The sequence below is a fragment of the Chelmon rostratus genome, chromosome 8 (assembly GCF_017976325.1).
Source record: "Chelmon rostratus isolate fCheRos1 chromosome 8, fCheRos1.pri, whole genome shotgun sequence".
Taxonomy (NCBI): Eukaryota; Metazoa; Chordata; class Actinopteri; order Chaetodontiformes; family Chaetodontidae; genus Chelmon; species Chelmon rostratus.
Window position 1 is genome coordinate 6,328,479 of NC_055665.1, and position 272,938 is coordinate 6,601,416.

The 272,938-nt window shown below is 41.7% G+C and overlaps 20 protein-coding genes across 28 annotated transcripts; 9 read left to right on the forward strand and 11 right to left on the reverse strand.

The window, feature by feature from the left end:
* Positions 1–10,924: 10,924 nt before the first annotated feature.
* On the forward strand, positions 10,925–12,683 carry tnfb (tumor necrosis factor b (TNF superfamily, member 2)). Its single transcript, XM_041941711.1, has 4 exons — positions 10,925–11,236; positions 11,335–11,389; positions 11,507–11,566; positions 11,854–12,683. Exons 1-4 carry the CDS (start codon positions 11,051–11,053, stop codon positions 12,309–12,311), a joined length of 759 nt encoding a protein of 252 aa, XP_041797645.1. The 5' UTR covers positions 10,925–11,050; the 3' UTR covers positions 12,312–12,683.
* Positions 12,684–14,569: 1,886 nt separating this feature from the next.
* On the reverse strand, positions 14,570–80,644 carry gabbr1a (gamma-aminobutyric acid (GABA) B receptor, 1a). Its single transcript, XM_041942751.1, has 23 exons — positions 80,566–80,644; positions 80,229–80,293; positions 77,823–77,961; positions 73,758–73,943; positions 72,033–72,050; positions 63,839–63,999; positions 56,911–57,045; positions 50,815–50,985; positions 50,022–50,123; positions 49,673–49,738; positions 49,252–49,443; positions 45,921–46,166; positions 44,367–44,430; positions 43,362–43,439; positions 35,778–35,928; positions 31,552–31,684; positions 28,263–28,379; positions 26,766–26,876; positions 23,875–23,968; positions 21,593–21,720; positions 19,211–19,339; positions 18,293–18,436; positions 14,570–16,637 (listed from the first exon to the last, which is right to left on the reverse strand). Exons 1-23 carry the CDS (start codon positions 80,642–80,644, stop codon positions 16,353–16,355), a joined length of 2,994 nt encoding a protein of 997 aa, XP_041798685.1. The 3' UTR covers positions 14,570–16,352.
* A 3,845-nt stretch (positions 80,645–84,489) lies between these two features.
* Positions 84,490–90,726, reverse strand: sh3bp5la (SH3-binding domain protein 5-like, a). The gene is made up of 6 exons (XM_041942694.1): positions 90,048–90,726; positions 89,476–89,538; positions 88,960–89,088; positions 87,657–87,821; positions 86,929–87,102; positions 84,490–86,699 (listed from the first exon to the last, which is right to left on the reverse strand). Exons 1-6 carry the CDS (start codon positions 90,279–90,281, stop codon positions 86,154–86,156), a joined length of 1,311 nt encoding a protein of 436 aa, XP_041798628.1. The 5' UTR covers positions 90,282–90,726; the 3' UTR covers positions 84,490–86,153.
* A 1,041-nt stretch (positions 90,727–91,767) lies between these two features.
* On the reverse strand, positions 91,768–94,850 carry mgat1a (alpha-1,3-mannosyl-glycoprotein 2-beta-N-acetylglucosaminyltransferase a). Its single transcript, XM_041942844.1, has 3 exons — positions 94,629–94,850; positions 93,355–94,281; positions 91,768–93,114 (listed from the first exon to the last, which is right to left on the reverse strand). Exons 2-3 carry the CDS (start codon positions 93,985–93,987, stop codon positions 92,416–92,418), a joined length of 1,332 nt encoding a protein of 443 aa, XP_041798778.1. The 5' UTR covers positions 93,988–94,281; positions 94,629–94,850; the 3' UTR covers positions 91,768–92,415.
* Positions 94,851–96,151: 1,301 nt separating this feature from the next.
* On the reverse strand, positions 96,152–97,330 carry LOC121611071. The gene is made up of 2 exons (XM_041943456.1): positions 96,534–97,330; positions 96,152–96,445 (listed from the first exon to the last, which is right to left on the reverse strand). Exons 1-2 carry the CDS (start codon positions 97,278–97,280, stop codon positions 96,353–96,355), a joined length of 840 nt encoding a protein of 279 aa, XP_041799390.1. The 5' UTR covers positions 97,281–97,330; the 3' UTR covers positions 96,152–96,352.
* Positions 97,331–98,268: 938 nt separating this feature from the next.
* Positions 98,269–100,728, reverse strand: rnf183 (ring finger protein 183). The gene is made up of 2 exons (XM_041943455.1): positions 100,596–100,728; positions 98,269–99,865 (listed from the first exon to the last, which is right to left on the reverse strand). Exon 2 carries the CDS (start codon positions 99,801–99,803, stop codon positions 98,841–98,843), a length of 963 nt encoding a protein of 320 aa, XP_041799389.1. The 5' UTR covers positions 99,804–99,865; positions 100,596–100,728; the 3' UTR covers positions 98,269–98,840.
* A 926-nt stretch (positions 100,729–101,654) lies between these two features.
* Positions 101,655–118,339, reverse strand: dhx16 (DEAH (Asp-Glu-Ala-His) box polypeptide 16). Its single transcript, XM_041942470.1, has 21 exons — positions 118,074–118,339; positions 116,961–117,163; positions 116,560–116,798; positions 115,686–115,866; positions 115,526–115,582; positions 115,066–115,320; positions 114,734–114,967; positions 114,346–114,537; positions 113,616–113,726; positions 113,093–113,208; positions 112,257–112,467; positions 111,844–111,942; positions 110,785–110,937; positions 110,173–110,313; positions 109,725–109,887; positions 109,462–109,580; positions 108,384–108,451; positions 107,466–107,628; positions 106,462–106,623; positions 103,742–103,915; positions 101,655–103,465 (listed from the first exon to the last, which is right to left on the reverse strand). The coding sequence occupies exons 2-21, from the start codon at positions 117,156–117,158 to the stop codon at positions 103,337–103,339; spliced, it is 3,165 nt and encodes a 1,054-aa protein (XP_041798404.1). The 5' UTR covers positions 117,159–117,163; positions 118,074–118,339; the 3' UTR covers positions 101,655–103,336.
* Positions 118,340–118,833: 494 nt separating this feature from the next.
* Positions 118,834–124,247, forward strand: LOC121610918 (lysosomal thioesterase PPT2-like). The gene is made up of 8 exons (XM_041943240.1): positions 118,834–119,142; positions 120,071–120,224; positions 121,252–121,347; positions 121,451–121,558; positions 121,664–121,747; positions 121,840–121,924; positions 122,721–122,775; positions 122,947–124,247. Exons 1-8 carry the CDS (start codon positions 118,978–118,980, stop codon positions 123,088–123,090), a joined length of 891 nt encoding a protein of 296 aa, XP_041799174.1. The 5' UTR covers positions 118,834–118,977; the 3' UTR covers positions 123,091–124,247.
* Positions 124,248–125,831: 1,584 nt separating this feature from the next.
* si:ch73-95l15.5 lies at positions 125,832–138,737 on the forward strand. 2 transcript variants are annotated; one of them, XM_041942797.1, is made up of 11 exons: positions 125,832–126,015; positions 127,526–127,753; positions 127,840–128,852; positions 129,098–129,244; positions 131,831–131,908; positions 132,963–133,067; positions 134,240–134,389; positions 134,532–134,681; positions 135,661–135,786; positions 136,776–136,967; positions 137,917–138,737. In XM_041942797.1, the coding sequence occupies exons 2-11, from the start codon at positions 127,582–127,584 to the stop codon at positions 138,019–138,021; spliced, it is 2,238 nt and encodes a 745-aa protein (XP_041798731.1). In that variant the 5' UTR covers positions 125,832–126,015; positions 127,526–127,581; the 3' UTR covers positions 138,022–138,737. The 2 variants fall into 2 exon arrangements, with proteins under 2 accessions (XP_041798731.1, XP_041798732.1); XM_041942798.1 differs by having other exon boundaries at positions 137,920–138,737.
* An 879-nt stretch (positions 138,738–139,616) lies between these two features.
* ccdc105 (coiled-coil domain containing 105) lies at positions 139,617–147,751 on the forward strand. Its single transcript, XM_041943269.1, has 8 exons — positions 139,617–139,924; positions 140,680–140,964; positions 141,293–141,397; positions 142,228–142,378; positions 143,403–143,569; positions 143,666–143,761; positions 143,853–143,966; positions 147,464–147,751. Exons 1-8 carry the CDS (start codon positions 139,619–139,621, stop codon positions 147,674–147,676), a joined length of 1,437 nt encoding a protein of 478 aa, XP_041799203.1. The 5' UTR covers positions 139,617–139,618; the 3' UTR covers positions 147,677–147,751.
* Positions 147,752–149,258: 1,507 nt separating this feature from the next.
* LOC121610940 (sperm acrosome membrane-associated protein 4-like) lies at positions 149,259–150,483 on the forward strand. Its single transcript, XM_041943270.1, has 3 exons — positions 149,259–149,397; positions 149,835–149,954; positions 150,125–150,483. The coding sequence occupies exons 1-3, from the start codon at positions 149,346–149,348 to the stop codon at positions 150,328–150,330; spliced, it is 378 nt and encodes a 125-aa protein (XP_041799204.1). The 5' UTR covers positions 149,259–149,345; the 3' UTR covers positions 150,331–150,483.
* A 57-nt stretch (positions 150,484–150,540) lies between these two features.
* zp3d.2 (zona pellucida glycoprotein 3d tandem duplicate 2) lies at positions 150,541–155,963 on the forward strand. The gene is made up of 9 exons (XM_041942278.1): positions 150,541–150,553; positions 151,799–152,289; positions 152,792–152,907; positions 153,011–153,114; positions 153,682–153,856; positions 153,992–154,097; positions 154,236–154,324; positions 154,411–154,484; positions 155,569–155,963. Exons 1-9 carry the CDS (start codon positions 150,541–150,543, stop codon positions 155,961–155,963), a joined length of 1,563 nt encoding a protein of 520 aa, XP_041798212.1.
* A 650-nt stretch (positions 155,964–156,613) lies between these two features.
* On the reverse strand, positions 156,614–175,399 carry fli1rs (Fli-1 proto-oncogene, ETS transcription factor-related sequence). 3 transcript variants are annotated; one of them, XM_041942263.1, is made up of 10 exons: positions 175,230–175,399; positions 168,695–168,900; positions 167,642–167,808; positions 163,427–163,630; positions 162,262–162,339; positions 160,289–160,357; positions 159,627–159,689; positions 158,377–158,424; positions 158,054–158,140; positions 156,614–157,663 (listed from the first exon to the last, which is right to left on the reverse strand). In XM_041942263.1, exons 1-10 carry the CDS (start codon positions 175,245–175,247, stop codon positions 157,140–157,142), a joined length of 1,464 nt encoding a protein of 487 aa, XP_041798197.1. In that variant the 5' UTR covers positions 175,248–175,399; the 3' UTR covers positions 156,614–157,139. The 3 variants fall into 3 exon arrangements, with proteins under 3 accessions (XP_041798197.1, XP_041798198.1, XP_041798199.1); XM_041942264.1 differs by lacking the exon at positions 175,230–175,399 and adding an exon at positions 174,681–175,135; XM_041942265.1 differs by lacking the exon at positions 158,054–158,140.
* A 3,482-nt stretch (positions 175,400–178,881) lies between these two features.
* LOC121610795 (ETS1-related protein) lies at positions 178,882–183,881 on the forward strand. 2 transcript variants are annotated; one of them, XM_041943079.1, is made up of 8 exons: positions 178,882–179,019; positions 179,435–179,516; positions 180,882–181,001; positions 181,108–181,182; positions 181,261–181,410; positions 181,491–181,751; positions 182,339–182,457; positions 183,085–183,881. In XM_041943079.1, the coding sequence occupies exons 1-8, from the start codon at positions 178,954–178,956 to the stop codon at positions 183,367–183,369; spliced, it is 1,158 nt and encodes a 385-aa protein (XP_041799013.1). In that variant the 5' UTR covers positions 178,882–178,953; the 3' UTR covers positions 183,370–183,881. The 2 variants fall into 2 exon arrangements, with proteins under 2 accessions (XP_041799013.1, XP_041799014.1); XM_041943080.1 differs by having other exon boundaries at positions 180,915–181,001.
* A 5,458-nt stretch (positions 183,882–189,339) lies between these two features.
* On the forward strand, positions 189,340–222,532 carry LOC121610260. Its single transcript, XM_041942279.1, has 32 exons — positions 189,340–189,654; positions 190,876–190,920; positions 191,447–191,494; positions 192,450–192,704; positions 194,559–194,618; positions 195,429–195,697; positions 196,194–196,236; positions 196,514–196,557; positions 197,141–197,426; positions 197,755–197,798; positions 198,777–199,065; positions 204,335–204,382; positions 204,624–204,664; positions 204,945–205,230; positions 205,415–205,458; positions 205,879–206,137; positions 206,301–206,386; positions 206,836–207,121; positions 208,143–208,171; positions 209,076–209,328; positions 210,271–210,314; positions 210,864–211,149; positions 211,363–211,440; positions 213,588–213,631; positions 213,732–213,805; positions 214,081–214,295; positions 214,397–214,650; positions 214,983–215,111; positions 217,014–217,155; positions 217,704–217,733; positions 219,789–219,832; positions 220,051–222,532. Exons 1-32 carry the CDS (start codon positions 189,402–189,404, stop codon positions 220,312–220,314), a joined length of 4,572 nt encoding a protein of 1,523 aa, XP_041798213.1. The 5' UTR covers positions 189,340–189,401; the 3' UTR covers positions 220,315–222,532.
* Positions 222,533–223,195: 663 nt separating this feature from the next.
* On the reverse strand, positions 223,196–229,927 carry LOC121610403 (NACHT, LRR and PYD domains-containing protein 1 homolog). Its single transcript, XM_041942486.1, has 8 exons — positions 228,712–229,927; positions 228,538–228,611; positions 228,048–228,262; positions 227,695–227,945; positions 227,468–227,596; positions 226,526–226,661; positions 226,345–226,374; positions 223,196–225,632 (listed from the first exon to the last, which is right to left on the reverse strand). The coding sequence occupies exons 1-8, from the start codon at positions 228,712–228,714 to the stop codon at positions 225,364–225,366; spliced, it is 1,107 nt and encodes a 368-aa protein (XP_041798420.1). The 5' UTR covers positions 228,715–229,927; the 3' UTR covers positions 223,196–225,363.
* Positions 229,928–238,132: 8,205 nt separating this feature from the next.
* On the reverse strand, positions 238,133–258,509 carry LOC121610402. Of its 5 annotated transcripts, XM_041942485.1 has the most exons (20): positions 258,339–258,509; positions 258,163–258,208; positions 256,958–257,005; positions 256,494–256,541; positions 255,730–255,998; positions 255,256–255,298; positions 254,938–254,981; positions 254,156–254,438; positions 253,828–253,871; positions 252,093–252,381; positions 245,585–245,628; positions 245,013–245,298; positions 244,785–244,828; positions 244,235–244,472; positions 243,978–244,021; positions 243,192–243,477; positions 242,649–242,677; positions 240,101–240,144; positions 239,317–239,569; positions 238,133–238,175 (listed from the first exon to the last, which is right to left on the reverse strand). In XM_041942485.1, exons 3-19 carry the CDS (start codon positions 256,965–256,967, stop codon positions 239,557–239,559), a joined length of 2,058 nt encoding a protein of 685 aa, XP_041798419.1. In that variant the 5' UTR covers positions 256,968–257,005; positions 258,163–258,208; positions 258,339–258,509; the 3' UTR covers positions 238,133–238,175; positions 239,317–239,556. The 5 variants fall into 5 exon arrangements, with proteins under 5 accessions (XP_041798419.1, XP_041798418.1, XP_041798416.1 ...); XM_041942484.1 differs by lacking the exon at positions 258,163–258,208 and having other exon boundaries at positions 256,958–257,002; XM_041942482.1 differs by lacking the exon at positions 258,163–258,208 and having other exon boundaries at positions 256,482–256,541; positions 256,958–257,002.
* A 614-nt stretch (positions 258,510–259,123) lies between these two features.
* Positions 259,124–263,119, forward strand: dnajc28 (DnaJ (Hsp40) homolog, subfamily C, member 28). The gene is made up of 2 exons (XM_041942605.1): positions 259,124–259,176; positions 260,843–263,119. Exon 2 carries the CDS (start codon positions 260,864–260,866, stop codon positions 262,022–262,024), a length of 1,161 nt encoding a protein of 386 aa, XP_041798539.1. The 5' UTR covers positions 259,124–259,176; positions 260,843–260,863; the 3' UTR covers positions 262,025–263,119.
* On the reverse strand, positions 261,758–262,926 carry LOC121610474 (potassium voltage-gated channel subfamily E member 1). Its single transcript, XM_041942606.1, has one exon. The coding sequence runs from the start codon at positions 262,892–262,894 to the stop codon at positions 262,472–262,474; it is 423 nt and encodes a 140-aa protein (XP_041798540.1). The 5' UTR covers positions 262,895–262,926; the 3' UTR covers positions 261,758–262,471.
* A 1,193-nt stretch (positions 263,120–264,312) lies between the features above and the next one.
* On the reverse strand, positions 264,313–269,237 carry si:ch211-225p5.8 (uncharacterized protein LOC555567 homolog). The gene is made up of 6 exons (XM_041943176.1): positions 268,921–269,237; positions 267,795–267,961; positions 267,200–267,434; positions 265,782–265,941; positions 265,064–265,116; positions 264,313–264,931 (listed from the first exon to the last, which is right to left on the reverse strand). Exons 1-5 carry the CDS (start codon positions 268,961–268,963, stop codon positions 265,071–265,073), a joined length of 651 nt encoding a protein of 216 aa, XP_041799110.1. The 5' UTR covers positions 268,964–269,237; the 3' UTR covers positions 264,313–264,931; positions 265,064–265,070.
* Positions 269,238–272,938: the final 3,701 nt, after the last annotated feature.

Here is a 272,938-nt window from a genome sequence, read left to right on the forward strand (position 1 = left end):
TCTATTGATTAAAGATAAAAACTTGACAGACATTCCACAGATGCCCAAGAAACCTAAGATTACTATATCAACCCCTGCCAACACTGAACTTGGTGTCGCTCATCTTATTGGCCTGAGGCTTATACTGTACACGGATACAGTACGTAACACTGTACAACTTAATTGTTGCCTCAAGTGGGCAGGAGCAACAGGTGCAAAACAGGAAGCCACATATTTGGTGCACTATCAGTCATACTGCTTCCCCTAACAACACATCCACAGACATATCTGAACTCGAAACGCCCTCGGATCAGTCTCCTTGGAGGCTGTTTGGTTCCTCTCATGAAATAAGTATGAATGCTGTTCTCAGACTTGCTGTTTAAGCATGTGGACTTGTCTGTCTGACCTTCACACTGCAGTCCCTCAACTATACACTGATTAAGCTGCTGATATGTCAATGCGCAAAATGAACCACAGCAATTTTCCAGCATATTAGTGGATTTTAAGCGGCCTGATTGGGATTCATTTGCTGAACTGAGCAAGTGTAATTAACCCAGTAAACATTAGACTAACTTTGAACATAATAGCCCATTTTAAGTGCTCTTTTTAGTTATTTTAAACCCTAAATCTATAATAATAAGAGTCTACAACTATGCTAGCAGCTCTATGAGGTGCTTACAGCTAACAGCCATATGCTAACCTGGGCCATGTCTGAAATGACTCCATCTTTACTATATAGTGCACTACATTTATTGTTTTCTGTTTTATTTAAGTGCAACTTTACTACTTTCTGCTAACAATCCCACAATGCAATGCTCAGCATTTTATAGGTGAGCAAATGACAGTTGTGGGACTCCACGCCTGGCAGTGATGATGTAAAACACGATTAGTGTCTGAAATCTCAGACTGTTCAGTGTTGAGTAAAGTACTGAGTATGCACTGTATTTTCTGGGGTGTGAATGAGGAGTGAATTGACACAGTCATTGTCGATGTTAACAGGTTTAATGTTGACCATATGTACCATCTTAGTTTAGCATGTTAGCATGAACATTTGCTAAGTAGCACTTAACTCAGAGTACAGCTGGGGCCAGTGGGAATGTCATCAGTTTTGCACATATTTGCTCATAAACCAAAGTGTTGGACAAATTAAAATTTGACCTGAGTCGGAGCTACATGGAAAGTTAAGGGATCACCAAAGTTATTGCAATCCGTCAGGGGGACATACAACCTGATGCACCAGATGGTTTGTTACACACAACCATCTGGGAAGTCGTCCTTGGAAACTGTTTGGAAAAGGCCAGGCACTTTCAAAAAATACTTGGCAGGTGATTGAATGAACCATCTGTCAGCTTCAACCAATCAGATCAACGAACCATGTGATGTTGTAGGAGAGCGAAACTCTTGCCGAAGCCAGTTGGGAGAAGAGCGAAAACGTGTTTTCCATTGAAAAAAAGCCTCCAGTGGCGTTCTTTGCTCTTCTTTCGATGAAGAAATACTCTCCAGTTCTGACATAACTGATGCTAGCAGCATCTACGCTAACCTCTTTGTTGTTTTTCAACAAACACTAGCTTCTGTCGCTGTCGAAACACCTTAACAGCAGTCACCCATGGATGTCGGAAGCCACTCGCTGCACTGCAAGTGCTGAAGTTAAAGCCTGGCGAGATGGATTCACAGCTCAGGTGATCTCGTGTGATCTCACAAATCGCTCGCTGCCTTGCAAGAACATGAAAGTCAAGACCAAATTTAATGGCTATCTTTTCAGTTAAAAACATGCTGCGACATTTAACTGAAAACAACAAATCATCGTCATGGAAACTAAAGAAAAACTCAGGGGATCACCAAAGGCAGTAGGATTCGCCTTCTGGGAGCAATTAATGTATGTATGAAATTGCTGTTCAGATATTCCTGACCTTGCGATCCATAGAGCCTCTGAGCGAATCAAAAGGCCTTTCTCCAAGCATTAACTCCAAGCCTAACCCAATCTTAAGAACTAACCCTAATGACTGTAAAACATCCCTGAACACACTCGCATGCTGACTTAATATCTCAGAAACTGTTACACTAATTGCTGTAGAAGGGATTCACCCACTTTCTTACCATAACTTTATAAATAGGATTGACTTGACTTCATGTGACGTGGCAAAAACTCCCTTCGTGTGTGACCTGCGCTCGACCTGAGGACACTTTAGGGCTCAGAGAAAGCAGTCAGCATGACATCACCTCCAACAGGTATGATTAGGCTGCTGATTTCCTCACACATTCTCTACAACGCGTCCTTTGTTCCCTTGTCTCTTTGTAGTTCCGCAGGGCTTGTTTGTCAGCCTTGTAATTTCTGTCAGCTTCTTCGTCCAAGCGCTGACGACATTTTGTGCCTCGGAGAGACACAGAAACGTTCTTGTCTACGTCTAGATGCACATTTGCCTGTGGCTTGAGTCTGTTTCGGTTAAAAAAAATCATACGCTAAAAGACGTGAGGACAAGATAAGATATAAGGAGACAGATTAAGTCATCTCTGGTGGAAATACGGGGGAGATTAGCATTAAGAATTCAATAAAATAAAAGGAATGTGATGGTGTATGCTCAAAGACTTGTTCAGTTAATTCCTTGTTGCCCTGAGCGTTGAGCAGCTCTTCCAGATGGAGGGTTTTATTTTATTTAAGGGTTTGTAAACCATTATGCTTAATGTGCAAGGCGGTTTTGGTGTGTTTGAAATAATCACATTACCTCTAATAGCTTCTTTTGTGTTATTATAGTAAATTTTCAGGCATTTTTACAATTAGAAACCGTTTGCTTTTATTATTGTCTCTTCTTAGCGAGTTGAAGTTTAAAAAGCCACAATATTTTCACTAAAGCTTTTACAGGCCGACTATTTTTCCTTACAGCAAAACAAAATATACTTTGTCAAAGGCAAATGTTGCATGAAAGACATACTGAGATCTGCTATTTATGTAAAAGTAGCAATATTTAAATGTAAAAATACTCCATTACATGTTTAAGTTGAACAGAAATATTAACAAAAGGAATGCATCTTATTCTATGAGCTCATCACATTTTGTATGCAAAATCCGTCTCAGCAAAGTAAGCACCACAAACATGCACTGAAGTATACAGTACTCGAGTAAATCTACGTTGTTACAGTCCACCACTTCATAAATGGTTTTTAAGTTGTAATCTACAGTAAGTTTGCTTTGAAACTCAGCATGGCATCCAGAAAAGGACTTAAATAGTATTTTTCGCTTCAATGCAACGTGTAAATGTCTTTTTAGACAGATACATCAGTGTTTTATTAATAACAAAGGCAAATAACAGTGTATAACTAAAATAGACTAAAGGAAAACAGCTATGCAAGTCAACATAATGATTCAAATATGAAGGTCCCATCTCTGTATCAAGCCAGCTCATCTCATCAGTGTATATACTGGTCAATATATTATAGGTTAAGATACATCAGCCTTTGTGCTATGGGATAGTGTGAGTAAAAATACTGAAAGATTTTACTTCCTAATATGTCAGTCCCACTTCCTGCCTCATGCACGTCAACATTAGATGATATTAGCTGCTTTTATTGTGTGAAATTAAGTGTTTTTATTATATTTAATAATGCAAAAAAGGGGGGAAAACATCTATCATCACTTCCTCTGTGTTGTCAGTGATGATATTCTCAAATGTCAATCACCTGATTTAAACTCATGTTGACAGGATGTACTTCCTGTATTCCAGTGTTTTTTTCTGTATATATTTTTTGGTTGATTTAACTGAAGCTTTGGTCACATGTTTGTGCTCATGCTGAACAAACATCATCATCATGTGATAGTATTAAGTGTCTGAGAGCAAATATGGACAACAGGCCTTTTTTTTTTTTTTAAACGAAGGATTTTTTTTTGCCTTAAAATCTTGCTGTGATTTTTGAGTTCTCAGTATGATGAGGGAGGAGGAAATGCAGAGAAAAGTTACACTCACTTCAGCCACAGCATCATTTGCATAAACAAAATCAACAAACTCTGTTGCTGCTTTGCCTCAACAAAGGTCAACTCTGTGACCACAAAGATCAACAAGGCAAGAAAAGTGTGGGAGGAATCGTCTGACAAACATTAAATTCATGAAATGCAGGAACTGATGCCCTGAGGATTAGAGAAGTGGGCCTAAAACTAGAATGTAGAATCTGAATCCCCAGCAAGTGGGAAAGTCTGAAAACAATGCTTTCTGCCTGCCTAAAAAAATACCACCACTAGATGTGAAACTCAGGAAGAGCTTGCATGCTCTGCAAGTCCTCAAAGGTCAAAGGGATTAAACTCCACTGTAACAGTACTTATGTCTTAGTCACAGTGCAGACTTCTCTTTGTCACAGCGACTGCATCCCCCAACTTCTAACTGACTCACACAGGACGGACAGATTTTACTGCCGCCTGAAGTCCAAGATTATCTACGACAGTGGTTATCGTGTTCCTGCTTGTTTTGACTTCCTCGGACCAGTGTTGTTGCGATATCTTACAGCTGCTCTAATTAATATTTTTATCCAAACAATGGATGGAACGAATGAGTAATATGAAAGCTGTCACTGGTTGTGACAAACCCACAGAGAGCGATCACCCCACTCTGCAGTTCCCATCAGCTCTATGAAGCGCTGCGGCATTTAGTTTTTTAGTTACATGTAAAAATATGTAGTTTGTAACTGCCCCTTAGAAAGACGCTTAGAAGCACTTTCTGACCTGTCTCTATCAGCATGGACATCATTTGTCTGTGCTTTACAAAACCGTTACAAATCACTGTTGAGAAATAAATCCATTTTATAAACTGACAATGCTTTGGTTAAGGTTTGGTTAGGTTTTGGCACAAAAACACCTTGGTAAGGCTTTGGGAAACATCGTGGTTTGGGTTGAAATTACTACTTAGGTAAGGTTAGGGGACCTTCATCGTCATGGTTACAAAAATAAACACATGGTTAAGGTTATAGAGCCGTAACCTTAGAGGGCTTTGTCACTTAAACATAAGCATATGTTGTTTGGAGGTATTTGCTGAAATGACTGATTCTGACAGGACACAACTTTACCCTCAACTTTACTGCTGTGACTATTCTCACTGCTCTCATCAGCTGTGTTTCCAGCTGCTGCAGGCAGCTGTTTTTAGCTACAAAGCTCTGATAAACCTGCCGTTCATGACCTGGACAGATAACACTTGACGGACCGCTGTGACCTTCAAGGTGAGGGCAAAAATATGACACTAGATCCCTAATGATAACTGAAACAAATGTAACTTATGGTTAGTCATATATTGAAGACCACATAAATGTGACTAAGTAGCTCTTTATATATATTATAGTTCTACAACCACAAAATTTTTCATCAGATTCTTTGATGGATCTGTTACGCAGTGAAAGACTTCCATCAGGTCTGTTCATATATATTTGGAGAATACATCGGATAATCAGTATCAGGTTTATTGCAACAGTTGGAACAAACAAGGAATTTACCTTCATCTTTTGGAGCATGACATTAAATAACACAGAGAACTGTTAATGTATTGCAATGGATCAGATATAATAAAATATCATATATGACCGTGGACATTATTTAACATTATTTGGCTTTTTTTTTTTTTATAAAACACATCAGAGAATATGGTTATTTTAATTGGTTATGGTTTTATTTTCATCATTACTCTTGTTATCCTGAGCTGCAGTGGTGCAATAAGCATCCAGTCACTTTATTTCTAAACTCTTTTTTCCTGTCAGGACACCGTCGGAACGAAAACTCCATATTTCTAATGAGCTGATTGGTCAGAAGCTAGCTAACTATAGCTATAATGTATACATGACTAGCTAACTCGCTAATGTCGCTACGTAGTAAAAGCTAGCTAGCTAGTGAACATACCATTTAGCTGCTAAGGACACAGACATCTCCCTTAGAAGTTAGACCTAAAAAAGAGAGTGGATGTTGGATTTACCTGTGCCAGGTGGTCAGAAACACGTTTCCAAATGAAAGCTAATGTTGCTCCGTGTCTGTAGGGCTAAATTGGATGTGTAAAACGGAAGGTGCTCACAGGTTTGCCTTAACAACTTTGCAAGGTGACGTTGTGTTTACGCCTTGTTGCACTGCCCCCATGTGGCAAAAGTAAGTAAATAAATAATATCAACGTACTGTTAACGCGCTGTATTCATTTGTATCTGTTAAAAGCTAATTCTGGTTTTCAACATTTTATTTTTAGGCCTTCCTTTCTCTTTGTTATGATAATATTGTACTCACCAAAGCTGAGAAGCTGAGATCTGCATCACCCTATGAAGTCCAACAGATTAGTCAGAGGACCTTTTTCAGAGGTGAAAACTGAAAGTGAGTGCACAGAAACTTTTGGTATTGCGGCCTCATTGTACAGAACAACTGTGCCTGCACAACTGCGGCAAGTACTGTAAGCAAAAGCTGAAGCAGGAAGTCAGCCTGTGACAGATGACGGCTGTGATGAATGGTGACACTTCGCAGCTTGGAAATCATGATTTTCTCTTCCAAATAATCTGACTTTCCTGTGTTTTTTGTACATGTTTGACTGTCTGGCTACTTGAAATTTTTGCCTGGTTGCACTTGTCTCCATGTTCCCCTGACTTCAGAAAATGACTTGGTGAATATCGTGTCATAATTAGCAATGAGAACAATGGCCAAAAGTCCAAAAGCAACCCAAAAACCGGAATGATCCTTTAAAGATGCTCTGGATCTTTGTCTGGTTTTTGACGGTTGTGTCCTTAGAATTTAAAATGTATGAATTCCACTGAGACAAATTCCTGTATGTTTACTGCATTTCAGTTAGGATACGTTTGGATCCTAAAATACCATAAATTCTGACAGCTAATTATAGCCTCCAAGGACTGCAAGCTCTGGCCTCATCAGCCTGCTTTCTGGCCTGTCAAACACACACATAACATTTAAAGCATTGTACAGTTTACAACACACACACACGTACACACAATGTACAGCAACTTTTGAACCTTTAACTTGTATTACATGTATCTCTAAGGCATTTTCTCCCACTAAACCCAACACCTTTATTTCTTTTCACCTATTTAAATTGATTTTTTCACCCTGTTAACATGCCTCCTCAGTTTGCTATCAGCTAATTTTGTGGTTATGACTAAAGGATGATGCAAAAGTCAGATAACCACCTATCTGAGCTTTATTTAAATCAGCTCCTGACAGATACAGTAGGAGAACGAGGAGTAGGTGAAACACCTAATAGGTGCAGCGTAACTTCTGGGAGGCGTAGCGGGGGTTTGTAGGCCACCAGACTATACAGTCTAGTGGCAGCGGAAGCCACCTTGCATTTGTGGTTAAACCTCATTTTGGCCCAGTTTATTCCCTTACACATCAACAGCTCCCTCTGAGCCCACACACGGCAACACTGTAGAGGGAATGATGAGACGGAAACCAAAACCTTGTGATGTGGATTTTTTTTTTTTTCTTCAAAAATTGGCACCTGTGATTGTGTCACCGAGATAAATCTGAAAACGAGGCTCATGGCATATACGCGGCAACTTGTTTGCCTACAACGGCTTCCTTCCTCCACTTCCTCCCTCCTTGGCCTCTTGTCCTCCTTTCGTCCTTTCCCACCTCCCCTGAGGTAATCTTTGCCGCTGCTGTGATTGAGCTCCGCTGCATGATGACCACACAATCCTGGGATTTGATGATGCAATCCGCAAGCAAAATCAGCAAAGAACAAAAGAGGGGCTCTTTCAAAGTGCTCTAGATATCACAGGGGGGTTACATGTAGGAAATAAGTCACCAAATGAAAGGACTGATAATGATTCAGTCACACAGGGAAAGGAAAAGGCCACTCAGATATGAAGGCCCAAACTGGGCAGGTTCGGTTTCTGGCACCATGAAAAGAGGTATTTGTCTCTTGGAGGAATCCAGTGGGAGTTTGAGAGTTGCGTGTTACAGATGACCTCTGGGAAAACGTGGTGTTTTTTATTTTTTTTGCTTTGTCAACTTGGAAAAGTTCAATAGATTGTACAGGGTGATAAAAAAAAAAAAAGAGGTGGCGAGTAATGGCAGAGCACATTCACACATAAATCATGGTTTTGTTGTGGATTTTTGTGTTTTTTCACAACAATTTTAAACATATTTTACGAAAGAAAGGGAGAAAAGAAAACATCAACAAAGCATGGGAACCAAGTGTGGTACACATTTCTTTATCCACTGAGTTCATGTCCATACTGTGTTTAGATTTAACCAGATCCAGACACGAGAGCGTCCTCGTTGCTTCCAGTGAACAAGCCTCAGTTTTTCCTTCTATTCCTCTTATATCCGTCACTGTGTCCATCCATTGTTTAAAGACGGGGAGGCTCCTTTTCATACCAGCCAGCAGAGATACAGATCACTTCTTAGCTCAACTCCCTCTGTTATCAACCCAAGACACAATGCGTAACTGTCTGAGTTAGGAATGTCATAACCTTAAATTGTGCTACGTTCTCCCAAACCCTGGTTATCTTTGCACATGAGGGAAAAACGTGGGGACAAGTGACCATTTGTGTGCATGATGATCTAACATTGCTGCTGGCAGCAATGTTAGATCATTGCTGCAACCAGTGTGGTGTTAGTGTGGTGAAAAAATCAAATTATCCCCATTTTAGACTAACACACAGGGGGGGGGGGGGGGTGTCAATCCTCATGGATCTTCAGGGTTAATTAAAAAAAATAAATAAAGTGAGGGTTGTAGCGAGCCTCCTGCACAGTCTGAGGTCACCGGATATCAGAGCTAACAGCCTCGTTTGGTGAGTCCTCCTGTGAATAATCGCGAGGCGGGGGGTGAGCGCGCAGGAGGAAGTGCAGAGAAGCTCTATATGTATTTGTTTGCGCGTGTGTCATGTGGGTGCATACGACGGTGGTGACGGTGACTTCATCCTGTAACATCTCGCGGTCGGTTTTGTGTTTGCATCCTGGAATGAAACAGTCGAGGCCCGGCGCGCGCACACACACACCTACACACACACACACACACACACACACACACACACACATTTCAGATTACGCTGTTAATATGCGGTTTGACTCCTGATATTTTCCAGGACACACGAACACACAGCTCACTGAAAGCCGGACAAGCAGCAGTTAAAAAAAGGGGAAAGTGAACGAAACGAAAGCAGGGCGAGCGTTGGACATTTCGTCTGACATGGGGGACGAACACTTAAAAGTTGCGTGTCAAAAGGAAAACGTCAGGTGAGAAAGTGGAACAGGGAAAGCGAGGCCGAGACACGGGCTCGAAAGCGGAAGCGCAGAAACCGGTCTGTCCAACCGGGTTGCATAATCCTCCAGGTCTGAAACGGAAAGTCGAGGGTTGCCAGGTTTTCCACCAACACTGTTTTTCCCGCCGAGACTGAGGAAGTTTTAAAGAGTCATTTGTGTTTTTGATTTAAAGGAGAGGGGAAGGAGAAATGTCAGAAAACATGGTACTCCAGGGGCATTTTCATGCGTGTGTGTGTAATTTTACATCTTATAGCTCTTCTGCTTTTGTTTGAGCGTCTTTTAATGTAAAACTCCTGCTCTTAGGTATCTTTTATTGTCAGTTTTGACTTCATGTGCTTCTGCATATTTTTGTGCAGTCAGATCTGAATCCAGCAGCACTTAACATGACTCAAAATAAAGGTTTTATACATGATATTTTTGGTAACATGTTGTATATCACCTGCGTAAAGTAGGTGGCTGTAATTGAGTTTTCAGTTATTTGGCAATGCTACTGAACCTGTGAAGATGAAGATTAAAATAACACTTTAACCCCTGTTTAGCATATGACACACTACAATGTAGCATATGTCTTTATTCATATATTCATTAAAGGACCAGTGTTTAGAGTTTAGTGGCGACGTTGCAGATTGCAGCTTCCTCACTCTCCCCCTATTTTGTCTGCTTTGCTGTTAGGTTTTGGCATGAGGAGTGATGATTGGTTTGGATCGAGGCAAGAATGTCAGGGTTAGCCAGTCAGAGGCAGTGTGTAGGGCGGTTCATCCCTTCACCATAGTGGGATTCATAAACTCTCCCTCTGTGGTTATGAAGAGCTCGCTCTAACTACCCTCATTAAAACACAGTCATTAATAATATATTCCATTTCTGCCAATACATTCTCCTAACTCCTACACACTGGACCTTTAACAACTATAACTTCTCCTTTAACACCCATAAATGTGAGCTGTATAAACTTATAATAAATTATAATAGAGTAAAACACAGTTGTAATAATACAGAATATGTCTTCATACTGGAAGTTATAGATGTTGACAAATGTACATGTTAATAAACTCCTAAAACATCCTTATATCTGAATACACACATTTAGCTTGTTTGACACCATTTATCAGCGCTCACAGGTGCTGAATAGAGGCGGTTAGAGCTCAGTGTGACCAAAATAGCTGATGAACAGGTGGATGGTTTACACAATCTCGCATTTTTGTGGTGTTTCAAAACATCTGGTCAGATGTGACCTCGAAATGTTGGCGAGCCGTGGATTCATGTGTAAACCTCAGCAGTCACAGACGGAGCTCGCGTTCTGTGGGTGGTGCAGCTCGGTAATGAGCTCAGTATGTGTTTATGTGTTTACGACTTCGTGTCTGTCTGAGTGTGTGTGCAGCATTTGTGCCCGTGCGTGACTGTCTGTGTGCGTGTGTTACAACACTGTGTAATTTTTCAGAACCCAAAAGTAGCGACCGGCCACTTTCCCATCCTGAAACCGCGACTCCCGTTGGGTTCCGCGCTCTGGTGAAACACCGCTGAAAATTCTGTGACTTCTCTTTCCCTCCCGGCCGCGGCGCTTTTCTCTCCGTGGCCCGGGTCCCTCTGCTGCAGCCTCTCGCGCTGTCTCCGCTTACAGAGTGACATCACTGGAGTTTCCCTTCTGCAGAAGCAGCTGCCACAGCATAAATACTACAAGCTCTCTGGCAGAAGTTCATTCTAACACAATAGCAACACAAAGGCAGAAGCATCACTGCAGAGCACTGGGGGCACCTGAAGACACAGCATCCAACCAAGTGTTCAGTTGGTACAACAGATCTTTCTACACAGCAGGCGGTGAAGACTGAGACCAGAGCTGCACGCAGTATGGTGGCGTACACATCCACACCAAGTGACGTGGAGATGGGTCTTGAGGAGAGGACGGTGGTTTTGGTAGAAAAGAAATCATCCACAGGGTGGATATGGAAGGTCTCCGTGGCCCTTCTCCTTGTGGCCCTTTGTTTCGGAGGCGTGCTGCTGTTTGCTTGGTACTGGAACGGACAGCCAGAAATGGTAAGAAGCTTTGTTCAGAACGCTTTTGAAACCCAGTGACAGAAAAAGTCTGTATTTAAATCTCTAATCTGCTTTTTTTTTTGTCCCCCTCTGTACAGACTCGATCGGGCCAAACGGAAGCACTAATCGAGAAGAACACTGCTGAGAAAACAGGTGATTATATATGCATGGGTGCTCATTTACAAAAAGAACTTTGGTTTGGTTTTGTGAGATGTGTTTGAGCCTTTGTGGATTACTTGAGACAAGCTCACATTGTCTTCCTCCCCTCAGATCCCCACTACACGCTGAGGCGCATCAGCAGCAAAGCCAAGGCAGCCATCCATTTAGAAGGTGAGTCATGGCTTACCTTGATCTTGCTCCTCAGCAAACAACGGGCCTCAATCTCAGCTATCAAAAGAGTCTTTTAGGCTCTTTGTTCCACTTGTTTGATATTTTTGGCGTCTGGTTTAGCACTATGAGGAAGTTGTTGCATCAGTTATTCATTGGCTACAGGCATTGTGTCATACTATTTTCCGAATAACACGCCTGTTAATCATTCACTCCCGCGTTTAAAGCCCTGTGCAGAAGAATCAGTGTTTCAGGCATCTGACAACTGCTTCTTCTCGCTCTGTTTCCAGGTAGCTACGACGACGACGAGAGTCTGAAAGACGAGCTGGAGTGGAAGAACGGTCAAGGCCAGGCGTTCGCTCAGGGCGGCTTCCGACTGGTGAACAACCAGATCGTCATCCCGCAAACCGGCCTCTACTTCGTCTACAGCCAGGCGTCGTTCAGGGTCTCCTGCAGCGATGGCGACGAGGAGGGGACGGGAAAACACCTCACACCTCTGAGCCACAGGATCTGGCGCTACTCGGACTCCATAGGCAGCAAAGCCTCCCTGATGAGCGCGGTGAGGTCGGCGTGCCAAAGCACCGCTCAGGAGGACAGCTACGGGGACGGGCAGGGCTGGTACAACACCATCTATCTGGGCGCAGTGTTTCAGCTGAACAGAGGAGACAAACTGTGGACGGAAACCAACCAGCTGTCACAGCTGGAGACCGACGAGGGCAAGACTTTCTTTGGTGTGTTTGCACTTTGAAATGACTATTTGCTGCGAAGCCAACTGAGAAGATACAAAGCTCTGCACAGTGTCGTAAATTTGGGCTTTTTTAAAAAGATTTTGCATGTTTTTTTTTAGAGTTTTGTTGTTATTCATCTTCATGGTGATGTAGAAATGTTTAAATCTCAATGGAGATAAAGCTCAAAGCCGAACAGGCGGTGCTGATTTTTTTTAAAATCCTATAAACTGTAACAGTTTGCAACATTATTTCTGTTTTCGGCACTTTTTGTACATTATTTATGCAGACCTGAGATTGTAGTAGACTAGACTTTCTCTGCTGTAACAGATGACACAGATGAGAGTTCAAGGATTATGTACAGAAATATTATCTACTTAACTATTGTTATTGCAGCCTGTACGTATTTATTTGTATTTATTTATATTTAAATTGTTGGGATTAGGTGTTATAGATTATATTTATATGTGCACATAAATTTAATTAAAATGCAAAAAAACTAACAAAACATCTTGTGTCACTACAAATGATGAACTCACGTCATAGCTGAGATACCTAATAGAAATTTGCAGCTGAGCTGGCAAACGGCTCCATCCAGCCAGGGCAGCTCACACACACACACACACACACACACACACTGCAGCGGGCTCGGTCTACTATTTGGCAGAAGTTGCTATGAAATTCCTCCACAGCCAGCAAATACTTCCTTTGTTAGATCAGACAAGACGAGGGGAATTTCCTACTTTTTTTTGTGTCTTGCTGAGTGCTGTGTCAGGTGGAGGCCCACAGAAGCCTCAGCCCAGAGCGGGTTTTCCCCAATGACACCCCCCTACACACACACACACCCTCTCTCCCACACACACACCCTACAACCTCCCTCCTCCTCCACACCACCAATCCCTTCCCTCGGTTAGCACATACCTCATCTTCAGCGAGCTGGAAAGAGACATGACATGGGAGGGACTGTGTGTGTGTGTGACTATGAGACTACATTCAGTGTGTGTGTGCGATTGTGTACCACGAGACTGCAGCACAGCTGGTTTTGTCACATTGTCATCATCTAAAAAAACACATTATACAAATATGGGATGTGCTTGGGAGTAATTTGTCTGCTTTAGTGTTTTTTTTATCCACAAACATCCACTTATTGTCTCAGTAACGAGGTTCCCACTGGCCATCGCAGCTGGTCATTGTGTTGAAAACCGCTTCCCACTTTCATTTAATGATTTCTTCTTCTGGGTTTATTTGCTCTTTGACTCCCACAAGTCAACCTGTTTATATTTATTTCATAATTAGTTTCCAAACCCAATTTGACAAAACAAATAATCTAATCCAAACTACTTATGCGCATTCCACAACCTGCAGAAAAATAGCAAGTTTCACTGATAAATGCGCTCGAAACTCTCAGAGTTAATTGCTCAAAAGGTCATTGTGAGTCAGAAAAGCAATAAATAACTGCTGACATCTAGTGGATGATGTAAACATGCTGTGTAATCCACTGAATATTAAGACTCCAGATTAGGGAGCTGCTTGAAAAAGGTAAAATACTGAAAAATGAATCATGAAATTGTGGTTTTATAACCCTGATTCCAAAGCAGGTGTTGCTGTGTAAAACATAAATAAAACAGGATGCAATCATTTACAAATGAACTGTGTTCACTGAAGTGTTCCTCAGTTCATGTAGTAACATCTTTCATACAATCATGTGTTCACAAAGTGTACAAATCAACCTGTTTACCAGTGGGATGTTCCAAACAGGTGTTTTTGGAGCATCCCACAACTTTCCCAGGCTTTAGTTGCTCCTGTTCCAACTTGTTTGAAACATGTTGCTGCATCAAAGTCAGAATAAGCAGATATTTACAAAAATCAATGAAGCTGATGAGGTCAAACATTGAATATATTGTATTTGTACTGTTTCCAGTTGAGTTTATCTCAAAAAGGATCAGCAAATGATCACATTCTGTTTTAATTATGTTTTACACAACGTCCCAACTGTTTTGAAATCAGGGTTGTATTTTACAAACAGGATCTAGTGTAACCTGAAAAATGCTGGTGAAAAAATAGGTTTCAGTTTTGTTCAACGATGTCGTGTTTAGGAAATTATCCGTGTACTTCCCTATTGTTTATATAAGCTTTATTTCCACTGATGAGAAAGGTATCACTGAAACACAAAAATAGGCAATGAAAAAACAACTATTTTATTTATGGTACCCATATATTTGCATACACATACTCTGAAATATATTAACATCTAAGATCTTAGATATAGTGAATACAAATATCCCCAAATCCATGTATATTGTCATATATGTGCAAGATAATAGAACATTTCCTAAATTATTTCTGCATTCATATTTTACACTATCTGATCCAAGTATTGTACAGTTAATAAATATGGCCTATTTCATTCATTTATATCCTTCCCCGTACCCTGAGCTTAAATGTATTAGAATTATAGCAACATAAAGTCAGATAACCATAGTTTGTTCAGTTTAAAGTGCACACTGAAATATATATATTTAAAAATATTTGACAAAGTATTGTTTTACCTGCTGATAAAGCTGCTCAGGTGTCATTGCTTTATAAAATCTGGAAATAGCTCATGAATGAAATAGTACATCCAGATTAACTGCTGAATAAATACAGTATGTCACATTACTTTACGAATATCCTTCTTTGATTCATTTACAGCTTATCCAAAGGCAAAATGGGAAAGAAAAATACAAAAAAAATAGCATTCATCCAGATTGTCTGTTATGGGAAAACATAAAAAAAGCATCCTATTAAAATAAAAAGGCTTACAAGAATGACATGTAACACATTCACATGTATAAAATCTTGAGGAAAAAACTGTGCTTTTCTCTGAATATCTACAGAAATAGCCATCGTAGAAGCCCCACATCTGACCGCACTGCTGCCGTAGAAATATAAATTGGCTTTTCAGGAGGCAGAAAGTACAAACTATTCCTCTGGCAAGTTGGAAGTTGGAGTTTTCCAGTTGTGGATTCAAACATCCCAAACTGTCACTACCTACAAAATGTGAGAATCAGCTGCAGTGACTGTGGCCTCAGCAGTAGCCGGCGATATCTGCAAAATACATTGGCTGCAGGATGAGGGATTTATTGGATGGCTACTACTGTTCAATACTGCTAAATAGATACAACACAAATATCAAAAAATACATTGTAAGACATTATTTCAAATGGCAAAACTATCAAAATCATCCTTATACATGAGCAAGCTTGGATCATCTTCTCCTTTAAAATGGGTCTAATATTCGCACATCAGCAAAGGACAGGATTTTTAAGATGCAGTGTTGTACTTGAATACACAGGCCTGACAACAGACATCCATACATGCCGGACCTCTTTCTCCTTCCAAATTATGGCTATTTAATAATGCACATCATCTCTTTTCAGTGGAAGCAGTTTTCCACACAGTCAAGCTCAGCCGCTCCTCAGAGGAAACATTGGAAAAAAAACTGTACATTGCTTTGTCCCTTTGTAAATGTCAGTTTTCACAACTCTCCTGAAAAGTAAACAAATAACATAACAACAACTCCATGACAAAACAGATCAGATATTACAGAACAATATAAATCACTACTGTATGTGCTTGCCTAGCCAACAAACTCGAGAGACAAAAGGTGGAGACGATATAGCAAAGACACTAACACAAACGTTTCCTTTTTCAGACCCTCGACGCGGCGTCTCCACAACAGAACCAGATAACCAATGAGGGAGAGGAACGACTAAGAGATCTATGACCTTCGAAAAGACCTCGAGTGCTGCTAGTCTGAGATGTGCTCGTCGCCGCGTCGTCGCCGGGTTCAACACCGCGAGATCAAAACCGTGAGGACGGGTGTTACCTGCGTGACTCTCCCCGAAGCTGCCCAGTGTAAAGCACTCCTGTGTACGTTTTTGTGCTTCCGCGCCGTAGTTTAAAACAGTGTCACTACACCGTTGTGCTCATCGCCGATACAAGTGAAAGTCACAGTGTCTCGTTGTGTTTTGTGTCCCCCGTGTGTTGCGCGACTGCCCCCGCCTCCCCCCTCTGTGCCTCGCCTATTTATAGAGCAGTGGGATCTGGCTGTTGTGACAGTGGTTGCGGCTCATCTTGCTGTCGGCCGGGTAGAGGTTGGAGGAGTTGGAGAAGGAAGGCGGGAGGGAGTGATTGTCCGTGGTGGGGTTGGGGTAGCCGGGCGGGGGAAGCAGAGACTTGGTATCCTGCTGGGATGAAGGCGGTGGGGCGTTGTGGTTCTGATTCTGGCCTGTGGAGGGTCGGCGGCGGTTGCGCAGAGCCTGTCGCTCAGCCAGCTGGTTGCGGAGCGCCGATACCCTCTCTTCTTTCTACAGACACAACAAGAGGAGAGTGAGACGGCTGCCATGTCTGCAAATTAAAATCACGCAAGACTAACACTTCACTTTAACCCTAATTGACAATTAGCCTTTTGAAAGAAAACTAACTGGCAACTTTTTTGATAGTCAGTTAATCAGCAGAAAGGCCAAACGCTGCTCATCCCAGCTTCTCAAATATGAGGATTTGCTGCTTTTTCTGGACAAATGTGACCGTAAATTAAATATATTTGGCTTTTGAACTGTTTGTCGGACAAATCAAGACACCTGAAGATGGCGCTTAAGGCTCTGGGAAACCATGATGAGCATTTTTCACAATTACTTGACATTTTATAGATGAAATGATGAGCCGATGAATCAATAATGAAAGTAATTGCCCTAACAAGCAGCATGTTTATGGTTTATTACACACTATAATATAGCTGCCAGCAGATGTGACTGTTTAATATATCTGTCAACAACTGCAGCTCCTCCTGTGAGGCACCCATTACAGTAGATTGGTGTATTAACTGATAATGAATGACAATATAGTGAAAAAAGATTATTACAACAATCGTTATCATATAAAACATGTCTTCATAGGAGATAAATGTTACTGTATGTTTGTAAGCACTTAAATATGTCTTAATATCTGCTTACAAGTACATTATAGTGTGTTATAAATCATTTAATAAATGTTTAGATAGTGCTTAGAAATGCTCATGGCGGTTTGAGGTGTTACTAATCTAAGATAAGAATATCTCAGAGTCAAAGAATCAACAACAATCATGACATGTAACTCACACTGGATTCACATGTTTGAGTCTGAACCTGATCCACCACAGCGAGTGGACACTGAGGCACAACCGCCTTTGCAAGCTGCAAAGAAATCAAAATCAAGCGCCCCTCTCCCACTACCCTCCGAGGAAGGAAGAATTTCCAGGCATCTTTTTCATCTGCGACCGCTCTGATTATCAGTACATGTCAGTCTGTCTGTACGTCTGTGATCTATATGAAGCCACTGACGGTTTTAGAGCAGAAGCATCTCCTAGAGCAAATAAGCATGGGCAGCAGGGGGCCTCCCGATCAACAATTATCTCAACACATTCATGAATAAATGGCCAGAATTTCAGGACTCCATAATACATACCTCACATGGCACCTGCTGTAAGTTACGTTAAATATGAGCTCAAACCTGCTCAGAAAATACACTATTCTGATCCCTTTTCCATTTTCTTTCCCGTGAATATATGGAGCTACACTTCCACAATAACACATATCTGTCAGTGTGAAAGCAACCACAGAAACAAGGTTACTGTATCACAGGAAGCCTCCAGAATAACATGCAACATCATAGCATAAACCCACGTCTCTATTCATGTGTCACAATGTTGTGTGTTATCGTATATTTTCTCCTCTGTTGCAAAGTTTGAACAATCACACACACACAAAAAGACTGAAAGTACACTTCATGTTACCTGAATAATAAATGCATATAAATAGTAAAAGTATGCATTACCTATATGACCACGAGTATGTGAATTATGCAGCGTCTGCCTCCAGGATGGACTGACGTTAAGTAAAACAGAAGTGTACATCATGTGTCTGGCCTGCCTGTTTAATAGTAATACTAATGCGTCTGTTTAATGTAACGTGTATAATGTCTTCACCTCCTGGATGATCTTCTGCAGCTCCCTGTTCTCCCTCTCCAGCTGCCTGGACTTCTCCTCGTCGTTGTTGTTGGTGGATGAGCCGGTCTTCAGAGTGTCCTGCTGCTCCGACTGCCACTCGCCGCGGGTGATCAGACGCCGCATCTGGACATCGCCACGGGAACAGGAAGTCAGTGAAAGCACAAAATCAGACCTGAGAGAGCAGCGTGCTGAATGACTCACCCGATGAGAAGGCATTTTTAATATCTGCAGCCCTTCCGGCCAAACCTGTCACACTTTAAGGTTATGCTTTGATTTTTTTTTTCATCTTTCGGTGACATTTTTGGTGCTTGGCGCTCGCCGCTGTGCCGATTCTGCACTGCGTCTCCAAAAATAGTCAAACAATCAAACTGCAGTGACAATATTGTGATGTTTTTTTTCCCCTTGGAGTTTCAGTTAATGAAGTTTCGGTAGGTGGCACTCTTTCCTCTGTCAGCACAGTCTGCAGCAGTGCTCCTGTGCACTAACCGGCTCTTCTTCTGTTTATTCCAAACAAATCATTATAGCCGCTGCCAGACATGTAAAATGTCTCACTCTATTTGCGCCAAAGGATTTTTTTTTTTCCCAAACACCAACTGTTAACAGCAGCTACACATCTAAAAGCTTGTTGTATTACAGTAAGTATCTACAGTGAAACTAGTTTAAGTAGTCTTCTCACTTGATGTCACAGCCAGTCCAAACATCAAAGCATCTTTTGGTGATTTTTAACAACAATATGGTTGTTTGAAAAGTTTGTCATTTTCATGCACTGTGCAGAACAGGCTGGACTGTCTTCATAAAGATACTGAGACCTGCTTGGCCTTTGGTTTTACTGCAATATGAGTGTAGTTTTCAGTGTGAGCTGCAGTTCCTAAAGGTGTCAGTAACGAGTCAGAGCACCTTGGGTACAAAAAGCACGACCAGAGTGATGTAGGCAGAGAAGACGATTGCTAGAGAGGCAAAGGCAAAAGAGGCGTCCTGCTGGGAAGACAGGATCATAGTCACTGGAGCCGTGATCAGGCACAGCACCTGCAGAAACAGAAAGAGAGAGGAGGGGGAGATAAAGAGAGGTTGGAACAAAGGGAGAGGAAAAAGTGAGGTTTAAAATGAAGAGAAAGAGGGAGGCAGGAGGGTTAGACGAGAGGAGGTGAGGAATAACGTGGAGTGTGAGCGCGACAGCAAAGAGGGGAGGAAAATCACATCCATAAAAAGCATTAGGCATCTGTTTATCATTCCGGGGAGGGCTCCCATGTGAAAACAGCATTAAAAAGTCATGACTGAAGTGGCGACAGCACGCTGACAATCACCACATTGTATTCTCATCAGGGCCTGGAGCTCGCAGCTCAGCAAAGAGGAAGGAGGCCCCTTTACAGACACCATTAACTATTGACATCACCATAAAACCGAGATGTGTATATCATTGCATAAAATAATAACATTAGACTTGTCTCATTTTATGGAGCCATGTGATGAAATTAACATGCAAGCTGCATTTAATGCGCTCATAAATAAGCATGAATGATGATCAGTGATAAATCGCCTCCTTGACGGAGGAGGCGAGATCAATCCATTTACTAATTACGCATCCACAAAGTATAAGCTGATAAATGTTTGGCTGCTCATTAAAATGCTTCCTCTTGTATTTATTAATGGGAATGCAGGCGAGCACGGGAAATTTAGGGAAAAATGGCTGCTTCAAGACTAAAAAAAAAAACGAAGGAAAAAAAATGTTTGCCTGCATTTGATCAAAACAGAAAATGTGAAGTGACAGAAACCACTTTTTCCAGACATTTTACATCAATTACAAAGTTACCCCGTGTCAAGAGTGTCAGGAAATGCCATCGACCATTTGTCTAAAGTGGCTAAAGTGAACATAATGGCGGCTATTTCAGTGTAAAGTGCATCCTAGGTGCCGCCGTTTGAGATGATTCACTTGCTATTAACAGCCACTGAAAAATGTTTATGGCTGACGGCAGCGTTTACAACTGTACTTTAGTGCCTAAATGGGTACATTTTTAAACCTGTCCTGCCATAGGGCAAGGTAACAGCCCCGTACAAAACACCGTGCATCTCTGTGCACAGATCTCTTCCCATATACATGCTCAACACGACAGCTTAAGCACAGAGTACTCAGCCACAAATGAAGGTGTGCTTGACTTGCATGAGATTGCAGCACAATAAAAGTTTTTGATGCACCCTTTCGTATTTTATGGGTTTTAGTTAACATTTATTTCACCAGGAAGTCGCAGTGAGAACAAGCTTTCATTTTATAAAGGAGACCTGAGATATGACTGTTGGTATCATAGCACCACAGGCACCGTAAGCATCAAAATTTATGATTCACACAGAACAGCAGCTTGTGCTGGCAGTATAATGATTTGGACAGAAATGCGTCCAGGGATCTGCATTTTAGTGAATAATATTTCATGACGTACTTGTGGAAGAGCTTATATATAAAATATTCAAGCTTTTGATTCTATTGTGATTCTATTTGCTAAAAAGCGTCCAGGGATCTGCACCTTAGAGAATAAAATCTCAAGACGTACTTGTGGAAAAGCTTGAATATTTTATATACCAGCCTGTTTCTGTGTCTCTTAATGCTCCAACCAATCATTATACCAACATGTACTTTTCAGTATTTTACACTGGGTCATCAATTTGTAATGTTCAGCACATCCCAAAGCTACTTTTCTGAGAGGGAAAGTTGTCATTTATATTCTGCTGTGCCCACAATGGAGGATCGATGCAAATGGTGAATCTACAAACCTTGAAAGAATATCATTTTTACACTCGATTGCAGCTGCACAGGAAATATTTCAGTGTGATTTTCTGTCACGCTTAGCCAGTTATCTACTCAAATAAGGGAAATACACCATAAAGGCATTAAGGGAGTATCAAGCTATCTATGAACTCCATTAACTTTTATAAACTGCAAAGAGTATCCCCTTGAGAATGCAGCTTTTAAGCCGCTGCAGCTGAAATATCTTGACACGCTGGTCAGTTGCCTGGTTTGCTCTGAAATGAGCAGAAAAGTGGCTTGTGGAAGCCAGAAATCTCAGCACCAAGCAAAGTAATCACGCAGGCACTGGCACTGATTAACCCCCCAACAGATATACTACCCCTACTTTGTGCTACGGGGCAATAAAAATAGTACTTTTTGCAACTTGAATGTTATTCGGCGTGCTAGAGAATGGTCTTTGCAGAAAAAGCAAAGCAGCAGAAAGCGGACAGCGGCACCCAGACGCGGGAGTTCAGGCATGACCGTTTCTTTTTTGGACTCACAGCAACGTTGTAAATAGCCATCCCCACGGCGCGATGGTCATTGATCTTTTCTGTGGAGACAGACTTGGTCTCGTAAGCCAGAAATATGCCCAGCAGCAGCAGCAGACCCTTGTAGCCATAGACCACGCCTAGAGGAAACAGTGAGAGAATGAATAGAAGAGTGAATGAGTGAGTGTGCAGGACTGAACATGACACCTATTTAATATGATGTGTGTCATAAAACTGAAGCTGCAATTCCAGTAATGCAGAGGCTCTGTTTAAGGCCATGCGTGGAAACAAATAGAGGCCAAATGTTTTGTCATTTTGAAGACAAAGTTATGATTGGAAAGCTAAAATATAAAGCTTAAAGCTGAAGAACTGACTCCAGAAAAAAAAGAAAATTAACCAAACTATTAATAAGTGTATATCTGGTTATGTTGGTACTCCATAGTTCAGGAGTCAGCGTCTCACTTACAATTTTGTCTTTTAATTTTATAAATACTTGGCTCCTTATCTCACAGTTAAACAGCAAAGCTACACTGATCCTTTTAACACCTGTTAGGACACACTGGTATTTACACTCTGTGCCCAGCTCAAAGTGCTTCATGCAGACTGAGAGGAAGTGTTCCTCATAACATTTTGGACTGAAACATCAGCCAGCAGGAGTCGTGTTGTGCAGGTTGCAGGTTATACAGGACATATTGACACATCAAAGCACAGAAAACCTGGAAGATGGCTTTTTTTAGTGTTTTGCTCATGCTGACTGAAATGCGCTGAAGACAGCATACAGCACAAGTTAAACACAAACAGTGGGTCTCTCATCAGCACACGCTCACTCGCTATGACCTTCTTGATGAATTTTAGGGTCACTCCATTGATTTTTCATGTCAAAGTCACTTTACTGGTAACAGGGAGCGCTGCACATCCTGTGAAAACAGTTTCTTCTGAGGCTCTGGAGGGAGCTCTCTGAGGTCTGACAAAATTTGTGACATCGCTCAGCCTGGAGACTACAAAATCATAAAGTTTGTATCTTAAACTGGGGGTATTACATATGAAAGATGTGGGCATTTGTCAGGTGGAGAAAGTTGCATTATGGGAATAGTAGTGTTTTTGGCGCTTGACCCACAAGAAGGACTAAAAAGGCCTCTGCTGCTTCAATTTTTAGCATTACTTTTAACTGTTTTGTGCACACATTCATTTCCCCCCTAGGATAAACTGCAATAACCTCTGGCTTTTAATCCAGCCTGAATTTAAGTTTGGTTTATAATTAAATAAACCTGCAAAACACATGACACGACATCAGCCTCAGCTGTACTTTGAGTTTAGTGCTAATTAGCATATGTTAGCATGTTTAAATGCTAAACTAAGATTGCAAAACATAGTAAACCTTGTACCTGCTTAACACCAGCATGCTAGCATTGTCCCTGTGAGCGCTGTAGCATGCTGACATTAGCAGCTAACAAAGCACCGCTTAGCTGTAGACTTGTTACCAAAGAAATATCTCTCTCACAAGTCCCTCAAGGGTCACATTAAAACCTTTAAGCCTATAGAACAAACTTTGGGATCACATAAATGTAAATGGCTATTGCTCACTTCTAATGCAGGTAACAGCTCAATATGACCACTGAGGGAGTAAGTATGAGAGAGTTGTGCAGAAAATCAAAAATATAGATACAATAGATGGCTGAATATGTTGAAAGCCAGTCAGAGCCGACTGACAGACAGAGAAAAGAGCATATAACCGTGAGAGAGAGAGAGAAGCAGGGAAGAAGAAAGAATCTGTGACTGAGTGAGTTCGACACTTCTTCAGACTGTCCATTGTTTCTTTATGCCGCCTGGTATTAAAGCACCATCTTTTCTTCTCTGAGAAAGGAAATGCTATGGGGCAATGGCCCAGTTTGTGACCCACATTATTTGAATTTCAGCACCATTATACTTTCATAAGAGCTGCCACGCTAAGAAAGACAGCAGAGAGACAGACAGGGAGAGAGAGGGACTGCGTGGGCCGACTAAAAGAGGAGCAAAGAGGGAAAAAAGCGAGAGAGAAAAGAGGTATCAAATGTAAGGGGGTGGCGGGGGCTGAGGGAGGAGGCTGTGATATGAGACCTGTTTAATTCAGAGTGAATGGCAGTGGTGTGTGTGTGTGTGTGTGTGGGGGGGGGGGGGTGTGTGCACATATGTGCCTGCATATGTCGTATGTGTGACAAAGATATTCAAAACCAGAGCAGGGCAAAGAGTCATAAAGGGACAGATTGAGATATGAGAAAAGAGGAAGAAGAAGAGGAAGAAGAGAGGAGCGATACCGAGCCACGTGTTCATCTTCTCTGAGCTGCAGTGCTCCAACAAGGGCTGAATCAGGACATCCAAATCTTCTTTAGGGGCCTCCTTAGTGAACTTCTACTCACATGGCAGACGGGAGAAGAGGGGAGAGGAATGGAAGGATAAAAAGATAGAGCGAAAGAGAGGAGATAATAAGAAACGATGAGACAGCAGAACGCTGGAGAAAGAGGCAAAAATGCACAGTAAGCAAAAGCCCCAGAGACTGCACGCTTGAGCCCCTCGAGTAAATAGGTCTTTCCCGTAAATCAGATATAGATGGCTGAATTAACAGAGTATCAGATCACCAATAAATATGACACATACTTTTTTGAAAAGTCCGTATAAGGTTTGACTGCAGCAAATTAAGGCTAATGATGATGTATGGCTCTTGCTCCTACAGAGGTTTAATGCACTTAATGAGGAGAGTCTTACTGAGTGCAGTCTGCATGCACATTAGTATCTCAGTTTTGTGTCTTATGCAGGTTTTGATCATACGTGGGATATAGTTTCAACACTTTAACAATATCAAGTACACTACATATTTGTGCACATGGAAACATGCGAATTTTTTTAAGTTCTATATATGAGATTTTGAACGTTAATACAGCAGCAAACAACAATTTGTTATGTAATGATACAGCGGAATAATGGCGTCCTGAGCTGAGAATGAAGCCACACTCCCTGTGTGTGCATGTGTGTGTGTTGTAATCCAAGCTTCTCTGTTCGTTGTTTTGGTGGCTGGGTCAGATGTGCATGCCTGTTAGTGCATGTGAGTGCCTCTCTGTGTTTTAAAGAGACTAAGAGCCTCCCACACACATACATGTTGTAGTCAATGAGTGGAAACCATCAAACTTCAGCTACGCAAAGCGTATTTTACTTTATGCGTTAAGTGGGTAGCATTAGCAGAATAGCTAGCAAGCTAATAATTACTTTACACGGATTTAGGTCACTCAAATCAGAGTGAATAAAAAGCTCCTTAGCAAGCTGAATAAATTATTAAAATAACTGTAAAAATCAATATTCCCACCAGTGAAAGAATAGCTAACGTGTACATCCTCTTGCTTGCTTAGAGTGCTTACCTCAGCACGTGACACCGTTCACAACACTGTTTTTTTTTTAATCTCACTGAGTGTTCAGGAGCCACTTTCTCAGCTTCACAACACCTTTCTGAGAGCACGAAGCGAGGGCCGTGGCTGACGCGCCCACTTGGCTTTGGTGCTGTAGTGCCACACCTAGTGGCTGAAAAATCTCATACATAGAACCTTTAAGTCACTTTGGACAAAAGCATCTCACAATTATGTAAAGTCATGCAATTACGAGGTTCACCTGGTAAAATGTTTCCCCATATTAAAGATACCCTGATGCGTTTCTGACCACTAGGGGCACTGTGGAGCAACATTTTGATGACTGGGTTTGCATTGTTTGTATTTACCAGCACAAGCACAAGCTCCTGGGCAGTAATGCATATCAGCATTAGCATCAGTGACGGTAACATATTGTAAAATATAGAAATATCATATCATATCATGCCATTTTCAGATCTATATATCAGTATTTTCATGTTAACAAAAGACCACGTGACAAGCATCACAGTGAATTATCACCTGTTTCTGCTGCTCTCATCAGCTCTTTAGAAGGTTTCAGCTGATTGTTTTGATTTCCAGCTTGCAAATGCTTTTTGGTCATAGCAGGCAGCTGTTTTCATCGAAAAAAAAAGCTACAAAAATCGACTGCACACTACCTGCTCAGCACCACACAGCACACAGATAATGCTAGCTACTAGCTGGTGAACATAGGGGAGCTTTTAGCAGCTAAAGAGGCAGATTTGTCCTTCAGGAGTTGGTGGAGACCAAAAAATTAGCTAAAGGTAGAGTGAATATTAGACTTATATTCATCAGGTTCATCACAATTCCAAGTCAGTGCTAATGCTGCTCTGCATCTGCTGGTTGGGCAAATAAGCAACTGTTTGCTGAAGAGTTTGTCTTATCAACTTAAAGTTGATAATATGACAAAATGTCTTCTGTATAAAAACATTTTGTTATGTCTCAGTCTAACATCTCAACGGAACAGAAATGAAAGCATCTTACAGCTGCACTGACTGGATTTCAGAGGACAGAAAAAATCACAACAAGCTGACTGTGTTAGCAAACATGTTGCTAAAAATTAGCCTCCTTTTACATCCATCAGACACTAGCAGGTATTTGGGGTTGTGTTAGCGGTCACTTGATGAATCCATTTAGTTCGATGTTGGTCTCCACCAAGTCTTAAGGACTGTAGCATGGATTGTAGCTGCTAAATGCTAACTCTCTTCACTAGCTAGTTGCTAATTGTGTGTGTCTACCATCTGGTGCTGGGCTGGTAGAGCACAGCAGGACTAGAGGAGCTTTTTTTTGTTTTCCTTTTTGCATTTTAGCCGACTGATAATTGTATCTTGAGCGCGTGAGTTGCTTGATTCATTGTTAATATCGAAAATACTGATTTATGCAGGTTTAGTGAAGTTAACAAAAGAGGAGACAGAGACTTCATTCAACATGTTTTGCTAGGCTGTTGAATGTTTTCAGTAAATGCCACAGGGAATCTTTAACTTTGCTTCTAATGCTTACAGTATAAGTTCAGCACAAATAAATATTATTATTCAAGCCATAAATGTCACCGTTATAGTACTGCTGTTCAGCTGTGCTTGGTGAAATGACTTGATATTTATCCTTGTTTTAGTTCGGGCTTTTTGAGCGTAAGATGAATCAAAGTGAAATAACATTTCTACAAACGAGGCCCGGTGTCTCATTACTGCGTTATTGACTGATGACAGTGGCTGCACAGTCTGTGCAAATGGACGATGACACACAAATTATCTCATCTGTCTCTCGTACTCTACCTCAACCGTAATGTGCAGAGGATCCACAATCTGCCAGATTATGAGTGACAGGAAGTCGATAGCCAGCAGCACTCCAACTGTTGCGTAGAGTTTCCATGGCTCCAAGTGTTGCTGTGTGATTTTGGGCAAAGATGCGCAAGCACGCACAAACACACACACACACACACAAACACACACACACATACACAGCAGTCATCACTATCCAAGGGCATCACGAGCCAGTCCACAAACAAAGACAAACAACCAGGACAAATAATACGACAGGCGTCCTTGTGATTTCTGGATGACTGGGCGCAAATTGTCTTTCTGAATGTGTGTCTCTGAGTGTGTGTACAAGTGTGTGTGTCCAAGTGTATTTTAGGAGCAGTGGGAGTTTGCTTGTGTGTGAGTATCTGCAGGCGACTCACAGAGAGCTGCAGTAACTATATTTGTGCGGCCACCTGAAATCGTCATTTATACACACTGAGATGACACTGCTTTTGTGTGGACGGTTTCCAAAGCGGCTGATATCAACTTTATTATTCTTAATTTAAGCTATAATGGAAGTAATACAGCCGTAACTGAAAACAAGCAGCTGAAATGAGCTCTCCCGCTGTGCTCTCCGTCTCTGTTTCCACACATATTTTTCTATTCGACCACGCTGGCTTACTCACAGAGCCTCCAACGTAGTAACAGCCATTCAAGCGTGCAATAACTAAAACCGAAAAATAAAATAAAGACGAAAACACATTACACAGTCCTGAGCGCCTCTTCACTTGAGTTGCATGAAAAAAGATTTGAAAGGCGCTCATTCTCCCCTTGATTTGTGAAAGTTTCTTTAAATACTCGCGCGGAGCTCTCTGGCAAAATGCCCTTCTGTGGACATGAAGAGAGTTGAAAGTCAACCTGATTCGTTGTGCTTTGGCTCAAATAATAAACCCCCCGAAGGTTGGATTTCTGCATGGAACTTTAATACTCATCCATATTCATAAATATTCCATAAATGGTTTAATCTCTTATTCTTCTGATTAGGTCTTAGAAATTCCCACAACACGTCGCGGACTGGCAGTATCTAGCTGGCTCCAGGATACACTATCTTCAAGGGGAGGCACATGCGCCCACATTTAAACACACCAGCATGCAAATAAAGCTGCTGACGTGGGTATCAGGGGCCCGGTTATGTGTGTCTGCATCTGCATGTTTCTCTGCAGAAATGTTGCATGTGTGTGTAGATGCATGGGCTTTGTGTGTGCATGTGCAAAGTACAGTATCTGTGTCAGTTAGTGTCCTGCTCCCTTATCCCTGCACTCCCGCTCCAATGCCGCCGCAGTGAATGATGCCGAGCTGGCCTCTTAGAAGCTTATGTTACTCAGAAGCCTGCAGAGTTTTTAACGAACTTTTTTTATCAGCTGGCGCCACACATGCTGCGTGGCCTGGCCTCCCTCTCCCATCCTTTCTCTACTCTCCTGAGACCGCTGAGAGGCTTATCCCTCCCACCCTCCCACTCTCCCTTCCTACCTTCTTCTTCTCCTTCTTTTCGTCCTTCTTCGTGAAGAGGGTGTGCACCCACCAGATCTTGGTGAACATGCTGCCGTACGCCAGGCTGAAGCCGAGGCCGAGGAGCCACAGACGGAACTGGAGGACAGGGGAGGAGGAAGGAAAAGAGAGAGGAGAGGAAAAGGGTGAGATGATGTGAGAAAGAGGGCAGAATTTTAATTGTAAAACATCTTTATTCAAGGTTGTCGGTTTGGTTTCAGTAGTGGTGGGACACAATGACGTAAAAAAGAAAAAATAATATATTAATTGTCAGTCTGCTTTCTCAGTAAATACAAACATAATTTTCCCTGTATTTTTAGCTATAGTTACAGTAAACCAATCTAGAGGTTAAGTTATTATGATAACATTGGTTATTGTGTTTTCCATAATATTAGTAGTATAACAATTTAAAAATACCTCTGCTGTACTTCTGCAGTAACTGTATGTTAATAAAACTTATGTTGTATTTGCATCTCCAGTACAAGAAGCTCTGTGCTTTGCTGCATTTCATGTCTTGATATTTTATTGAAGGGGTTTTCTAAAGAGAATATTTATTGCAAATAAGAATATAGATAACATGATTTTTTTTTTTGAATGTAGAATTTTTTCGAGCCCTGAATAGTGTCCTCCTTTTAAGCTGTGTACATTCCCAACAACCTACACCACCGAAGAGGTCGGGCAGCCTGCAAGTAGCCTGAGAGGCGAAACCCGAGGCAAAAAGAAGTCTGCAACCCATTCGCTGCAGCTCCTTAAGCTTATTGCTCTGAGTGCACTGTAATAACTGAAGGTGACTCAGATGAAAATATCAGCATTTTTATCAAGTCCTCTCTTTTCTCATCTGGGCTGTGGGGAGATGGAGAGTAAGAGTTGAAAGAGATTTTTGTAAGAACCGTAAAAGTGAGGGGAACAGGAATGTGATTTTGAAGATTTTCCCCAGTGGGTATGAAGCTCTTGGCTTTAGTAAAGTGCAACAACATGTGCATGTAATCTCACTCTGTCATACTTCGCATACATCAAATAGTGAGATGGATGGATGGATGGATGGATGGATGGATAGCTAGAATGTCAGAGGCAGAACAGAGTATGAGTGGACAGGGACAAAGAGCAGAGGAGCGACAGAAATGGAAATCTCCCTCTCGCCTCCACAACAAAAAGACTCAACATGGGTGACAGAGAAGTACTCCCACTCCTCATTAGAGCAGGGATCCCATCGCCTCTGCTATCCTGGCACCCAGCATATCACGTTAGTACCGCCGCATACCAAATTGCATTTAAATTTTGCTTTATTTTAACTGTTATTTAACCAGGACAGGTCCCATTGAGATTAAAAATGTCTTTTCCGAGGAAAGACAGGCAGCAGCACAAAAAGAAGAAGTAATTGCAAATAGATACTAAACAAACAGATAATATTAGAAAAAATAACATCCCAAGAAACGAAGTGCAGTACAAGCCATGCATCCAAAGATATCAGTTTAAGCATCGACACCCCAGCGATTCTGTCTGTCTGCTTAATGAATTATGTCAGTGTTTAAACTTTCATTGTCTTTCATCCAGTAACAGTGCGTGAGCAGAATCCTGGAATGACTGATTGGTTTGCAGGTGTTCGCTTGCCACAGGCAGGAACATCAGAACTGTCGGGGCTTTAAAACACCTGAATGTGGGTTTGCTTAATGTGTAAAGGTTGACCACTCATTGCAAATGCAAGCTGTGCAGACAAACATTGTTCAAACCTACAGAATTTTATTTAAAATTCTAATGAGATCCTGAAATTCCCAAAGATAGCAAATATGTCAGGCTGAATTTTGGGCAAATGTGTCTAAAATGATGCAAATACATCTAGAATATTTCAATTTTATGGAATGGTGCAGCCATAAAAAAGCATTTTATAAGCATTTCACTCAGCGTAAACATCACTAATTAAATGCAAGAACATGTTTTTTTGTTTTTTCGCATGTTTTTAGTGTACGAGTGACTAATGGAGACAATGATTTTTTATGTTTTTTAAGTACTGAACATCAGCGCTGCAGCCAGCAGCCAGGAAACATGCTGTAATTTAATCCCTCCGGGTGTTTACACACTCCTCATGTCCGTCCACTGAAAGTCTTGACAGGCTCAGGTTGTTATAATAGGTGTCTGACAACATTGTGGAAATGATCCCCGCAGAGATACCTTCTTGTTAAAGAGTAATATCTATTTTGTTTAACCAGAAACAGCTGCTACAATGCTCTGGCCAAAGCCACCAGACTCCACTCACAGAAACAGTGATTTTATCATCGTAAAACACACTTCATTAAAATACAACAAAAACAAAATGAAACTCAACAAAACCTTCTCAGTTTGGCTTTCTGCTACAACCATCATCACTAACTCTGGATTGGTTGACCTGAAACTCTTAATTCACCGAATCGGGGGAGGAGCGAGAGAGAGGGCAGACATCAGAGAAGCAGCGGGGCTAACTCAGAAATTATTTTCACACGACTTTATGGCAGCAGAATATTTGGAATATTTGTTGACAGCCCTGTACAGCATACATAACTGCTCGTTAAATCACAAAATCCCTAATTTATACTTTTTGGTTTCATGATAACATCCTCAAGTTCTCCGCCAACACACAGTAGATGGAGGACGTCTTTCCAGCTGATCAAATTACTTTATTTTAAACCATATTTGCATAAATATCAGAGCTTTATCATGCAGTCGGTCACACTGAGCAAGACAGCAGTCGGCTACATAAGAGCCACAGACTTTAAACAACAACCTGCATTAGCTTTCCTGCTAAGTCTCCTTCTTGTCTAACCTAGAGACATAAAAACATCTTGTCCTGCACTTTAGCTTGTTGTTGAACGAGCCAGTCAGTTTAGATGCTTGTGTCGGTGTTGCTCTAACAACACACTGTCTGTCCATAGCTCGTAAGCTACACAGGAAGTTTGTTTAGTTTGCCTCTGGGTCTTCCGCAGGAGCTCAGCCTGCAAGCTGCTGTCAATCAATCAAAACTTCCTTTCAATGATAAAATATCATTAACAATATATACAAAAAACATCGACTGCAAAAAGTGATGACTAAATGTCATTTCAGTTGGACTTTAAGGGGTTAAACAGCATTTTTAAATATTTTTAATTACTAATTTTAAGGTAAGAAGAACATGTTTAGATATTTGTTTTTTTTGCATGCGCATCAAATCAGTGAAACCAAATATCTGCAAAAAATACCCAGCCCTGCTCTTCCTCCTGCCCTCTGGCTCCTCTCGGCCTCTGTCTCTTTCTAATGTTACCTGGCAGACGACAGGGAACTGTGATCTGTGGACGTGGTGACCATCGATCCCCAGCGGGAACACTGCAGCCAGAGCCATCATGCAGCCCACCGCTGTCATGTTGTTCAGGTACGGCTGAGAGTTCTGGATGTAGCTGAAACAGCGACAGATTCACACAAGGACACACACAGATAAACAAACACATTTAGAAAAACACTGCTGATTATTTATTGATGCTTAAAAGGTACAATTTGTGAATTTGTAGGCAAATAGGTGTTAATTGTGTTGTTGTTCTTGCTGTTAGCTCTTAAAAATATCATTAACTGCTGTTAATTGCTCTCCTGTTGTTTTTTTTTATTTAAATTTTCTCATCTTATGTCCTGCTGCAGACAGTCTGGCAAGGTTTTTAATCAACGAGAGGCGCTGAACAGGTGAGATCATTACAGGTGAAATGTAAAGTTTTTACCTTAAAAATTCCAAGACACACACACACAAAAAAGAAGTTCATGTTTAGCAGAAACTTCAGCTGAAGTGAGTCCACAACAAATTGAGCTGGAAGACAATTTAGTGCATGAAGAGCCTTTGCTCATGTTGTGGAGCTCAGCAGCAGATGAGTTTTTTTCATAATTAATTTCAAATTGGCACACAAACAATGTGCTGATTTCTCTTGATAATTCACTGACGACACTATCGGCCACTTTAATAGGGTCTGTTTTTTGAGTAGAGTCCTCAGCCATAGCATCGCCTCTGTGAGGCTGTGCTTGAGCTAAATGCTAACGTCAACATGCTAACACACCTTAAGCACGTTTAAGACGTGTCCCGAAAGTGCCTTGCTGTAAAGGAAAGGGGTGCACTGGATTTATAACACCGGACAAGACGAGAGCATCATTGCAAATCTATGTAAATTATCTTGATTGTCTTGTTTTGATAATTGTTGGAAGGCAAAATCGTAATGGAAAAATCAATCGCCCAGCCCAATTTACCATGTTGTTAGATTTTGGTGCAAGCATGCTGACATTTAATTAGCATTTTGCAGTATTTAGTTGTAAAAGAAAGTATTGGAAAAAATGTAGCACATCCACAAAATGGCTCTTTAGACATTTTACTCAAAATAACAAATGAGAACCTCCTGGTGGCGCCAGAGGGAAAGTCACCAAACTGAGTAAGATTCATCCTCTGGGAAGCATGTTTGTGTTTCCAAAATTGAATGGCAATCCATCCAATAGTTGTTGAGATAGTCAGTGCTGCAGCTGTCAGACTGATGTCTGGAATTTTGCATGAAATTTTCAACGTTTTGAGCACCATAAACAAAAATTCCTTGTCCTCCACTGAACAGGTGTTGTGGGAAAGATTTCAAAACTTCTAAACTACCTGTGTGACTAGGTTCTGTTAAAGGCACATTTTTCTGTAATTTGGCAGAAGTAGTCCTTTAATAAACTGCATGTACCTTGTCATTTTCCCATGGCAGCAACAATTCATTGTGGGCGTCTTAAGCTCCTTATCCACATTTCTCTGCCTACATCTTTGACATCAGATGAAAGTTTTAAAATCTTGTCACTACACTAATGCGTGTCTGCACTAATCATGTGCACTATATTGTGTGTGGACGTAAAGACAGGAGCTTAAAAGATAATGAAGCAAGAAGTAATTAGCATAATAAGAAAAAATAAGCACTGTATCCGGTTGAGACAATGTGTTTGTATAAATGCTATATATTAGTGACAATCTCAGTATGAAAATGTTCTCAAAAACTCTCAGATTTAAGACTCGTGTGTTAACATAATCTGCACTGTTCCATCACATCCACCCAACTAGCGCAGCAGCTCTCCTCAGCTCTCCAGCTCCTCCTGCAGCAGGAGGTGTGTCTTTTATTCTTTCATCCCACTGGCCTGCCCTTGTGTAGCCCTGAGGCCACGCTGCTTATTTACTGTACACACTCGTGCAGCCTGCGTACAAACACGCATTAACACATGCAGCACACACACACACACACACACACACACGCTGGCCCCAATCTAACCTTTCATACCTCTGAAAACCTTTAATGCTGTTAGATACCATGAATATATGATGTTCAATGCGCCACAGGAGTCATTTTCTGGTGCGAAGTGCTGCTTTGTTCCCTTTTTATGCACCACGTCTTGTGTGTTGCTTTGAATTATGGTCGATTGAAGCTACTATTAGAGGAAAAACTGCCATCTTTTTGTCCTGTGTGTGGATATTTTGAAATAAAGAAGTAGCATGACTGAAAATGAAGATGTTCCACAGTCAAACTTTACTGCAATAACTGATTTTTTAGGCTACACTGCACTGACATCTTATCACTTTTTGAGCTGATATGGCGAACTTGTTAGAAAAAAGTTGCTTATTCACACATCTAGATGTTACGGAGCAACATTATCATTCATTTGGAGTTGTGTTTATGGCCACCTGTCCAGTATTCAATCTCTTTTCACTCCGGTTTTGGTCTCCAACAACTCTTGAGGGGAACATGTGGTTCATCAGCTACTCTCTCACTATGTCTCTCGGCTGTTTGCTGCTGAGCAGGTTGTGTATGGTGGGCTTTTAGAGCTTTTCCACTGACAACAGCTGCCTGCTGTGCAGTAAAGTTGCGAATCGGACGGATAAACAATTAGCTGACACTCACTGAGGCTCTGTAAAGCAGACAGGAGCTGCAGATTCGGGTGATAATTGTCTGTAGGTTCGTCATTACGATTGAACCCTTGTCACATTGTTTTCACATTTTCATTTAGTTTATTATAAAAGCATCGATTATGGCTGCTTTAAGCAGTGCCACAGTGTTTGCTCCTTCAAGACTATGATTGTGTTTGACTTCTCCTTGTTTTTAAAGTGGATTGGTTATGTATTTTCGTCTCCTAACGAGGCAGTTGGTGGCAAACTTGTTTTTGTAAAAACAGCTTGCTGAATAAATTTGATTTGATTTGATCTGACTCATAGTGTTTTGGCTGCTGAGAGCAGCCCTCGGTGAAACTGTGTTTGAAATATAATCAAAGCTGGAAGAGGGCCTGACTGCCACACTGAAGCCAGCCAGAGATCCCCAAAGGAACAAACCTCTCCAGCTTTCCGAAAAACTCCCGATAAGCTCATGGATTTATGGGACTTTAAATCACTTTGACCCAGGTCAAACATAAAAATACTATGTTAAAAAGACATCAGAGATATGCTGTGCCCAGTTCACAGACATGTATTAAGCTTAGAAATCCCAGATCAAAAGGCATTTTTTAGAGGAAGTCTATTTGCATTTGGTCCAGGGCTATGCTTAAACTGTGACAATGAAACCAGCTGCTGGATTGAGAAAAGCCACACCCAAATCGCTAACTTGCAGCGCCTAAACTCGAGAAGCAGCAGTGCCAGTCGGTGCTTAAATTAACCTCAAAAGAGGGAGGAATCTCTGTTGAGATCTCTGTCCTACAAATACTCACATTCACACTTGGAGCGCAACCACAGTGCATGAGATGCTCTGCCGGAGCAGCTGGAGGTTGTTACAGGAAGCAATTTCCATTCACTACTACGAAGCCAGTGCAGCTCCTCAACCAGGTGACCTTCATGTAACAAAACCATGTCTTTAACCTCTGACGTCCCATTTAATTCATCTATCAATTCTGATTATTTTCAGCTTTTTAAAAAATCCTTTTAACCACGACCTTCATCTACCGAGGACAACTTCACTTTCACAATTATCCGAGATATCACCCATCGCTAATGCCTGTCTGAAGGACAAGCATGAAGGGTGGGGAAGCAAAAACAACCATGTGTTGACACTATAACTACTCCAATGAAAACGTAGCAACGAAATACTGCAGTGTAATAATGAACACTGGGGCTGCAGCGTTTCAATTTATCTGCCAGTTCTTTCTAGATTGATCAATTAATCATTTTAAACATCAGAAAGCAGTAAAAAAAATACTCATCACAAATTCCTACAGTCATCAGATGTCTTCTTTTGTCCAACCAACATCCAAAAGACAAAGATATTCAATTTATGACCATGTAAAACCAAGAAACCCAGGAAATTCTTACATTTGAGAGGCTGAAAGCATTACATATTTGGCATTTTTTGCTTAAACGATTAATCAATTAATCAATCATTATTTCCTTGTTGATGGACTAATTGGTTAATCAGCTAATGCTTGTAGTTCTAATGGATACACACACAGTATTTTAGGTTTATCAGTGTGGACCTCAAGCATGCGTTCAGTCTCATTCGGTGTGAAAGCAGAACTCACCGGACGTTGCCATTGTAGATGTTGAAGGTTAAACACACGATGCCGAGCAGGATGCCGAGGCCAGCGAAGACGGACACAGCTGCAAACAGCTTTTGAGACAAGAACCTGTACTCTTCGATCACCACGGTGCGATCGGCCGGAGGTCCAGCGCCTGAACGGAGAGAAAGAAATGTGAACAGAGGAAATGCTTCTCCTGCCGCCTTCCTGCCATCTTCTCTCAATTATGATACCCAGGAATCGTCCAACATCTCACTTTTAAACATTACTTTCACTTGCAGCTCATACATGAATGGACACAATGTGTTAACCTGCACAATGTGATCATCTGATGCTGGTCTACTGGAGGTTTCCAGCAACAGTCGAAAGAAAATTGGGGATGCAGCCTTTGTCCATTATGCCCCAAAGCTCTGGAATAATCTACCCACAGATATCAGGGAGGCAGCTCAATGAATATTTTCAAAAGAAAGCTAAAAACTTATCTCTTCACTTCAGCCACTTCTTTTAAATGTTTTATTTTACTTGATTTTATGCATCCTGTGTAATCTATTTGAACCTAGATTTTAATATCTTATGTTGTGATTTGATGCTTTATCTTTTTATTTTCATCCTTATGCTACTCTATTTTAACCTAGATCTTAATTATTTTTGTTATTTTTAATCCTTATCATCATCATCAATTGGGTTTTATTCTCCATTTTATTTCACATTCGTCTGTTTTTATGTCCATTCTGTCTTTTCTATGTAAAGCACTCACTTGGTGCATGCAAGCACTTAGAGCTGCAATTCCTGTATGAAAGGTGCTATAAAAGTAAGGTTAGTTATTATTATTGTTATTACACTGACTAAAAATACAATAAGACAATAAGATCTTCAAAGAAAAAAGTTCACAAACACATAGTTTCAAATTGTGGTTGATTAGTAAAAGGCTAAATAGTTTAAACAGTCAAATAAACAGTAGGGTGTACTGCTTTTTGTTGGGGACTATTTTCAGTGGCGGATTAACATCCACTGGTATTTCCAGCAGCAGGATGGTGAATGTGGGATTCACTCAAAATAAACTACAGTGTGTGTGTATGTGTGTGTGTGTGTGTCTGTACACGTGTTTGCGGTCTTCTACAGCTGTAATGAGAAGTGTACTAATTGATCAGTCAATATTTGCTGGCTCCAGCTTCTAAAATGTGAGAAATTGCTGCTCTTTCTGTCCACATATGATAATAAATGAAATATCTTTGGGTTTTGGATTCATGGCAGCTCAAAACAAGACATCTGATGATGGCTCTACGAAGCTATGATGAGAGTTTTCACAATTTTGTGACCTTTCATCAACTTAATGATTAGTTGATTAACAGTAAAAACGACCTGGAGATTAGCTGATAATGAAAGTAATCACTGGTTGCGGCCCTACTGTCGTCCTGTCTTCTATTCCGCGAACACGGCTGGTACAAGGCCGATCAATACAGGCCAGGACTCCCTGTATGTTTCACAGATGAAACTGCTTATTTAACCAGGGAAGTATGGCTGAGAGGCAGGCTCTCTGATTCAGGAACACCTCGTTCACACTCACACAGTCCTATCTGCCGGCCACTGCGCAGCTGCACTGGTGCAGCTGGGGGATAAGTGTTTTGCTCATGGGCAATTCAGCTGTGATAATGAGGGAGGGGCACCCAGATTCATCCTGCATCCGGGGCTCAAACCAACAACCTTGAACCTTAAACTTCTCTAAAACGAATGAATGAATCTGTCTATATGACTGCACAATCAATGTTAAATGTGCATTGAATTATTAGAATACCCGTTATTACAATTAAGTGGAAGCCTCAAAACTCTGACGTTTCATAATGAGTCATTGAGCCCTGTGAGACGCCAGGAGACGCACATCTGATCTGATGCACGTTTGACTGATTCATAAGAGGCTGCCTCACGCAGTAACTGCTCATCGCTGTTCAGACTCAAGCCTGCAGCTGTACAATATACATCAGTGCTTAAGCACAGTATTACACAGGATTACATTAGATACTGTCAGTCCCAAAGAAAGTTAAGCATCAATTTTCTCTTCAAACGCTGCACTCGTGTTCTCTGCCTTTCTCTGTCTACAACGAGTCAGGCAGTCGCTTAAATGTTGTTTAAACATCAATAGCATTAAATTAAATTGCAGTAAAGAAAAGCCTGTTCACCAAAGTGTCTGACAGACTCGCAACCAAGGTCAAAAGGAGGGTGGTGAAGCCAGATCATCACTTCATCTGTCTGAGAGGGATTCATGATGCAAACAAACATCATTTACATAAACCTGTGAAAAGTGCTCTGTGCACGTTTTGCAGTTTTTCAAATGTGTATCCAACAGTTGGAAATCGAGAAATCTTTATGCTGCCAGCATGCCTCTGTAGTGCCCCCTCCCTCCACGCCTTTCCGACGATCCGACATTCACACCTTCTTCGTGACGTGATCTGAACTTTTCTCTCGAACTCATTTTTTCACTCTTGACACGACTGTTTCTGTCACCTTTCATGAGACCAACCGAATTTAACACCACGAATGCCTTTCAGGAGATACTGTCTGAAAATATGCACCGTTATCCCTGTTTTTAAATCATAAAAACACAAACACACACTCCTCGGTCTCTATGACGCCAGCTGTTGATTCCAGACAACAATGAGTGGACAGCATTCAAAAGCTCTACATACTACATAGAAATGAATCATGGAGGACTTTCCACCGATTAACAAGGTGCAGCAGGTTAAACAAAATGTTAATGAAGAAGAAATGCACTTGTAGTCATGATTGTGGCTGTTTGTTCATTGCATTAAATAAAGGTGACCCTTGAAATGATGCCACAGATGTGCAGAGTTGCTCCTCTTACAGAGTACATACGGCACAGCATTTGAACTACACAACCTCCATTAAATATTGATAATGCTGAAGCACAGAGAGGGAAAAGATACAAGCATGAACTGTTACCAATGAATCACACATAGATGTCAATTTTAATAGATATTATACTGTTATGTAATGTAGTAAGCAAGTAGATTTCTTTGGTGTTAGTTAAAAGTAGCTTTAGGGTTTTAAAAAGTGCATGTGTTTATACTAACTACCCAATTATTCATGCATGTGCAGCTTTAAACCAGAAGAATTCCTCAGTGAGGAAGGTTCAAAGAGGGGCAGATGGACAGGGAGCCTCTTTTCACCCTCAACAGCCTCTGACTATCTGTCTGCCTGAATATGGGACTGCTTGCAGACTTGTGGGCCAATGTGTGTGTGTGTGTGTGTGTGTGCGCTCAGGAGTATGCATATGCCAGGAAGGACTGTATATAAACCGCAAGCGCAATAAGCATGTAGACCTATACAGCGAGCATGAGCGAATATGCTCAAGAGGGTGCAAATGAGTGCAGGGGAGCATCTATACAGTATGTGTTCAGTGTGTGTCTGTGTTTGTGGGAGAGAAAATAGAGGACGACGGAGTGTGTGTGTGCATGTCAGAGGGGAAGCAGAGGAGTGTCAGCACGGCGTGAAGCTGATGTGTCAGATGTCAGAGGAAAGTGTCAGAGTTGTCGCACCCGCGAGAGCCGCAGGGTGTCAAGACGCCCATCAAGCTCTGTTTAGATGCTTGTCATCGCCATCACACGAGCGATGTGTATCTGGTGTCATCTGACGGAGGAATGACGACATGAGGCGGATTCTGCAGAGTTTACCCAGTTACAGTGAAGGATTTTTAAGACAGCAGTCGAACAATATGTTTTTTTTAATTATTCAGAGTGCAGGGTGGCCGATGGCTGATATATAATGGCAATTTCATGCTTTTTTTGCATCTGATAACACACATCAATTCAATAATAACAACAAATGAGACACAATTGGTGAGCTTAAATGAACATTTCTTTAACATTGTTTTTGTCTGCATTGTCTATTTGCTTATGTAGATCTGCACACTGTCTGCAGCGCACCAATTTAAATAAAAAAATGTGTCAACTGAATTAATGACCACATGTAATCAAAAAACAAAAAAAACGTATGAATGACAAAGTTTTAATGCACTAATGACATCATTTATCAGCAGATAGCAGCATCTCCTTGTTTCTGACAGAGAGCGAAAATTTCTAAACTTAACTTAATAAACGAAAGATAAACAAACATTGCTGGTGCAAACAGTAGCACCCAGCAGCACCCCTTTGCTTTTGGTCCCAATGAAATTCATTTAACACTAATGTATTATTCACCTGAAGATAGGAAATGTGCATTTTCTCAGACGCGTGTGCAGACATTTTTTGTTTAATTGGCCTCGTGAGTGCAGGCATCAACCGATGCTGGTTATTTCAACATGCCAGATATTGGCATTCAGCTTATCACTATTTTTTTAATACCACATGGAATGCAATTTCATGATCATATCAGCCGAAATATGAAAAAATGATGGGAAACCAGTAGGCAGACAGCAGCATATAAAAGTAATTTTGATAGAGTTGAATAAAATAATGCGACCTTGACCTAGATAAGCAGCAGGAAATGGATGCATAGATTAGATTCAAATTTTGAATTCATTGAGGTTTTTCCTGAAATCAACAGCTATGAGATGATGAGTTTCCAAGCTACCGTAGCATTGACAGTGTTTGCTACAGGTCTGACGGTGCTGAATTAAACTCCATTAAAAAGGTCTGAGCAGCCACCTGCAGCACAATCCACTGTCACAACAATCTCAACTTTAGTTCATAGGTGTATAACATCTGCTGACAGGCCGCAGTCGGATTCAAAAACACTACAACCAGCATCACTGTTTACAGCAGGAAAGAAGATTTAAAACTTTTCAAAACCCGAAGATCCCCTGTAATAGCTTCAATTTAACCACATTATTCATCTGGAAAAAAAAAGAGAATGTGTTTATGAGAATGTTTGTCCATCTGTGCAGTTTACAGCATATCCTCTATATGTACTTGACAGCGTACACAACATGTTCATGCGCTGATTAGTACCACAAATGCGCAGTGGCCCAGACTCGCCGCATATATGCATTTAAAAGTGTGAAATATGTCATATGCTGCCAGAGTTTGAACAAAAACGAGTAAAAGGGAGTACAAGCAGAGCCGAGGTGAGACTGGAACTGGAGAAGACCTCATTAAAATCCCAGTGACGGAGCGGAGCCTTTCTCAACACTGTGTCGTGTGGCTCGCTTTGTATGTTCAGACGAGGATGGGAGTTTTTTGAAAAGCGATCTTGCATTATGGGTAATATAGGCAACAGGTTTTGACAGGAAGAAGAATGCAGGGAGATAAAAAAAAAATGACGCTAAATCAGTGAAGTACTGTTTTAAGAATGCCTATTACACCTGCATCCTTGTTTTGATTGAATATAACTTTACTCTTATTCAGTTTCATCTTATATTACGTTATTCCTATCATTCTATTCTGTTTTATTTAGATTTCAGTGTTTGGTTTAGTTGCCACCTTTAAATTAATTTGTTTAAATGTTATTTTTATACACAGGCTGACCTACAGCACTCCATGTATGAAAGGTGCTTGACAAATGAAGTTTATTGCTATTATATGATGCATAAAAGAGAATACTAAAAGCTGTATATGTGTTCAATGATGATACTTAATGCTGCGTGTGTGCATGTGTGTCAACTGTCCATTCAGTCGTTCGAACCATTTAAACCCTCCTCCGTCCTTGATCAAGGAATCAGGACAGGGTGTTGCCATGGAGACCCAGCTCTCTAACAGTTGCCACAGCGATTAGAAGACGAGCTGAGCTGAAGTGGTTGTTAGGGCGACCATGAAGAGAGTGAGAAAGTGAGGCAGAGAGGCGCCTGGTAAACACACAGGAAAACAAGCGGAGGGGTTAAGTTGAGAGTCCCTGTGTGAGTTTGCTCCACCCTGTCAGCGTGGAGCGAATCAAACGTGCGTCAAAAAAAACTTCCCCGAACTGAGTCAGCTCCAGAAAGCAGGAAATTACTCATTTCCTCACAACAAGTTGATGTCAGATGGAGCCGTTTTTATTTGGTAAACAGTAAAAAAGTAAATCGAGCTCAATAAGAGGAAGCGAGGCGAAAACGAAGTACACTCACCTCTGACAAGTTAGAGAGCGAGTCAGTTTCAACCCAGCGGGTTTTAACTGGGCTAACGCAGTCTGTCACGTTGCAACAAGCCAAACTAAAGAGCTGGCAGCCGGCCCTCTTGAAGGACATGTTGCCTACATGCATACGGGTCACTCGTCCCTTGCCACTGATCCTGACCTGGAATCACTACCTCTTCTGGGTTCAGTTAAGCCTTGGCAACAGATCATTTTCTTAAAAGCCTAAAAAAAGGCAGCTCTCTACGGGCCACTGAGGCGTGCAGGATTGATTAGTGGCACACTCTGTCCAGGCACAAGTATGTCACCTCTCCAGGGAGGGACAGGCTAGTAAACAACCACAGAATTGGTCTTGGTGTCTGAGGCAAATCAGCAGTAATAGGTTTTCACAGCAAACTAGAATACGGGCAGAAGGAGTTGGAGAGTCGGTCCTGGTTTGTGTGACGTGAGCTCGAGCTTCTCCGTGTTGCGGAATGATGTAAAAACAAACTCTTGATTGAGCTAGACCTGAGGTTTGAGGCATGAGGCAAAGATACTGCGTGGGGTGAAAGAGAGAGGTGCTTGCCGGTGTGCTTAAAACAACGGGAAGTGGTTGCATTTGCAACGCTGATTTGGCTCGCTTACCAACACGGTCAAAAGTGGGAGCTGCAGCAGTGGATGTGACACACAGCTCATAGAGGCAATTAAGGTACTTTCAAATCCTCAGCGCCTGATTGCTGCAATTTGCTTCAAAAGTCGCACTCCCTCTCTGAGTCATAACTCAGTCAAATCTTATTACACAGACATGATCTTAATACACACATACTTTTAGATTAAGTGTGACTTAATACTCTCTGAGGATATCATTATCTCAAATGTCCAAATAAATACAAACATCAAACAACAGCAAAGAAACATCCACAAATCCGCTTAGAAATCAGAAAAAAATGCACCCTATATTCCAGAACATTTCAAGTTTTCTTCGGGGTCTAAGTAATCCAGTGATAGCTGCACGTACATCCGTGGGTGCAACTCAAACAGGAACTGCTAACAGCTAATTTGGCATACTTTTAATGCTGCAAATTTGCCAAAATGCAAACAAATCTAGCCTCTAACAGGGCTCAAGCTGTAGCCTACAGTTGACTCTTTGGAGGACGAGGGCCAGTTTTCTTAATTTTGTCTGAGGGACAGCCCCCCTTACGGTCAAAACTCCAGGGTTAGCCAATCAAAGCTAGCTGCTGCCCCGTTTGACTACTGTGCATGTGCTGCGCCAACATTTTAACACATGCTGGACAGCGAGTGTGCAGGCGGCTCATTTTGGGCGAGAGTCAGCATCCAAATAACTAGCTTCACCCAAACTAGTGGTTAGAAAAAAACAGCATGATTATATATAATTTAGACAGCAAGAAAAGTCTAAATTAAGCCACGCCAAGGAGGTCTAATGTCACAGCACAAAGACGTGACCCTGTTGACTCACAGCACAACAGACAGGGTGCAAATACAGACACAGGAAGCTGAGTGAAGACAGTGTCATGAACTCCATCTTACCTATCCAAACATCATTGCCAAACCAGGAGAGGTTCTTCTGAGAGCTGTCATAGTAACCGATCTTCTTGTAACTGCCTCCTGTATGATTGGGAAATAAAAGCAAAAGGGCGAGAGAGCGAAATGAAAGCACAGAAGTCAGAGAGATAGATAAAGTTTAATTATTGCTTGTGTAATTCACTTCCTCCCCTGGAGTGTTGCGCGGAATCATGTTTTTAATACAACAAAACTAGACAGAGTGATAAATATTCAGACTCATGCAACTACTATTAACTATTTTTCTATCATTCCTGTGCTTTCGCATTAATGGAACGCGTGGGCACAGAAACACAGACACAATGAAGTGATAAAAGAAATGAGGGATAAAGAGGTGCACAAAGAGGGACAAACAAAGAAGTACCAAGGGGAGAAGAAGGAGAAAGGGAAGAGGGGGAAAAAAAAGGAGCTTATGTGGCGGTCTTGACCAGGAATACTGATGAGGCCCCACAGTGATTCAGGGATGCAAGTCAGGTCGTCTCATTGTGGATGTCAAATTACCTCGACACCACAACAGGAAATATGAGACAGAGTGTGAGGGGAAAGGGGCAGGATTATAAATTCTCATCCGTTAGGACGCCAAAGAGAACAGAGGTAGAAAATAATCCTCAACCTTATCCTGTGCGGGGAAACTCATTAAGTCACTGGTGACAAATAGAATGCCATTTCCAGAAACGGCTTAAAACGAAGGCTTGTGCCCAATTAGAGCAAAGCCGAGAGTCAACACGTCCCTGCATCAGGCCCATTCCTCGTGCACGATTACAGGACATTGAGACCAATCGCAGTGAAGGCCTCAACAACCCCTCCAAAAAAAAAAAAAAAAAAAAAAGGCTCTGTGAGCCCAAAGCAACAATCAATACATGATGAATGCAGTCAGCTGTGATTTGTTTTTTGATGAATGACTGGCATTTACTGTTTAGACCAGATTCTGCAGTACAACATCTGTGGGAGGGCAGTGTGGGAGTGTTTTACCTTGCAGTTGCTCGATAAGAGTCATTGCCATCCTGGAACCCTGGGCGTCAAACACCACTTGGCCCTGAGACACAGACAGGAGGAAGCTTTTTGTTTGTTTTTTTTTACTGCAAATGATAAATTCCTTCCTTAAAGGAATAGTTGAGACATTTTGAGAAAATACACTTATTTGCTCTCTTGCCGAGGGCTAGATGAAAAGATTGATACCTCTCTCTGGTCTGCACTCTAAATATGAAGCTAGAGCCAGCAGGCAGTTAGCTTAGCTTAGCACAAAGACTGGCCACAGGGGGGGAACAGCTAGCCTGCCTCTGCCAAAGGTATAGAAGATTGTACTAAGATAACTGCTGAGATCTGGGAACCAATTCACCCAAACAGTGAAGTTATTACCCAAACTGTCCAACTGCAGCATCCATCACTTTAGGTTTTATCTCCAAATGAAGAAGTTTAGATTATGTGGATAAACTGTCGGCTTGTTTACAGCCTCATCTGATTTTATCTCGCCCCATCAGACTTCATTGTAGCGATGCTGCAGTGTTCCCAAATCTCATTACGTTGGTGAGGACAGTGTTATTGCATTTAACAGACATAATGGCCAAAAACTATAAAAATAAGACCGAAGTTGTAATTTTTGCCTTTAACTATGTTTCTTTTTAAAACGCCTGTTCAGCGGACACTTCATTAGGTACACCTGCACATTCTAATGCAACCCAACACAACAGCTCTGCCATAAATGCTGCATTATATCGAGGTGCTTCTAATGTTTTGCACACAGCACTGGCAAACATGAGGGCCATTGATCATTATCATCTTCATAAAGGTGGAATATTTGTCAGAGCTGTTTGCATTAGATTTGCCTCAGGTCCTTGTATCTAAATCTATAATATCTATTTCTACTCGCTACATAATTTTGCTGGATTTGTTTGTTGGGTAACTCAAATGTGTTTGAATACAGAATGATCGAGCATAACTAATTAGAATTTGTGTGTACGTGTAATGAAGTAAAGCTACTAGCTAACCTTCAAATACAGCAGGTGGCGTCTAACACACACAAACACAAGCACAGACTATAAGCTAATGTGTAGTTAATATGCAGTAATGTGGCGATACAACAACGAGTATGCAGACTATCTGCTCTCGCTGGTCCACCATATTACTGCTACTGTCTGCATTAAAATGAAGATATAATTTGTCATGACTATGAAGCATTATGTATTTCTACCAGAAAGATTTATACTCTTTTAAAAGAAAAATTTAAGCGATCACTGACTGTGATATCAAGCACAATTTTACATTTGTTCCTCCCTGTTGCACACGTATACGTGTCACATTTCAGGCCACTGCGCAGAGGTTTGAAACGCGCGTGACTCTGCGAAATTTGATCATGAAAAGCAACAACTGGAGCTGGACGAGTTAAAACCACAGCAGTCAAGAGACCAGGACAAAACACTGCATATTCACACACACTCACACATATATATAGAAAATTAGGACATAAACATTTGTCTTTATCATCTGTACTCCTTTTCTATCTTTTTTCTCTTCCTCTGCACTTACTGAAACTCCCTCAAAAGAGCTTGTGTTGAGAGCCCTGTAGATCTCCGAGGTGATGTCATGGTTGTTATAGTTGAAATCCTCCAATCGTCGGCCCTTGGCCTTCAACGGCGCCACGGTCTTATTGAGGGCAAGGGCCAGAGCCCACACTGCATCGTAGGCGAGAGGGGCCTCCTGAAAACCGCCGGTCTCCTCAGGGTTCATGCCACCCAGACGAGACATCAAGGCAGCGATAAACTCCTGCGATGTCTGATAGAAACAGGACAGACAGCATATCAAAGAGGAGTCCTTCTGAAGAAATGCAATGCTGCAGGATAACATTAAGGGCATTTTTATATTTCTATTTCTAGACATTACTGTGACTATTACTTAGTGGCAAAGAGGAGGAGACTGTTAAAGGGAAGCAGTGGTGAATCATCTGGAACACTTGTGGGGTTAGTTCTACATGAACACACAAGAGCTTGAAAAGTATGAGTGATTTTTCATAACTTAGAAGTTAAATTTAAGAGTTGAAACCATGTTTCCAGGGCTTTAAAGGATATACTGCTGGTAAAAAAAAAGGTGTGACAATATTTTAACACCCAGGATGAAATCGAGGAAGAGCCGCAATCCTTCAAACCCAGCCTGTACACCCATGACAAACAATCAGGAGAATGGTGGATATCAAGTCTGTCAGCAGGGGGCACTATTTCTAAATGCAGAGTCAGGGTTTTGACTCAAAGTCGCACAAGGTGAGCATTTGAGTGAACCAGATGACATGTTTTATTTAATAAAATTTGTTGCTGAGAGTGAGGTTATAAAATTGATACCACCCACATGCCTGTAAGATAAATGTAAAGCGGGAGCATGTGATTAGCTTAGCTTAGCATATAAACACTGGAAGCTAGGGAAAAACAGCGAGCCTGCCTCTGTCCAAAGGCACATTTCCATTTGTATGCCGAATGAAACACATGGGATGCAACGTGTAAATTAGTCCCAGGTTAACAAAACCCACCTAGAAAAGATGTACCATTTCTGAAATAATCCAGGGAATAGCACCCGATAAAACCACAACTTCTCATACCAGCAACTAGTCTTTGTGCAAATTAAACAAACAAATATAACTTGTTGATTTGTGAGCTTCAGAGGTGTATTTAACAGAGCTAGGCTAGCAGTTTCCCATTGCTGCCAGCCTTTATGCTAAGCTAAGATAGTAGCTTCATATTTGTATTTGTGGTATCAATCTTCTCATCTACCTCTTGGCAAGAAAACAAATAAGCTTCTTCCCCTAAAATGTTTAACTCTTGCTTTAAATATTCTGACATAACCTATGAAGGGAGCTAAAATATTTGTTTACAGGTTTGTTACAGACAAGGGAAGTTTTCCTCGATTACAGATGCCCCTTTTGCAAATTTAGAAAATTAGCCAAAGTAAGTTGTAAAAGCAGGAGAAGTACTATTTCTGTATTGGCTCTAATGATGGAGATTATTATGTTCTTGCTTTTAACTGACATTTAATGTAAGTATAATCCACGAACATCTGGCTGCAGCGAGGAAGTAAGAGACTCACTTATAAAAAAAATCAGATTTTGAAATGTGGCTCCAGAGCAAATTCTGTGGCATCAACTTGAAACCATCACACCAACTTTACATCAACATATTCCTTTTCTCTCAAGTGTACAATTAAGCTGTTTAGAACCGTTTCTGTAATTAAACACCAATAAACATTATCTCCCTCTGAAAGCGGGGATACATGCGTGATGGGAAATTATTGCTTCCAATCATCCTGGTGTCCCTGTGGATTCTCTGAGGCCAATTAGGCCTACACACCCCCAATTTGAAAGTCATCTCATTGAAATTCTACCTTGGCATTTGCCATTTAAATCTGCCACTACCTACTGAAAACTAGCTGACAATGTGTTTATTGCAGACCCTGCAGTATTGGCACACTACCTTCATCTAAGAGCTCTATCTAGAAGAAATATGCCAATTTCAAACTTGGAAATTGAATTTGAATAGATTGACTATGAGCAGGAGTTCTGGCTGTAATTCTTATCACCCGTCGAGCAGCACGTCAACAGCTAAATCAGCAGGTAGTGGCAGGTGCTGTATGAATATAAACAACAGCTGCTGATGAAGTGCGAGAGGGAGAAGGAGGGGCACGGGGAGACGGGGGGGACGGTGGAGAAGGTGGGGATGAGGAAATGATAAGGGGAAGGGAGAGGAGAGGTGGGTAAACAAGAAGAATGAAAGGATGATCCACCACAGACCAGCAGAGTCAAAGAAGGTCGAACAATGGGGCAGACGGAGAGAGGAAGAGACAGTTTAAGAGGATTAGAGGAGGTGAACAGAAGAGAGCGACAGGCAAAAGAGAAGCAGAGAACGACAGGTACCTGAGAAGCTGAGCGAAGATGTTCAGAAAGAGTGTGACAGTAATAAATATCTATGTTTCCACCCTCTATCAGTGGCTGGTAAAACATAACGTTGATTCAGGTCATATGCAGTGCAATGAAAAAAGAAACTCTATCTCATGGGAACTGATCTATTTAACAAGGCTGGAGAAGACGTTTGTCAGGGAAGAGGAGCGTTAACCACGATGAGCAAAGAGCTCAACCGACATTAGCAGGAAATCCAAGACAGGAAGAGAGCTCTGACATCAGCGTGCTAACATGCTCACGACCACAACATGCTAATGTTTCCATCATTTTTGTAGGTGCTGCAGAACTGATTTTTTTACAAGTGTTTGCAAGCACAAACACTGTGGTTTATTTATTTATTTATTTTAATTGCAGACTCTGGTGCATAATAAGCATCGCATTTGCACTCACTCCCCATTTTTCTTTTCACCTTTTGGGTGCAAAAACACAGGTGATAATTGGTGGCGACCAGTCTGTTCCTTTTCTGAATATTTTTCCATGAAAGTCATTTAATGCAGTTAGTGACACGTTTGAGGGTTGTAATTACTTCATGATGGATACACAGGTGTTTTGTGCAAACTTTTCTTCCCTTTAACGTAATTATTCTGATTTACCGATTGCTTTCTGCATTAATTTATCCTCAGTGTTTGTGACATTTTGTATCTGGCAGTTTCCCATGTATTTGGATCTAAGGAAATACATTTGGGAGCTTCTCATGTGTACTGTATGATGAAGCACAGGTGTGCTCTATTTGATGTCATTATAATCTCGTTATAATCTTGCATTGGACTTACATTGTGATGTATCAACATAAATGTGACTTCTTATTTATGAACTAAAGAATCACTTAAGCAGTTGTTTCTAGATGTTTCCATTCCTTGTCAATCGATTAACATCAAATAAGATTTATTATATATATAATATAATCAGTGTTCCCACCATGTTGGAGACGCCGCGGACAGTCTCAGGATTCAGCATGACAATCTCAGTGGTCACATGTCCCTCCACGGCCTCCGTCATGTTCTCCACTGTACAGTTGATAGCTGGGTCTTTGATCTTGAACCAGTTGTCTGCGTACCAGCCTATCAGGAACCACACATACTTCTTCCCATACAGCTTCTCCTTGAAAACCTGCAGCAGGGAGGGAGGGAGGCCAATACGAAGGGTGGATGAAGGGAGGGAGAGAATGATAAATAAGCATGAGGAGAATTATTCCCAGAGATGTGTTGAGTATGTTGTATCACTGCCAAACAAGGAAATTCATTCAGACATTCAAACAGCTCATTACAGAGCTCAATTTCTGCTAATAGCCAGTCAGGTTCAGTCTACTGGGATCAATTGAGCGGGAAAAGGTACTAACCTCACAAAACACCTTCCTGGCTTCAGTCTCATAAAAGAGCCCCACGATGATCCTCGCATCCTGGCGCTGCATCAGAACATGAAAACAAAACATTGCTAAGTTACAGCAGCAGCAGCAGCAGCAATATGACTTCACTTCAGCACAGCACGATGTGGCAGCAAAGCGTGCCAAAGTTCCTGCTGCTTCGCAGGACGGCACGTACTTCTGTTCGGGATTTGCTAATTAGCATGGCGCATTAATTTCCTCTATCAAATCACCTCTATGCTAATGGTATCGTGTGCAGCTGTGAGCCGGAGAGGGGGAGAGAGGGAGACGACCAGCAGCTGAGGTGAATTTTTAATCAAAGCACCTTGAGGTTCTTGACAGCGACAGCCGGGTCGGTGAGGAAACTCTGGCGAACGCTGATCTCGATGCCTGCCTCCTTCACCCTCTGCTCCAGATCGTCCAGAGTCTGTGAGATGAAAGGGACGGACAGAGGGAGACAGACAGGGAGAGGGGGGAGAGGAGGGGGAGGTTAGAGAGGCATCTGAGCAGAGAGGGCCACAGAGAGGTGGCGGGTTGAGATTATAGAAAAAGACAAAAGAAAGGCAAGCAAGTCCGAAGAGACAAAAAACATTAAAAAAAAAAAAATCTGAAGGGTATATGAGAAATGTCAAGAAAGGGATGGCCAGTGTGGGGATGCATGATAAAGGCAGCATGGGAGAGAATAGATTTCTAGACAAAGAACACGAGTGAAAAGAAGCAGAATGTGAGAAAGGAGAGGAAAGAATATGAGAGCGGGATCATTAACCTCTATTACAGGAACCAACCCAAGTGTCATGCTATCGACCGCCGTGCCTGGGAGTGATGTATTGCTTGATCAATACTTCTCACAACCAATACTCCAACAAATTACTTCAAAAATCCCCCATCAATAGCCAGGAGAGATCGCTTGAAGGAGCATTGCATAGCCTGAGAACAAAACAGCTGTCATAAACAAACATCCAGAGGCAGGCGGGCGATCAGGAAACCAACAAAAATGACGGGGCCAAAGTAAGGACAGGGAGAGAGCGCTGAAAAGCAAGTGGGGGAGATAAGAGAAAGGAGATTTCGAGAGCTGGAGATAAAATGGAGGTGAGATGAAGAAGATTAAAGCTACTGACTGAGGTGAAGACTTCTGTCGTCTGCTGGATGGTGGCGATGCGGGTCCACTTCCACTTCTGGAAGAGCTGCACCCTGGTGGGGTTGTGAAGGGTGGCCGACGGGTGCGTGCGGAAGAAGGTGGGGAAACGCTGGCGGTTGGACAGAGCCGGGGAGCTGGAGCCGTAGGACAGCTGTGAAACATGAGACAGAGACGGAGAAAAAGGAGAGGGAAGCAGTTACTAAGGCTGGAAGGAGGAAGAGATGTAGAAGTTTAGTAGGAAAGCAAAGGGAAAAAATATACTTCTGAAGGTCCTTCAAGGCATCAGTAGTAAACAGACTTCAATCAAAACACATTCAAATCGGGACTCTCTTGTTCTTCCCCTGTACACAGTGTTCTTTGATGGTGACTGGTTCAAACAGCAAACAACAGAGAGGAAAGCCAGCAAAAAGACAGAACCAGAGAAAAAATCCCCGTTCCCATTTTCTCATTTTCATCGACACCCCCTCCCTCTCGCCCTCCTTTTAGCTTCCCTCCGGCTTATCAGGTGTGCCGATAAACTCTGTAATTTCAACAAAAAAAATAACACACCGCACGCAGGATTTCCCATGCATACATTGGCATGAAATTGTAACAACACATTGTACTATTACAAACGTTGCAAACACGAAAAAAAATGTAATTATTGTTGTTGCAAACAGGAGCCTCGGTTATCATCTGTTTCTTTCATTTGGACCCATATAATTTGAATTCTCAGGCACAATTCCCACAAGAGGCAGACTGCTAGAGATGTGCGTCCAAATCAGCGGGGAAGATGGATGGTGGAAAATGCCAACCGAAACACAGAGAAGACTGTTCCTCTAACAATTAGTTTCCCAGTGACAACTCAAGATAAAATCCTCGACAGGCTTCCTTTAAAATGAGGAACCTGCCGTTTAGGGAACCATTACAGATACAGACAGCCTATCCTCCTCCCCAGCTCTAATCTCAGCCCCATTACCGGTACAGCGCTGGGATTTTCACCACTGGGAGCGAAAGGGGGCTTGATGATAGATGTCAAATGTCATGTACAATGTGGACTCTCCACAATAACAAATCCCTGCAGGCACGGGCAGGTAGACGAAGGCATCGGAACGAAAGAAGGGAAACTATACAGGAAGTGACAGCTGATCTGGGCGCAGCAGTGACAGATGTGGAGAAAACAGAAGCAGCTTCTGTGGATGACACCTTAAATCAGCCATGTCCAAACTATTCCATAAAGGGCCGTGTGGCTGCAGGTTTTCGTTCCAACCAAGGAGGAGCGCACCAGACTGGACTCATTTAATCAGCTGATCTCACTTTTCAGCTGATAACTAAGAGATCCCTTGATGTTGATTGGTTGGCCTGGTGTGCTCCTCCTTGGTTGGAACGAAAACCTGCAGCCACACGGCCCTTTATGGAATAGTTTGGACATGCCTGCCTTAAATAATAAAGGTGTTTGTGAAAGGGTCAAATCTTAAAGGATAGGGCTGGCTATACTCTATATTTCACTCATTTTATTTACTTCAACAAATCGCATGAAACGACCAAAACCAACAATGAATCAATCCGACTAACAAGTCTTATAGACAAAGCTTCTTACAGCTTAATCCTGCCGCTGTGCTCCGGAGCTCCTGTGATGGTTCAGCACACAGAGAAGTGGACTCACAAACAAGACTCATGGCAGAGCAGCTGAAAGCAATCAATCGTTAGCTTGTTTAGAGTTCAGTGCAGAGTTCGGCAACAGGTAAACTGTCAGCGAGGGCAAACTAAGCAGGCAGGGGGCAGGCGAAACTGAGAACAGGCTGGGGTCGGGAACAAAGGCTGCAACATTAAGACTGGGCAGTACATTAGATGATCTGACTGGGGAAAGAGGGCTGGTATATATGCAGGGGAGCTAATGAGGGAATGGGAAACAGGTGTGCTTCTGACTGGGATTGGTGGGAACACACTGGGGGCGTCTACAGGGCAGGTGAGGCAGGTATCTGATGATGTTAATGACTGAGAAAAGCCTTGTTTCAAGATTTCAAGATATTTTACTGAATGAGTGAAAAAGTTTGACCTGGTGGTGGCGCTATAGGAGAAGTCAGGGGATCAGCAGAGCGTGGATAAGAGTTATTTATATAACAACATTTAGTTATTCTAGATAAACATCTCCTTCAGAAACAGGTTTAAAAGGGCGCAGACACTGATCTGCTAACAACCCCACAATGCAAAAATTACAGTCATGCAACCCTCCACCTGTCAACGCACAATAAAGATTATCCATAAGTGCTGAAAATTTCACTTCATTGCTCACTATAGAGCAAATTACTGAATGTCTATTATACAGGGAGCAATTTCAGACACAGTCGTCCTTTGGCATGCGGTTGTTGAAATTATAATGACCATTTCTCAATGCTGGGAGCACCACAAATGAAATTCCAATAAACTTGATTGTAGCAGAGGCAGAATCTCAGGGGCCAATATCTCAAACCCTGGACAAATAAAACCAGCAATAAACTTCCAAGAGATACGACTGGAGGTGAGTGAGAAGCATGGCTTTTTATGTCATTTGGGTGAACAGAACCTTTAAAGTCAACCAGTCACACACAGCTCGGCCTTGATGCATTTTATAGTTTTTCAGATCAGATTTTTGCAAGGATTTAATGTGCTACAACCCAGGCAGACTGTTATCGTTTAACTGAAGTCAAAACCTGAAAATCAAACTACGAGGCGCAAGCTTGTCCTCATGGTAACACTCAAATAAAGCCTCACCAGTCACGAAAGCAGTAACAAAACTAAAACTGAGCAAAAAGCTGCTGTGGCAGAAATAGACCGATGTAGCTGCGCAACAGACAGGCGAAGTTCCACGTCAAAGCTTCCCAAAAACCACAAACAATGTCTCTAGATTCTCAGTTCCTCAGTTCTCCTGTGGCCTTGTAGTAGTAGATCAATGCCCATCAATGGCTTACAGAGCTTTTAGAAAGAGAGATGAGAGATCAAATTAACACTTTGCCAAGAGGAGCAGATCGAGGGCCCCTCCTTGATCAGCGTCCAGAAATGGAGGTTGCTTTTGCCTCCCCGGCACTCTGATGAGGCTGTTTGACATGCGAGGAGGATCCTGCAGGCAGGCAGCGTACAGAAATAATTGAGTGTGGCGGTTAGGAGGTTGTGCCAGTGGTGGCGTGTAGTAAAGAGAGACAGATCCCTTTGTGTGTGGGGAGAATCGGCTGCTCGAGTTGAGGGAGCGAGGCGGAAATGAAGAGTGGGAGAGAAAGACAGTGGAGATGGAAAGGAGGAAGGAAGGAAGGAATGAGAGAGAGGCTGAAATAGAGCAGACCAGCTCCAGGCAGCAGCGGCAGACAGAGAAAAGAGGAAGGCAAAGAGTCAAAGAGTGGAAAAGAGTTTTTAATGATGAGGAAAGAAGGAGTGACAAAGAGAGAAAGACCAGAAACGAGAAAGAGGGGCAGATGCCAGCCACTAGAACTGATTGTTCTCGATGACTAATCTCTGGATGAAACTTCAATTATGGGACAAAGCTAATAAGCAGAACACAGTGAGTGACAGAGAGGCAGATCAAGAGAAGACGGAGAATGAGATAAACAAAATAAACAAACTGATGAAGGCATGAAAGGCAGAGTTTTTTCAGAAAATGACAGCAGCTGAAGACGGCAGCAGATCTCTTGAGATCGGGGACGTGTTTGTACTTGTTATAAATGTATTATCATGCAGTATGTGAGGTGAAGCCGTATGTTTTGTCTTGCACTTAGTGTCGCTGTCAATGCAACATTGTTAAACTGCCTTGTTAAGTGTCATCAATAATTTAAAAAGTGCTGTGTGAAGTATTTTAAAATCAATAAACAAGTACAGTATTGATTTGGGGAACTTCGTATAATTACCACAAGTACAAAAGATCATTTAGATGGATGTCAGCGTCCAAACAGCACTGTAGAACATTTTACATCGTTTGCCTGCAGAAAACAGCGGGGCAATATTCTTCCAGCACAAACAGATCTAAAGATTTCACCATCAGTGTCAAGGTTTGTTATCAGCTCATGTCCCTCACCCCTGCTATCTGGAACAAAAGTCGACAAGAGACAGAGATATAGGACAGGAGGCAATATTGTCTTCTTCGCTGTTGTTTGGCATCTAGCTCTTGTTCCCTACAGAGGATCGGGGCAGTTGTTTAAGTCACTTTGGACTAAAGGGTCTCCCAAACCAATGTAATGTCTTTGTGAGAAAAAGCAACAAGCTTTAAGGCAAGTCCTCACTAAGACAGAAATTGTTCCAACTATAGCCTCCTCTATTTACAGTATCAGGGTCAGGCTTAAAGGGGTATTGTACTGCTGGAAAGATGGTCTTTTCATAAAACTGGGCTGCCTATGCTGCAGAAAGATGCAATTATTTGTTAAACTGGTGCTGCATGACGACAGAAAACAGAGAAAAGGGGCTGTGGTATTCCCCCCCACAGCTCAAAAGGTAGGAAACCTGCAACAACCAGAGAGCAACTAAAAGCCTGCAAAAGTCTGACACTTCCAGTAAATGAGCAGAGAGCTCTTGGTGCAGGCAACATGGAGGGGAGTTCCACATTGTTCATTTGCATATGCTACCCACACTGCAATGATACAAAGCTGGCTGAAAATCGGCAAAGTCTGAAAACAAAAGTGTTTATAGTTGTTATGAATCGGGGGAGGATGAAAAGCGAGCAGTCATAAAAAGGGGAAAGATGCCATAATTGTATAACACACAAGGATGAATGCATTTGAAGACAGTCATTTGTAGTCGTGCAACTGGTTGCACACATGAAAAACTAAGTAGTTGTGTGTAGAATAAAAAAAAGAGGGGCTGAGAGAGTTCAAACCATGTTTACCGTCTCACCTACACACACCTGGCCCAGTGCTGTGTGGCGTGGGTGTGAATGCTAGGAAATAGTTAGAAATATTGCTGCACTGTACTCTACTATTGAGTTTTTAAAGTGAGACCACTGTTTGTAATTTTGCACCTGTAGTCCCAAAAGACAATTACATGATAATCTTGTATGTTAAAACGTAGCACAAGTGGCAAGTGATACAGCTAACTGATACTGAAAAATCTACCTGATGTTTGCTAACATTAGCCAACATTAGCTACCGGTCATACCAGACCAAGTAAGGTTGTATTGAATTAAGCATGTTTGTTTATGGCTTTAACTTTTCATTTGGAAAAGTGGTGTAGTGTTGCTTTAAGATTTAACCAAGTCAAATTCTGAACATGTGCGCTGTGCAGTTTCACTTCTATGTGTTTGAGTTTTGAGAGAGGAGATTTCTGCCTCCATCTAATCCACCTGGGAGTGAATCCACAGACCTTGCTGTGAACTATTGTCGTTGTCAATTTTCTAGTGAAAAAAAAAAGTCCCTATGAAAACTGTTGACAGTGTGCTCTGTGGATTTTCCAGAGGAACGGGGACACTGGAAAGAGATGTTGCTGCTGAATCTCTAAATGTCATTTCTCAGTGCTGTGAATCTCACAAACAAAATTCCATTCACCTCCATTGTTTTAGGGTAGTGGCTGAAACCTCAGAGACAGATATCTCAAAAGCTGAACACATAAAACCAAAACTATGTGCATAACTGGATGCTACTAGAGGAAAGTGAGAAAAGCTGACTCTTTATACTCACGCATTACTTTACTTCAAGCGAGTTAGCTGGCCCTTGCTAGTTAGCTTTAGCCTTTATTTGCATACATTTTGCCAAATTGGCACCACTGAAAGCCAAATTAGCTATTACCCATCAATCACTGGGTAACTGATACTGAGGAAAACTTAAAAACATGAGGATTCTTAGGCAAGTTCGGAACTTATGAGGATCATCCGTTTTTTTAAATTTGATTTGACATCAGATTTTTAAAAAGTGCATTAAATGAAATATATATCCGGCAAGTGTAAGTCACACTGAATCTAAACATGTGTGTATCATGCCTGTGTGTTCAGATTTATGAATCTTAGAAGGAGCACACATGTACAAATCAAGCCTCACACCTCTGCCTCCACTCCACGTCTTCAACAACTTGAAAATCTCTTGGTTAAAATGACTAGGGATTGAAAAAATGGGTTGAAAGTGCGTACTAAACAGTCACCCACCACTATGAGGTTCCACATGCGAGCAGCTTCGGCCACTAACGTGGAGACGCCGCTGCAGCCGGGCATTAGGACGATCTTGATGGGCTCGGTGTACAGAAGGTCATACAGCAACTTGGTGGCTTCTCCCGGGTCACACTGCAAGGACAAAGTGGCAAGGTGTTAAATGGATGGACGAGATGAACAGATGGGTGGATCAATAACACGGAAGAGAAAATAATTGAGGTGACAGAAAGGGAGAGGAATAGGGGGAGAGACAGAAATGGAGGAGCCAGAGGGAGGGAAATGGAAAAGATAAGGGTGAGGGAGACAGATGGAATGAGTACAGAGGGCGAGGAAGAAACAAATAAGCAATGAAGTACGGGAGATGGAGGCGACTGTAAAGGAGAAAACAGAGGAGAGAAGATAAAGTAAAGGGAAATGACAGAAGTAGCAGGGAGCGACAAAAAGGCCAAAGCAAATGTTAAAAGAAAAGACAAGAAGGATAAAGAAAAGGACAAGCAAGGGAAAGGAAAAGACCAAAACAGACGAGGTCAAGATAAAGTTAAGGCAAATGGCACAAAAGTAGCAGAGAGCAGCAAAAAGAGCAGATGCAAATGTGAAGAGAAAAGACGGCTCGGAGGAGGAAAAGGAAAAAACTCTCGTCCGTGTCCGAAACACAGCGAGAGTGCATCGTCAAAACACGGCACGCTGTCCACAGATCAAGACATAAAAACAGAAAGACAGACAGGAACCAAACAAAAGTGAGCCAGACGACCAAAACAGCCGCCATCACAAGTCATTACAACACTCCAATGAAGTCGTTTGCAGCATGTCTAGGTGGCGAGAGGGTGGCTGGAATGATCCATCACTGCTCTGTCAGCCAGATAGCCCATCACCGCCGCGCCGCTCATCAGAGTCACAGATAAACTAACCTGACACGTCTAATGATTCGGCATGGAAGAGGAGATATGGCTCAGCTCGCGAGCGCAAACACACACAGGCACATTTTAAAGAATACACTCCAGACGAGTGTCACAGACAATCACACCCTGGCCGGTGACGCCGACGACCCTAATTGGGGTGTTTGTCTCAACGGCTGAATTGTCTTTTTGAGGTGGATTTTTTTCTGAAGACGTAATCACCAGTCAAGACACAGGAATATGTGGAATAGCTGGGACTCTTATTGAGTGATGTGTTTCCCATTAACTCTAGATTGGGCGGAATTACAGAGGTGTCATGCCATTGCAGAAAAAGTCAGGATGTTTACATGCACTGGCTAATATAGCCTGAACTCTATTAAGCTCAAAATATTGACTTTCCCACATTGAAGTCAATGTGGTTTCATTTCTTGATCCTAATCAACCTTTGATTTATTGGGCTGCAGAAACACTTTTAGGAGACGTTTATTTAAACTGTGCAAGTCATCAAGGTGATTGCTGTAGAAAACCAAGGTCACAGCATCTTTAATGTCTCCTGCATTCGATTCAGTGGGTGCTCGGCAGCCCACTGGGAGATCATACTGCGAGGTGACCATATCGGGAGAAAAGGGCAAAGCAGACAATAGACAGTGCTGAGCCTGCATCCATTCCCATACGAACATTTGTTTGCACTTCTGACCTAATTAGCAATTATAAACGTACCATGACCGCCAGTGTAACACATCTGTCCACTGGCTAACCATTGAAACCAAAAGATGCCACTGGTTGGCTTTGTGCAGCTTCATCTGGAGCCACAAAAGGTTTTATATAACTTATATATATGTATATATATATATATACAGTACTACTCTCCTACACCTGAAAAGAGACCCTAATGTGTAAAATCAGTGGAGTTCCCTTTTAAGGTGGCCATGGAATACAGCTGAAAGCTTTGGAAAAGCATGTAAGTATAACCTAAGTTTAGAATACTTTGTTGTGTTTCGAAGGTGAAGAATGAATCACTCCACATTTGCTAACACTGGAGTCAGTTTAGTTCTGGCAAAAATGCTCAATTTGGTCAGATGGACAGCACAAAAAATAAATATGCTGCAGAAGATTGAGAAGCTTCTATGAATTTTGATTCAAGTTGTTATCACTGTAATGACAAAACTACCAACTTTCAACCTTTTACCAGCCACCGACAGGACACAAGCACTGTGTACCACAATTCAATCATTTGCAAACAAATTGTGTTTACAGACAACAGTAAGAAGTTTTTCTTTATATAATCATGTGTTCACAAAGTGGTGAACCTCGCTCCATCCTTGTTTGTGGACGCCTGAGCCTTTCCAGGATGCTCCTTTCATACCCAATCATGATACTATAACCTGTTACCAATGAACCTGAAACCCTTGAAACCTTACTATGATGTTGTCTCTCTAGCTTCAAAGCGGTCTTGTGGTCCAACGGTGGAACAAATCCTTGAAAACTTAGCTCCCCAATTCATCAAGGGTCCAAAGATCAAAGATAATTTTGATGAAATCAATAAAATTAATTTGTTTTCAATGAAGACACTGCCATGAAGAGCAGGGCGGCTTGATTACCAAAATCTGTGGCAGAGGAAGCACCAGGATGGTTTTTACGCCTTTGTACTCACTGACCAACTCCAAACTAATCTGTATAGGAATCCCATGTCCTAATTTGAGTAGTTTCAATAATTAGAGTCTTAAAGTGCACGCCTCACTGAGTGTCCATGCACCGCTGACCATCTTCAGTTCAATGGATTACTATCATTAATACTGACTGGGAAAGCAGCTTCGCAATATTGATGTCTTATAGGAAAAGGCAACCTTGTGCAATGCAGGGCCGTGAGGCTGCAGCTCTTCCTTTCGATCAATCCCCGCACCAGCTGATTTCACAGATCACTTCCTCCTCTCTGGTGTTCCTGGTGTAAAATCACTTCTGCTTATTCCTCATAAAACAAATTGTTGTGTTATCTTGGTGTGAGGGAGATGCAGACTGATGCACAGACCGTTTTAAATACACTCTTTCCCGAAGGTTGTTTGTGTTCTCTGTCACTGTGGCTGTGGGCTGGCTGCATGCTGAGAAGAAGCTTGTTAGCTTTCTGGTGTTACAGTGTTTTAACTATATCCTGATGAGCGGAATTTCATCGCCTACGCTGATTATTTTAAAATTCTTTAATCAATCTATCATTACCATCCAACATCAGACCTTTTAGTAACAGCTTGCTTTCATATGTTTTTCATATTACTTGAGTGGAAATAAGAAAAAAGTGCAGATTCTGAGCTTGTAGAGGTTATTTTAGTATTTCTATCAAGACAAGTCAGTATTATTTGGCTACATATTATCTCGCCGTTAGACAGAAAGAGTTTATGATGTTTGATATTTTAATGAATGTTTTTTTTTTAATTGGAATCAAACTGGCAACACTGGAGAATGAAAACGTAAATATAGTTACAGAAGCCAGCTTGGCTGAAGAGCATCAATTTAAAAAAAAGAAGAATTATAGCTGAATGTTTGCTGGGAAAATATAATGGCATGCATTAGTGAGAGAATCTGTTTTATTCAGGGGTAAATCAATGCCAAACCCAATCAATAGTGGACAAACAAATCTAAAAAGCACTAAAATCCCTCATTCATCACAAATAAAATAAGTCTCCCTTGGATTTCTTATGTCAGAATTTGCCTCAATTTGCAAGATTATGGAACAGGATGCTCAAATAAATGTCAATGAAATTAAATGTAATTAAATTTTGCCATTAAAACCATTAGTGGCTAATGTAAGAGGAGCAAAAGCAACAGCTTGAACTTGATTTGAATAAATTCAGTGAGGGTATAATGAAGCGGGTCTATTCTTGAACACAACTGCAAAAATGGATCAGACTCCATAGTTGAGCCTTTCTTTCATTCAAGTGTTTCTATGAGTGTAAGAAATGAAACCGTTGGTAACAAAATGGGAACATGGTGCATTAAGAGGTGAAAAAGCACACAGTCTCCCTTATGAAAAAAAAATAGAGAGAAAACAGGGGTGTTGGCAGGTATGCAATAAAGGCTGAGGAATCTCTGCTATTCTTGGAGGTCTGTCTTCTACAACCCTCTGGGGTCATCGCCATTTTCACTTTCATTTCCAGCCCTCCTCGGCTCATGAGAGCGCCAGGTTTGACGGCCCCCAATGCCATTCACATACACACACGCACAGATTAATGCGCGTGTGTGTGCACAGTCATAAAAATGCATCCGTACAGCTCCACACACACGCACACACACATGACACGATAGCAACACCTCTGTCGCTGTCCTTGGTGCTGAAATTCCCCGAGCCAATATCGTGTCGACGTTAACGTGCCGATGTAGCCTTTCCAATCAGTCAGACCCAGCTTGTGAGAAAACTTTGAAGGAAACCAAAGGCTCCCTGGGCTGGGGAAGAATGGGAGAAGATACTGGCTCGTCATATTACATTCTCTAATTACACTCCAGATTGAATAATATAAAAAGAGTGTGAAGAGGGGATAAGATAAGGGCCTGTGGGACAGCCTATGTATTGAATCTCAAAGCATGCTCGGCTACATCTCCTAATTTCCTCATAATTATGTCTGGCACCCCACTCCGGGCTTGTATGCCAATGGACATGCATGAGGACCAGTGATGAATACTGGTTATGCCACTGTGGATAAGAAATTCTGTCATGGCTGCCAATTAAAATAAAGGGCGGAAGTGAGGGAAGCACCTTGTTTCGCCATTTCTCTGTTTCTCCACTGTCTCACTCCATCACTGTTAATAATTGATCAAAGTTTGCAGTCTCGGCTTTGATATATCCATGGCAACGGCCTGCGCAGAGAGTGTGTGTCTGCATGTACTGTGTGTGTGTGTGTGTGTGTGTGTGTGCATGTGTGTGCGTCTGTCTGTGTGTGTAGATCTCAGAAGGCTGTAAATAGTCTGATGCTGTCGCCAGAATAGCCAGAGAAACAAGCCGTTCTGCTACCACAGGGTATCTGCATCCATTAAAAGGACAGGCTGGGATTAAGTGTTGAGCTTCATGAATATTGTATGATGTTGAACAAGCTGAGGACATCGCTTGATACTCCAAACCCTAATGGTCACGGACTGGTGTGTGCGTATCTGTGTGTGTGTGTTTATGTTAAGGCACCTGTTTGCCAACTTCAATGCACGTCTCGTATTCAATTCTGCTGTCGGACTTTAAAGACGCAATAAAAGTTGCTCATCATGATAAATTCAGGTCAAGAGAGTCTGCCCGCATAATTATGCTTCTCCAGCCTTGATCTTGAGATGCAAGCAAACAAAGGGCCAGTTACACCCTCATCTTAATCTCACAGTTAAACAAAGAGTTCACAAGATGGAGATTTGTCCTCTGACCAAACAAGAATGAGGTGTGAGTTGTAATAATAGGATGTAAATATGATAGCTAATTAATCCCTCTCTTATAATTGCTTTTCTGTCTCTCGGAGGCTAAGATCCTTATTACTATTCCATCTAGGTGAAAAAATATTTGCAATCAGAAGGTAAAAACCTTATTCCAAACACACTCTTCCCAGAGCAAGAGCAATAAAATCCCCCCTTGACTTTAATTCAAGGAATTAACCAGCGTCATTCAGACAATGTTATACCAGCCTCTGTGAGCTGTTCTATTCAAAGGATCTGCATCTATTTCTCGAGCCCGAGGCGCCAGCGTCTCCTGAAGCATGAGGAGTGATGTTTTCCAATCCCTATGAAATCTGTTCATGCAACTGCTTTATCTTTATGTTTATGGCAGCTACATCTGCAGCTGCCTGCTTCACTACACTTGTAATCAGAGGATGCACACGCACACGGGCGCACATTTGATCTGTTTAGCATTTGATTGCAAAGAACAAGGTGTATGCCTAACAGAATGTGAATAAGCGTGCACTGTACTATCGGCTCTGCATACATCCAGCATATGAATTTGCACACATATTTTCACAGAGCTGAAACCTTATTTGTTTCTGTGGTTTGCTTCGAGAGTAACTGTGTTGCCATGCCAACTCTCCCTCTCTCTCTCTCTCACACTCACACACACACGCATGCATGCACACACACTCGCTCTCTCCCCCTGCTATTCTGTTTAACAGGATTCCAATGCAGAGCCGTGTACACCAATCAGAATAAAGCTCGTAGCAAATTTCTAACCAGTCCCAGTACAGTTAACTGTTTGGTGCCCCGGCCACTCGCCAGGCATCTGTCCTGCAGCATGATTGATAATAACCCTCAGGAGAGGAGACAGAGGGGAGATCCAGTAATTGTTTTCATGTGTCTCCCCTCATCCCCTTGCAGAGAAAAATGGTTGCTTTTGGGGAGGGAAACTTTCAGAATAACAATTAGAATGCAAATAGAATAGAATTTTTGCTATGATAAATAATGTGCTTTTTGATTAAGTCGGTGTAGTGGGTGGTAAACTGGGGCAGCGGAAGGGAAATGAAAGCAGTCGGGGGGGCGGATATTGGATTTATAGTGGTTGATAATGCTGACATTTTAAAATACCACCATGATTAATGATTGATGAGCAACAAGCAGGAGGTGTGTTTGTTCATTTAGCAGAGACCAGCTCTATACATGGCATGGCAGGCCCCTTTGTTAAGCAGAGCCAGCACTTGAGGGTTACTTATCAGCGGGGTGACCTTTTCCCAAAGCAGTTCTTTGAGATCTGTGACTTGGGAAAAGGCAGGTGCTCCTAAAAAGGCAGCCTGTGCTGTTGTCATGGCAAAGTAAAATGTACTATACCTGCCTTGACTCTCGAGGAAACCGGGGAGGAAAACAACGCCAGCTGCGTAAAGTCGGAAAACATCGCTGGATGCAAGAAGAAGCATGGACATGAAACACAGCAGTGATGAGAAATGATGGTCGGAACATTTAACTCAGCGGGGTCAGCTACTCCTCGTGATGCCCGCACACACAGATCGCTTGGTCCCTCACTGGCTGACACCACACATCACTTAAGTGCGCACCTCCTCTGACTCTCCTCCACATGAACTCACCATGCTGTCGTAGTGGATGAGCTCCAGCTCGTAGTCGGGCAGGATGTCGCTCCTGTTGTTCACCAGGTCCAGGGCCATCTGAGCCGAGGGCATGCACGCCTGACCGCCCGGCCAGCCTCCGCTCATGGGGAACAGCGCTCCGATGTACAGCTTCTTCTTGCCTGCGGACGGCCGTGGACACAGGAGGAGAAAGACGATGAGAGATGCCCGGAGGAGCGTCGCGCGCCCGCGGGTTGCACTTCTGCAAATTACCGGCATGGTTCAAGGTGAGTTGAACCGGAGCGACCTGGCCTCGGTGCTGCAGCGGAGTCGAGCTTATTTTTTACGTGCGAATTTTGCAACTAAAAAACGAAGTGAACTCAACACGTGTCCGGCTCCTTTAGGCAGTTCGGATTGTATGTTGAGCTTTGCAGGTATACGGAGTAACCCAACCATTTACTTTTAATTGCGAGTGTTCAGCGGATCGAGTGAATAATTTAGTCATAGTATAATTTCGCATAATGCATGGTTAATTATACATGGCGTGCTGGATACTTTCGGGACAAAGTCAAACACAGTTCAGTCAGCCCGGACTTCGCCGCGATCATGTGAGGACACGGTGCCGCTCGCCTGAAGATGCTCATCGGTCAAGTTTCAAACGAACCGCGATCCAACTCATTTCCATGCAAATCCGCACATTTGGCCTGACTAAACTAAACTAAACGCTGCTGCTTGCAACCAATCATCAATATTGGACAGGGCGCCCCTGGCTCACGACTTATACGTAAAAAAAAAAAATACAAAAACAAAAAAAAAGCAGTATGCGCGAATTAGACAGTGGAGTCCGCGCAGAGCAAGTCAACCGGGTCAAATGAGTGAGGATTGGGAGGAATAAAAAGACGACTGGAGTGTTAACTGAGAGATGCAGCAGCGGAAATAGCAGCTACATCTCCCCCCTTCAGCGCAGCCGTATTCCAGCAGATGAAACGATTTGCCGCGGAAAAAGCGAGGCGCGCCAGAGCTCTGCGACTGATCCACTGCAGCACCGGCTGGCTGAGTGTGAGAGAGAGGAGAGAGAGAGGAAGAGCAGAGAGAGGAGGGAGAGAGAGAGGAGAGAGAGGAAGAGCAGAGAGAGAGAGAGGAGAGAGAGAGGGAGAGCAGAGAGAGAGAGAGAGGAGAGGGAGGGGGAGAGCAGAGAGAGGGGGAGGAGGGAGAGAGAGAGAGAGAGGAGAGAGAGAGAGAGCAGAGAGAGAGGAAGAGCAGAGAGAGGGAGAGGAGGGAGAGAGAGAGAGGGAGAGGAGGGAGAGAGAGAGGAGGGAGAGGAAAGAGAGAGGGAGAGGAGGGAGAGAGAGGAAAGGAGGAAGAGAAGAGAGGGAGAGAGAGAGGAAGAGCAGAGAGAGGGAGAGGAAGAGCAGAGAGAGGGAGAGGAGAGAGAGGAAGAGCAGAGAGAGGGAAAGGAGGGAGAGAGAGAGGGGGGGCAAGGGAGAGAGGAAGAGGAGGGAGAGAGAGAGAGAGAGAGAGGAGCAAGGGAGAGGAGTGAGAGAGGAGAGGGAGAAAGAAGGGGGAGATAGAGGAAGAGCAGAGAGAGAGGAGCGAGGGAGGGAGGGAGAGAGAGTGAGGAGAGGGAGTGAGAGAGAGGAAGAGCAGAAAGAGAGAGAGAGGAGAGGGAGAGAAGAGAGAGGAAGAGCAGAGAGAGAAAGAAAGAGAGGGTGAGGAAAGGAGAGAGAGAGAGGGGTTGGGAGGGGGCTCTGGGCAAAATCTTCCTCAAAGATTTTCTAATGAGTTACACGCTGAGCTTAACTTAAACAGCACATCCATTCCACAAGAGTCCCACACAACCTCATTTTGTCACATTTCCTTCTTTGCATTTGGCCTCTGACTCCCACCACAGGCCACAGCTGCTGGCTGACACCGCCAGCTAGTGCATCCATAATCAATTTCTGATCAATATATCAGTACGAGTGGGTAAATAATGACCTTGCCTGCATTAAAGGCCAATTTAGAAATAAATATTTAACACCCAGAGAGTCCAAATTTGTTTTCTCCAATTAAGCGTGACATTTGTCTTTTGCAGGTGAAGGCAGGGCTGGTTGAAATAGTGAAAATCAATGTCACCACATCCATGATGAAGGATTTCTAATATTGATTGGCATCATGATTTGGCAGCTAACACAAAATAATCAAGCTGATGTTGACAGCAATGATGTAATGCATGGATCTGTTCCACTTTTCTGCATATATCATGTTACTCAACTCGTCAGCCAGCAAAAAGTTCAATAGCTTGTTTGTTATTAGTTTTCAATTAATACAACAAATTGTGATTTATTGTCACAATTCAATTCCAAATAAGGTTGATCAACAATATTAAACGATGGCTCAACATGAAAACTGGGCCAAATTCTCTTGAAAAATAACTGTTTCTTAGATGTCTTACATACAGCTAATGTTTTATGTAATTTAAATGACTACATTTTAATGAGCATTTCATTATTAATTAATATTAATAATTAAAATGAATTTAATCATTACTTCTTTAATCATTTAGTCTATTAAGTGTCAGAAAATAATGAAAAGCACTAGCTGGAGTCTTTAAATTGCTTGTTTTGTTGGACCAACAGACCAAAATCGAAATATTCATCTTACAAGTAAGACTAAGAAAAGCCATAAATCGTCAAAATTGAGAAGCTCAAACCAGATAATGTTTGAAAATTAACTCAAACAAACAAGCTACCATTAGCGTGCTAACATGCTCACAGTGACAGTGCAGGTTTACCACGTTCACCATCTTTGTTTAGCATGTTAGCATGCTAATGGCAATTAGCACTAAACCCAAAGTGCACCTGAGTCTGATGGGAATGTCATTAATTCTGCATGCATAAACAAAAGCGCTGGGCAAATTTGAATATCGATGTGATGATGGCGCTGGAGGAAAAGTTAAATAATCACACATATTTTTACAAGTGCTAAATGCTGCACCAATCCATCCAATAGTTAAACAATGTCAACCTGCTGGTGGTGCTAGAGGAAAACTCAGGCTCACCAAAGTTAGGATTCAACCTCTGGAGAGCATGAATGTCTTTCCTGAATTTCAAGCCAATCCGCTGTTTTCAGATGTGCATCCAACCCACAGACTGTCAAAGCCCTCAGCAGAGCCAGTGCGATGACTGAAAACACTGATTCCACTCTTAGGACATGCACCACATGATCCGCTGTAGTTACTTAACTGCTGCTGAAACAACGGTTACATGTAACCTCGACTCACAGTTTCAACCAGATTTCTCCTGCTTTTAACCTGGATGCTGTTTGACCTGCAAATCAATAACTCCATGCTTAGGGGGCTAGCACACACCAGCAGTGGGATACTCTGCTCTGTAACCACCTCTGCTAATCCATAGACCATTTCATTTGTGCCTCCCCGCCACAGCCAAGTCTATAAAACAGTGCAGAAGCTGCTTTGAGAAATCAGCAAAAAATGTGGCAGGCGGTATCAATCACGGCTGATTTTATTTGCAGTTTCAGTGGAAACGGTGATGTATTCAGCGTAGAAACAGGAGAGACTGGACTCCCTGCACACCTGTTTGAGACCTCTGCTCACATCCAGCACAGCCTCCACCACAGACCATTCACATACACACAAACACACGCTCTGAAACATAAACATGTACACACACAGAATCACACACGATGGCCTTTAAGCCTTTATAGTTAAAGCTGAACGCTCATTCAGCTGCTTTTCGTCTGCCTCCTCCTCTAAAATGAACTCTTGATGTTTTTGGAGATGCATCTGCCAACATCATTTCATACGGAATTATTTGAGGAATGTAACAACTAAAAGGTTAACAAAATGTTGTGTGAGAGGAAAACAGAAGGTCACTGTGATGCCAGCAATACTTTCTGCGATTTTCAATGCAGCCTATTTGGATTATTGACTGCGCTCTTACTCCGTTCTAAGCCCATGCTGTTGCAATTCCTGTGTAAGCGCTCTAATTGCAATGTAATGTTAGTGTTAAAGTTCCCCTTTGAAAATTACTTATTGCAGCGATTGTGGAGAAGACCATTATTTCTCCAGTCTAAATTAAAATCCCTCTGTAGTTAGGCGATGGAATATGACTATTATATAACCCTGGTTCATTACCCAAATCTCATTATCTGGATATCTCCATGTAGCAGAGAGCTATTCAGATCCAGCTGCTAACAAGCCCTCACAGGCTGAGGTGAGTGAGTGATCATCTGCTGGCATTTGCCTTCCACTTCCACCTCCTCATCCTCGCTGCCACCCTGTGACCCATCCAACGCACTATCAATTATTCAACCGTGAACTTTATGTGCTGTTTCGCTCCATAAGCCTGCAGCCAACACAGGCAAGACGCACCAGCATCGGGTAGTGCAGTGTTAACAACCCCCATGGTGGCAAATGCCACATCCAGAGAAGACATTAGCTGTGGTAAGGCCTGGAAAAGATGCAACGGAGTCGTGAGTGCTGTAGCATGTTGCTGAGCTGCTTTAATGAGGGCCTTGCACTGTATATTTGTGTGTCTGCAGTTTGCACACTGGGCATCCTTCAGGATAATGGCCTGTTTCTCTCTTGGCAGATGCGTTAGTGGGGAAAAACTATTTTGAATGTTCCCTTTTTAACACAATCGCCAGATTATGTTCTCCTGCACCTGCAGAGCACAATTTATTCCGGGAGCAATCCAAATCATTGTGAAAACGCTCTGACAAAACATATTGTGTAAAAATCAATCAGACTGTTTCAGGTTCCCAAGACGCTGATGCTTTGTAGACGTCGGGTTTTTCCCCCGTGCTGACGGTACAAGTCATATTCTTTGTGCAGAGATCAGACTTTGCTCAAAGAGTATTTCAAAGTCCAGCTTAACTACCAGTACCAGATGATGAAACCTCAAGCCTCATTTCCACATTACTACTACAGCATCATTGGAAGGACAATTTATAGTGGCATAAATGTCGTACAGCATTGTTAGAGAAATACACTTCATCATGCAGTAAAAAGCTCAAACTTTGATACAGTATCATCATTACATAATTTGTCCAGCAGCAGCAGCAGCAGCACTCTACGCACTACCTTGTTTCCAGCACTCTGCAGCAGCGCACTTATTACAGTAATACATCATGCCTGAGGATCAGGGTGGAGGGGAGTTAAGAATAATAAGTTCATTGTTCAACTGTAAATATCCTGTCACGAGGGCCTATCTTTGCAGCTACATTTGGTAACCAATATTGTATTATTATGAATATAGCTATAAAAGAGGAATACCTTCTCCTAGATCAGCATCAGTGAATCAGTATTCATCAGCTTTAAAAATCCATTACTGCCATGTGCAAGGCTCAGGTTCACATTCCCATCAGGTGAGGAGCGTGAATACATTTTTCTCTTTAATTCTCATCTTAACTCTCACAGCAGCAGCTCTTAAAGTGCTAACAGATTGCCTGGTTGTATGTGTTGACATCATGTGATACTGTACAGGTAGCACACAAGCCAAGTTTAAAATCCCAGTGACACAACCCGTCCTTTAAAGGCTGAGGGTGGCAATATTTTCTCTAATTTTCTTGTTTTCAATTAATGAAAAGACCAAAAGCAAGAATGAATTGATCCGACTAGACTAAAACTGGTGTTGTCTGTGTTGCCGAAGCCTGATATATGTTACGCTTTGTTACACAGAGCTTCATTGTTGTCAACAAAACAATTAAATGAATGGGCCTTCATGTGCCTTGATGATGACAAACCCACAGTAGTTTATAGTTTCAGCTGCTGCTGGAAATACTCACTGGTGCACCAAATGTGTATTAATCCACCTCTGAAATTAGTCTCCCCACAAATGCAGTTTTTATTCCTGTTTGAGTCATATTTGCTAATAATTAAATTAAGTTACTAAATGAAACTTTGGAGGCACACGCCCATCCATAAAAGGTGCTGTGGAACAATTATCTGCACAGACAGACAAAAGCAGACTTGTATACTTTTATCTCATTGGCATTATTTTTTTATGTTACATGCACAGGATGTTTTGACTAATGCTAGGTTTGGAAAGAACGATAAGAAGAATATTTAATGAACACGCCAGCGCTTCTACGTGCTAAAATACAATAATCTGCAAAGATTAAATAGATTATTAAATTGAATAATCTAAAAATATAACACAACATGCATATGGAGTACATGTACATATAAATATGTTTATATGTACACATAGGCTACACACAGTCAGAGATAGAAACTGTGCTAACTTGTTATGTCCTGGTTGTTCGCTGCTGTCTTTGTATTCACTGGGTACCTGTGGTTTTGTTATACTGTACTTGGAGAAAACAGAAACTAGAGATGTAATCCTACTGCATTTGCACACACACACACACACACACACACACACACACACACACACACACACAGGGTAGAGCAGACACAGACAGGAGCAGGGTATTAACCTTTCTCCCGCTGAGGAGGCAGTAAGTGGGTGGTGATGGCACATGGAGTGGAGAGAGAGAGCACAGCCAGAAGGAGGTCAGTATTGTGACTGTAGATGGAAATTTCTATTTGAGGAAACACTGTTCTCTGCTGCTTTGTTAATTATGTGTTTGTCAAGTCTGTCCGTGACATTTGGAAAGTTTTTATCAGCAACTTATGGGATTACTTGCATAAAACTATATATCAAGTTTAGTGCTGCAGATAGTGTGCACACACGCGAGTGTCTATGCGCGTGTGTGAACAGTGTTTGGCTTATGAAAGGCTAGAATAGGTCTATGCCTAATTCATTAGAGTAACACTGCAGTGTTGTGAGCCTTCCAAGGATCGTAGAGAGCGTATGATTCAATATCTGGCCAATTCCTAATGTGGTGACATAACTGTGCAAGAGGGCCTGCAACAGTAACAAATGTATTCATCATCGTTGCCAGGGATCAAATAAAATGGCTGTGCTAGTAGATGTTTCTTTTGTTTTTACCCTTCATTTTTTTCAGGAAACAATGGATTAGCAGACTAGTTCATTTTCAGAAATGACCTGCTGCAAACTCATGCATTTTCACCCTCACAGAAATGAGACGCACAGTTTGAACAGCGCAGTATTTCGAGGCGGGCTAACTGAGCAGAATATTCCGAACCTGTTTATATTTATACCTGCATGGTGACAAACCCACAGCTACTCTTCTTATGCTAATGACCCTCGCCTTTTCAAAATCCTTCTTAGCAGAGGGCAGGAGCAGAGCTAAATCGATTAGCAAGAATGTAATAAGAATGGAACAATTTCATTAAAACTTTGGAATTAAAATTAACTAAAGACATAAAGGGGTTATTTGGATGAGTTGAGATGAAAATGCTACCTTACTAATGATACTATGAGCAAATTAAATAGTCTTAATCTTCTCTTTCAGTGCTTTGATTTATAAAAGAAGGATTAATACTCAGGAACAGAAAAATAATGTTCCTCATGTTATTAACTGGAGAGAAGAGAAAGGCTGTCAACCCAGTTATGTGTATGTGTTCTAATATTAGATATGAAAACTAATTTTTTTAACTGAGTCTGCAACTTCAAATACGAGTTAAAACTATAATCTTGTTTCTCACCACTGAAAAATATTTAATAGGACAAGTTTTTCATACAAAAAATTTCCTTTTCCCAGAGAAGTCAGATTTTTCATCTGGTGTGGGGAGTGGGACTTTCAGTTACAGTTTAGACTGCTGCTGCCCTCTGGTGGCCACAAGAACACACTGCATCAGCAGCACAGTATGCTGAGTTTCATATGAAACAGAACTTAATTAAAAGATGAAAAATCTCTGTGTGCACAGCTGCATAGGAAAAGTTTAATGGTCCCACAGAAGATAAACGACTGTCAGATGAGACTGGTCGAAGAGAGGTATTTCATGTTTCACTATTAATAATTCTATGACCACTTAATGGGGACACTTTTAAGTACTATGTCCTTTATTTCTGATTATTATATATTATATATATTACTATTATTATTATTTTTTCTAGATGATAATTTTTTAAAAGGCTTTAAAGGAAGGGAACGCTGTTGTTGTAATGTTTTATGTAAGACATTCATGTCTGACAAATGTTTCACTACAGCAGCTCTATGTTTACATGTGATGCAATTCCTTGTAAGATGGGTGCTTGTTTGTCAAGAAATTACATGACTGACTATTGTGGTGTAGTAGGATTTTGCTAGCATGGATATGATCATTAGAATGAAAAACTCCTACCTGTGTAGTTTCTGTCATCTTTGGTATGCATAAAAAGAGGGAGAAAGAGCAGTTGGTAAAAAAATACAGTTCAGGTGGAAACAGAACAATTGACTAGAATAAGTGGATCATTCTGCTGTGGGATTTAAAAAAACAGCCCTGATTAAAAATCCTGATGTTTTTCAATGAAAAACCTTTATAATGTCTGATTTGTAAAGACGTGGTGCAGTAAAGCTCAAAATTCAAACAATTTTCCTCCACTAGATGGCAGTGACACGACGTTGTAGTTATCTTGAGACGTGCACTGTTGGGGAGATACTGAGCAGGAGCTGTGTTATGTATTATGTAATCCTATGATAGTTTACAGAAATGCCATAAAAATAGATGGAGAAACCATTTAGTCTCATATAGTTATAGAAACCAAAGAAAACCTCATACAAACAACATAGGAAATGTAAACCTTATCAGAGTACATTATAAGTAATTGTTTACAAATATGAGTCAGCCATCAAGCTACGGCACATATTCTATGTTTATTTATACATTAATTAGCCTACTTTCAGTTGCCCAGTCCAAGAGTGCTGATAATTCCCTCTTTCATCCATTTTAATTCTGTCATTCCCATAGCAACTTTATTGGTTGCCATGCCAACTCAGATGATAACCAGTTGGCAATCTCATATCTTTCAGTTCTTTGTTTCATCTGTGGGTTTTTCTTTTCATAAATCGTCATTTATTTTCACTAATTTGGACAAATCTCTTCAGATAGTAGACATGCCAACTGTTGTAACCGAGAACACTCTTGGGTGTCTGTGATATCACACTCACGCTCTCAGTACAATATTAATGGAGTATTTATCCTGTGTACAGGTTAACGTATCGGACATCAGGGTTTGCTTTACCTGCCTGAGCCAAAGGTACAGACTGCCCCCCTGTGGATTACACTCTGATTGGTTGGATCATTTATTGCTTAGCAACCGTGCTTCACCATTTGGAGAGCAGGTGTTTGTAATTATCTGTCATCTTTAAAGCCTTATGTTCCCATTTTTTGTGAGGCAGGGTACAAAAGCTAAGTGAGCCATGTTTATGTGATGAAATGGCACAGGATGCATTCCGTTAATTTTATCATCATTTTCATGAGAGATTAATTTGAAGACTATATAATATCAGACAATGAATGTGCAAATGTACAAAAAACATAGTTAGTTACTGGAGGCCATGGTAATGTCTTTTAATTACTTGTTTTATCTCAACCCAAAGACATTCAGTCTAGTATCATACAGTATATAACAAAGGAAAGCATGTAATCCTCACCTTTTTCTGGAAAAACTGCTATAATAATTGAAGGAATTAATTATGAAAATAGTAGCAGATTAATTGTCTATTATTCTATTAATTGAATCAGTATCACTTTCAGAAAGTTCTCTTAATGTTTGAATAGATTTCTTTAATTATTATGATGGATATTATGAATTTATATCAGAAACATGTATGCCAAGGTGTTCACTGTTATATAAACATTCACTCTCACTGACTGTACACCAAATTCTCTTCGCTAGCATCACTCCCTTTGACTGGCTGCATTGGTAATGTAAAATTAATTAATTACTATCTGTGTTGTCATTTAGCCTGCTGAATCTCCCTGGAGACAGTAAAAGGCATCCCATCATACAACATTGCCTTAATTCTTCTGTAATTGGAAGCTTAATGTGAAATCTCAGTTAGTCACACTGGCTTGAACACTCACAGAGGCAGGTGGGTTTAGGCGCATCCCACTTGCCCAGTTTAGTGCAATGGCTGATGTTTCTGCCCTCCAGGATGAAGCCGGCGTGGCAGCTGTAATGGAGCACTGTCCCCTCCACCGGCGGCCCGGGTGGCTTCACCGCCACCCGGCCGTTCTCCAGGGAGGTCCACACCCGCGGGCACAGCAACACTGGGGACAAGAGGGGCCATAAAGAGAGTTATAAAAACGTGAAATCATGGGGGAATGGAGTTGCAGTTACACAAACATCTCCCAGAGGGAAATGTGCTTTGGGAAGGAAAGAAACTAATGCTACTGGTTTTGGTCAAAGAACCAGCGCAGGTTAGCTAACTGGCTAGCTAGCTAACTAGCTAACATTTTGTGGCCACATGAACAAGCTATACACAAAACCCTGACATTATTATCACCTTATGCCTTATACCTTATCACAACCAAGTTGTTATGGTAACATGTAAGCAAGTATTTTCTTATTTACAGCACACTTACAGAGCATTCAGTCTTCAACTACCATTGAGAAATATCTGGCTCTTTAGCCACTAAATGCTCCAGTGTTCACCAGCTAAACGCTAGCTTTGTCGTCAGGCGCGGGGGGTTGATCAGAACTTTTTTGGTAGAAGCAGCTTCCTGCTGCGACTGGAAATGAGGTTAATGAGAGCAGTTAGGGAGCTGAAAAACGATAAACTGTCTGGTAGAGCTGAGAGGAAGCTGCACCCCGGTCTTTTACCTCTATTAAGTAAAACCAAAGTTACCACAAAAATTAACACTTGAACGTACAGCATGATAAGAACTAGCTACAATGTCAGAAACCATCATTGGTAAGATATACTGTAAGATATATGTAATTTCATGTAGAATGAAAACCCAAATGGCTCACACATTAAAACATTCATTTCAGACCTAGTGTACACCAACAGTCCACAGATATGGTGTCGGAAAATGGACATCATCCCCTGCAATGAATGGAAATCTCTTGGAAGTGGTACATGCTGTAATACTCATATTGTTGCTTGACTCACTTGCAGCCACTCATGAGCTGTTAACAAACTGAAGTTTGATCATTTTAGCTAAGCTTCTTGTTAGCATAATGACTTAAGTTGTAAAACAGTCTCGGATATCATAATTCCTCAGGAAACAAGTGTAGCCGTCTCAAATCTACATAAGCATTGGGGAGAAAACAAGCTTTACTGAAGGACATCAAGCTGAAAGCTAGCAGCCCTGTTAGCTTGTACTTAGGCACAGTAGTCCTTAGAGCTAAATGCTAACACATGCTCACAGTTACAGTGCTAACATGCTGATGTTTACCAATGTATACCTTAGTTTAGCGTGTTAGCATGTCGAGTACAGCTGAGGCCGACAAGAATGTGTCATTATAGTTGGCAAGTTATCTATGAAAGATTAGCGCTGGTAGAAAAGCAAACACAAACTGCAGCCTCTGTTACTGAGGCAATATGCTAATAAGGTTGCTGTTTTTTCAAGGTTTTTTATCTCTTTTGGTCATTGCTGCTGCTGACAGTGGCTGCTCTGAAAATAAATAGCTTTTCTAAAGTGGTGACGGTGGTCTAGCATGTCTCCAACATGTGTACAAGCATGTGGTTAAAAAGAAAAAAACAAAAACAGGATGTAAATGAGCAGCAAGGTAGAAATGTTTGCCACCATCAGAGGCTGAGGAGTAGTCTGCACCCTGAGCAGCTCTACACATACATGTTACTCAGATACAAAGCAGACTAAATATAATGAAGTCAGTTACCATTAAGAAATATGTTATATGGGCTACACTTTAGCCCGTATTTGTATTAGCTTGCTACAGCCTCAATATAGTTTAGCAATTGTGTTCTTGGTTTGAATTCCTGACAAAATGGCCAAGCTCTCGAGTATAATTTGTTTAGCTGCCGAGTTTGTTGAATCTTCCTCCCAGCATGTGAGCACATAATAAAACTCCAATCTGCACATTGCAGCTTGCGCTCTTACATAAGCCAGAGAAAACAAAAAAGAGAGCGTTCTCCTGGGAAAAACAAATTCCACTGATGTTAAATGTGAACTGAAAGAACAAAAACAGAGATATAACAGGGATTTGATTGGATCGCTTGCCTTATTCTGAATATTTGCAGAGGCGCTGTAGATGTGAGCTGAACAGAAATTACATTCAGGCCCTCACTGTCCAAAAAGAAGATTTTGGCTTGCAAGCAAAGTTTGCAGGAACAACACACAGTTAATCCATGTAGAAGCAGTAGCACATCTTAAATCTAATATATTACAAATTATATATCATGCACACATATACTAGATTAATATGTATGGGAAAAATATTATTTAATTCCAGTCTAGATGTAAGCTCCTCGAAGCAATACCCAGCACGCATCAGCCCAAACTATTCTCTATATGGATATCACAGATGAGTTTCATTTATTCATTTATAAAGCCCTTCATCAGGCACACACATCTTAGAGTTTGCAGACAAAAAAGCTAATCAGCAGTCAACACAGGATACAGCAAAATAACCAATCTATTCATAGATCAGAATCACCGAAACAAAGTCTGTTTACAGGCTCTGCGTGGTGACGTATTACCTGTACAGCAAGAAAAGAATTTCACTGAAATGATTTGTGACCATTCAAGCAAACTGTGTGACAATCCCAGCTCAAGGGTCCACTTACTGGCTTTTTTGAAGCTTTAAACCGCATCGTACAGTCTTCAATAGTAATGGCTCAGTGGTCCTGTATGAAAACAAGTGGGCATATATGGGGGGAGATCGTAACCCTGGACACTGTTCATGGATGTCTTCGGGGTCGGATATGTGAACAGCCTCCTCTGGCCATCTACTTACTCCCAGTCAATGTTATGAGCAGTTTTGGTGTTAATTCTGTTTATGTCAGGGCCCACAAGATGCAGTTGAAGGCTTCACAAAAGCTAGTCAGTGAACCTTTGAGTTGAGATTATTTTGTCACCCATACTGTTCCCAATTCAAGCGGAAGATTTTGGTAACATCCTGTAAATTGGAACTGTTTTTTGATTGATCAGATAGCTTGATAAAGTCAGTAATGTTCCTTTACAAGTTATACTTTCCAGTATAACAGCAGTTATTTAAAGTGATATTTACGTTGATATGTTCATAGCAGCAAATGACTAAATGTGAAAGGTGTCCCTCGTAGTGATGAGCCTACAGAGAATCATCACCTGAACATGAAGCTCCTCTCGGCTGTACGGAGCTTTATAGTGACTTTTGGCTCATTTTTTAGCTCAGCTTCACTGTTTTTTTTTTCCTCTCATAGTACAGCTTCGGCCACAACAGGCAGCTGTTTTCAGTCAAATAGCTCTTGAAACCTCTGTACACTACCTGCTCAGCATCAAACAGCAGAAAGACAAAGTTAGCTGGTGAACATAGCGGAGCATTTAGCAGATAAAGAGACAGATATTTCCTGCAGAAGGGGCAAACCGAGCTAAAACAGAGAGAATATTGGATATACATTTGCCAGATGGCCAGAAACACGACTTCAAACAAATGCTGCTCAGTCACTGCAGGATGTATAAATACAGAACTGTTGGCGAAAGAGTTTGCTACATCAACAGAAAAACATGTCAGTGTTGTTTTCACAACTCGTTTCTCGGGGCCAAAAGAAATCAGTTAATGCAGATTTGAAAAAAGAGGTAACGTAGGGAAACACAACAATAAAAGGCTGTGGTCTGATTTTGTGTATGCTCCATTCAAGATTGCATCACTTTACTGTGCATTTTCATGTTAGTCATATTAGATGATAAAAGTGACTCTAGTCCCAGTTCTTAAAAGAGTGAGAGTGAAGGTTTCACAGTATTTCACACTTTCCTGTGTGTGTAGTGTAACCGGGGAAGGCGGTAACGTGCTGTCAAATCGACTGAGATCTCATTTGAGTGTAACTGTGGCTTTATTTTGATGTTGAATCACCAGACAGAACACGTAACATCTGATTATTATACGCAATAATTGTGCGGAAAAGGGAGATCTGTGACAGGATAAGAGAAGTGTAGAGGACAGGATAAAAAAGAGGATGAGAATTAGGCCAAAATAGATCTTACAACATCTGCTGTGCTGCGCCATGTCCGTCCATGTGCCGTTGGGTAAACATTTCCTGACCTTGGGTCCCACGATCACCCGGTTTCCTCTGCAGATGTACTCTATCTCATAATCCACGGGCAGGATCTGCACACTGCGGATCTGTAAGAGAAACATGGACAGAGAGACAGTCATCAGAGTGTGATTGATAGTCTCTCTCACCAGTTTTTCTCATTCACTTAGGGACTTTCTTCATTCTGTCTCAGTGCAGTAGACTGATGCCATATGGTTGGGACAATGAGGCTCTAAGAGGGAGAACATTTTATGGCAATACTGTCTGAACTGATAAGCTGTCACACTCTGAGTTCCAACGTCTCCCCTCTTTCGTGTTGTGTGTGTGCTGTATGTGACTCGTGTGTGAATACATCCAGACCCATTTGAATGGCTCAGTTTTGGAGGTTTTCTCACACTTTGAAACTGCATCAGTCTTTCTTTTATTTGAGTTTTGCTGCAGTACAGAATTCAATACAATCGCATGAGCTTTAAAATCCCCCTCCACTCCAGGAATGTATTTTGCTTCTTGTTATTTCACCTGGATGTTTGACCTTCAGAATGCAGAATGCCATGTCTGCAGAGTTTGACACCAGAAGACTGTTTTAACATTTATCTGCAGAAGCTCACCTCAAATCTCAGTTTAAGACGTGCACCTACGGGTTATGATTTTGCCGCATCATGACTAATTAGGACGCCAGCCAATCATGGTTCAATATCCACCTTACCCAAGTACAGTGTGGACACTGGATACCTCCAGTGCACAAATGCTCAGAATGGACTTTTAGGTGAAGTAGGAGACATCCTGCATCCAGCAGTGAAACTTCTGAACAGTATCTGTATATTCAGAGGTTGTGGATTTATCAGTGAGAGAGGAGTTCTGTGGATGTCATCTTAAGAGTTTTGAACTAGTTCATCAAACTTTTTTGTGTAAAAAGCACATAGGACACAAAAAATTATTAAAACCAGAGTATTTTTTATGTTTTTCTTATCTAAAAACATGGAGGGGATCTTTAAATTAACATGCAGTAATTTATGATAATTACTGTTTATAATGTTGTTTGTTGATATTCATGCATAATAAATCTGGATAATTTACATTTGATGCAATGGTGCAGCCATATATGACTGATATCAGACAAGGCGGAATAAGATTATTTTTAAAGCTATTTAAATGAAAAACTGTGTGTTATCAGTTACAGCTGAGTGGAAAAATCACAGGCAGATCTGGATGTGACCCGACAAAGGTCGAAGGTTGCAGCTGATCCCGTGACATGGCTTTGGTAACCTCATGAGCTGAGTCTGAGTCAGGAGATGGCTCTGTCGCAACTGATTGTGTTTAACATGTCAATGTGTAAAAAAATGTCGCTTTCATTAATGCAATAGGTTGACATTTTGGGAAACACACTTATTTGCTCTCTTGCCGAGAGTTAGATGAGAAGCTTGATACCACTTTCATGATTGGCTACAGCCACGAGTCTGTTAGCTTAGCTTAGCATAAAGACTGGAAACAGGGGGAAACAGCTAGCCTGGCTCTGTCCAAGGATAACAAAATCTGCCTCCCAGCACCTCTAAAGCTCACTTAACAACATTTGGCAGAAAACATGTCCTTTGTTTAATCCATACAAAAACTGAAGTGTAAAAATTATAATTTGTGATTTTATGGGGGATTGTGTGGTGGAATATTTGTTGGCTGCCCATTAACCGCAACTCATTTTTAACAAATAAAAATATTGTGTTAATTCGTGAAGTTTAGAGCTGCTGGTAAGCAGATTTTGTTACCTTTGGAGATAGCCAGGCCAGCCGTTTCCCCCCATTTCTAGTGTTTATGCTAAGCTAAGCTAACCGACTGCTGGCTGTAGCTTCATAGTTGGTGCATACATCAGATGATATCAATCGTGTCAAGTGAGCAAGAAAGTGAATATGCATATTTCCCAAAATGTCCAACTATAACACTTAAACACACAAAATTTGACTGATAGTGTAATAATAATTACAATATTTGTCAAAGATAGCTGATATTGTGACAAATCAAGGTATTCTTACTGGACATTTTTACATCATTCCATCATTATTATTATTATTATTATCATGCCATTAGGTAAACTATCCCTCATCATATGACATAACTATCACCCGCTGATTTGTATTAATGTACTATAACCGCTTTACTTTGTCAGACATTATGTTTTATATTATAGGAAGAAATTACATTAGAGTTAGCAGATACAGTGTTAGCTACTTACAGTTCTGTATTTTTTTACGAGGAAAATTTTCAAGTCAGCTGTGGTTTAATGTGCCTGATTTGACAAGCGCTGTTCTGATTTAGATTACATTTAGATTTAGACTTAGATTCCGCAGTAACGACTTTTCTGTACCTGTTCTTGTGTCAGGCCTCTGTAGCGGATCCCCCCATCCCTGGGAGGCCGGATGATGGCACAGCCTGAGAAAATGAGAAGAGTGAAGGAAGGAGGACGACAAGAACAGAGAGCGAAGGCTCTGTCTCCAGAAAATGTAGATATATCACAGCAACATGACATATTGTCAGTTTAACTGATGCCTTCCATGCTGCACAAATTAGAGTGCTTCATTCAGGTCACTTAGCACTCTCTGCAGAGTTACTTCTGTCCATTAATGTGTATTATAAACACACATGCACAGCAAACACACAGACAGATTCACGCACATATTCAGTCATAAACACACACAAATTACCTCCGGCTGATGAATTATGTATGGGCACAACAAGAGATGGAAGAGCACAGACAATAATCAGAAAGAATAGCCGTGCCATCTCTGGATCTGAAAGAGAAGGAAGAGAGAGAGAGAGGTTTTAAAAGAAAATAGGGAAGTGTGATGGAGAAATGGAGGGGTTTGGAGAGAAGACAGAAGAGGAAACAAGAGAAAAAAGAAAATGGTTACTGAGAAAATATTCTTACAGTATTAATGGTACACGCTCAGTCCTCACATACAGTCATTTTCGGTTCGCTGCCTGTCCTTCTAAAAGGGATGCATCAACTTTTTGCCAAAAAATACTCCCTTTTCAGCCTGCCTGACTGTGCACAGAGAGGATGAGCTGCAAGATGAGTCCACTTTTCTCTCCCTGCTTCTATTTGTATTTACAGTGCAGACAGCCCATGCTCAGCTGAGAGCCAGCTTGGCTTAAATTCAAAGGCCCTGTATACAAGGCTTCAGCTGAGGTTTTGATGGCTGATATTTTTGCAAAGTTGCTGCCCATGGAAACATTTCACGCCAAGGCACGACTCAATAGACTTCAGAGTTTTCTTCATGTCAGAGTAGAAAAATATCTGGAACAGCTTGTAAAGGACAGTAACAAAAGCTCTCCACTGCACAGCAGAAAGATGGTTTTTAGGTGTGTTGACAGCTTTTTGAGGCACAATGACCAACCTCACCTATTCATTGGCAAAGAAGCTCTGAAATGCATTAAAAGAGGACTCTACCGATTTAGCATTGCATTCCAATAACCTTGTCGGACTCACAGTGGGCTGTTTGTTAAAACAATGATTAAATCGATACACCAGAACTAGAGATATCGTCTTGTTAATTCCATGCATTCTTCTTCATTGTCAAAAACACAGTGCCTACATTACCCACAATGCAACTCGGCTGTGGACAGACTCTGGTGTGTTCTGCTAGTAACTGCTAATGTTGCCTCAAGCAGAGATGATGAGCAGCTACATATGCCTAATAAGCTTACTTCTTTCTAACTCTGCAACCAAAGATTTTTCTCATTTTTAAACTTGGCCTTCCTTTGCAACGGACGCTGACTGACATCACTTGAGGCAATTTATCAGACTTTGAACACCTCCCTCTGGAGCCACAAAAAGCTTTATAGACTTTTTTTTCACACATGCAGTAGTACTCTACCTGCAAACAGACTTTGATGTGCAAATAATAAATGATATCAACGAATAGCAAATGCTTTTATTTATTATTATTATTATTTCTATACTATTATATTAACATAAACCTGCTTTATGTCACTTAGCCATCACACTGACTGCAATTGTGTAGCCATCATGAGTACAGAATGGGCGTGCTATGCTAACCAGCAAAAAATCAAAAGACGGCGGAGTCCCGTGAGCCACAGCGACTCGAGTGCTGGCAGGAAGGGAAACACAAACACACACACACACACACATACACGACTGACTGTATCAATGATAAACACACTATATATAGCTGCTCATTTGCAGTTTTGAATAATAAATGTTTCTTTATGAGGCTGTCAAACATGCACAAACATAAACACACCCATACACTCTCACACTTAACAAGGCAGTCCTGGGGTGGAGTGTGTGTGTGTGTGGTGAAGTAGGAGGGGGTGGGGGGGCATAACAAAGCAAAGCGCCACAGTGAGGGAGACAGATGGCAGCGAGGCTTGCTTGTGGAAGACAGACAAACTCTGCTGGATACTTCATTAGCATTATCCAGTGTATTTTTAGAGTTCACTGACAAGAAGTATGCAGGAGGTAGACACCATCACAGTGTGCGTGTGTGTGCATGTGTGTGTGTGTGTGTGTGTGTGTTGCCAGCGTACAGTGTGTGCTTTTGTCCTGTGTGGGAAGGAGGGGAGGGGAGGCAGTAGAGAGAAAAGGGGGAGAGAGAAGGACAACCCAGCAGGAATCATTAATATCAGCGATCACACACCGAGCTGGATAAAAGCAACCTATGTGAGTGAGTGTAGCACAGATGAGGAAGCCTAACCAACACCAAGCCAGCCTTCTCCATCAGCGCTGGGGCTCCAGTAGCACTGAACAGACAGCAGGAAGGAGGGGGGCCGTCCACTAGCCTCAAGCTTTAAATGCAATTAAGGCTTCAGCACCACGGACAGCGCCTCCGCTGCCCCAAACCGTTGGAGCCCTGTGAAACACCGTGTTATAAAACACCTACAGCCCATCCACATTCACTTCCACCTCTATTGTCACTGTTGCACAGACACTGCCTACTTCCTTGTGTGTGAATAATGCCGGAAGCTGCAATGGAAAGGGATGATCCGGTCCATTTCAGCAGCGAAGCTCGCACTTCACATTGAGAAGCATGTAGTGGCTACTTCCAAGCTGCGAGCTGGTCCACACGGGGTACATGCACACAGACTCAGATGCTGTATTTTCTGCATGGCTGAGCATGAACTATTGAGACGTGAGGGTCACAGTAAGGGTGCCACCAACCGTATGCTGCCGGTAGTTACTTGTCGGCTGTTGACAAGGGAATCCGTGATGGCCTGTAGAGGAAGGCCGACCATATTAACAAGCCCGTATAGTCCCCATATGAGTGGATCTCAAAAGTAGCGTCCAGAATAACATGACATCTGGCTAAACCGGTTGCATGTTTTCTAAAAGGGTGTAAAATATCCCGTTGCCCTCTCTTTTTAAAGCAGAAAGAGGTAAATGCAGACAGGATGGTGGTGGTTTATTGCAAGAAGGAACTCAAAACAAATCTGGCCTGTGCCCATCGAAAATGTATGGCCTTTGCATACAAAATGAAGAACGAATTGGCTTCTGTCTGGATTATCTGCATGGGGAATGGAGCATTTTCTGGATGAATGTGGTCTAATATTGCGACCTACAGTAATAGTAGCATCTAGCCGCCTGAAGCAAAGCTGTAGCATGTGTACTTACTATTAGTTGATGCGCTCAGCCAAGATAACAGTGCGTCCTCCGGATGGGACCCGCCGGGGAAAGCCCAGTGTCGGATTATTTGGTAAAAATATGTATCTTTGCAACGGTTTTTATGGCTATAATAATATGGCTATAAATGTGCAATCAGCTCCGTTCGTAAACAGAATGTTACAAAAACAAAACGGATCTTATTCGGGTTTTCTCTATGTATTGCAGTTACGCATGGCAAAGGTAAGAAATGACAAAAACCCATACAAAAAAATATACATGCACTATATACAAACGCATCCCCATAAACGACGAAACACCGATTCACCACACTCCCCTCCTTTTTTTCTCTCCCCCTCTACGATCTTGAGCTAATTCACGACGTCATGATGGAGACGCACCGTGCGTAACAGTCCCTCTCTCACGCATTTATCTGTTTCGCCCCCCTCCTCCTCCTCCTCCTTGGCAAGATGAAACGCGCTAAGGTCTGGGCCCACAAAAGCAAAATATCATAATGAATCTTACGAGGAGGATTTGGGTTTATGATAAGCTTGCGGATTTATCCCCGTGAATAATTATATCACGGCAGGAAGACTAGACACGGATGGAGGTGCAGATATGGCGCTGTGGTATTAACAGTGACTACTTTGTTAAGCCTTTTCCTAAAGCCCTTTGGAGTTAAGTCAACGAAGCAGCAGTCAGTCATTTCTACAACACTGGTCATCTATTGAATCAAAGCCCTTCCTCTCCCCCTTTGTGTCTTTCTCACCATTCTCTGCTCCTCTTCTGCCATCTATTCTCAGATCAGCATCGTGCTTCATATTTATACATCTGCTGAATAATTGAAGCAAGGCAGGGGAAGACATAACCTCTCCCTGTATCTCACCATGCCTCTCCGTCTATTTGAAAAACAGGAATTCACATCTAATCCTGCCCCTTAACATAGGTTACTGCAGTTCTGCAACATATAAAATAAATGTGAAACTATGGCACACAAGCCCACGATGTATGATCTGATTTATTGGTTATACGTATGACAATGCAGAAACTGGAAAGGGTGCGTGACATTCTGACTATTTCACAAATGCCATTTAAAAGGGTGAAGACTACTTGTTAAGACAGAAGTGAATGTGAGGCGTTTCGGATGATGATTTAAATACATACCTGTGGGTATCCCGAACATCTGTACAACAAACTTGAGAGACAAATATTCAAATCAGCATCACATGTAACTGTACATGTCAATATTTTCCAGCTTTGTAATAATTACATACATTTACAAGTCATTTCTTGACTTCATTGTTTTGCATCGTACACTTTGACAATCAAAGTACAATATCATAAGAGAAAATACAGAAATCAAAACAAAAAATAAATCATAAACTCTTCAAGTCTCATCGGAAACGGCGCCTGGGTGACTCAGATTATTCAACTGTTTTGAAAAATCATAAAAGGGCACACTCTTGTTCTTTAAATGGCTCTAAACAGAACTACAGATGAGTTTACAACAAAGTACTACTCATGCTAAATTTGTTACTTGTTCTGTGTCAAGGCACACGTCAAATTACAGCAAGGGCAATTCTTTTTTTAAAAGGCAAGCAAAAAGAGGAAATGCATTTGCTGCCAAAGAAATCCACTTATACAAATGTAAACAATATCCAAATAATACAAATTTAGGAAAGGCTTTTGCATCAAAAGACCACAGCAAAATTACATAAAAACAAAAACATGGCTGAGAGCTTCATCATTAGCATTAGCTTTAATAGTGTCAGTGTTTGTTTCAGCATATATGTAGCCCTGAATACATGTCATAAATGTCTGTTTAAATAGCCAACTAGGAGTGCATGCTGTCAGAGTGGAGAGCGTCTAAGGAGTCTTTTAATATCTTCAGACTTCATTCTGTTCATCGTTTCAGGAATTTTCAAAAAACGCATTCTCTCGTGCTAAAAATAACAAAACGCTACTCGCAGCATGTTGCTAGAAATAAATATACAAAATGTGGATTCAAACATGCTTTCACTCTGCACTGACAGAGAACCGTTTTTGTCATTTTTCCCTACACACGAACTTGATGAGGGTGGACAGTGAGGATCTCAGTGTGTGAATATTAATGTGTGTGTGTGTGTGTGTGTGTGGAGACACCCTGCCACCCTCTACCTTTAAGCAATTGCTGATAAGACTCGACACGACTGGAGGGGACACAATGGAGGGATTTGTTTTCACCAGTCTCACCAAATTAGATCAACGATTAGCCTGGGAAAATAAGAAATGATGCCTTTCTAAATATGTCTGTTGGAAAAAGGCTTTTGATCTTTCTTCGCTATTCCTTCATGCTCAAGGAACAAATTCTTCCCAGAATCCCTCACAGGGAGCGAATATACAGTTTACTTGCCCTGGAGGCTTGAAAGCTCTTTAGATTTCAGTAGTGTTCTACCTAGGCTGCAATGTTAACTATTAATCAGTGTCAGCTTTAGAATAATGTCAGTCAACATACATGTGCTTATTTACACCTAGTATCATATATACACCTACAACTGCATCACTGCAGTTTCACATCTGCAGCTAATTCACTGTTCTATACTTTGGTTGGTAACTATGTTTAACCCTAATTTGTTTTTTGATAGCTCACGTTTTACTTTAGCTGTGTTTATAGCTGTTGCATCTATGACGGCCTCACAAACTGAAGCTTCGGTGGTGCTGCTTGTAGAACTGCTGCTGGCGCTCTTTGGCGGATGTTTCCGTCAGCTTGTCTCTTCTATCGATCACGCCGCCTCTCTCTTTCTCCCCCTCATCCCCAGTTACGCTCCCAACGTCGCTGAGGTCCCCGAGGTGCTCAATGGAGTCATATTTCTCCAAGTCGGAAGCGATGGTCTGCAGGCTGAAGACCGAAAGGGAATCCGACCCCGCCCGCTCCCTCTCCTTTTCATTCTCCTTCTCTTTGTATTTCTCCACCAGGTCGATGGCTGCATCCACTCGATCCGACCCCATCGCACCGCCGCTGCATGCTCCACCTTCTTTCTTTACTCTGATGTCGGACTCAGCTCCAACGGGGGGACTTCGCCCACCGCAGACCGTCGGGCATCCCCCCTCGGCCTGGTCCCTCCCCCTCTGAGCGTGGATCTGCTCGCTGATTTGTTCTAAGTTTCGTAGGGCGATGGAATAGCGAGTCTTCACTTTGGCTACATGCAGTTCCAGCTGCAGCACTTTGGCCTTGTTCTCCTGGAGTCACACAGTCACAATTTCATCATTAATTTCAACATTGATTTTATGCCACAGCCCACCAGTGACCTCTAGTAAATCCATAATATACAGAATATATTACAGCAACACAACTATACAAACAAATGACAAAACTGGGAGTGACAGAAGACAAGAGGCACTGCACACAACATCTTGTACAGTCCATGCTCCAGCTTTCACAAACAGAGGCACTGCTTGGCTGCATTACCTCCAGTATGTGGTTGAACTGGGCCTTGAGCTCAAAGTATGGCTTGGATTTCACGATGACTCTTTTGAGGGACTTTTGCAGCATCTGAACCCGAGCCTCAGCCTCCTGGCAGGCGTGCGTGACACGCATGTGCTCCCTCTCGCTGCGGAGTCGCTCCTCCTCGGCTTCGTTCACCTGTGAGAGACACACAGGAGCAGGGCGTTAACTTGTACACACACACACATACACAAAGTAGAAGCCAGTGTGTTAAAAAGTGAAAACTCTCGCTTCACTGAAATCTGTAACAAAACCAAACAACAGTGAAACAGTTTCATGCACTCCATCGATTTTACACATCAAAAAGTCTGTTTACAGGTCTTGGGGAGCACTGCATTTTCACTGCATGTGAAAAAGGTAGACTGACACACCTGATTCTCATACCTAACTGTCAGCATTCAAGTTGCATTATGGGTAATGTAGGCAGCAGGTTTTGACAAGGAAGAAGAGTGTATGAAATAAAAGAATTTCTCTGCATCTGCTGCACTGACTTTTTTTTTTTATCTGGATTCTGACAGTGTGTTTTCTTCTTCTTTTACTCCTATGTCATCCACCACATTTTAGAGCCACTCTCATTTTTTTGTTCATTGTTCTATCATGTATCATCATATTTCAGGCACCAGAGCCATTGTATCATCTGACACCAGTGTTTTAGAGTATGCCATGATTTTAGACCTCCTCCTTTTTGTTACCTTGGAGGTAGCGTGGTTGAGCATCTCCTGCCAGGTGGGATCCAGGGTGTTCTTCCCATCAGCCATCAGGCCCTGCTCTGCCACATAGACCATCTCCCTGGCAGCCGTGTGCATGGAAACCGCCCTCTCGTAGCTCAAAGCTGCCTTCTGGGTCTCCTGCTGTGCCTACAAAGAGCAGACAAAACTTTTACAGTCTACAGAAGTGGAATATGACAAGGACACAACCCCCTGTTCCGTTAAGTCAAGTTCAATAAGATGTCAAACTGTATTTGTAAATCATAGTTTTTGATTTAAAATGCTCTGGGTTTAGTGGCATTAAGTCCATTAGGCCAATAGATGTCGGAGCAGGTAAGTTAAGGAGAAAACAATAGTCTTTCAAATATCTCTATTTAAATTTCTTTATTTAACTGTTAACGATTGCCCATAGGGGAAATCTCACACAGCTAATGATTCTGCAGGAAAAAAAATAAGTATCTTGTGTCCAGATTGCGTGTAGGGCTACATCCAGTTAAGATGGACTGCACTTCACATCTGGAATTAGAATGAATCTCACATGCATATTGAATGAGTTCTCTTCCCTGCTCAGGTGTCCTTCAGTGGTCCTTCAGTGCAGCTAGGAATGCACTTGCAGTATTATGTGAACAAATGTGTCCCTGGCCACCTCCAAATGCTGTCTGAGCAATCAGATCCCAAATGTTATTATACAGTGTATTTTGGAAGCTAGTCCTGCATTTGAGAGCTTTTCACTCGGGATCAGCTCACCTTAAGATGCATTTTACTGTGGTGCTGAACAGGACCAAAGGGTGAGGTTTGCGTTTTTGTGATGCAGCTTTGTATTTAGTTTGTACCGATTCGCAGTGGCCAATTAAAACAAGTAAAATTGTTTTGTCTTATTCTAGTTTAAGGACAATCCAGAGGGCCTTGCTTACACTGAAGCTAGAACTTGTGCCATGTTTACCCTTGGAACCCATACAAAAATCTCCCTAAACCCTAGATCTGTTTTGCGTTTCCAGCACATACAGTACTCTTAAATGTAGGCAGATGATCGATTTATTTTGACAATAAAAAGACAAAAATAACAGTGCTCATGTGTAACAAACTGAACTGGACTGCTTAGTGGAAATACAGGTTTAGGTACCAAGGATTAATGGCATGTCTGGGCACTATGTTCACTGAAGTACAGTAAACTCCTGCATCTCAATATAGCAAACTGCACAGATTCCACAGAAGATTTCTAAAAGCGTAGATACTAGAGTTTCGCTTTTAAACAACACTTTTAGACACACAGATATCTTGAATGTACCTCTTTCGCTAGACGACGAGCTTCATAGTAGGGTCTTGCTTTCTCAATGCAACCACCAAGCTGAGAGCTCTGAGCGTTTAGCTTCCTGGCAGACTCTGTGAGGATCTTCCGGTATCCTGATCTGGCATCCTGGATGGTAAATGCATGAAAATGACAAGATTAGATTTACCTGTAATGGAGTGACTGATTAGATTTTAGCTGGAGTATGACTCAGTTCACTGAGCGTCAAATTATCAGCAATAATCCATTTTCCATTTCAAGAGTTCTTCTCCAGGCTTAATACTTAGAGATATTGAAAACAAAACCATGATATTGGTTAGCACATTTCTGGGTAGACTACTAAAATATTTAACATCAAAGACAGACTCTCAATAAATTCCCAGGGCAGTCGCAAATGTTTTTTTTTCCCACATTTCTCATGAGTTTTACACTGTCAAAATCAAGGCATTTCTAGTTTGTTCCGTATTTTTCAGTCATAGGTGCCTCTAATTGGGTAGAAAGTATATTTTTACTTACATCCAACTGCAGTTCTAGTCTGTTGATTTCTGCACTGGCTTCATTGAGATGCTCCAACTCTTCCTGTAGGGAAAAGAAAAAAACGTACTGCTTTAGGCCATTATTAACGACAAGAAAAAAATTATTTCATTTCCTTCCAACACATGCAGTCTGAGTGAAATTAGCTCCAGTTTGTATCTCATATGTTATCATATGCAATAACATTGTAATTGGTTGAATGTAGGCTATTAGTAATGCAAGCAAGGCACCAACTGGAGCGGGAATGAAATGTACCTCACAGGTATGTCAATATGGTGCAAAGCAAATGTTGTGTCTTGTAGCAAGCAAATGTCTTGTGTCCACTGACCAGATTATCACTTTTGCTCTGACAACCACATTTGCACAGATTACAGTATTAGAAAATTAACACAAAGCACAAAAAAACATCTACCTCTCAAACAAAAGTAATGCAGAATTTCCCATCCAGGTACAGCTAACAAGCATTACAGCCTGGCCAATTAACATGTCAACCTATCTTGACGGGAGGTTAATTGACCACTAACAGAGCAAACATCAGACGTTGGCTCTCATACCTGGATCCTGGGGTCCAGTTCCTCCTCGTAGGGGCTGTGTAACCGCTCTCCCACGCATTTTGGTTTTTCACTTTCGCCCTCCTCGCAGGTGTCCCTGCGCGCAGTATCTAGTGCGTTTCCATTAGTTTCGGCGGCTTTGACCTCCTCATCCTCACCGGGAATAACCTCCCTCCAATCCCCAGCATCTGACTCCCCGGACCCGGCGGGGCTCTCTCGCAAGTCGCCTGGCTCCATTCCAGGCCAAACGGTTCCGCTAGCAGCAGCGTTAGCTGAGGTTGATTCGCCAGCAAATGTGATGGCTAAACAATCTAAAAGCCCGGTCCAACTAACAACAGTTGAGTGTCATGCAACAGGGGTAAATTATACAACAATTCGATTGGTGGCGACTGTTGTTCAGTCTGCAATCGGCCATTTCAAATCACACCGAGACACGAACCCACTGAAACCAGCCTCGCCTGCAGCCTAGCACGCTAACAGGCTAACGCCGCCAGGAAGAATTCAACGGTTGCTTTATACCATACAGGTGAGAACAAATAACTAATATCATTAGATGAAAAGTAAAAGGAGGCCCAGCACTATGTCCCCCCATGACGTGTGTTTTTTCCTCCATTTCTTACCGGTTCTTCATTACTTTAGCTAGGCTAGCTAGCTAGGTTTCGGTCTCACATCATCATTACAAATGCAGTAAACAGACTAGTATTAACGTTGCATCGCAAACGAACGCGCTATGACGTATGGGCCAAGGCGGCTACCGTAGATACAACCGAGACGTTGCATAGAATAGGAAACAAACTAATTCCTGTCACGAGTGCTGCAAACTCGTACATCTAATTTGTAAAACGCAGTTTCTTATCGCTGTTTCTCCATAAATCTAATATTTGATAAATACTAAAGTTCTGTCATTTAATTTTCCTTAAGTAGCATTGAAATCATCTGATTCTACATTGTCACAGTATCACATAGATTCTGTATCTGCCTGTTACAATTCTTAGATGATGCTATATCATTTATACACAGTGCACCGTTTCATTATATGAAAAATATCCTAATGTCTTGCGCATCATGTTTACACAGTACGAGGATCACAAAAGACCTCTTAATCTATAATTTATTGACCTGCCATACCGTCATACTGATGTCATAATCACCTCTTGTACTGAATGTATTATTATGCACTGGTTAGTTTCATTTTTCAGAAACTCGTTCCTGGTTGCATTGTCTCATTGTTTCACGCTCATTTTTCTTGAAAGTCATACTCCTTGAAAATCATGCTTATTATTCTATTGCACATCATTTTTCATTTTCTGTTGTTCAATTCATTTTATTTTATCTACTAGATTCGTTCTGGAGATAGACATCTAAGAATTCCACTATGCATTGTACTGTGTATGATACTGTACATGACAATAAAACTTGTACATGTCCCCAAAATTCAGCATCACAGATTCATTATTTTTGGAAACTTTAGGAACTCTGTTCCTTACTTGAAAGTTGTTCTTTTTTGCATGTCCTTGTGTTTCCACCCTTTGAGCTGATGGAAATGTAAATTTCTCTTCGGAGATTAATAAAGTATATCTATCTATCCATCTATTTAAAATTTAAATATAACTTCCAAAGTGGATATTATCAACTGGTAACAACTGTAGTGCATTAGATGATATGAGCTGAGAGCATGGTACTCTAACTGAAGTAAGCAACTCATTAAAAAGCAAAATTGTGTATTGTTTTTTATTTAAGAAAAATACAAACACACAAATGTTGTAGTCCGCAAGGAAACAAACCTGCAACGACTACGACACAGAAGAATCATTGAACAGAATTGTTTGACATTAAAATGTAAGCAGGAAGGGTTGATTTTCATGAAAGACAAACACTGAGAATCAAATGACACATTAAACTGCAGCATGACCAGTCACCACCACCATAAACAACCATACCACAGATTCAGTTTTTATATTTGTATATTCTGACATAAATGGTTCATATAGGCCTCCAGAAATTGCAAAATAATTTAAAACAAAAGCGGCAAACTCAGTAATTGCATTGAATGCGTTGAATGCCATGTGCACAATTAGCAGAATATAAAAATAGATCTCTGGTGAATAACAGCAGTTCTGTCTAACAAACTGTTTAGGCTGTATCCTACACTTTAGGAAATGTTTTGAAATAGTGAAAAAGACCTGAGTGGCATTGGCAATAACCCCTACACCAGAAAGAGGGACAATCCATTCTGCATTATGAAAGACAATAAACTAGAGTACTTATCATTCAATCAAAGAGAACCTTAAAGAACATCAGTCTTTGGTTTGGAATGCTTTCTCCAAGAGACATTTACACAAAGGCTTTACAAAGGCTTTCGTCTAGATCATCAGCTCCAGGTGGAATCATACTGGGTCCATCCTGGAGGAGGGGCTAAGTAGATTCTCTGCCCTCTTGAGATGAAACTGACAACCCCATTGTATCCTGTCCTAGGGACTCCAGACTTTAAGTCATCCATGATTCCCAGGTTTTTGGCCAATATTTTGAAACTGTCCTTACTTGAGTATTGAAGGCGGAAAGGCCCTGGTCCTTTTAGTTGTCCCTGCTTAACATCTTCATATTTAACCACGGGAGCACTGTAAACTTCCTTTTCAAAAACTTTTCTGTACGTCTCCTCCTTCAAGTAACTCAAGTCTAACTTGGTGAAAGGCACAAATTCAGCATTCAGTTTAATGTAACGCAGGTACTTGTCATAAAACTGACCGAGACTCACACCTTGTCGGCCAAAGGTCAAAGTTCGTGAGATCTCTGGGCGTATACAGGCACGGTTGCGGCGCTGCTCTGGTTGACGCATCCAGTCATCCCAGAATGAAGTGGGCCACTTGGGCTCCAGCTCCTCCCACACCTCCTTGAGGAGCATCCACCCCAGGCCAGGAAAGAAGTCAGTCCGGTAGAGTAGGTTAGCTTTGCCTGGATCAACATAGCCTTCCCTGCCATTGTCATTCCAGGCTGACACACACCACAGACTGGGGTCAGATTTCAGGAGTGGCAGCAAGGCTCGGAAGTACTCAAAGAAGTCTGGCGCCACCTATAGTCGAAGATAAATAAGTCAACTTCAGTTTACATGCCCCCTGTCAACAAGTGAATTCAACTGTTCTCAGGATATGGAAACTTAACATGTGTGAAATATAGAATTTAAACATTATTTTATTCACTGACATATATATTGATAAATAATGAATATTTACATTTGCTTTTGAATTGTATGTAATATTTATAAAAGCATTAACTGGAGCAATTGAATGCCACCAATTGATTATATGATTACCTCCAGGTCATCCTCTACAATCACCACAGAGGAATGAGAGAGGGTCTTGAACACTTGGTTGAGAGCCCAGCGGTAATGCCTGGAGATTTTGTAGTAACCCTGGAACTTCTTGTGCTGTGGTTGCACAGCGATATCTGACAAGTCCGGCTGTTTCAGATGAGTTACTTGATCTCCATAAGAACGAATCACGTCAGCAGTCTCGGCATGTCCACAGTCCTGACTTACGATGATTGGGTAAAGCTCTGCTGAAGGACGGTGCTGCAGTAGTTTGTCCAAGCAGCGCCTCACTGTGACCCTGTTGCAGGCGATTACCAGGATAGGAATGGCAGGCTGACGGGGGACAACAACCTTTGGCCTGTCTCTGTTTGGTGGCTCCCACAGCGACTGATGATTCTGGATCTGCAGCAGGATTTGTTTCTGCATTTCAAGCTCTGCCTCGAACGTGTCTGCCATTCGGAGCACGTCTCCCACCACATCATTGGTAGGCTTTTCACCCACTCCTTTGTGCTCTCCGGCAGGTTTGCCCGGCTCGCCAGGTGGGGGTCTTCCCCAAAGCAGAAGCACCAGTATGGCATTCCAGGTGACAAACAGGAACGTACCGCAAAGAATAAGAGAGCCTCTCTTGGGGAGCATGGCACAGAAACTCAAAGTGTGGGAGGTGGTTTCAAGAGGACAGGGTCTGGATAGAAAGATTTGTCCTTGTTACAGACAATAGGAAGGGGATATGGGAAGGACAGCTTGTGTATCATCACAAGCATATGATCAGAGATTGGGTAATTGCACCTTGTTGACACACTGTGCAGTAATTCAAGCTACACAATATAGTGTCAATGAAGGCAAAGATGGACGAAATATAATAAAGGGCAGCACGCATCTTGGAGTAAAGTTACGATTCTGACATCCTCAATTCTCAATATCCTCTTCCATCTGAAATGAGAAGCAAATAAATATTGTAATGAACGTGAGAGCCAAAGAGAAAATAACACGTGAGCCACAAAGTTCTTTAAAAATTAGACTCGGAAATCAGGCAAGTTTATGTAAAATTTGTATAGGAAGTTGCTTCATGGAGTGATGATTCACGCATCGGTCTCTGATCGATCTTATCACCTGTGGCTGCTTCGCTAAATAAGCCAAGCTAACGCGGTATGCTAAGCAGACTGAAAAACAACCATAAAACACTGACTTTGTACCTGGCTGTCCTCGGCGCTGCTCGACAGACAGCATATCTGTAAATACTGTACCATGAAGAGGAGCGTGCTGAAATTAGCCCTTACCCTGACTGTGTGACCACTTCTTCCTGTTGTGGCCATTTCTCCGCCGTTTCTTCGATGACAGCCGGCAAAAGTTCAACGACTGGAGCTGAGGGGCCTTGTGGAGCCGCTGGAAAACTGTTCCCTTGCTAGTTTTCCGGCTATCGAAGCAACTTAACGCTCCTACAGTTTCTCTTGTTTCTCGCAAGAATGGAAGAAGAGGAGGAGAAAAAAGTAACACGACGACTTCCTGGGTATCGGCCAGTCACGGGAAGTCCCGCCTTAACCGTCACCTCGAAGAATTACACAACACTTTGACGTCTGGGCTGCTCTACGGGCCTAATTAACAAGCCTCTCATGTCCATGGAAAGATTTATTGTCTGCTTTCACACACTGCGACTGCGATATATGGAAATGAAGAGACAGAGAGGCTAAAGGGGAAAAAAAACAGATGTGGATTTATGTCTTTTTGTGCGTGAGCTGTAGAGAAAAGCACGTAGTTTCTGTTCGCTCTCAAGGGATGAAATGTAAATGTTCAATAGAGGAACGATAATTCCCTGCTGTCTTCCTGATATCAAACAAACACAGCACATAACAGTGACAGCTATAATGTTTTTTGCGTTATTTATATTATTTACAAGGTGTTTCAGCAGCAGTGGTCGACTGTGACTAAGTACATTAACGCTAACCGTTCTGTAGCCTAATGTCACTTAAAAAGACATTTTGGGAAATGCTATGCAGCTAGCCTGGCTCTACCCAAATGTAACAACACATACCTACCAGCATCTTTGTCTAATTAGCATACAATAACTGGTTTCTTTCATACGTGCAAAAAACAAGGTGTAAAAACGACAATTTGCCGTTTTTTTTAAGGAGGTTTACTTGCCAAATTCTATCTTGGGTGGTATCGGTTGCCAGGCAACTAGGGAGACTTCAGGAAGTTGCTGGTTCCAGCCAGTTGGGCAGGTAATCCACATCAAATTACCATTAGTGGTTGTGACAAGTAGGGATTTATACACATTAAACAAACAAGATAAAACATGTTAATTAATGAGCTTTGGAGGTGCAGGCAGGCACCTGCCTGGGCTGGCTGTTTCCAGTCTTTATGCTAAGCTAACCTAACCGGCTTGTTGTAGTACAGTAACTTAGCCACAGTACAGATATGAAAGTGGAATCAGTCTCCTCCTGTAACTGTAAATGTCGAACCTTTCCTTTAAGCACTAATTTGAGGCACTTTTGCTCATAAACTGTCACTTATTTCCATTTCACGCCACTTTTCTCCCCTTATGCTCCACAATTCAAAGGCAATAGCATTTGGATTATTTTTCACTGCACTCCCATTTATGTTTACTCCATTCCAAAATGCAATTTTTATTACACAATGTTTGAAAAATAAGTTTTTGTGGAAAACATTGACCTACAGGGTTTCATCTTAAAAATAAATGTCCTGCCTGTCTTTTAACTGTCCACCAGGAGGCCTAGAATACTTATAGTGAAATACAGGACAACAAGTAATACATGTGTTAAATGTTTCATCAGGTGTTTATTGTTACAGAGTTGCATAGACAACTTTTCTACTAGTAGGCTACTAAAGCCATAATGTGCTCTAAAAGAACCCATTGTCTTATATCACTGAGTTGAAGTCCAAATGTGGGTTGTGGGTTATGTTTTGTGAAAGCCAAGCAAAAGTCAATAAATAAGGTTATATCACAGTGTGTGTTTTTGGCACTGAGGCCTTGGACTCTCTCTCAGTCGGGTCTCTCCCCTGTGACACTTTGTCCACAGCCGGAGGTGTCCTCTGCGGAGATGAGGTCTGTGGGACTGTGGGTTTGTCCGTTTGCCTGAAAGAGGTCGTGCAAAAATGATTTCATGTTACTAATACAGAAACGCGAATGATGTGATGTGCTCTGATTGTCTTGGGTTGCTCACCTGCAGGGCATCGTTTCTGATGTTTTCCTCATCCTGTTGGTTCTGTAGATGTTGTGGCGCATCATCGGGGCCGATGCTGGACCTACGCAACACCGCCAGCTTAACTAACACAAGTTCTGACACCAGAGCAGTCAAAGATAAACAGGTGCTCTTCAGTGTTGACCAGACAGGTAACACGAAAGACGATATTTGCCCTGCATATCCCATCAAGAACGGGGAGGTTATGGACACTTTCAACACGCCAGCGGGGAATTCACTGATTTCCTGAACAAATTTAACTTTACAGATGTGTGAAGCACACGTTTCTAATTTAATCATTTGAATCATTTGTGAGCATTTATCTATTCCAGGCAGGTTAGATGTCAGTCTGCGTGCCAGTTGACGCACCAGCGCGTTTTGGACACCAGCTGAGTGCGCGACCCTTGCGGATTGGGAAACTTTTGGATGACATAATTTATCACTTTCCCTGAAATCCTTTTCGCTCAGGACTTCACCTTCCACCCGGAGCGGTTTGACCGCCACAGTCAGTCTTCTTCCCACAACAACACGATCTCCTTGGAGAAAAGCCTCCCACACTGGCGCCTTTGACCGGGTGCGCTCCGCTGGCGAGTCGCGCACCACGCCGCCGGCCGGTCCGAGGCTGTAAATCGAGGTGGCAGGCCCCTTGGTCGGCGGATTCCTGGTCCAGATATTCCCCCGACACCGGAGAACAGCAGACAAGGCAGAAGCGGAGGGAGTGGAAGCCATGGTAGCCGATAATATCCACAACACACTGTTTCTGTTTCTCCTTTGAGGTTTTTAATGCGCAATCTCCAAGCGGTCACATAACGTATAAAGGTTTATTTGCGTAACAAGTGGATTTAGAGGAGGGGGTGGGGGTCTTTTCTGCTCTAGTCCATGCGACCATAGTTGCCCGGATAGTCCAGGAGGGGGGTCAGGTGGGTGTGTCTTTAGGCAATGGTAAAAGTAAAAGTCTTGCATTCCAGCTGAGAAGTAGCAAAATGTGCACGAATATCAAAAGTAAAAGTACTTGTTATGCAGAATTGCCTGCAAACTGTAGCCTACTTGAGTAAATATAGCCTGTTTAGTTACTTTTCCTCACTGTCTTTAGGGGGAGCATGCACATGTAATAAGTGTTAAAGTCTATATTTGTCTGTTTTACATTGTACAGTTACAATATATAAGCACAGTACTTACTGCACAACACTGATCATGCTATTTCTAACTTACCTTTAACTTTAAAGACTGAACACTCAGGTGTATATATGCTAAACGACTTGTGTCATTCCTGCAGTGTGATATGGACTTTCATGATTTACATGTTTACATGTTTAATAAAAGAATTAGATAAGTGAGCCAGAAAACAGGGGAAAAAAGGTAACCAAAAAGACAACCGTCATTCTGTCAAACAGGTTTGTCAGCGTAAAGAGCTGAGAGGCACAGCTGAGGAGAGATTCAGTATTCAGCCCTGTTAACTGGTATGTTTACACCACTAGAGGGAATCAGGTGTCTATAGAAGCATGCAGGTTTCTGACAGGCAGCAGGCAACAAATCTGTTTTGACTCAGTGGACGACACGTGTCAGGAAAATGAACAGGAAGTCTCAACTGTACAATAAACAAGCACCTATTAAGAACTCAGACCTGTTAAAAGCAAGATGATCACTGTTGAATTTTAAGATTATATGAAAATCCAGATTATCTGTGAAGTCATAAATCTGAGTAATACATTTTCAAAGCCTCAGAAATGCTTTATTTGTTGATATTATTCTTAAGAGTGAGAAAGAAAATACAAATATATATATTTATATATACATCGTTCATGAATATGTACAACAAGCTTTTCTATAAACAAAATTTGGAGGAACGAGAAACCCTGAATTGGTTGTGGAAATTAGCCTGATACAATCAACACATACTTGTCTTCTCGTCACAGAACTGAGTGCATTTCAACATTTACAGCTTATTAATCATAATGGACAGTTTTTTATATACATACAGTGTTTCTGGCTTTTCACAGTAATCACAGATATGTTCAAAGAGAACACAAAGGTAAAAAAAAACAAAACATGCAAGTTTGCCCTGTTTCGTTCATGTGCAACGTTGAGCCTGTGTCCTTTGTTTGAAAATATGCTGCCGCCCTTGTTTTCCTTCATTTCTTCACTTCACTGCAGCTCAAGCAGCGTGAATGTGTCCCAGTGCTTAGTTTTATCTTCACCAAGAGCACAGAGGAGGCAAAAGGATCACTGAGAGTAAGTTTAGTGTGATATTCTCTCCCTGCACCTTAGTCTCATACACCCCTGCCCCCATCAGGGACCTGGCTCTTCAGTGGTTGAGTTCCCTTGATGTGGCCTGTGGTGCACAACCACATTCGGTATGATCACAAAGGCCAAAATCCCCACCAGCATGAGAGCCACAGTGATGGTGATGATGGACCCCACCACGGCGTAGTAGCACTGGTCCGAGTGGAACAACCTGCGCAGGCGACCTCTGACCCTGTTTGGAGGCCTGCCTACATCCACCACTGTGGTTGGGGCCATTCCCTGCTCCATGGCACTCAAGTGGAGGTCGCCACCACCTGCTGTCACCTGGGCTTCCTGGCTCTTTTTAGGCAGGGTGAGGATGTTGGACTTGGTCGGGCTGTTCGGAGGAGGGTGCTTCAGGAGCAGTTTGCCTTTACTGCGCTTGAAGCGGATGGACAGTGCCCTCTGCATTTCCGGTGGGAGTTTGCCTATGATGTCCTCATTGTTGCCCAGGCGGGGCAGGTCCTGGCCGTGGGGGAGCTCGGTCAGCTCGCGACATACGGGGCAGGACAGGGTCTTGAGCTCAGGAGAGGTCACGTTGATGCGAGCAAGGCACTCCAGGCAGAAAGTGTGCCCACACCCCAGCAGCTTTGGGGTCTTGAAGACGTTATCATATGAGCAGAAACACACAGCGCACTCAGTGTCCTCCACATCATCTTCAGGGGGCTTCACCTTCCTCCTGTCGCCCTCTCCCTCTTTCCTGTCTCGTCTCCGGGCCTCCTCACTCCTCCCCCGCTGCCTCCTCTCTCCCTGGTGTCTATCCCGTTCTCTCCTCCTGCCTCTTTCCACCCTCTCTGAGTCGCTACTCCTTGATCTCCTCACTTTCGCAGGCTTCTCCTTCTTCCACTGGTCCTCCTTGCTGTTCCTCTCTGTCTGGCTGAGTTTGGGTTTGACGTTGGGGGCCTGTCTGGCTCCGTGGCTCTGGCTCCAGCTCCCCTCAGGCCTGTGTCTTTCCCGCTCATCACTCATGTTGGAGGGATGTTAGAGGTAGAGCGTTGGCTGGAGTCAGATTCACAGTTTTCCAACAGGAGCTGTGGAAAATGAACGCAGGTGTTAGTTTTCTGACTGCCAGAAACTACCAGAACAGGAAACAGACTGTAGGTATTCACCTGCACAGTCACCACTGCTGTTTCATGATGATGAAGCAATAATGTCTAATCTATTATTGTCTAACATATCTATTGTGTTGATTTTTTTCGATTCATTCAACATGCATGCATGAGCTTTAGCCTTTGAGTTGCTGTGTTTGTTTAATAGGCTTTCCTGCACAGGAATCATCAGTAAAGATGTAGTAAGAGCTGCAGAAGGGCTTCAAATAGGTTTTAGTTAATGGGGTTTTTACTGCATGAGCCTGCCGTGTCAGTGGGTTGGAACCTGTTAAGTAAAACTAAACCACACTGCTGTGTGACAGAGCTTCATTGTTTTGAAACGTCATAGCAAGCATTCCATCATACGCGTCCATCTTACAAAGTCACTCATTAACTCTATTAGTGTTTTTAACCTGCAGGAGGCACACGGTTGGCAGCCTAGCAGCTGATTTCCTTTAAGTTGTAGAAAATGAATTTTGACATTGGGTTTATTTACAAGTCTTTGTCACTTTAGGATTTGGGAGCTTTAAAATAAGAGAAGTTGTGAGTTTGCCATCGAACAGCAGCAGAGAAAAATTTCCAAATGATGAAGAAGAAGAAAGTAAATCATTGAAGAGTTTGAGAGTTGTACACACACACACACACACACACACACACACACATACACACTGACCTGCTGAGGTAGATGACTGTTGCGACCGTCACCAAACTTCATAACAAAAAAAGCAACAACAACTAACTCTGGAAGTCCTTTGGTGTGTCTGTCGTCCCTGTTCTCCTCTTCTGTTTGTATCTTTCCTCTCCTACCTTGTTTTGTAATTGTAACGCAGCACTGCCTCCTCTGTACCCTCCTCCTCCTCCTCCTTGACGCCTCCCGCCTTCCCTTTTTTCTCTCCTAGTCAGACCTGTTGGACCAGCTGTAGCGAGCCAGAGCTTTTCACTGTGTGTGGAGTATGTAGATAATCAGGTCATTTACTTAGATAACTCTCATGTCTGTACACTCATAGAGGAAAACCTACATTGTACTGATACTCAGTGCTGAAATTGGGATTTGTTATGTGGAGGGCGCGTGTATGTGTGTGTGCAGCCTACAAAATCTGATTGATATCAGCCCCGGCCCAACTGCCAGCTCTCAGTCGTTAAAGCTGAATTGCCTTAAGAATTTAAACCATGGTACTCTATAAAACATGGATGTTGCCATCATGATGTCTAAAGAGCCCCAGTGAAGGCCAATGTCAGTGGCTCCAGCTGTTGGTATCTTGGCAGCGCCTGACTTCACCAAACAAAGAGGTGGTGCATGGGTGGAGCCGATGTGGCCTGGTTGCTGAAACCTAGCAGTCACTCACAGCACGATTCATCCCCATACAGTTGTCATAAATGGGGAAATTAGCCATAAAGAACAAAACTGCGTCTGTTCCAGGCTGTAAACATGTTTATTTCTGGTGTAAAGTTGGACATCTTAATATGGGAGTCTATGGGAATTGACTCGCTTTCTCATGTCTCAAGCAGACATCTTCTCACATCATATGGCATTTAAGTTTTATTCTCTACGTTTAGTCCCGTTCTGCGACTTCCTTCCTCACTGTCATCTGGTGTTTGCCGTGGCGCCATTAACAGGCGATGAAACACACCGTTGCCTCGAATAAAATGACTTTTCTGGGTTTAAACACTGTTGGAATCATTTGGCTTAATGTAAATACACAACTCAACAAAATATATAACATAGGTCTAGTTGTGCCTTAGACATTTTAATGGGGAAATGTGCATTTAAGACCCAAACTAATATCCCCCAGTCTTTCTTGTTGAAATGAGCGTTCAGCATCAGATACCATTTCAGTAGCATTGAGGATCATGTGGTTGAGAAGCATGTGAATATATTTTTGCTCTGTGATGTATCTGTGATATGAATCAAGAAAAACAACACTGTCTGTTGGTAAAATTCCACTGTCGCAGCATATAAAGTACTGTCAACACTGCACATACCAGCGCCTCATACCTGTCATACCTCCACTGCTCTCTTGCCTCTTCGTGGGTTTACCATCCAAACAAGAACAGCTACCTAACACAACCTTTTATCACTGCACAGTCCTGGTTACTCCCTTTTCATCTGAGCTTCTTGAATCTGAGAGAACACCCCGACAGAGACGACAACTCATGACAACAAAACTCATGTTACGGCCAATCGGAGTTAAATCATTCTCGTTAAATGTCAGCAGAACAGTTTCGTTCCCTCTGTCAAACAGCTCTTCCTCAAACGAAGTGACACGTCAGTCTTCTTGGGATAAAAACATGCTGCAGTATGAGGGCCTCTGACGGGACTTAGAAGTCAGCATTCTTATGAAGGATTCATTCAACATATTTTGCACTAGGTTACATGTTGCAGATTAACTCACAGAAGGTATTTCAAACTAGAAAAATTATGTTAAAACTGGTAGATCTGAAATCTTTTGGTGAGAACTAAAGGCTTTTTTATACATGCATGCACACAGGAGTGATTGTGTAAAATGTCTAAACAAAACTTTATTCCAAACCCATAGTCCCATTGTAATATGCCTCAACCAGCATAACAAGAGGATGATAGAAGGCTATTCAAATACCACATCTAAATATAACTTCTTGAACAATAGTGACCTTCCTGGTGCAGTTAAACCAGGAAAAAAAACCTGAGTTGATCTTGGCAGGTAAATAGTGGACTAATCACTGAGCTGTAAACTAGCTGGCAAAAACAAGTGGTTGTAAAACTTTATTGCCTTAGACAAATGAAAATAAACAAAACAAGGAGTCTCATTATTGGGACATCAGTCTTTGCAGCTTGGCGGAGACTCCTCAGTAATTGTCCATTTGCACACATTAACAGTGTGCTGCTCAATGTGACAAAGCCCATTTATTCAGGAAAAGCCAACAAAAAAGCACCTGAAAAACAAACTGACGGTTCATGAATGAGCTGAAAAACCCAGCCAGTGAGTCCAGTGCTGTTGATGCAGGAAACTCAGGTCCAAGAGGATTACCGTTTCCTCGTCGTGGCCCAGCTGATACGGCTGGTTTATGATTAAACCACTCGGTACGTTTGTGACCCACTTCTCATTGGACCAACCTCTCGGCTACACGTGTCTGTGCTCAGGCCATGGTGTGCAGCCAAACTTGGTCCAAATTTAATGCGCTGGATGCTGTGTGAGCGCTGCCAAAAACGCTGTATCAAGCTACAGCAGAATAAAAATCACATATAAAGAGAGGCTTGAACCATATAGCTGTTTATGTACTCAACTGGTACCAAAACACGACATTTCCACCCTCTTCCTCTTTACTTTTATGCAATTTCCAAACTTTCAAAGTCATTTTTCTGCTTTCACACAGCCCTGAGAGAGGAAGAGAGTGTTTATTTTTGCTATTGGTCCCCTGAGTGCAGTCTCCTGTTCAGCCCAGCTCCTCTTTTGTTTTCCCCTGCTTGCGGGGCATCTTCTTGCTGCTGCTGTCCTCTAGCTCTTTGCTCTTGTAGTAGTGAGGAGCCACTTCAAGCAGCCAGCCGCTCTCTATCTCAATCACCTGCGTGCAGGGAGAGAGAGGTTAATCAATGTGTTTGTACAGGCAGCGATGTAGTTAAATATTGTACAGGAACACTCGTCACACTTCCTCATCAGTGCGTTGTCTCATTCCCACAAGCAGTTTTCTGTGGAAGCTTTCATGCTGGACTCCATGAAAGGTGTGACTGTTATTTACACTTTGGCCTTTTTAGCGTTTAATGATTGTCTTCCACATAAAAAGTCACGTTTCTGAGAAACAGATAACAAATACTGCAAATATGAGAGAAGTTTAGACAACCTGTCTCATGAACTCCTTGGTGGTGAAGACCAGCTCGTGGTAGATGAGCCAGCGGGGCTGCTCCTCGAACAGCGAGCTGTTGGGGTGGACGTAGACCGTCTGCTGGTGCTTCACCGTCTTGTAGCCGCCTTTGCTCAGTCGCGCCGTGTGATAGAAATATCCTGCTGTCACCGCCTAGGAGAGGGACGAGAGTCTTACTGGCAAAGATGCTCGCAAATGGAGGTTAAATCCTCACCTGACGCAGTGGTATTTCTTACAAATAGATCACAGACAGTTAATCTGACATATTCAACTTCCCTTGTCAACCACTCAGGGGTGAAAATGATCCCAGTATTCATCACTATTGTAGGAATAGATTAGTGCAATGGTGTGAAAGGAATTCACTTATTAATCCAAAGAAGACATAAGAAATAATTGTGCATCCTCCACCAGTTACTGTTCATTACACGTACACTGAATATGTTACCTTCTATAAATATATCTATGTGGACACTGCTTTAGCCTTTATTTGGAGTACACATATAGATTATATGTATTATACTTTCTTTATGCAGTCTATAACATAGACTAGACGAGATTAAACTGCTACTGTATGTATCTTCTCAAAGACTGAGGGTCAAAGGCTTGAGTAAAGGTCTCAAGCTGTGTGCACTCAAAGAATGTTCTCTCTGGCAGGTAATATCATATCTGACCACCCACCAGCTCGACTGAACAGACTGTGTCTTAAGTTCCTGTCTGTCAAACAATCAGATCAGTAAGCAGGCCTCAGTGTTCCTGTGTGGACAAAGTACTGAATGATACATGAAATGATTAAACTGATGCACTGCAGCCACTGATTTGTAACATCTGACGTTATGTTGCAGTATTTGATAAACTGTTACATTTATCTGGTTACATGTTGCATTTTGTTATTTAAATGAAACAGTGAACTTCCTCATTCATCACCATGCAGGATAGAAATCAAGGTGGCGACAGCAGCACTGAACAAAAACAGCATGAGATAAGAGAACGTGATAAAGCAATAGATGTGTGGCATAAAAATCTAATTATACCAGTAACTGAGTTCTTCATTAGTTCCTATTGATGGCTGTCAAAAGTCATTTTGTGATACAAAATTCGAGATAAATATAGTTAATAAATAGCAGAAAATATGGCGCTCCAAGGGGTCACGTGGTAGAAAAAAAAAACACTCAGTCAAGAGGGACAATAAGACCTATAATCTGGAGTTCTGACCTTCAGAATAAAAGGGTTGAAATAATAAAAGTTAATAATCAGGGTCAGTGGAATAGAAGACGATAATTGCGTCCTCTCCTGTATGCTGGAGGTAATGTTGTGAAAATCAGCCACTCAGAGCTGTGAAAGGACAACGTTTTGAGATGTTTTTGTCCTTAAACAGTCAAAGAGAAACCACACAGAAGCTAACAGTGCTGTGACTACAGCATGTTGTCACTGCCATGTCAAAACCACGTGTCATCTTTTCACAATCTTAGAAAAAAGCCTTCAGCTCTGTGAGAATTAATTTTTCTCACTGCTGCCAATGCACATTTGTACATCAGAAAAAAAAACAGAAATAATATTGTGCTTTTGATTTGCTGCTGGTAGGAATCAGTGTCCTACAGGGCACGAGAAAGCAGATAATCCACTCTGTGACTGAGTCAGTCAGGAGTTTTGTATTGAAGGCAGGTTTCGTGTGGGATTTGCTCACAGACACCGTTCAAATACAACTTTCAGACCTGCTTTTCCAATCTTGTTTTCACAGATGCACACAAACTGTTCACACCTGCTGTAATCTGGGCCAGGTGGTGCTGGGTGTGTTCAGACGGCATGACACAGAACTCCGGCTGACAGAAAGCATCTGTCACACGGCCAGAAAGCACACCTACATTTGTCATTTCGCCTTAAAACAGAACAAGCGTTTTCAAATGACTAATTCACTCTCACACACGTTTTGCATGAAAGCAAGAACACGTCAGCTCCCCCTGGCTTACTACATGGAATACACACAACGCTACTGAAGCCACTTTATGGATTAAACTAACTACAAAGACTAATACAATATATAAGTTAGTTAAGTTAGTTTTGCCAATTCGGCTGCTGGATTTTTGACGCCGGCGAGGGCAGCGTGTGATGAAAAAGGGTGTGACCCAGCTAATAAAACAAACGCCCTTGCTTATCTCAAGTGGTTTAGGGGTGCGTTCACAACACACACAGACCCTGATATGAGAAGGCTATTCACACAGCTTCTGTTCAGAGATGATTGACAGGTTAACCTTTCACCTTCAGCTTAAGGGAACGACAGGGTGTTCCGAGGAATGATCATGCTTACAGTAGCCTGTTAAAAATACATAAAGCAGCTTCTCACCTCGAGGTCTTCTGTGCATTATTAGTCCTGTCCTCCACTGGATCAAGTCTCAAACACTCTCATCTTAAGTTGTTTATTTTATTTAGAAAAGGCACCATCCTCAACTTTTTTTGTATATTTCAGTGGGTTTTGTCTGCACAGATTTAGCTCTTCGCTGCTTTTATTTCGGCTTTCCACTATTGTTGTAGTTGCTATGACGTTTCCTTGCTTTGACTGTAACAGCCTGACTTGCTGCCTGCCTCTACACATAATCAAACAATCAAACCTCTCTGTTAATATCAGGAATCAAAGTTGAGATTCTGTGTTTCTGCCAGGAAGCTATGGTAAAACTCTGGGGGACTTTCTCAGTATCACTGACCTTGCGAATGGGCAAGCTGTCTCCCTGGGAGCTGACCACCTCCACCTCGATCCGATCCATCAGACCCTCCAGCTGGTCCCGGACGTCCCGGGCTCTTCTCATGGAGCGGAACTGGATGAAGTTCTCATAGCACCACTGTGTGGAGTAACCGCTCTCCACCCACTGAGGGAGAAAGACATCAAGACTGCAGTTAGCATAACACCTGGGTTCAAGGTAGGAATATCTCAGGGCTATTGAGTTTTAACCGGCCATGGATGTGAGACTGTGTTTCTCAACCTGTGGGTGTATATATGTATAACATATATATGTATAACAGGAATGGAAAAAAACACGTTTCTGCTGTTGGTCACATATGTCAACTATTGGATGGATTGAGACTGAGATGGATTTGACACACTTTGATGTCCATAGAGGATGAATCTTACTAACTTTGGTGAAACAAGGGCAAAACACTCTTTGGTTGTAAATTTGGAAACTTTGCTTTACAGGATGACAGAAAGTTTGGGAAGTGTAAATGAACAAATGTCATATTTTAACTTAATTTAGAATGACAACTGTGAATCAAAACATTGAATATATTTATAGAAGAAGCTGAAGTACAGAAAAGTAAATCTGTTTCTCAAGTCATTGTCCATTCACAGAATTGAGTCAAATATCCATCCTGTCCTTTCTCACAATGAAAATAAGTTCCAGGTTATAAAATGTTGAAATGTTGTGGTTCACCGATGTTGCGCAGGTCTGAACTAGCCTAAAAACATGCTGATGTTAAGAGCACATAGTTGAAAACTTGCTTCACTGTGTATGCACCAAAATGTTTGCATACCAAACACCAACACTAACTGTGGCCTCACATATTAATGAAGCTGAAAGAAAACCTCTCTGACGGATTCACACATTACACGCTTCATGAAGACAGGGTTTTACTGCAGGGGCACTGGACTGGATTGCATTCAATGACACAGTTGGGATATCAAGGCAGCTTGAACATCTTCAGCTCTTTATACCTGCGTGTAGACGTTGAGCAGCACCAGGTGGTCTCCCCCTGGCACCACAAAGTTCATCCTGGCGTTGTCGGCGTGCACCACTTTGTCTTTGGGCCGGTAAAAAATAGAGTTGTTCACTGACAGCATGGCCGCTATCGTCAAAACTTCGTTTGAACATTTGTACCTGGAAGGAGGTGGAGAAGGGAAACATGAAATAGTAATATAGAAACATGCAGAGCTACACAGAGAAAAGAAAGCAACATTAGCCATCATCCACCTCTTACCCGTACAAGGTTTTCTTGCTGAACTCCTGAGTATGGACTAAAAAAGTTCTCTAAGATCTCTTTCATCCATATCCAGCAAAAAAACAAAATGTCATGAGGTTGACAATAAAGTTAAAGCAGTGAAATAAAACACCTCTCACACAGCACAGATTCAACTGTCTTCTTCCAAAGCAGTGCACTGATATGTGTCAATATGAACAGGCAGTATACCAGCTCAAATCTGAGCACAAATAACCTTTTTCTTTTTTGTTTTACTCCACATTTCATTTGCCTAGTCATGCTTAACCCTGTGAATCTCTTTCTCTCTTAGAGATGCATTATCCAGCTTCTCCTGCTCAAAGAATTGAACTTCAAGCCTATATTTTCGAACAAAGTTCCTTATCCAGGGTTAATTTTGTTGTTAATCCTGTTTAAATATTCTTGTTTGTCATCAGCCACCGTATCCCCTGTTATTGGTAAAATTGGAGCCTATTGGATGGCCTATTCACTGCCAGGGTAACTTCCATGATCCCAAACCCCAGCTGCACAATCAAGAACTGGACACACACTAAGCCTGGGTGAGATTGGTATATGCAAGATTTAATACGTGAGATAATGCATCCTGTCAAAAGAACATCTACTGAAGGCTAATGCTAGCATCATACTGGAGACTTACTGCTCAGAGGCCAGGATCATCTTGCTCAGCATGGGGTCCACCGGTAGCTCAGCCATCCTGCGACCCAGCTGAACCCAGACAGGAACAATTTAATTGTTTAAACAATAAAAAAAATCATTCATTTAATCAACAAGTAAATACCAATGATTTAAGCAGTCAAACCTTTTGAAAAACATCCTCACATCCTTGATAATCACTGATTAACAAGACTGGTATGGTAGTTTTAAGTTGCAGACACGATGAGTCATCTCTCCTGTGTATCAGCACTTTCGATCAAGGAAGCCATGATGACAAAGACTCACAAGCACCAGGTATGTACAGTGTGTCATGCAAATATGCAGACCATCAGAGTGAAGATGGACATAGATTGTGCATGTCAAAGCAAAAGGTTATGCATCGGTTTTCTATGATAAAAATTAAGAGCGAACTGTTTGCTGATGACCCTCAGCTGGTCTGACTGGGAAGCATTAACCCATGGCTTGTTGTATATACTTGACGATAATGGAGGGAACATCACAGATTTTTCACAGATGTTTGGGGGTCTATCAGATAGAATAAGGAGACTTTCACTGTAAAAAGGAAAATAACTTATAATAAACACAATATGGTGCTGGGAATAATGGTACCAGGATAGTTACTTTTTAAAGATATCAAGGTTCTTAAGACTCTTTGACTCTGAAACCTCAAACCTTTTTCCATCGGGTAAAATGTAAAAAGAGGCTGTGTAACAGCTCTCTTTTAGCTCCGTTTTCCTCAAAGCTCCACTATGTTCACCAGCTAGGCTCTAACTGTGTCTGTCTGCCATTTGATGCTGTCGTGTACAGTGGGTTTTTAGATCTTTTCAGCTGCTGTGTCAAAAACAGCGCTTTGAGAGTGAAACAATGAGCTGAAACTCGCTATAAAGCCCAAAAAGCTGAGGGGAGCTACAGATTCAGGTGTTAATCCTCTGTAGGTTCATCACTACAAGCAAGGTCTTTCACATTGTGACATCATATCTACATTGTCATTATAAAAATATCAATTATAGCCACTGTAAGTGTATTGAGGGTTTGATAAATACAGCATAAATGAGAAGTACCTTGGTGAGCTCTCCCAGGTGATTGAGTGCTCCCAGGGCATACAGCTGCTCCAACGCTAAGACCAGAGTCTCATGAGGAGGTGGGTCCATGAAGTCAAAGTGAATGAGGTCATTGATGCCTGCAAGCAAAAAGTATTAGCTTACTGGACAGTCACAGCCACCAAAAAGTGATCTAATCTGCTGCAACTTAATGACTTCAATGTATGAAATGGCATCACTTTAAAAGTCATCAAATCGCACCCAAGAACGCTTCCTCCCCTCACCTAGACTTTTCAGCAGCAGGACTACATTTCCCAGGTTGGTCCTCTGGATCTCAGGCACGGTCGTCTCCTCCATCTCATGTTTAAAAGCCCAGGCTGTGTAAAGCCTGAAACATTTCCCAGCAGCCACTCTGCCTGCTCGGCCTGCTCTCTGGTTGGCCGAAGCCTGAGAGTGAAACAGAAACACACAGCTACAGTTGGCCAATACAGAGGCTAACACTGACTGCACCAAGGAAACACCATGCTTGAACATTCGCCTTTATACTATAACACAGCTTGTCGACTGCACCTGAGTGACTAAGTTTGGCATTTTGAAATTGTGTGCGTTCACTACACTCCTAGATAAAATTTTCCTTCACTTCGCTCGAACACTGTATTGCTTGTTAAACATTTAATACATGAGATGTAATACATGAGATAATGCACATTAAGAAAAACAGCGAGCAGTTACCCGTGAGCAGGGTGTGACAATGAGTGACTCCATGCCAGTGCGGGCGTTGTAGCTCTTCTGTTTGCAGAAGCCTGGGTCAATGACGTAGATGATGCCATCTATGGTCAGAGAGGTTTCTGCTATATTGGTAGCCACCACAACCTAGGATTGATCGGGAGAGAACACACATTGCCAAGAGATAAAGTGAGTAACCAATGCTCAAACAAAGAAGAATGAGGATTAAGTCCAGCTGTTAAACAATGGGGGCAAAAAAAACGTGCTAAAAATATCCAAACAAGGCTTTCCTCTGTCAAACAGTGTTAAAAAAAATAGTATTGTAAGTCTCTCCTCCAAATCTCATTGTGCTACAGCAGCCTCTATTGGTGAACAATAGCATGGACATTTAATCTGGGTAAATATATGAGAAGGCTCCTGCTTATTACATAACTGATAGATTAAACAGATAGCAGAGAGCTATTGTCTTCATTTATACCACTTAAACAAATAAACCTGTCCTACTCCACTGACCATTTTGTGTCTGCCAAGATGAAATATTAATCCCTCAGTGACCTACTACATCCAGGGAAACTGCATTAGGAAACAATAACTCTGCACAGACTTTGGACGGCTTACCTTACGGGCTCCAGGTGGAGTAGGGTTGAAGATCTTCGCCTGCATGTCTGATGGCAGGTTGGCGTAGATGGGAAGGACCAGCAGCTCTGCTATCTTTGATCCAAGGCGCCTGCATCTCTCCTGGAGCATCTCGCAACAAGCTTCGATCTCCTCCTGCAGGACACACACAGGCAAAGTGGTTAAGGAGTCAAACAACACACAAGGATAAATAATAAGAAGCTACCAATATTCTTCAGTGAACATCGGTGAAGTAAACAAGGAAATGTATGTCTGCTTTCATACCCACAGTTCAGTTCATTTGGTAAATCTGGTGTATCTATTTTTCCACCTACTTATATGTACATATTAGTTATATACGTAAACAAGTCCAGTAGACTGACGGGTAAATTGTTGACTGGACAGTTTTGGTGCCACGTGGACTCATATGGGGGAAATCATATTTCAGAGATGGACCTCAGGTCATGTTGGACTACACTGAAACTGATGTGTTCATCTTACGTGGTGTCACAAAGCACTCATGAAGAAATGTCTGATTATGAAAAAGAGGCATTACTTAATGTAACATTGCAGTAAAAACCCCATGTTTAATGAGGAACTGTTGAAATAAACAGAGCAGGCCTCTGTGCACAAATCACCTCTATTGTAACTGACCAGGAGAAACCATGTCTACAAGTGACTGCGCAACATGCAGGTCAGGTCCAGTTCTTTAGTCTGCACCAGTTTGTTTGGCAACTTTCACGTCTACCTAAACAAACTGAACTGAACAGCCAAAAAGCACCAGAGTTGTTTTAAATGGAATAAAGCAGGTCAGGAGTGAAAGCACACTCAGACAACGCTGTGCTTACAAACACATCTTTTAGGCAATTAAGAGGGAAACAAGGCACTTATCTGTCACCAACATACAAGAAACTGTGAGTTGTATCTTAAATAAATTCCATCCAAAATCGGTGGAGCATTTGCAGATATTATACACAAAACACAGCAAATCTCCCATTTCTACATGGTCCAAAACTTTGAACCGACTGAAAAGAAATCCCACACTTGATATAAAAACAGTACCTGTCCAGTGAGGAAGACCAGAATGTCTCCAGGAGGTTGGGTGACGTGGATCTGTAGCACCGACACCACACAAGCTTCCAGGTAGTCTGCCTCTGGAGCCTTGACAGCACAACATACAGATGCGTACATCGACAGAATGGTTAGATTTTTGGGGGCAGGCTTGTCTAGACTCATTTCTCATGTTTGGTGACCCAAAACAAAGGTCGTAAACCCGCCGCTAGCACAACAACCAGTCTTATTTATTATTCTTTGGCTTTTGTAAAAAATATACATTTCTGGAAAAAGTACTGCAGTGTTTTTATTCTGCTGTCGTGTTTCCATCACGACACAACCATCAACCAAAGAATCCACCAGTTATTTAAAGAAGGTAGGGTGCGCTGTGTTAGGCATTCAAATAACATGCTTGTTCGTACTTTAGTGTAGAAAATATCGACGGGGAACCTCCTGCCAGGGATCCTAAAGACAGGAGCGTCATCAAAGAAGCAGGAGAAGCGCTCGGTGTCCAGAGTGGCGCTGGCCACCAGCACCTTCAGGTCTGGTCTGAACCGGGCGATGTCCTTAATCAGACCAAATAGGATGTCTGTGTGGAGCGTTCGTTCATGGGCCTCATCTATGATGACCACACTGCGGGGAGAGTGAGACAGAGAGAGTGGGTAAAGGTGATCATTAAGCACAACACATGGGCAATACTGACAAATGTTCAATAAATGTAAATGAACAATGTGACCAATGGAAATGTGAATCTGCAGCGAGGACCTGTGGGAAGTTCATGGGCAACAAATGATAAGAGGAGCTGGGATCTCAGGCAGTAGAAGGAAAGTGTAAATACTAGACACTTTATAATTTTTAAGATGATATGTGAAAGTCCGTCATAATTATACATAATTATTATGTGTGTGTGTGTGTGTGTGTGTGTGGTAAACAGTGACCTTTGAGCAACAAAATCTAATCAGTTCATCCTTGAGTGCAAGTGAACATTTGTGTCAAATTTGAAGAAATTCCCTCAAGGAGACATCACACTGAAGTTCTAAAGTGCGATCACGAACACAAGAACGTACAAAAAAAAAGCTCATATTTTCCAAGACAAAATCACAAATTTCTGTCTGCAAAAATGTATCCTGACATGAAAACACAAACAAGCAATCTTACACCTGTGGATCAACTGCATACAGTAGTAACTTCATTTTCCGAACAGGTTAAAGAATAACTCCCTGTGAGGACCACTCATTGTGTCCCCTGTTTGCATCACCTGTAGCTGGCCAGGTCGGGCTCGGTGAGAAACTCTCGTAGCAGCATGCCGTCTGTCATGTACTTGAGGACTGTTCTCTCTGATGTGCAGTCCTCAAAACGAATACTATAACCCACCTAGATGAAAATATGAAGTTATTATGAAAACACTGGTTTAAGGGCTTTTACCCACTTCAAAAGGATGTGTGTGTGTGTGTCACAGTAGAATAAAAATATATATGTATAGGTGTAGTACTTAATGAAAATAAATGAATGTAATATTGCACAAGGTATTGCATCATGTCATAGCAGAATGTTAAACAACAGTATTGCAAAAATCAGTCTGTGTGTGGACACAGTGCTACATTATACAATGCTGGAGTTGAATAATCTGACAGCTGTTGAAGGACCTGCGGTTCACTATATGGTGAAATTCACTGCTTCACACATCTTAAATAGCATCCTTTAGCCCCATCATTAATAAAACTGTGTTTGTAATGGAGTGAAAATGAAGTGTGATCATTGTGCTAATGTGCCAAGCTCACCTCATTCCCAAGCTTGACGCTCATTTCCTGTGCCACTCTGGCTGCCACTGACATGGCTGCCACTCTGCGAGGTTGTGTGCATCCGATCTTCATGCCTCCTTTAGTGTAGCCCTGAGAGAAGAACAACAGCTTGATGAGTACATTCATTTTTCCCCACTTACCACTAGTGTTACCTTGTTGTGCAGATCATTTTGATTCTGTTTGGAGAGGTTTTCAGACTGCTGCCGCCACCTTCATACAGTGGGAACAATGGAATTTGCTTCTCAAGCAAGCGTCAGTAAGTCTTTCCTGTGTCACAAATCTTCCTGGCAACAGTTGTCTTGTTTAGGAATACTTAAACATTTTACTTTTCAACACTAAATCGCTTTCTTGCTGAAAGTTACAAAAGACCAAAACCACTTTAATGTCTTTGTGTTAAATGTGAAGATACAGCCAGCAGCGAGTTAGCATAGCTTAGCACAAAGACTGAACACAGAGACAAACAGCCAGCCTGGCTCTGTCAAAAGGAAAAAAAGCTCCACAGCTAATACTGAAAACACAAAAGCATGAGAACAACAATTTGTGGTGGTACAGGGGGGTCATTGTGGGACTACTTTTTGACCAGTGATCAAAATTAGCAAAGGATCAAGTAAAGACAATAAAACAGGAGCGTTGCTGGGGACAGTTGTGCTCCCCTGCAGCAAATTCTGTTGCCTTTAAGTGGACTTCTGTTACTAGATTTTACACTCACATCCTCCAAGAGGTACTGTGGGATCTGCGTGGTCTTTCCGGAGCCCGTCTCTCCCTCAATGACCAGGATCTGGTGTTCGTGGATGGCACTTAGCAGGTCCTCTCTGTACGGGAATATGGGCAGGCTGCGTCGGACCTCCTGCATGGACTGTTTGTTCAGCTCTGCCTGGGACAGAGCCGGGGCCTCCTGATCCTGAACACAACAGGATCTCACAATCAAACTCCATTTCATCCTGAATGATTAAAACGGTTTGACTGAAGATTGAATATTGTGGCACGAACGACAAATGGACTGCCTCAAAGTGTCTTCATCAGTTTTTATCACTGTGAAGGTGAAAATTGAGGCAAAAGTTCTAATAAAGAAGTAGAAAGTACCAGATGAACCCCACCTTTTCCATCCGAGTTCCCTTCATGGTAATGGCAGTGCTGACAAAGTCGATCATCTCATCCTCCTCCAGGATCAGCTGATACTTCTCCTGCTCATGCCTCATCCCTTGTTCTCGCTCCCTCTTGGCTCCGAAGCTGAGGGAGGCCGTCTTCAGCCTCTCCTCCTCCCAGCGGCCTTGCTCTCCTCCCAGCTCCATGGGAGTTTCCTCCAGCTCCAGCTCCCTCTGGGGCACCTCCTGGTCAGCGCCGGGAGGGAGGGAGGACAAAGGTGAACAACTGAACCTATGCACATCAGCAGGTGACTGTCTCTGAACATTGTGCCAGTCTTTCCTACCTTGCTTCTCTTCTCTTCCGGCATGTAGTATCTGTTCTTCCTCTCTTCCTGTTCTTTGGCACCGGCCTTTTTGTAATCTTTAGCCAGGTCCCGAAGCGTGCGTTTGTATTCCAGCTCCCTTTTCTCCCTCTCAGTCAGCTCGTCTGTAGAGAAAAGGTACTCGTCGTCTTTGATCTCTGCCTCCAGGTCCTCAAGCTTCTCTGCCTCTCTCTTCTTTAGATAATCCCAGCGAGAGCGCTTCCTCAACTCAGGCAACTAGAGAGGGGAAGAGGAAGATAAAGGATCAGATAACACAGTTAGGATTGTGTCAAATGATTTTTACTGTCTTTATTCCTCAGAACAAACTGCATTCTTCTGCCGAGATGTACAATTTTTAGACGTCTGTAAGTGAAAGGGCTAAACTATTGTGTTCAAAAACATGAAACAATTTTTTTCAGCACAAACAACTCAGAGCACCGACCATATTCCTCTGATCGTCTTCAGCCAACTTCAGCCTCTTCTGAGCTTCCTCATAAGCCTGGAGAGAAACGAACAAAAGGTAAAGGTGTTAAACCTTCATGACAGAGCGGGTCATCTTTGAAAGAAAGCATGAGCTGTGTTGTAATTCCCTCTTTTCCCACCTTTTTGTCAGTCCTCTCTGCTATGTTGCGAGTCTTGTCTTTGTCTTTCTGCTTCACTCGCTCAGCAAACGCATCTCTCTCTTCAATGTCCTGCTGTCGCTCTCTTTCTTCTTTCTCCCACTCTTCCTCTTCCTCCTCTTCTTTCTTGACAGGCCTGTTGTCCCTTTGGCCTGTATTATCCCTGATATTAAAAAAACCCAATCAAACTGCAGCTTCTGTACAATACTCAAGTACACATTCAAACTTTTTTTTACTCATTTAGAAGGCCCTGAATGGTGCGGCTCTTCCATACTCAATGGACTGTCTCTCCTTTTGTTCTTCCAACTGCTGCCCTCATCAAAGACCAAAGTACTTGAGGTACCAAAAGTTAACTTAGTGGTACCAGTTGTGTTTTCTTCTGTCACCATGTTGTTTTTCTCTGTGAATGTTTTCATCAGCTCACATTGTACTTTCTTGGTCAGTGGGCATGTCTGTTTTCCATACGAAATTCCTACTCTGGTTTAAAAGTTACCAAAGTACGTTGTTTCTAACTGGTTTTCCCACTGGTTGATGACAGGTGTGACTGTATGAACAGGGCAGGTGTTATTTTCTCCTCATTTTAAACAGTGCTTGATTATGATGACAAACCCAGCAAAAAATGGTACAAAGAACTAGATGAAACCATGACTGAAACAGCATTTACAAATATGATAAGATCAAAATAAATGAGAAATAATGGCTTAATTATTAAACTCCAACTACTGTCAGCAAATGCTACAAGACAGCCTGTCCTGCTCTATTATTAACAATGCACAATTATTGGATGAAACAACAGGAAAATATTAATGAAAATCTAAACAAGCATAATACAATCCAGACAAAATATCTGGATTACCTTTTAGGTGCTTCCTCCTCACTTGACGATTCACTCTCTTTCTTCTGTCTGATGTGTTTCCTCTTGTTTCCTTTGTCCTTATCTTTGCTTTTCTTTTTACCTTTCTGCTTCTCCCTCACAGCTTCTCCCTCACTGTCACTGTCCTCCAGTAACGTGTATGTCCGATTCTTCCTGTCCATCTCAATGGCCTCCCTTTCCATCGCCCGGGCTGGTTTCTCAACAACCTGCTTGCGAGGAATCTATAACACACAAATAATAGATTGTTAGAAGTTTCATTCCCACCAAAAATCCTACTACTGAAAATGCAAGCTACTACTCTCCTGCTTAAGGCATTTGCAGCTCGTGCAAAAATGTTGTAGCAAGTTCTCACAAGAAACAACAATAGAATTTGATGAATATACCTTGTCATAGAGTTCTTGTGCAAAGGCAGTCACACTCTGGTCAATGTCTATTGTGCCTGTCTGCTCAAGGCGAGTCAAAAAGTCCTGGGGACTAGACGCTTTCCGTGCAGTGCCGATCATGAATTGAGACACATATCGGTCACTCAACCCGAGGATGTCATGGAGACGGTCATTCACCCACTGCTCTAGGTTGGCCATTGTGCCTGTTGAGGAAGCAGTCACAACACAAGAACATGATTATCCATAATCCTGGTTTAGATTAAGCCACGTCATGACACAAACCGCTGGCTGCAGTATTGTCTGAATACTTGTATGAAATTGTATGAAATGTGCACAGAGAATCCAAAAGTATTACTGAGGTCATAATTAACAGATGTTGTACCTGACTACATGATACTTTGAGGTGTTCCTAATTTGTTGTCCTTCCTACTTACTTAAATGAGAGGGGCAGAATATTAGGAAAACCAAACTTACCTTGCACCACTAACCATAATTTCAATGCTAAAACATATAATTGAATTAATGCCTCAAAGAGTCAAAAAAGTGAACATTTTAGGTATCATAAAAGTAGACTTCATGGCAGAATACTTGTATTGGATTAGACTGTACGTGAACCTTATAGGGTAGCCACTGAGTGTATAATAACTATATGGTGAAGTTTTGCCCATATCTATACATTATATTTATATTTTTGTTTTGCTGTACGTCTGCATCGGATTCGCTATCGTCCCATAAATTTGTCTTCTGCGGTGTGTGTGACTATTAAAAACTATTGAGAACTGGAATCAACTCAGTTGCCACAGCCAATAAAGCCTGTTTATGACCTGTCAATGTAAGAGCTTTATGCTCTTTATGTTGGTATATATTCAAGTTTTAGTCTGCGGGCCGTAAACAGGCGATCCATTCATGTCGTGGACTGCCTTTATTTGTGCCACTGTATTGCATGTACTTTGCTCATAAGGTGTTTTGTAAGTTACCTCCAAATTCAATAGTAGACTTGTAAGCGATTCTGCTATTTTTTCGCATTTGGAGTCGTCTTTAAATTTTAAGCTTGTGGGGAAAAACGCGAGTACATTTTCACTGACACAAAAGAACCTCGTCGACATCACTTACCGTTTAGAAAAACGCTCTAATAACGTTGTTGTTATGATTGAGGTAGCAGGCTGAGTTAGCTAGCTAGCTAAATCAGCTAACTACAGTTACAAATAAGTTGATAGCTCAGCTGTTGCTCAGGTTTCCAGTGAGGACACTTAATGGATACGTCCATCCCTCAGTAGCCATGTAAAAATATTTATCTGCGGCCTTATTTATTCGAAAAATCACCACATAAATAACAATAATAAACGTTTGCTCCCGTTGCTAACGCGCACGCTGAAGTCGAAAGCGGAAACATGTCATGTAAAGTCATCGAAGAAGAGGAGAGCTGCACTCGAGGCTGCAGCGCTTACTGCCACCATGTGGCCATCTGAAAAACAACAACATCATCAGCTCGGTTACCTCGACAGTTATTTCAGAAAGCTCTCAGCACATTACAAAGAAACAGTGTGAGGAAAAATACCTGCAACCAGTATTACAGTATTGATAATTTTAAGGGTTGTATGGCAGACAATTTAAAATTTTCCACCTGAATATTTAGAAATAATAAAGGCAAGGAAAAATGCGTTTAAATTACTATTATTATTATTGCTGTTGTTGTTTTATAATACAAACTTTACATTGCCGTAATAAAGACTATCGTGCTTCTTAAAGCATTAGGTGGTATTGGTGATATTAGGTGGCAGTGCTATAGATGATGTGTAACTGGCTGTTGAAAACGGATGTGATCTTAAGCACCACCTAAAGAAAACCGAAGAGGGGGAAGAAAGCGCGCATGCTCTCCAAGTTAAAGCAAAAGTTGAAAAGGACCGATGATTACCCATCAGCGCTGTTAAAGATCTGACCCCCCTTGACGCAAGTCTGTCTCTCTGCGGCTCCCCCTCTGGATCAATCTGCTCGACCAGAGGTTTCACCTGTTGGGATGAAGATCAGCCGAGGATCACCGGAGCAGCAGCTGCATCTGCTGCTGCTGCTGCTGCTGCTGCTGGCAGGAGTTTGCGTTGTCGGGTACAAGCCTGTCATCATTGTTCATGGCATTTTTGATGGACCAAAACAGTTCAAAACGCTGTCTCTCTACATAAGCAAGGTAGGACATCTTAAACATCGCGACCATGTGCAAACATAGAAAAAAGTTTAATTTTGGGAGAGACTTCTGAAGTTCATTGCAGCCAATCGGTATTAAAACCTTATTTTATTATTTTCTTGAACATAATGTGTAAAATGTTCTGTTACAAGTCAAGGTCCTGCATTCAAAAGGCTATTTAAGTAAAAGTACAAAAGTATTGTAATCAAAATGTAACTAACGCAACAAAAGTACTCATCATGCAGAATGGCTCTTTCACATTTATTACAATACATTATTGCATTATGAATAATGATGTGTTAGTAAAAAGTATTTTACAGTAATCTCTAATAATGCATCACAGTGTGTGAGTTGATTATATTGTGTATTAATAATCTGAAGCTGCAAAGTTTCTTGTCACTAATATTATTAAATAAATGCAGTGGAGTAAAAAGCACGATATTTCCCTTTGACAAGGAGTAAAAGTATAAAGTAGCATAAAATGGACACATTCAAGTACCTGAAAGTACACAAACAGGTATATAGATGATGTATGATGTTTGTATGATGTATGATTCCACCAATGAATGATGTCGGTCTGGTTCACCTGTTTTTGCTGAACCTTTATGTATTTTATTCAAAGAAACGCTTGATAAACCTGCTTTTCATATTTGAGATTTAACATTGTAAAGTGAGAGGTCAGATTTCAGTCTTGACCCTCAGCTGGGCATTAATTCAACTTTACAGTAGTTTTTACAGATTCCTGTGAAGGCAGTCAATTTCAAGGTGATGATTCTGTCGTTTTTTGTTCCTCAGCATCCCTTTTGTGATTGTTGGCTGATAACATTATCAGGCTGAGAGTTTGCTGGCAGTTGATTTAATCAGTACTACTGTGGTTCTGTTAATCTGCTCTTCCTCTGCTACTCAGTTTGTATTTTAATTCTGTTCCCAGACGCATCCAGGCACCAAGGTGACAGTGATCGACTTGTATGACAACCTGGCCAGTCTGAAGCCAATGTGGACGCAGGTCCAAGGCTTCAGGAAAGCCATCGACTCCATCATGAGGAAGGCTCCTGATGGTGTCAATCTTCTGTGCTTCTCACAAGGTCAGGTTATGACTTGGTAACCAACCAGACAGTGGGAAACCAGTGGAGAACTGCCCTGTGGTGACCCCAGAAGCAGTGTTAAAACCAAAAAAAGCATAAAAAGCAATGATGTGATAAATGAGAAGAGAGGCGTCGCTCAGTCTGAGAGAGAACAAGATAAATTCTCACTGTGAGATAACGTCTGACAAATGTGGATGTTGTATAGTTTGTAGAAGATGATAACAAGGACAAAGAGGACAGAGTGTCAGTTTCCTGAAGGTCGCTTAAACAAAATAACCAGCATGAGCGTATGTAGGAATATACAGCATACAGAGTAAAATACAAGGTCTCTCCTTCTCTTTGTACACACACACACACAGACACACACACACACACACACACATTAAAGTTGAGTAACAGTATCTATACACCACAGACCTCCAACTTCCACTTCCACATTTCTAGCATATCGAGAGCTGCAGCTTATGTTTCTGTGTCTTATGCATGTTCTTTTAATCAAAAGTTAAGATGCAGTAAACGTTTACAAACAGGATTTTTAACCTCAGGTTGGAAAATAATTTTCATTTTTCATAATAAGCCCCTTGAAGCCTTAACAGTGTGATAATGAACCAACATGAACAGCACATGATTTTTTTATTTACACATGTGCTTTACTGTGACATGTCTTATATGAAAAAAAAGCCTAATGTGAAACCAGTACTGGACAACAAATTCAATGAAAGGGATTAAAAATCACAGAGGGTGAGATACCGTGAAGAAGAAAAAGAACAGTGGTGTTGTAAAAATGAACTGGTACAATAACAAGAAAACAAAAATCAGCCTAATATATTCCCATCATTAGCTGTACATGCTAATTGCTAATTAGCTGACAGGCCTCTACAAAGGGATTAAACAATAGCAGGAATCACTGTATAAGATCATATGCTGTGCTATGCTATGCTATGCTATGCTATGCTATGCTATGCTATGCTATGTACCGGTTTGTCTGAACTCTCTTAATGTTGTGACTCCTTTTTCTTTTCCTAAGGTGGTCTAATATGTCGAGCGCTTCTCTCCACGACTCCGGACCACAACGTGCACACCTTCATTTCGCTGTCATCGCCACAGGCTGGACAGTACGGAGGTCAGAGAGCTTCATTTTGTAACAGCCCACAACCTCCAGGGAATGATGGCATTGTTGGCCTCTCTGTTGGGATTTTAAAAACTGGATTTTTCTCCCTCCACAGACACAGACTACCTGAAGTGGGTGTTTCCAGACTGCGTGAAGAAGACAGTGTTTCGTATTTGCTACAACAGACTTGGACAAAAGGTGTCTCTTTGTGACTACTGGAAAGGTGAGAATGAGGGAGGTCATATCAACTTTACCTGAGGAGAACCTGCACATGATTCACGCCGTTCTCCCTTGAAAAGATGCTACAGCAGATATGTTTTCTCCACAGACCCTCACCACATGTCCCGCTACCGGCAGGGCAACAGCTTTCTGGCAAAGCTCGACGGTGACACACCTCACAATAACATGAAAGGTAATGGAGTGAATTGCTGTCATACTCCAAAGTTGTGGTTGTACGGTGAAAATGTGCATCATAAAGGAAAATTCTCCATCTCACCTCCTCAGCGTGGAGGGCGAACTTCCTGCGCATCAAGAAGCTCGTGCTGATTGGAGGTCCGGATGATGGCGTCATCACACCATGGCAGTCCAGGTTTCACCGTCATCACTTTAAAATGCACAGACACACCGTGATTAGTCTCCATTTGAATGTGTCCATGATGCATTTATTGTTCAGAGGAGAAACAGCTTGAGGTGTAAAGACAGAAAAAGAAAACTGCAGTGAACACATCAGGATCTCACATTAAGAAAAAAACAAAACCTTTAAATTTTCTGAACTTTTTCTTGCATTCATATGTATATATATATATATATATGAACAAATTTATTATGCGGCTGTTCAAATAAAAATAATTCTAATCAAAAATAAGAAATTGAATACACTAAAGCTACTTTAAAGTTTCTTTTGAATGTGATCTAAAGTATTAGATCACATTCAAAATACTATACTTTATTATAGATAAATATTGTATTAGCTCCTGTCTTTTACTGCCTTATTTTTAAATTGCTGTTAAATTGTGTTTTTTAGGGGAATATTTTAGTGGAGGTATTTTTACAACCCTGAGTCTTGCCTGAAAGTCTGCCTCTCAGGCTGCAGCTACCATCTCCACCAATCAAAGGGTAGAGCAGTAACCTCTGTGCAGCCTGAGAGGCAAAACCCTGGGATGAAGAGTCTACCACAGTCCTAAAATATTTTTATCAGCATCTCTTGTCTCTCCTCTGGATCTTGGCAGCCTGAGGAGTCTGCTTAGAGGACTTTAAGTGACTAAACCAAACCTCAAAAGCAAAAACAGGATTTTGTGTGTGTTGAGTGAACCGTTTGGTCAAAATAGCAGCAGACGTTTCAAAACCTCTTCACCTGGACCGACTGTTTCCTCTTTCCTTCACAGCCACTTTGGATTCTATGACAGCAACGAAAATGTTGTAGAAATGAGGAACCAGGAGGTAAGTTGCAAACTAATGTATGTTTCATTGCTCAAGCTCGGCCAAACCTTTCACCTGTGGTAAAATGTTTTACATGTGTGGAGCGGAAACCCTCTCTGTCTAACGGCAGATATCTCTCTCCCCTCCTGTCATGCACTCAGCCATCCTTCTCTTCTTCTGTCCCACTCATAGTTTTACAAGAACGACACGTTTGGGCTGAAGACGCTGGTGGCTCGCAGGGCCGTGTCGGTGTGCGTTCAGTCTGGGGTGAAGCACGTTCATTGGCACTCCAACTTCACAGTATTCAGGACCTGCATAGAGAAGTGGCTCACATGAAACCAACAAGGTGATACTCGACAGAAAGAGATCAAAAATAACACACGGTTATGCTTGTGAATACTGTAAAAAAGGGCTCATGCTTGTCCAAAGGTGTGCAGTTATTTTGTAAATCAAAGAAAAAAAGCAATGAACTTTGTGTTTACTGCTAATTATTAGCATCTAACATGCTTAACTAAGATAGTGAGCACTGTAAACATTATACCTGCTTAGCATCAGCATGTTAGCATCATCATTGAAGGCATGTGGAGCATTTCAACCCATGTATCGTCCATTCTTAGATTTTCCCTTCTCAAAATGGAATTGGAAAAAAAAACAAAAAAAAAAAACTGTGCTTCGTCTGTGTCAAAACCAAAAGGGGAAAACAGAAAATTCAAGTCTTTTGTTTTGTTTTTTGTGATATTTACGGACAACCCAGGGAATCAAAGAAGGAACGATACATGGGTTCATTTAGGTCAAAGCACCACTGTGCCTTAGAACAGAACATTTTTCCCAGGTTGGCGACGGATCGTCCAATCATTGCGCTCAGTTTGCTGCCAGTGAGTCTTTTCTTCATCATCACAGAGCTGCTAAACTAACAAATTAGATAAGGATCAATTAGCATTAATATTTTTCAATGATGCATTTTGTGTTTAGAATTTGTATTCGAAACTGTTTTTAAATTGAGTAAATATTTACTTGCTTTTTCTTTCTTTTGAGCAAAAAAAGGGGTTTTGTATACAACCAAGAATCTGTGGAAATACATTCTTCGTGGTTTGAATTTTTGAATTTTTGAATTGAAGGAAACATCCTCAAATGGTAAATAAAAAATATTACGGGTAACAGTCTGAGGGGACTCAGTGAGTCATGACACATGATCAAGGAGCAAAGGCAAATCATACGCTGCCCTCTGGTGGACATTTCCGGTACTTTGCCGGTTTTTAAAGAGTAAATTCTCACAGCAACACAGTGCAATGGAAACAGCTTTGTCTCTTTGGGGGGAAACTTTTCGGCTTTTCTGCCACAGATGCATCATAATGGAGAGTCTCAACCTTCAGAGAGCAGCTCAGTTAAATGTGATATTTGCTGCATGTTTCTGCTTGATGCAATTTTATGTTCATTGATACTGCTGAAGTGCTGTAATTCGTATCTGTATTAAAGTGTTTTGTAAGAACCTATTGGTATGCATGTTGATTTTTGATTGAGATTCAGCCATCACATTCATTTGACAGACACTTGTGCCCAAACGTATAATTCACAAAACTGAGTCGACATAGGAACAATTAAAGTAGCCTCATTAAACAAAACATTTTGAATGATATAAAGTCAGCTACTTTCATTGATTTTCTTCTATGTTTTATGTCTTTTTAACACATTCAGGCTGATTTACTGTTTATGTTCAGCCCCTGACTGTAGGGTACATGCTGATGCCTTTGCCCTTCACACATGATTAGATCAGAGCAGCATAGGGCTTGTGATCAGTCAATTAAGCCGATTGATTTTCCCTAATTAACTGATTCATAGGGGTTGAGCTGTGGTTTCAGAGGTAAAAGGAAAATGTATGTAATGATATATTTCACTTACATATGATATGTTTCCCATTCACTTCCACTTCTTATCCATTTCTAGTTGAATTTGTGGCATATTATTTGTGTAGGAAAACAGGCTGAATGCAAAAATCACCTTCATTTTTAACAGATTTATGCTGCCCCAAACTTTATGTCTTTTGTACTGGGAAACTAGGAAAAATATCAATATGCTCTACCTTTCAATGCATGCACAGGATGAACTTTCACATCAGCAGGACATGCATATGATCGGATGATTCTTAGGCATCATGACTATACAAAGAAGTCATAAATATCAAAAAAGCAACTAAGAACTGTTAAATACAGAGAGAGACACTTTATAATTTTAGGTATTAAGTCAGAAGAACTACATTTGATCACATGATTTAAACCCCATTTGGACGGGATTATCATTACAGGGGTAGGTGGAGAATGAAACGTTCACTGTGCTCCTCAGTAATTCAACTCATCACTCATTTTAACCATCAGGAAATTACAGGATATCGACTGTAATGGACATGGACATTCTACAGGACAAGGCCAAAAGCCTCCTCAGGAGGGCGCAGCAGAGTTGAAGGAGAGGCAAACATACTGTGTGAGATGAATTTGAGTGAAAAATGGCTCTAATATGGTCATAAAACACATATTGATATCACTCAGTGTGACTTTCACTTAGGGATGCCATTATATATCATACTCATCGTGCATAAAAGCCCGCAAATCCACCTAGAAATCGTAGAGAAAAGACGCTTCAGAACTTGCCTGAGAATCGTCACATTTTTACGTTTTAGTTCAGTATTTAAGTAAACCAGTGAAAGCTGTCAGTACACCCGTGGCTATATTGCAAAGAAGAACTGCTGGTAGCTAATTCGGCATGCTTTTAGTGCTGGAAATATGCCAAAAATGGAGACACGTGTGGCTAAAATGTGTTCAAACGAGTACACCTGCACCGAGCACAGGTCGCCAGAATCACTCCAGAGTGAAACGACGTGTTTATCATTGTTTGGCACGAAGAATCTGTTAAAAATCGATAGTGTGTAATGAGAAGTGCCAGCATGACCCGGCCCCGCTTGCTGTGGATGAACTTTGCGCTCACGCCTCCGCCGCTGTTTGCGGACCTCCTCTCTCGCGCGCTGCTCGGAACAGGTATGCCCGATGACGCCAGCAAGGTGACACCCACCTCTCTTCCTCTTCTCCGGTGCTTTGCAACGCGGCTCGGGCGCAGTTCCCGGCGGAGATTTCTTCTGGTGGAAACTTGTTACCTCACGCTTTCATTTTGTGTGCGGCTTCGCTTCATTCGAGAGCCGACGATGAAGATTTCTTCCTCGCTTGACGGACTTTAACTTTGATCAGCGCGTGAAGCCCAGGGGACTGAAACGTAAGAGAAAACGCTTTACCCGTGAAAGCTGGTTGTGTGTTTGTTGAGTGTGCGTTAAAAGCAGGCTACAGTAAGCGGAGGGCGGTGATATTCCTACATGTTGAAACGCCGGAGCTCCGCTTTCACGGGCTGACGTTACTTTCACGTTGAATCACTGCGCCTCGGCTGCTTAAAATAGCCTCAGATACACGACAGCTCAACTATTTTCCACTGGATGATGAAGAGTTTCATTTTAGAAACATGTCGCTGTTTGTTTTCCTGCCTGACATTGCTGAAGCTGCCCAGTCAAAGGTCGTGGATCCAGACAGTGTGTCACGTTTACGCGTTTTATCCATGCGCCAAAAAGGTTGGTCCTATTAATTATGACTTAAGCGTGTTTCATGTGTTTGTAAACCACTCGCGGACGTCCTGTGAGGGCCGAAAGTTTCCCCAGAGAGACTGAATTGTGCAGAGAAAGTTTCATTCATGGACAGGCTGACTGAATCACTGTCAGCGTGGCTCAAGGTCGACGTGTCGCGCCCTGTGGGAAGCTGCTGCAAACACACAGCAGCTGTGAGCTGCAGCAAACCGGCCAAAACATCCGTGCAAGGGGAGAGATAAGTCTCAGCATCAGGGAGACACTTTATGTATCAAACAGGTTGGATTAGATAGTTTCATGTGAGGAGAGCTGGGAAATCCCTTTTCAGCATCTGGCATCAAATGCAGCTTGTTCTAATCAAGCTGCCAGCTGTTCGGCTGTTTAATTAAGCAACTGCTTTCTCTTGCTGCTTTCTGATCATGAGTTCTGTGATGATAAAGTAGGCTGCAAACCAGTGGTTCTCAACCCAAAGGCATCACTAGCTAATTTATCTTTGGGGCCACTTCTCCAAATTCTCTGTAATAATTCCACCTTTTTCTTGTGAAGTCCTGACAGTGTTTGAACAAAACAGTTTGAGAAGGGAAGGCTAAAACACTTCTGCAGACATATCAAACCTCCGGGAGGTCAAACAAACTTTGTTTAAGGGCTGCAGCTAACGATATTTTCAGTGTTGACTAATCTGCCATTTATTTCCTTGATTAATCCTTCGGTGTTTAGAATGAGGAAACAGTGAAAATGGTGAATTCTTGAAATGTCTTGTTTTGTCCAAGCAGCAACGCCCGAGGCCGCAGGTGAAGCCAGCGGGGAAGTGCCAGAAAATTTGTATTTGTAGCTTCTTTGCAGGAACATCCATATTTGAAGCTGTGTAATTCACCACAGGCTGATTGGTTCTGCAGATATTGAGCTCCAGGTGGTTGTTGTTGCACCATGTGATGAAGCTCTCTATCAGTCCTCTGTGCTCCTCTGTAAAAATAGTCTCTAAGAGAAGACAGCAAGTTTCTCACTGGACATTATTCACTGGAATCATACATTTTCACATCATCAGAACACGCGTATGAGTCTGGATAGATGTGGATGTAAACTGTAACTGGACTGGTTGGTGAAGGCAAACAAGAGCGACGTGGTAATTTTAGTTTCTGCTCTAATTCACAGAGAATTTCCAACATCCTTCGGACAACAAGGGGGACGGTATCAGCCCTCTGTCCACGATGTCCTCCGGAGGTAAGAATGACTTGTGCCGAGTGTGTGGCGGAGCTCTCCAGGGAAACCAAAGGCGGTGGCTGTTTGGGGGTCAAAATAAGAAGACTGGTCAGCCTCAGACCCCGACAGAGTCCCTGAGAGGAGGAAGCCTGTCCCGGTCCTCACAGAGCAGCCCCTGGGGTGAGTCTGGAGCATAAAGACGTAAAGAAATGTTTTTGATCATGCCTGTTGAAGAGTCTGAGGTGAACTTTTTTTACTCTTCACAGGCAGTACATTATCTCTGGGTTCCTCGGTGTCTCTCTCCAAGTCCCAGATATCCCTGAGCTCCCCGTCTAAAGGGCCGGATCTGCTCTCGGTGTTGACTCACATACTGGGGCAGTCTGTACCACGGGGCCACGGGCAGGGGGAGTTTGTCTGTGGCAAATGTGTGGCCGTCCTCGAGCGGGTGTTCAAGTTCGACTCGGTGATAGCCAGGGTGAGGGTGCTGTCGTCGGAGAGGCTGCAGAAGCTGACGCAGGAGAGAGACAAGATCAGACAGTGGGTGCGCCAAAACTACCGCCAGAGGCACCCACGGGACTTCCAGGGTAGGGGCAGCGCCAGCGAGGACGATGGAGAGGCGGAGAAGGAGGGCTATAGGGACATGCTCAAGGAGAACATGGCACTCTCAGAGTACGAGTGCTGGTCCGAGAAGTGGGACACGTGTCCGTATTTTATAAGAACGGGTAAAAGGTGCAGAAGGGGGAAAGGATGCGAAGGCTGCGATTCCTTGCGGGTGTCCGACTCAGATTACGAGTCGGTTTGTGGTATTCCTCGACACTTGCCTTTCCAACCCTTCTCCCCTTTGGCTTTATCGCGGGACAAATCCCAGAGCATGCCCCTCCACTGGAAGAGGGTGTCATCTGTAAGCTCCAGTCCGTCTTCGCTGGCGGGGTCCAGTGTGTCCTTGCAAGCGTTATCCCGCACTGAGTCCATTCAGTCTCTGGACTCTCTTGACGGCGACGACCCGTTCGACCCAGCGGGTGTTCAGTCAGTCAACTTTGCGCTGAAGGAGCTGAGAAATATTGAAGGAAAGCCGGTCAGATCTCCATCAGGGAGCAGGATCCCGGTTCTAGGCAGGAAGGACGGGAGGTACTCAGGAAAAGCTGGAGAGGTGGCGTCGCCCTCAGTGAACAGGGTGCTGAACTTTGGGGACATGGAGAATGGAGGGGATGAAGTGGATGAAGAGGAGGGGGACGTGCTAACAGAGCTGAGGGACGAGTTCATGCCTCTTCATCGAGAGGTGAGTGTTTTCAGTCCCGTCTGCCACAGACAATTAAAATGCACTGTATGTCCGTATGAATGGAAGAACTCTGACCAGATGCTGTGTGTGCCAGCAGCTGTAAATATTGACACAGTGTGCTGTAACAGGTGATCCGGGAACAACTGAGGCCACTGCGGCAGTCCGACGAGATTAGAACTACACGTTTCACTTTTACTAAATAATACCACGACCCATGCTAACTGTGAAATCATTTGTTGTTTCAGAGCGCAACTGGCAGGGTTCACCACGCCGTCAGGCACCTGCGAGGCCAGCTGGACCAAGCTGTGTCCCGCATCAGGACCCTGGAGGCCGAGCTGAAGCACGGGAGGAGCACACCGCCTGAAGTGAATGGATCAGAAGACTGGGCCCCTGTAAGTGTTCAGTTTGCTCTCTCATAGCTCGGAGAAAGTTTGTGTTTTTATTCACTTTCTTATGTAAATACACATTCTAAGTTTTTAAGTTTCTAACCATCACTTCGGATGCTACCCACCTCACTTATCTCACTCAGGCTGCTGAAGCATCACAGTAGCTTTGGATGAACTTTAGGATGCACTTCAGGGTCAGGACTGTTTGGCAAACTTGTAATGATCAGTGTGAACAAGAGGACTGATTACAGCAAGCAAAATTATTTCAATGTGCATGTCTGATAGGAGATATAATGTGTTCGTAAGTGATCTTTGGAGGTGCTGGCAGAGTCCCTGTTTCCATTTTTTATGCTATGCTAAGCTAAGCTAAAATGCTGCTAGCTGTAGTTTCTTATTGTGTGAAATAATGATGAATGATGTCAAATCTCATCTAACTTAGCAAGAACGTAAATGTGTTTTAAATGTGGTTTAATAAATTTATAATATGGATAATGATAGTAATAGTTTATAAATGGATGAAACAGGAAAGCGTAGTATTCATAAAAAAATGCATAAACTCAGTAATGATCAAAAATGTAAATAAATCTAAGTGGAGATGGAGTTGAGGTGTTCGTGGTAATGTGATGTAATGTAATTTACCTGCACGGTTGTTCTTTTTTTACCAGCTGTGAGGTGAGGTGGTTGCCTCAAACCATTTTTAGACAAGACAAACAGGTTTAATACACAGTGCAACATTAGCCTGCTGCTCCTCAGTCACATGTCCAAACAGCTCCATAAACCACTCTGTGAATGTTGACTGAGCACAAATAAGACGCTGTGAAAGGAATGGAGGGTGGGTGTGCAGGTTTTTTATGCCCGTGCGAGGGTGTGTCCACGTTTCTTCATTTACAGGTGCAGAACTCACACACACACAAACACACACAGACAGAAACACACACAGCCTCTCTCTGGAATCTTCCCCGACCGGTGGAGTTTGCCCGGGGCTCAGTAGTCTTATGATACAGGATGTGATCAAAAGGCCTCTCAGCTGCTTTATATGTCGTGTCCACATGCCCTGAGCTCTGTCAGCAGGGGGTGTTCACATGATGCGCTGAATATTAGTCAGGATTAATGTGAAATATGTGGGAGGAGCAGCAGGTTTGAACATTAAAGGTGTTCAGTACCTGTACGAACGAACCTTTATCAACGGACGTTCAGAGTGCTCAATCACCATTGTCACTGACGGAAAGAGTAGCTCAGTGATTCGGTGATTACGTTACTTCCTTGTTGAAGCGAGTTAAAAGGCTGCTAAAGCCACAGAGACAATCAGAATCTGATAACTCATGAATAACAGGCTGCTGAAGTATTAACCTAATGTGCAGACCTTATATACACTAGTTTTTAACTGATCCGAGGTCAGAATCATCGCTGAACATTATAGCCTATGAATGACGATGCCTTCACTTACTTGAGTACTTAGTGAAGAGAACTTTGATCAGTTGCTTGTGATTATTTTCATTAATAATGAATCTGCTAATTCTTCCACTGATTATACGCATACTAATCTAATCTAGATTAATCATTTTGTCTATCAAATGCAAGAATATACAGAAAAATACCCGCTGCAACTTCCCAGAGTCCAAGAGGACATTTTCAGGTGCTGTGTGTTGTTCTACCAACGCTTCAAAGCTCACAGTCATTCAGTTATCTCTTATATTCAACTTTGAAAAGCAGCAAATCTTTACATTTGAGAGCCCAGGTTAAACAATAGTATCAGAAATATAGTTTAAGTGTTGAAAAGTCAATACAAATACACTTTTTCTGCTTAATTTTAAGTATGTTTGACACATACTTCGTGCTTCTAAATAGATTTCATTAAGTTCTATTTAAATGTAATAAAAATGAATATGCTAAATCTGCAATACTAAAAGTACTATTTCAGAGTACTTACAAAAAATAAGCTTTATTGGAATTGTATTATAAATTGTACTTAAGTGTACTTTTTAAATTTGTCCCTTGTAATAAACGGCATGCTTAATTAAAGTGTACTTTGTTTTAAGTAGATTCCTGACACATTGTTGATATAATACAATTGTACTGCAGGTGTGTTTTGAATGCTGATGAATCCTAATTTTCACTGGTGTTCTTCAGTATACTTAAAGTTTGTAAAAAGCCAATTTAGCAACTATTTACCCTTCATGTATACTCAAGTTGTACTCGAGCGGTACTCGAGTACAACTTGAGTCCACTTAAGTGTACTTCAAGGCAAATAAAATCCCAAACATTTGATGATTTAAGGGATAGTTTGCTGCTTTTTCTTGTCTTACATTTTAGTAAATGTGGTGTGTTCAGGTTATGGACCTCTTGCTGGACAAAGCAAGACTTTTGATAATGGCACCTTGTGCTCTAGGATACAGTGACTTTTTACTGTTTTCTGGTGTTTTGCAGACCTGCTGATTAATCAAGAGAACAATTGTTAGTTGAGCCCTAAAAGGGATCTGGAGCATATTTAACTCAGGCTTCCCCAAGAATCGTGAAATTAACGCCACAGTTTGATCTTCTGCTCTGGCTTTTAAAAGAAACCGTTGTCCTTTGTTTGCCTCTTTCCTCCAGCTGGTCCAGGAGGAGGGTGGCCGTTCCCTGCTGCAGAGCCTCGGTCACTCCCTGCACAGCCGGGAGCGTCTGATCCAGGTGGGTGAGGTGATGAGGGGAGGCAGGACTCAGTCATGCACACAGCAGTTGGATCTTCTGGGGCTCTGGCTCAAAGCTGGCTGGAATGTTGTTTGTCTTTGAAGTCACCGTGCGGCCTTAAAGTGGCAGCACCAACACTGCACTCACTTCTGTCTGTTCACCACGTTGTACCAGTGACACTGCAGTGTGTTTTCTTTAGCTCTGATCGTGGCTGCCCTTATTTTTAGCTGCTGGTTGTGTTGATGATTTACAGCAGGAATGTTATTGGACTGCTGCACTCATCATAAGTTACTCTGGGTTAACGTGATAACTATTTGACCGAAGACTTTTTATCTGAAGCCAAAGGTGCTTGAATGAATTACAGCCTATTAAAGGTTATTAATAGGTGACTGTATAATAAAGTCCCTGCTGCATTTTAACCTGTCTTGGAAAATGTTTTGCGGTCATGTTTTTATACTAATAACTCATTCTATTTGTGAAATATCTGTTTTTGTGATGCACGTTAGATGACAAAAATTGATACCTCCAGTCGCTTGTTAGCTTAGCTTAGCATTAAGACTGGAATCAGATAGCCTGGCTCTGTCTAAATGTAACAAAACGTGTTAATTAGAAAGCTTTAGAGGTGTTGGCATATTTCCTAAAATGTCACAAACCTGTAACATATGAAAACTATATTCCTAAATCCTTATAATTAAATTCTGGATGTGAGAACTTTTATCCTCAAGGCGAGCAGATAAGTCATGAATGTGGCTGCCTGTTTGACGAAGCTTTAGTTTACTGTCGTTTGCAGTGCTTCTGATTTTCACCCATATCAGCTCTGCTCTACCTGCAGTCTGCAGTATACGAACACTTGGCTCGGGTTGCTCTGGCTGTGTATTGATTCGTGGTTGAAATGACTTCATGAACTTCGAATCAAACAAAAAAAAATGCGCTTAGATGAGTCTTAAAACTTTAAGTAAAGACATCAAAATCAAACAAACTGCAGTAAAAATGTTTTTCCCCTAACAGCGCTTCTAGTTTTACGCTAAGCCGGCAGGTATTTCCTCTCTTCCAGGAGTATATGAGTCTGATCAGAAGACTGTGTGTGGAGGAGGGAACAGGGACTGAGCTGACCAACAAGCTGACTGAGACTCTGAAGGAAACTCTCTCTGATAACAAGGTTGGAGCTGACACTGTCCTGACCATTAGCATTAAGTGCTTAATGTCTGCTTACCATGAAATTACCCTCTCACTGCGGCGACGCAGGTATCGGCATGAGCAGATAGTTTTGCAGAGAATCATCACACTCGATGTCCCTGAAGGCTTCAGCGTGGGCTGTGCAGGTCTTGTGATGGGATTTTTTCTCGCTCAGGCCTGCAGGAAGTTTTGCCAGTCTAGCAGCAGCATGTCAGTGATTTCCTCTGGTTCTGTGGAAACATTATGGCTGAAATGACACACTCTGTTTTGAGAAAACACTATTGTTTCCTGTCATTAAATCACACGATCTGCAAAAGGCTTTTTAACAGTAAGTCATGGATACAGTTTGGGTATCTGCTGATTAAGTGCTGATCTGGTGTCGCTCAGAAAGAAATAGATGAGTAGAGACTAGACTAGAAATTAATTGAAAACTTTCTTTGCTGAATTAACCCTTTCAGACGGACTGTTGCCTACCCTGATAGTACAATGTAGGCCTGCAACTAACAATCCTTTATGATTTTTATTTTCTCAATTAATTGCCAGAATGGTGTGAAAAATGCCACTTTTTAATCTCCCTTAGCCCGAGGTGACATCTACAAACGTTTCCTTTTGTCTGACCAACAGTTCAAAACTCAGTAATATTAAGTTTAGTTGTGCACGACGACCAAAAGCATCAAATCATCAAATCTGAGAAGCTGGAGCAAATCTCTTCTCATCAAAGCCCTTAGAAGGTATTAAAAGGTCTTAAATTTAATTTACAAAAGTGTGTCCTCTGGACTGCTGTAAGCAATAACGTTATAAAATGTCTTTTGGGTGATGTCACACACCAGTATAATAAGAGATGGATTACTGTGACAGTGCATTGTTTGGACAGGAGGCTGTTCAACCCTTCAGTCAGCACCATGAGACGTATTGCAAACACTCACCACTACAGTAGCTAGAATGCTCATTGTCTCACAAGGGCAAATGCCATTTCCTCTTAATGTACTCAGTGGAAATGATTGGATGTCCTCGTTTTGTGTGAGAATATTTCTACTGAAATGAGTTTTTGATGATCAGCATAATCAGCCAGTTGTTTCTGCTCTACAGACGGCTCTGTTAAGATGAAAACTAAAGGTCTCAGATGTGGAGTTAACATGTTTTCGGGATCTGCAGGCTGCCCTGGAGGCTTTGAGGTCAGAAATGACTGAGAAAGAGAAGCACATGGAGAAAGAGATCGAGGCGCTGAGGAAGGCTGGAAGAGACCGAGAGAGAGACCTGGACACACTCAACACTGTGCTGCAGTGCAATCAGGATGTTATTGACGTGAGAAAGCACACACACACACACACACACACACACACACACATTCTTTCTACATTATGTACATTTGTCCTTTCTCCCATGCATGACTGTACATGCACTTGAAGTTTTATTTAGACAGAGCTCCTTTTTCTCCTTGCTCCAGGACCTGCGAGTGGCTCTGGGGGAGAAGGAGCAGCTGCTGAAGGAGGTGGAGAAAGAGAGGGAGCTGTGGAGACAGAGGGACCGGGCCCTCGCTACTGTCCTGCAGGAGAAGGAGGCTCTGATCCACTGCCTCAGAGAGGACCTGAAGAAGGTGATATACGTGCACAAGGCTGTAATTTCACACACACTCACTGAGTCAGCTTCATTTATTAACAGCAATAAGCTTAACGAGCCGTGCAGCCGTCTTCCTGCAGGCACTACTCAGGGCTGAAAGACTGCTCAGAACTTCATCTGCATGGTTTTAGCCATGTTACTATCATGCCAGATCAATCGCTCTAACACTTTGCACCAGACTGAAATATCTCAACCAGTGTTTGATGGATTAATGTGAAATTTTGGTCAGACATTCATGGTCCCCAGAAAATGAATCCAAATAACTTTGATAAGATAAGATATATGATTATATATGGTGATAATAAATGAAACTGTCGAACTGTTAAAAGTGAAAAAGTGCATCTGTAAACTTAATCTGTCTCTTACAAGGCAAGCAGCTCTACTTTTAAGAGGCAAATATTTCAAATTGTCTGTAACAAACTATAAACTGACCATGTAGTACGGGCGAGGAATGCAACAGAGAGTAAATGTTTGAACTAATAAGCTTCAATTCATCTTGGAGTACAGATTACAGTTTAAATCATGAAGTGCTCTAGTCTATAATATTATTGTTTCTTATTTGACAAAACAAATAAAGGCAGAACATTTGATTTAAAACCGCAACATTTGTTAGAATTAATATCACAAATAGGTGAATCTTCAGCATATTGCTGTTGATTTTGTTTTTTTTTAGATAATATCCAGGTGCTAGCTGCTGTACACTGTGCTGCAGTTCTGTATTTTATCCACAAACTTAAAGAAATATATGACCTTTGGAGGAGAGTTTTCTAACAGCTGCAGGGTGACTGAGGTATAAAGAGAAATGTTTATTTAAGCTTTTTACTGAATGAGGAGCCTGTTCTGCAGTACCTCAGCTGAGGTTTGTCAGTAAATACTGACTTCAGTGACCACGAGGAAACTTTTGCTCACAACATGTCATTTTCCTCCACGCTCTCTCTGACTCTGCGATTGGTCAGGGTTTGGCCGGGGGAGGGGCTCAGCCGGCGGCCTTGTTGGAGGACAGAGAGGGAAACGGCGACTCCTTGTGGAAGGAGGTCACCAAACTCACCACGGCCCTGCAGGAATACCAGGACCTGGTGCAGGTGAGATGTGAGCATGAGGAGAGGATTTGAAAGTCTTATACATTGAAGAGAAAACAGAAAAAGAAGAAGCTGTCTGTGTGTTCTGAGTTGAGAAGGACTTTTCCCTTATTCACCTGCTACTTCTCGATTTTAAATGGGGATTAAAGTTAAAGTTGGGAGTCATTTCTGTAGACCTGTAATGATTAGTTGGGTAAGTGATTAGTTGATCCACAGAAAAATAAAATGCGACAATTCTGATACTTTATTAGTTGTTTTAGTAATTTTTGAAGAAATACTTGTTTAAAAAAGCCAAACATCCTCTGGTTCCAGCTCCTCAAGTGAGAAGCTTTTCTTTGTTATACTTCACTTTAAACAGATTATTTCTTTGGTTTTGGACATTTGGTTAGATGGACTTTTTTGACATGTCAAAAGAATCACAAAAATGAACTAAAGATGAATCAATAATGAAAATTGTCATTATTTTCAGCAAACAAAATATACAATACAATCATGAAGGAACAATGTAAACATACATTAAAGACAGGATGATTGTTTTTACACTTTGTTTTTGCACAAATTAAGGAAACTAATTAGTGATCTTTAGATTTGCTGGTTGGCAGATTTTGTTAACAGAGCTGGGTTTGCTGTTTCCCAGTTTCCAATCTCTATGCTAAAATAAGCTAAGCTAACCAGCTGCTGACTGTAGCCTCACAAGACTGGTAATAATATTGTCATCTAACTATCAGCAAGAAAGCAAATGAGTGTATTTGCCAAAATGTTGAACTATTCCTTTAATTTGGATTAATCTTGGTAACAAAAATGTTGAATTCAGCAGGTGAGGCAGGCAGGGAAAACATACTGCCAACTGAAGTAATGGTGAACTGTATGATGAGTTTGGTGGTTTGAGGTGAAGCTAGCAGATCCTACAACCACAAACCAGCATCAGCGAAACACAGCACATCCTCAACAAATCTCAGCCTTTCTAACGATCCATGTTGCTTTCTCACCAGAATCAGCAGGAGAGTCACAGCCAGACGGTGTCTTCTCTCGCAGCCCAGCTCAGAGACACTCGGCAGGAGCTGAGGGAGAAAGAGAAGCAGAAGAAGGAGGCGGAGAGAGCCCGGCAGAACAGCCGAGAGGACGGAGAGCGAGAGGAGAGGAAGCTGAGGGACAGCCTGGAGAAGAGAGACAAACTCATAGAGGTGAGTGCAGAAATCACAACCCTTCTAAGGTCACCTGTACTGCTGCTGAGCCTTAAAGAAAGCAGCAACAGATACATTCATACCTTTGAATAAGCTGCATAAAATATGAATACATACAAAAATAGGCAATTAAATAAAACATACACTGTGTATGTTTTATTTAAACACATCTTGGTTGTGTTAGTTTGTGTTTGTGTATGATACACATATGAGAGAAAAAAATTGAAAGCTGCAACACTTTATTGATGTCAATTTACTGATGAGTCAATCAACAGAAAGTTATTCTGTGATTATTGTGATAGTCAATCAAGCAAATGTTAATGGCCAAGCCAGTCAAATTCTGGGTATTTTTCATTGTTTCCAACACTTTTACATTAACCAAAAATAATTGGCAGATAAACAGATGATGAAAATTATTGTCGACCGCATGCAACTATGAAATATTTGCCAAACATGAGCCTGAAGTCACTCCAATAATTATATTTTTTTATTAGATATAACTTATTTGATGGCCAAACACAACAACAAATAAATGTCACAGGAAAAAAAAAAGATTCACATTCATTAATTCGCACTGGTGACACACAGTGAAAGTACCACAGACGGGTTTTGTGATGGTAGAGAATATCTCAATTTGCCGTCCAATGAACTCACAGCACAAATGCTGTCCTGCCAGTTTGGTTTAGTTTGTGTTCAGTGATCTTAAAAGTAGCTGGATGCTTTCTGAGATGATTCATCTAATGACTGTTGTTGTGCACATGCCACACACTGACCAGCCCTGTCCATGTACTCTTAATTGCTAATAAAAGTAATTACGGCAGGAAGACAACAAATGTAGACACATGTAGTATGAAATGTGTAACAAGATCTTTTTTTTTAGGATGCGTGATAATCTCACCTTCATTATGAAATCTTCTGAGGGTGACTCTTCTTTTTTCTTCATTTGCAGCAGATCCTGTTGGATGCTGAGGAGCGGGACCATCTTTTCCGAGAGCTGCAGCAGAACCTGCAGAACAAACGGGAACATCTGACCGCCGTCAAACATACACTGTGAGAGCACAACTGCACAGAGATGGAAGATTACTTTTGCACTTTCTGCACCACCTTTTTGCCTCTTCAGCATATTAACTGTGGTGCACAGTAAGTCTATTTATATTTATCTCTGTACATTCTTGAGGTTTGCATCTGCAGACCTGCCTTGTTCTGGCATGGGCCGAAGGAAATTTTAAATTTTGAGTGAATCAGTAATTTCAGACTTTGAGAATCAGACACAGCCTGATTGTTTTCAGTATGGTGAGATGTCAGGTCTAGCTTCTTCTAACTTGATTTAAAGTAGGCAGCGATTAAATTTAGGGGAATACAGGGGAATTGTTGCTGACGCAAACATTTCTGAACGGTTTTGTTAGCGGATCTAACATTATTTGTGGTTTGTGAATGATATTGCTTTAAATCTGAATTTGCCTGTATCTGTTCTATGAATGTCTTTGCAGTGGTGTCTTTATTGTCTTTGTCTTTTTACTTTCTCAGTACAGAACTGCCATTGTTTTTGTTTACAGTGCTAACTTAGCACTCCTGGAGGGGAATACTTTGGACCAAAATAATTTTTCTAGCTTCTTTAATTTTTTGCTTTTATGTCTTTCTTATTTTTTGTTTTACTTTGGAACAGGTCTAAATTATCTTCACAGTTTATTTGTCTTGTTTTGTTAGTCTGGGATGTAGACATGTTCCTTCTTTTAGCTCAAGAGAATTAAACACTCTGATCCAAATTACTTATTGTCTGCCAAGACTGTTATTTCATTGAAACATAGAAACAAGAGACTCTCTCGGATAATACAACGATCATGTAATTTTATATTATGATCGTCATTTCTAATCTTTCCAACTTTCTAAGTGGCATAGCGGGCGGCTCCAAAAACTACATTACCCGTGAGCCTCTGCCGTCGCTGCTATGGAAAAGACAGGCGCGAATCGAAGTAGTGAAATTAAAACTTTTCGTCATTGAATGAGAGAACAAAACGGCGTCATTTGCGGATTCATCTAAAATTTACCCCACAGTCTAAATTAAACGATGGACATTCACCTGCAGTTAGCGGCACACGTAACATAACTTTAAATTCTGTGATTGGATGTTTCTTCTTTCCGAAATGCACCCTGGGATTAGTAGTTTGCAGCCCTTTGACGTGTTCAGCGTGCACGGGGTTGTACCTATGACTTTTATCACAGAGCCAAATGCTTTATAACGTCTTTGTTAATGTTTTGAATTGACTATTCAACCGGGAAAGTTTCCGTCGACCCAACCTGAAGATGTGCTTCAACGTTGAGCACCTTATATTGTCACAACAAAATAATGGAAATCGTACTTCCGGAACCAAGCGCATCTGAAAACTGAAACAGCAGTACTGTAAAGTAAAGCCAGTGTTGAATGACAGTGCCCCCTGTCTTCTCACTGCCCCCAAGCGCTTCGAGTTTCTTGTTACTTCGGGAACTGTTGCTATGGAGCTGATAATTGAAAACCTCACACAAAGGTGTTTGAATTTTTGCCCTAAATGCCTCGCTGTGTTAAGACTAAGTAGAGGGATTTATCGTCACCTGCTCAGAGACCTAACAGCTGATAGTAAACGTTTTATATGGAGGAAAGCGTGTGTGAAGGAATGCAGTTCCAGTCGGTGCCCCTCAAATCTGTCACCATCGGACCGCAGTCTTGGCGCGATGGGACGGTCCGCTCCATCCGGCGGGCGGAGCGCCTGGTTCAGCAGACTCGAGCCGGGCGCTCCGGGACCTGCAGCCGGCCCCGGAGCAGCAGCGCCGCCGCCGGTCTCATCCCACAGCGATCAGACGGCACAGCGGAAACAAACGAAGATAAGACTGCTGAGGAGAAATGCGGAGAGAGTCGTGACTCCATCTACGAAAATAAACTGTCGATGCCCCAAACGACAGGAACGATGCTGAGAGCAAAAGTAAGGCTTGTTGACAGATCTGATCCATTTGCTCCGTTTAGGCTACCTGATGACTGACGAAACGATATTATTTGATCAGTGTGATTATGTTGGACTCTTGGTTTGAAGAGTCTGAAGATAAACTTAAGTTAGTTAAATTAAGATCTAAATTCTTGAGTTGTAGGCTGAGGTGAGATGTTTTCAAATATAAACACACCAGATTAAGTTTAGACTGTGAGACAATGACTTTGATGCTTTGACAAACAATGATTTAAGAAGTATTCATATCATTTACAGAAATAAAATATCTAATACCACAGTATAAGTTTACTCTTACAGGTAAAAGTTCTGCATTGAATATAGTATTATCAGCAAAATATACTTAAAGTATCAAAAGTGAGAGTTTTCGTTGTACAGAATGGCTTAATTCCCAGTAGTAATGTATTTTTGGATTATTATTATTGCAGATGCATTGACATATTGGCATCATTTTACCGTTGTTGTTGTAGAGGTGCCTCATTTTATTACTTTATATACTGTAGGACAGTTTATTCTAAGGCCAAATAATCTTGTTTTAAAGGCTGTAAAGTAACTACTAACTAAAGCTGCAAAAATGTAGTGGAGTAGAAGTATAAAGTTGCATGATATGAAAATACTCAAATGAAGTACAAGTACCTTAAAATTGTACTTAAGCAGTATTTTAGTAAATGTGCTTGGTAACTTTCCTCCACTGATTCAGACATTTTGGGATTTGCAGTCTTAACTTTCTTCTAAAGTTCCCCAGTGCCTCTCAGAGGACGTCTGTGGCCCCGTTCCCGCCTACCAGCTTGCGTGAGCAGTGCGCTAGGGCCAGCGTTGCTGTGGCCTATGAGTACATGCGGATGGTGCGGGAGGTGGAGGGCCAGCTGCGCAGGCAGGCCGGCATGGTGACCCAGGAGGGCACCAAGCTGGAGAAGGAGAGGGGTCACCTGGAGAGGATGCTGCGCAGCCTCAAGGATGGTCTGACTGTCAACAGGAGGAGCTCGGAGTGGAGGACCAGGAGGCCAGCCCTTGCTGAGACCGTAAGTTTACACAACTTGGCTGCTATCGCGTTTAACCAAGCAGCCAGTTCACTTTATACACAGTGTGAGTTTACATTGTACATTGATGATGATGCATGGAATGGTTCTCAAACTTCTGTAAAACTTTGTTTTTACACTTATCCAGATAAAGTACTGCTAATATGAAATCATTTTTTAAAATCCTTTCAATAATGAGTGATAAATATGTAACCCCCCATGTGGTGTAAGTGATACAACAGACTGTGGATTAATTCATTAAGTTCTGTACTGTGAGCTCCATTTGTCAAGGAGAGGAGATGCGTTCACTGACAGGTCTGCTGTGCTGCAGGACAGAGATGGTGCTGATTACTTATTGTTGTGTGAGAGGAGAGAGCTGGCCCAGTTGAAACAGGATCTGGAGGGAGCCCTGAGAAACACACTGACCCAGCTACAGGTGATTTGCAGCGTTACTGTTCTGTCTTCATCGGTTGACTCGTTTTCCTTTAAAGCCTCCTCCCCCCACTCTCTCCGTTTCTTTCTCTCTCTTTTCCACTTGCCCTTCCATGTGATTTACTGGCATGAGTGATGGAAGAAAAACAACACTGCCAAAGCTTCCATGCGCCAAATAACCCCCACCCTTTTCTCTTATCACCACTTCTGTTGTTTTTTTGGCATGGATGTTATTAAGTGTTACTATACAAAGAGGCCTAGAATTTCAAGCACCAAGTAACAACACTGAGTCTACAGTCATGCTCGCTGCTCTTTGAGGCTGTGCACAGCTTTGCTTTGAGGTCACCATGTTCATCATCATTTAGCTTGTTAGCATTCACATGCACTTCCTCCTAATTTGTTATTTCGCACTAAACACAAAGTACAGCCGAAGCTGATGGGAATACCACAAAGCTGCCAAAGACACGTATAATAAGAAGTTAACTTTTTACAATAAAGCCTTCTCTATACAAAACAGCACAAGTCTACTAGTGAAAATGACTTAAAAGGAACCAGGAGACTGAAATGATTTGTCCATTTATATATATATATTTTTTTTATAGTTCACCTGCAACTATTGCAACTAAGTGATTAATTGTGTTAATTGTTAATGTGGTTCCAGCTGTTTTCAGTGTGAAAATTTGCTGCTTTTCTTTCTTCAGGATGTCACCTTGGGCTTAAGGCAAATTAGGCAACATTCATTAATCAGTCGAGAAAAAAAAACTGGCAGATTAATCAGTAGTGGGATTAATTGTTAGTTTCAGCCCTAATGTGTCCTCTTTCCCTCTCTTCCAGGCCCTGGGTCAGAGCAGCAAACGGCTGCTGGACTGTGCCAGTGAGAGGGCTCTGGTCCTGGAGCTGCTGCCTCACAGCGGCTCCGCTGGAGGACACCAAGGCGCTGCTCAGACCTTCACCAAAACAGACCCCATCAGCCCCTTCACACCAGGTGCACTCAAAGCGAAACTGTGCAGCATTTCTACACCAATGTAGATGTTAGGCAGAAAACAGTAGAACTAAAAAAAATTATTTATATTTATCCCAGTCAGATTTTTGCCAGGTCAGAGTAGTGGTTTGGCACTTGGTTTTTGTGGAGTATAAAACTGAAGAAACCAGTTTACTGCAGTGTTCAAATGTGTGTTAATGTGAACTGACTGTATGCACAGGAACTATTTTGGCCATGTAGACCAGTATTAACAAGACTAAGAGTCTACAGTCATGCTAGCAACTCTGTGAGGTGATGCTTCGGTGTTTTGAGCTAAATGGCATTGTAACACTAGTATGGCTACATGCTTCTTATGACAATACTGACATTTAGCAGGTATAATGTTCACCTTGTTCACCAACATCTTAGTGTGTCAGCATGCTTACCTTAACTAATTAGCACAAAACACAAAGTACAGCTCAGGCACTGCAGGCCTTCACTTTATTTTATAAATTTCTTATGTACAGAACATGTAATTTGCAATGCGCATTAGTATCACGTACCAGGGTTAATATAGTTGACTAAAACTCAGCTAAAAACTAAATCTAGGTGTGAAAAAACATTTTAGTAACCTCAAATAAAAAAAAAAACTAGACTAAAATGATATATGTGATCAATTTGGTCAAATTAGTCAACACAACAAGCATCAGGAGGCATTCATGCATATGTTTATTCTGACTGGGATGTCTAGATAACTGTGTACATAACCTTCACAACGTGTTGTTTTGTATTGTAATATCTATTCTGAACTTCTGACAAATACACATACTATGCTATACAAAAAAGATCAAGACTAGCATACTACCATCACTAACCTACATTGCCCCTAACAATGCACCTGCCGATAATATCTGAGATAAAATCCTAGTTTAAAATGGCCCACTGTGTAAACTGAGGGTACATGGTTGTAAATGGTAACAGTGAGGAACCAGTCCACCATAGCTTGTTTAAATGATCTTTTCATCAATGTAAATTTGTCTTCTTGCAGAATGTAAACAGGCTTTAGAGTCGTCCACTCTGACAGTCAACCAGTCACATCTACTGAGGGAAAACATCAGAGAGATGCTAACCAGTGCCATCGCCAGGCAGAAAGCTGCTCACTGCACCGTCAATGATGGCCTGGTGAAGAAAGTGGCAGAGACAATCAGTCTGCAGGTAGACACAATGCATCACGTTCCACACAGAGATACTCTGACATCATTTTGGTGTCAGAATAATAGAACAGTTTGCATTTCATTTTGTCTTTGGCAGCAAAACCTGACTGTGGCGTCTGCAGCCACCAGGCAGGCCGTGTTTCGCAAGCAGCGGGAAATTAACTGTATTCGTCACAGCCACAACAGAGCGCAGGTTAGTGTGTTTGTGGAACAGGATCGGTGAACTTGAGATTCAGTGACAATGTGCACAAGGTGAAGTTTCCCCCGTGTTATTGTGTGTACAGGGTCCAGAGTACAGCGGTGACATCCTGTCCAGAGAGAAACTCAACAAGCCTCTGGTGCAGGTTTATCAGAGACACCCAGGGACACAGTTACCTGAGGGTGCTCATCTCATACAGGTAGTTACTGCTTTCTGAATGTCTATTCACACATATATATGTTCAAATACAAAAAATAAATAAATAAATAAACCACTTGATACACCATTTGGCTGGTGTGTATTGTCCTCTGACGAACAACCCTCCAGTAATTTAATCACCCACCCTCTGGAAAAAAGCTGCAAAGCATCCAGACCAAAATCCATTAATGAACAACAATTTTTTTTAAGTCAAACAAAAAAACAAAACAACGAGCTAAAAGATGCTGAAACAGTTCGTAGAGCTTGTGGGAACTGCAGAGTTGGATAATAATTCTCTGCATGTTTGTGACTACGACCAACATCTTTCACACTGCAGATTGTGATAATATAAGAAATACTGATTAGTGCAGTTTAATTTTTTCACAACCTGGCAGCCCACACATTTTTCTTACAAACGATATACATTACTCATGTATAAAGCTGTAAGTAGTAGTAGTAGTAAGTATTTCTTATTAGTAAGTGGTACCAAAAGTTGAAAACAATGCTCAATATAGAGTCAGTTGAGAAACAAACCTTTCTAAGGAAAAAATAAGACTTTAAGTAATATTGCACTCCCACCTCTGTAGAGCCCAATCCACTTGAGCAAACCAAACCAATACTGGGACTTGTCTCTTGATACAGCCTCAACACATTACAAAAACTTTCGGGCATTCAATCGTTCGCAACTGGACCTCGTCAGTTTCAAGTCCCGGACCTTATTTGCAAAGTCCATTGAGTTCTGGATGTGGTGTGGCGTTTTGCCAACCAGTGGTGCTAAGATGTTGGCCACAAACTTAGCAATGTTGTATGTCACAGAGTTGATGCTGCTGACAATAGGTCTGAGAGGCGCGCCTTCTTTGTGTATTTTCGGGAAGCCATAGATGCCCGGGATGGACTCTTGTGGGTATAACCGGTGGTATTGCAAACGGTCAATGGCTCCATCTTTCTGCAAACTTTGCAGATATTCTATGATTGTTCTCTTGTACCCGCTGGTTGGGTCTCGTTTCAGGCATTCATATGTGTTACTGTCATTGAGTAGTGAAAGAATCTTGTCATGGTAATCGTTAGTGTGTAGAATTACCGTGCATCTCCCTTTGTCTGCTGGCAAGATTGTGATGTTTTCATCCTTGCTCAGCGATGTCACGGCTTTTCTTTCCTCATAGGTGAGGTTAGAAGGGGGAGGTTTAGCGTTGGAGAGAGCTGCCGACACTTTCAACCTGAGCTGTTCGCCTTCTGTTGCCGTTAGGTTGTTTTTCTTTATAGCTGATTCTGTTGCCGTTATCAGATCAACTATTGGGACTTGTTCTGGTGTCATGGCAAAGTTCAATCCTTTAGCTAAAACCTCCTTCTCCGGCTGGGTAAGCACTCTGTCAGACAGATTCTTAACCCATCTATTCTGTAGCTCATTTTGTGTTGAGTCACCACTTTTTTTTACCTCCAGGTAAGACATTGCATCTTGGAAGTGTTATGTCTTGACTGCAAGTTCTGAAATTTCTTTGCTTGTCTGTCTTTCGTTTTGTTATGCTGGGCAAGTTGGGCTTTCAAAGTGAATTCTAAGACTTTCTTACAGACATCCTCAGGTAGTGATGACCTAAGTTTGTACTGTAGGTTGTCAAATTTCACTTTTAGGCTGTCAATGGTGAAATTGACCTGCCTTACTCTCTCATTCAGGAGTTGTTTTTGAGCCTTTTCCAGGATTTTGTCAGTCCTGTAGCCTTTCATGGTGGATCGTAGGCGTAGGCTAACTGGTGTGAGGCCGTTTTGTCTGCATCTCAGGTTAAACCTGAGATGGTTTCTGTAATCCGCCATTTTCCGAGCCAACCTTTCATATTCCCGCACCATTTTCAGGGTAGCCAACCCAAAATGTTCAGAAACATGCCTGTGAATATTCTCATTCATCCAGGTCATTGTAAGCTTTAGGGCATTCAATCGTTCGCAACTGGACCTCGTCAGTTTGTCTTAGAAGACGTTTCGCCTCTCATCCGAGCAGGCTTCATCAGTTCGTACGCAACCAGACTAGATAGGACAGCTCTAGTCCAATGCAATGATGTTAGGTTCAAGTATTTATCCCCTGAGTGAGACCAACCCACAAAAACAAGAATGGTATCACTCTATTGTGAGGCAAACGATCCCCCCATTAAGGCGGGGTGGGGTGCAACCCTTTGGTGTCAACGACAGTCGTTAGCCTCGTAAGTGTCCCATTGTTGTCATTGGGAGGCTCCTTGAGCCATGTGTGAATGGCTTTGTTGTTTGTTTTCAGAGGCTAAATCTTTGAATCTCTTAGGGAGAGATGAAAGGACAGCATTGTATGTGGGAGATAGGTGGTGTCTAAGACCTCCCCCTCTGTTCAGAGATGGTTTTTCAACCTTGACATAGATAGCTTCTCTTACCCCTCTTTCAAACCATCTGTCTTCTCTGTCCAGAATATGCACATTTTTATCCTCAAAGGAGTGTGCTTTCTCCTTGAGATGCAGGTAAACAGCTGAGTCCAGCCCTGAAGAGTTAGCCCTTCTGTGTTGTGCCATGCGTCTGCTCAGTGGCTGTTTGGTTTCCCCAATATACAAGTCTGTGCATTCCTCACTGCACTGGACTGCATACACCAGATTGTTCAACAATCTGGTGTATGCAGTCCAGAGGGACAGACGACATAACATCGTCATTCCATATGTGTCTGGTGTATCAGAGAAGCTCAGGCGAATTTTCAACAAACACAACATCCCGGTACATTTCAAACCTGGGAACACTCTCAGACAAAGGCTGGTGCACCCTAAAGACCGGACACCTCACACTCAGAAGAACAATCTGGTGTATGCAGTCCAGTGCAGTGAGGAATGCACAGACTTGTATATTGGGGAAACCAAACAGGCACTGAGCAGACGCATGGCACAACACACCCCGCCTTAATGGGGGGATCGTTTGCCTCACAATAGAGTGATACCATTCTTGTTTTTGTGGGTTGGTCTCACTCAGGGGATAAATACTTGAACCTAACATCATTGCATTGGACTAGAGCTGTCCTATCTAGTCTGGTTGCGTACAAACTGATGAAGCCTGCTCGGATGAGAGGCGAAACGTCTTCTAAGACAAACTGACGAGGTCCAGTTGCGAACGATTGAATGCCCTAAAGCTTACAATGACCTGGATGAATGAGAATATTCACAGGCATTACAAAAACTGTTCGAGGCTGCAGATAAAAAGGAGACACAAAAACTTGCATTGACCTGAATACAGCAAAGAAACAAACTGTGGGGTAGCGGTTCATCCTCCACCGTATCTTTAAACTTAGTTAGAGATGTTAAATTGCCATAGCAGCTTTTGAAAACAAAGACAAACATTGTGCATGCCAGCACCTCTTCACAGCTAAATATACTGGCAGATGTTCACACCATAGATTAAAAAAAGCATTCAGTGGTTTAACACAAACCTCCCCTTTTGTCGGCCGCCGAGTGTCTCAAACAGTCCGAACCAGGCTAAGCGTGTTTCCTGTGTGTCTCTCAGGGCAGTGCAGTGCTGAGGCGATGTCTAATGTCCGCTGAAGGTGAGCTGGCGAGGCTGCAGCGCGCCCGCCTGCAGCTGCTGGATGACCAGCGCGGCAAGAGTGCAGCAGCTCAGGTGGACGCAGACGTGATCCGCATGAGGCGCCAGCAGGTCGACAGGCGAGCCATGCCCGCTTTCCTCCAGCAGGGGGCGTGCAGAAGCCAACTTGCATAGTGCAGCGAGCTTGCGAGCGGCGAGAGATGCTAGTGTTATGTGTGTTGTGAGAAAACGGGAGCAGCCATGTGTGAAATGTACTTGATAAAATCTGATTAAAGCTACACTATGTGGCCAAAACTATGCAGACATCCCTGTTCACGTAATCTTGTGTACTACAGGTCTTGGGCTGTTTTTCATGCTTTTGGCTGGGCCCTTAAGTTCCAGTTAAAGAGAAGAAGGAAATGGTGTCCTTGCAGCTTTGTGGCAACAGTTTGTGGAGGGACCCTTCCTGTTTCAGTTATACCCATGCACAAAGTCAGATCCATAAATAAACGTTTTTCCCAGTTTGATGTAGAAGAGCTTGGCTGGGCACAGAGCCCTGACCTCAACCCCATCCAACAGCCCTGGAATTAACTTGAGTGCAGTGAGTGATCCAGGACTTATCCCCCAACATCAGTGTTGGACCTCACTATTGCTCTTGTGGCTGAATGGGAGCAGATCCCTGCAGAGAGAGTGGAGGCTCTTGCAGCAGCAGGCTAATACCCGTAGCTGCAGAATGAAATTTTCAACCATCTCATATGGGCGTAATGTCCAAATAGTTTTTTAAAGTCAAAACAAAACATGCACAAAACAATATGCATGACTTAACACTTCCTAGTCCAGAAGAAAGCAGCCAAATTCTAAGGATTTGTCTCAGGTTCATGGCCTGCATTTATGTGCAATTGACAAATTCTTAATTTCCCTGATGCGACAAACCAGCTGTTCTTTGAGTGTTAAAAGAAATGGCAAGATTTATTTGCCGTAACCATTTCATTATGGTCTAATTTGGTTATCTTTACTGCAATAAAACATTATCATGATAGGAACAATAACCGGCTGACGCATAGAAACAGAGAAAAAGGCAGTGAATAGAGAGAGTAGTGTTTAATACGATTATCTATTGAAATGATCACATTTCTCACTGTAATCCACTTAATTTGCTTATTAAACCAAAGTATCACATGTTGTTTTGAGATATAAACTGACAAACTGCCTTTTTTGTGAACCAAAACAGCATTAAAGACCTGTAAATTCAATAGATTTTCCATAAAGTTAAACCATCGTTCCTACCTCCTTCCTACTCAGATTTCTAGTCATGGGACTGCAGGTCACTTGACAGCCCTCCCACCAAACTCAACGTCTTTCATTAAGAAATAAGACATGATCTAATAAACCAGCCCAGTTTTACCTAAGTGCACGCCAAATCTTCTTATTCTGTATAAAAAAAACATAAGTGGACATAAAAGATTTTATCCAGATTCTAACCTAAACCAGACAAAGCCCTGTTGATGCTGTTAAATCTGAATGGGGCTATTATCTGCAGGGCAGTGAGCCTGGACAGTGCTGTAAAATCACGGCTGTCACGGGAAGCTAACGGCCTAATTGAATCATAAGTATTGGGCTGTAGACATTCCTGGAGTTATTTAACAGAATAACAAGAGAAGAAGAAGTTATTCACCTTCAGATCTCTGCAGCAGGACCGGCCGAGCAAGCCGAGAAGTCCCGGATAGAGCTGACTGTAAGTTTCTTGTGCTCAAGATGAAGACAGCTGGTTTGTTCTAGAAAAGAACAACAAAGAGACGGCATTCAGAGCCGAAGAGTCGAGCTGCGGGAACATTTTCTCCCTGTGAGACACAAACAGCCAGTAATGTCGAAGCTGGTTTGCCTTCTTCTTCTCCTCTGTTTACTTCCAGCTGTGGGTAAGTTTGCTTGTGTGTATGAATGTACAAAACATTCTGTTGCCAATAGAAACACTTATTGTAAATTGCCTTTGCAGCAATGGCTACTACAACTAACAATTATTTTTAGCATTGATTAATTTGCTAATTAGTTTCTCGACCAATTGAGGAAGCGTTTGGATTATTAAAATGGTAGAAAATAGTGAAAATTGAACAATTCAGTGAAAAAATCCACACATCTGAGAAGCTGGAACCAACGAATGTTTGACATTTGGCTTGAAAAATTACAACAGCAGTTACCGATAATACTAATATATTTTTTGAGCTCATCACTTACAAAATGTTCACACTTGAGCATGTCATTGTTTTTTAAATCCAGAGCAATGGATGGTGCAGTTTTTGTCATTTTCATCACGTTTTGGATCTGGACAGTTTTAACCAACACGTCTGTCCTTCAGTCCCCCTCTTCTGTTACACCTGTGTGTTCCCCGCCGTCTCACCTCTGGACTGTATCAGATTCCCCCTGAAGTGTCCACCTGGACAGGTGTGTCTGTCCAGCAGAGCTGTGGGCGAGAAAGGTGAGGACGCCTCCAATTACTCAATAAAATTTAAAGGAATCAAAAGAGAGAAAATGAACTGAGAAAGATGGTTCCAGGCACAGCTGGCGATGAGTCGATGGTTTATTTTGTGCATGTGTGTGTCTTTGTGACTCCCAAACTGATGTTTCTACTGAACTAATGATTTTCAGGAGACTTCCGTGTGGTGTTGTATGAGAAGAGCTGCATCCTTCCCTCCTTGTGTGGGGTCACAGGTGAAAAATACACCATGGGACTCAACTTCACCTTCACCAATGAATGCTGCAACACACACCTGTGCAACGGAGCTGAGACACCTGCTGCCCCCTGCTGGACCGGCACATTACTCACACTGCTTATTTCATACTGGCTTTGGTGAATGGAGAAATATTAAAGCAATGTGGAAGAGAATTAGTTTAATTCACATGAAGTGAAGTTGCCTTTTTGCCCTCTAATAGACTGATATTGTACTCAACTTCCTTTTAGTAACTCTGCACTAATCTGTGTTTTGTTTTACCTTGAGTGTGAGATAGAAAAATACTCTTTTTCTATGATTATTGCTAACTTGCAGAGCTTGCTTTTGGAGGGGATGAGTGTCAGAGGTGTGTGTCTTACACTGTGTCGTATTTACACATACAGAGTGGGCAATAGCAGAATTCAGTACAGTAATGTAGGTTTTCAGTGATTTTAACAAATTAAATCCAATTCTAGTTGAGCTGTATACAGGTGAGTAAAGATGAAATACTCTCACTTCAGACTATGTGGTGGATAACGTGGCACTGAGACCCTCCTCATGGCCGGAGTGAGTGCCTGGAGAGCGGACCTCCAAACCCAACATGTATGTTACAGGCAGTGCTTCAATTAGGCCTTAATGAGAAAAATAAACCGGTTCTTGAGTAAATGCATTATGATCAGTGGCTCATATATTCAGATTGACTGAAAATGATCATGAACGGACAAAGTGATGGGAGTGACAGACTCAATCACTGTACACTTGACTGAGATTACTTGGCACAAATGCAAGAAATACTGTGAACTAAATCCTGAATTCATTGTTAACTCACTGTATCCAAAAGGTGGACCTTTGATTGAAGATCATTTGAGAATTACCTTGTTCAGGTGACATACAGAACAAGGAAGTTGATTTTTTACGCCAATGCTTGTGCTCAGTGATGGACATGTACATATGTAGTGTGTCCTTAAACTCATGTGATCCACGTAAAATCTGAGCAGAACTCAGTACTCAGTATAGAACTATGTAAAGGTGCAAAGGAGTCTTATTATGTTGCACACTGAAATGAATGAAAATGTTGCAACATCACCATGCTTATTAGGAATTTTATTAATGTGAAGACAGAATTGAATTAGAATTTTTTTGGACCTAATGCTTTTATTTAAGCATGTAAAATAATTTCTTTTGTATTGTTCTGTTTATGTCAAACGACAACTAACTGCAATGTAGCCTATCGAGAATTTCTTTAAATATTGTAATAAACCAGAATAAATGAATGAATATGCGCAGTATACTCTCAAAAATATATATATATATTTTTTTTTTTTGTACTTCCGGGCAGAATTTAATGCTCTCACTTGCTGTTTTACTTACTTAAATAACTGAAGCGGGACAAACATGAACGATACACCTGCCATCAAGTTGATTTTCATGAAACAACCACTGGGCGGCGCCATTTTGTTTCTTTCTGCCTCCTTTTCACTTCACCAGGTGCTGCTGATTTGGCTCCAAATTGAGGAGAACAGCGTCAGTGATAACGTATTGTTCTTTAGTTAAAATTAAATTTATAAGTCTAAACCTTAAAATACAAATTAAACTTACTGTTTTTGAGCAGGAGTTTCGGGCATGGTTTACCTCTCACTGTTTCTCATGTGGCCGCTGTTGTCTTCCACCGATGGAGGAGCTCTACCGACGCCGGAGGCTTTAAATCAAACCACCGAAGTGATGAGACAAGTCTCCCGGAGAGAAACACCGACTCTTCCGCCGCCGTACCTGCACCTCCCCGTGTTTATGGACTCCAGGCTGCCGCTGATGGAGAAGGAGCATTTTTCTCCAGCCAGAGGCACCGGGCAAGAGCCTTTACCTGAGGCCGTCCGGGAAGTCCTCCTCCCGGTTCGGCCGAAGACCGGACAGCCTAGTGTTTCGGGTGTTTCCGTAAAGACTTCGTGCAAGCTGAAGAAAATGCTGGTGCAGGTGCGGAGGAACATTTTGGGCTCCGGTGACCCGCACTCTCAGATCAAACTGGGGACATGCCAGCCAAGTAAATCTACGACAGATTACCTTTATTTTGAATATGACCTCGATTTATGTGGAAACAAACGCACGGTGAGCTCCAACAATTAGCTTGCATGCTAACAGTTTTTAGCAATGCTTGTGGCTTAACACAAGGGGTCTCTTTCCCGGTGTGATGGGTGACTCACACAAATTGTGAATTTAGTTCAGACATTCAAGGTTCCTCTAGGATGAATCCTGCTGATTTTGGTGATTACTTGACCATTCCTCTAGCGCCACCTGGAGACTGACATTTAAAATTTTTAAGTGAAAATATCACAGCTGGGGCTGCAAAAGTTAGTCTCTTTTGACAATCAATCAGTCATTTATGTTACATTAGATTTGGTACACATTCATTTCATCATGAGGATGGAAAATAATGTTTCATCTCGTGCCATCTTTATGTCAGCACTGTTAGCATGCTGATGTTAGCATTTAGCTCAACGCTTCGCTGTGCTTACAGGAAATACTGCTTTACAGAGCTGCTAGCATGGCTGTGGTAGACCCTTAGTGTTGTTAAATGAAGATTCGTGATTTAGCTCATTGTGTTTTGCAGATAAGTAATAACCAGGTGGCCTATTCAAACATACTGCAGTATGATCCACCAAGGCTCCAAGGACCAATCAGGCGAGCCGTGCCCTTCACCCTGCCCGTTGCTTGCTATTACAACAGGTAAAGACTGGTGCTGGGTCCGGACCAGAGAGCATTCTGCACTAAGATCTTTATCACATAGAAATCCCATATTTTTAATCTGGACAATGTATTTGCTGCTTAGGTACCAATACTCCTACAAAATTGGCTACACACCAAAGATGCGGATGCGCAAGATCTTCAAACCAATGAAGAACAGAGTGAAATTCATTCTGACTCCAAGAAATGGTAAAACCTGCAAAAAAAGTGTCTTTATCAGTCCTCAGCTAATTTCTGTGACCTCTCAAAGGTCCTGACAAGCATTAGAAACAATGCTTTCAGTGCTTTTTCAAATTGGATGGATGGCTGTGGACTAAACAGTGGACAAATATTATCTTGCATGTCTTAGTTCCAATGGCGTCTAACAACACGTTTTTAAAATGATTAGATTATATTAACTGAAAGTCATGTCAGCATGTCAAAGTTGCATCATACGCAGTGCAGTCTTTTTTGAGAGACGGATGCTTTTGTTGTGGTTTTGCTGACTTGTTCTCAAAGACTAGAAAGCTGAGTCTCTTCTACACAGTTCAGTGTGCACACAGACAGAAGTTGCACTGGTGATCAAAGTGATATGGTTAATGTCCATGTTGTGCTTAAATGTGGTTGTGTTGAATCAAGATTATCAATACTACCAGTATAACCCTATTAACCGGATTAGCCACTCGACTGTCATTGCAAATGTTGAAAAAGTTATACTAATATATATTTGAACTTGATGCCGTTTTTGTTGTCTGACTGCTTCCTTCTGTCTTTCAGCTCAGTGGGAAAGGCTTTCTCCCTCAGACCAGTATGTGCTAGGGAAGCCCATGTACTTTGAGGCCGAGGCTCCGTCCATGTCCCAAGACGAAAGACTGTACATCCACTCGTGTTACGCGACTCCCGAGAAGTCCCACACCTCCATGCCTCAGTTTACAGTTGTGAAAAACTTTGGGTAATAGACACCTCACTCTCACACAAAGAGGAGATCTTGAGATTTATTATCACTCAGTTTTTATTTAGAAAGAAACTGATATGTGTAAAAAGTTAGAACATGTTTGTGATCAAGATTTATCTCCCTCTGATGAAGGTGTATGGTTGAAAGCAAGGACAGCCGCTCCAGATTCATCCCATATAAAACCAATGCTGTGAGATTCTCTGTGGATGCCTTCTTGTTCAAGGGAATGACAGGCCGGGTGAGCAGAGATGCTTTAAGTTATTACCCCAAAAGAATTGTCTTTTTTGTGTAATTGTTTATTTCTGCAGCCATAGCAGCTTGTTTGAATACTGTGCTGAAAGACTGATAGTGAGTCTTGTGGTCTGGTCTCCTGTAGCAGCTCTACATGCACTGCAGCCTGTCCGTGGGCAGTTCTACCCCAACACCTACAGCAAAGTCCTGCAACTACAACACAAAAGCAAGAAGGCTAGTTTCCTCAAATAAATCAAAGAATGAGAAATAAAAAGTTTCACATGTGACATACAATTTTTGATCATCGCTGTTTTTCTCAGATGGGTTGAGCTGTATGGATCAGACTCGGTGTGCACCTGCTGCGACTCCAACTGCAGCTCTGCTGCATCCACTGGTGAGTCTTTGCTTCCCTCATTTTCCCAATAATACTAACCTTATTACCAATAATGGAAATGCTGGATTAATTCTATGTTGTCAACAAAACCCATGAAGAGAAAATTTTGTGTGTGTCATCACAGCCTGATATCTCTTATTCCTCTGTGCCACAGACCTCCATTGTTGTCCACACATAACTGAGCTACACTGACATGTTCCTTCATTACAATGAACACAGTGGTTTATTTTGAGTCAATCCCACATACACTGACCTACTCCTCTAAATACCCACTAAATGCAGCATTTGCCCCTTCTGGAATAACGTTTAGCAAATTATTGGAATTTTGTTAAGTTCAGTATTTTTGTTTGTTGATTTAATTAAATCAAGCTACATATTTGTGGCCTGGTTTTATGACCTGGTTCAAGTGGCCAAAAGTTAAGTATAGTATAAAGTTAAGTAAGTTTAACTGAAAACCAGATGAACCCAGTATCAGTCAAGTCAGCGGCGTGTGGTGTGCATGAGTGAAGGATGTGGGTGAGAGTGTCATATTGTGCAAAACAGAACAAACTAAGGGAACGTAAACTGGGCGTGGGGTGTGCCTGTGGAGGAGAGTGGAGAGAGACAGTGGTTAACGTGCCGCCAGGACTTGCATAACGTGGCAACACTTCACTATCATGCTAATCAACCACCTGCAGAGTAAGCAGAGACAGCTTAGTGCCTGCTCAAACCCGAAGAAGACACCAGGGGTCATCACACCCATAAAGAGAAGCTAGAAATTATTGAGGCGCTGACGAACATGTTGTTGTCTTTTTTTATGTGATTTGTTAATAATACAAAAATAAGATAAACCACTGTATTATTACAGAGTTTAAACATAACTGTCATAATAGGAACTTACTGTTAGATGAAATATATTCTAATGTTTCATCTGCTACATCTAAGAAACTGATACGTTGTAGTTATGCAACCTGTTTTTATGCATTTTGTAGAAAAAAATGGCACCTGTGAATTCAAGTATCTTTTTATTTCTTTCTTTTTTAATTGTGACCTCTCTCGTAATTTTGTAACAAATTATATTCAACATAAATTCAACATTTCCCAGTGACCAAAATAATCAGCAGCAGGCCGTGGACAATAGAGCCAAACATGAAACCCAGCACAGCCCCGAAGAGGAAGGCGATGTCCACCACCGCCACCGCAACCACCGCCACCATCACCATCACCACCACAACAACAGCAGCAGCAGCACAACTACAGACTACCAGACAGGTGACCGAATGGAGGACGACTTCAAAGCCTGAAAAGACAGCAGTGACTCCAAAGGGTAAGGTGAAGAGCATGGTGAAGGAGTTGGAGTGGCCGTTCGGAGGTGGAGGAGTGACGTGGGTTGAGGTGGAAGGTGAGGAGAAGCAGGCGAAGGGCTCAGCTGTTGTGGAGGAGGAGAAGTTCACAGAACCTCGCACAATATTTGAAGAAATCTTTGATTTTGACATATAAAGCTGAGATTAACAGTGTTGAGTTCTGTCCAGGTGGCTCATTGCATGATTCTTGACAAGCTCAAAGCAATAGTCCAATAATCTGTGGACATTTTTTGTGCAAATGTGGTCTCTTTTATAGCACATTTCGAGAAAGTTGTTGGCACTAACTGTGCAAGTGGATTGCCGTTGTCACTTACAGTACAATATTAACTCTTTAAAGAAATTGTTGAATATTTCGTGAAGTACCACTCAATGATACCACTGTCATATCTATCCACTTAATATCAATCATCATCCAGTTATCTTAGCATAATTAAACATTAGTCTGTTTTATATGGATTAAAAAAACAACCTATGTGTTAATGATTGAGCTGTAGAGGTACTGATAAGCAGATTGTGTTACCTTATACAGAGTCAGGCTAGCTGTTTCCCCCTGGTTTCAGTTTTTCTGCTAAGTTAAGCTAAGCAGCTGCTGGCTGTAGCTAATTATCAAACCAACAGAAGGGGAGAGTGGTATCAATCCGCTCATCTAACTCTCAGCGAAAAAGCACTCTTCTCAAAATGTTGAACTATTCCTTTAACAAAGTGTAAGCTTGTGAAGCAATTTGTCAATCAACAAGCTACTAAACAGAATCTGTAAATGATCAAACTTACAGGAGTCCATTTTTAGGTACAAGCATCATTTATTAGCTTTACATCATGAGTAAATGTTATATTGTTATGACAGTCATTCTGTACAATTTCTCTTTTACAAATGTCAGGTAATTGAATGTGATAACTGCAGTTTCATCCTATTAAGTGAAAAGAACAGTTACAAAACCGTTAAGCTACCATGACTATGGCCTTTGCAACGGGTACTATCAAACAAAGTACTTACAAAATAAACTTGGTTTCATAATATCTGAATAACCATTAATATATTGTGTCATCAGTATATTCATGAAACCTTGGGAAGAGAATAATACCAATCCTTTCCATTCAAAGCAGAGTTGATTTACCCTCACGTTTTGTCCATTTTGAATGAGGAATGTGACAAAGACAACTTCATAATGCCCTTAGAAAAACAGACCGTAGCGTCATATCATCTTCATTTCAGACAGGGTTCAGCTCAGGTGCATCCTGGATGGAGTGTGTTTTCTTGCACATTTGGCTTCCTCTCTCATGTTATCGTGTTCAGGTGTGAAAAGCATCGTCCTCAGTAGTACGAACTCAGGTGGGAGTGAGTGGCAGGATGTCTGGTCATGGCTGAGCCCGGATAGATGGGGCTGTTGGGTGAGTTCCAGTATGTCGACGGAGGGCTAAAAAAGTTGCCAGGGGAGACGGGCATTGGTGCAGGATGGCCACCCATGAAGTTCATTTTGGGCTGGTGGCTGTGGTAGGGCTGGACGTAAGACATCTCAGTCTGGTACTTAACAATCCCTCCTTCAGCTGCGTGATTCTGGTGTGCCTGCGAGATGCCTTGGAAGTCAAATTTGTAAGCGTAGCGCTTCCCGTGCACCTTCGTCATGATGTTCTTGTCGTAGTAGTAGCGCAGAGCGCGGCTCAGCTTGTCGTAGTTCATGTTGGGCTTGCTCTTGCGCTCGCCCCAGCGCTTGGCCACCTCGTCCGGGTCGGTCATCTTGAACTCGCCGTTGGTGCCCTCCCAGGTGATGATGTTGGAGTTGTTGCTGTCGGATAGCAGCTCCAGCAGGAACTGCCACAGTTGGATCTGCCCTGAACCTGGGAGGAGAAATGAAGGGGAGGAGTTAAGGATTCAGATTCTGACTTTGTTGGTTGGTCACACAAAGAAAGAGCATTACCAGCAGTGGATGTGAAACTTTTTTCCTCCTCTGGTAATATCGGAATATTTTGGAGGATGCAGCAGGTAGCCTTTAAAATTAGCATTAGAGTTTGCAAAAAATAGATAAATTCTTCAGGATGCATCCAGTTAATTCAGGACCTTGGGCAACTCCTCATTTTCTTTTTTAACAAACTGCTTTTTTGTTTTGTTTTGGACGGATTTGTAGCATTATGACACATATCTAGCATCTCACTCAGCTTATTCCAGCAAATGTGACCTTTTCACTGTGTGGCTTGGAGGAAGTGACTGACATCAGGGCAGAAACCTACCCACAGGCCTGTGAGCGCTGGGGTCAGGGAGCTTGTATGGACTTTGTTTGCCCGTTCGGTTCTTGGATGAGCTGAGAGCTTGGCCTTCTGTGAGGAAACAGCAGGGCAAACAGTCATTTTGGTGCGAGGGAAGCCAGATTTCTTCTCAGTTATGCAATTCTGCTGACACAACAGGTGTTGCTTGATGTTTACTTCATTTTGGAAAGTTAGTGCATGTGTGCCAGCCCTTGCTTGCTTTTCTCTCATGTTGCCAAAGCAGACAGTGTAAAGGCCTCATTTGTGTCATCCTTTTTGGTTTAATTTGTGGTGGCTTAGATCCTTACCTGGGTTGGCTAGTCGACTGCTAATGGACCCTAATGTCTGATACGGGTCTGAAAAAAGAAAAAGCATTCCATTATTTTTACATGTATTTTCATTCTGATGGTTAATAATCTTATGAACCTTAATGTTTGCAAACCACCCGAAATTCCATCTATAGTGCCTTCAAGGTTTGATAAAAGATCTCTCCATATTGTTAGGCATCACATGCATCATAGGTCTGAATCTGATTGAACCATTCAAATCACAGCCCTGATCTCCAATTTGTTCAGTGACTCAAATAGGGTGTTGTACTCACTGACCACCATAACCGCCTTTTTTAGAGAACAGTCGACTGATCAGAGACAGTGTTAAGAAAGGGGATGTGAGTGGACTTATCAACAATCAATATCAACTCTTAAACATGACATTTCCTGCTCCTAGCAATTGCTACCGCAGCTTCTGCATTGACTGAAAACAAAGTCGGTGGGACAGAATCCACTGATGGGTGAGGTCAAAATGAAATAACCCCCCTCCTTTCAACAAATAATCTTGTTCGCAATTTCAGGCTGAATGAATGAAGTACAACAAATAAGTAATCAAGGCTGATTATCAGGCTGTGACATCAAAAGAAATATGCAGAGATCTATTGCGCATTATCTTGAGCCATACTAGCATGAGGCAAACAGAAATATCTCAACCCTTGATTGGATTTTCATGAAATTTTGTATAGACTTCCTTGTTCCTCAGAAAATTAACCTTTTGGTAATCCCTGGACTTTTCCTTCAGTGCCACCACAAGGTTGACATTTGTGGTTCTGCATGAAGTCTCTTTGAACGGTTGTCATGAAATTTGGTACAATATCAGAATGAATACAACAACTTTAGCACTCCCTTAACTTTTCATGTCACATTATCATCATGTCTAAATACTAACTAAATACTCTAGCAGCTTAACTGTACTTTGTGTTTAGTGATAATTAGTAAATTTTAGCATGCTAACATGCTAAACTAAGATGGTGAATATTATGCCAACTAAACCTCAGCATGTTGTCATTGTGATAATATTAGCTTGTTGCTATTAGTACGCACTAACAGAGTAGACTGTTGTTTACATATTTCCTTATATTTGTACCAGGCCTTGGAAACACTGGGTTCTTTACTGTAATTTCAAATAAAGCTTTTGAGCTTAGAACAGTCCTTTCCAGTATAATGTGAGTTTGTAGTGACTGACTTGCTTAAAGGCCCATCTGTTACCAATATGAAAATATTCATACCTTGCACAATTCTCGGAGGAGGCTCTGTAACTCTTGTGCTGTGTTGGTGCTCCATAGAGGGACCTTCAAATCAAAAACACAGTAACTAAAGTGAAATTGTTTGATCCTGATGTGGCCTAGTTTTTAACACTAACTCACAAATATAATACAATACAGCATCATCAAACTAGAAACCCCAGATCATTCATGACTACATGACTGATCCCTCCTCAAGTGTCAACTGTTTCAGTTCGAGTTTAAAGTGATCCCTGTCAGGATCCGGTCTGAGTCCTGCAGGGTAAGGAATTCCAAAAGTTGATCCCCTGAACAGAAAAAGCTCATTGTGAGAATGAGGATTTATAGTTCCCGTTGAATGGTCCACATGTTACTGGGCCTAAGTGGGACCACAAAGTCACTGAGCACCTGAGGAGCCTGATTATGTTGGCGTTTATAGATTACTTTAAGATGAGCAAATTTAGTAAAATAATCAAAACTTAACATTGAATTTGAACTTTTGAACTCTAGAGAGTAGCAGTGATGTGACCTTATTGACTTGCTTGATTGCATATCATCATTGTTGTAGATGCTGCTTGTGAGCGAGAGTTTCCGCACTAACTATTTCATCAATGAAGTCTTCATCATGATCGTTGGTTTTACATCTTCCTCAGTTTTTGTTGTCATACCTTTTGGGGCTGCAGTCATGGTGTTGGCTGGCCAGCTGTTCCTGCGGCTGATCTCATCAAAACTGTTCTCTGGACACACACACACACACACACACACACACACAGAGAGAAAAGGATGAGACTAGACTTCGACAGGCACATGGCATTAAAAGGCTTTGAAGTGGACAGTTCAGCTGCAGTAGGAAGGAAGTCAGTAAATGGAGACCAAGACAATAAGAGTTTGGGGGTCTGAAGATGACCCACAGTTTCTTGAGCAAGGGTTCTTTTGTTCAGGCCACCCCTGACGCCACAAGATTGTGAATTGTGTCCCAGGAGCAGAACCCATACCCCCCCTTTCCTGCACCGGTGCAGCTGTTTCCTGTCTGAAACTGGCTGTTAAGTTTTGGACTCATCAACTCAAGTTTTGTTTAGGACCGTGTTGTACCAAGAAACCTTTTACACTCTTGAAACTGTGGGACATGGTTCTGAAACTCAACACATTAGTTTTAAATCTCTAACTTGTTTACATAGTTTGCTCTTTTCTGACAGGTTTGAGAAAATGAACCTGAGCTCTGAGCTTTGATTACACCCAGTAACATTCTGAACAACGGGACAATATGACGAATGGGGAAACGGCGGCAATTAAACAAAAAGATACTGAAAGAAAAATATATTTTTCATAAAAATAGGTTCTCGTTCATTTATTTAAATCATGCTGCGTAAAGTCTTTGAAGTCATAATGGAATGAAAAGTAATTTCACCTTTTTTGGGTAGTTCTGTATCATATAATGAGCCATGGAAGAAATACTCAAATTCTTTGCTTAAGGAAAAGTACCAATACAACAATGTAAATATACTACATTACAAACTCATACTTATTCAGTACTTCAGTGTCTCAAAAGTAAAAGCATTCGTCCTGCAGGAAAATGTCCTCTGTGAGTGATATATTAGTGTGAATGACATTATTGGATTGTTGATACTGATGCATCAGTGTGTAAGTTGTAACTAGTCGAGGTGGAACTGCTTCATAGACATTTAGGCAGTTCAGTCCAGTGGTTCCCAAGCTAGGCGCCGGGCCTCCTCTAAAGGGTCTCAAGATAAATCTGAAAGGTTGTGAGATGATTAATGAGGCAGGAAAGAAGAGAAAAACGTTTTTATTAACCCTCTTTGGGCCTCAGTTATTTAAATGAAACCAAATTTGGTGAAACTTAGAACAGCTCATAGACGTCTGAAACATGACAAGGGACCTCAGCCACACTGTCATAAAAGCTTTCACAATGCATTGTGTTTTCTAAGCTTATGTGTTTATATATATATATATATCAGCAAAAATATTTTCCGTCTAAAATGTTGTGATGGTCATACTTAAGTACCTCAAGATTGTACTAAGTACTGTACTTTAGTGAATGCACTTAGTTACATCAATTGCATGTTTAGAGATGTAATTGATATATTTTACTGCTTGTTCTTTGTGATAATAATGCACTCAATCACTACAAAGTTGATTTTGCACATTTACATTGAAATCTAATAACTTTTAAAATTTATAAAACTAAAAATGTTCTACATATATCAAAGCATCAATATTGTGGTCATTAAAGTAGATTTCTCTATAACATCAAATGTCAATGGCTAAATGAACAACAAATAAAATAAATGTCTGGAAAGGTTATTACTATTATTATTTATAACACTCTTCTAATCTGCTTCATCAGACCTTTGGTCAGATTTGAATGAAAACACAAGCAAAGAAGCCACAACTCTCATTAGATTTTGATTTAAATGTTGCCAAATCCTGATTGGTGCGCAAAAATATGTGACATCACGCAGTTCTAACTGAACTCCGCCCACTCCAAACCGACAAAGACACAAATCCCGGGAGTGAAATAACCCAAACTGCTCTGACTTTAGCAGAAATGTTGCGTGCATGTTGGAGCCCATCACTCAGGGCAAGAAGCTGCTTGAGAAAATAGGTTTTCAGCGGATGATCTCACCTGCTTTCACCTGTAGCCTGGGCTGTTGTGGTGGTGTGTTGTTGGTGGGAGTTGTGGGGTATGAGAAGGTGGGGCTACCTGAAGCAAGGACCAAAAAAGATATTATATTAATTTCAAACAGATACAATGAAAATCAGCCATAGGGCAGAATTTGAGTGTCAAGAATAGTATTCTGAAATTAAGACTAGAGAGGTGTTGTTTTGAGTCTGTTGAGGACTTTTTAGCTCTTGTTGTATTGCTCTAGTCTTGGTTCGCGTAATATTGTACGACTGTGCTGTCATTTTGTCCAGCCCTCGTATTTCTTAATGTTACCTGGTAATCTGGACAAGGACTAGACTCTCTTCTGTAGCTGCATTTGTAACAGTGATTTGCAGAAGCTCAAGCGCTGCTGCTACAGTCGCAAACGCTACAAAATTCTGACAACATACTGTATGCCAGTACCTGCGTTAGCCAAGAAGAACAGAGGTTGCAACACTCACTGAAGACAACAAGTTTGGTTAACAATATGACAAACTTCAGCCTCAAATGGCATCATGTTCTTTCAGCCTCAACAGAAAACATAATGAGGACCTCATAAGTGCTCCGGGATTGCAAGATGTTTCTATTATTTTGTCCACATCTTCGACTGACGTTAGTGCTAGGGTGGAATTTGGGTGCCGGGAATCAAATTTTGAAATAAAGGCTAACAAACTTTAAAATATGTGTTAGAAATGTAAGATGGCGCTAAAAATTCTACAAATTCACATGCAGAAACTACTGATTTTTTTTTTGTTGAGTAATAGATGAATAATAAAGGTCAAAGTGTCAGTCTAAAACCCCAAAGCATTACATTTTAGAAGAGAAAAAGTGAAAAAGCAGCAAATTCTCACGTTTGAAATGCTGAAGAAAGCAAAAGTTTGACCTTTTTTGCTTAATCAACTGTTTTAGTCGTTTATCATCAGAAATATCAATAAATACTATGTCCGTCAGCTAGTCGGTCAATTGTCAACTCGTTTCTACACATTTCACAGTGATATTTCACAGTCTGTTCTTTTCTAACCCTGCTTACATGCCGATAAAATGCTTGGTCGCCACAGAACAATAAAAAGCATTTAAATTGTCACAACCAGACAATGTTATCAGCTGGAGCGAGCGAGAGACATCTGAGACACGAAGCGAGGCTTACTCTGCCGGAGGTAACCGAGGTGTGAGAGCAGGATGTCTGCGTTGTAGGCCGACGTGAGGCGCATCATGTCGTCCTTGGACATCTTGCACAGGGCCTTTCCGTCCAGCGCTTGGAAGAGCATGACGTCCACCTCCTCCAGGACGTACTCCTTGATGGCCCAGTCCAGCCACTGCCGCACGTGGTCCTGGGTCCAAACCTCAGGATCTGACACGAAGAGGATCGCAGAATAATGATGGGAAAAGACGCCAAAAACGCTGATTCATAAAATGTTTGGGGGAGGACTGTTTTTTTTAAAAGAGGAAATGATCTTTCAAGCTATCTGGAATTTGAATTTGAAATAGATGCCGTTCTGGCTTTCAAAAAGTCATAAACAGGAAGTTGTAGAATAGGGATGAGTCATACGGAAATCATCAGAAATAACTATTCAAACTGAAAATATTTGAAGTCCCCCTCCACTCAAAAAAAATATGTTCTACTTCTGGTTACTTCACTTGGATGTTTGGCCTTCACTGTGCAGGATGATGAGATTCAGACTCATCTGCTCAAGGGTAGAAGTTTCTCTGTGCACACCTTAAATATGATAAACTTTTTTTATATAGCACCTTTCACACAGGAAGTACAGCTCAAAGTGCTTTACAACAACGAAATCACATGCAACAAGTGAGTGCTTCATATAGAAGAGACATAGAGTGGACTTAAAAACAGGGCTAAAAAGATAATGTAGAATAAGATGGAGAATAATCCCCACTAGCACAAAAGTTTCAGACCTGTGTCAGGAAATCTCAGTTTAAGACTTGTTCAGAGCTAGCTTTGAAGCTAGCAGCTTGACGCCTCCGGTGCACACACACACACACACTGAGCGCGGACTTTTCAGTTAATACAAGATATCTTGTGACCGGCAGTTAAAACATTTGCATAGTCATTGATTCGGGAGGGAGAAGGAGTAAATGTAATTGCTAGACTGAGTTTTTTTTCTGGTTAAGCTTATATGAGACACAAGCTGTTACTCAAAATAGAGAATTTGTATGTGTTACAACATGTCTGAAGGGGTCTTTATATACCAGTTATGGCTGGCTGTGATGCCCAGTACCAAATTTAACACCAAATCTGAGACCACAGTGCTTGCAGCACTGCACTGCACTTTGTTGAATGAAAACATGTAAATGATTTTTTAGCTGTCTGGTGTTATTATGTTATTATCTAGTCTTTTATGTAGTGAAGGATCCTGCTCTTTGGGGGTTTTTTTTGAAAAAGAAGAAGAAAGACCAGAGGATCTGCGTCATGCGTAGTTAGTTTGAAGAGAACTGGTACAAATATGATGTGTTTGTAGAACATGAACGTGCTCAGTAACACCGGAAACTACTTAGATATATATGATACTAGAGACTTGAGACCACTCTGCGAAAACAGATGCATGGTTTAGCCAAACTCCAAACATGGTCACCAGTTCCTACTTGATGCTTGCTGTTCATATTTTTAGCTTCAAAAAAACATCTTTCAACTGTTTGAAACTGTCTTGTTTGTTGAAGTGTGGCACTACTAAAACTTAGGGCCATAAAATTTATTGTAGCTCGCTGTATGATTGGCCCGGCACGCCACAGGCCACCACCTGCTCGCGCCGATTTCCCTAAAGGTAGCAGCATTCAGGAAGTAAACAAATAATTACCGATAATACTGAGCTGAACACGGCCCCAGGGGTCTTCAGGGAAGAGACAAAGTGTGATATTTGTTATTTGTGGTTGTTTTGTCAGAATTTATGTGCTCCAGGACTGAGCAATAATATGGTTTTGCATATAGCGTTTCCATTATCCACATGTTGGAAAAAATATCCATGTTGATATCATCATTGATTTAAATGTTGTCCAGCCTAAATGTGTGATGTTGATGTCTAATGTTTTTATTCCAAGTCTTTTACAGGTCTTACAAATAATTGAATGTGGTTTCAAAAAATGTGCAGCATTTTTCCTAATGCACAGACAAAGTGATGTTTTTTACAGCCTACCTTGTCTGTAAAATCCTAAAAATGCCCTTAAATAAACATTTTATTATAGTTGTTATTGCTGTACATTTCATATATTACATTAGATATCCTTTCAGATATATTAGATATCTTCATCTATCTATCTCTTTATATTAGATAAAGCTAAAATTTGCAACAGCTAATATATTTTGTTGAAAATGTAATGATGCTCATATTCAATTTTTTATTAAAATAATTTGTTTTCTTTACAATGTTCGCAATTTCTTTACAATCTCCTCTCTTGCAATACAATTTCTGTACATAGCAACAAAAGCATGATTAATGTTTAATGGTTATGTTAAGGCAACTCACAGGGAAAGATCCTATTGGTTGTGTATAAATACTCCAAATTTCTGGGAGACAGGGTTGATATTTGCATGACTTTTAGATTATATTAGAATCTCTATATGTAATCTCTTCAGTCTAAATGTATGAAAACTCATGTTTACTTTTATGTATTCTGGTTAAAGGTATTGTACCTTATCTTATTTTGTGTAGTTGTGTCTCATCCTAAGAATAACAGGCCACTTTAGGTTGAAATTGATCTTGATGTCTTGGTGCAGTACTAAAATATATCGTCGTCTGATTCAGGAAGGCAAGCTCACTTCCAGTAGCAAACAATGACTATGAATTGCCCGTAATATTAGGCAGGAGCTGTAGTCGCCTCGCCCTCAGGTCCTGATTGTCCTTGGTTGACACATGCTGCTGTGATGCAACATCCGTGTATTATGAAGTAAAATAACTTGGTGCCGGTGACTCATCAACGAATCTCGTCAGATTTCACTGAGCTGAATTTGAAATCGTCCACTGCGGCGACGTCTGGAGTGGGATCCCCCCCAAAGACTGACTCACTGAAACATGCACACGAACACGCTGCCCTGACCTCCTTATGAGACGAGTCTCAAAGGATGATAACAGTATGGGAGCTGTGCGAGAACGCAGACTATGTCATCAGGTTCGTTTTTTAGCTGGTCGGAGCAGTGATTCATGGCGAAGGTGAAACGGACTAAATACAGTAGCTTTTCCAAACCATGGCTATGACTCCTCGGACAGTAATGACATATCACACGTCGTATGTCAGTGATTTTCCTCGGCAAAGAAAAAGGGAAATCCACTGTGCTCACGCTTCAGCTGTTGCAAAAGTTAAAAAGCACAAAAATCTTCAAGGGAAACATTCAGGGAGGATCAAACATGAGGCCGATCAGATCTACATATTCTCAGCTGAAACGCAAAGTGGCAGCATTGTTGAAATTAACATTGGTGCTATTTTGGGAGTGCTTTTGGAGCTCGAATGTGTATAAAGCAATAGCACACCCTTCCTGTTTTGTTGTCACGTTCATATTCAGATGAAGGCTATTTCATGTCTTCTTTGCATGTTTTAAAGGACACAGCTGGTGTTATCCAATACTTTTCATAGTGGCAACAAATCCCATGATATATGAAAAGCAGCAATGCCTTAGTCCGTCTCTCAATACTTCCCTTCTCTGTGTGTGGTTACAAATCTATAGTTTAATGTCGTGAAAAGGCCCAACAACTTCCTTAAACTGCTCAGTGCTCTGGTTTTTAACAGTTGCTCAGACAATAAATATTGCAGATGTTGGATACCGTTTACAGCTGTGGATTAATACACGTTAGTGAGTATTTACAGCTGTACTACAGTGTATGAGGGACTGAGTCATAAGTAACTACAATGTTCATGATAATGAAGAAGCGTGTCACCCACTCATAGATGTTTTTAACAGTTTTTTTTAACAACAGTGGAGGAGCCTGGAGGAATAAGCTTTGCATACACAGACGATGCTTGCTCAATCAATTTTTTGGTTTTGGTGGAAATGTAATACCCTAATGTCCTTTTGGGCTTTATCAGATGTCTTACAGGAAGCACGATGATTTAAAATGAAAATGCAGCACCGGCTCATCACGCATCACCGCCTGCTTGCTCTCTTTCTTGTTAATGTCACTGTTAAATTTACACTTTTGACTTCACACTTTTTAAATGGCATTCACTTTAAACCCTTACATCATGGTTGTTAAGCAGTGTCACTGGAGACCCGTAAGCTGGTAGTAGTGTTAGTTTGGGGAAGAGGGTGCCCATCTCTGATTCAGTTATTGATATTGCACAAGCCCCAGCTCTTGGGAAACTGTCTCATGACGGCGTCGGTCTCGTGTGAGGGTGATTGAGTGACTCAGCTCACCTGCCGGTACGATGACCCTCTTCTCCTCTGTGGCGCTGGTGGGTGGGGTGGCCGTCTGGGGGCTGACGCGGGGCTCCGGGTACGAGGCCTGGTACGGCATCGGGGCCCCGTCGTTGCTCATGTGTCTGGAGCGCTTGGTGACACTGCAGTCCACAGGGGACTCACGGCTAGAACAGAGGAGAGGGGTGATTTGATCAATAAAATATTTAACCCTAAGAGCAGCTATCATTTCGAGTAATGTTTGCCACGGCTGCTAATCTCTGGCAAAACACCGTAGATTTCACAGTTCCAACTGAGTGCACGTTTATTTCCTCCTGCGGTGTTTGCTAATGTCTGTAGCTGACAGAGGATGCATTGATACCCACACTGTTTTGCAGCATCACGAGTCCAGGCCGGGTGTGATTTAACGGTAAAATACTCATGTAGCATTTTACTGCTTGAGGTGGAGATGGGTTGCAGCTGGTGTTTCTAACAAAACGTTAGGACAGTTTGTGGTGACTAAACTGGGTATTTTAGACCAAAACCTGATGTTTTTCTAACCCTAACCAAGTGTTTTTTAGCCGAAACCTAGTCGTTGATTTAATCTTTAACAATGGTTTGTTCATTATATGTTTTTTAATTTCAGATTTTACTCTGAAAACTTCCTGCTAACTACGGCTGTCACATGCAGCGGACTAAAGAGTACAACGTTCCCCCTTGAAATGTTGTTGCAAGTTTAAACAAGTTTAAAGGAGCAGAAATTGGAAGTAGTCATAATACAAGTACCTTAAAATTGTATTTGTAGTTAAAATGTATGAAAATGTAGTTAGTTACTTTTCACCACTGGCAATATGTAATCCTTCAGTTAAGATTAAAACACCAAAATTACCATATTTGGAATTCAAACATAGTGGTGGTGAACAACAAGAGACACATGATTTCATCTGGAAAGCAAACAATAAACATTTTTTGGGTCTGGAAACCCCAGAATGTTGAAATTGGCTCGTGACGAGGCCACAGTCAGATAATCCAGGAACCTGTGCTCCCCTGTGGCCTCGGCCTGTCCTGACTCACCTGGTCCCATTGACGTGTTCGGCTCTTTTCCCAGGGTTTTGTGCCGCTGACCCCACCCACTCTGGCTCGGTGGGCTCGGGACTCGGCTTGGAGGCCTGGCTGAACGCGCCGGGCGACGTCATCTCGGTCTTCATGTGCATGGCCGGGGCTGCGGTGTAGGTCGGCTCGAATATGGGCTGGTCCTCACTCACCACGGACAGCGCTTCCTGTCCAACAGAGCCGCAGCAGTCAGTGTCTGCCAATAATGTGCCGGGTCACAACCTGTGGAAACTGGCTTTTTCCACACACAGACTCAGTTTACTCCACGAAAGATGGTTCAGCGAACGTGAACAGAAGTTAAACCTCATCAGCTATAAGAGCTGTAGAAGGAACAATAATAGACTTTAAAACCTGAAAGATTAAACTTTTATCTGACGTTTTGAAGGAAAAGTTTTTTTATAGTGGGGCCATGAACAAAAACACCTTTCCATTTTTAAAGTTCAGTCCTTGTAGAGAAGGAAAACATCATCCAAACTTTCAACAAAATCGATAATCCTTCGCAGAGGATATACCAGTGACAGGAAATCATTTCTCCTTTATCATATCTGCTTAAACTCTTCACTGCAACAGCAAAAACAGCAAGAAAAAGCATCCAGGTAGAGAAACTACAGATAACTGATTGAAAATGTTAAGATCCAAAGACTGACTTTAATACATATCTATGTGTTAAATTCATATTATATATAGGTTGAATTACCTTCTCCATCAAACTTCATTCTCTATTTTCTGTTGTATATTTACCATTCATGGGATCTTATGAATATGTAGAGCTACATAAAGATTTGCTGTTCCTAGCTTTATGGTTAGGTACACGTTTCTTTTATGTGGATGTAAATGTTATTGGATGCGCTGCCTTCTTCTTAGCAGTGTCGAGATTCAAACTGGCACATGGTGTTGCTGTGTGATTGATTAAAACTGTTTGTGTATGTTTAATCTAAACAGCCAGAGAATTAGGAGGTTATCAAACCACTTGGAAAAATATTTCGACAAGTAACGGTGAAACGGTGTAAAGGCAGTCAGGAGGCTGTCTAATCTTGAGGAACATCAGTAACCTTAACCACAGTTTTGTGCGTTAGTATTGGGGCTGCAGGGGGGGAGGGTATTAGCTCAAGGTGGAGTCTAATCGAAGTTTAAGTCTGTCTTCCTGTGTTCAGCACCTACTATACAGTGAGGCCTCAAAACCACCCCAAGATGCCACTTTGATCACACGCACTTGGGAGGGCGCAGGCTGGACCTGTTGTTCTGTCTGCTCCTCAAATTAACTGTGTGCATGCGCGATGCAACCACGGCAGCCTGAGTGGGTGCAAGTGCGTGTTTGTTTAGAGGAGTTGAGCATTGTCTTCAGGCCTTGTACGTCAGTGCTGTGCTTTTTCAGTGGCCTACAGGAAACCTGGCCGCCATGTGCAGAGGAACCTTTTGGCACAGGCCAAGGGAGAGGAAATGGTGCAGGAGGGGGGCACAGTGTAAAAATGTGGGTCATTTTAAAGCTGGAAAACAACCCTACAGGCCTGTGGTCAGGGGAGGAGAGCGGGTCGGGTTCACTGGACAGCAAGAAGACTATAGCCGTGATTGAAGTGCCGCCTTTGCATTGTGTCTTCTTATTTATTTTTTTTTTTAGCTCAATTGTTACCTGAGCGTTGTACGGCCCTTCTTAATGCATGGCACACAGTTTGGCATTTCCTGTGGGCTGCAGACGAACTCATACGCAAGTCAGTGCGTGGGATTCCAGCAGCCTCCTGCTGCGGTCGCTGCTGCGTGGAGCGTTTGCTGCCGTGTAATGGATACGCCCTTTTTTTTAAGCAAGCACATGCAGAAGGTTTTAGTTCCAAAAAGCCCACATTGTTAAATTTCACGTGACACAAATATTACCTGACACTCATTGCTCAAGATCTGAAGACACAGTTGATAACACACATAAAATGTCCTGTTTTAGATTAAATTTGATTACAGTATTAAAATAAACCCATGCATGCGGAGATACTGTCTTTTTTTCTGCTCTGCTTCCTGAGTTGAATCTACCGCCTACATTACCCAGAATGCACCTTGATCACCAACAGTTCGGTTGGAGATTCAGGTGTTTATGCTAGCAGCAGCTAATGTTTTGGAGCGGGCTACAGAGGTCTGGTAACTCTTCACACAGATTTTTGTCATTTTTGAACTCGCAGTCTCAGTGACATCACTTAAGGCACTTTATCGGGCTTCAGGCAGCTCCCTCTAGAGCTGCAAAAGGCTTTTATACAGCTTTTTTGAGAAATGCAGTACCACTCCCCAAGACTTCACTTCATTAAAACCTTAAATGTTATGTTCTCGCTTATGAGCTGTCACAATATCTAATTGTGCATGCTAACTAGAAGCTAAAATAGTTTAAAAAATGTAAAAAAAAAATATCCATGCAGCTTGCATGTGGCAGAGCTCTCGCAGGCCGCCATATCATCCTGCTCGGCATTCTTTTGACCGCACTCCTGTTTTCTTCTTCAGCTGATTTGTTTTACTTCAGTTGCGCTGTGCTCTGTCTTCCTCTCACACACTGGGCGCCTTCAGAGGCCCGTTTCTCCGTGCAGAAGTGAAACAGTTGGCTGAGAGAGGCTACCAACAGCAAATTCACACGAGGAGACATGACAGTGAAGAGCTGTACACCACGGTTTTTTAGTGCTCAACTCACAAACTGCTGATATTATCGTGACTCGCAGCGGCTCATCGAAGTCGGTTTTCAGCACAGTACATTCAGTGACAAGCAACCACAAACTCACACTCCCGCTCTTTCTTTATCTTCCCCTTGTGCTCTCTCCCTCTCTTTCTCTCTCTCCTCTGCACACTGATACAAATATACCAAAATGTGGCCTGACCGCTAATGCCACAACTGACTTCCTGTTCAATGTGTTTCAGCCTGTTGCTCAGTGACACAAAACAACTTTAAAAAAAAAAAGCAGAGAAAACCATGACCTTCTTGGGGCTGAGGCTGCCGTGCGCCTCGATGCCCTAAACTTTACACCGGTTGTGTTCAGTTTGATAGTAAACACTTCAACCTTTTCACTCGCTCAGTGAAAAGAGCACAAACATGAAGTCCTGCACGGAAACTTTTGACACGCTTGAAGTCAGCAGCTTCACGGGTTGCATCATGCAGTCTTGCCCAAACCCAGAGCTTAGAGCGTGATCACAGGTTGTTTATGACATGGATGTTCATGCATCTTGTATCTTTATGAAATAAATAAGAAGATCAAAGGGATATTACAACACAGCCTGAATGAGACAATATTAGGCCATGTTATGAATTAGATATGGAGGTTGAACTGTTTTTAAGACCAAGGGTTCCCAGTTTTTATTATGATAGATAGATAAAGTTTTGTGAGGTGTTTTTTTGCTGTTAGATATGATTTTATGCTTAATCCAGATGGAACAGCAGCAAGTGACTGGGTGATTGTACTAACCTTCAATCAGTTCATCAACAATTACCAATATTTTCTTTGTGTTGTCTTGCTGGAGCCCACTTTGGGAGCCAAATTAGGGCTGCAACTGACACTTCATTATCAGTTAGTCTGCAGATTATTTTCTATATTAATCATTTGGCCAGTAAAAGATCAGAAAACAGAACGTGCATGTGAATGCCAGTAAAAAAATATTCTCAAGGGTCAAATGTTTTGTCTAATTGCAGCCAAAAAAAAAAAATCAAAGATATTTACAATGATGTAAAACACGAAAAAGCAGCCAATTATCTCATTTGAGAAGATGGAACCTCAATTTTTTTGGGGCATTCTTGCTTGAAAAATGACTTGAAACAGCTAATCGATTAGTGAAATAGCTGCATATTAATTTGTTGCCAATTGATTAATCAACTAATCGCTTGAGCTCTGCTGGTAACTTAAAACCAGTGTTTGATCAAATCAAAGCCAGATGAGTAGCAACAGGAGAGAAGAAGAAAAAACATATTTCTGCTGCTCAAAATCATCACAAATCATCTAACTGCTTTTTTCTTCTTGTGATTTAATGGATCTATAGATCTCTAAAATATGTTTAAAACAAGGGGGAACTGAACTGGATGCAACAGGTCACAAGAAGACATTGCTTTGGTTAAAGGCCAAAACGTTTGGCAACCACTGGCCTAAACTGCAGCTGCAGCAACACTCTCTTGAATACATGATTTACATGTAGAGTCCGTTTTATTTTTTAGTTGTTTTATGACATGTTTTAGGCACTACTCCATCAACTCTTCATGTTTGGAAACACCAATAAACTTGTAATGTGTTGATGAAGCTGATTTGGTGACTTCATCCCTCCTACAAATACCCCTCATCTCATGAAGGCTGTTTTTGCTCATCCCAAAACATTTTCTTTACTCTGGACTGATTGAGATTTATTTAGAGACTGAAACTTAACTAATCTGGCCTGATAATGGCAGCACCATTCATGCAGGAGTTATAATTTATTTTAAAAAAGGGAGAAACTTCACCTTTCTAGGGTCTGTTGAGTTCTTTGCTGTGTTTCGAGACATTAGATTTGTTTATCTGTGGTACTGAGCTCCTGGTTACATTTGCTCGACCACAAATGGCTTCCAGATACTTGCAGAAAATTTTAATGAGCATGTCAAATGGGTGTCAGCTCCTATCACGGCTGTGGGAGGAGGACATTGATATGGTTTAGAGACATATAAAACAAGGTGTAGCCAGCAGAAACAGGCCAGAGATCATGTTGTGCAAGGGCACTGGCTGTGTGCTCGCCATGTCAGAGGCAAGCGGCGGAAAGCAGAAGTAAAAGTTAAGGCAAGCTGATTTTGCAAAGGCCGGAGCAGCTGCGCTTTCTGCTGCACAAACAACAATGCGGTTTTCACAGCTCGGAGCCTGGCAGCAGGCAGGCCCGTGCAGGCCGCAAGCGCAGAGCCGGACCCGGTTCTCCTTAACCTCCCAGCCCGTGTGAAGCGACAGTGCAGACCTTAAACAATGCAACGCCTCCGTTTGTCCACTCCGTTGCTTTCTGGCGAGGCTTTGTTGCCTTTTCTACATTTTTTCTAGTCCACGGAGCGGAAATGTGTGCGGAAAGTCTGAGGTTTGAGACAGGAAGCCTGCTGAATTCAGATAACGACACCTGACAAGTGCTCCCGTTTGCAGCTATAAATTTGACTTAAAATAACCTCAGACACCCAATCTGCTGCGACAGGCTACAAGAGAGTAATTATCTGAAAAATAATTACGCGCTATCAGCGAGGAACCGTGTTCGAGTGACAGCATCAAAACAGCAGAACAATATTTAAAAATAGTTTTAACGGACAAAATGAATGAGGTTTCGCCTCTGCGTGTTTCCATTCACCTGCACTGGCCCTTTAATTGCGCACTCTTTTTTATGACACAACGAAAATAATTTAACTCCATTGACTTTTCCGCCCAAAATACGTCAGTTTTTATTGAAATATTTTTTTAGAAACGAAACAAAAGGGAAATGAGTGCAATGATTAGTTCCTCAATCTACCGGGGTCCCTTTTTTAAAAATGCCTTCTAGTTTTACAATGGGCTGAACACGACATTAATCGTGGTTGAAATATCAAGTGATTCATTATAATAAATCGGTTATAACACATTAACAATGTGCGTATTAATATTGCGTTAAAGTAATTCAGAAGGTTCCAAGAATATTTTATCGCAGAAATAGCGCTAAAAGCCACCAGGCCAGTGCTGCATAGACTGCATGGATCAGACGCATTCGTTAAAAGATGACATGAATGTGTCTGTTTCTGACCTGCATCATCAGATAAAAGAGGTCTGGCCTTTTTCTCGCTGCGCAATGTTCAGTTTTCAGTGTTAATTTAATCACAAAGTGCATTTTCGGGTTGAATCCCTGACATAAAGGCCTCTGTTTCTGCACTTCTTAGGAGATAAAACAGCGAAACAGTTACTGCGCTGTGGTCGTCCAGAGATGATAAACAGGTGCAGCTGTAATAGTATGAAATGTGAAATACCAGCCATCTGATGGGAACGGATCCTCCTGATCTTTAGAAAGGGACTCTCAGTGTATCCAGGTTGATCCATGGTGCCTTCAGGGACACCTGCCTTGTGCGCACCAGTAAAGTCCTGCATCCCCTCATTAACTCTTCCTTAAAGGAAAAAAACACTTTGCTCAAGCTCGTTTAATGCTCAGTTATTTCGCTCTTCGTGAGTTATTTTTGTTGTTGTCTTGCGGGTCCGTGGATGATGCGGGATGAGCTCGATGAAACGCTGCGATTAGAAAAAAAAACCCGAAACGCGTGCGTTTGGAAATCCTCTTTTACGCGCGTAACCGGCCACCAATTAGTGTTTTTATCTGACTGTAAAGATGTAGTGGTTAGTTGTGTTATTATAGAGCCGACATACAACCACGAACGGGAAGGAAGAGGAAATTTTGTACAAGAAGGAAAGAGTGGGGAGCTCGCATCACCGCCTTGACTCTCTCACTCAGCAGACTCTGGTGTGGGTGGCCGTCTGTCATGTTCCGCAGCGGCAGCGGCGTTAAAAACACTTCAAACACGTACCTTTATCGTACAGTCCATTGCAGCAGCCTCGCAGTCTTTGTCATTTAGTCGTTTTTGTAAATGTTACAGACAATTTAGCCTTCTAACCTCACTTCAATGCATGCAGGGGTGCATTGGCTCTATGTCGCAAACCATTGCAGTTACAATTTTTTGCTCGCAGACCATAACCGGATGACAAGTTTTTTTTCCTCTCTCTCTCTCTCTCTCTCTCTCTCTCTCTCTCTCTCTCTCTCTCTCTCTCTAAATTGGGAAGTGAAGTCACACTTAACACTGAAAGCGCTGAAGCTGCTTCTCATGAAACCAACGCTTGCTGCTCAGAAGGAAAAAAAAAGAGAAAATGAAGCGTTTTGTTTTTTGTGTGTGTCAGATTAATTTAAATGGTGTCGTTGGGCATAAACACAAACCAGCAGTTGTTTCATTTATGCCGCAGTGTAAATGAAAGGACAGATGAATGCCTGCACAAGTCAGAACTAAAGAGGACAAAAAAAGGACAAAAAACTCTGCAAAATGTGTGCTTTTTTTGAGAAAAGGTTTGTCACATAAATGCCTAAATGGCCAGGGACCAGACTATTTACATGTGTTTTAAAACAGCAACATGTGTTAAAAAAGGTCCGTTTTCATAAAAATGCTTCTATATGGTGAAAATGGTTTCAATGGGAGCCTATTACAGTTTAAAGGAGGTGTGAAAACGTGTTATTAAAGGAAATGGACACCTTCCAATCTGCATGTCATGACTTTCAATGAAATGTGTAGCAGATGCACACCCTTTTTCAATTTATCTAACATGTTTGTGTTACATCGTCTGTGGGCTATAGTTTGGATTGAATCTGTGCTCCTTGTTTTGGATATTTTGGACTCTTGTGCTGTATGTATGTATGTTTGACTGAATAAAATGATCTGAAACAAGGAGGAATAAAATATGGCCAAATTTCTCCACTGCAAACAAAAAAAATCTCTTTTCTCTTTCCATAGTCAGAAGTTATTTTAGTTGTGAAATGTTAAAGGTCAGCACTATATATTTAGTGTAAAAAAGAGTGCCTTCTTGACCACATTATGTTAATTAAGGCACAATAAGATCATGGGTCATTAAAGCACCACTGATCCTCTTGACGGAACGGGTCAGGGGTTCCCAAACTGCAGCTCAGGCTGCTTACAGGCTTTTCAGGGAGGCCCCAAGCAAAATTAGTTTTATTCCACTGTTATTTATTTAAGCCTTCACTCTTATCACTGTGGCTGCACTGCAAAGAGGGAATTTTACACTAAAAACATTAAAACTTTGTAAAATTCCCACTCAGACTCGATGTCTGCCTCATACTGTGAGCTTTCGATGAACATATGAATCATAGATTTTGTCTCCTTGAACGCCTATTATAGATGTATCTTTTAATAGTGAACAGGAGGGGTGAACACAGCAAGTAAAACCCGTTTTTATGATCATAAGGGCCTTATGGAACAGGCTGTTTTCAGCAGGTAATTTTATTTTATTTATACATAAGAGCAGCATTACAATGAACAAAAATGGAGCTGTTCAGTTCATCCAGTCCATAGCTATAGTTGAATCCTTACATAGAGAGTGCATCCAAGCCAGTTTTAAGTAAAGTCAAGTGATGGCACTCTGTTAATTTTATAATCTTCTTAACAGAAAATAAAAATGTGCAGTTTAGTTTTAGTGCTTGGGAAGAGCTGGGGGGCACACAACGTCATGCAGAAATGACCAAAGTGAGTGAAAGTAAAATTAAACAGCTCCCTGGTTATTGTATCAAGCCTGAATATCACGAGTCAGTCCAAATTGTGGGAACATTAGTTAGCTTTTCAGTCTGGACACTCGACACTTCACGAAACATCCACTCCAGAGTGCCATTAAAACTTTTATTGTTTTAATTTCCGGCAGGTTTGGTGCTTTTGCGTTGCTCCGTGACAGCGTCCTCTCGCCGTGACCCACAGTGGAGTGATCCCGGGTGGATTCCTGGTGCTCCAGTGCGCACGGTTGTCGATCACCTCGTGTTGTGTAACCTTATCCCGTTTGTGTCCTTGTCTTGAGGTGGGGCTCCCAATCACGACTCCCGTCTCCCACCGACGCGCACGATTTCACCCAGCTCCACTTTTCCAGATGGGGCTGGTCCTCAGCGTGTGTGTGTGTGTGTGTGTGTGTGTGTGTGTGTGTGTGTGTGTGTGTGTGTGTGAGGAGAATAACAGAGATGTTTGTTTATACAAGGCCCTGGGCTCGGCCTTATCTGCTGCAGCCACTCACGCCGTGATTTCAGACTTTCTTCAGCGGGCACTTGTGTGTTTTTTTACGGGCCATTGTTTTGTCGAATGGTTTCTAAAGATACAGAGATTTTTTTCTTCCTCCCACCTCATTAGAAACCGACTGCTCTGATTTCAAAAGCCCGCACTTCATCCCCACCCAAACTGTGGCTCAGTTATTTAGTCCGACAATCACAATGACCGCAGCGTTGAAATATGTGAAGGCCATTCATGATAGAATAAAGACTCACTGAAACGGTTGTTTCGGCTGCTGTAATCAATATTCTTGTAGTTTGGATTCTATTTTTACACCCTCAATAGGTTTAAAGATGTAGAAATATTTGATTAACTTCTTTATGCTTATTACACTTAAAACGCGTCCCCTTGAAGTCCATAAGAGTTAAAAACCTTATTGACTGGTTTCAAAAACAACTAACAATTTCCTTATGATTTGATCTGATATCAATAAATTAATCGTTTGGTCTCTAAAAAGTCAGAAAATAGTGAAAAATGTAAAATATCTTGTTGTGTCAATTACTTAACCATTGAAATTAAATGTCGATGAATTTTCTGTGGGTCGACTCATCGATTAATCACCTAATCATTTCAGCTCTTGTTTTACTCTATTTGTTCGGATGAGAAATAGAATAAAAATAGATCAAGATCAACAGAAATGTTAGAAAGGTCTTAATGGTGGGACTCAATAGTGATTCTGCGACATTATTGTGCTGTTTGGATGTGATTTATCTGATAAGATGTAGTTATTCTCAGAGATTTAGTGGAGTGACTTTGCTGCTCTGTGTGAATTTATGACTTTTTAATGCCTCAGGATAAGATGTGTTTTATTTGTATGACAGCATATGGGACCTTTAACTGTGAGTTGTCTTATTTTCCTGTTTTTAATCTAAATTTCAATTATTAATGAATAATCCTAAATTTTGTCTAGTGTCTTCACAAATATATGTAAATATATTAAAGGTACTACATCGTCTTTGTTGCTTTTGAATTTACATATGAGTTGCTAAAATGTTATATTCTACCAACTGCAACGTTAATTATAATCAGATAATAGCAGTGACAGGAGCCACTCTGCTGCCTAATCCGTACTTTTACTTTTGACTTTAAGTACCTCTTGTTGCTCATCGCCTTCTTTTACAGTGTTATTGGTATAAAATATTACTTTCAGGCTAAGTCAAAGATCCATATACTCGATTGAAGGTCTTTGTGATATTTTTTGCGGTCGTCAGTGAATCTTTTATGAATGAATGTTTATTGGCCGGGGGGGGTTCTGACGTCACTTTCTGTTAAACAAACCTGGTCACGACGCAGAGCGGCCACGCGCCCCTCCCACCTCCGCTGCGCTTATAACGGCACCTCTGGCGCACACTGACCACTGTGTTGTTCGGTAGAAACGGTAAACAAAGCCCGTGACTCCGGGGAAAGGAGCGACAGATAACGAGCGGAGGAGAGAAGAGAGATGTATTGGGACACTGTCATCAAGCCCGGAGACAGAAACACAGACAGCAAAGACTCGAAAATAAAGGTCAGTTTTCGCTTGGATTGAAAGTTTTTACAGCAGAAGACGAGAAAATCATGTTTTTCATTCATAACAGCCGGCCTATAAAACCTGGTTTAACTCTAATAGTTTATCCCATTCAATAAATGTAATCATATGAGCAAAAATAGCAGGATTTTGGTTTGATTTGAGTAATAGGGTTGGCTTTTTCACTATTTTCTAACATTTTCTAAACTAAGTGATGAATTGTTTAATCAGAGAAATTATGGAAATAATTGTGAGCTGCATCCCTGCTCGAACATCTGTTGAAAAGTATCCACATCTGTTTGCTGCAAAATCCTATGAAGTGCAAAGTGTTGCTGTTGCCTCTGCCTCGAGATATTGATCAACGGTCAGAGTTGCAGCGAGGATGAAAGTTGTAATCACGAGTCTTTCAACACAGATGGAGGTTTGCCAGACTGGATATTACACAGAAGACTTCAGGACACAGGAAGTGCCAGCTGGCTTTGACTTTGCATCTTATGGTGAGTTCAGGGAATCGCTCGACTGGTCCCAAACTTCATAACTTGGGATGGTACGAGGCTGAAGCTCTCTCTGGTGAGCTGTCCAGGCAGATTGTGAATGTTTGCGTGATCTGTTTCCTCTGAACCTGAGCAGCTGAAGGACAGAGGAAATATTTGCGCAGACTGTATCATCACATCTGTCAGAGCTTTCTCATTGAGACCTTGACACCCGGGGTGGGGGGGGGGGGGGCTCTCGCTCAAACTAAGGGGCTGCGTCAGGATAATGGGGAGCTGCTGCGTATCTATGTGTGTGTGCATAATGCCTGAATGGGCTGAGGTAGGCAAAGACGCAGAAACAGGGTGGTCAGGTTAAAGGCACTCCCCTCTCTGTCTTCCCTAATCCTTTCCTCCAGACTTCCTCCTCCAACAGATTTAGAGTACCCCCCCCCTCCCCATCCCTCCATCACTACTCTGTCACACTCCCTCCGCTGGCGTTTCCTCCTCTCTCTTCCTCCCCCTCCCTCCCTTGTTTCCTCCTAGCTGCCTCCATCCATTGAGTTGAGGTGCATGGCTTGAGTGCCTGGTGCTGATTCGACAGTAAACAAATGGCTCTTTCTTGTGTCAACATCCACCGTCGAGATAAAAACTTACAAATTCGCCCCATCTTTCCTCACTTTTATGCTGAGCTGTAGCCTAATGAACCTCCTGCTTAAAGGACCATACCAGTGACTTTGCATTTTTCTAGCATATGTACTCCACAGTTAACATTTTTAGATTCACTTTCTGCCTTAAACGTCTCAGTTTATGTAAGCACGGTCAGAAAATCACCTTGCAGAGACTTGAAATGTGATTGAGATGCTGTAGTTGCTTGTATTTGTTAAGGTAATCTTAGTGCTGTCATTTATTTCTCAGCAACAGTTGGAAAGGTCTACTTTGGTGATGCATTCAGTGATGCTCCTTAAATCTGACTCTCCAAATGCCAAAAAGCAATGCACTCACAAGTTTGGTTGTAAAGAAATCAAATTAGAAAGACAAATTGTAATGTGAGGAAGGACATGTTAATGTATTGCATTGAAAAGGCTCTGCAGCAGCTGATAGCACTTTAAGTGTCCAAAGCCATGTGTTACCCATTTTCATACGTATTGATATAAATTTTAAGTCTCTGCAAGTGAACTTTCACGGTTAAGTGAAGTAAATGGACACAATAGCTGCCCAGCAGGGATGAAATCAATCCGAAAATGTTTGCTTTGGAAAATGTTAAGTATTTATCTAAAGCACGTTAGATAAAACCATCGGCGTGGTCCTTCACAAGCATGAGCTGTGCCTCCATCCTTCCCTCATCATCATTTCCTGACTCCATCTGTCTGTATTGTGTTTAACCTCCAGACTACCCTGGTGAAGACCTGTCTTTTCTGTTAGACAGCAAAGCACCCGGACAGCAGCAGTACCTCACAGAAAGTAGCTACCCAGAGCCACCGAAGGCTTCCCACCCATACGACGCTAAAGGTGAAACCTCGGAAAGCAAAAGCACACGCCCTTGTGGTTGTTAGTGTGAGTCATATGTTGGTGGCCTTGATTTATCTCACATCTTCTGCTTTCCCCCCCCCCTCAGTGAGCGCCAGTGACACAACACTCTTCAACCTGGGCTCATACCAGGAGTTCAACTGGTGGGCCTCATATCCACACGGTGAGCCTCAGACTCTGTGCTCTTCCTCATGCTGAGCTGTAGTTTCTTTTTGTGGCTGACTTTCCTTTTGATGAGCAGATGGGCTGACAGTAGACCAGCCACAAACTGGATACCAGGAGTCCCCGCAGACGTACCAGAGCCTGGTGCCCCAGAACGGGCAGTTCAGCCCGGCCATGGAGGGCAGCCACAGCCCCTTTCTAACTGGAAAAGGAGCAAATACATTACAAAGTAAGACACTGGATATTAGAAACACCCCCCCCGGTGGCCTAATTTTGCCGTTCAGTGTGTAATTCTTCTCCTTATTCCAGGTGAGGCAGATCAGAGCTACTCGTGTCACTCGGCCGAACTGTACGACTCCGACGGACAGAGGCAGTCGACGTCCTTCTGGTCTGAATACCCCTCTCCCAGCTTCACTGCCCCCCTGCCACACCCGCCCCCGGCCTCCTGCCCCTCAAGCCACGGCCCTCAGTCCTCAGACCAGTACTGTCCCCGTGTGGTCAAACGCAAGAACACACACCCGCAGAGGCCAGAGAGGGAGGGCCAGATGACGGGAATGTCAGCTTATCCAGGTTAGAATTTGCTGATTTATCACTTGAAGAAAAGTCTGCATGAATTATAAAAATGTTTTATAATACCAACTGGCTCATTAAAAAAAAAGAAGAATATTCTTAAATGTGTCTGTTTAGAAGAGATGGGGTCAGTGTTTTTGCTCCTTACTAAAATCCTGTTTGATCAAAGTAACATCTGACTTTTTTATTCTCTAAATCATTATGAAATATGTTTAAATTAAGTCTAAAAAAGAATTTCTGACTGCTGCATCCTCTGGCTTTAAATGACGAAGATGTAAGGACTCCTCAACAGTGTATAAAGCACTTAAAAATTGGCGCCACATTCACCAACTACAACATTAAAAGGCTTCTTACACATTAATGCACCAGTAAGTGCAGTGTTTCTGCATTTTTGCTTCTGCTACTTTTGAATACATTTAGCTGGTAGTACTTTTGCTTAAGTATGAATTTTACTTGTGTTTTTACGCTTGCCGCTTCTACTTAAAATACTTAAAACTAAAATAAGATTAGATTCTTCTTCAACCACTGATTATTTCAGGTTCATGAAAATTGCCATCATGACTCAGTGTATTTATTCATTCATTCAGGTTCTGGTCCCATCCAGTTGTGGCAGTTTCTACTGGAGTTACTTCTGGACTCCGCCTGCCGAACGTTTATCTCCTGGACGGGAGACGGCTGGGAGTTTAAGATGTCCGACCCCACAGAGGTGAGGAAATATCTTGTTTTGAATTCAAGCGCCTGCTGAGTACTGCGTGTCAGTAATGGAAAGTCACTAAGTATATTTACTTAAGTGCTGTCCTTGAGTACAACTTTGAAGCACAATGCTTAAGTATTTGCATTTTAGATTACTGCGCAACATTTTAGTGGGAATTGTTGTACTTTTTACTTCATCGCATTTATTCAGCAACTATAGTTCTATTAAAATAACATCCCACTACTCAATATTTCACAAAAAATAGAGAAAACTCAAAAACATGCAGATTAAATATATGTAGAGTAAGTAAAGAGTAACTTAGCACCAGGCTGAGAAGCAGTGTTTCACTGCTCTGTAGTTGAAAGCTTCCTGCCTGATTTATCTTGTCGCCCACTGAAGGGGCCTCAGCCCTGGGCTGGAAACCATTAAACCACCAAACAGTATGTAATTCAGTCATACTTCTGTACTTAAACTTCAGTATTATTCTGAATGCAGGACTTATAATTGTACCAGACTATTTGTACACTTTGTATTAGTACCTTCACTTAAGTAAAATATCTGACATGGAAGGTTTATTCAGTGTTTTTCTGAGGAATAAACACATTAAGTTCAACTCTGTGTTTTTTGCTGATCCGGCAGGTGGCCAAACGCTGGGGCCGGTGCAAGAACAAACCCAAGATGAACTACGAGAAGCTGAGCCGTGGCCTGCGTTACTACTACCACAAGAACATCATCCACAAGACGGCGGGCAAACGCTACGTCTACCGCTTCGTGTGTGACATACAGGGCATGCTGGGAAAGACAGCGCAGGAGGTCCTGACCAGTCTGAACGTTTTGCCCACAAACACAGAGTCCTGGCAGTGCCCTGGGGTACCGGCGGCAGCATCATCGGAGCACAGCAGTGAAACATGGACTTCACAGTAGAGAATGGGTGCCAGGACACTCATCCAGCACATTTTAACAGAGTACTACAGAGCTGAAGTGGTGCACACTGCCTCCTGGTATGGAGACCTAGAGTCAATTAATAAATGCTGCATTTCAGGGGGGCAGTCAGTCTTTAAAGCGGATATGTTGCTTAATAATACAAAATAAAAGTCTACCAATGTGTGACCCATATATAACATATAGCTCCTAAACCTCAGGGCAAAATAACTGCAGCACAGGAACTATCCAGGAGAATTTCAAGCACTAGAAATAGATCATTTTTAACATCTGGGGTCACATTTCCATGTGATGTGTTTGTAAGAAAAAATGTATGTGTAAATAGTGTTTATATGAACGATTTGCAGAGTTTTGTGCATTTATATTATTGTTTTTTAATACAAAACTCATGTCTACCTCTGTTGCTATCAGAATAACATAACTGAGACAATTTTCAGGCACTCACTGTGAAAGTTGTATCCTGTGTGATGATGGTTTTGTAAAAATAAACTGTATATAAATATAGTTTTGTGTGAAGAGTCTCACTCCATCTGGATTCAACCTTTAGTTATGGAAATATTAAAATGTGTCTTTCCGGTACCAAAAATGACTTTCAGGTTGTCTTATATTGGTTTTATTACCGAAGGTGTTTTTTTTACTAATTCATTTTGACATGCTGTAGCTGTAGTTTCATATTAGACACTTAGTATATTTATAGAGTATATTTAACATCAACAAAAAGAATTAGATTAGATATTTTAAAACATTTTTTATGGAAAAAATCAGACCTACACTAAATACAGATAAATAAAACCTAAAAAGGTTGGAATTAATTATTTTAGTATTTGGGGACTAGCCCTTGGTGTTCTAATATTGCATGTAATCAAATCAAAGTGATTTGATATCCAGTTACTGATTAAATCAATGTGTGAAGCTGTTGCATGCTGGGATATTGTAGCCAGGATTTATAGGTATTATAGATTTATTACTATTACCTTTTTGGTTGTTTTAACCTGTTTTGAGTGACCTGTTAAGCCTATAGCATAATTACTGTAAATGTCCACAGGCTTTACTTCCTGTTTAATGCTGCCTTCAGAGCTGCTCGTAAATATTAAAGTCAAAGGTCGACAATGAAAGTTGATAGAGGGCAACATGGTTTACCTCCCCAGATTTCCAAATATGCTATTTTTTTTGGATATGGTTTTCATTTTATGTAGAGAATAAAGTCTCCAGTTCTTAATATGTAACTGTTTTCTTTTTCACGTTTTCTTCTCTGACCTGCAGACATTTATTGTTTGCATACATTTTATTCTGTATTTGCTTTTTAATTCAATAGAGAGATTTTTGGTTCTTAAAACCCAGCAGGAATAAACTAGTCCTTCTCCATCTGACGTATGCACCAGGATGCAATGATTAAAAAAAAGAGAAAAAACATTCTTTTCTTCCGTTTCCAGTTACATTAATATATTAATGTCCTGGATTATTAATAAAAATCTATCAAATATGCTGAGCATTACTTTAAAAATGTCTTTTTATTCGTCAAACGTTTAAGAGATATTTGTGTTCATTACAGCATGGAAACAGCTCTTAATGTCGATATTTCCCAGCGACTTTGACAAGTTCTGCCACCAGCTTCTAGACCTGAGGGGAGCGCCGCGGGTCCGACGCAACAGGGTGGAGGGGAAAGGCTTCCTCGACATCGCAGACGTCCTGGTTTCAACTGTTACCGAGGCCGGAGCTCTTCGGGTGGCTTTGGGCATACTGGAGCAGATTGACTGCAATGAGGAGGCGCAGACGCTCGGTGAGATTTCTGTAGGCCACCGTGTTTAACTGCAACACTGGAAGATACTGTGTGCCATGCGGTGGACAACGGCAAGCTATTAAGGCTGTTTGTAAACCACACAGCATTAAGTCTACTTCCAATCAGCATTTTTTTTTATTATTTGGCATAAAAATATCAACTTTTTTAATGAAGAGTTTGATAAATACACTGGATGAGATCTGTCCATTAAATATAAGGCTACAGCTGCTTAACATAGCTCAGCACAAAGAGTGGGAACATGGGGAGACAGAAATCTGCCTAACAGCACCTCAACACCTCACTAGTTAAAATGTTATATCGCATGGATCCATACAAAAGCATGATTGCGGAAAAATGACGTGTTGTGATTTGACAGGGATTATGTGTATGTGCCACCACAGGGGGACCAGAACATAGTCCCCAGATTTTTTTTTCAACCTTTGGACAAAGCCATGATAGCTTTTTTTTTTAAGTCTTTATGCTAAGCTAGGCTACGCAGCTGTAGCTTCATATTCAATGCACAGACATAGATTTTTCCATCTGACTCTGGGCAAGAAAGTGAATTTTCCAAAATGTCAAACTACTTGTTCAAAACATCCCTTAATTGTGACTCATTTATGAGCTGAATGGGACATTTGACATTTTAAAAGTTAAACTACCAGTGAGATACTTTGAGATACTGGCATATCTTGTTTTTTATTGTTGAATCATTGTTTTTCATCATTTTGTTTTTATCACATGTACAAATACATCTGTAATAAGCTAATAACTAACCATTGTCTCCCATTGGAGGAACGTGCTAGTTCTAAAGTCATCTGTTCATTTGAAACCTTAAAATAATGTAGGTTATTTTTTCCTTGACCACATCGTAGTTCAAACAGTAGCAGCAGCAACATCCACACACGATGAGAGGGCTTCTAATTAATTAACACAGCTGCTCATGAATCACAGTTCACATTTCATCTTGGACAACAATGAAACTACACCACTTATCCTGACTAATGCTTACTGAAGAGGTAACTGTATGCATGAAATCCGTCAGTGCTGTTCATCATATGTGCTTGTTTTTACAGTCAGAGAGACAAGGGGAGGACAGTAGACATCGTGTTTTTACGGTAAGTTGACCTGCCAGGAGCTGCTTTGAAATTGTTGACATTTAAAGCAGCATGCAAAGAGAGGAGCTCTACAAATTTAATGTTTCATGAATCTCATACAGCTGCAAGACCATCAGCAGGCGATGATGCACCTTCGAAGAACGTATTTCACTGCCTGCAGGCTGGATGTTGGCTGTCACTGTCCAAAAGATAATGAATATAAAACAAAAATATCAACAGCGTCCCTCTAAACTGAGATAGCCTCAATATAAATACGAACAAGATCTGACTGCAAAAGCCTCTCTGTCAAAAGCATTAAATCCTGATTTAATATATGAGCTATCAGCTCCAACATTATTTATTAATGAGTCAACATTATTGTCTTTCTCCTCAGGGCAACGGGCGATGTCTCGACACGTGTGCTCTCACACTGGACGCTGTACTGGATGAACTGCCCAGCAAGAATACTGTCACACTTGAGGATTATCTGCAGAAACCAGTCTGAAACACAGAAGGCATCAATTTTTTGTATTTTGTCATCATAATTCATAAAGATGGTTCACCATCTTAAATAAGTGAACAATATTTATTAATTGATAATGATCAATATTGATCCTGGGAGGCATTTAAAACAATTTGCAACATAAATTGACTTTTTATTGACTTTTAACTGTATTCAGACTATAATTAGGCCCTGACACATTCATTTGTTTGACCTGTTGATGTGTTTTTAAATAATCATTTCCTCGGGTGAGGCCTGCTGTTATGTTACGATCTGTTTCTGTTATCCTGTGCTCACTCTCTCGCTCTCCCTCTGCCCACAGGTGCATGAGCAGGGGCGGGGCCGATCTTCCTCAGGAGCGTAGCTGACTACCACACCTGACAGTGATCAGCCCATCAGCGCTGGCTACTTAAACCCAGTCCAAGCACTCCTCCGGTGCCAGATAATTCCTGCACGTAGCACTTATTGTCTCGCTCCTGAGGAAGATTCTAGCCATGTGCCAGCTTCTGCATTTCCGAGTATTTTCCTGAGTTATTCATTCCCAGTATTTTTCTGTCTTGATATTTTGTTGTTACTTTGCTTAGTATATTTTTCCCCTTCGGGCGTTTTGTGTCTTTGTAGCTCTTTTAGTTGATACTTTTTTCATCGAACTCTTTTCCCGTTTTTGCCTTCTTTAGTTGTACTTTGTTTCTAAATAAATCTTGTTATTTTTCCACTCTGCATCTGGGTCCTAGTCCTCATTGCCTGAGCCATAACACCTGCATTGAACACAATCTGTCTGGAACGTGCACCTTCAATAAATAGTGTGTTCAAGCCATTATCGAATACATCTGCAGAGTAAAAGTTGTAATTAAAGGGCTTTATTTAAATTGATAAATAATGCATTAGTCCAGCAATTATTATTTATAGCGGCCAATATCTTGTATCCTGACTGGTGAACTCAGACTTTTGGTCTCCTAATATTTACAAATCGAATCTGTGTAAACTGTGTATGCAGGCAGACAAGTAGTGATTGCTGAGTAGAATAAATATTGTATTGGTAGTGTAATAACTTCCGTTCTATACATACAGTAATTGTTTTTACAGCCTGCTTAGATTTGACCCTTGACACTTGCATTTAATGGTTGTATCCGACTCAAATCTAAAGATGGCGCTAGAGTCCCTATGACACCTGCGTATAGGAGAGTGTAGGTGAGGCAGATATGACACGTTTAGGTTCAGGAATAAAATCCTCTTTTACTGCTCTATAACAAAGTAATGCTGCTTTCACCTTTTCTCTTGACAGGAAACAGCCATCATTTACACAAACACAAGAGGCTGCACGTCAGGAAACAGCAGCATACTTTTAAATTATAATTATTATGGAAACACTCTTATGACAAGTATACACATGAATGTATAACTGAACAAGCCTACTGGGCCCCTGGATGAAGTGATTTTTTAAAACATTTCATAAAAGTCGCACAGCTCAGTTAAAACTATGGATGTATTCATCACACTGTTTGCTCCTGATCCAGTCCCAGTCGACCAACCAAATTAAACTTTTTCTCCCCCTTAAAATTAGCAAAGAAACTAATAGGAAAATTTAATCTGCACCTCAGACTTTCTTTGATGGTTTCCTATAATATTTTTATACAGTATACTTCTTGGTGAGATTGTGCGTAATATTTGTGCACCTGTTGGTTCAAAATTGAGCACAAACGGCGATTTTGCACTGTTGGTTAATGTTTGGTTCATTGTGGGTTCATGTCGAGGAGGGTTAGGGCGCCTTTTACATGTCTGTGTGTGTGTGTATATATATATATATATATATATATATATATATATATATATATTTAAATTTATTTAGCTCTTATTGCACTTTCTCATGATATGTACACATACATAATGAACAAAGTGTTTGATTGAGGAATCAAAGAAATATAGTGAATAAATGAGTGTGTTTGGTTCAGTGTAGAGAAATCAAATAGTGTTCCTGTGTGTTCCACTATAGCGGCGCTGGAGTGCTGCTCGTGAGCGACAAATAAAGCAAAACTATAAAAAAGCGTTATTCTGCCGAATGATTCACTAACTAACGAGTCTGATTGTTGTAAACGGCTCTTCGGTCGCTATGAGGATTGAATTATCTACAAACTGCTGTCACACGAACAGATAAGACTTTGGATATCAATATCCTCCCTTCATTAACATAAATAAGAAAAAGAAAAACGATGAAACGAAGTTCTATCGAGACGAACAGAAGAAAGAAAAGAGCCCTTCAGACTTCTGAGCAACTCAAAGAAAATCTAAAATACAGTTTACACGACGTACAGCATGTTCACTTCCTCACAACACAACTGGATACTAAAACTATCAAACAAGGGACTCAATCTGTCTGTCTGTGTCTCTGTCTGTCTGTCTCTGTCTCTCTCTCTCTCTCTCTCTCTCTCTATATATATATATATATATATATAGAGAGAGAGAGAGAGAGAGAGTATGCACACAATATAGAGTGCGCTTTATAAATAAATATTGATACATCTATCTATATATCTAAAATCTCCGACTGCATTTGAACGCAACATGTTTCTCTTCCTTTTTCCATCCGCTGGGCGTTTCATCGTGTCACAAGAAGAGTCCAGGGTCTCACGGTGAGAAAATGCCCCCCAAAACCATCAAAAAGGCTCTAGTAGACGTTCTGGAGGACCTGTCAAAGCAGGACTTTGACAAGTTCTGCTGCCAGCTGCTGGACCGCAGGGAACAGCCGCGGGTCCGGCGCAACAGGGTGGAGGGGAAGAATTTCTTATACATCGCAGACGTCCTGGTTTCAACTTTTACCGAGTCCGGTGCAGTTGGAGTGGCTGTGGAGTTACTGAAAGAGATTAACTGCTACGAGGAAGCAGACAGACTGGGTAAATGTCTCATGGTTTGGTGCAGAATGGGAACACGAGTAGTCAGGCATGCGGCTGCAGGACCCGTAAAGTCATCTTGCAGATAAAGTAGCGACAATTGACCAAGCTTAGTGGAACAAGCGTTTTTCTTAAAAGTTTATTCATGTATTAGTCTAATAAAGTTGAACTAAATTGAAAAATATTTGAACCAGCCCGCTTCCTCTTTACTTTCACTTTCGAGAACACGTTGCATCAGGCAGCCTCCCTGATCCGCAGCCAGCTGCCAGCCATGAATTTTGTCATATCTTTACTTTATAATACTGCGGGCTGCAGTCCATGGACACACTGTTTTCTGCAAGGAGAAATAAATGCAAAAATTGTCCTTTGCATGTAATCACTTAAGTTAAATAGGAAGCGCAAAGCCCGTGCATGTGTGTATGCAGGCGTGGTCTTCCATTAAAAGTTCGACTCTAGCTTTATACAGCTTAATACAGCTGCACAACCTGGTTAAAACATGAGAACTTGATATTTTAAATCGTGATTCAACGCTTTTACAGTTAGACTCACCAAAAATGAGCACAGACCAATTCAACACAACAACAGCGTGTGTGTGTGTGTGTCTTTGTGTGTCTTTGTGTGTGTGTGTGTGTGTCAGGGGTCTTCTTGGGCTCCAGCTGTGACACAAACACTTCTTTTATGTTTATACTCATACACCGTTAGAAAGCTAAGAGTCTCGTGAATCGGTTGATTCAGACCATTTCAAGACACAATCACAACAGGAGGCACAATAAACGGCAACGGCAGACGAACAACTTTTTAAAATAGGCTGTTTGCAGTCACGTGACGTTAAATTCAGATGGCGGGCAGGAAGCGAAAAATGCAAGGGATGGGGTGGAGGAAAGTTCTTACCGTGGTAGTTTAGATGAAATTACGAGAGAACGGTAAAACAGAAAATGAGAACATATGTTGGACGTGACCCTTGTGTTATTAGGGGGGTAATTGTTTAGCTGAACTGAAAGATCTACCTGCTATTGAGGCAGCAGCTATAACCAACTACCTGCCCATTGACTTGTCAGTTGTCCTGGGGTGCCTCTGCCTTCACGACATGACACATAGTTATATTTCCGTGAGTTATACCACTGCTATTCTCCACTCTGTTGAAAGGATAGTCCATATCTCAAATTGTGAGTTTATCTTATTTTTTTCTTCAGAATCTAATGCTGAGTCTTGCTGTTTTTGCAGTTGAAGAGACAAGTGGTCTGTCCTCAAGGCCGGAGTCCAGTGGCAGTGAGTTGTTTTCAAGTTTTTATTTTTTTGACATGAGACATTACTGGTCAGCTGTTTTTGAAAATGAGTTGTATTGTTTTTTAATTTCAAATTAAGCTGTATTCTTCTCCAATGTGGAGATGCCTTGGACTATACTCTCAGAGTTGTCACACAGTATTTATAGCATTACAGTGTAAATGCTGAACACAATGTCAAATGGGGTCTCAGCATGCCCTCAATCAGGGCTTCGTGAACTGCTTTTTATGACTGACTCAACCCAAGAAAACATTTTGTCAGACATGAATCCACTGAGTGATTTTAAAACCAAGAGCAGATTAAAAAAACAGTTTTAAAAACAGGAAAATGAAGTTTAGGACAAGGTAAGTGCACATCTGTGCCTATATTAGCCTGTTAGTAACGTGTTTTTTTGACAATGAGAGAAAGCATTTTGCTTGTTTGTGTGTGTGTAAAACAGTAGTATGCATAAACACTAGTCTGCAACTGATCCATTATTAAGATATAAAAATTTTCCCTAAATTCGTTTCAGCTGCAGGACCCTCAGCTGGAGCATCTGGTGTAACTACCATGGCACACGGTGGGGGTTCATGTGACATCTCATCTGTACACAACAGACTGTCTAGTAACCCAGAATCTGCCTATAAAACCTACTTCCTAATTTACTGATGGTTGGATATTTCAAACAGGCCTAACTTGAGCATGTTCTAAATATAATACAGGCTCAAGTGTAATGAAAAAAACAGTGGCCAGTGATGAGAGCTGCATGTTATTACTGAATTTAAATGAAAACATTGACATTTTGTGGAAACATGCTTTTTTGCTAGAGTTAGATGAGAAGATCGATACCATTCTGATGTCCGTGCGTTAAGAATAGAGCTTGGGTTAGCTTAGCTTAGCATAAAGACTGGAAGCAAGGGGAAACAGCTAGCAAAATGAAAAAAAATCTGCCTATCAGCACCTCTTAAGATAACTAATGAACACATATCTCTTTTGACATGCCAACTGTTGTCCTGTGCTTCCAGTCTTTATGCTAAGCTACGTTAACTCTCCAGAAAGCCAGAAAGCGAATGAGTGTGTTTCAGAAAATGTCATCAGAAAAGTTCAAGAGCTTTACAAAATGACATTTGGACGATATGTCATGTAACTATAGGCCTAATTCTTTCAAATGTAGTTTAATTCCAAAATCATAAATCTGCTGTCTGAAAATATTTCATTTGTTTTTTCAAAAGCATCAGAATAAGCACTCGATGGGTCACTATTCCTCTACACTGCTTTATGAATCGTGCTTGGGTTTTATTTTATCCCCATTAGTTACAGTAACAACAACAAGTTCTCATCTTTGGACCCACGTGCAGTTACAAATGCTTCAATGAATGCTATGCACATACAGCTGAACAGTGGAAATCACAGTTACAGAATGTTTATGCATGAATTGTTTTTAATATTTGATGAGTTTCAGTACAAGGTAAACAGCTTCATGTTCACTTCAAGTCCAACCTTTTCATCATAGAAATTTTTCTCTCTTTCCTCAGACGAGCACTTTGTGGACAAACATCAAGTTCAGCTGATAAAGAGGGTGAGCAACATCTCGCCCATTTTGGATGAGCTCCTCCACAAGAAAGTCATCGATCAAGAGCAATATGATGAAATCAGGGCTCTGCCTACCTCTCAGGGGAAGATGAGGGAGCTGTACTCTGGTTGCCTGAAAGCTGGTACACACTGCAAAGACATCTTCTACAAAATCCTGGAGAAAAATGAGCCATATCTCATCGCCGACCTCAAGAAATAGATAAAAATGTTGTGGCGAAATTCATTTTTAGACCAAGCGTACAGTAGACCTGAACACAGAATGTTTTTGTACATTAACAGTGGAGAAATGTGAGATGAGATTTCCTGTAAGGTTTTAAAACCAGATCCAGACAATCATGCATGAAAAGACTGAAGGATCACATCAGACGTGGAATGTTTTTATGCAACAAATGGGAAGAGAGTCTGTTTTTAACCTGATTATTTTTTATACATGAAAATGTGCTTGATCGTTAATTAAACGGTTTAAACTTTCACCAAATATAGCAAAAGATTATTTTAGGATTTTTTATCACTGTCCAATAAGAATTAGTTGGCTTTTGGAGGGTCATCAGAAACGTTTTCTATTTTGAAATTTACAATAAAATCCTCTAATTGCTATGTGTGGTTCTTACATTTGGAGTGAATGCAGTGTTTTAAATATAGTATATAAATGATGTAATGGACTTTAGAACTCACATGATTGTCTTTCCTTCCCAGATTTAAAGGGTGATCTTTATGTTGATTTGTGTCTGTAATTGATCAGAGGGGTTCAAGTCCCAGTTCAAGTCTGTGGAGCAGACAGGCTGCAGGGTGTTTGTGTTCATGTGACTCCACTGTGTTCAAATTAATTCAGGTGCAAATTGATATTTGGGATTCAGGGCCGACCTACCCAGGGTGTCCCCTGCCTTCGCCCGAGAGACGGCTGGGATAGGCTCCAGCCCCCCCGTGACCCTGCAAAGGATTCAGCGGTGTATAGATAATGGATGGATGGATTCAGGGCCGACGGTGCCATCATATGTTGTTTTTTCTCTTTCAGGAAGATCATCAACAGATCTACAGAAAGGAGACAGGCTTATTTTATCGTATATTCTCATTTGACTTTCTTATATGAGTTAAAGTCAATTTAAAGCATGTTGTTTCTCTTTGAAGAGACCTAGGCTAAAAGACTTACACGGGGCTTTGAACGCATCCCTCCATCCGAACCACTGGAAATTCAGATGTTGTGGGATTTCATCTGACACGATTCTGTTCAAAATGTGTCCAAATAAGCAGGTGACAAATATTTTATTTATTCACAGCCAAAAGAAGTAACAAGAAGTACCAAGCCGTACGTTGAATTGATCTTAAACGTCTTCGAAACGAGAGAGAGAAAGCGAAAGAGAGAGAGAGAGAGAGAGAGAGAGAGAGACGTTGCTGCGGTCAGAGTGAAGACTTCACGTCATTTCCCAGCCCTGCGGACCGTTATACTCGTCGGTGAACGCAGTTATACAACCTAAGTGGACGGATTTCAGCTACAACAATTGAAGCTACAAGTTGTTAAAACGGTAGGAAATCATAACATTCCTAACTTTTCCTCTCTTCCTCACTTTTACAGCTCTGCTTGATCTTCGTAACGGTCTAAGACGTTAGACGCTACTTGAACGTCAGGAGGAGGTTGCTAGCTAACTGGTCAGCTAAAGTTTCGAAAGTGTTTTGATAGGAAATTCAAAAGACTTAAACAGACTTGGGTTAAGGTTAGGTTTAGGTTAAGGATAGAATAAGGGTTAGGGTTAGGCAAGTAGTGGTTATAGTCATGTTTATGGTTAAGGTAAATCTGCAGGAATTTAATGTAAGTCTATGTAATGTCTCAAGAGGTGATGGAAACCTAACGTGTGTGTGTGTTCGTGTTCCTGTGCGTAGATGTATAAAATCATTACATTTTAGAGTGAAGACTTGGAGGAAGGTTAGGTTTAGGTTTAAATTAGTCAGTATTAGATTTAGATTAGAGTTAGCCACGTAGTGGTTATGGTTAAGGTCAGGATAAGTCTCCAGAAAATGAAAAGCTGTTTTAATTTTCCTTACATTTGTTTCAGCTGCAGTGCCTACAGCTGGAGCATCTGGGGTAACCACCATGGCAGAGGGTGGGGGCTCAGGTAATATGAAGTCTCATCTGTAAATGCCTTCGTCTCTGTCTGTCAGTCGATGATCAGACTGTGGCCCTTTATGGAACCGGTTTGAGATGCCTGGTCTAGACACTCAGGATCCAACAATAAAACATATTTCCCTTACTGCATGGCTGGAATCTGATGTCTGCATATCAAAAATCGAGCTAGAGAATGAAGATGAAGATGGGAAGCAAAGGGAAACAGCTTCCAGTCTTCATACAGAGCTATGCGAAGTATCTTCTGTTTTTATAGGAAAGTGAACAGACATGAGTGATTTTACTAATTTCACTCTTGGCAAGAAAGCAGATAAGTGTTTTTCCCAAAGTAAAACTTTAGATGTGAGAACTTTGCAAAATGGCATGTCATAAGTGTAAAATGTACTGTGGCTTATTATTTAAGATGTCTTTCAGATGCAGTTTAGTTCCAAAAGTATGAATCCACTTTTTAAAACTGAATCAAATCAATCAAATCAAATTAATTTTGTCACATAAATACATTTGCATATTTATATATAATTTATTTTTCCCCATTAGCCACTTAAACAACAGCAAGTATTCATCAATGGACCCACATGCAGATAAAAATGTTTAAATGAATATATGCATATACATACAGTTGAACTGAAAGTAATCACTGTTACAAAATCTTAAAGCATGATTTGTCTGTGTTTTTGGTATGTGATGAGTTTAGAAGAAAGCTAAAGTAGCATCTTCTAATGAAACCAATGAATGTATGAATTTGGCTTCATGTTAACCGAAAATCGAGTCACTGTAGAGTCATTTTCCCCTCTTTCCTCAGACAAGCACTTTGTGGATAAACATCAGTTTGAGCTGATCAGGAGGGTGCACAACGTTGGAGCCGTTTTGGATGAGCTTGTCCACAAAAACGTCATCCAGCAGGAGAGTTATGATGAAATCAGGGCTCTGCCTACCTCTCAAGAGAAGATGAGGGCACTCTTCAGGGGCCCTCTGGAGTCCAGTGGAGTTCAAGAAAAAGACATCCTCTACAAAATCCTGAACATAAATGAGCCAGATCTAATGGCTGATCTCAAGAGAATGGACTTGGAAGTAAGTAAATTCTCAGTTACATAAAGTGCTCTAATGGAAGTGTGGATAGGATATTGTGCCTCACATATAATCACTGTTTTAGAGACTCAAATGGTGAATTGAGGATCACATTTTTATGTGAATGTGATGTAAAGTTGATGCTCAAAATCACCGGCTGAGTTTTTCAGAGTTTCACTTGTGAATATTTTTGAGGATGGTTAATGTAACTATTGATTTTGTCCAAATCTCAGTCCTTGTGTTGCTACACCTAACTGCAGCTTTCAGGCAGGGTGGAGGCAGACTGATGAACTGGGGTTGACTCTCTGGCACAGCACTAAATTTGGTCAAGTCTGATTTTAAAGATGAAATAAAGATGAATAAATAAGAAGAGCTGCATGTCAACAACTCTGGAATTAGTGAAATGCAGAGAGATCAGTTTTCAATCATTGTCATAGATTACAGAATACATCCTATCCTGCATAACACTGAAAAATGATTGGCTGTTTTAATTTTCCAGGTAGCAACACTGACAGCCGAGGGCCTTAGCCTGGGAACTGAAGGTAAGGCAAAGCAGGAAAAAACAAAACTGTGACACACTCACACGTAGCTCCTGTGTCACCTCAGCTGGTGTAAAAATACACAGCTGGGGTGACATTTTTTGATCACATGTTTCAATTTTGTGCATATTGCAATGACAAACACATTAAAAGCCATTCAGCACTGACAGAAAATCTTTAAGTAGCTCTACATGTTGTTATTATTATTGTGTCACTTTGGGATGAAATCCTGATGTTACACCAAGCACTGGTCGGTCTTTTTTATTTCTTTTCCCCTCAGAGAAACACTCCGCTGATGAAGAGCAGCCTTCACTGATCCAGAGAGTATGTCACATCACTCTTCACACAGTGCAGCTTTTATTCAGCAGATGAAGATTGAGAATCATCTTCATCTTGAAAATTATTATTGATGATGCAAATCGGTTTTCTTCCTCTCAGATAGTTTTCTCACAGAATTGGGCTGATCAAGCTACATAATGTACACATGAGGTCAAGTATGAAAGTTATTTACCTGTAATGTCAAGAATTTGTGTTTGTCAGAAAAAAAAAGCAAACCTTGTAAAAGAAATTATAAATTAGCAGTTGTTGTTGCACCGTCTTTGAAAGAGTTAAACCTGAGCAGAAAAATAAAGTCATGCACCTTCTGATTAGAGTAAAATACTTGTTTAAGAGGTCAGAGATGAATCATCTTGATGTTACCATGTACAAACAGTTAGTTAAAAGCAGGTATTTGAACTCAATTGGACAAATCAGTTTTATAATTACCTTGTGTGATATGGCTGATGTACTCTTACCATGTTTATCTTTCAATAACACATACATTAATGAGATGTGAACAAAAATGTGGACTCATCCTTGCTGTGCAATTGCACTTTTGCCTCATGAACATTTCCTTTGAATTTACTAGGTGGAAACGATGGCGTCTGTTATAGAGCTGCTTTTGGAAACGCTGGCTGATTTGAGTTACGAGGAGCTCGAGATGGTCAGGCACAGTCTGAGTCAATTTTGCCTCCTCAGACATCACTCAAACATCCCATGGAGGCTGCGGACACCAACAGACATGAAGAACGTAGTGTTTTTAATGGTACAGATTCACGGGCAAATGTCTGTGGAGAAAACCGTGGAGGTTTTAAAGAAGATGAAGAGGACTGATCTGGTGCAGAGGCTGTTACATAGCAGATCAGGAGCCAAAAGTAAAGTTGAAATTACAAAAACTGGTTCTTAACATGTGTCTCATAAGGTTATAATCTAAGTCTCCTCTTTACTTTATAAATATTACGATCTGTAATGTAGAGCAATGAAGACATATCATCTGGTGTACAAAATGTATTTTATGACGAATGTGAAGTAAAAAATATATGGGGGTAAAATATCAGTGATAAACTATACAATATGCAAATGTTTGAGCTTTGAGTATAATTGTATGTTGAGCCCTTTGTATAGTAATGTTTTTATCAAAGCAGTATTGCCTAATGTCAAGGACTCAATGATATTTCTTTTATTTTCTTTCTTTATCCTCAGAAAAACACTCTGTGGATGAACGCCTGCCTGCACAGATCCACAAAGTGAGTAATGTCATACCTGTCTGACCATGCAGAGCACAGCTTTTAATCATGCAGATGAAGGTTTGAGATCACATCAACATTAATGCTGACCAATGTGATGAAATAAATCACCTTGATGTTACTAAAATAATGATTTGAAATGGATGTTTCTCACACAACTGAAGTTGAGATAAAGTTGATTTCAGTGCTGTTATTATTATCAAGTCATTGTATTTTAAACAGTTAAAAAAAAAAAAATCAAACATAATGCAACACGAAATTGAGAAAACAGGCTGTGTGTTGGCCAGGACTAGCCTCCTACAGAGACGAGAGGAAAGAAACTAACATGACCATAAATGAGAGCAAAATACAGTGAAGACCCACATCTGAAATGAAACAAGTGCACATAGTTAAGGTAAATAACATGTTGGGGATTGGACCCCTGAAACTGGTTTGTAGGAAGATTGACCACTACAGGGCTCCAGTGAAACGAATGACTTGATTTACATTATTATGACTTGGTTATGCTTATAGTCTTGGTTATGCTTATAGTCTTGGTTTTTGAAACTACTAAAACAAGTCTTTACCGATATCACATGGGTACAATAAACACACTTAACATCGACCAGGACCCAGGAAATACAGAGAGAGAATGGAGTTACTGTGCCACATTAATCTGACATCAGTAACATCAGAATAGATATGAGTGACTTCTGCACCAGTAACGACTGCAGAAACAGCAGACAAGACAAGCAGAAAGAGTGAAAGCAAGCCCATCATTTCGAAATAACATTCAAAACAAAGGTCCCTGAACATAAATGTTTCTGAATGTGAAGAATTTACAACATAAAATCCCAGATGATCTTGTAGAAAAACACATCTTAACACTCTCAACACTCAAATGTCTAAAATCATGTGATTGATTCGATGGAAAAAGGTAAATCTTTTGTTTTGCCAGTGAAGAAATACCATATTTTTCTCTGACCGTATATTTTCCAGGTGGCGGCAATGACGGCTGTTACAGAGTTGCTTTTTGAAACACTCAAGAATTTGAGTTACAAGGAGCAAAAGACCTTCAGGTGGTTTCTGCACTTCACATTGTTCCAGAGGAGCTTTCTTTGCTTCTCATGGGGACGACCGCGGTGGGCAGGTGATGTACGACAACTGGCAGAACTGATGGTGGAGATATGTGGTCAACGGTCTTTGGAGGTGACCATGGAGGTTTTCATGGAAATGAAGAGGCCTGATCTGGTGCAGAGGCTGCCAGAGACCAGCTCAGCGCCCAAAGGTAACATAAAGAAAACAGCTGTCACATTAATTTCTAATAATAGATAAGTACATGGTAACAAAGTCTTTTTAACTGTGGCATAAATATGAGCTGCCATGACAAGTCCTGAATAGTTCAATCACCACCTCTCAAACACAGCTTGTAGCATACCCTCCGAAAGATGGTAAGAGACTCGACTGATGGTTTTTAGTGTTTATTCCTTTCTTCAAATTCCACAATAAACCAACGTGAGAACTTGTAAGAAAACAAAGAAAACAACAAATCACATCTCTATTACCATTTCCTATATAATAACTGGTAAACAATCACAGTGCAAGCATAACTGAATACTCAGCAAGATATCGTAAGATGGCTAAACATATGAGCAACAAGCTAGCATAAATTTCCTACACATACACATTGTCAAAAAATATAATTACAATCGCATACCAACCTTGTGCCTCTTCGGGGGGTTTCTAAATATACGTTGTTTCCGTCACGTTTCTGTTTTGCTGCTTCACGTGTGTTTACCCTTGTTTACCTTACAGCCAACTTTATAATTTTTTACCGTCAAATCGTTCATACCGTGTTCATGGCTGAATTTTCCCGGCGACACTATTAAACCGGAAGTTCAAAATAAAATCTTGCACTTTAACCCTTTCAGCTCTTAAATGAACAAAATATACACATACATATAGATGAAATTACGTTTTTTAGCGAAACTCTAATCATGAAATATATTTATAAAGGAATCATGTCAAAATACGATTTGTTTCTGTCAAATGAACTTATAAACAGTGCAAGCTGCCCTCTGGTGGACAAAACGAGAAACAGCAAGCACAAAACACAAAGTGGGTTTGCTAAACAGCTTCAACAAGAACTGAACAACAGAAGCTTCACAAATTTAGTCGTCTGTCATCTTGAAAATAAGGGAATGTGATTCCTCCTGTGCACAAAAATAAAAATGTTAAACTGGACAATGATTAGTGAATGTTTGTGATTTGTTTAGGAGGTTCAGTAATCTGTTGACGTTGGTGGTCCTTTTTATAAATGTTGTGTTTTCAAAGATCTCTCAACGTCTTTTCTTTGAAAATATTATTTTTGGTCCACTGTATTTGTGCATTTTGAACTCATTAATACCAGTCTGATGTATGACCCAACAGGAATTTGGCTTGTGTTGTTTACATAATGTCACATGAGTCTGTGGCATTGTTTTTTCTATAACGTGGGTTTTTACAGTATTTTCTCAGTGATTCCCTCTGTGATCTCTGGAACCATGGCTTCCTCTAGGGCTCCAGTCAGGGAGTCACTTCTATCAGTTCTCAGTGAACGGACCTGAAATGCGAAAGGCTTTTTAATTCTCAGGACTCGGTGTTATACTTTGGCAGTGGTGGAAGAAGGACTTAGATCATATCACATCTGAAGTACATGTAGCAACAAAACGGTGTAAAAATACTCTCTTACAAACCAAAGTCCTGCATTCAAGTTCTTAAGTAAAAACACAAAATTATCCATCCATCCATCCATTGTCTTCCGCTTATCCGGGGCCGGGTCGCGGGGGCAGCAGTCTAAGCAGGGATGCCCAGACTTCCCTCTCCCCAGACACGTCCTCCAGCTCTTCCGGGAGGACCCCGAGGCGTTCCCAGGCCAGCCGAGTGACATAGTCCCTCCAGCGTGTCCTGGGTCTTCCCCGGGGCCTCTTCCCGGTGGGACATGCCCGGAACACCCTCCCAGGAAGGCGTCCAGGAGGCATCCGCTAAAGATGCCCGAGCCACCTCAGCTGGGTCCTCTCGACGTGGAGGAGCAGCGGCTCTACTCTGAGCTCCTCCCGAGTGACAGAGCTCCTCACCCCATCCCTAAGGGAGCGCCCCGCCACCCTGTGGAGGAAACTCATTTCAGCCGCTTGTATCCCAGATCTTGTTCTTTCGGTCATGACCCAAAGTTCATGACCATAGGTGAGGGTAGGAACGTAGATTGACCGGTAAATCGAGAGCTTTGCCTTTCGGCTCAGCTCCCTCTTCACCACGACGGACCGGTACAACGACCGCATTACTGCAGCTGCCGCACCGATCCGCCTGTCAATCTCACGCTCCATCCTTCCCTCACTCGTGAACAAGACCCCAAGATACTTAAACTCCTCCACTTGAGGCAGGATCTCTCCTCCAACCCGGAGAGGGCAAGCCACCCTTTTCCGGTCGAGAACCATGGCCTCGGACTTGGAGGTGCTGATTCTCATCCCAGCCGCTTCGCACTCGGCTGCAAACCGCCCCAACGCATGCTGGAGGTCCTGGTTCGAAGAGGCCAACAGGACAACATCATCCGCAAAAAGCAGAGATGAAATCCTGTGGTCCCCAAACCAGACTCCCTCCGGCCCTTGGCTGCACCTAGAAATTCTGTCCATAAAAATAATGAACAGAACCGGTGACAAAGGGCAGCCCTGCCGGAGTCCAACATGCACTGGGAACAGGTCTGACTTACTGCAGGCAATGCGAACCAAGCTCCTGCTCCGGTCATACAGAGACCGGACGGCCCGTAGTAGAGGGCCCCGGACTCCATACTCCCGAAGCACCCCCCACAGAATGCCACGAGGGACACGGTCGAATGCCTTCTCCAAATCCACAAAACACATGTGGACTGGTTGGGCAAACTCCCATGAACCCTCGAGCACCCTGCGGAGGGTATAGAGCTGGTCCAGTGTTCCACGACCAGGACGAAAACCGCATTGTTCCTCCTGAATCCGGGGTTCGACTATCGGCCGAATTCTCCTCTCCAGTACCCTGGAATAGACTTTACCAGGGAGGCTGAGGAGTGTGATCCCCCTATAGTTGGAGCACACCCTCCGGTCCCCCTTCTTAAATAGAGGGACCACCACCCCGGTCTGCCAGTCCAGGGGCACTGTCCCCAACTGCCACGCGATGTTGCAGAGGCGTGTCAGCCAAGACAGCCCCACAACATCCAGAGACTTGAGGTACTCAGGGCGGCTCTCATCCACCCCCGGTGCCTTGCCACCGAGGAGCTTCCCAACTACCTCGGCGACCTCAGCCTGAGTAATGGATGAGCCGGCCTCTGGGTCCCCAGCCCCTGCTCCCTCTACGGAAGGCGTGGCAATGGGATTGAGGAGATCCTCAAAGTATTCTTTCCACCGCCCGACAATATCCCCAGTCGAAGTCAACAGCTCCCCACCTCCACTGTAAACAGTGTTGGCAGGGTACTGCTTCCCCCTTCTGAGGCGCCGGACGGTTTGCCAGAACATCCTTGAGGCCGACCGATAATCCTCCTCCATGGCCTCCCCGAACTTTTCCCATACCCGAGTTTTTGCTTCCACAACTGCCCGGGCTGCAGCACGCTTGGCCTGCCGGTACCTGTCAGCTGCCTCAGGAGTCCCACGAACCAACCAGGCTCGATAGGACTCCTTCTTCAGCTTGACGGCATCCCTTACTTCCGGTGTCCACCACCGGGTTCGGGGATTGCCGCCACGACAGGCACCAGAGACCTTACGGCCACAGCTCCGAACAGCTGCGTCAACAATGGAGGTGGAGAACATGGTCCATTCGGACTCAATGTCTCCAACCTACCTCGGGATCTGGTCAAAGCTCTCCCGGAGGTGGGAGTTGAAAACCCCTCTGACAGAGGGTTCCGCCAGATGTTCCCAACAGACCCTCACTACCCGTTTGGGCCTGCCAAGTCTGTCCAGCTTCCTCCTCCGCCAGCGGATCCAACTCACCACCAGGTGGTGATCAGTTGACAGCTCAGCCCCTCTCTTCACCCGAGTGTCCAAGACATTCGGCCGAAGGTCAGATGACACGACTACGAAGTCGATCATTGACCTCCGGCCTAGGGTGTCCTGGTGCCACGTGCACCGATGAACACCCTTATGCTTGAACATGGTGTTCGTTATGGACAAACTGTGACTAGCACAGAAGTCCAATAACAGAACACCGCTCGGGTTCAGATCGGGGAGGCCGTTCCTCCCAATCACGCCTCTCCAGGTAACACTGTCGCTGCCCACGTGAGCGTTGAAGTCCCCCAGTAGAACAATGGAGTCCCCAGTCGGAGCACTTTCCAGCGCCCCTCCCACGGACTCCAAGAAGGGTGGGTACTCTACACTGCTGTTCGGCCCATAGGCCGAAACAACAGTGAGGCACCTGTCCCCAACCCGAAGGCGTAGGGCAGCAACCCTCTCGTTCACCGGGGAAAACTCCAACACATGGCGGCTAAGGTGGGGAGCTATAAGCAAGCCCACACCAGCCCGCCGCCTCTCACCGTGGGCAACTCCAGAGTAGAAGAGAGTCCAGCCTCTCTCAAGGAGTTGGGTTCCAGAACCCAGACTGTGCGTGGAGGTGAGCCCGACTATCTCTAGCCGGTACCGCTCAACCTCCTGCACTAGCTCGGGCTCCTTCCCCCCCAGCGAGGTGACATTACATGTCCCCATTGCCAGATTCTGAGTCCAGGGATTGGGTCGTCGGGGCCCCCGCCCACGACTGCCACCCAAATCCCACCGCATCGGCCCCTTCTGATCCCTCCTGCGGGTGATGGGCCTACTAGAGGGCGGGCCCACGTCGCTCCTTCGGGCTATGCCCAGCTGGGCCCCGTGGGCAAAGGCCCGGCCACCAGGCGCTCGCCTACGAGCCCCGACCCCAGGCCTGGCTCCAGGGTGGGGCCCCGGTAATGCCAGTCCGGGCGACGTAGTCTTCCTTGTTCTTTGATCCATCATTGGGGCTATGGAACCGCTCTTAGTCTGACCCGTCACCTAGGACCTGTTTGCCTTGGGAGACCCTACCAGGGGCAATAAGCCCCGGACAACATAGCTCCTAGGATCATTCGAGTACTCAAACCCCTCCACCACAATAAGGTGGCGGTTCAAGGAGGGGCACAAAATTATTAGGATCATAACACACTAAAAGTACCAAAAATAAAAGAACACATTCTGCAGAATGGCCCATTTTGGAATAATGTGGATTTTTTGTGGAATCTTAATCCATAATAATACATTGTTTTTTTTTGTAGTTGCTTTAAATTTTGTATTAATAATCTGTATCTGCAAAGTCACCATTAACTCAAATAAATACAGTATTGCCTTCCAAAGTGTAATGGGGTAAAAGTACAAAGTATCATAAGATGGAAATACTCAAGTAAAGTACAAGTACCTCAAAACTGTACTTAAATACAGGTGGTGGAAAGGAACTAAATACAGTAAATGTACTAGCACTGTAGCCAGGTGAAGTACACGTAAAGGCTACACACAGTGTATGTGTTATTCCATTTACAAGTGTCATTAAATGTGTTGCAGCTGCAGGATCGTCAGCTGAAGCATCTGGTGTGAATACCACAGAGGAAGGTGGGGGACCTGTGAAAAAATGAAGACACTTAAAACACTAATAACAAATTTTATGAATTGAATGAAGAATAAACTTTCCTCTAAGTCATGTGGTCTTTTAAAGTTACCATTCAGTGTTTGAAGCTTTAACACAGAAATGAATGTTTAATATTAGAATTCTTATAGTCTGACAGTGTCTAATTATAAAGCCTGACGATAAATCAATCATTCAGAGGTCTTTTTATGTTTTCTTTCTCCTCAGAAAACTTTGTGGATGAACATTGGCCTGCACTGACCCAGAAAGTGAGTAATAAGTCCTTAATGAGGATGATAATGAGGATGAAAGAGGAAAAACCTTTATGTTACTAAAGAAATGTATTCACGTGGTTTGTAAAACACAGGTATAAGTGATTAATAGGATGAATATTTTCAATGTTATCATGACCTTATGTGATATGGCTGATGTACTCTTACCACATAAGCATTTCTAAGACATATATGAATGAGATGTGAACTGAAAAATCATCATCTTTGCTGAGACATTGCACTCTTGTCTCATGAACATTTCCTTTAAATTCACCAGGTGGAGGCGATGGTGTCTGTTATAGAGCTGCTTTTGGAAACACTGAAAGATTTGAGTGACAGGATGTCCGAATTCAGGGGAGTCCTCTGGAATCAAGCTGACTTCCACAGACATCTCTCTAAAATCCGACTGATTCCGCTGCACATGACAGACATGCAGGACATGGTGTTTCTAGTGGTGCTGACCTTTGGCCAACAGTCTGTGGAGATGATCAAGGGGGTTTTGGAGCAGATGAGGAGGACTGATCTGGTGCACAAGTTGTCAGACCAGAGCTTAAAACTCAAAAGTAAGACAATAAAGACAACAAGTTAAAATCATAAAAATCTTCTAAGTTTATAATCTATGTCTTCTTCCCTTTGTAGTATAAATCGTAAGATGCATAATGCAGAGAGAAGACACAACATTGCCTGATAACAGTGTTTGTTGTCGGTTGTTAGCTCATGACTGACTTTTACCACTCTTCTCCTCAGAGAGGCACTCTGCAGATGAACAGCGCTCTGCACTGATCCAGAGAGTGAGTCATGTCACATCTGTCTGAATTCATGCAACACAGCATTTATTTAACAGACGCAAGTTACAACATATCATCAGCTTGAAGATTTTAAATTATTATTTTTCCAGTTGCATTCAGGTCGAGCTGTTTAGCTGTGATTTTATCCAACAGAGGATGAGATGAGGAGATTACTTTTTTCTTTTTTTCTTTAGCAGTAAAGAGAACTTGGAAAAGTTCATCCTTCAGAAACATCTGTTGATTGGACTTTCAGCCATTCTTCAGAGCGTTAAACAAGACAGAAAACATTAGATAATGTATCTACCCAATGTGACCTAGCAGAAACACAAACATCTACACTAACATTGATGAAGTGCAAAGAGACACATTTGTCATTTTCTCAGTGGATTAAACATTTGTCCCATGAATTTATGATTGTTTCAGGTAGCAACAATAGCAGTTGTTAAACAGCTGCTGGTGGAAACCCTGAATGATTTGCATGATTCGGAGTACAAGAAATTCCGCCGGTGTCTGCAGTTGATTGTGTTCCGGAAGGACCCCCCTGGCATCTTTATCCCACCAAACACAGCGGATCTGATGGTGCAGACATTCGGCCAACGGTCTGTGGAGCTCACCAGGGATGTTTTTGTGGTCATGAACAGGGCTGATCTTGTTCAGAGGCTGTCCAGCTCAGCATCCAAAAGTAAGACAAAGAAGACAAGAACCTGTCACACTGCATGTATCATAACCATCTAATAAATACAGTTTATAATTCATAATAAATAGTCAATCTGCTATGAGTGCAAAATTCCTTTTAAATTAACTGAGTCTTATTAACATAAATTATACCCTCTGTGTGTCATTAGATCAGAATCCTTTTAGTCCATTTAAATTCCTTTTCTCCTTCAAGAAACACTCTGTGGATGAACATCGACCTGCACTGTTCCAGAGAGTGAGTCCGACTTCACACATCACAGCTTTCATTCAATATATACGGGGTGAAAACCTTCCTCATTTTTAACATTATAAATCCTTAACTTAAAGTTTAGTGCAAGTGAAAGGCTATGAGGATAAAAAAAATCATCTTTTGCTTTTAAATCGCTGAAGAAATTGATGCACACACGGGACAATACTTTGTGTTTGTAAAGAAAACAAGATAATAACAATAATAATTAAAAGTATTATTATTATTGTTGTTGTAATTATTATTATCTTCTTAAGCATTTCTCATGTATTAATAATAATTATTATACTTTTAATAATCATCATAAAAATGCAAATATTATAATATCCATACTCAACATTCAAAACGCTGACACTGATAAGAGCAAAGGAATAAATCATTAACTATCCTAGTTGAGAAATTACACATTTGCTTAAAGTATCCTTTGAATTTTTCAGGTAGCAGCAATGGCAGCTGTGAAAAAGATGCTTTTGAAAACAGTCAGTGGTTTGAGTCAAAAGGACTTCGAGAATTTCAGCTGGCTGCTGCAGTTCACCTGCTTCCAGAAGAGCCTCCCACAAGTCTCATGGAGGCAGGTGAACTGGACAAACAGGACTCACATTGTGGACGCAATGGTACAGACTTGTGGCCAGCAGTCTGTGGAGGTGACCATGGAGGTTTTCAAGGATATGAACAGGACTGATCTGGTGCAGAGGTTGTCACAGAGCAGTTCACAATTCAAAGGTAAGACAAAGTTAATAAAAACTGCCACTTCATACAAAAATACATGTTTCATCAATGTCAAATAAATAGAATTTATAATTCATAGTAAAAACATCGGCATAGGTTCAACCTTTTCTTCGTCACCAATGAGAATATGAAAGGGGGGCAGTGCAACAACACCACACTCATGACTTCCACTGCAGAAATCATTGAGTTGAATCCACCCTCTTTCATCATGTGAGGTCACAGCTGAGTAGATTTTAGTGTCATTTTGCATCAGTGAATTCTTTGTATTTCATTTTCTTTCAAAGCACCTGAGCCTTATTTAGAGGGAGCAAAATATTAGATACAGTCTACAGCAAAATACAGTTCATCATGGCCAAATACACAAATCCCTACTGACTTCATTCAACGCCCCTGACCAACTGAATATTATACAACCCTGATTCCAAAAAAGCTGGGATGCTGTGCAACATAAATAAAACAGAATGTGATAACTTGCTCATCCTTTTTGACATATGTTCAATTGAAAACAGTCTTTTTTTGTTCTTCCTCATCAGCTTCATTGATTTTTGTAAAAAAAAAAAAAAAAAGACTGGGAAAAAAACACCTGTTTAGAACATTCCACAGGTAAACAGGTTGATTGGTAACAGGTCATCGTATCATAATTGGGTATGAAAGGGGCATCGTGGGTAAATCGTCCAACAGTTGAAGAACAACTTTTCTCAGTGCACATCTGAGAGAAATTTAGGTATTTCATCATCTGCAATCCACAACATCATCAAAAGATTCAGAGAATCTGGGGAAATCTTTGCACGTAATGTTTGACCTTCCACCCCTCAGCCATGATTGTACAAAGGATAGTGTTAATGAATGTTTTAATTGTATTCAACTAAATATTGGTCAAAAAAGATTTGCAAATCATTGCATGTTAATGTCATCTTTTGGAATTGGGGTTGTAATTTGAGAGCATTGTAAATTATGTGTTTTTACACAATTTTAACATTTGAATCTTCTTTAATTCTGTTTTCTCTCTCCTCAGAGGAACATCAGCCTCAACCACTCCAGAAAGTGAGTAACGTTCTGTCAGATACACTTGTTTTCATTTAGTAGTTACAGAATTAGCGTTATTCTTATCTTGACAGCAAAGAGGTGGAGAAAGTTTTGAACCACAAATATTACATTTGCTGTCGAAGCGAGGCATGTGGTTGACATGTAGCTTTAGCTTCAGTCTTCCAGCATTACATCATGCAATCAGCGTCAGGTACATGCTGAAGTTTTAAAATGTGTCACATAGAAATGTCAGTTGGAGACGCACTTCTCAGCTGACCCACAGAGTTTAAACGATAACATTAGCTTACATTAGCTAGCTACACTTACAAAATCTTCAAGGGAGTCATAATTGTCTTCCATAAAATCCACTTTCATCAGCTCGCAATGAGAAGCCTGCTTTTGTTTACTTCAGTGGGGAATCGAAGCCCTAGTGTTTCCAAAATTACTGCAAATTATGATTGTAAATCTGCCAGCGTCATCACCGTAACCTCCAAATGGTGAGACTGGAAAGCTTGACAGGCGTAGCAACAGTAACTAAGGAGGACGGGGCTTGCGAAGAATCAGAAAATTCAAAGAGAGAACGATACACAGATTCTCATTCCTGTTTTCAGTAGCAGTGTCAGAGAAAGAGAAAGTCAGTAAAGCACAATTACTAATGACCAGTTCATAGAAATACATGAAATGAATCATACTGTGTTGTGATGATGCTACAGAAATCGACACACGCAGAAGTAATTTGTTTTTATAGTCATCTTAAAATCAGATTTCACTAAATGTATGATTGTGCCGAATGTGTTTAATACTAGTTATTACAATACTCTCATGACTGAAATGCATACATTGATGCATTGATGAAGAAATTGTTTCATCAATACAGAGGAGATATTACATTAATGTCCTCTAATGACTTTGAATCCACCAGGAAGTAAACATGATATCACTTCAGGAGAGGCTTTTAGAAACACTGGAAAATGTAAGTTCTGAGGAGCTCCAGGAATTCAAGCTTGTTCTGCGGCACTCTACAAAGAACAAAGGCCTCCCAGGAATCCTGATAGATCTAATCGATGATGCAGACAGAATTGGCATAGTGGAGGCGATGGCGGGGATCTACGGTGAAGACTCTGAGGGGATGATCAGGAAAGTTTTAAAGGCAATGAAGAGAAGAGGTACAGAAGGTAAGACACAGAAGAAAAAAAACTGTCACATTGCACAATCACGTGTCTTAGAAATACCTAATAAATACAGATTTCATAAAAAGCTTACAGCACTGCGCTGGAATTCCAACATGGTGCTGGAGCTATTTTATGAAGATAATTATATAAGTGTCAGCTCAATAATGTGCATACTTCACTCCAAACTATTTCACTGTATGAACCTGGACTGTGTGTGTGACCTTTTGGATGTGACCACAGACATTAATTAACATTAGATTGTGACGTCTGTCTGTGGAGATCCTCATTCATCCAGGTCATGGTACTGCTGAGGTTTTTCCGAAGCCAGGTGAGTTTTAATGATTCACATGATGGTCGGGTGGAAAAAGCCCTCCCCTTCTCACCAGGACCCACCCATTGTTAGTCTAATGACCCATTAACACCCTGGCCCATGTGACCTGAACGACTCCATGACTCTGCAAGAGGATAAATACCTGAGACTTCCCACCAGTCCAGTTGCCCTTTTGGAAAAACCTTGGAAAATTTAGATTGTGACTGATCCTGTTGGCGTGTCTGGTTTATGTAGATTTAGATTTAAATAGCCTAATCTATGAAGTTACACTGCTATGGGTCAGAAATTAAATATTTATGAGCCTGCCGTCCGATCCATTGATTATCCACAGCCTACCTGTGACCCGCACATCACTGCCATGAGCACATTTCAGGCTCAGAAATGTTCCTTGCTTTGAGCCCTGTGAATGATGTTAGTTTCATGAGTTCAGTATTTGTTACAGGGCTTTTGTATTTGATTGCTTTAGATGGTGAAGGGGTTTATGAGGTGTCATTTTGCAGTGAAAGGGTTTTATTTGTTTTAAAGGTAACAGAGTGCGATTAGAGTTGATTGGACTCTGTATGTGTAAGTAGATTAAGATTCTCTGAGTCAGTTTTCATTTCATTTCTCCTCAGACAAACACTCTGTGGACAAACACCGACCTGCACTGTCCGAAAAAGTGAGTCTGACTTTACACAACACAGCTTTCATTTAATTGTTACAGGATGAAAATTATTCTCATCTTGTCTTCTATCAAAAATGATACAAAATAATGGCATCATTTTCATCAGATGGGACTCATCAAGCTGAAGCTGGGTCTTTGAACTGAAATGAAATGAAATTGAAATGTTTTGCACTGATAATGTTATGATAAAATCAGACACTTTTTATTTAACTTCTACAGTAAACAGATGGAAGCTTTTAAACCAGAAACATCACATCATCACTTCCTGCAGTAGAAGCGATGAGAACATAAGTCACAATTACTGATGACCAGAAATAAACTAGATGAATTGTACTGTGTTGTGATGATGTTACAGAAATGGACACACCTAGCTGTACTTTGTCTTCATAGTAATCTTAAAATCAGATTTTATGAAATGTATAATTGTGCTTCATGTGTTTAACACTAGTTGTTAATACTCTCATGACTGAGTGCTGACACTGATGCAAAGAAATGAAAGTTTCATATTATATAAATGTCCTCTGATGACTTTTATTCCATCAGGGAAAAACTATGACATCACTGAAGCAGAAGATTTTGGAAGCTCTGAAAGATTTAAGTTCTGGGGAACTTGAGAAATTCAGGCATGTCCTGCAGTATGGTAAAATGAAGGAAGGCCTCCCAAGAATCCCAAGACACAAAATAGAGATGGCTGACAGAAGTGAAATAGTGGAAGTGATGGTGGAGATCTACGGTGAAGAGTCTGAGGAGGTGATCAGGAACGTTTTAACGACGATAAACAGGAGCGATCTTGTGCAGAGGCTGTCAGTCATCAGCTCAGGATCTACAGGTAAGCTGTGAGAGAAAAAAAGAACAAGCAGTACTGTTCTTATACATGCAAAGTGTGATGTGTATTACTTTACTATAAAATTAGACAGAGGACATGCATGCCTAATTGGGCAGAAGAGGTTAAAATCTGAACAAGACACCTCTTCTCTGCTCTGCTTTCCCTGAACCTCTCCTCTGCTCTGCTTTCCCCGCCCCATCTTCTCTCTCCCAATAGAGCCAGGAAGAGGAAGCGTAGATAAGGTGGGGGTGTGGCTAGCTAGAGTCTCTCTTTGGGACCATGTGGCCTGTTCAGGTGAGTTTGTGTTGTAAGATCCAGAGTTGGCTTGTTTGTTTGTTCTTTTTTTGGTTGTTTTCCTGTTTTGTTTGCTTCTTGAAAGAAATGTTAGAAGAGGCTGTTAAATCTAGTCTGTGGATTAGGCCTCCACCTTCAGCACCCTCTTTACTTTCTACCCCCTACCCGAACCAGGGTTTGTATTCCCACCCCGCTTTTATTGGTGCAGTTGGTGAGAGGCAGGGGTAGATGATGGTAGTGTGGCAATTGGCAGTTACATGTGGCATCTAGGCCTTTGGTAGCATTGTAGCAGCTAACAATAGCTAAAGCAGTGGTAGTATGATAGCATCTTAGCAGTTAGCATTGTCATCTAGCAGTTAACATTAACAGTAGGTGAATCTAGCTGTATTGTCTTCTGTTCTTCTTAGCAGTTAGTGGTTAGCACTAGCATTAGCTAAATGGTAGCATCGGTACTGACAACTACCTGGAGCATCTCTGGGTCAGTTGAACGTGACAGTGCTGTTTGGATTGTGTAGGAGCAGTGTGAACTGGCACTAGGGGGGGGTGACTCTGGGACGCCGGAGTTCACTGCCTAACCTCCTGGAGGTGTCGTGGGACTAAGTAGGCGAAACACCGTTGAAGGGAGGTATCCACCTGATGACCCCCCAGAGACGTGTTAGGAATCACTGCTCTTTGGCATGTACAGAGGCAGATTAGAGCTCCAAGGTTCTTCACTGAGAATGAATCCTCTTTTTGAGCACAAGTATCTTGTGTTTAAATTAACTAAATATTGATTCCATGTCAGGGGAATTCACTTATCACAACAGCAAGAATAAAAAGGACAGGTAGAAAAAAAAGAAAAAAAAGAATAGACAAAGGGAGCACAAGTCCAGAACTGAAAAAAAAAATCAAATGGAGCACAGGGAATGGGGGCGAGTGGTCAAGCAACTGAAGGCCGGAGGACTGGACAGGATCAGAGCTGGGAACCTCAAGCAAAAAAAAAAAAGAAGAAAGAATAAGCCAAGCCCAGGAAAAACAAGGCAAAAGTCCAAAATCTCAAGAAGCACATGGAAAGCACTCAGGAAAGACTAGAGTAGGCACAAACTTTCAACATTAAATAGGAAATTACAGAACTTCAGACTCAAAATCATGACGATCTCAATAACTATTAAATCAATTGTCATGAAACTTTGTAAAGACATTGATGGTCTCCAGAGGAAGCCTCGTTGGTGATCCCTGAACTTTTCCACTTGAAGGTCAGACATTTGGTGCACAGTAGTGCTCAGAAGACTAAACTCTCTATCTTGTGCATCTATCAGGTCAACAGTTGATTATATATAATACATTGGTTTATGACCCAATACCTGCATCAGCCTCAGCTGTACTTTGTATTTTGTGCTGATTAGCTATTGTTGGCATTGATAACATGCTAAATTAAAATGGTGAACATGTTAAGCATGAGCATGTTAGCTGATGTAGCTGATGCAGCTGATGTTAGCATTTAGCTAAAAGCTGTGCTAATAGCTGCTAGCATGGCAGTAGACTCCCAGCTTTGTCACATTGTCTGTAGTAACAACAAGACAAAAGTAAACCCTGAATAACCAGACTCTTATTGACAGCATTGTTTAACACAATGAAACTGCTGCATTTCAATTCAATAAATGACTTTGATTTTTACCAATGCATGTGCTGACATGGAATATCAAATGTAAACAAAATTGCACCTGAGACAGAAGAAACTTGGCATTTTAAATGGCATTTAAAGGGTGCATAGTCTCATAAACGAGATATGTAGGCCTTTCACTTTTTGTTGTGAAGATTCTTTCTAAAATTCTAAAATCTATTGCTTGAAAAAGATCTTTACCTTTAAAGTTTTGAAGCTCCCAAGATACAAAAAAACACAAAACAAAAACCCCTCACTTGCAGCCTTTTTATTTCCTTTTGGAGCGTGGCTCAGCACCATTACAGCATGAGACAGGCATCAGAATTGGCTTTATTGGCCAAGTAAGTGTGTACATACAAGGAATCTGACTCTGGTTTTACACTCAGTGTACTTGCAGAGGTAAAAACAAACAGGCACTGACTGAACACTGAACATATGGACAGTTCCCATACGATTTTCTATATCAATATAACATCATTAAAGAAATCCTGTGTGTCTTCCCAAGGGCCTTCAAGAAGCTTGGAGCATACGGGTTGTGGGAGCATTATGGTAATCCATTACATTCATTCATTCATTTGTTTATTAATTTATCTTGATGTTGCAAAACGACTCATTTCCACATATTTACAAAAATGATTGTCCTCTTCAGCAGGACTCCAGTGACTGGACTAAACTTGAACCTGAAGTCAACAGTACAGATGCAGATGAGACTCCAACTTACAGGTAAACAGGACATAAATGCTGCATCACAGCAAACCAGAACTATGGAAAAAGTCTGGATCCTTTCTTTGGATTTTTGCACAGAAGGAAAACTGAAGTCTTTCTCTGTGCTGTTGCTGATTATATCAACACAATATGACAGTTACAGTGGGACTACGTTTTGCACCAAGTAAACTGAGAGCAGATAGGGTCAACATTTACATTTCTTCCATTGTACCCACAATACATTATTTTTGTACATCTACACAAACACACTTGTTTTCTTTTCCCTGACTTAGCCTTCGGTCTGAAGCAGGAAGGTTTGAATGCAGTGTGTCTGGCATACGGTGGCTGTGTCAGGAAAAGGTCGGTTTGAAGTACCAGTTTTGCTCATGGGAGGAACCAATGGAGAGGATGGAAAACATTCAGTACATGCCTGCAGGTCCCCTTATTGACATCACAGTAATTGCTGGGAAGTTAGCTGAAATATACCTGCCACACTGGATCTGCATAGGTAAGTAGACATAAAGACACTAATGGAGAATATCCAGACTTTAAAATTCCTGATGCAATCATTTTCTGCTCTCTAATTGTGTGTTCTTGTGTGTTGTGTAGATGACATCCCTAAAATATCAGACAAGTTTGCAGTCTTACACATAAATGACTGCGGAGACGTTGTGGAAAAAGTGTCTGAGGTCACACCGTCACACGTCAAGTTACCCGAACCAGATTTTTCTCCGAGAGCGGTCCTGATGAAAGCTGGCTTTCCTGTGAAAATAAGCTGTAACGTGTTAATATACTATAAACCCAACACACCATTCCTCAAACTCCATGTTTACGTGATCCCACACGATCCTGCTCTACAACAGGTTACTGAATATCTTACTGTCACAAATGTGTCAAATAATACGATTTGAAAACCTACAATAGAGTATTCGGGCCAGTGTTGAAAAATAAAGTGAAATTGTGAGAAAAATATCTTCTATTATTATATTAAAGGAATCAAGTCAAAGTTTCTCAAATGTACAACTTTATTCTCATAAGAGAACTTTTCCTCAGTATTCTGGAAATCTCACATTGTGACCTTAATACTCTTTGAAGGTGAAAACCATAGTTTGCACATTAATGTACTTTAAAACTCCTGTGACAATGTTTGCCACTGAAACCATGAAAGCTTTATGTTTTTAATGCTTCTTTCCAGGCGGTGGACAAGAAGAAGTTCTCTGATGGATACAAAAAAATCCAAAAGCCACGTCCAGACAACTACCTGAAAATGCAGCATGGTTTCATCCTCACAGCCAACATCGACACAGCGAATATTCTCCCAGAGGTACATCATGCGTTGTGGTTCAGAAGCACACAATCATATCATTTACAAACGTATGTGCAAAAAGTTTGGCCTTATGAATTCATTTCTATTTCATTTTAAATGGCTGAATTGATTGCATTAGTGTTAATAATGCGTTTTCTTTAAAATGTATCTACCACTAATGATGGCATTGCAGACATTTTCCTGCAGTAATTTTGGCAGTTTGGTAGTTTTTCCGGAAGATAAATACCCAGTGTTGTCTGAAAACCTCAGAAGTTTGTTTCACAGCATTTACTGCAGAGGTCAGTTTCACAAAGCAGGTTTACTGAAAACTCTGAATAACCCTGTTAACCCTGAAATGAGGGAAACTCTGAGTTTTCTGTTTCACATAGGAAGGTAAGTCAAACCAGAGAAAGAGGGCTAACTCAAGCCTGTTTCACAGACAGGGGTAAGTTAAACTCTGGGTCAGCTACCTCAGTAACAGACATCACTACAATAATGACTTTTCATGACTTTTCCATTTGCAAACAGGATGCATCAGTCGTAGAACGCTATGTTATTCTCTGATTACAAAACATTCAAATCCACCACTGCTGGACAAACTTTCACAGTTGTAATTTATTGCTCCGTTTGTTCCTATTTGCACCTCTATTGTTCTTGTTCTAGCCCAGGGGTCGGCAACCCGCGGCTCCGGAGCCGCATGTGGCTCTTTCATCCCTCTGATGCGGCTCCTGAAAATAATTAATGAGCATTTATTTAAATGTATTTTATTTTAGTTTGTTCGTTTTGAAACAAATCGCGCGCTCACAGATGACAGCTTATCCTGCATAAAGATGCAGGTGACGGCGCACAGCCCGTCAGTGCGCTGAGGTTCAGGAGCAGAAATCACATTAACCACGTTTGATTCATATTTTAATTGCCTATTATTTAACATATATTCATATTTTTTCATCGTTCAGTGAAATAGTCCTTTTATTATTCAGGTTGACAGCTGACTGCATGCGCCAGTAAAAGACTGACGGCACGCAGAGAGTGGACGGTATTTTTACCTTGCTGCCGGTGGAGAATTTAAGTTTGGTGTTTTTTTTTCATAAATGCAAGAAGGACTCCAATAGACATTGAGAATTTTACTTGAAAGAACCTTCAACCCAACGTCTTTTTGTCCGACTTCAAAATGTTGTTGTTGCATGCAGAAATGTCATTTTGTTTTCTCTGCAGTCGTTCAGTTATTTCATAAATGCAGCACATTATAGTTTGTTTGTTCATAGTATAAAGGCAAAAAAAAACATATGCAGCGTTATTTTATTTGACACGTCAAAGGGGTTTTGTGGCTCCCAGTGTTTTCTTTACTGTGGGAAACGGGTCCAAATGGCTCTTGTGAGTAAAGGTTGCCGACCCCTGTTCTAGCCTATTGTAGCGCTACTGCAGGTCATTCTTTTATCCCCCGCTGTCAGACTGTACAATCCAATGTATAGCTATTATGTGCAATAACCTCTATTCTTCTCTGATTATAAACATCCAAATCCACTACTGCAGGGCAAATGTCACTTTAAACTTTTATAGTTTTTTTTTCCTCCTTTGTTGCTTATTTGCACCTTGTTCTTGTTTTTCCTATTGTTCCTATTATTATTGTTCCTTACTGTTCTTATTGTTCTTAATAAGAACAATAATCCCTCTGAAGAGCTTCTGTATGAGTTAATTTCTCCATTGTGAGATCATCTACAACATACAAGGTGAAGGACATGTGACATCTTTGGTGAATGTGTGTTCAGTTTGTGGTAGTGAGCAGCTGCATGTTCATCACAAACCAGTATTCCACCAACCACTAATCAACTGGTTTGACCAGGGAGCTCTTCTGCTGTTGTTTTATGCCATTTAACTTCACTAACTCCACTCCATTTTATGTTATATTTTTTTACACAGAAAATTACCCTCAGATATGATAGCCAGGACCCCAATTTCTATGAAGTGTTCATTGAGAATCCAGACAGAAACTTCCACCTGACGCTCGCCCAAAAAAATAAGCAACAGTGTGAACCAGTATGGACCTGTGAAATTCGAAAAGGTCAGTGGTTATTAAAGAATATCACATACACTGTATAAAAAAATAATCTACTCTGTCTCTTGCTTCTTCTTTCTTTTGCAAGAATTGTTTAGATAATAAGTGAAAGCCAATTCACGCAAGTCAAGGGCCTGAAACGAGAAGAGAATTAGTTTTCACAATAAGACAGGAAGTGCAAGACACAGACCAGACAACCGTGAACAACACCTCGACAGACCCGACGAGACATAACAGATACATGATAAAGAGGGGAAATCCTAGTTTCCAGAATTCCACAAATCCCATAAAAGTGCTCTAGACTGAAATATAGGTATTGGGATAGACCCATTGATCAAAGACCCAACACACAACAAAAGCTTCAGCTGTAATAACAGTGGGCTCCACCTACCATGCCTCACAAATGGCACCTGCTAGTTTTTAGGGGAAAAGGTTTATGCATATCCCTTATTTTATTTTGCCAAAATTCATGTTAGTTTTGTTGTGAATGCAATACATCAAACCACAATATCAGCTGTACATGTTGAGTTTATTTATTCTGCTTTTTTTTTCAGATGACTATCAAAACTCCGCTTATTCAGAAGGTAAGATACTGCATATAAAGAGTGTTTAAGAATTGTACTTCAGGTTTCAGCCATCATTGTGAGCTGTATGCTAAGGTTGGAAGGCCTTTGCTCTCTATGAGGCATGATGGACAGTGGCTTCTATTTATTGATAAGGCCCTTACTGTAACAGAAGAACAGGTGTAGTCAAGGGCAGGCAGGTTCGGTAAGTTGAAAGGTGGAGGAAAGTGGTCAAGGAGCTAAAGAATGGAAGGCTGACAGGAGCAGAGCTGGGAACCAACATCCTTATGGAGGTCTGGCAGGTGGCCGACAAAGTCAGAACCTCTCAAGAGGACAGGCAAGAGGCCAGCAAAGGCAGCCTCTCAGGTGGTGAAGGCAGAACCCACCTGGAGGCCTGCGGCAAAGGCGGAACCTCTCTGGAGCCCAACAGCATAGGCGGGTCCCCTCGAAAAGCCAGGGAAGTGTCTCAGGACCAACGACCAGTGGCAGGGAACCTAAGCAGGCAGCCGGCAAGAGGGCAGCAGGACTGGCGTCTTGTGATGGGACAGGCTACTCAGGGACTGGAGACGACTGCAGCTCTGGCGGTAGCTGCATCATGGGCATGAGTGTCAGCTAGACCACTGATGCAGAACAAGGAGTAGATGTCAGTTGGTCCGCTAACTGGGGGTCACAAGCAGACTTGGCAGTCATTGCCTCAGGAACTCGAGAGGCGTAGACCTGGACGTTTGGCAGCAGGGCCTCTGAGACTGGGCAGTGGTGAAGACAAGGGGCATGATATTTTCTGGAACCCTGCTTCCTTCTTGTGGGGGCTGTCTTGATGGCCAGCCGTGTTCCCCAGAATGGAGACATCTGTGACTCGCCACGAGTGGACCCAGGCAGGGAGCTTGCCAATTCATGGGCTGGAGCTGGCAGGAGGCTAGCAGGTCAATGGCCAACTGCTGCATAGTGTTCAGGAATTCCCACCCAGGGATCACCGACAGGAGGAGGTGAACTGGTTGGCTATGACTGGACTGGAGGTGGCCCCTGAACCACCCGCTGGGTCAGGACGGCGGTTAGCTGTCGGACTTGTACAGCTAACCCATCTTGCACAAGTTCCCAAGCTACAGACGCCTTGTGTCGCCCTCAATCCCGTCGAAGCGATTCCGTGGTGAGGTGGAGCTATCTGCGTCCATGACTGGCCAGATTGTTCTGTAACAGGTGTGGTTAGGACCCAAATGCAGTAGCTCAAGTACACAGAAATAGCCTTTACTGATTTCTTCTCAGAGTCGGCAGATCAGACACACAGTTTAAAGTTCAGTTTGAGTATTAACTGACTCTGAATACTTCTTGCTGCTAAGCACCAGGTGTGCAGAGGGAGTTCTCAGTTCAGTCCTTTTTAAGCAGATTCAAAGTCTCTTAAAATGTTTAGTGAGGCCGACACCAAACAATCACAGGCAATCAAGGAACCAGGAAGTTCCAGGCAAAACTCTTGTCAGAGACAGAAGACTGATGTGTTTACTGGGGAACAGAAGACCAGGCGTAGTCAGAGGCAGGCAGGTTCGGTAAGAACAGATCAGCCCAAAGTTGAAAGCTGAAGAGTGCATGGATGCAAAGAACAATCTGGTCCTGAGTGAGTGTGGGAGAGCAGCTTAAATACTGGACTGATTGGGAATGAGGATCAGGTGAGTGGACAGGTGGGCGTACTGACTGAGCAGGTGAGCAGATGAAAGGGATGAAGCAGGTGAACTGAAGGCCCTGTGACACTGTTTTTTTACTCAATTAAATTACTTGCTGTCTTTTAATGTGGGCCCATATCGAACACACTCACATGATGATGTTGTAGGTGCCGGCTGCTTTCACTCAACTTGGAAAATCCAGTTTTTCCTCAACGTGCACCTGCAATGTGGAATAAGACACAGAACAATGTAAAGCTGATTACATTTTTCTACTGAAGGCGATTTAATTTTTAATTTAACCTAATTTCACCTCCAGCAGTTCTTTTTTAGTTGATTGTGCGGGATTTGTGATAAAACCCTTTGTATTGTAAACATTTATGCATCCAGGTAACCTTATACAAAATGTTTTCTTTCTCTTCAGAGAAACACTTTGTGGATGAGCACCTGCCTGCACTGATGCAGAAAGTGAGTAATCAGTCATCAGTTTGACTTTACACAGCACAGCTTTCAGTCCATCAGACGCAGGTTAAGAGTCGTCATATTTTAAATTGTGGTGCAAACCAAACTCGTAGTTTAAATTGGACGGTTCTCATACAACTGATGCTGCACTCAGGTGAGTTTTAGCTTTAATATTATCAGACCAACAAAGCTGAATCATATCCCTTAATTCACTTTGAATTCAGGTTGCAACAATCACAACGAACAGAGAGAGGCTTTCCAATGCGCTGACACATTTGAAACAGGAAGAGCTCAAAGAATTCAAGTGGTTCCTGCAGGACAGTGACTTCCTGGCAGGCCTCCCATGCATCCCACGCGGCCGGCTGGAGAATGGAGACAGGTTGGACCTGGTGGATCAGATGGTGCAGACCTACGGCCAACAGTCTATGGAGGTGGCCAAGAAGGTTTTCAAGAAGATAAACAGGAAAGATCTGGTAAAGATGTTGTGAGACATCAGCAGAGGATCCAAAGGTAAGTCTTAAAAACATAGCAGTGTGTGTATGTGTGGGTGTATTGGACACATACACTTAACAAGGACTTCATTCCCACCAGCCCCAGCTGCACTTTGTTACTGATACTAATTGACTAAATATATCATGCTAACATGCTAAACTAAGATGATGAACATTGTAACAATGCTAACATTGTACCTGCCATGTTGGCATTGTCCTTGAGCACGTTAGCATGCTGCTGTTAGCATTTAGCACAAAAGATCACAGCATGCAACCTCACAGGGTCACTAGCATGGCTGTAGGCTTCTGAGCAGAATTTAGTATCATTCTGCAGTTCTGGTCTCTAAAAAAAAGTAACTGAGAAACATTTAAAAGTTGATTATGCTCTGATGTCACTGGGTTTTTTGATTGTCCTTCTTCACATAGAAACACAGTGTGGATGAACAGCGGCTGAAAATCATCCTCAGCCTGAACTGAAGAACAATAATACAAACCAAAGTTCATTATTTTTATCACGATAAACCTCGCAGGCCTGAGGCTGTATTCAGGTTCCTCTCTTCAGCAAGAATATTGTTTTCCTCAACAAAGTAGCGATTCTGCGATCTCTAGCACTGAGGAAGACGAGAGGAAATGTGATGTGTCGTGTCCAGTTGAGATAAATGTCATGATTTTTTATATTTTTATTCTGTTCATATATTACTTTATTACCACTACTTTTTGTTATTATCATTTTATGTTTGGAGCCAAATGTATTCCTCTAATTATGTCAGATCAAAAGTCACACCACAGCTCAGGGATCGTCACCTGACAATACTCACCAGTGGAGGACGCCCAGTCTGTCCTGAGAGTGATCGATTAGCTCTCCAACCCCTCCGACGAGCCAAAAAATCCATAATTCAAAGTTTACCTCGGATCGGATTATTCTCCAGCTCCATCCTCTCTACTCCGTGGACCCAGCATCAAACCGCCCAGCAGCGCACTGGTCAGACTACGGGAGGTAACTTGGAGTTGTCTGAGAATCCTCAGCCGTCTTCCGTCTATTGGACACAAGAGGCGTCATTTGGGTTTATTTTCATTGTTAGTTAAACTGTGGGTATGGATTGGTTCTGACTGCTTCCTTGGCGGAGGTCTGACAGTTAAGTATCTTGTTATCTTTATGGATTATCCATGATTTTCTGTTCACAACCATATACATACGCATATATACTTATATATGACTCATTTAGTAAGAAAGTGAAAAAAATTAAAGAAAAATATTTTACTTAGGGCCAAATATTTATTTTTATTTGAAGGGCCGGCCCCCACAGTGTCTGCTTAGACAACTTCTGGCCCTTCGACAAATGTAGTTGAGGACCCCTGTCCTGTGGTGTTGGTCTCTTCCAAACCTCCAGTCTGCACCCACACACACAGATCACACTGCTGAGCATCAGTGGTGGAGGAGACAAACACTACAGCTGAACAGTATGTTGCTGAGGTGATTAGTAGAGCGCCAATGCACTTTTCAGTTTTTTCTAGTCCTTTAAACAGACGTGTAAAATTAGTTTTATGCATGAACTGAAATGTAGCAGTCAAAATACAGAATATCTTCCATTATAGCACCACATCAGGTGGCTCTTCCCAAGCAGCACAGTGTCTGACAATCTTGAGTCTCGACAAAAATGCTAATATATTAACCAGTTTACAGAATTTGAAGGGTTAAGGGAGGTAAAGGGAATCATCGTTACATGGAAAAATGGGACAAGTATCAGAAAACCTCGATGGTTCACAGAACATCTGATCTGGAACACTTGAAGCCATTTTATGTAAACAGACATGAGGTTTTCAGTTTTTTCCTCTTGCTGTGTTTCCTACTCAGTTATGTTCAGGAGGTTGTTGAGGTTTTTAACCTTACCTTCTGTGATCTGGCCATAAAAAAACTCTTCTTACATTTTTGAGATTCAGACTGATAAATCTTCGATTATTGTTGTGAATCCTTTATGTCTTTTTATATAGCCTTTTTTTTCTGTGTATTTTCTACTTAAAACCTTTTGATGTCGTACATGAAGCACTTTGAATTGCCTTGTTGTTAAAAACTTTCCATACAAACGTGTGTTACATATGAATGTGCGTTTCAGTTTACCAACAATGGCTGCTGCTTACCGTTTATTGTATGAGAGTCATTCCAAATGTGTTGTTTTTTTAAAAATCTGCAATAAATCCATCAGTGTTGACTTTGTTGACGTCTGTTAAAAGTGTGTGAGAGTGAGGACTGCGGCTCTTTTATCAGCTTAGTCAGTAGTTTTTTGTTGTCGACTTTCAGGTTCATCAAAGTCCAGTACATCATGCTTCATTAACAAAAAGCTTTCAGCTCTCTCATCTCATCAGGGTGGTGTCCGAGGCTGTTTCTACAAATACTGTAAGCTACTCTGTTAGAAGTAAAAGTCCTGCATTGAAAATGTTGCTGAACTAAAAGTATGTAAGTATTATGAGGAAAGTGTTCTTAAAGTATGAAGAGTACTCAATGCAGAAACGTCCTGTGTGACTGTTCGTTATTATTTCTGGTGCATTACTCATTTTGAACTATTTTGTGCTGGACTGCAGCTGATGATTACTTTAATTGTAAATGAATCCGCTGATGGTAAAAATTTTCAAAATAGTGAGATTTGTTACAACTACTCAGAGCAGAAAGTGACTTCTTCACGATGCTTGTTTGTCAAACCAACAGTCCAAACCTCAACTTTATTACAGATAAAATTATTAAAAGGAAAAGCAGCAAATCCTCACATCTGACAAAAATGGAACCAAAATTCTTTTGCATGAAAAAGTGTCAAAATAGTTTTCAATTAATTTTCTTTCAGTCGACTGATTGATAAATAAACTCGTGATCAGAGACATCGTATCTTATGAGCTCATATTAAATCTTTATTTGTAAAGTAACAAAAGCTGTAAAATGGATAAAAAAGTACAATATTTCACTCTAAAGGTGGAGTAGAAGTAGAAAGTGGCGTGAGGAGCAAAGACTCAAAGTAACACAAATTTGCACTTAAGTACAGGACTTGAGTAACTGTACTTAGTTACTTTCCTCCACTGGCCACTGGTTTCCTTTATGTACAATTTATTGATCCGTCATCTAAACAAAATCTCCATTCAGGTTCCATTTATACAAACTACAATCATCTTTTTCTTCTACAACACTATTTTCAGAATATCGTTAGTCAACTTCTTACTTAATTTTCCATAAAACAAGTTAGTTGATGAATATAGCATGAGAAACATGAATGAATAATAAATCGAGAATACAAAATCATAATTCACAACATTCTTCGGCAATAATATTTCCATCTCAAACCATCAATAATAATAAGCTCATATATCCCTTTTCAATAGACGTAAACAGTTTTCTTTTAAGCTCATTATTCAGACTCATCTGTTCCACATGGTTTTATAGGTGTCTGCTTCTTCAACAACATCATGTTACGGCCCGGATGCTAAGCTGGACCCAAAAAGGCAGGAGACGTTAAGGCAGTTAGTCAATGTCTTTATTGTCTCACCAGAGACACAGAAAAAGGGTGCACCAAATTCAAACAACAAAGGAAAAACTTTGCAGGCTGCCGCTGCTGGAGGCTGGCTGAAGATCTTAGAAGGGGTGCGTCGGCAAGGCACCTATCGAAGAAACACACAGGCAAAATGATCAGAACAGGAAGAATTTTCAGAGGACTCTGACAAAACCACCTGAACCTGGCACTACCGAATGAGACGGAATTATCTGGCAGAGTGGTGGAGGAAGAGCCGGTCTTTATGGAGAGGTGAATTGGCTACAGAGTGCCATCAGGTGTGCCCAGCTGCACACAGCCAGAAAGTAGGTCAGCCACGCCCCCCCAGTCATAGCCTGCAGTGCTGTAGAAAGAAACAGAGGCCTAGGGTGCAGACACCCTCCAAACACACAGAAGCAAAACAAAACTTAGACCATAACACATCACCTGCAGTTTATGTGACAGTAACCAGGCTGTATGTTTTAGGCCGTTCAGCACAGAAATTACTTCACACCTGACACACTGCGAGACAAAACGTTTCACCTGACATTATGATATCACTACTAAGAAGTCTTGAGCCAATAGCTCTAAGCCTCTGCCCAACTAATACTAGCTCTAACTTTAGTGGATACTCCCTCTTGTGGTGTAACTGAGTAATTACACTTTCAGAAATACAGCTTAAAGCCATTGAAAAATACATTTAAATCTGGCACTTTTTCACAAGAAACACATCAACTAACAATTCCAACTTATTAGTCGTTACCAAGTGTGCTAGTCTGACACACACACAGGGCTTAGATATGTTAAAATGTTCCACATCTTTCGTACATTAGAAGTTTTGTCAGTGTGTTGATTGGTGCCGTGGCCTCAGTGCATGTCCACACACCTTGTGTCTCAGCTGTCCAGACCAAATACAGAGCTTAAACAGAGTGAGTGAACATGTTAGTATAGCAAGGAAGTGTTTTTTTGTTTCCTCACAACCTGACTGACATGAGTGTGGGGGGACACTCACTCCCTTGTCTCACCCTGAAGGCACTACGCTTGAATTTCATAACCGTTAGTTGGAAAGCAAATTCTGCCACCTGTTTTTCCGACAGCGCTGACGACACCAAGTTTAACTGGGACTTCATTTCCATTCCTATTTACTCTGATGCTGTTTGTGATGCAATTTCCTGGAGGATATTCTTTTATTCACATATTAAAATACAGGGAGACTGATGGTCAGATTATAACTGTGCTTGTAGCTTTACGGAGGTTTTTGAAGTCTTTTGCACATGACACCAGAATTTGTCTTTGCCATTGGCCCACAATCCCCTTATATATACTGTACATTCTTCCTTTTCTTAGATAAAATGTTTGAGCAACCTTATTTATTCTTTTATGAATACCACAGAATGTCAAAAGTCAAGCTTAAGAAAAATATAGAAAAGACCAGGTAGATAGAGCACCAGGATAAATGCTCTCTATAAAACTGTTTGGTTCAGGTAGCCACAGTCTATGTTTGGTCCAAAAACTTAAACCACGGTCACAGTATTTATGACTCCTTCTTCTGGAGATCATCAACAAGCAGTTTCTCCTTCTCCTTGAGGATTTCGTAGAAGATGTCTTTGCCTGCATGTCCGCCAGCTTTCAGGGCACCACTATAGAGTTTCCTCATCTTCTCCTGAGTGGTCGGGAGGGCCCTGATTGCATCATTCTCTTCTTGTTGGATCACACCTTTTTTCAGGAGATTATCCAAGATTGGTTGTATGTTGCTCACTCTACTGATCAGATCACACTGGTGTCTATCCACAAAGTGCTCCCCTGAGGGTAGAAGGGACGGAGAATCATTTGATTTGGGTTAATGTCACATATAATACCACAAGCACCTGTTGATCTTGAAAGGTCTGTCACTATTACGTCTATTGTAGTTGTAGTTTAAGCTTTCCAAAGGCAAGACGTCGATTCAAACTCTTCTGAGTAACAGAAACATAATTAAAGTATTAACGAGTGCATGGAGTGTAGGACGTTGTTTTGTCACAGTCAGGTAATGAGTAAGTCAAAAAGGCTTAAGTGTTTAATATTATTATTATATTACTATAGCTGCTGTATAATAAATCCAGTGGTTATGCCTTTGAGAATTTTCCATGTTCAGCAGTGAAAACAGAATTCTTAGCAGACCTACTTACACCATACAGGCCACTTTGTGCTGGTTTCAGTGGGACTTTAGATGGAGTTATTTTAACATCCATCTTTCGTACATCCACTCAGCCCTTATTTCCTGTCTTGTCTTTTATCGTGCACATGCATACTTTTAATAAGCTGATTAGAAACGAACGAGGGTTTCTCAAAAGGAGACGGCTGTGATTGGACGCCACAGGTGGTAGACTGCGGCCGAAGGTGTGTTCGAAGCCACTGTATATTATGGGGTGGGGAGTCTCGTGCATGTGCGCACAATTTAAGGATGAATGAGAAATAACTTGTGGGAACGGACATGCACAGGGTCACATGTCACTAAAGATTTGAAATGTCTTACCTTGTGTACGACCAGTGCTTTGGTATTCATCTGAAATACATGTGAAGAAAATATGGATATGAAGCTGATGTACCGCCTTCTAACAGTGAACAGCTGCTTGACAAACGATGCATATTTAACTCAATGAAATGTGGCACAGAGGCAGTGTGGGTAAATTCTCATGGTTTTATTTAATACTGACCTCTTCGAATTTCACAGGTCCAGACTGGTTGTTGCGTATTTTTTTCTGTGAGGCTGAGTGTGATGTTTCTGTCAGGATTTTCAACATACACTTCAAAGAAATTTGGATCTCTGCTTTCATATCTGAGCTTTAAGTTCTGTGAAACAAATGAGAAAAATAAAGGGAGCGTTAGAGTGCAGCAGAATTTCTTTTTTCTTCTTTTCCACAACACTTCCGTCAGAGACTTCAAGACACAAAAAAAGATGAACGTGTCACAGGGGTGAGGGAGAGTGGCAACAGGGGAGGCAGACAGGCACAGTTCATTAACTTATAGGCCACAGTGAAGGTGACGGACCTGAGTGAGGAAGGGAAAAGGTGCAGGCAGACAGGAACAGATTCCAGGATACAAGGAAACATGTAACAGCAGCTTCAGAGCTAAACAGGAGCAAGAAAGCAGCACAGACAAACTGGCAACTGACTGGTATATGCATGTAGGGCTGACGAATAAAGTGGGAACAGGTGAGAGGAAGGTCAGGTGATGAGTGGATAGCTCGAGGATGCCAGGTCAAGAGAGTCAGAAGCAGGCATAACAGGCATCAACAAATATCTGCTGTCCGGTGCAAAATGTTCGGCTCATGTTCGGAAAAGTGTCAATGTGTAGGTATGAAGGGACCTTTACACTGACTGTCTTTCTGAAACAGAATCTCACTTTGTAAATTAAATCCGCTTTTGTGGTAAATACAAATATTGATAGGACTGAAACTAACTGCATTCATGATAATCATGTCAGTGTTCCAGTGTTTGTTTTTTGCCATTCAACAGCCTCAACTGCGCCGAAGTTTTGACGATATATCCAAGTCAAACATGGGAAAATGAAGCATGTGTTACACACAGGAAAAACACTGTAGTTGTTTTAGCGTTACACATTTTTCTCCATAGATTTAAAAGCTGTTCAAATCGTACTTCAGGACAGAGTTTTGCACCATCCAGATCTGCTGTTAGGATGAAACGATGACCCATTTTCAGGGACTTCTCTGGATATGGCTTTTGGATCACTTTGTATCCACAGGATAGTTTAATCTTGTCCACTGCCTGTAGAAAAAAGAAAAAGCAACAGTCGCTGATATAGTTGTCTGTGTTGTGTATTTATCAATGCATTTGTGGTGCCACTATGTACAATATGCTGTAACCTGTTGTAGAGCAGGATCACATGGGATCAGATACACGTGGAGAGTCAGGAACGCTGTGTTGGTCTGATATATTAACACCTTACAGCGCCAGCTCACTGGAGCGCCAGCTTTCATCAGGACCGCTCTCGGAGAGAAATCTGGTTCGGGTAACTTGACGTGTGACGGTGTGACCTCAGACACTTTTTCCACAACGTCTCCGCAGTCATTTATGTGTAAGACTGCAAACTTGTCTGATATTTTAGGGATGTCATCTGCACCACACACAAGAACACACAATTAGAGAGCAGAAAATGATTGCATCAGGAATTTTAAAAGTCTGGATATTCTCCATTAGTGTCTTTATGTCTACTTACCTATGCAGATCCAGTGTGGCAGGTATATTTCAGCTAACTTCCCAGCAATTACTGTGATGTCAATAAGGGGACCTGCAGGCATGTACTGAATGTTTTCCATCCTCTCCATTGGTTCCTCCCATGAGCAAAACTGGTACTTCAAACCGACCTTTTCCTGACAGAGCCACCGTATGCCAGACACACTGCATTCAAACCTTCCTGCTTCAGACTGAAGGCTAAGTCAGGGAAAAGAAAACAAGTGTGTTTGTGTAGATGTACAAAAATAATGTATTGTGGGTACAATGGAAGAAATGTAAATGTTGACCCTATCTGCTCTCAGTTTACTTGGTGCAAAACGTAGTCCCACTGTAACTGTCATATTGTGTTGATATAATCAGCAACAGCACAGAGAAAGACTTCAGTTTTCCTTCTGTGCAAAAATCCCAAGAAAGGATCCAGACTTTTTCCATAGTTCTGGTTTGCTGTGACGCAGCATTTATGTCCTGTTTACCTGTAAGTTGGAGTCTCATCTGCATCTGTACTGTTGACTTCAGGTTCAAGTTTAGTCCAGTCACTGGAGTCCTGCTGAAGAGGACAATCATTTTTGTAAATATGTGGAAATGAGTCGTTTTGCAACATCAAGATAAATTAATAAACAAATGAATGAATGAATGTAATGGATTACCATAATGCTGCCACAACCCGTATGCTCCAAGCTTCTTGAAGGCCCTTGGGAAGACACACAGGATTTTTTTTAATGATGTTATATTGATATAGAAAATCGTATGGGAACTGTCCATATGTTCAGTGTTCAGTCAGTGCCTGTTTGTTTTTACCTCTGCAAGTACACTGAGTGTAAAACCAGAGTCAGATTCCTTGCATGTACACACTTACTTGGCCAATAAAGCCAATTCTGATGCCTGTCTCATGCTGTAATGGTGATGAGCCACGCTCCAAAAGGAAATAAAAAGGCTGCAAGTGAGGGGTTTTTGTTTTGTGTTTTTTTGTATCTTGGGAGCTTCAAAACTTTAAAGGTAAAGATCTTTTTCAAGCAATAGATTTTAGAATTTTAGAAAGAATCTTCACAACAAAAAGTGAAAGGCCTACATATCTCGTTTATGAGACTATGCACCCTTTAAATGCCATTTAAAATGCCAAGTTTCTTCTGTCTCAGGTGCAATTTTGTTTACATTTGATATTCCATGTCAGCACATGCATTGGTAAAAATCAAAGTCATTTATTGAATTGAAATGCAGCAGTTTCATTGTGTTAAACAATGCTGTCAATAAGAGTCTGGTTATTCAGGGTTTACTTTTGTCTTGTTGTTACTACAGACAATGTGACAAAGCTGGGAGTCTACTGCCATGCTAGCAGCTATTAGCACAGCTTTTAGCTAAATGCTAACATCAGCTGCATCAGCTACATCAGCTAACATGCTCATGCTTAACATGTTCACCATTTTAATTTAGCATGTTATCAATGCCAACAATAGCTAATCAGCACAAAATACAAAGTACAGCTGAGGCTGATGCAGGTATTGGGTCATAAACCAATGTATTATATATAATCAACTGTTGACCTGATAGATGCACAAGATAGAGAGTTTAGTCTTCTGAGCACTACTGTGCACCAAATGTCTGACCTTCAAGTGGAAAAGTTCAGGGATCCCCAACGAGGCTTCCTCTGGAGACCATCAATGTCTTTACAACGTTTCATGACGATTTAATAGTTATTGAGATCGTCATGATTTTGAGTCTGAAGTTCTGTAATTTCCTATTTAATGTTGAAAGTTTGTGCCTGTTGTGTCTCGTCAAGTCTGTTAATGTGTTTTGTTCACGAGCGTCATGTCTTGTCTTGCACTTCCTGTTTTATTGTGAAACCTAACTCTCCTCTCGTTTCAGGCCCTTGACTTCCCGGTGTGTTTCCCGCCTGTGTGATTGTCTACCCCGCCCTAATTGTCTCCACCTGTTCATTGTTACCTCGTGTATATATAGTCCGCGTCTCTCTTTGTCCTGTGCCAGATTGTCTCGTGCCATGTCTTGTACTGCCTTGCTGTCTAGCTTTCTTGATCCTTGTCTCCTGAGTACCTAGTAAGTCTTGTTAGTAGTATTGAGTCATATCTTTTGTTGTTACTTTTCCTCTGAGTTTAAGTTTTGCCTTGCGCCTTTTGTTTGATACTTTTCTCGTAGTCTATTGCCAAATTAGTTTGCTATTTTTCCATTTTGATCCTTAGCGCTTTTGTTTGTACTTTGTTTATCTTCCCTTGTTTTGTTATATCATCCTGAGCGATTTAAGTTAATAAATTATTCTTATTTTGAAACCTTTCGCTGCTGTGTGGTTCTACATTTTTGAGTCCTGACATCTCGTGCCTCCGGGCTTGTCAGTACAATCTGGTCAAACATGGACTCAGCAGATCCAAACCAGTTACGCACAGCCTTAACCGCTCAGGGCAGCCTCCTCCACCAACACGAGGATCAGCTGCGTAGCATTCATCAGGGGGTTAAGGATCTTGCCGATAGACAAAGCGAGTTACAAAGATCAGCCATGGCACAGATAAACTTACTTACCGAGAAAATCCACCGAATGAACATCCACCTTGCTAACTCCGCTGTGCCCGCTGGGGAGCCCCCCGTCGAGCCAGCTACTCCACCACCGGTCCGCGACCTTACCTGGGGAGCTCCACGTCTTGCCGCGCCGGAGCGGTTTTCCGGGGACTCCGGCGGCTGCAAAGCCTTCCTGGTCCAATGCGATCTGCATTTCACACAGTACCCCGGTGCGTATCCTAATGAACATTCAAAGGTGGCGTTCATGATCTCCCACCTGACCGGGAGAGCCTCGGCTTGGGCTACGGCTGAATGGTCGAGGGAATCCTTGATTTGCCAAGATGTTAAGACTTTTTCCAAAACCCTGTCAACCATCTTTGATCATGAGTCGCCAGCCCATGTAGCCTCACGAGCGCTTTTGCGTCTGAGGCAGGGCCAGCGAAGAGTCATTGACTATGCCATAGACTTCCGCAGATTGGCAGCCGACAGTGGGTGGAACGGACCCGCATTAAATGATGCCTTCGTCAACGGGCTGTCCGAGGCGCTGAAGGATCAGCTGGCTCCCCTGGATCTTCCGGGTGATCTGGAATCCATCATTGCTACGGCCATCCGCATCGATTCCCGTCTGTGCGAGCGGGAGAGGGATCGCCGGAGGGAGAGCACGCGCCGCGGGGACAGCTACCGACCACCTGCTAGGGAGGAGGGTCGCCGTTTCGGTCCGCCACCAGCACCTCAGCCAACTGTGCCCAGCCTGCCACCTCCTGGAGCGGAGGAGCCCATGCAGATTGGAAGCACCAGACTGACTGCGGAAGAGAGGAACCGCCGCCGCAAGGAGAACGCATGCTTCTACTGTGGTGAGCAGGGACACCTCCTAGCTACGTGTCAGGTAAAAGAGCAGGCTCACCAGCCGAGAGGAGGGCGTTGGTGAGCCGAAAGCCTGAACATTATCCTCCTCGCATCCTGATTAAGGTAACTCTGTTCATGAACAATAAACTCTGTGATTTTGAAGCACTAATTGACTCAGGGGCTGATGAGAACTTTTTGGACTGGCAAGTGGCCAGGGACTTTCAGGTAGCAGTTAAAAAACTGCCTCAGCCTATAAGTGCTAGTGCGTTGAATGGACATTTTCTGTTTCAAATAACCCACTGTACTGAACCATGTGAGCTGACTATAGGTGATGATCATCGTGAATCTATCAATTTCCACCTTTTCCACTCAGCTCAGCACGCTCTCATATTGGGTTATCCATGGCTCCGCAAAAATAACCCCCACATTGACTGGGAAACTGGGAAAATCCTGGGATGGGGGGGGGGGTTGCGTGACAAACTCTCCTTGTGTCTCTATTCACAGTGTGAACGTCCAGAGCGCAGCAGGTGCTACGATGCCGGAGGACGAAGATGATCGGTACCCGGAGTTGGCTCGGGTGCCACGGTGCTATTTGGACCTCAAGGAGGTCTTTAATAAAATTAAAGCCACTTCTCTACCGCCTCACAGATCCTCTGACTGTGCCATAGAGCTGCTGTCAGGCGCTCCCATTCCCAAGGGGAGACTTTATTCTCTCTCGGTTCCCGAACGCAAAGCCATGGATGAATACATCCAGGCGTCCCTCAAGTCCGGAATCATCAGACCTTCATCCTCCCCCGCGAGGGCTGGATTTTTCTTTGTTGACAAAAAAGATGGCTCTCTCAGACCTTGCATTGACTATAGCGCTCTCAATGATATCACTGTCAAGAATCGTTATCCTCTGCCATTAATGTCATCTGCGTTTGAACTGTTGCAACAGGCTCAGTGGTTCACCAAACTGGACCTCCGCAACGCCTACCACCTGATCCGCATCTGGGAAGGGGACGAGTGGAAAACCGGGTTTAACACCCCTAGCGGCCACTACGAATATCTGGTGATGCCCTTTGGATTAACTAACGCCCCAGCGGTTTTCCAAGGGTATGTTAATGATGTTTTGAGAGACTATTTAAATGACTTTGTGTTTGTATATCTTGACGATATCCTGATCTTCTCCCCTGACCTGGATTCTCACCAGCGTCATGTCCGACTCATACTCTCACGACTGTTAGAACATCATCTATATGTTAAGGCCGAAAAGTGTGAATTTCACACCAACCAAGTCTCCTTTTTGGGCTACATCATAACTAAAAACCAGATTCAGATGGACCCTGAAAAGGTGAGCGCTGTGGCTAAGTGGCCAGTCCCAGTCAACCGAAAGAAATTACAGCAATTTCTAGGGTTTGCCAACGTTTACAGAAAGTTCATCAGGAACTTCAGTACCGTCGCTGCTCCCCTTCACGCTCTAACGTCTGCCAAGTCTGTTTTTCAGTGGTCACCAGGCGCTGACGCTGCCTTCCAGCGCCTGAAGACAGCCTTCACTACCGCCCCAGTCCTCACGGTCCCGGATCCACATCGGCAATTCATGGTGGAAGTGGACGCCTCCAACGAGGGAGTAGGGGCGGTACTGTCTCAACACTCAGCCAAAGATAATAAGATTCACCCATGCGCATATCTGTCACGTAAGTTAAGCCCGGCTGAGAAAAAATATGACGTGGGCAATAGGGAATTGCTAGCAGTCAAGACCGCACTGGAAGAATGGCGGCATTGGCTGGAGGGAGCAGAACAGCCGTTCTTAGTGTGGACCGATCACAAGAACTTAGAGTATATTAAGACGGCTAAAAGACTGAATGCTAGACAGGCCCGTTGGGCACTGTTTTTCAGCCGGTTCCGGTTCACGCTGTCGTACAGACCCGGCTCTCAGAACACCAAGCCGGACGCCTTGTCACGTCTGTACGAACCGGAACCGGCCGCCAAGGAACCCGAGACCATCCTACCACTGAACTGTGTGGTAGGGGGGATTACTTGGCAAATAGAAAAGGATGTGCAACAAGCTAATGAGGGTGAAGAACCCCCTGCAGACTGTCCCAGCGACCGGTTGTTCGTACCGGCTCGTCTGAGGTCGCAGGTGATCCATTGGGCACACACATCCTTGCTAACATGTCATCCGGGGGTCAAACGAACTGAATTCGTAATCAGGCAAAGATTCTGGTGGTCGACCATGAAAAAAGATGTGTTGGAATATGTTCAGGCATGTGAAGTCTGTTCCAGGAACAAGATTCCCCGGCAGAACCCGACCGGACTCCTCCAGCCGCTGCTCATTCCCCAGAGACCTTGGACACACCTCTCGATGGACTTCGTCACGGGGCTGCCCCTCTCAAGAGGTAACACCACAGTACTCACTGTAGTGGACAGATTTTCCAAGATGGCTCACTTTATTGCCTTACCCAAATTGCCCTCAGCTAAAGACACGGCCCTAGTCATGATTAAAGAGGTGTTTCGCATTCACGGGTTTCCCAAAGACATTGTTTCCGACAGAGGACCACAGTTTGTGTCTAATTTTTGGAAAGAATTCTGTCTTATGCTGGGAGCCACTGTTAGTCTGACCTCAGGATACCACCCTCAATCCAATGGCCAAAGTGAACGTATGAACCAAGACCTTGAAACCTGCCTCCGTTGCCTTGTTTCACAAAACCAAACGTCATGGAGTGACCACCTTACGTGGGTAGAGTATGCGCACAACACCCTACCCACTGCAGCTACGGGAATGTCACCATTTCATGTTGTGTATGGCTATCAACCCCCTCTTTTCGAGGTTAATGACCGGGAGGTGACCGTTCCCTCAGCCCACGCTCTGGTGAGACAATGCCGACGCATCTGGGCAGCTGCTAGGAGCATGCTGTGCAGGAATCAGGCGCGGGTGAAGACAGCGGCTGATCGTCACCGCAGAGAAGCACCGCAGTATTCTCAGGGCCAGAAGGTCTGGCTGTCTACGAAGGATCTCCCCCTCCATGTACACTCACGTAAACTGGCACCCAGGTTTGTGGGCCCTTTTACCACATCAAAAATCATTAATCCAGTAGCGGTGCGTCTGAAACTTCCCAGGTCCATGAAAGTCCATCCCACATTTCATGTGTCGAAAATCAAACCTGTCCAAGAGAGCCCTCTGGTACCCCCCACCGACCCACCCCCACCTCCTCGCCTGGTAGACGGAGGACCCGTCTACACAGTCAAAAAGCTCCTTGCCGTGCGCCGCAGGGGACGGGGCTTCCAGTACCTGGTGGACTGGGAGGGTTATGGTCCTGAGGAGAGATCCTGGGTCCCCACGAGCTTCATCATTGATAAGACTTTGATAACGGACTTCTACAGACGTCATCCTGATGTTCCTGGGCCGTCAGGAGCCGGCCCTAGAGGGGGGGGGTACTGTTATGTCTCGTCAAGTCTGTTAATGTGTTTTGTTCACGAGCGTCATGTCTTGTCTTGCACTTCCTGTTTTATTGTGAAACCTAACTCTCCTCTCGTTTCAGGCCCTTGACTTCCCGGTGTGTTTCCCGCCTGTGTGATTGTCTACCCCGCCCTAATTGTCTCCACCTGTTCATTGTTACCTCGTGTATATATAGTCCGCGTCTCTCTTTGTCCTGTGCCAGATTGTCTCGTGCCATGTCTTGTACTGCCTTGCTGTCTAGCTTTCTTGATCCTTGTCTCCTGAGTACCTAGTAAGTCTTGTTAGTAGTATTGAGTCATATCTTTTGTTGTTACTTTTCCTCTGAGTTTAAGTTTTGCCTTGCGCCTTTTGTTTGATACTTTTCTCGTAGTCTATTGCCAAATTAGTTTGCTATTTTTCCATTTTGATCCTTAGCGCTTTTGTTTGTACTTTGTTTATCTTCCCTTGTTTTGTTATATCATCCTGAGCGATTTAAGTTAATAAATTATTCTTATTTTGAAACCTTTCGCTGCTGTGTGGTTCTGCATTTTTGAGTCCTGACATCTCGTGCCTCCGGGCTTGTCAGTGCCTACTCTAGTCTTTCCTGAGTGCTTTCCATGTGCTTCTTTATTTGGACTTTTGCCTTGTTTTTCCTGGGCTTGGCTTGTTCTTTCTTCTTTTTTTTTTTTGCTTGAGGTTCCCAGCTCTGATCCTGTCCAGTCCTCCGGCCTTCAGTTCCTTGACCACTCGCCCCCATTCCCTGTGCTCCTTGTGATTTTTTCAGTTTTGGACTTGTGCTCCCTTTGTCGGATTAATTTGCTTGTTTGGACTTTCTACTTTGGTTTGGACTCTCACCTACCTCACCTCCCCATAAGTCTGGCTTTTGTTTGACACATGATGTAAATACATTTCTCACACTGCACCAGCTCTGCATTTGTTTGCTCTGCATTTGGATTCAATCCTTTGTTTCCTCCATGGCACTTTATGACAGAGATATTTCAGTCTGGATCAAAGTGGTGGACTGACAGACAGACACTGACATAACCATCCATAGTTACAACACTGACCGATCTAGAGTGAGTGACTGTAGCTATCAGACAGCATGTTGTGTATGCTTTGACAAAATATAACATTCAAATCAACACACAAATTCAAATGGCTGCCTGACAGTCTGCAAGCAACACACTGAGCCATTCTGCACAAGGCGATATTTTTAATACTTTTGTATGTAATGTACAAAGCCTCAATAGTTGATTTTATTTTGTATCTTTTTTATTGTTTATTCTTTTTTTTCTACCTGTCCTTTTTATTCTTGCTGTTGTGAAAAGTGAATTCCCCTGACATGGAATCAATATTTAGTTAATTTAAACACAAGATACTTGTGCTCAAAAAGAGGATTCATTCTCAGTGAAGAACCTTAAAGCCCTAATCTGCCTCTATACATGCCAAAGAGCAGTGATTCCTAACACGTCTCTGGGGGTCATCAGGTGGAAACCTCCCTTCAACGGTGTTTCGCCTACTTAGTCCCACGACACCTCCAGGAGGCTAGGCGGTGAACTCCGCTGTCCCAGAATCACCCCCCCCCTAGTGCCAGTTCACACTGCTCCTACACAATCCAAACAGCACCGCCACGTTCAACTGACCCAGAGATGCTCCAGGTAGTGGCCAGTACCGATGCTACCATTTAGCTAATGCTAATGCTAACCACTAAGAAGAACAGAAGAAGACAATACAGTACCGATGCTACCATTTAGCTAATGCTAATGCTAACCACTAACTGCTAAGAAGAACAGAAGACAATACAGCTAGATTCACCTATACTGTTAATGTTAACTGCTAGATGACAATGCTAACTGCTAAGATACTATCATACTACCACTGCTTTAGCTATTGTTAGCTGCTACAATGCTACCAAAGGCCTAGATGCCACATGTAACTGCCAATTGCCACACTACCATCATCTACCCCTGCCTCTCACCAACTGCACCAATAAAAGCGGGGTGGGAATACAAACCCTGGTTCGGGTAGGGGGTAGAAAGTAAAGAGGGTGCTGAAGGTGGAGGCCTAATCCACAGACTAGATTTAACAGCCTCTTCTAACATTTCCTTCAAGAAGCAAACAAAACAGGAAAACAACCAAAAAAAGAACAAACAAACAAGCCAACTCTGGATCTTACAACACAAACTCACCTGAACAGGCCACATGGTCCCAAAGAGAGACTCTAGCTAGCCACACCCCCACCTTATCTACGCTTCCTCTTCCTGGCTCTATTGGGAGAGAGAAGATGGGGCGGGGAAAGCAGAGCAGAGGAGAGGTTCAGGGAAAGCAGAGCAGAGAAGAGGTGTCTTGTTCAGATTTTAACCTCTTCTGCCCAATTAGGCATGCATGTCCTCTGTCTAATTTTATAGTAAAGTAATACACATCACACTTTGCGTGTATAAGAACAGTACTGCTTGTTCTTTTTTCTCTCACAGCTTACCTGTAGATCCTGAGCTGATGACTGACAGCCTCTGCACAAGATCGCTCCTGTTTATCGTCGTTAAAACGTTCCTGATCACCTCCTCAGACTCTTCACCGTAGATCTCCACCATCACTTCCACTATTTTACTTCTGTCGGCCATCTCTATTTTGTGTCTTGGGATTCTTGGGAGGCCTTCCTTCATTTTACCATACTGCAGGACATGCCTGAATTTCTCAAGTTCCCCAGAACTTAAATCTTTCAGAGCATCCAAAATCTTCTGCTTCAGTGATGTCATAGTTTTTCCCTGTTGGAATAAAAGTCATCAGAGGACATTTATATAATATGAAACTTTCATTTCTTTGCATCAGTGTCAGCACTCAGTCATGAGATTATTAACAACTAGTATTTAGCACATTAAACACAATCATACATTTCATAAAATCTGATTTTAAGATTACTATAAAGACAAAGTACAGCTAGGTGTGTCCATTTCTGTAACATCATCACAACACAGTACAATTCATCTCATTTATTTCTGGTCATCAGTAATTGTGATTTATGTTCTCATCGCTTCTACTGCAGGAAGCGATGATGTGATGTTTCTGGTTTAAAAGCTTCCATCTGTTTACTGTAGAAGTTAAATAAAAAGTGTCTGATTTTATCATAACATTATCAGTGCAAAACATTTCAGTTCAAAGACCCAGCTTCAGCTTGATGAGTCCCATCTGATGAAAATTATGCCATTATTTTGTATCATTTTTGATAGAAGACAAGATGAGAATAATTTTCATCCTGTAACAATTAAATGAAAGCTGTGTTGTGTAAAGTCAGACTCACTTTCTTGGACAGTGCAGGTCGATGTTTGTCCACAGAGTGTTTGTCTGAGGAGAAAAGAAATAAAAACTGACTCAGAGAATCTTAATCTACTGACACCTACAGAGTCCAATCAACTCTAATAACACTCTGTTTCCTTTAAAACAAATAAAACCCTTTCACTGCAAAATGACACCTCATAAACCCCTTCACCATCTAAAGCAATCAAATACAAAAGCCCTGTAACAAATACTGAACTCATGAAACTAACATCATTCACAGGGCTTAAAGCAAGGAACATTTCTGAGCCTGAAATGTGTTCATGGCAGTGATGTGCGGGTCACAGTTAGGGTGTGGATAATCAATGGATCGGACGGAAGGCTCATAAATATTTAATTTCTGACCCATAGCAGTGTAACTTCATAGATTAGGCTATTTAAATCTAAATCTACATCTAAATCTACGTAAACCACACACACCAACACGATCAGTCACAATCTAATTTCTAAGGTTTTTCCAAAGGGCAACTGGACTTGTTTATAGTTCTAGAAGACATTTTGCTTCTCATCCAAAAGGCTTCTTCACTTCTGACTGACTGGTGGGAAGTCTCAGGTATTTATCCTCTTGCAGAGTCATGGAGTCGTTCAGGTCACATGGGCCAGGGTGTTAATGGGTCAATAGACTAACAATGGGTGGGTCCTGGTGAGAAGAGGAGAGCTTTTTCCACCCGACCATCATGTGGATCATTAAAACTCACCTGGCTTCGGAAAAACCTCAGCAGTACCATGACCTGGATGAATGAGGATCTCCACAGACAGACGTACAATCTAATGTTAATTAATGTCTGTGGTCACATCCAAAAGGTCACACACACAGTCCAGGTTCATACAGTGAAATAGTTTGGAGTGAAGTATGCACATTATTGAGCTGACACTTATATAATTATCTTCATAAAATAGCTCCAGCCCCATGTTGGAATATCAGCACAGTGCTGCAGAACTTTAGGTCATGTTTTCATTTGTTGAGACTGTGTGAGTTGTAAATTATTTCAATAATGATTTATTGATCCCTGCTCCCCATTTTTTATACTTTATATTGGTGATGACCAAGTTTGCACTCAAAGCAGATTTACTTTTTTAAATGAAATCTGTAATGATTTAAGACACATATGATTGTGTAACGTGACAGTTTTTGCCTTCTGTGTCTTACCTGCAGTACCTCTTCTCTTTATCCCCTTTAAAACTTTCCTGAACACCGCCTCAGACTCTTCACCGTAGCGCCCTACCATCAAGTCCACTATTTCACTTCTGTCTGCCATCTCTATTTCGTGTCTTCGGTATCTTGGGAGGTCTCTCATCATTTTACCATACTGCAGGACATGCCTGAATTCCTCAAATTCCCTCGAACTTAAATCTTTCAGAGCTTCCAAAATCTTCTGCTTCAGTGATGTCATAGTTTTTCCCTGATGGAATAAAAGTCATCAGAGGACATTTATATAATATGAAACTTTCATTTCTTTGCATCAGTGTCAACATTCAGTCATGAGAGTATTAACAACTAGTATTGAACACAATCATACATTTCATAAAATCTGATTTTAAGATTACTATAAAAACAAAGTACAGCTAGGTGTGTCCATTTCTGTAACATCATCACAACACAGTACAATTCATTTCATTTATTTCTGGTCATCAGTAATTGTGACTTATGTTCTCATCGCTTCTACTGCAGGAAGCGATGATGTGATGTTTCTGGTTTAAAAGCTTCCATCTGTTTACTGTAGAAGTTAAATAAAAAGTGTCTGATTTTATCATAACATTATCAGTGCAAAACATTTCAATTTCATTTCATTTCAGTTCAAAGACCCAGCTTCAGCTTGATGAGTCCCATCTGATGAAAATGATGTCATTATTTTGTATCATTTTTGATAGAAGATGAGAATAATTTTCATCCTGTAACAAATGAAAGCTGTGTTATGTAAAGTCAGACTCACTTTCTCGGACAGTGCAGGTCGATGTTTGTCCACAGAGTGTTTGTCTGAGGAGAAAAGAAATAAAAACTGACTCAGAGAATCTTAATCTACTTACACATACAGAGTCCAATCAACTCTAATAACACTCTGTTACCTTTAAAACAAATAAAACCCTTCCACTGCAAAATGACACCTCATAAACCCCTTCACCATCTAAAGCAATCAAATACAAAAGCCCTGTCACAAATACTGAACTCATGAAACTCACATCATTCACAGGGCTTAAAGCAAGGAACATTTCTGAGCCTGAAATGTGTTCATGGCAGTGATGTGCAGGTCACAGTTAGGCTGTGGATAATCAATGGATCGGACGGAAGGCTCATAAATATTTAATTTCGGACCCATAGCAGAGGCCTGTATTCATTGTGTCCTGCAGATCAGACTTGAGTTCCTGGAGCTCCTCAGAACTTACATTTTCCAGTGTTTCTAAAAGCCTCTCCTGAAGTGATATCATGTTTACTTCCTGGTGGATTCAAAGTCATTAGAGGACATTTATGTAATATCTCCTCTGTAGTGATGAAACAATTTCTTTGCATTGATGTATGCATTTCAGTCATGACAGTATTGTAATAACTAGTATTAAACACATTAGGCACAATCATACATTTAGTGAAATCTGATTTTAAGATGACTATAAAAACAAATTACTTCTGCGTGTGTCGATTTCTGTAGCATCATCACAACACAGTATGATTCATTTCATGTATTTCTATGAACTGGTCATTAGTAATTGTGCTTTACTGACTTTCTCTTTCTCTGACACTGCTACTGAAAGCAGGAATGAGAATCTGTGTATCGTTCTCTTCGCTAAGCCCCGCCCTCCTTAATAACTGTTGCTACGCCTGTCACGCTTTCCATTCTCACCATGCACGTTTGGATTTTACGGTGGCAGATTTACCATCTGATGAGATCTGCAGTCTCCTCTCCCCTTTTTCCTTTTGCGCTCCTGTGTTTTTCCGTCCTTTTGTCTCTTGTCTGTCTCTCCCCCCTCTGTCTAGTGGATTGACATCACCCCAGGGTATGGCCGGCAGGTCGTGCCAGCCTCCTTGCTGATTGAGCACAGGTGTGCTCTATCATTTAATCAAGACACTATGAATAGCAGTATATCAACCAGTATTCGTTGAATCGTGTGCCTACCAGTGTGTTAATGACAAAGACATGTGCTTAGGTCTCCAGTCCTGTCTTGTTTCTGCTTGTGCTCAGTTAACTGATCAACTCCTGTGTTTCTGCTCAGGTGATTCCAGTCACCTGCTCGCGTCTGTGCCCTGTCTGCTCTCTCTAAGAGACCTTGTGTGGAAAACTCTGTCGCTCCTCCTAGTCTGGACCTTGTTCGTTTGTAGACATCTCAGATCACCCAAACCTCCTCCTGTGGATTTTGTTTGGACCTTGTCTGTCTGCTCTCCCTGGGACTCGGATCTGGACAATTGAACTCCGTTCTTCTGTTGGAACACTCGTATGTTTGCTTCCTGAACTCTCATTAAAAACTGCTGATTTTTACATTGTCCTGTCTACTTTGTCTGAACTAAGAAAAACTTAACACCATCATAATTCATCACGTAATTTTGGAAACACTAGGGCTTTGATTTCTCACAGAAGTAAACAATAATGACTCCCTTGCAGTGTAGCTAGCTAATGTGAGCTAGTGCTAACATTTAAACTCTGCGGGTCAGCTTAGAAATCCGTCTCAAGCTGACGTTTCTGTGTGACACATTTTAAAACAAGAACCCTGTAAAAGGGTCTTCAATATGTACCTGATGGCTGATAGCACGATGTAATGCTAGAAGACTGAGGCTAAAGCTACATGTCAACCAGATATGCTAACATACATCTTAAGTTAGAGCAGAAAAAGAAGTTGAATTCATTCTTCACGTTTGCTTGTGTTTTAGCTTTAATGGTTACAAAAAAGATGTCACACTCCGAACTCTTTGGAGACTTGGAAGTATCGCTCTTCGTCGAGCCTCATACGAAGTGCAACATGTAGAGAAATGCAAAGCATGACAGGCCTACCAGTGCCTATTGAAAATTACTGGGCTATGATTGGACAGTTGCTGTTTGGAGGACGGGCTTAGGGAAGGGTCAATTGGGAAAAAAAAATCACTGGAAATGCAGGGAAGAAAATAAACAGCGAAGAAGAATTGCTTTTTTTTCCGTCCGACAAGACCAGCAGCGTAACAAAAGAGAGTTGCGACACTCCCACAGACTTGTGTTGTGAATTACCACATCCGGTCACAGAATGAGATCAATTTTCATTTCTTTAAATTTCACTATGACAAAGAAAGATGCCTTGTATTTCAATGTAAACTTTTCTATTTTAAAATGAAAATCAAATGACCAAGATACACAGACCAATGAGCCACCTGTTAAAATCTTCTCCTCACTGCTACAGTGAATGTAATATTTGTGGTTCACAAACTTTCTCCAAGATAAGAAGATTTCTGTCAAGATAAGAATAACGTTAAATCTGTAACTTTTAAATGAAAACAAGTGTATCTGATAGATCATTACTCACTTTCTGGAGTGGTTGAGGCTGATGTTCCTCTGAGGAGAGAGAAAATAGAATTAAAGAAGATTGAAATGTTAAAAATGTGTCAAACATTAAAATGCAATGATTTGCAAATCCCTTTTGACCAATATTTTGTTCAATACAATTAAAACATTAATTGAACTAATTTAATTAAATTAACTGTGAGGTCAAAGTATTTGGCCATGATGAACTGTAAACTGTACCTAATATTTTGCTCCCTCTAAATAAGGCTCAGGTGCTTTGAAAGAAAATGAAATACAAAGAATTCACTGATGCAAAATGACACTAAAATCTACTCAGCTGTGACCTCACATGATGAAAGAGGGTGGATTCAACTCAATGATTTCTGCAGTGAAAGTCATGAGTGTGGTGTTCTTGCACTGCCCCCCTTTCATATTCTCATTGGTGACGAAGAAAAGGTTGAACCTATGCCGATGTTTTTACTATGAATTATAAATTCTATTTATTTGACATTGATGAAACATGTATTTTTGTATGAAGTGGCAGTTTTTATTAACTTTGTCTTACCTTTGAATTGTGAACTGGTCTGTGACAACCTCTGCACCAGATCAGTCCTGTTCATATCCTTGAAAACCTCCATGGTCACCTCCACAGACTGCTGGCCACAAGTCTGTACCATTGCGTCCACTATGTGAGTCCTTTTTGTCCAGTTCACCTGCCTCCATGAGACTTGTGGGAGGCTCTTCTGGAAGCAGGTGAACTGCAGCAGCCAGCTGAAATTCTCGAAGTCCTTTTGACTCAAACCACTGACTGTTTTCAAAAGCATCTTTTTCACAGCTGCCATTGCTGCTACCTGAAAAATTCAAAGGATACTTTAAGCAAATGTGTAATTTCTCAACTAGGATAGTTAATGATTTATTCCTTTGCTCTTATCAGTGTCAGCGTTTTGAATGTATGGATGCTATGACATTTACACTTTTTCTGATTATACATATATTGTTTTCTTTACGAACACAAAGTATTGTCCTGTATGTGTGTCCATTTTTTCAGCGATTTCAAAGCATAAGATGGTTTTCTTTGTCCTTATGGCCTTTAACGTTGGTAAACCAATTGGTACCATCTAATCTAACGATACATTCTTTCTTTTCATTCGACTTGATATTTAACTTTCCAACATCAATTCAGAGGTGGTTAACATTATTACAAGAGAGCTAAACCTGAACACTTGAAAAAGCATCCAATTTATAACATTTGGTTTGGCTGCTAATATCATTTATATTGTTCAAAATGAGGAAGGTTTTCACCCCACCATATATATTGACTGAAAGCTGAAATGTGTAAAGTCGGACTCACTCTCTCGAACAGTGCAGGTCGATGTTCATCCACAGAGTGTTTGTCTGAGGAGAAAAGAAATTTAAATGGACTAAAAGGATTCTGATCTAATGACACACAGAGGGTATAATTTATGTTAATAAGACTCAGTTAATTTAAAAGGAAGTTTGCACTCATAGCAGATTGACTATTTATTATGAATTATAAAATGTATTTAATCGATGGTTATGATACATGTGAATATGCAGTGTGACAGGTTCTTGTCTTCTTTGTCTTACTTTTGGATCCTGAGCTGGACTCTGACAGCCTCTGAACAAGATCAGGCCTGTTCATGACCACAAAAACCTCCCTGGTGAGCTCCACAGACCGTTGGCCGTATGTCTGCACCATCAGATCTGCTGTGTCTGCGGGGCTCAAGATGTCTGGGAGGTCCTTCCGGAACACTCTGTACTCCGAATAATGCAAATCATTCAGGGTTTCCACCAGCAGCTGTTTAACAACTGCTATTGTTGCTACCTGAAATAATCATAAATTCATGGGACAAATGCTTAATCCACTGAGAAAATGACAAATGTGTCTCTTTGCACTTCATCAATGTTAGTGTTGATGTTTGTGTTTCTGCTAGGTCACATTGGGTAGATACTGTTAATTAAATGTATGTAGTCAATCGCAACTTTTCACAAACACTGAGATGAGTCACAGTGGCTGCAATTGGAAAAATGAATAAAGTAAATAATTTAAAATCTTCAAGATAATGATATGTTGTAACTTGCGTCTGTTAAATAAATGCTGTGTTGCACGAATTCAGACAGATGTGACATGACTCACTCTCTGGATCAGTGCAGAGCGCTGTTCATCTGCAGAGTGCCTCTCTGAGGAAAAGAGTGGTAAAAGTCAGTCATGAGCTAACAACCGACAACAAACACTGTTATCAGGCAATGTTGTGTCTTCTCTCTGCATTATGCATTTTACTATTTACACTACAAAGGGAAGAAGACATAGATTATAAACTTAGAAGATTTTTATGATTTTAACTTGTTGTCTTTATTGTCTTACTTTTGAGTTTTAAGCTGCGGTCTGACAACTTGTGCACCAGATCAGTCCTCCTCATCTGCTCCAAAATCCCCTTGATCATCTCCACAGACTGTTGGCCAAAGGTCAGCACCACTAGAAACACCATGTCCTGCAAGTCTCTCATGTGCGGCGGAATCAGTTGGATTTTAGAGAGATGTCTGTGGAAGTCAGCTTGATTCCAGAGGACTCCCCTGAATTCGGACATCCTGTCACTCAAATCTTTCAGTGTTTCCAAAAGCAGCTCTATAACAGACACCATCGCCTCCACCTGGTGAATTTAAAGGAAATGTTCATGAGACAAGAGTGCAATGTCTCAGCAAAGATGATGATTTTTCAGTTCACATCTCATTCATATATGTCTTAGAAATGCTTATGTGGTAAGAGTACATCAGCCATATCACATGAGGTCATGATAACATTGAAAATATTCATCCTATTAATCACTTATACTTGTGTTTTACAAACCACTTGTCTGTGAATACATTTCTTTAGTAACATAAAGGTTTTTCCTCTTTCATCCTCATTATCATCCTCATTCATGACTTATTACTCACTTTCTGGGTCAGTGCAGGCCAATGTTCATCCACAGAGTGTTTTTCTGAGGAGAAAGAAAACATAAATAGACCTCTGAATGATTGATTTATCGTCAGGCTTTATAATTAGACACTGTCAGACTATAAGAACTCTAATATTCAACATTCATTTCTGTTACACTCTGTGTTAAAGCTTCAAACACTGAATGGAAACTTTAAAAGACCACATGACTTTGAGGAAAGTTTATTCTTCATTCAATTCATAAAATTTGTTATTTTGCTGTTTTAAGTGTCTTCATTTTTTCATAGGTCCCCCACCTTCCTCTGTGGTATTCACACCAGATGCTTCAGCTGACGATCCTGCAGCTGCAACACATTTAATGACACTTGTAATTGGAACTAGAAAATTCCCCCTGGGAAATTTTGAGAGGGACACGGGGTGTGTTCGAGCCGACAAAATTATCTACGTTTTAAAGTTTGAATGAAGTCTCTAGGAGAAACTATGGCGAAGCAGCGGACAATTGAAAAAGGCTGCAATTTGAGAAAACGGCAGATATCAGAGGTAGTCAGTCCCTGATTAATGAATTGCTCTCAGCTGTGTTTCTGTGGCTTTCTCCTTGTCTGTCTCTGTTGATCACCTCAGCTGTCTGTGTCTGCTTCTCTCCTCTGCTTCATGTCTCTGTTAACATGAATTAATGAACTGAATCAATAAACATGAATGGAGCTAATGCTAACGGAGCTAACAGAGCTAACACTAACGGAGCTAACAGCTAACCGCGCTAATAGAGCTAACGGCGCTAGCGCTAACAGAGCTAACGGTGCTAACAGAGCTAACAGAGCTAACGGCGTTAACAAGGGGGCGGGGGGATGGGGTTTTCATTATGCATTTGTCTGTGTGTGTGTGTGTTTATGTATCTGTCATTGTGTGTGACTGCGTATGTGTGTGTCTTCGTCTGTTTGTGTGTGTGTGTCTGCTTGAACTACACAAGCAGCCCAACCAGCTCCTACATGGAGATGTGTCTGGTATATGTGTGTCTGAATGTGTGTGTGTGTGTGTGTGTGTGTGTGTGTGTGTGTGTTTGTGTGCGTGTGTAACTTCTGCCCCACCTGCTGATAATTACCTCTCTACCTCTCCCACTTTTTACCTGTTCCTGTTCAGTTTTGACGTGCTTGTTTTTAATCACTTTTTAGCTGTTGGTTAGCCCTGCTTGTGTGTGCGTTTGTGTGACTACTGTCTCAACCTTTTTGGCAAAGCGCTTGGTGAAGCTGAGTTTAACTGTTTGTTGGACGGAGATTGTTTTCAAACAATGCCCTTGTTTTGACTGAGCTCGTTAAGATAATCATTCTCAGGCTTGTTGTCCTGCAGATGTGTGTGCGTGGGTTATTGACCGGTGTGTGTGTAAATGACAGTTAATGACAGTTACACCTGTTAACTGAAAAGCAGCTTTTTCGCTGTCGGTTTCTTCCGAACAACTTGCGATTGTGTCAAAACCGTAGCTGCTATCAAAAAACCGATTACACTGCCAGTGCCTCGGAGCGTGCCCCGTGTCCCTAATAATAACATAGCTGTAGGAGCCAGTGACTCGGGACGTTGCCCCGTGTCCCTAATAAGAAGAAGAAGAAGAAGAAGAAGAAGAAACGCGCGGGATAGTAATAAGTGACTCGGGGCTACGCTACGCTAACTGAAAAGCGGCTTTTTCGCTGTCGGTTTCTTCCGAACAACTTGCGATTGTGACAAAACCGTAGCTGCTATCAAAAAACCGATTACACTGTGAGATGCGGACAAGTCTGGGCCAGATGTACGTGTGTTTTATGTCCAGATATTCTTTAGAAAAATGACAAAATGGTCGACTTAAAAAGACTCTTCGTTTTATGGCGATCTAAAGACAGGAGGCATTTCTGCTTTGCTCACAAAACAGCTCTGAATTTTAACATGGGACTTAATGGGAGAGCAGGAGGGAGCTGGCTGCACAAAAAGTCTCACTATTTAAATTCAGTAAGTCTCTCAGCTTTTTCGAAGACATTACATGAAAGAGGACAAGTTTGTCTACAAAATGATCCCAAAATTATGCGTGTAGAGTGTAATAGCGAGGAGAAAAAGAGGAGATTTTCGGATCATTTTTAGACTCTGTGCCACTCTGTCCCCCACTCTAGCACGAACATTCCGCGCAATACACACCCATTATAATCTCAAAATTTCCCTCAAAACGATCACTGTCATTGAACAGTGACTGATCAAAAACTATACTACCAATCAAAATGTGGATGAACACACCAATAGACCAGACTTGGGTCTACATTTTAAAGTTTAAATGAAGTCTCTCGGTGAATGTATGCCTGAGCTACAGACGTTTAAAAAACTCAAATTTCAAGCTTTATTTTTTCGCCTGTCCCATTCATTTCTTATGGGAAATTTATCGCAGTTTTTCGCGTCTTACGACGCGAAAAACTGTAATAAGTGACTCGGAGCGTGCCCCGTGTCCCTAATAACACATACACTGTGTGTAGCCTTTACGTGTACTTCACCTGGCTACAGTGCTAGTACATTTACTGTATGTAGCTACTTTCCACCACCTGTATTTAAGTACAGTTTTGAGGTACTTGTACTTTACTTGAGTATTTCCAACTTATGATACTTGTGTCTTTGTCCGTTGGCGATTCACCCAAGCCTGTCTTCTCCCCTGTCCTTGCCACAGCCACAGCATTGTTCGTAAGCTCTTGTTTCCTCTTTGTGAGTGTTTTTTGTTTGTAATTTTGATAATCTAGTTTCTGGTTTCTTTTCATAGCCGAATTGTTTTCCTCTTTATTGAGTGATTTTCTGTTGGATTAATTTTGTAATTTAGATTCTAGTTCCTCCGTTTTTTAGGAGTGTATTTTGAGTTTGCAGTTTTTCTTATCCATCCATCCATCCATCCATTCTCTTCCGCTTATCCGGGGCCGGGTCGCGGGGGCAGCAGTCTAAGCAGGGAGGCCCAGACTTCCCTCTCCCCAGACACTTCCTCCAGCTCTTCCGGGGGGACCCCGAGGCGTTCCCAGGCCAGCCGAGTGACATAGTCCCTCCAGCGTGTCCTGGGTCTTCCCCGGGGCCTCTTCCCGGTGGGGCATGCCCGGAACACCCTCCCAGGAAGGCGTCCAGGAGGCATCCGTTGAAGATGCCCGAGCCACCTCAGCTGGCTCCTCTCGACGTGGAGGAGCAGCGGCTCTACTCTGAGCTCCTCCCAAGTGACAGAGCTCCTCACCCTATCTCTAAGGGAGCGCCCCGCCACCCTGCGGAGGAAACTCATTTCAGCCGCTTGTATCCGAGATCTCGTTCTTTCGGTCATGACCCAAAGTTCATGACCATAGGTGAGGGTAGGAACGTAGATTGACCGGTAAATCGAGAGCTTTGCCTTTCGGCTCAGCTCCTTCTTCACCATGACGGACCGGTACAACGACCGCATTACTGCTGCCGCCGCACCGATCCGCCTGTCAATCTCACGCTCCATCCTTCCCTCACTCGTGAACAAGACCCCAAGATACTTGAACTCCTCCACTTGAGGCAGGAGCTCTCTTCCAACCCAGAGGGGACAAGCCACCCTTTTCCGGTCGAGAACCATGGCCTCGGACTTGGAGGTGCTGATTCTCATCCCAGCCGCTTCACACTCGGCTGCAAACTGCCCCAACACATGCTGGAGGTCCTGGTTCGAAGAAGCCAGCAGGACAACATCATCCGCAAAAAGCAGAGATGAGATCCTGTGGTCCCCAAACCAGATTCCCTCCGGCCCTTGGCTGCGCCTAGAAATTCTGTCCATAAAAATAATGAACAGAACCGGTGACAAAGGGCAGCCCTGCCGGAGTCCAACATGCACTGGGAACAAGTCTGACTTACTGCCGGCAATGCGAACCAAGCTCCTGCTCCGGTCATACAGAGACCGGACGGCCCATAGCAAAGGGCCCCGGACTCCATACTCCCGAAGCACCTCCCACAGAATGCCACGAGGGACACGGTCGAATGCCTTCTCCAAGTCCACAAAACACATGTGGACTGGTTGGGCAAACTCCCATGAACCCTCGAGCACCCTGCGGAGGGTGTAGAGCTGGTCCAGTGTTCCACGGCCAGGACGAAAACCGCATTGTTCCTCCTGGATCCGAGGTTCGACTATCGGCCGAATTCTCCTCTCCAGTACCCTGGAATAGACTTTACCAGGGAGGCTGAGGAGTGTGATCCCCCTGTAGTTGGAGCACACCCTCCGGTCCCCCTTTTTGAATAGAGGGACCACCACCCCGGTCTGCCAGTCCAGGGGCACTGTCCCCAACTGCCACGCGATGTTGCAAAGGCGTGTCAACCAAGACAGCCCGACAACATCCAGAGACTTGAGGTACTCAGGGCGGATCTCATCCACCCCCGGGGCCTTGCCACCGAGGAGCTTCCGAACTACCTCGGTGACCTCAGCCTGAGTGATGGATGAGCCAGCCTCTGGGTCCCCAGCCCCTGCTTCCTCTACGGAAGGCGTGGCAATGGGATTGAGGAGATCCTCAAAGTACTCTTTCCACCGCCCGACAATATCCCCAGTCGAGGTCAACAGCTCCCCACCTCCACTGTAAACAGTGTTGGCAGGGTACTGCTTCCCCCTTCTGAGGTGCCGGACGGTTTGCCAGAATATCTTTGTGGCCGACCGATAATCCTCCTCCATGGCCTCCCCGAACTTTTCCCATACCCGAGTTTTTGCTTCAACAACTGCCCGTGCCGCAGCACGCTTGGCCTGCCGGTACCTGTCAGCTGCCTCAGGAGTCCCACAAACCAACCAGGCTCGATAGGACTCCTTCTTCAGCTTGACGGCATCCCTTACTTCTGGTGTCCACCACCGGGTTCGAGGATTACCGCCACGGCAGGCACCAGAGACCTTACGGCCACAGCTCCGAACAGCTGCGTCAACAATGGAGGTGGAGAACATGGTCCATTCGGACTCAATGTCTCCAACCTCCCTCGGGATTTGGTCAAAGCTCTCCCGGAGGTGCGAGTTGAAAACTCCTCTGACAGAGGGTTCCGCCAGACGTTCCCAACAGACCCTCACTACCCGTTTGGGCCTGCCAAGTCTGTCCAGCTTTCTCCTCTGCCAGCGGATCCAGCTCAACACCAGGTGGTGATCAGTTGACAGCTCAGCCCCTCTCTTCACCCGAGTGTCCAAGACATACGGCCGAAGGTCAGATGACACGACCACAAAGTCGATCATTGACCTTCGGCCTAGAGTGTCCTGGTGCCATGTGCACTGATGGACACTCTTATGCTTGCACATGGTGTTCGTTATGGACAAACTGTGACTAGCACACAAGTCCAATAACAGAACACCGCTCGGGTTCAGATCGGGGAGGCCGTTCCTCCCAATCACTCCCCTCCAGGTTACACTGTCGCTGCCCACGTGAGCGTTGAAGTCCCCCAGTAGAACGACAGAGTCCCCAGTCGGAGCACTTTCCAGCACCCCTCCCACAGACTCCAAGAAGGGTGGGTACTCTACACTGTTGTTCGGCCCGTAGGCCGAAACAACAGTGAGACACCTGTCCCCAACCCGAAGTAGTAGGGCAGCAACCCTCTCGTTCACCGGGGAAAACTCCAACACATGGCGGCTAAGGTGGGGAGCTATAAGCAAGCCCACACCGGCCCGCCGCCTCTCACCGCGGGCAACTCCAGAGTAGAAGAGAGTCCAGCCTCTCTCAAGGAGTTGGGTTCCAGAACCCAGGCTGTGCGTGGAGGTGAGCCCGACTATCTCTAGCCGGTACCGCTCAACCTCCCGCACTAGCTCGGGCTCCTTCCCCCCCAGCGAGGTGACATTCCATGTCCCCATTGCCAGATTCTGAGTCCAGGGATTGGGCCGCCGGGGCCCCCGCCCACGACTGCTACCCAATTCCCACCGCATCGGCCCCTTCTGATCCCTCCTGCGGGTGATGGGCCTACTGGAGGGCGGGCCCACGTCGCTCCTTCGGGCTTTTCCCGGCCGGGCCCCGTGAGCAAAGGCCCGGCCACCAGGCACTCGCCTGCGAGCCCCAACCCCAGGCCTGGCTCCAGGGTGGGGCCCCGGTAACGCCAATCCGGGCGACGTAATGGTCCTTGTTTTATTTGTTTTCATAGGGGCTATGGAACTATGGAGTTTTTCTTATCTAGCCTTTGTAACTCATTTCCGTTTTCATAGCCCTTTGTGTTTTCCTCCTTCTGGAGCATCTTTTGTTTCTTATTTTTCATAGCCTTAGCGAGTTAGTGTTTTCCTCTTTGTTGAGCATTTTCTGTTTCTTATTTTCTTATTGTATAGATATTTCATTGTGATAGCATTTTGCCTCGACTAATTTCATAGCCTGTTTGTTTAACACTCAGCAAAGTGGTTCTTGGGTTGAACAATAAACTGTGTGAGTAAATCTCTGCGTCTGAGTCCTGATCTGAGTCCCGGCCTGACAACTTCAGAATATGATCTGAGTCCTCTTTCCACCACTGCCAGTATAGTACTGAGTCCTGAGAATTAAAAAGCCTTTCACATTTCAGCTGTTTTCTTTATGTTACCTTTGGGCGCTGAGCTGGTTTCTGGCAGCCTCTGCACCAGATCAGGCCTCTTCATTTCCAAGAAAACCTCCACGGTCACCTCCAAAGAACGTTGACCACATATCTCCACCATCAGTTCTGCCAGTTCTCGTGCATCACCTGCACGCCACGGTCGTCCCCATGAGAAGCAAAGAAAGCTCCTCTGGAAGAATGTGAACTGCAGAAACCACCTGAAGGTCTTTTGCTCCTCGTAACTCAAATTCTTGAGTGTTTCAAAAAGCAACTCTGTAACAGCCGTCATTGTCGCCACCTGGAAAATATACGTTCAGAGAAAAATATGGTATTTCAACACTGGCAAAACAAAAGATTTACCTTTTTCCATCGAATCAATCACATGATTTTATACATTTGCATGTTTTAAGATGTGATTCTACAAGATCACCTGGGGGGAGACTGCCCCATGAAAGAAGCTAAATATTTCATTTCATGTTGTAAATTCTTCACATTCAGAAACATTTATGTTCAGTGACCTTTGTTTTGAATGTTATTTCAAAATGATGGGCTTGTTTTCACTTCCCTCTCTTTCTGCTTGTCTTGTCTGCTGTTTCTGCAGTCGTTACTGGTGCAGAAGTAACCCGTATCAATTTTGATATTACTGATATAAGATTAATGTGGCACAATAAACTCCATTCTGTCTCTGTATTTCTTGGGTCCTGGTCGATGTTCAGTGTAAGACTTTATTTATTTAACCCCTTGACGCCTGAATTTATTCAGAATTATATTTAAAAATGAATTCTTTGTGTTTTTGCTTTCAAATTGATCCTAAATTAAGAGGAGTTGAATTTTTCTGTAGCACATACAATAGATATAAATTTAGGTATGATGCAAATTAGCAGGAACAGTTGTTAATGCTTAAATGCAATAATTTTTTTTTAATTCATAAATGTGCATCATAAAAGCCATTTTAAAATTCATTTATTTCATCAAAACAGCCACAAAATTGGCTTACAACCATTACATTGTAACAACAACACAATGGATGTAGTTTTCACTTTGACCAGTGTGTTGAATATGCACAAACCGGCATCAGAGGAATGCATGCGCGATTCGGCTGCAATGTGGATTAAAGGGGTATGATGCAAATTCGTGACAATCGGGGTTAAGGGGTTAAATAACCATGACTATAACCATAACCAAGTCATAATAATGTAAATAATGATCAAGTCATTCATTTCTCTTGGTCATTTATTTTGATACAGAGTCATACTTTGAGAAAGTTTCTCACTATAATGATTTGCGGGATAATTTTTTCCATCATGTTGGAAAAAAAAGATCTTTGTTTCTTTGTGCTTTAGTACAGAAACTGGAGAATTGTGCACCACTGTAATGTTTGTACGACTCGTACTAGTTTCATTCTGCAAGTAAAGAGCTTAAATCCCACTGATGACTGTGCTCTCTGACTGGAGCCCTGTAGTGGTAAATCTTCCTACAAACCAGTTTCACAGCCTGTTTTCTCAATTTCACGTTTTGCATTTTGTTTCTTTGAAAAACTGTTTAAAATACAATGAATTGATCATAATAACAGTACAACTCAACTTTATCTCAACATCCAAACATCTAATTTAATGATTTTAGTAACATCAAGGTGATTCATTTCATCACATCTGTCAGCATTAATGTCGATGTGATCTCAAACCTTCATCTGCATGATTAAAAGCTGTGCTCTGCATGGTCAGACAGGTATGACGTTACTCACTTTGTGGATCAGTGCAGGCAGGCGTTCATCCACAAAGTGTTTTTCTGAGGATAAAGAAAGAAAATAAAAGAAATATCAATGAGTCCTTGACATCAGGCAATACTGCAATAAAGCTCAAACATTTGCATGTTGTATAGTTTATCACTGATATTTTACCCCCATATATTTTTTAATACTTCATTCGTTATAAAATACATTTTGTATACCAGATGATATGTCTTCATTGCTCTACATTACAGATCATATTATTTATAAAGTAAAGAGGAGACATAGATTATAACCTTATGAAACACATGTTAAGAACCAGTTTTTGTCATTTCAACTTTACTTTTGGCTCCTGAGCTGCTATGTGACAGCCTCTGCACCAGATCAGTCCTCTTCATCTTTAAAACCTCCACGGTTTTCACCAAAGATATTTGCCCGTGGATCTGTACCATTAAAAACACTACGTTCTTCATGTCTGTTGGTGTCAGCAGCCTCCATGGGATGTCTGAGTGATGTCTGAGGAGGCAAAATTGACTCAGACTGTGCCTGACCATCTCGAGCTCCTCGTAACTCAAATCAGCCAGCGTTTCCAAAAGCAGCTCTATAACAGACGCCATCGTTTCCACCTAGTAAATTCAAAGGAAATGTTCACGAGACAAAAGTGCAATTTCTCAGCAAGGATGAGTGCACATTTTTCTGTTCACATCATATCACACAAGGTAATGATAAAACTGATTTGTCCAATTGAGTACAAATGCCTGCTTTTAACTAACTATTTGTACATGTATACATTAATTTAGTAACATCAAGATGATTCATCTCTGACCTCTTCAACAAGTATTTTACTCTCATAAGAAGAAGTTTAACTCTTTTAAAGACGGTGCAACAAAAACTGCCCCGATTGTTTTTCTGACAAACACAAATTCTTGACATTACAGGTAAATAACTTTCATGCTTGACCTCATGTGTACATTATGTAGCTTGATCAGCCCAATTCTGTGAGAAAACTATCTGAAAGGAAGAAAACCGATTTGCATCATCAATAATAATTTTCAAGATGAAGATGATTCTCAATCTTCATCTGCTGAATAAAAGCTGCACTGTGTGAAGAGTGATGTGACATACTCTCTGGATCAGTGAAGGCTGCTCTTCATCAGCGGAGTGTTTCTCTGAGGGGAAAAGAAATAAAAAAGACCGACCAGTGCTTGATGTAACATCAGGATTTCATCCCAAAGTGACACAATAATAACAACATGTAGAGCTACTTAAAGATTTTCTGTCAGTGCTGAATGGCTTTCAATGTGTTTGTCATTGCAATATGCACAAAATTTAAACATGTGATCAAAAAATGTCACCCCAGCTGTGTATTTTTACACCAGCTGAGGTGACACAGGAGCTACGTGTGAGTGTGTCACAGTTTTGTTTTTTCCTGCTTTGCCTTACCTTCAGTTCCCAGGCTAAGGCCCTCGGCTGTCAGTGTTGCTACCTGGAAAATTAAAACAGCCAATCATTTTCAGTGTTATGCAGGATAGGATGTATTCTGTAATCTATGACAATGATTAAAAACTGATCTCTCTGCATTTCACTAATTCCAGAGTTGTTGACATGTGGCTCTTCTTATTTATTCATCTTTATTTCATTTTAAAATCAGACTTGACCAAATTTAGTGCTGTGCCAGAGAGTCAACCCCAGTTCATCAGTCTGCCTCCACCCTGCCTGAAAGCTGCAGTTAGGTGTAGCAACACAAGGACTGAGATTTGGAAAAAATCAATAGTTACATTAACCAGAAATTACTTTTACTCAAAAATAATTACAAGTGAAACTCTGAAAAGTCTCTAAAACAGTGATTATATGTGAGGCACACAATCCTATCCACACTTCCATTAGAGCACTTTATGTAACTGAGAATTTGCTTACTTCCAATTTCATTCTCTTGAGATCAGCCATTAGATCTGGCTCATTTATGTTCAGGATTTTGTAGAAGATGTCTTTTTCTTGAACTCCACTGGACTCCAGAGGGCCCCTGAAGAGTGCCCTCATCTTCTCTTGAGAGGTAGGCAGAGCCCTGATTTCATCATAACTCTCCTGCTGGATGACATTTTTGTGGACGAGCTCATCCAAAATGGCTCCAACATTGTGCACCCTCCTGATCAGCTCAAACTGATGTTGATCCACAAAGTGCTTGTCTGAGGAAAGATTAAACCTAGCATTACCGCCTCAGTGAAGTCGCCAGCTGAGGTCACATTGACTTTGATCTTTGACCTTAGGCCACCAAAATTCAATCAGTTCATCCTTGAGTCAAAGTGAATCTTTATGTGCCAAATTTGAGGAAATTCACTCAAGGCGTTCTTGGGATATGTCATGCTCATGAGAATTGGTTGTACATCTGGATGGACTGACAACTCGAAAAAAATTAGGCGCCTGACTACAGCCGTCACCGGAGTGTTGTCATAAAGATGACTTGCAGTGATTGATTGGATTTGAAAATAGCATGACACTTAATACACAGGTTTCATTAGAAGTTGCTACAATATATAACTTGTACTTTTTATCATCAAAGTGTACATGAATGAAAGTCATCATATATTAAAAACACAGACAGCTCATTTTGTAAAAGCAATTTCTGCAGTTCAACTGACAGAGTAGAAGGCATTTACAAGGGATACTACCTGTGCACCTACCCTCTGCCATGGTATGTACACCAGATGCTCCAGCTGAAGATTCTGCAGCTGAAACAAATTTAGGGAAAATTAAAACTGCTTAGATTGGTCTTGCTTAGGTCTTTCTAGTGTTTATACTATTTTAATGTTTTTGCATTCACACAACCTCCTAATAACTGGTTATTGATAGCAATGAAGAAAGTGGTTGTACATAAATTATGATCTTATTAACTTAACTTTAACCATTAATAACCTTAACCCCCCACAATAAAGCATTCATAAGTGCTTTATAATGACTGATAAAAAGCCAATATATGTCTACTACTAATATACATGCTATAAGAAACTATTTAGTTGATAGTTAGTTAGTTAGTTAACTGAACTTGGAAGAGTCAGATTCTGTATTTATGTTTGGCTTGTTGTAAATGACCTGAATCTGAGTAACAGGCATTTAGTGAGCTGACTGTGTATATCTGTGCACCTACCTTCTGCCATTGTATTCACATCGGTTGCTGCTACAGAGGATCAACCTGCTGTGAAAAATGTAGGAAAAAGTTAGACTTCATAACAGTGAATTGTTCTTATACTTTTTGTTGATGTTGTCTTTATTTAACAATCAGAGCACAAAGACAGCAAGGAAAAAATGAAATATTAAAACAGATGTACTCCACACACTGTCAAGCTCAGTTCTAACAAATGTTCAAAGATCAGTTAAGAATTTCCACAAAGCAATGGGTCAATTAGACAAAGCTTATAATGGTCATTTATAAGCATTTTCAATTCCCCACTTGTTCTGTCGCAAAAATAAGTCACAGGAGAAGTACATGGCACACACCTTTGAACTCCCATAAAGGTAGAAAGCAGTGTGTGGTAGAATAAGCTGCAATTCAGCCTTAACTAAAGACACAGTTACTTTATTCAGACAGGGCGACGCAGTAATTAAAGATGCATATTTCTTGTTTTGTCTAAAATATGAGTGTCTGGCTTTTCTGCAATAAATGACTTAAATGATGATTTATTATTAATGTAGTTACCAATGAATTTTAAATTAATGGTCCAGGAAAGAAATAATATAAAATCTTCCTTGAATAAGTGCACATACAAGTACAACTGCTCTCAATGTATTTGCACAGGGGAAAGAAAAAAAGACAAAACATAAAAAATAAACAAACAAGCAAAACACTGAACAATTCGTTAAATAGCACAAAACATGAAGTAAACGATGAACGCTATATGCAGACTCGTGGCAATATGCGAGAAATACAATGAAATTGACAATGTGCAGGTATTTATGTTGATAGTGACAGTGAATGATAAATGCACATATTACAATCTGTGCATTAATGGATTATAATGGCCAGTCAGTGGATGTTTTGGTGTCAGAGGGTCGGCGGCACTGTATGAGTGCTAACTGTCCATCAGTGATCTGTAGCGCCTACCAGAGGGGAGAAGTTGGAACAGGTATGTCCGGAAAGTGAGGGGTTTGCAGAGATGTTTCCTGCTCACTTTCTGGTTTAACGTTAATTGTCATTTCAAAGCACTTTGAAAAAACCGTCAGCTGACAGCTAGCTAGCTACCTCTTTAGCAAACTGTTAGCTAACCATACTGTATCATTAGTATGGCCTTATGAAATGGAAGTTGAGCTATGAAAGTGAAAGTAAAGTTCAATGTTATGGCTTATTAACCTTACCGTGTTTTTTTTTTGAAAAAGGTACTTGTATCTTCGGTTGTTAGAGCTGAAAATTGTCCACTCATGATCAGTTATTTCGGGTAATAATTTGTGGCTGTATTAAAATGAGTCGCCGTGAAGCGGTGCTCTGCGTTCCGGTTGTAACGTGTGTGTGTTCATGGTGGACTTAGACTCACCGTCTCTGTCTCTCTCTCTCTCCTTCTCTCTCTCGTCGCTAAGTGTTTTAATGTATAAGAAGATGTGCAATCAGAGTAAGTTTAAAATCCAGCCACATTTCTACCTTTGGCTCGTTCAGCCAAAGATACTAGCTTCCTTTAGTCCCCTCACCTTAAGTCATGGTAAGTTTACCGCCCACTCTCTTCACCCGTCAAACCAACGCCCAATTAACTGCCCATTGTCAAACACCGTGACAGACTTACTCTGGACATATATTTTATATTTGGCTTTACATGAAAAATTGTCTGATTTAGAATTTTTTTAACAGGGTATTAAGTCAAAATAAACATCCATAATATTTATTCTGGTCAAATATGATTATTTAAAAACAAAAAAACAGCATTTTACCTTATAACAGACTGGACTCCAATATCAAATCAAAATGCAACTTTACACTCGTTTAATACATTTAACTAACAATTCTGCACTACTGCTTGATGATGTTTTTTACTTCTGGTCAGATGAACAGATGCAAAGAAGAAGAAGAAGAACAACAACAACAACAACAACAACAGCTACAACAACAATAAGAGCAAGTTCTAAAACAAGAACAAGAACAAAAAGAAGATTGCATAGTTTGTTGTTGCTTGATATAATATGGGCTTGATGTAATATAGTTTTCCTTCAAACAAACATACTCTAGTTTAGAAGTGTAGACCTATGTAAATTTGATCCTGATCTACATACTCCGGTAAGATAGGTGGCGATATGCACCTAAAAGTTGGTATTACAATCCACCATACAACGCAAAGAAGACGGTGGACCAGTGCGTAACAACATCAGTCGCAACACAGAGAGGTGATCTGATTATCTGTTTCTGTGGACTCTTAAGTTGTAGATCATGTAACGTTCCCATGTGTTCATTAATGTGCAACAGTTTTCAATGTTCATTAGCGTTAAATGTCTCGTTCTGGAAATTAGATAATTTTTGATAGCCCCTTCAATCGTAGCGTTACCTAACTTAGCCAACAGTGAATCAGCCTACAAATTTGGCCTATTATTTTTATGTCATACAACAGTTATTGATGCGGATTGTTGGCTCCTGCTAAACGACGTGCAAACTGGCAAGCGAAAATACACGTAAAAACAGGCATGTACTGGGATTTGTGACAGCATGTTATTATCTAGGTTAGCTTTAGCTCTGTTGTGGACCCTTGGACACTGCCATCCAACTGTATGAAAAAGTCTTGATAAAACTCATTCAGTTTGTTTTTCTGGACAGATTGTAAAGCCCCCAGAGGCTAATTGCTATATAAAGGTTTGCTCAGTTAGGTAACTTACAGTGGAATCAAACTAAAAATGAGGTTGCTCACTCTGTCAGCTAACTAGCATAACTTACTGTGTCAGATAAGGTCTGTCAGCGGGTCTGTCCATTAACACTAATGTTTGTGTCGACTCTTGGAGATCCCACCCCTCTTTAACAAAAACATACTTAACATTGTTTTGTCAGGTTCATACATGATCGATTATGTGTTAATACTTCCGTTTATGGTCTCAGAGACCTCAGCTGCGTTGTTGTTTAAGATGGATAAATACCATGCATTTCATATGCTCTATATACGTGGCTGGTGTTGACTACACCTCCCAACTCCCCAAAAATGTGAGTTTTCTATTTGTATTTCTGTTGTTGAAGTTTTGCACACAATTCTGGGCTCTAACTGACCCCAAATTAACATCACTATGTGGTATTACATATATGTCTTTTTCTATAAATGACTCTCAGTAAATAAATGAAATTCATATTTGCCCAGTTTGTGGCAAAGGAAAGAGTTACTGCTTCAATCCTTTTATATATAACAGGGTCTGATAAGGTCAGAATCCAAGAAAACATATTTGAAGGAAAGTTTTGGTTTATCCTGAAATTACAGTATATTTACAGACAGCAAAGGTGTCTGTTAGTGAAATAAAGCCATGTCAACAAACGCTATGGATAAGTGGGATATGTGATTTCAAAATATGGTAAATATTAATGTGCTAAATATGTCAAGTGAAAAATGCTTTTTACTTTTTCAGTCAGTCAATCTTGATTTATTGCCCTCAATTTAGTTTGCAGACAGATGACGTCAATCATCAAAACAGTAACACAGTGCAAATCAGTTACAAGTAACACCAAACCAAAGCAAAAATTAAGAAGTAAAAATATGAATCCACAAGCAAACCAAACTAACTTAGATTCTGTACCATCCAAAGGAGTGAAAAATTCTCCAGTCCAGCAAAGACAAAGTGCAAGGGAATGAAACAGGCTGACATGAAACAGGCCCTAAATGTTAAATGGCAGATATTTTTTACTTGCTACTCTGCCAAGACCATTAAGTTTTTATCTGATATTATTTCTACTGCTGTTGGTCTTTTCTGATACAGCTTTGTTATTTCTGTAGAATATTTTTTACCTGACAGAATGTACTGCCTTTCTTAAGATAATTTATTTGACTGGTGGTCTTTTCTAATAACTTTTGCTTTTCAGATCTACAGTAATGTGGCAGAAATGAGTAGTATTGTCCACCTCCTGGTGTCCCGCAGTGACTTCAGTCATGGCCATTTCATGCTTGTCTTGTCCCGGCAGTCCCTGTTGCTCAGAGCACTCAGCTCCGGTCCCCAGATCAGCCGCAGCCTGCAAGAGAGCTACAGGCTTCTGCAACTGCCTGACGAGGGACACAGCAGTCCTGTGCAGGTGAAAGAGGCTTACTTACGCCTAGCCAAGCTGTACCACCCAGACTCTGGGGCTCCGACTGCAGATGCAGTGCTGTTTTCTCGGGTTGAGGAGGCCTACCGAGCTGTGCTTGCACATCAGAGCAAGACCAAGCAACCTGATCAAGGGAAGGAAATGCAAGATGAGGAGTCCAGAGGTACAGCACTTCCACACAGACACTACCTCAGCTACGAGGGTGTGGGTTCAGGCACACCCAGCCAGCGTGAGCGTCAGTACCGGCAGATTCGTGTCGACCGGGCAACCGAACAGGTTTTGAACTACAGGCAGAGGGAGCATGAGAGGGCAGCCGCTGCAGATGGGGCACTGGTGGAAAGGGATATGCGCCACCGCAGTCGAAAGATCAAGATTACTCAGGCTGTGGAACGGCTTGTGGAGGACCTGATCCAGGAGTCCATGGCCCGAGGAGACTTCCGGAACCTGAGTGGAGCTGGAAAGCCCCTCAATAAGTTTGAGCACAATCCATATGCTGATCCTATGACCCACAACCTCAACCGCATCCTCATAGACAATGGTTATCAGCCACCCTGGGTTGTCACCCAACGTGATATCCGAGAGAACACTGCTCAGATCAGAAATAGGTTATTGGAGGGCCGGGCTAGACTCGGTGACCCCATGACCACTAAAGAGCACAGCCAATGGGAGCAGCTGTGTAAATCTGTAGAGGAGGACTTGGTCAAACTTAACAAAATAGTGGACACTTACAACCTCATCGTACCGATGCTCAGCATGCAAATGGTTCACTTCAGTTTGTCACGAGAGATTGAGCGCGCAGTGAAAGGAGCTCACCAGCACAGACTGGACCAGCAGAAAGAGCGAGAGAAGGAAAGAGAGAGGCGGAAGGAAGAGAAAAGACGAGCTAATGCCGTAACAAAGCCTAAAAATACCAAACCAGGCCTGATGTCTTGGATGAAGAATTTGCTCCAAACTAAACACTAAAACTGAATCGAAGTGAACAGAAAGATATCTGAGATGAATTTTTCACTTAAACCAATCATCAGTCCATGGGGAAATCAGACAGACTTGTTCACCCACTTATTTCTATACACTGAATCAAAGTCAGAGACAATGGTGCCACTTTACAAATTTTGCTCTGTGTTACTACTGTTATTGTCCAGATATGCAGGATTGTCTTCAACTGTTAATGGAAGTATCGAGCCGTCATGGTTGCATGACCGTCAAGTGTGAGGAACTGCATGTGTTGGTAACAAAGATTACAACATGAGGCAATTTTATCACACAAGTTGTTTCTGTGAAATTACTAATCAGACACTGTAACTTTTGGTTGCTATGTGACATTAAAAGTTAAGGTAATTCAAAATCTTGTGTGAAAGAGGTTTACACTTTTCAATCTGGGGAAATGTTTAAATAGCCGATTGCCTCATTCTAGTCTGGCAGCTGCTCCAGTGTTGCAGGGTTGCAGATGACGGTGGGCTCCTTGCTGCTGGCCCCGTTTCCTGCAGCCTCCCTGTGCAGAGCCTGAGCAACAGCCCTGGACGGAGTCATCACCTTGGTCCAGTCGTGGGCGATGTACTGGTGGTACGGATCATGAGAGCCTTCCAGCTTCTTGGAGCGAATGTAGCTGAGCATGATGCCAAATGTGAAGAAGCTGAACATGCCGACCACCAGAAGGATGTACATCATGCCCTGAGATTGAGCCTGGGCCCTGGCTCCAGCCAGGTGATGCACAGCCTCCTGGGAAGTGTAGTTGTGAGATATCGGTGGAGACAGTATATTTGTGCTGTTGAGGCAGTGCTGCAGGAATGAGAGCAGGAGCGACTGCAGCTCCGTGGCGTTGATGTGTGACATGGCTGACCCCTGCTGGATGCTCAGCAAACTGCAACTGAGGAGGAAGAGGATACTGTAAGAAAAAGATTAAACATCAGAAAAAAATATACTGTGTTTAGCTATTGTGTGTAGTGTGTTTAATGTCTAAATTTTTCCTCCTAACCTGCTTACTACTCTAAGTGGCAACAGACAAATAATAAAAGCATGATTTTGTAGTTGAAGTTTTTCCCTTGATATAATAGCTGCATATAAAGACGTTAGAACTAAGTTAAGCTAAGTAGAGCCATAATAAGTGGAGAATGAGGCTGCATGTCAGAGTGTGAGAAACATCTGATTTATGATAAAACTCATTCAGTAGAAGGAAACGGACAAATTATTTCAGAGAATTAAAAACATGTATTTGGTGACACTTTAGTATGTCGTCATATGGCAGAAATACACATTAGAAATCTATTCTCTGACTCTTAGCTGCTGGATGCATTTTTCTTTATCTTGGCTTACCTTTCAGAGTTTTTGTATTAGAAGAGTGAGGGTGATGTGATACAGAAGTTGATTCCTACAAACTGCATCTACATCATTATTCACGGTCTGTTTAGTAAAATGAAAAGCCTACCTTTTTTTAAGGATCTGGAATCAGTTCCCGCTGTCATTGGCATCAAACATTGATCATTTCAAGACTTGCGTCTCCACAGGACGAGAAGCAGCTGCTCCCAAATTACACCTCGAATAGACAGCCCCCCACCTTAGTCATAATGTGCCCTCCTTCAGAGATATCCAGCATGTTCAACATGTCAACACGTTTAATGAAACGAGGAGGTCACAGGGCAAGGTCAAAAGCTCAGTGTTGTGAGGGAGAGTGGTGGAGCCCATCTTAAAATGCTGTCCTATACTGATGCATGTTTGGAGTGGAGTACCAGTGCAGTGGTAATCTGGTAATTTGACATGAAAATCGTATGTTGAGTCGGATTTAACTTATTTATGTTACGACTGTCTGTCAAGTCATCAGGGACAAATATTGATTGCAGATACAGTTTCCATCAACCTTTGTGGCTCAAGACTGCCGTTCAAAACCCAGTTTGTGAGGATATGTGGTTGGCTGTATTGTCTCATGTATTAAAAAGAATCTCTAATGTTCACATTTTTGCAGCAGGAGTAGGAGCGCGTGGTCGTTTTCAGGATGGTGACGGGCTGCAGCAGGAGAACAAAGCTGCTTTCAGGCTGGAGGTAGTTTAGACAGTCTGTAGCACAGCTCAGACTAGATTGGGTTACAACACAATCACCTCCAAATGTCCTTTAACTCACTGTTGAAGGTGTGTGTGTTTGTGTGTGTGTGTGTGTGTGTGTGTGTTCTGTAGTGGGATTGGCAGGCAAGGGGCAAAGTTTCTCCACAACAAGTATATTTTCATATTTTTTCAACATTGCAAGCAACACATCCACAAAACAAATAGTTCCTCGGCTGTGGATCATTGTCTGCATTAACACTGATACAATCATTAGTTTCTGTGTTTAAAAAAATAAAATAAAATTTACAAAAATGTTAGGTTTAGCAATCATTTGGTTAGTTTGTCAATAGAAAATTCATCAGTGGCCACTTGGATACCTGATAAACTGCTCATGTCCTACAGCTCAGGCTTTGCTTGCATTTGTGCTTGTCTCATTGCTTTGGATAATTTTGTGACTCTGTCTTCATTCTTGACATTTTATAGACTAGAAAATAATACATTAATCAATTGATAGATTACTCAACAATTAAAAAAAATGCCACTTATTGGATTCCCCACATTACATACAAAGCCCTATTTACAAATCTGCAAACTTTAGCATTTAATAGTCCTATAGGACACCTTGGACACTGCATTTTGCTGAAAGGAAATCTCTAACAGAAGTCTGCTCTGCCTACTGTCATCTGTACCATCAGCTTCTATTTCCAGTTAACCATACTACGACTGAGTGTGACCAAGGCCTTCAAATTCAACCTCTCATACAGCAATTGTGTCTTTTTTAGCAGAATCGTGGTACAAAAATGAAGCCTGACTCTCGCAGAGATGATCTTCTTACCTGGGTACAAAATGGGGGGAAAAAAGCTTGTTAAAGAGAATGACATGCATGCATTTAATATGTGTCACATTATCTCAAATCAGATGTTGTAAATCTCTATAATGGTGACTTGAAAGATAAATTTAACTCAACTGTACTGTTACTCTGGCTGCACCCTGTCACAGCTTTCTTTTGATTCTAAAAGCCTGGAAATATAAAAAAGAAAAAACAGGGAGAGAATCATAATGATACCCAAAAATGTACTTTTTAAACTATTTAAAACTATTTAAAAGACCAGTGTGGGGGATCTATTGGCAGAATATTGCAGAAATGGAACATAATATTAATAAGAATGTTTTGATTAGTGTATATTCACCTGAAAATAAGAGCCACTGTGTTTTCGCTACCTTAGAATAAGCCCTTTATATCCACAGAGTCCGCAATGTTGCACTGCTGTGTGTCTAAGGTGGCTCAGAATGGACAAACCAAACACTGGCTCTACAGAGTGCCTTTCACAGTTTTTGCAGCTTAGGTGAAAGGAAGGGGTGAGGCGAGGGGCGTTAACTCGGTTTCCGTCTGCAACCTCACTGCTATGCCACTAAATCCTTCATACTGGTCCTTTAAACCTCATTGCAAAAAAAAGAAAAAGAAAAGAAATAAGAAAGTTTTTATGGCTAAATCAAGCTGATTGAAGTTCAGATGAAATTTCACATATTTCAGAATCAACATATAGTTTGGTCAAACAATCATATATACAGTATTAAAATATATTGCATTATCGAAGATACCTGCTCCAAGTACAGTATATTGATTAAAGGCTTAGAGATTAATTAAAAAAGTAATCACACCATAGAAAAGACAAATGACTCACTCTGCCTGAGCCTTGAGAGCTTTACGGGCCTCACGAGCTTCGTGCTCCTCAGAAATCTTCTTGTAGCAGTAGACCAGAACCACAATGAGCCACAGCTGCAGAACCACGATCAGCACGTACATGACTATCTCTGAGATCACTGCTGTCAGCTCCTGGTTGGCTTGGAAAGAGGACCCGACAATGCACCATTATAGAAGTTGCACAATGCTCACAAACATTTGGAGGTAAAGCTGCTCTAAAGTCAGAAATCACCTCAACGGCTGAGATGAGCCTGATCATGACGAGCCACAGTGTTCTATTGCCCAATAGCTAAGAAGGACCTCTGATAAAATTCTAGATTAAAGTAAAAAAGTCTCTTTTTTTTTCATTCTGCAATCACAGCTAACCTTAAAAGGTCAGCTAGTGTTGCTGCAGAACAGGAAACATCAACCACAGTGACCTTAAGATGCCATTTACCTTAAGCTGCAGTTCCTAATACGGCCACTAGATGCTGGCTCCAAGAAAACTCCATCTCACATACATTAAAGGAAAATCACAAAATTTCTTTGAATTTTTAACTCATCCGATGAGATTTTTGCTCCTGAGAAACATTTTTAAAAATACGACACTGTCTTTCAAACTAAGCAGAGTCATGATGGAGGAAACGTGGAGCCAAGGCCTTATGTTTAGGTTTTAAATGGTCGAATGAAAAAATCATCATAGGAAAGAAATAAAAGAAAGGAGAGATACCAAATAAAAACAGAAGAAAACTGACAGCCAGGACCAGAATGTAACTATGGGCAAGTCACTCAAGTACTTTTAATAAGCAGGCCTGCAGTTTTGTGGTACTTTATGCTTCAACAACCCCATTTCACAGGGACATATTGTACTTTTTCCACTGCTTTCATCTAAGTTAGTTAAGATTATGCATAAAAACTAAAGGCTGATTTAATATTTTATTTTTATGTATTAAATCCGTTGATTCTAATCTTTTTGGCGGAGCCTTGCCCGTTGTTACATGCTTCACAAATTCATGAGCTGTTAGCCTTTCAACAAAAAATAATTTCCTATTTGAAAACATGCAGTTCACACATGGTTTCATTTCATTTTCATTATTCAAGGCCCGATGAGTGATGATCCAATATTTCGCAAAAAATGATCTCACAACCTCCCCAGATTCATCTTGTCGCCCCTTGGAATGGAACAACCCCAAGAGTGGGAGGAAGTGCAATAAACAAACCTATAAACCAGCTACCAAAGTAAACGGACTCTCATGAAATATTGCATCAGTATTAGCACATTTTTCATTTTGTTGAAGTATTTAAGATGTTCAGTGATGGGCTTTTACTTGTAACTGAGTATTTTTTACATTGTTGTGTAAGCACATCTCCTCTACCACTGATGACTGCCAGCCTTTTCACAGGTGTACCCCACCTTACCTACAGCCACCACGTTGAGCTCCACCTCCTTCTCCACAGTGACGTGCTCGTCATACAGCGACAGGAGGAGGGTGCGGTGGACTGTGCAGCGGTACGTCCCCGTGTCATTGAATCTGATGTTATGAATGTAGATGGTTCCTGTCTGAATATCGCTGTTTTGTGTCCCGTGCCACTCCAGGCGGTCGCTGAAATCTTCATGGAGGATGTCGGCAGTGGGGTGGTCATAGTGGAAAATCTGAGAGAGCAGAAAAAGGAAACAAATAGGAAATTTATCAGTATTCTTTTAATCCAGGGAAGGGTTGAGGCGCATACATGCCCTAAATATACAATTCTCTCTACAGCTACACTGTAATAATGCACATTTACTGCTTTGTAGTTACAAATATATATATATATATATATATATATATATATATATATATATATATATATATATAGCTAGAAAAAAATATTTTTCAATTAACATGTAAATTTGGGAAATGAAATGATTGTGTTTAATGATTGCAGATGACTCCAAAAATGGAAAAGAGGGCCCTTTTCATTCACAAACCCCTGCCAGATTCAAGAGTCACTTTGAGGACTTTGGTGAACTCACATGCCTGAACTCCTCCTCTCCCAGCGGTTTGAAGTGCCAGTCTACGGTGGCTCGGGCAGAGACCTCCTCTCTTCTTTTGCAGGAGATGCAGCGCATCAGGAATCCTCCTCCGGCCACGGCTTCAGTCAGGGAGTCCACCTCTGCACAGCCGCCATGACACTGAGACACTGCAGGGAAGAAGAAGAAGAAGACATGGGAGCAGAAAAAATACATCATTTAAATGGACAAGAAGCAGAAGGAGGAGTAGGAGAGGAAGAAGATCTTGTCATCGTGTTATTATAGTGACAACTTTATCCCACTTGATAGGAAATTATGTCTAAGTTAGGATCAGCTCTAAGTAAGCAGTAACTTACCCGAGTGAGTAACTGAAACCAAATGCTTGTAGCTGTCGGTGTTGTTTATTTGTTAAAAACTGATGCTGCACTGCCTGTTTGTTCACATAACGTAGAAGTCGTTTTCTGTTTTGAGATGTTAAGTGTTTTACACAAGACATAAGAAGAACACAGCAATATAAAGACACACAGGATTTCAATACAGCAAAATGAAATGGAAGAAAATAAAGACATAGCAGAAGAATAAAGATGACAGTTCAGAGAGCGATACGAACAAATAGTAACAAGTTTGGTTTAATGAACGAGTACTCATCTTTTACATGATTTATCAGCCACAGCCATTAAAGATGTTTAAAAGATTTATGGAAGTTTTCCAGAGTAAGATATCTTATGTCTCGGCTTCCCTTTTCTGTGATTACATTTTTCTTATAAATTGTGTTTTCTTCAACAGCAGCAAATGTACATTCAAGGACATATGAATTAGGAGAGTCTGTTGGATAAGGGGACCTTTATCTCATGTTTATAGAAGACAGGTGAAATGGAAATATCAGGTTTGACTCGTTTACATTTTCAAATGCAAGTTTTACAACTAATTTACAATCAATATGCACTGATTAAGATTTAACCAAAGCAAAGGGTGTTTACCCCCTATTTTTTCACTTTTTAAGAAATTTATTTTATGTGAAAGGGCTCAATTCAGTTCATTTAAGAAACTCATTCTAAAACATGCAACTTCCATCACCAACATCAGTTCTCATAATTAAAGGCACGGACATAAATGATTTTCGACTTACCGAAAAGACTGAAGACAACTAAAAAAGACAAGTGGCATATCATTTCTGCTGGAGCAACTTATGCCAGCAGGATACTGAAAATGCTGAACTTTCCTTGACGTAAACCTGCGTGGGTATGTCTGTGGCGATTAAGATTACAATACTGACATAATGCCTCTGGACTCCTGATTAATCCCAAATCCTCAACAAACCAGTCCACCCTTCAATCCAGACCGTCGATCCATTAGTTCAACGAGCTTCAGCCAAAAATGACTGAAGGTCTCAGAACACAGAAAATGTTTACTAAGAAAAACTTCTTCGCAGTACTTTTAAATCTCCCCTGCAGTCCCGTCTGACTTTAAGGCAGCTATATTTAGAGCTTGTGAATCCAGGAGAGGTGGACGCTGTGAGTGCCGAAAGCCAGCAGGAAACCTGAGATGATGACACCTGATCCATAACTACACAGCATGGCTCTCTAAAGCAAGACTACAGCCACGTTTCTTCTGATTTATATTGTGTATATGTTGTATTTATATATATAAATATATGTATATATTGACAGAGGAAAGTTCTTTCAAACAGGGAAAGGTTTTTCTTTCTTAGTGGTGAATTATTATAAATATTTTTGAAAACTTAATCAGTTATAAGTGTACATCTTGAAATACTATGCAGGCTTTGATTATTTTCTTGCCTTATTATTATCTTTGGTAAAATGCATTCATACTGTTCTTTATAATGGCTTCTATATTCAGTCTTTGATGAAAAAGGAACAGTAGGTCCCGCATGCAAAACCATCCCTGCCATGTTTTGTTAAACAAATCCTTTCGTACAAACACACGCTCAGACTGGATGGCCATTTTGTTTTAATGCAACGTGACACTTGGTCTGTAAATAAATGCTCTGTTCTCCTGCCCCTCTCCGCAGGTCAGAGGTCAGCTACAGACCCTGCAGCCAGCAGGGGTTTAATGTTTTGCTCAGGGACTCTTCAGCAGGGCTTGCTCCAGTGTTTTGCATGTTGTACATGCTAGCATCTCAGTGAGTCAGCAAGTCTGCACTAATGACAGTCATTTTTCTCAGGATATTTATGCAGCCTTTGCTAACACTCCATGTTAAAGACTAAAAACCAGCTGCAGTCAGGGTTGTAAGAACTTGAGAAGGAAGCACTGATAAACTCTTAACAAACCAAGTGTCCACATATTCAGGTGCAGCTAAGTTTCCCAATGCTCAGGTGCCAAGTTTAGTATCATTATTATTGTTCTTTTGTTTTGGTTTGTCTTGTTTTTGTCACGTCTTCTTGGTTTGGTTGTACAAATTATGGCACACATATCCGTCTACCTCTGTGTATTATACTGTAAACTGCATGTATGTCTCTACCCCTTCCTCTATTTACCGTACTGTATATACATAACATGACAAAAACAAGACAAAGCAACGTGTACTTTGTACTGCAGTAATACAGCACTGCGTTCAGTAACAGATGTGAGGCTCATTGAAAGTGATGTATGGATGACTCAGTTCAAGCTCAGATGTACATTTAACCCTTCAATAAATCTGCATCAGAATCTGCTGGCTGTTCTTATTATATGCTGATGAACACAATTGCTGAAGTGTTGTGTGTATCAGTGTATGTAATCTGTATTACAGTGGCTGACCCCAAAGCGTGTCATTTCCAGGAGATGATACACATCAGAAACCTGCCAGTCAGCAAAACGAGAGACATTTCGGCTCTCTTGTTGTTCAGTAACAATCTGATGAGTTGAATGGTGATAAATGTCACTACGCCTGTTGCAAATCTTTGAAAAGCTTTGCTGTTTATCTTGTCTTTCATGGGATAAATGCCCGCAGTTTGTCCTGTAGTAGAATTAAGTATTTGGTATTAAATAGGCTATCACAGACAGACTTAATTGACTTGATATTTGATATACATGAAGTTGTACAAATGTTATCCTCTGTTTATTTGTCGGCCTCCTTCTCTTTCCCTTTAGTCATCAAAATCATAATCTTTTGGTGTTGTGCGTTATCTATTTGCATATGCTAAACCGACAATTGAGATGATTTGTTATTCCTTCTTTATTTGTCTTGTTTTGTGAATCATACGTGGCATCCGCATGAATTCGTAATTTTCCTCTCAGTATAACGATGTGCTTGGACCTCTCAGGTGCTTTTGCAAACTTTATTCATTGAATATATCAATAAAATCATTTACTGTCTTATTTCACGCATTTTCCACTCACTGACACCAGAACAAGTCACATCTTGTAACTGTGGTGAATAGTCTCTCTTATCAGTTTTGATCTGGCATCAAAGGCTCTGACAGCCAGTCAGTGTCAGTCAGAAAAACAAGGTCGCTGAAGTCAAGGCTGACAAAACAGACATTGACTGAAGGCCTCGACTTGTGTGCTGACTACAGCCACAAAGAGATCCACGCGGTTGGTAGAGCCAACGTGATGAATGTAATGAGATGTTTCTTTTTCGTTTTAAAGGGGAACGCCTCGTCAAGTCAGATTAAACACGTCCCTCTCTGAGGTTGCGCACCCCCCCCCAAATAAAAGATGCACAGTGTACAGGGGAAGGGTTATAAGATGTGTTAAGATTTGTGTATGTGCTTGTGTGTGTATGTGTATTTTGGCTGCGCTGGAGGTCAGGGATGTTGTCATGTGATGTAACCAGATGACACAGTGGCGCACTGAGCTCCTGATAAGGGTCCTTGTCTCTTTTAACCTTGTGGTAGCCGGTGACAGATAGTGACAATAAAAATCAGCCAGAGCAATCTTGAAAATTACACACATGTGACTCAGAGAGGGAGAGAAAGACCTTGGGTTGGCACACACACGAATTTGGAAACTTCAAGGAAATGTTGACATAAGATAAACCTTGTGTGTGTGTGTGTGTGTGTGTGTGTGTGTGTGTGTGTGTGTGTATTTGGGGGTGGGCTGCACCTCTCTGACCCTATACACGCATTCACGCAGTGAGTGACACACCTCCTTTCTCGCTATGCTGGTGATGTTTTTTTATTTTTAGCACAGATCGAGTTTCCAGTCCCCGATTCAGCAGCCAGAGGTGCACAGCAACACAACTCCCCGTATCCCGGAGCAGTTTCTTGCCCGGGCTGCATTGGTAACAGACCTCGGTCCTCTGTTTTGAAGTGGAGCCGGTGAAGTGTTGATTGCAGGAGGCGGACGCAGGGAGTGAGAAGACAGAGGATGCCTGGAAAACCAAAGGAGAATTTGAAATTGCCAAGTCATTGTGATGCTGTGCCATCAGTTTGAAAGGATTCAGAAGCAACTGCTGGCGGAAGATTAAAACTGACAGCCAGGTAAAGGCAAATTCATTACAGCAAAAGCATTCATTCCCAAAAAAAAAAAAAAAAACACTTAAAATAATAACTGACTTTATTTCTTTCAGGGCTGTAAATTTCTCAGTTTTATAGTATAGTCATTGAAGTGAGAGGATGTCTACCTTATTGTGCATTTTTTAAAAAGTCTGGTGTACTGAGTGCTCAACATTATGGAAATAAGACTAAAACATGCAAAGTGTGTTCATATGATGGTGTGTGGGCATTAGAAATGAGATACAGTTGAAGTAGTACTTCCACAAGAAGTACACTAAAATTCTTGGGTTCATTTAAATCCACAAGAGCTGAAATTAGTCAATTAATTGATTAGTTGGTCAATATGAATCTAAGCGGCAACAATGATTAGTTGATTCATTAGTTATTTTTCAAGCAAAAATGCCAAACATTTGCTGGTTCCAGCCTCTCAGTTATGATGACTTATTGCATTTATTTTGTCTAAAGTGATAGTAAATGTAATATCTTTGGGTTTTAGATTGTTGCTCAGACAAAATAAACTATTTGAAGCCCTTACTTTGAGCTTTAGGAAGCTGTGGCACTAATTATTCACAGTAACCATTTTCTAGATTAATGGGAAAATAATATGGTAATTTTCTTGATTAATCTAGAAAATAATTTGAAAATGAATCAAAAATGAAATCATAATCATTAGTTGGAACCATGAAATCGACAGCGTTTCAGCTTATC

Excerpts from the sequence above, each read along its gene's own strand:
- LOC121610918 (XM_041943240.1), top strand. The coding sequence starts at position 118,978 with ATGAAGATCAGCCGAGGATCACCGGAGCAGCAGCTGCATCTGCTGCTG. Across the intron at positions 119,143-120,070 it reads TGTCTCTCTACATAAGCAAG|ACGCATCCAGGCACCAAGGT; the intron begins GTAGGACATCTT and ends TTCTGTTCCCAG. Across the intron at positions 121,748-121,839 it reads ACCTCACAATAACATGAAAG|CGTGGAGGGCGAACTTCCTG; the intron begins GTAATGGAGTGA and ends TCACCTCCTCAG.
- ccdc105 (XM_041943269.1), top strand. The coding sequence starts at position 139,619 with ATGCAGTTCCAGTCGGTGCCCCTCAAATCTGTCACCATCGGACCGCAG. Across the intron at positions 139,925-140,679 it reads GAACGATGCTGAGAGCAAAA|TTCCCCAGTGCCTCTCAGAG; the intron begins GTAAGGCTTGTT and ends TTTCTTCTAAAG. Across the intron at positions 140,965-141,292 it reads GGCCAGCCCTTGCTGAGACC|GACAGAGATGGTGCTGATTA; the intron begins GTAAGTTTACAC and ends GCTGTGCTGCAG.
- LOC121610402 (XM_041942482.1), bottom strand. Across the intron at positions 243,478-243,977 it reads GACCTGCACTGTTCGAGAGA|GTAGCAGCAATGGCAGCTGT; the intron begins GTGAGTCCGACT and ends TGAATTTTTCAG. Across the intron at positions 240,145-242,648 it reads AGCCTCAACCACTCCAGAAA|ACAAACACTCTGTGGACAAA; the intron begins GTGAGTAATGAT and ends TTTTCTCCTCAG.
- sh3bp5la (XM_041942694.1), bottom strand. The coding sequence starts at position 90,281 with ATGGAGCCAGGCGACTTGCGAGAGAGCCCCGCCGGGTCCGGGGAGTCA. Across the intron at positions 87,103-87,656 it reads TCAACCACGCTACCTCCAAG|GTGAACGAAGCCGAGGAGGA; the intron begins GTAACAAAAAGG and ends TGTCTCTCACAG. Across the intron at positions 86,700-86,928 it reads AGTTCAACCACATACTGGAG|GAGAACAAGGCCAAAGTGCT; the intron begins GTAATGCAGCCA and ends GTGTGACTCCAG.
- LOC121610795 (XM_041943079.1), top strand. The coding sequence starts at position 178,954 with ATGTATTGGGACACTGTCATCAAGCCCGGAGACAGAAACACAGACAGC. Across the intron at positions 181,183-181,260 it reads GTGGGCCTCATATCCACACG|ATGGGCTGACAGTAGACCAG; the intron begins GTGAGCCTCAGA and ends TTTGATGAGCAG. Across the intron at positions 181,752-182,338 it reads GGGAATGTCAGCTTATCCAG|GTTCTGGTCCCATCCAGTTG; the intron begins GTTAGAATTTGC and ends TCATTCATTCAG.
- rnf183 (XM_041943455.1), bottom strand. The coding sequence starts at position 99,803 with ATGAGTGATGAGCGGGAAAGACACAGGCCTGAGGGGAGCTGGAGCCAG.
- LOC121610260 (XM_041942279.1), top strand. The coding sequence starts at position 189,402 with ATGCCCCCCAAAACCATCAAAAAGGCTCTAGTAGACGTTCTGGAGGAC. Across the intron at positions 192,705-194,558 it reads CATCGCCGACCTCAAGAAAT|CTGCAGTGCCTACAGCTGGA; the intron begins AGATAAAAATGT and ends CATTTGTTTCAG. Across the intron at positions 204,665-204,944 it reads GGCCTGCACTGACCCAGAAA|GTGGAGGCGATGGTGTCTGT; the intron begins GTGAGTAATAAG and ends TAAATTCACCAG.
- dhx16 (XM_041942470.1), bottom strand. The coding sequence starts at position 117,158 with ATGGCCAACCTAGAGCAGTGGGTGAATGACCGTCTCCATGACATCCTC. Across the intron at positions 115,583-115,685 it reads CAGAGAGGACTGACAAAAAG|GCTTATGAGGAAGCTCAGAA; the intron begins GTGGGAAAAGAG and ends GTTTCTCTCCAG. Across the intron at positions 110,938-111,843 it reads TGGTCTTCCTCACTGGACAG|GAGGAGATCGAAGCTTGTTG; the intron begins GTACTGTTTTTA and ends TGTGTCCTGCAG.
- LOC121610403 (XM_041942486.1), bottom strand. Across the intron at positions 228,263-228,537 it reads GATGAGACTCCAACTTACAG|CCTTCAGTCTGAAGCAGGAA; the intron begins GTAAACAGGACA and ends TCCCTGACTTAG. Across the intron at positions 227,597-227,694 it reads GTGATCCTGCTCTACAACAG|GCAGTGGACAAGATTAAACT; the intron begins GTTACAGCATAT and ends TTTTTTCTACAG.
- LOC121610474 (XM_041942606.1), bottom strand. The coding sequence starts at position 262,894 with ATGTCACACATCAACGCCACGGAGCTGCAGTCGCTCCTGCTCTCATTC.
- dnajc28 (XM_041942605.1), top strand. The coding sequence starts at position 260,864 with ATGAGTAGTATTGTCCACCTCCTGGTGTCCCGCAGTGACTTCAGTCAT.
- si:ch73-95l15.5 (XM_041942797.1), top strand. The coding sequence starts at position 127,582 with ATGTCCTCCGGAGGTAAGAATGACTTGTGCCGAGTGTGTGGCGGAGCT. Across the intron at positions 127,754-127,839 it reads CTCACAGAGCAGCCCCTGGG|GCAGTACATTATCTCTGGGT; the intron begins GTGAGTCTGGAG and ends TACTCTTCACAG. Across the intron at positions 133,068-134,239 it reads AAACTCTCTCTGATAACAAG|GCTGCCCTGGAGGCTTTGAG; the intron begins GTTGGAGCTGAC and ends CGGGATCTGCAG.
- mgat1a (XM_041942844.1), bottom strand. The coding sequence starts at position 93,987 with ATGCTCCCCAAGAGAGGCTCTCTTATTCTTTGCGGTACGTTCCTGTTT. Across the intron at positions 93,115-93,354 it reads TTGTAGAGGATGACCTGGAG|GTGGCGCCAGACTTCTTTGA; the intron begins GTAATCATATAA and ends CTTCGACTATAG.
- LOC121611071 (XM_041943456.1), bottom strand. The coding sequence starts at position 97,280 with ATGGCTTCCACTCCCTCCGCTTCTGCCTTGTCTGCTGTTCTCCGGTGT. Across the intron at positions 96,446-96,533 it reads TCAGAAACGATGCCCTGCAG|GCAAACGGACAAACCCACAG; the intron begins GTGAGCAACCCA and ends GACCTCTTTCAG.
- LOC121610940 (XM_041943270.1), top strand. The coding sequence starts at position 149,346 with ATGTCGAAGCTGGTTTGCCTTCTTCTTCTCCTCTGTTTACTTCCAGCT. Across the intron at positions 149,398-149,834 it reads CTGTTTACTTCCAGCTGTGG|TCCCCCTCTTCTGTTACACC; the intron begins GTAAGTTTGCTT and ends TCTGTCCTTCAG. Across the intron at positions 149,955-150,124 it reads CAGAGCTGTGGGCGAGAAAG|GAGACTTCCGTGTGGTGTTG; the intron begins GTGAGGACGCCT and ends AATGATTTTCAG.
- zp3d.2 (XM_041942278.1), top strand. Across the intron at positions 152,290-152,791 it reads TATGTGGAAACAAACGCACG|ATAAGTAATAACCAGGTGGC; the intron begins GTGAGCTCCAAC and ends TGTGTTTTGCAG. Across the intron at positions 154,485-155,568 it reads CAGCTCTGCTGCATCCACTG|TGACCAAAATAATCAGCAGC; the intron begins GTGAGTCTTTGC and ends AACATTTCCCAG.
- gabbr1a (XM_041942751.1), bottom strand. The coding sequence starts at position 80,644 with ATGGCACGGCTATTCTTTCTGATTATTGTCTGTGCTCTTCCATCTCTT. Across the intron at positions 73,944-77,822 it reads GGCGCAGCACAGCAGATGTT|TGTTGCTGTGCCCGCGGGTG; the intron begins GTAAGATCTATT and ends TCTTGTCCCCAG. Across the intron at positions 28,380-31,551 it reads AGTTCCCTGTCGTCTGCCAG|TTCCGTCTGTGGCTCCTCGG; the intron begins GTAACATTAGAA and ends CCTGTCCTCCAG.
- si:ch211-225p5.8 (XM_041943176.1), bottom strand. The coding sequence starts at position 268,963 with ATGATATGCCACTTGTCTTTTTTAGTTGTCTTCAGTCTTTTCG. Across the intron at positions 267,962-268,920 it reads AGTTGTCTTCAGTCTTTTCG|TGTCTCAGTGTCATGGCGGC; the intron begins GTAAGTCGAAAA and ends TCTTCCCTGCAG. Across the intron at positions 265,117-265,781 it reads GCTCTCAAGGCTCAGGCAGA|GCTTTTAGAATCAAAAGAAA; the intron begins GTGAGTCATTTG and ends TTATATTTCCAG.
- tnfb (XM_041941711.1), top strand. The coding sequence starts at position 11,051 with ATGGTGGCGTACACATCCACACCAAGTGACGTGGAGATGGGTCTTGAG. Across the intron at positions 11,390-11,506 it reads GAACACTGCTGAGAAAACAG|ATCCCCACTACACGCTGAGG; the intron begins GTGATTATATAT and ends TCCTCCCCTCAG. Across the intron at positions 11,567-11,853 it reads GGCAGCCATCCATTTAGAAG|GTAGCTACGACGACGACGAG; the intron begins GTGAGTCATGGC and ends CTCTGTTTCCAG.
- fli1rs (XM_041942263.1), bottom strand. Across the intron at positions 160,358-162,261 it reads CAGGCTACAGGTGAAAGCAG|AGAACAGTTTTGATGAGATC; the intron begins GTGAGATCATCC and ends GTGTGTGTCCAG. Across the intron at positions 158,141-158,376 it reads CAGTCGACTAGCCAACCCAG|AAGGCCAAGCTCTCAGCTCA; the intron begins GTAAGGATCTAA and ends GTTTCCTCACAG.